The sequence below is a fragment of the Lissotriton vulgaris genome, chromosome 2_1 (assembly GCF_964263255.1).
Source record: "Lissotriton vulgaris chromosome 2_1, aLisVul1.2, whole genome shotgun sequence".
Lineage (NCBI taxonomy): Eukaryota > Metazoa > Chordata > Amphibia > Caudata > Salamandridae > Lissotriton > Lissotriton vulgaris.
The window spans coordinates 924384945-924673302 of NC_141687.1; the positions used below are offsets into that span (position 1 = coordinate 924384945).

Below are 288358 nucleotides of genomic sequence, written 5' to 3' on the forward strand. Positions count from 1 at the left end.
AATTTACACACCCAGAGCCACACACACACACACACAGACACACCCACACACAGAGCCGCAAGCACAGCCAGGGGGCAGGGGAGCAAGCACAGCCAGGGGGCAGGGGAGCAAGCACAGCCAGGGGGCAGGGGAGCAATGCACAGCCAGGGGCAGGGGAGCAATGCACAGCCAGGGGCAGGGGAGCAATACACACCCAGAGCCACATACACAGGAGAGCAAGCACAGCGAGGGGGGCAGGAGAGCAAGCACAGCAAGGGGGGCAGGAGAGCAAGCACAGCGAGGGGGCAGGAGAGCCAGGGGGTAGGGGAGCAAGCACAGCCAGGGGGCAGGGGGCAAGCCCAGCTAGGGGGCAGGAGACCCACCAGGGGGCAGGGGAGCAATACACACCCAGAGCCACATACACACCCAGAGCCACACACACACACACACCCAGGAGAGCAAGCACAGCCAGGGGGCAGGACAGCAAGCACAGCCAGGGGGCAGGAGAGCAAGCACAGCCATGTATTTATAATGAATTAAATACCCGCGGCTTGCCAGAACAGGATTACACCGTGGCCCGACTTTCGGGTGTGCGTAGATAGGTCTCTTCCTGTTTCAGCAGCTCTGCTCGGCTCTGTTTGTGGCCACATCTTTTTTACAAGGGGGAAGTGCAGACCCTGGGAGGGGGGTGGGTGGGCTACATTTACACCGAGGCATGCAGTGGGTGTCACCTCTGCCCATAGATTTCAGCCAGGCATGATTAAAGCACTCACACTACGACTGCATCATCTCAACGCCCAAAAGCATCCTGGACACGCGGTAAACGAGACGTCCAAGAAGCTTTGCACAGGATCACACAGGGCATTAATGAAATGAGCTGACAGTACAGTATCTCACAAGTGCTGCTCAAACACCCAGCATATACACAACTATGAACAGACTCTCGCTCGCACATACTCTTATACACGCACACCCCTCCATCACCTGGGCATAGTTTCTCACACACACCCAAAACCAATTTCTTGCGCTCATACCCTCACACGCACACTTTCTCTCAAACACACAGCCTCTCCCAGACGCAAGCCCCCTCTCTCGTAACCACGCAGTCTCATGCACAGTCTGGCCCCTCTCGCTCTCGCACATCCCACTCACACATGCACCCCCTCTCTCACACATACCCAATCTCACAAGTTGAAATAAGGTAAAAGGAGCGCCAAGTCGCGATACTAAAAGGTGGGAAGTTTAGCCGAGCCTAAAATGCAAATATCATCCAGTAAAGACATGTTTCTGAAAGTGGCGAAATAGTAAGCAAACGTTATTAAATTCCACTCACAACAATCTGCCTGCAATGAATCATGGAAGAAGAACATTTTTGTTAGTCAAGTGTACTCAATGTAAAAATAAATGCCACTGAAGTAACTCGTTCAACCATGCAGGCCAACAGGCGCCTAGGCAGCAGATAATCCTAACAGATTAGTTTCAAATAAATGCATAAAACACTATATATTCGGGTGCTGTGACAAAACAAAAACGGAGTTTAACAAACTGAAATGGCAATGAGCGGGGTGTTAGAGTGGAAAGAGGAGGCAGAATTAATGTTCCGTTTTAAGATTTTGAATTGGACAGCAGAAAAAAGGCTTTGTTTCTCACCGCTGAGACATAATTGAAGTGAACATCGATCAAACCTCTCATCCACAGCCCACGGTCTGCTCAGCACCTCATTCAAAACACTCCCGCTACAATCACAAGAAACAACAGCACAAACAGGGGGCAGTAACAGAGACCTACCTCATGTCGACGCTGCTCGATCTACAAAATGGCGGACACAAGCTCCGAGATTTTTCGGATTTGGGGGCGTGGTTTTGCTGCCCTGAGTGACAGACTACGTCACAGGGCTAAAGTATGCAAAAAATCACGCCCCCGAATCCGAAAAGGACTGGGCTTGTTTGGAGTGACGCATCTCTCCTCCAATGGCTGGCCTCCGTTTAGGAAGCCAGCCAATGGAGGAGAGACTGGGCGGGACCTACAGCGCTACTAAGACTCATTAAATCTCACGCCTAAGACTGCGCAAGCGCAGCCTTTTAGGCCTTCGACCTAAATAGGCACCCTGAGAAATGTTCAGCTACAAAACAATACCCTAGTTGGGTCTCCATTATTCTAATGCTGTGTACAAATCGAAGAGTGAGTTTGATTGTGGGGCTGCTCAAGACTGCACTAAAGTTGTTGATTGAGTGTTGATTATAAATCCATTTCTTTTGTTTAGAAATGTTATACGTGGTCTTTTCAGCTTTTACAGTCTGATTCCATTTGTAGAGTGCATTTTCCACATACAATGCTTAAACTCCTTCACAATGGTCTTTATTCAGCTTTGCTTATATTTGTCTTGTTCATGTGTCCTCAGTTCTTGAAAGTACACATTTCACCTTCTATCAGGAAAATGTTTTCAAGTATTTTAATGTCTACATGTTACCTGTAATCCAGTGTCTATTATACAGTAGTATATTGTCTCATAATCTGTACATTCTTTTTCTTTTCTAGGCTGGTTGAGTTTACCCGCGCTAATGGTCAAACTGGTCGCAGAGTGAGGCCATACATCATTGACCTTGGCTCTGGCAATGGCACATACCTGAACAACCAGAGGATTGAACCACAGCGTTACTATGAACTGAAAGAGAAAGATGTACTTAAATTTGGCTTCAGCAGCAGGGAATATGTTGTCTTGCATGAATCCTCTGATACGTCGGAGGTGGAAAAACATCCAAATGCAGATGATGATGATGAGGAGGATGAGGGCGTGGAGGAAAATGATATTGGTGAAGAAAAATAAAAGGTTTCGAACCTTTGAAATCAAAATTAGATGTTAGTCAATAAGCCTCAAGACATAAATTCCATTTATGGCCTTAATTGCTTCTCCCTGTTGATGTATTTTGGGGCATTTTCCCTTGAGTTTGGGAATGGTGAACATAGTTGAATTGTAGCAGTCTTTGTGTCAAACCAATGTAATGTTCCATTTTGGCAAAAAATATTTGTCCAAAGAAGAATGTGAGTTTAGGGTGTGGAAGGTTTTGGTTGACCCAGTCATTGCAAGTAGAAATCGTGAAGAGCAATACTCTGCAATGCAGCTGGACCCTATGTCAAAAATGCCTGCAATTCACTTGCAGAGCATCACCGTTTCTTAGATCTTCTCTGGAAGAGGGAGTTACAAATATCTCCACTAAACACTGTATCTTTTCTATAAGCTCTGCGGAAGGTTGAATTTTGAAACCTCTTTTGTAAAATTTAATTTTCGTGACTTGTCTCATTCTCTTTCAGCTTTTGGGGAACACAGAATTCAGGTGGTAACATATCTGTAGTAAATCAAAAAACAATCTAGAACATGTCATTGTTAACACTGTAAATGTTCTACCTTTATTTAATAATCTTCCCAGCAAAAAAATAGTTAATTTATATTTCACTGATTTTGCAAGCTGGAATTTAGGAACTCTTTCTAGTAGCTTTTTTTTCCTTTTGTAACATGGTTATTCCTGGATGAGACTCTAACTGCAGCATATGATATGTAAATAGAATCTCCCTATCAGATTTATTGTGAGAAACTTGTTAAAACAACTGCACATCATACACATTTTAGGCCAAAAGTCATAGGTCCAGATACACAATGAGACACTGGAAATTAAGCGTCAATGGCATCGGTTAGTTAAAAAAAAATAATTGCTGTTTAAATGTCCTGGGTAGGTAACTGTGTTGCTTTGTAATGCTCACCTGCATGCCACTGTCTTCATATTCACCTTTTCCTTGGTATCTAAGCCTAAATAAGAAAAAAATTAGTAAATGGAAAACATTTGTCTCTAATGAACTTCTAATGTTACCAGATATGTTTTTATGTGCTTTTGTGAGAGCATTTATTCGCCGGAGTGAAGGTGCAAGTTGACCAGTATAGTATTAAATGTGATTTACTTCAGGCTCTAATTGACTGCTGTACTGGAATCTTTTGCATAGTGATTGCAAGATTATGGAACATATTCCTTTTCACCTGTAGTAAGTAGAGCACTAACAAATTTGACCTGTATGTAGGTTAACTTATATATAGTTTTCTTTTGTATTCCATGGGTTCATGCTTTGCTTGCTCGACATGTCTAGTCATTTTACCAGGAAGAGTAGATTATACAATTGAATTGATCGGATTTACTTTATCTGATTGGTAAACATTTTGTTGTGTTATAGATGTAATGTATATGGCCCTAAACCATTTACCACATTGTAAGAGTTTTTGAATCTTTATTTTGTAGTGTGCAGTTAAACAGTTATTTCCTCACAGACAATATCAAGATGAACCCTGTAAATATAAATGTGTTTGCACATAAAAAATGTACATATAAAGATCAGAGCAGCTAAATGTTGGCCAAATAAATTAATAATGTTCGAAATGCTTATGTAATTATCGTACCTTTTTGTTTTTACAATTTGTAGTGTTGTATGCCACTGTACTTGCAATCGTTTTCCGTTCATAGGCCTACACTATTAAGAGAAAGAAATGCTTGTGTTCCTAGTGCCATGAATGAAAAATATTTATGTAAACTACATCCATACCTGTTTAAAAAAAAAGCAGTAAAACAAACATCTCTTGAGTACTGTACAATAGTTTTCAAATTAGTCCGAATAAATGTATTTTATTACCTATAAGAGACTTAGTTCTTTTTTGTCCATAATGAAGGGGGCACTGCTATAGACATCCTTGTGATGAATACTGACACTGGGCAAAGCAGTGTGCGAGGCTAGGCCTCAATTTCTTGCATGTAGTGTTCTATAAGCTCTCGGATGTTTTAATCGTTCTCTCCAAATGCCATTTTTTTTACTGAAGAATCGAAAGTGAGATAAGCCTATTGAACACGTAAACAAGACACAAGACCAAACAAGCATTGGTAAAGCCCACTGGTCTTGATTTAAAATATACAAAGACAGCCATGAAAAAAATCAGTTTTGGTACATTGTGGCCTGGCTTTCTTGCTTAGCCAGTGCTTAACAGTTTTAATTAAGTCATATATAAACACACACACACACATCTATATTTCACTCTGTTCCGGTTGCTACTTTGAAGTTGTGGTTGGGACCATGTTTCCATCGGAAATATTTTTTTGGTTTGCTTATAATCTTTGAGTCGTTTGACGAATCTTCACTTAACTTTGCACAAGAAAGGTTAAACAAACTCCGCTCCTCACGGGTGATCCGTCAAGCCGGGTCCGAAAAAGGGGAGTAGGTCCCACAACTTTTTTTCCAGTGCAATTTCCCTCTGGGAAACTGGTGAAATTCAGGGCAGCCTTTGTAGCATTGTCCAAAGTTGGCAGAAGGCTAGATCTTGATCCAGAAAGCATGCTTTTTGTGACTTGGTGTAAATCTGTCAGGGGTTTTTGAGAACTTCATGTTCAATATGTATGTGTGTGTATATGTATATGTGTATGTATATATATGTGTGTGTGTATATATGTGTATGTATGTGTGTATATATATATATATATATATATATATATATATATATATAGCAACGCGGTACTTTGAGTACCGCAAGCTCGAAACACACGTCCTGACTGGTTGGAGCGGTACTCCCTCAGAACTACTGTGTTACCTTAATAAGAAGAGCAAGTTGTGGCTACCGTTTTAGGAATCATTAACTCGGTACCTGTGCTGTACAACATCAATATAAGGAATAAGGGGGCTGGGTAGGGGTACCCAGACTCTCCGGGCCTGTGAGGGGAGGGTCAATGGGACGCTCCCTGTGGTCAAATAAAAAAATCTGCTATTCTACTTCGACCCTCAGCGACACACACTGCTTATGAGCTCACATATTACATCGCTCACTACATGTTCTATGATAGAATTGATAACATCAATGTGACATCTGAAATGACCTCATTTATCCCAGTACTGCATGGTTTGGGCGCGAGTTATAGTTACTTCAGTTAACTATTACAGGTGAATTTCAGCATTTTGCTTTGTTGTTTAAAACCACAATTTCACCCATCTATAACACCACTTCAACCATCTTCCATATAATAAATCCAATCGGTCACATCTTCAAATTATTTATTGTCTTGAGAACCTCTTGCTGTGCCCATTACCTGGCTAGGTAATTGTTAGACAAGAAAGCATTATTTTCAAGTGCTCACACTGACAAAATGAGGCATAAAAGCAATCTCGGTGCTTAATGTCCTTGCATAAAGACATGATATCCATTGGTAAAATCAAGAAGCTTTTAAATTATGGAGCTGTATAACCACATTCATATATCGCCAAGAGCTTGTACAGAGTGCAGAGCCAATAGAGTAGACTATTGATTGGCACAGTGAATTTTCCACAGTGGTACAATATATGTGGAATTAACTGTACCAATTTGGCATTGTACGCATTTACAAATGTGTGATTTATTTCATAGACCAACCTCTCATCTGGGTATAAATATGTCCTGAAGATTGAAATGTACAACCTCAACTACTTTCTCTTTACATAACCATGCTTATTATAGTAAATTGACATTATTAAATGTAAGCCCTTCACATAGGGTAGTATACTATTATATTCGATATCTGCTGTTTTTAAAATGTTTAAAAGAGTAAGAAACCCTTTGTTTTACAGCAGATCTTGCTATGTAACCAAGGGTCGGGCTGCAGACTAGGTGAAACAATATTGCGTTTTCATACAAGTGAGATTATGAAAAGTGCACGCAACAGAAACTAGTAATTTTCAGCTCTACACACCATGGTAATAGGCAAAGCTGCAGTGCGCAAAATTCTGAAGTTTAGTTTGCTCTCTAAACTGATTTGTTGGTTTAATCGAAGTGTAATATGACCATGTTGCACTGTATGTGATTCGCACATATTTATTTTTCTTAAAGAAATTTCCATATAGTTAACACCGATTTAACATCAAGAAATTCACAGTTATGAAAGAAAAACTGCGCTACTGCCTTAGATGTATACGTTTGTAAATGGCCTAGAATGTTTTAATTTTCACTGTTGCATTCAAATGCATCCTTCATTTTAAGCAAGCATTGGCAAAGCAGACCGGTCTGGCATTGACTGCTAGCCTTTTGTCAGTGGTCCATTTGTCTATAAGTTTGAAATGCTTTATTAAAGAAGTACTAAACTTGCATGAGTAGGAGGACAACATAGCTGAAATGATATACACTAAAATATAGCATATAAAATTGGCATAGCACAACCAGAATCAATGGTTATTAACCGCTATATACTAAATCCACAAATAAGCATTCTAGTGAACAAATAAATGGTATTTAATTTTTTCTAATTTTAAAACAAGCAGTAATGGAAGGGAAAGAAAACAAGCACCGGCATAGCCAATATGTCTCGCCTTTGGTAAGTGTTTAGACATGCAACAGTTAATGTTGTTGCAGAAAGGATATCGTGCTGCATAACTAAATACTTATAAGGTCCCCAGGGCGAGACCTATTGGCTATGCCAATGCTTGTTTTTCTGGGTGTGGCCTGAAGACTCCAGATGTGCATAGGGGGTATCTGGGATGTCTGGCTTGCAGGGTGCCCAGCATGGTGGTAAGTGACTGCATTGACTGGGGCTAGTGGGTGGTGTAAGTGTCCTTCCTGCACTGTGTTGGGTCGATGTGAAAAGTCTGTGTAACATGTCCTCATGTTGCTGGGTGTGGGTGTATGATGTCACATGAGACACAATGTAGGATGTGAAGTGTGTGAGGAAACATGATGTGACTGTGGAGGAGAGAGGGGGAGAGGCAGCAAACAGTGGAAGAGGCGGAGTAATTCAAGGGAGCGAGGGATGGGGAAAAGAAAAAACAAGGGGAAAGGAAATGAAAAGGTGGCATGGGGTGGCAAGAATGTGGAGGGAAGCTCAAGAGACAGTCGAGCGAAAAGAAAGACTGATCCAAAGATGGACAGAGAGGAGTGAAGGGAAGTAGTACCCGAGAGTGGGTAGAGAAAGAAGAACATGAAATGAAGCACTGGTGGAGCCTTTAACCACTGTTTTCAGCCCTTCCAACACAAATGCTAGCTCAAGGTCTGCATCCAACTTATATTACACCAGATGCCTAACAAATGATGGTCAAGCCGTGACTTTGCCTGTCTCGTGCGTCTCAGGCTGCAGAGAGGCCAAAAGCATTGGGGTCAACTACAATCTCCATCCACAAAGCTGTATTTTATGGATAAACAAGTAAATGGGCTCTTAAAAGGAAATGCTAAAACTGCAAATGTCAAATTCGAGCGAGAGTTACAGGATGCAGAAAACAAACATGCGCATAAATTACCCATCCAAAGCCTGATTATTATTTCTACTCTATATGGATGCCTGCTCGACCCTCACTGTCAGCCACCGCATACAATGCGTATGCTGCTTCCCCATGAATAAAGTTCCGGCGCTTTTAATTAGAATTTCGTATGTTCATGAAAAGAAGAAAAAAATGTACAGCTGACCCAAAAGGACGATAATCTTCTCCACAAATCAAACAATTCACCGAAATTCAAAGTAGCGACTGGTTACCTCTGTTGGGCGATGTGAACTGCACCCAGTCAGACCTCAGGCTGAGGTATAGATCACAATGCATCGACTATATCTGACCAAGCCTACCTACAAATAGCACTTCTGATTTCATTTACTGATCAAGGGTACGCTTTTAATGCTTGCGTTATGCGGACAACATTCAGCTGTGACGGGCAGCAAAGACATCTGCTGAATGTGCTTTCAGACCAAACTAAATAAACAGAGCAGGAATGTGTGTGCAACATCAGGGAGAGGCAAATGTGCACTTGTGAGGCAATTGGCCCTCACTTTGCTAGGAAACAAAAATCCACAAAGCCATAGGGTGAAAAAGTCCATATAAGCAAGGGAGGCGTGAATCGAAAGGAGAGTTTGCCCAGCTAGAATGCAATTTGATGCATCAAGGAATCTCGACTGGAAAACAACTTCCCTACAGTGACTAAATAGCAACGAAAACACGTCACTAAGGCTCTACATCCCATCACCCTTTATGGTCTGCCAAGATGTGTTCAAGAACTTTGGGCACAACAAAAGAAGCAGAGTTGTTGCAACAAAAAAAACAAGGAGGCATGTCTGGCGAGTGGTGTGTGACGTGCACGCGCTGTAAGGGTGCCCTGCCGCGAGCGATGCGCTTAATGAGCCATGACGAGAGAGGAAAGCCATATGGCGCCTGTGCGCGTAACCGCATGCTTTAGGACACACAAAGAGTGTGGTCAGGTTTTTGAAGCCCTGTTACTAAAAGTCTCGCCAGGGCAGCCCATGCGCGCTGTCTCAGGCGAGACCTAAAAAGGGGGGGAAAGAAGCCTATTGAGAGGGAAAAAAGGGGGGTGGGGAGAAGCCTATTGAGAGGAAGAGAAGAGCACAAGGTACAACTATCACATTGACAATCAATAACCATGGAAGAAATAAAAAAAAAGTTAAAGGGGGAGGGGGTCGAACTGATGAGTAGCAGTAGGGGAGGTAGGCCATTTGAGCAAGAAAGGATAGGCATCCACAAAGTCTTGCTTGATTAATAGCATAGTGGAAGTGATTGCTGAGCATATTCCACCATTTAAGGAACATAACATCCTGGGCGTTCTTTCAGCCGTAGATTATAACCTGAAAAGCATTTGAAATTGATAAATCTGCAAACTTCCCCATCATAACACGGTTATTCCATATAGGAGAAGTGCTGCCCAAAATAATATGCATTTTATCAAATGGAGAAGAAATCATGCAAATATCAGTAATGTACCCAAACTTGTAACCCGAATCAACAGATAGGAGCACAGTCCTAAAAGATCACGCCCCTCTTTTTGGCAAGTCTAACATTTATTGTCCCTGAAATATTTATAGTAAGAGGTAGCTTACAACCTGTTATAAAGATAAAATAGCATCTGTGTGTTGGTGGCAGAGCAGCAAATGCTGTGTATTTTCCCATTACTGAGCAGTAATGGATTGTTGAAGATCCGCTTCCCACTGAGTTACGGTAATAGATTATGGTCTGTCTAAGGAAGTATGGGAGTGATTGTCAATGGTTTTTATAGATGAAAGAGGCCTTCATGGGAATTGTGAAGTTGAGTGTAGGGAAACTATTGTTTGGAGCCAGTGATTAGATGGTAGTGAATTGGGGTAATCCTGAGAAGAAGGTATACGCCAGTTATATTTAGATAGTGAGGAAGTGTGTAGCACATATTTAGAGTGGAGAAAGGAAGAAGGCAGGCATTGTAGAATAGTTAACTCACTGCAACAATACCCTTCTGTAACCAATCCTTCCAAAATATAACTGTTATTTATTTTAAAGGGACCAACAGTAGGGACTAGTTCATATTGGGAATGTGTAAGAAGGGGTTTTGCTATAGAGGCAGAGAGGGTAATAATGGGCGAGGATAAAGATTTAAGGGTTGTGAAAAACGAACCAAGTTATAAAAGGGAAATGGATTATAAATGGAATTTTCCAGTAACTGCCATATTATGGGGGAGGAAATGAGGATTCTCACTTAGAGGTCCAAATTTTATAGAGTAAAAGCAAGGTGATATGTTTTTAAACTTTGGAAAATTTACCCCACCTGGGGCTTTGGGAGTTGAAGTAAAGAAAGGCAAGCTCTTGTTTTTCCATAAAACGGTCGTTATGGAGCTATTTAAAAAGTGAAAGAAGGATTGAAGGAGCTTTACCAGTAGCATAATTACAGGGAACATAATAGGCAGCATAAAACATAATAATAGGCAGCATCGTCAATATCTTATTGGTGTCTAATCGTCCCCACTAGGATAAAAAATAGTGGTGACCATTGCTCTGTGAGTTGAGTATTTTTAACACTTGACACGTTAATATGTTTTGTTTCTTGCAATGAAGAGGAGTATTGATTACCTAAGCATTTGCTAGAGATGGGACACCAAGTGAAGCCTGTATCTGTAAACATTTCTTTAAGACAGTGTACGTTAATGGGTAGTACTTCTGATTTATGATCAATTTGGAATATAACAATGAAAATTCCTTCAATAATGTGGGTTTAGTAGGATCTGAAACAAAAAAACAGGACGTTGTCGGAGTAAGCTGTTAATTTGATCTCATTGTCTTTGTAGTCACTAGATATACTTAACTTTTCCAGAAATGGTTCAAGAGAAAGAATGAATAGTAATGAGGAAAGAGGGCATCTCTGTCTTGTACCTCTGTTTAAATGAAAAAATAAAGATTGAAAATCATTGGGATAAATAGAAGTGGTAGAGGATGAGTAAAGCAAAGTCCTACATTTTGAAATAGTGGGCCCAAAACCATGCCATTTAGTGCATGAAATGTGAACTCTCAATTCAGTCTGTCAAATGCTTTCTCCACATCTAGGGTGATGGCCGCATCGGAGGAGAGGCATTTAGGGGATACATATATAATATTAAGACCAGTTCTAGAGTTATCCATAATATGTCGACGTTTAACAAATCCTGATTGCTCTGAACCGATAAGATCAGGGACAATATTATTAATAATACGCAAAGCCAGCAGCTTCGTGAAAATCATGCAATCTGTGTTAATGAGCTTGGTATTTTATTCTTGTATAAAGTTAGATCCTTATATTTTTGGGAATTAAGCAGAGCATAGTCTTGAGGAAGAATCTCAGTTCTTTGTTGATGGAAAGGAATGTTGAAAATGTTAATGCAGTTTAGGGATCAGTATTTTGGAAAATCTAGAGTAAAATTCCATAGGGAGGACCTGGCTTCGCAGTTCAGGCTGGACTGTTTACATGAGGAGCAGGTTTAAGACAGATTTGCATAGTGCTGGGTCCTAATTGGGGTGGCGTAGGGAGCAAAATAACGATGGATTTAAACCAGATCTCTTGACTGGGGTTGTATAGGAAGATGGGGTCCTTCTGCATGGTTACCCCCACTTTTTCCCTGGTGCAAAGCTGTATTTTGACTTGGATCCTGCTAATCAGGACCCCGGTCTATCTTCTTTCTAAAGTTTATGTTCAGTATTTAAGTACATCCCAGATTGGATACTGGGGTACCCTTATAAGTCCCTAGTTTATTGTACTAAGGTACCCAGGCCATAGGTACCCCAGAGGTCTCCCATGAGCTGAAGAATGTATTAATCCACCCATGAGAGACCATTCAAAATGGAACAACAGCCTGCCATTGCAGCCTGTGTAAGCTGGTGCTAGCACCACTTACTAAAGATATAGCCGGGCTCCACAAATCCACTCGCCCGCTCGCAAATGCGAGTGAATTTTCTGCAGGTCGAGTCAGTTTCAAGGCCTACTTGACCGGCCTGACGAGTGCCTCTGAGGTAGGTGCAGTAGCATGTGGAAGGCTCTAGGTGGCAGTATTGCGGTGCGGTGCGCGATGAAAGGCTTAGGGGGCAGCATAGCATGTATCATGCACGCGGGTGCGGTGCGCTGTGAAAGGCTTAGGGGGCATCATGCACGCATTACCTATTGTTTGGGTGCCAGGCCGTCAATCTTGTAGCGCGCGAAAGCGCTACCAATGACGGCCCTGGCCTGCCCCCGCGCTATGCTGCTTAAAGTGCAGCAGTGACGTAGCACGCCACCACGCGCTCTCCTCGGTGGAGTCGGGACTCGAGTGCAGGACGATTTTGGCAGAGGTGAGTCCGTTTTCCCATTAAATTTCATTTTGGCCCGCCGACCGCAAAACTTATCAACTAATCATTTGAGTAGACTAGTGTATTTTTTATTTCACTGTCACTTTGATGAGCACAGCACATGATTGAGGCTTTCAACCCCTGTGTCAAGTACTAGCCTTGGTTCACTTCCTTTTACAACTAGCGGCCTGTGAAAGGAGTCTGTATTCCCCTTATTATCTATATTTTTAATTTGCAAGAGACACTTGAAATGAAGGGGCACAACTTGAGAAATAAAAAGATTAAAGAAATAGTACCCGGGATCGACTGGATTATATACAATTACTCCACACTGGTCACGCAGTGTTCACGGAATGGAAAGTGTATTAATCAAAGTGCCCCCCCAGCCCTGCACACAGTCCTCTGTTGGGCGGTTGTGGGTCACAAGGAAAGAAGCTGTTTACCTGGGGGCATGCAGGCACTCTGGTTTCTTGAATGACTTCAGTCATCAGAGATTGTCAGGCCTGCTCGTTATCATTCTTAGTAAACAGTACAGTCTGTGGGTTAAACCCCTGTGTGCGGTGCTTTCTAAGGAGACAACAGTGATATTGATACATATCAACACCTTTCAGGAAGCACCGGTGTGAGAGTGTGCTATCAAACCTGACCGAACATCGGAGTGTTTTATTAATTCATTCATTATTAAGGAGATTTGCACAGCGCTGTATTACATTTACCCTGCAAGTGGCTTTCATACCCCCACAACAGATGTATTTACTGTTATGTTTAGCACGTATTTGCGCATACGTTCACCGTGCATTCTTTTCAGTCCGTGAGGGATTTATTAATGTAATTAGCAGCCTGTGCCTGCAAGTAGACTGCTCACCTCGGGCTCGGTGCGATAGTGGGCATTCAACCTTAATTTGTAATGGTGGATGGAGATCTAAAATGTAGTAATGAAAATGGACAGGCACCATTAATAATACAGAGGGAAACTTTTTTTATTGTTTTGAAATGAGTGTATCATTTTAAATTTCTTGTACTGGCAATTACTATTTACTCATTTGCGAGTAGTTTGGCATTTATAGGACCAGTCATTTAGACTTCTGGATATGTCGCCCTATATCTCAGGTATCTTTCAAAAGGTGTGCCCGGCGTGTCTAGGAAGAATGGTCGTATCAAGTCTGGCAGGTTCATATTTTGCTGAAAATCCGACCATATCCAGTGGCCGCATATCTACATGTCAATATACTGCAATGTTTTTTATACACAGTGCTTGTGGATTGCTCGGTGCAATATTAATGATTATGATTCATAGACTCCTCCACCCCATTCCATATTTTTTTTTTGTTGAATTAAAGCTGTTGCTGCTAAGATCGTTGCACCCGTTATGCAGCAGGTATTTCTGGGGCAGTGACAAGAAGTGTGGGCAGCACTTAGTGGGCCAGAGGTTAGGGAGCGCTTGATTTATTTATTTAAATGAACGAAAGGAAAGTTGATAGTTCTGGCAACCCTGCTAATGCTTATGGTGAAGTCAAAGCTTTTTATTTGAAGGGGGTGGGGGGTAAAGTGTCTAAGAGAAGATGTTTTCACATAGATTTGTGTGTTGCATTTTGGTGATTGCTGGTCTTAGGGAGCTGTGGGGTACGCAAAATAAATTAAACATTGTTGACAATTGAGCATTTGGTGAGCAGTTCAAGATTCATTTTCATAGACCATAAATATCCAAGTCATGAGCCCTGCCTCAGTATGCATCCCAGTGCAATTAAGGGGAGGGAAGAAAACGTTGAATTATGGGTGGGATAAGAAAGGGATTACACAGAAGATGGGGAAGAGGATATGCAAAACGACCGAAGCAACGAATTAGAATGACAATGCTGTACTAAGTACTGATATGTTGTATTAAAGTTTATACGTAAGGTATTTTTTTGCCATGTATGTTAGCAGAAACCTTCCCCACAGCACTTTGATACACACATAGGGAGGTAAAAGGGTGAAATTTGCCGTTTATTTGGGTGGCCAACGTTTTCCTAGGTTGTTGGCGCTGCAAATGTTTTGAAAAAAGTCCATTATGCGATCAATTGTGGGTCGAGTGCATTGCTATTAGGTCGAGTAGAAAAGTCTACTCACTCGACCTGCAGGTCAAGTGAGATTTTTTAGATTTGTAGAGCCGTGTATAGGTTTCCTATATCTAGGGTCACTGCACTTAAAACCTTTGTCAGCCCAATAGCAGGCCTTTTGCAATCCTGAAGGCAGGGTGCTTGGTTCTAAGTGAGAGCGTGCCCTATGCATGAGCAGGACACCCCTGCAGCCTACAGAGTCCATTCTCCCGGGTTGTCAGTGAAGCAGCCATATACTATATAGAGGGGCACCGCATAAATATTCGATGACCATCTTGAACGGCTGCAACGAATCCTATCATGTTTGGGATCAAGCATTTTGGAATCATACCCCCACACCATAAACAGTGCGAAGGTATGATTCCAAGCACTGGAAGAGCCCTCCGTTAGGCTCTGTGTTCCCGGTTCCAGCCTTCTTGACCCAGACAGCACAAAATGGTTGCTGCCGAACAGAGACACAATTCTACCATCCTGCTGCTGAGCCAAGCTCGAGCAGGGGAAGGCAGAAGGATAGGCATCCTGTCACAGGGAGTTGTGACCACCTGGAGCAAACACAAGGAGATGATGGACGGAGCGCTGCAACTTTTCAGACACCCCCCCCCCCCCAGTCACATATCTTGGTAGAATCTATCATCATTCCTTAGCTCACTTTGCCACCCCAGTTCAGACACAGCCATATGAAAATCAGTCCTGACCCTGTGCCTCATGGGAACAGTCCAGCCCAAACTGTCAGGCCTTCCCTGGACTGGAAACGAGCATTCTGGGACCAGTTTTGGGGTAACACCCCCCATCAGCCACAAAATGGTTGCTGCCGACCAGAGACACGATTCTGCCCTCCTGCTGCTGAGCCAAGCTCGAGCAGGGGACGGCAGAACAGGCATTCTGTCACGGGGAGTTCTGACGACCTCCCAGACAGGATTTAGTGTATTGGGACAGGGTGGGTGCACTTGCCAGCTCCACTCAGTCTACATTAGGGGCACATTTTGTGTCCCTGTGCAAAGTCCAGTTCAATCCAGTCCTGGAAGCCGTTTGCTCCCACTCTGGCGTGAAACTGGACAAAGGGCATGGGAGTAACCTCCCCCCTGTCCAGACCCTCCCCTGAATCTTCCCAATCCTTCCCCTAGGGTACTTGAGGACTTACCGGAGTGTAGGTCCCTAGATTTGTCATGGGATAAGATTCGGAACAGACACCACTGATACTCTACCGTGTGGGCACTCTGGGCTTCATCTCCCTTTCAGTCTGCTGCATTGTCTGTTCCAGTGCATCATACAGGAACCTTCCAAGGCCTGTGAAGCATCAAAGACACTGGAAGAAATCTCCCTTGGAGTGAAGGAGTCGCTCCCTTGCTTTCACAGGCACCGCCACTAAGTTGACCAGGTCTGCTGATCCTGAGTTCCTCTGGACTCTGAAAGGCTCTGCAACACAGTTGGTGGTTTTTCACAGCTCCCGAGGCCTGGCCTGCCCTGCCCTCTCACCATGGTTGAGCCGAGTATCCCTTGTGGGGTTGCAATAACCGAACCCCTGTGCACCGCATCAACTTGCGGTTGCAAATTTATTTAGGCAATTTGTAGAGCGCAACAAATACCCGTGGGTGTCTCGGCGCTGAAGAAGTAGATGGGTAGGAGGCCGCAGGTTGTTTATTGCAAAGGCTTGTTGACTTCTTTCGAAGAAGATCTTTGGGCTCCAAGTAGCCCCAACCTCTAGCATCTCCAGTGACCAGAATCTTCGGCCACACCGCATCTTGTGCATTGTGGCTCGTATCTTTTGGTGAGCTGCTTGAGGTCCTCTCGCAACTCCAGTGACTCGGGCCGATTGTTACACTTGAGTTACCTTTTCTTCTCTTGGGCTCACCTGTTTGCCTGGGGCCTGCCCTGCCTCTGGTGAGTCCCCTGGACCCCTGCCCTGCCTCTGGTGAGTCCCCTGGACCTTGCTGGTCCTGAGGTTGCTCCTTCTTTGATTCCTGCGTTGGTTGCATTTGCCAAGGCTTGTTGGTGTTCCTGCCGGACACTGACCCCTCAGCACTCAACATCCTTTGTGGGACAGCTCATACATGGCTCCAGGTCCTCCTCGGCGTGGCCTGGTCCTCACAGTTGCCGAGTCAAGGTCATCATCATCCATCCTGCAACACCCGACATCTGCAGGCATTCGTCTCCCAAGTCTCCTGGTCACTAGACCCGTCCCCACTGCTTGCAGGTACCTCTCATCTTGAATACAGCTTCAGATCCCACCAGACACTATCTCCTCTTCCAGCAGTGACACTTTCCTGAAGTCCTCCATTGGGTTCGACTGCGGTTTCAGACACCACTTCACACATTTCTGCACCCGGTTTCCCTGGTGTAGGTAAGGTGGGTACTAGGGTATCCATGGGTGGGGTGGCTCTCTGGCCTTCTGTCTTCCGCTGGGTTTCTTCAGGGTCCACTGGGTAGGGTCCTTCATCTTTAAAATTTAACAGCGACTTAATGTAGAGTTGTACGGAGCACGCAGTTGTGTTCCCACACTGCACACGCTCTCCGTGGGGTTGCTATCTACTCACCTTGGGTGGTTCCTTGGGTCCCCAGCACTTTTAGGTCCTCTCGACCTGGTCTTGACCCGAGTCGACATTCTTATACCACTTTCTTAGTATATGGTTTGGTCCCCCCCTGGGTCTACTGTGTATTTCGTACTATTTACTGTGTTTCTTTGCTGAAGTATTGTGTGCATTGTGCATATCTCCGCGTATGAGATATTTCTATGTGTTAGAGAGTATTATATAATAAATACATATTTTTATAAATACTTTGTGGTTCTTTTTCACTTAATCTATACTATAGGATTGCATTCTGGTAAAACAAGCTGCTTTACACTCCTTCTGGACTAAGCCTGGAGGCTGCTCTCCACAGCTACCACTTGGAGAGCTTTGTAAGGTTGTCTAAGACCTCTTAAATCACCAAAGGCGTTGTCTGGAGTGGTGCAAGGTGCTCACTTACATTAGTGGACATCATATACCAGGCCAGCTTCTCACAGGGTGAATGTTTGATTCAGCATTCCATCCATCATTTGTTGCTGCAGCCTTTTTTTGTTCTTTTATTGCCCTAAATGTGATGGGTTTGTCCAGATGTAAGTCCCTTGCTATGCCTCTGGATTCAAGTTAGCCTGGCTGATATGAAGTGATACCCCAAAACTGGTCCTAGGATGTATGTTTCCGGTCCAGGGAGGACCCGACCTGGCAGTGTGGGCTGAACTGTTCCCATGAGGAGCAGGGTCAAGACATTTGCATAGGGCTGGGTCTCAATTGGGGGTGGCGTACAGAGCTAAAGAATTATGGATTTAACCCAGATCTCTTGACTGGGGGTCAATCAACATTCTGCCCATAGTATGTTGCAGCAGCATTTTTTTGACCTAAGTGGGTATGCCCAGACTGGAAACAAGCTTTTGAACTAAGGCTTTATTACGAAAGCCTTTAGACCAAAAGCTGCATCACGACAGCGTCATTAGAAGGCACATCTATATGCCGAAACGTACACGAATACGAAGCTGGGGGATTTAAGCAAAGGGAAAGGGTGGGTTTTGGGTGAGTGAAGAGGCTGGTTTAGGGCTAGGAAAAGTGGTGGTTTAAAGGTAATGAAATGTGTGGTTTTATGTTCAAGGAAGGCGCAGGTTTAGGTTAAAGGAAGGGGTGTTTTTAGGTAAAGAGAAGGGGTGGGTTTACGTTTAGGAAAGGGGTGGGTTTAGGGCTTCGGTAAAGGGCGTTTTTATGGATAAGGGTGTGGGGGAAGGTTTTTAGGGCTAAGGGTGTGGAGGGGTTTAGGGGTAAGAATATAAAGGGGTTTGAGGGAGTTTAATAAAAAATTGACATCAACCCTGAGACGCAGTGGCAATCAAGAGGAATAAACAGAAAACACGCAGCTTCCCTGAGTCTGGCGACGGGTTGCTTATTATATGCCGTCGTAACAATGTAGATCTTTAAAAAAAAAAAAAAACAGGCGTAGGAAAAAACAAATTTGCAATAACGCATTCATGACGAGCTTTCGGCCGAATGGCTTTTGTTTGAAAGTTATACATTCTGTCCAGACATGAGTCCCTTGCTTGCTGTGCCACTGGATTGAAGCTTGCCTGGCTCATGAGGGGTTATACACGAAACCAGTCCTAGGATGCATGTTTCTGGTGTAGGGAGGATGCGGCTTTGCAGTTTGGGCTGGACTGTTACCATGAGGAGCAGGGTCAAGACTGATTTGTATTTGACTAGGTCCAAACTGGGGTGGCGTTGTGAGCAAAAGAATGATGGATTTAACGCAGATCTTTTGACTAGAGGTGAATGTTTGATTTATTCAGCATTATGTCCATCATTTGTTGCCACAGCACAAGGTGATAAAAAGAGACTGGGCTGAGCACCAAATCCATAGGCCAGACCACCGGTGTTATATACATCATTCTGTCTGCAGATTATTGGAGGGCACAACACATTACATCCCTGGGTGTACCATGCAAAAAATCAGGGAGGCAGCCAAAAAATACCATTGCTACAAAACACACGAATTTCCTATTCCATAAATAAACCTATCCGAATCAGTTTGGCATGGCCAAGAAGCCTGGCAAGCACCACCCCCGCCAACTCTTCTACAACCCCAGGTTCAGCAGTGAGAGTTGGAATTTGAACTAGCAAAAGGGGCGACTATCAAGGAATAAGCAGTATTCTTCCACAGAGAGTCCGGGTTTCAGCAGTACTTGGGTCCCCAACAAAAGACCCCGAAGAGGGTCGCAAATGATAACGGTTCCAAGCCATCCAACTATTTGTAGGATAACTGTACTTTCTGATACACGCATACCTGCAGATTCCCCACATTTTGAATCATGACCAGGTGTAGGAAAAGGACCTTTTTGAGTAGATCTCCTTAGCGCAAAAGGAAATTCTTCTATTGTTTCTCGACATATTCCATGTTTTGTTCCACATGCAAAATGTACAGAATGTGCTTTTTCCATCATAGAACTGTTTTATTTAATGTCTGTTAAACATTTCTTAGATGTGGTTTCTCGAGTATTGCCAGAGCTTTAAACATTTCACTGTATTTGTGAACAAAACTTGTGGCAAGCTGGTGAGACACCAGTTAAAGGTTGTGCAGAACTGATGCTAATATCAGTTGCGGTATACTGTACAAAGCAGCCCACTGAAGTATTTCCAAGACCTCTTGAATTATTAAAAAGTAAAAATGAACACACATGTACGGTTCACGTTGCTTAATATAGGGCTATACAGGTATTCTTATCATTTACCAAACAAATAGAAGTGAATTATATAATATGAGTGAATCCTAAGGCAAGTGACTCTTACTCAGAAGCGTGTTAGGTTCTGTAAATATTGCTCTTTAAAACTGAACGAAATCCTACATATTTGACGGTGAAACCCCATAACTAAATATGTTCAAATTGATCAAGTGATTGCGGCAGGTACATTGACCAAATATTGTGTTTGTTTCAGAAAGGCTCGTATGTTCCTGTCAAACCATTTCTCGACAACATTTTTTAAAGTTGGCTTTTGCTAAAACGGTTAGCCCTATTTGGCCAGACTCGAGTCTTTTGTGAGCTTGCTTATTAGCACAGCACAAATAAAACGGAGCATTAAAACAGAATATCGCACAAGCCCTAACCATTCGCAGTGCACTATGTCACCTTATATTATTGAAGGTATAAACTAAGCTTTAATTACTGACCCCCTCAGATCTTCAAAGATACCAGGAAACAAAGTATTTCTTTTAAAGGAGGAAGTAGTGCTGGAGGCACTGGATTTCAAGTTGAGCAAACGGCAGTGGAGATTTCCACCTTCAAGCCATACTCTAAATAATTGTTGGAGCAGACATGTTCAACCCTCTTCTGTCTCAAACGTCAAAGCATAGCCTTCATTGTTTCCTTCCAATGTGTTAACCTTCCATACTAAATCCTAACTTGTCTCTTCTAATTCGACAGACTACAAAGATCCCTGTAGTCTAAACAAATCTAACCATATCATCAGTGTACTGCAAAAGCTGGATTACCCATCCACCTCACTTTGGTAGAAATAACCTGAGCTTTCCCAGGATGTTTTCCCAGATCAGTTTTGTGAAGACCGAATTCAAAAGTTGCTAGTATGCACCTCTGCTTCAGCTCTTGGATGGAGTAAATTGTTTACAGGCAGGACTGAGCCAACCCCAAAATTAATATGGGTCAACAATTAGAAAAGGGCTCTGCATATCTTGCAAAAGCTTTGTGAAAATACCACAGGCCAAATGTTTTCTTCACAGTATGACTCTATATACCCCATAAACGGCCGCTTGATAATCAATAAAACAAGCAAAGCCTGAGATTTTGTGTTGATGATTAGATTGATGGATTTGAAGAGAGCAGCTCCATAAATTGTAGAGTTCTAAGAGAGGGACGTAACTCTGATTGGAATATAGGTGGTACATTGAACCAGCCCAGTCTTGCAGTTTCCCAGAAACCATCAGGCAAAAACAATTGCCTCAACATGCAATTGAGCTATTCATTGCTAATTTACAAAAACTGGGGTGCATAAATTGGAGGAGAGAAATAGCGAGCCCTTTCATAATTCTGGGACAGTAATTTTCTGTGTACAAGATCTAAACAATGAGTTAGTCAGTGAGTACAGACGTTTAGGATTTCTTAAATGTGATGTTAGTAAAAAGCCATTCAGTTGGATATATACTCACTTGGTATGTGATTACCAGGCCTCAGAGAGCTAGCACATTAGTCGAAGTCTGGAGGAACTCGGTATCTAAATTAACATGACAACAAAATTTGCTTCCATAATTTGAATATCACAAACCTTTGCCTGTCAACATTTTCCCTCTTAGCTGTCTGAATGGAGTTCCCGTAGTCTATTCCTAGCTCTAATCTCATTTAGAGTCCATGTTTGGTAATTTGCCTAAGCTTCTTATTCGGAGTTTACTTGTCTATAATGACATGTAGAGCATATAATTGAAACTGCTGTAATTGTGATATTCTTCAAAGCGTCGCAAGCCATTAATAGTCACTTCACCACTAGCCCACTTCTGACATTCAGCTACCAGCTGATCCACTCTTATTGTGGGTGCTATTTGATTATCACTGCTGGCATTCATTTTTCTCAGTGGTCTACTCTATAATGTGTGGAGTCCCACTCTCTTCAATCTATACACACTCTCCCTGGCAGAGATCGTTTGTGCACACAGCTTAGCCTTATTGTTGTACACAGATGATACACAAATTATCATGGTCGTTACACCTGAAGCCAGTCGAATATCTACCCAACTTACCCATTGTCTAAAGGAGGCTTCAGAGTGGATGTTTGCAAGTAGCCTGAAACTTAATGGTAAAAAGACAGAAGTAGTTGTGGCCGGGAACAACCTCTCAAGATGGGCAGGCTTGTCATGGCCAGACCATCTAGAAGAGAGCCGGAGTAAAAAGCCTGGGCTTCTGGATCGATCAGAAACTTGCGATGGACACCAGCTTAATAACTGGCAAGGTCCTGTTTTGGTATTCTGGTTACTTCCAGGAAATTCCAACATATGCTGCCACTATCTACTAGAAGCGAGGTTCATCGGCTCACAGATTGATTATAGAAACTACCTCTATATAGGGAGCCCAAAATATGTAATCAAACACCTTCAAGTGGTACAGAATGCCGCAGCCAGGATCCTGTATAAAATTCCCAATCCAGTCCTAGTAGTTCTGCACTGGCTGCTGGTTCAAAAATATTTAAATTCAAGCACCTCTGCATTGCCCCTCAGAACAGGCAGGGAACAGTTCCTCTAATCATCCAAAAATTAATCATCCCCTGCATTCCAAGGACGTATTTCGGTGTACGAAGCAAGGGCTTCTGATGGTACCTAAGATCAGCAGAGTGAGAAGCTGTGGCCGCTCCTCTGTGTACCTTGTCCAGAAACTGTGGAATGTTCTCCCCATCATCCTCAGATTCCAACAATCAGAAAACGTATCAAAACCCACCTTTTCTAAAGCCCAGCGCTAACCTAAAGTTCATTAAGGTTTTCTGGCTGGTGTGGTTGCTATTAGTGCTGGGAGGCCCGGTTTGGGAAGCTATGCGCTCAACAAAAACATCAGAATAAAATAGCAGGCACAGTACACTTTGCTGGTCCCTTGGGTGCAGCAGTCCAGTCTTTGCCACAGCCTCTCTTTGGTGGGTCTGTAGAGCAGCAGGGCAGTACTTCTTCTGTCTTCATCCAGAAGTGATCTGAAGACTGTGGGTATGAAGTGCCATTTTTATGCCATCTTCTTGTTTGTGGGAGGGGAGTACTCACTAGCAAATAGGGCAATAGTTTCCACGAGGCTACCCTTCCCACTTGACAACACTTCCTGGAGTTTGGCCACCAAGCAATCACAGGATACCCCTCTCTACTCGAATCTAATATAATGGAAGCCATCTTCCCCTGTGAGGACACCTGGGTATACATCTGGAGTGTGCCACGCATAGCTAGCCACTCCTGGGGAGCCAGTTTTGTAACTGATTTTCCCACTCAGGAGGAAATACACAAAGAAGCAGGAGGTGAAGGTGAAATCACCATGTACTTAATTTTTGAAGCTGAGCCATATGTGGCCACCGTCCAGGAGACATCCTGCTGGAGATGGTTACACCTACTCCCTTCAGCAATTCTGTTTATTGCCTGTTCCTGGTAGCACTTCGCCTACTTAAAGGGGGGCAGCATGTTGTCTCGGGTGACAACTGCTGCAGAAAGTTAGCAAAGGCTACAGATTGTTTATGCAACAAAGCCGTGATTTTCTGAAGTCACCTTTCTGTTAAAAATGTCCTTAAATCCAATCACAGTAATGAGTTAGTTTTAATGTAATGATTAATTTGATTCATTGGAGTAACATATTTGGCGGTCCCAAACGAAAGTTACTGCAGTGGAAGAAGAAGCTCCGTGTTTGCTAATGGGAACCACCAGCCTTGCTACAGTGAAAATGCTATTTTGTGTTTTCACTGTCAGAGCATGTTAAACATAAAATGAACATCCCCTTCTTTTTAATATTAAGCACCCTGCCCGATGGGCTATCACAGCTTCTCTTGGGGTGGATAACTAATATTAATACAAATGCAAGGTTTTGACCTGGTGAGAGGGTTTTGTTTTTTAAACCATGTCGAGTTGGCAGGTTTAAGGCTGCCAGACCAGGCTGCAGTGGCAGGCCTAGAGTCCTATTTTCATTTTGTCACATCAGTAGTGCAATTCACTGGTGACATTTAACTTACTAGCCCTAGGTACCATATACTAAGGACTTACAAGTTGGTTAAATAAGCCAATCAAGTGGTAGCCAATTGTACATATACTTAGGGGGACTAGAGCACATACAGCATACACTACGGCCTGGACAACAGGGTCCATTGCACTACAGAGTTGAAAAACCAAGAGCATTAGGCAAACACTTAAAGGGAGGGGGTGGGGGGATCATACAAAAAGGATGTACTTTCCTACCCGATCAATTGAAATGTCTCACATAATTTAAAAAGTGGGAGAAAGAGAAAAGAGTAGTATAAAATGCCTTTCAAAATGTTGCTATGTTTGTTAATTACTCTGCTGACTGGCAGGAGGGTCAAAGGCCTCACCACACAATAAAGCCGTCAACAGTTTTTGAAACAGTTTCTGAGAAAGGAAAAGGTTGCGGAAATATCCATGTACTAATTAACTTCTGACACTGTACTTGGACTGGTAAAGCCCACAGAAACACAGGGGGAAGACTAGTCCTCTGGAGCCAAATACAGGAGGGGCGCCCCTATAAGATTTAGCGGGAAGGGGTCAGCCAGCATTGTCAGGTGGGGGGAGGAGCGAAGGGTGTCAGAGAGGGTCTTCTCATCACTACTACATGTCACCATCTTAAAATGGCCAATAATTAGGGGTGGGCAAAACTCGTAGAGTTCCATAGAAACTCCATGAAATTCCGGAATTGTGCAAGCGGCAGAATTTTCGCACGTGACACAGATTTTTCGCAGCAGGAGCTTGTTTTGCGCTTAATATAAGTGCGTACAGAATTGTGCATCTTCTTTCTGCCACTCAAGTAGATCTTGTACTTCAGCAGCAGCTTTCTCAAAGGGAATGGTAGTGACCTGCAGTGACCGCCCGTGCTGAGAAATTGAGCAGGGAATCGCCAACCTACCGCTGGGTAGCCAAGCATGAGACAAACTCTGGTGGTTGGTTCGAGTTTTTCCGGAACTCTGGGCAAAACTGCCAGTGGAGCAGAGTTTACCGCCCACCCCTACCCTGAATGCTCTGCAGGAGGGTTGGGACAGGGATGGAGTGGTGATGTGCACCATAGGATAAGCAGGGGTGCCTGGCTTCTAGAACATTCCACCCCCATTTAAAAACCTCTGCACAGTGCAGATACTAAGATGATACTGGACCTAGGAGCGACAATTGCGAAAGAATGCCCAGCTGGAAGGAGAAGCCACCTAATGCCAATGCAAGGATGGACTTTACATCAAGCTGCCCCCAGGATAGGTCTCTCCAGGGCCTGTGGTGCTGACCCCCTACCAATCTCTGAGAAACAGTTGGTGGAATGGACCTGATGAGGAACAATGGATGGTTCCCCTGGGACATCTGAGGGCTGGTGCTTGACTCCACTGACATACAGGAGCCCATTAAGAAGCCTGGAGGCTGTGGGACCTGGGAAGTTCAACAAGGAGGGTGTTCTGCTTGCAGTCTGTGAAGGGACTGTTGAAAACACCTCCCAACCCAAAAAGGAAAGAACACTAGAAACACATGCAGAGGTCTGGCAAGGGAGCAGCAAAATCAAGCTCCATTACAAAGAAATCCAATTTAGAGGACAATAGGCCTCAGGAAAGTGCTCCTGGTGGCTAGCCCCCCTCCACCAAGAGCACAACAAGCCCAGAATCAGCACAATCGGCCCTAAGAGCCGTAGATCTCCACATTTAAAGCTTGCCCCCGAGGAACCGAGCACAACATGGAATGAGGTGAGCTCGGCTACACTCCCAGGATTTGCCCCCAGAGACGACCGAGCACCAGGGGGTTGGCACAATCTTCAATAGACATTTTGTATCTAGAGGGGGCGTGCATGGGCCCCCCTCAGAGCCCGTTTTGGCCCCAGGGACACATACCCAGAGTCTGATGCAAGAGGAGCTGTCCTGGGACTATTTCTCCTCAGGACAGAAAACAAAGAACTAGGAATGCTGCCGCATTCCTAAACTGCTAAGTGCCCTTTACCTTTCTCCCCGTGTCGGAGAGGAGCAGGAGGCATCCATATACACAGCCCCCGCCCACTATGCTTGCGGACTGGTGGGAGAAGAGAACACATGTTCTTCCACCCACAGGAGAACAGAGCAGGCAGGACAGAGTGAGAGTGGGCTCCTCAACAAAAACGGGTGGGACCAGGGTACCCATAAAGATAAAAAGCATGGTACAAAGTCACTTGGGGCAAAAGTATACAAAGAAAATAATGATGTTAATTTATTAAGCAATAGGCTCGACCAGCTGGTCCTTAAGAGTGCCCCATGAGCCTTTGCAAAGGTCTAAAGTTTGCATATTTACTCTCGTGGTGTTCTAGATAGTGACTGGGCACCACCACCTTTACCTAAGAGTGTTGTGGGGGTATGCAGGAAGTTCAGCAGCTTCTGAGAGGATATTTCTTTAACATCACCCCGACTCTTCCTGGGGGTGGAATGGGTGCCCTAGGAGCAGCTTTTCTTGTTTTCCAAACACTCCTAGAGCTTTTCACTTATAAGCTATGAAGCACAAAAACTATTGTTGGTTGGTTCTAAAGTTAAAAGAGCAGCATGGTTGAAAAAATAAATAATAAGATTCCAAGAGGAGATATACAATTCATTGCTTTATTAACAATGTTGATGGTTGACAGTGCATGGGTTTACAGTGTAATGAATGCTACTACACCTATTGATTTCAATAGTGGGTTATACCATGTATTGCAAATTAGTACTATCCCCACTGTTTTCAATGGTGTTGCAGTGGTGAAGTATACCATGGTTTCTGTTCTAACTACTGTGGTAACATCTTGACTAAGCCAGCCTTATTGGTAATGATACCTCCTTATATTGTGATAGTGCATCTAGTATAGGTGGGAGTATTGTGGTTATAGAGCTCGGGACTCACTAGGGGTGTAATGTGATATGAGGGGTGTCATCAAGGATATTTCTATATACCGGATTGTACATATTTGTAATTAATTTACAGTACTTTGTAATATATGTGTAATAAAAGTGCTTTTCCTTTTTATAAGAAAAGGTTCTGACTGGCCAGTCCTTAATTGAGGGCTGTGATGCACACCAGCGAGCAGGGGTTACTAGCACACACAACCTTCGCCAGGTAGGCTTCAGACTGCTATAAGCAGCACCACCATAAGAGGGTCAAGTGCTACAATTGGGTACATGGTTCCCAACAAAAAGAAACTTGCGGACTTATTACTTGGAAAGGACTCACCTCTTCACAACTAAAACCCAGTTTCTTACAATAGTGGTCTAGTTAAATGATAAGTGAGGAGTTTAGTTTCAAGAAATACTGGATTCCGAGAATCACCCTACTTGTGGTGCACATTGCTATGAACAGAATGCATCAACCCAATGACAGCCAGTGTAAGAATTTAAGAACTTCCGAACTGTGAGTGCAGCAACATTCTGAAATCTTTGGAACTTGTGGAGTTGGAAGTGACTGGTGGACAAGTATAAACTGTTGGCATAGTCAAGGTGGGAGAGCACCAAGGAAATGCTACAACTTTTTAAAGAGAAAACAGGATGTGGGAAGAATGTGCATAGGCATTTCACCATTTAGAGACTTTGGGAATTTGATCCAAATAGGTATATAGTCGATAATCGACCTTAGACTCTCATTTCAGGCAAGAGTGTTATATTGGTGGTGGGCTCAGATGGTGTGCCTAAACTTGTTGATGCATAGCATTTTGTTACTGGGCCAAATATCACTAGCTTCGTTTTTAATGTGCTAAACCTTGAGGAGAGTTCAGTAGCATCCAATATTCGAATGTTTGGGGGCCTGACCTATTATGCAGAAGTTGAGCTCAAGAGCTGTACACCAAATTTGCTCCACTCTCAGTCAATTCTAAAGGGCAACTTTTTTTCCCCAGTAGCAACTTTGCCAACCAATGACTAAAATGCACAAATCTGGAAATGCGAAATCACACATTCTGTACTACCAAAGCTGGAGAGTGTTCTCAATGGCAGGTTGTAGCACAATATGGGCAAAACACAAATTCTGTACTGACATGGAAAGTCAAGACAAATGTAGATTGGCTCAAACGGAGTCACGGAAGAAGGAAGAGTTAATCACGGAAGGAGGCAAAATTCACAGGAACAAAAGTTGTAAAGTGGGAGAAGACCATACCAACAAACAGGAACCAGAATCATTTGCAGGGCATTGTCACGGATTTCCCGTGACCTTATTGACTGCAAAGAAAAAATTCAAACAGGAAGCAAAAGAAGACGTGCAGGAACTACAGACAACCATCTCGGGTTAGGATGTTATAATGCAACAGGCATATTGAGGCTGTGATGTCTAGTTTGGGTTACATTATCTGGTGGCCTCAGTCCCTGTTAAATACATGCTTCTAGCATGGTTCCCAAATGGTACAAGCCAATTCTTATCTCACACAGTCCCAAACGCACCACCTTCTGTGGCGGCTGACACCCCAGCAGCACCCACTTATGGACACAACAGACACATCATGCCATGGACACCACAGACTGGGGCCTTGCAAAGTAGCAAAAAGGCAGGCACTGGAGCAAAAATGCACCTATCCATTGCTACCTGGAACCCTTAATGTTAAGGCCTGATGGATCTGCAAGCTTAAGTGTGAGTAGCCTGACAGTTTAGATGTTTCAGTTGAGACTGAAGGATGAAATGAGTCCAAGTAGAGGCTACATAAACATTAACAAGCATTTGCAATGCAATAGGGCTCCCAGTTACTTGAGTTTAAGCTATTGGCATTGTAAATGACAATGCCCTTTATTTATGTTTTTGAAACAAAAAGGCATTGGTATTTGCAATGGTAATAGCTCAAACGTGGGTAAATGCGAGAACTATTGCATTGCAAATGCTTGTTTGTAATCCCCAAAAAAGGCAACCCCACATCGGCAATATAACAACACCTCATTGTTCAGATAGGATATTCGAATACGGAAACAAAATTCCATTTAATGCCTGTATCTTTAACAAGGTCTCATTTATTTAGCCAGTGGATGTTCCATCTGAAATGATGGCAATTGTACGTCCTTTGCTAGACTGGCAACTTATGCTCCACACATTTAGAGGTCTTTCCCATTGTTGCATTGAGCAGTTCCAAAATGGAAAGAGGCAGCTCTGCAAATCTCAGTTAGAAATTCATGCCAAAGCCTCTGTTACAAAATGGAAATTCTGCAATCATTGTGTGCACTCACAGTGTGCCCCTATCGAGGACCACATAGCTACTGCCCACACATCTTACCCAGGATGTCAAGGAGGCAGCACTTTCTTTTCTGATAAAATTGACCACACTTTGCATGGCAAATGTTCATGGAACAAAAAAATCCGGCACAGCAGCCACACTCTATATGGGACAAGAGACCAATCACAGTCTTTGGCGGTGGAAGAAGCTCTGCTGCGTTTTGATAGATCGTTCATTACCACTTTCGTTAAAGCCAATGCAAGCCATGAGTCAGTCTTGCTACCGGCCTGTGGTCAGCAGCTTATAAAAATATGTAGAGCAGGCACTCACCTGACTACCGTTCCAGCTGTAACACCACAAAATAACACTGGCTTGCCGGCCTTGCTCCCTTTTTGTTGCTTCTATTTCGTTCTTGTTTCCATAAATGTTTTAGCTGAACTGGCCACTTCTCTTCCAGGGGATCCTCATCAATAGTCATAAGCATTAGAATATTCTCGCCCATGCGCGGGACCCCGGAAACAATATATTATATGTGCCCCACATATATATAGACATATATATATATATATATATATATATATATATATATATATATATATATATATATATATAAAATAAGCAATTGCAGCCAAATAAAATAGTAGAGCTGGAATATGCTGTGAAGAATTTCCACCATACATGTGTATTTGCATTAAAAACATGAGAAACAACACCAATGCTTGTTTAGAAACTGTTTTAATGCTTAGAAAACAGTAGAAATTCTTATAACACACTGTAAGCATATACAGCTCCCAGGCTGCATTGCAAATACCCAGTCTAAAAAGACTGAAAAGCTAACTTGTAGCTGTATGTACTAAAACTGACGCCGTGCCTTTAAGGCACCTCTGCCCCTAGCTTCCCATCATGCCTCAGGGGTTACAGTTAGGTCAGTTGTTCTTTCCGGCTCCTTCAGGAAGGACCCTGGATACACAGCTCCACACTTTTCTGCCTTTTTCAGTCAGAAAATCTTCTAAAGAACAATTTTTGGATTTACTTTGACTTTTAACAACAGTGTCAAGTAAATAACTGCTTAGCAGTCAATTGTTTGTGTGGTTTTCCTGTCAGGATGCCCACACTATTTGATAAATGCCCTTCTTGTGGCCACAAGAAGGCAAAATCAGACTCTCATGAGGTCTGTATTTTATGCTTGCCAGAGGATCATGATCCTAAAGACTGTTCACATTGTAGAAACCTGTCTGAGAGGAGTCTTAAAGACAGAGAAAGGAACAGGCTCTACGGTCTGGCCCAGAGATCCATCAGGGGAAGATCTACTGAGAGGAAGAGTTCAAAGAGACCCAGAACTCCCTCCAAAGGCAAGTCAGAGCGTCCATCAACCTCAGCGCCGGGCTCGGCGCTGAAAAAACAGCATCTGATGGACAGTTCTAGAGAAAAAACTCCGTCGACGTCGGGACCGGCGTCGATGAAGAAATCGTCGTCGAAAAGAAGTTCACCGACGACGAAGAAAGCTCCGCCGTCGTCAACTAGTCGGCGATCGGCGTCGAGAGAAGCCACAAGGTCACCGTCGACGAGAAGATCGGCGTCAAGACATAAGTCAACTCCGCCGTCGTCAACCAGGCGACGATCGGCGTCGAGAGACAGATCACACTCACCGTCGTCTCAACGTCGACAGGCTTCTAAGAGTGTGACACCTCCGCCGACGTCTCCACGGAGGCGCTCGGCATCGAGGAGCAAGAGCCCCCTCAGACGCTCGCCGTCGAGGAAGAGATCATCGTCGACGGCGCTCGACGTCGAGGATACCTGATCCTCCGCCGTCGCCACGTGTCCGGTCGACATCGAGGGCATCGTCGACGACAGGACAACGTCGATCGACATCTCCGTCAGACCAACGTCGGTCGACGTCGAGACCTCCGTCGACGGCGGGGCAACGCCGTTCGACGTCAAGACCTCCGTCGAAGGCAGGGCAACGCCGTTCGACGTCGAGGGAGAAGACCCCGTCGTCGGCTCAACATCGCCGGTCGACGTCGAGGGACCACAGGTCAACATCGAGGCGTTCGACGTCGAAAGTTATCACTCCGTCGACGCCGCAGAGGCGTTCGACGTCGAGGGAAAGACTTTTGAGACGTCCTCCAACACCGGTGAGACGAAGATCTCCTTCAGTGCCTTCGACCGTTCTAGTGACGCAATCTGCTTCTCACCATTCCTCCTTAAGTACCTCTGGCTCATCGAGGTCCTCTTCTAGGAGTAGGAGTCCGGTGCAACAGACACCCCAGCGACGGTATATCACGCAGGCAAGACTCTCGCCAAGATGGTATGGTCCGTTGAGTAACTGGAAGGATTCTGGAGCGACGGAGAGGCTACGAAGATATGTAAGCCCACACTACAGGTCACCTCTTCAGAGGCTGGTAGAAGAGGCAGACTGACAGAGTCCTACCAGGCACCGATCACGCTCTCAGGAGAGGAGAGCGGAAAGGTCGCATACCCCCAGGGTCTCCCGATCACCACGGAGGGAGCAACCCAGTTCTCCTCGAGGGGAAGAACGACCGAGAAGATCTCCGCCCGTTCCTCCCTTCTCGGTGTTCGAGATCTGGGTTGCTCCCTCCGTGGTGATCGGGAGACCCTGGGGGTATGCGACCTCTCCTTCCTCACTGGAGATCTTCTCGGTGACCGAGGTGGTTATTCTGGGTCGGAACAAACATCTTTGGGGCCCCCGTCATTGGCCCATTGAACTGGGCAATGCGCCTACGCCATCCACTGCAGTTCGTAACCTGGGCGTCATTATTGACGACAGGCTAACTATGAAGCAACAGGCTACTAAGGTTGCAGCCATTTGCTTCTCAACGCTGCGGTGGCTTCACAAGATTTTGTGGATGCTTCCCCTCTCCTCTCGCAGAACCGTAGTCCAGGCACTTGTAACATCACGCCTGGACTATGGCAATATTCTCTACCTGGGCGCAGATAAAGCCACCATACATGTGCTTCAGGTTGTACAAAATGCGGCTGCGCGCCTGCTAAAGAACGTCCCTAGACGCACTTCAGCTGCTGCCGCGTTGCGTGACCTTCATTGGCTGAGCGTTCCCGAACGTGTTAAATTCAAGGCACTCTGTTACATGTTCAAGGCCAAGCAGGGCAGCGCTCCAACTTATATCCAAGGGTTGGTAACACCTTACACACCCTTGCGCTCACTAAGGTCATCGGACACTGGCAATTTCACAGTGCCAAGATGTAAGCTGGCAAGAATGGGAGGCCGCTCCTTTTCTATTTTGGGCCCAAAATATTGGAACTCCCTCCCACTAGCACTAAAGTCAGAGACCAACCTACTCCGCTTCCGTAGGGCTTTGAAGACTCTTCTGTTCACCAAGCGCAGTCAATAGTTGGTTGTGGCCTCAAGTCAGGTGCTGCATTGTCCTTTCTTCTATAGTCTGTCCCTGGCGCCGGGAAACCCACTGTGGGTAGCTGTGCGCGGTAAAAGCTTAAATAAATAAATAAAAATAAATAACTTTCGACGTCTAACGCCTCGACGTTGACCTGTGGTCCCTCGACGTCGACCGGCGATGTTGAGCCGACGACGGGGTTTTCTCCCTCGACGTCGAACGGCGTTGCCCTGCCTTCGACGGAGGTCTCGACGTCGAACGGCGTTGCCCCGCCGTCGACGGAGGTCTCGACGTCGACCGACGTTGGTCTGCCGGCGACGGAGATGTCGATCGACGTTGTCCTGTCGTCGACGATGCCCTCGACGTCGACCGGACACGTGGCAACGGCGGAGGATCAGGTATCCTCGACGTCGAGCGCCGGCGACGATGATCTCTTCCTCGACGGCGAGCGTCTGAGGGAGCTCTTGCTCCTCGATGCCGAGCGCCTCCGTGGAGACGTCGGCGGAGGTGTCACACTCTTAGAAGCCTGTCGACGTTGAGACGACGGCGAGTGTGATCTGTCTCTCGAGGCCGATCGTCGCCTGGTTGACGACGGCGGAGTTGACTTATGTCTTGACGCCGATCTTCTCGTCGACGGTGACCTCGTGGCTTCTCTCGACGCCGATCGCCGCCTGGTTGACGACGGCGGAGCTTTCTTCGTCGTCGGTGAACTTCTTTTCGACGACGATTTCTTCATCGACGCCGGTCTCGACGTCGACGGAGTTTTTTCTCTAGAACTGTCCATCAGATGCTGTTTTTTCAGCGCCGAGCCCGGCGCTGAGGTTGATGGACGCTCTGACTTGCCTTTGGAGGGAGTTCTGGGTCTCTTTGAACTCTTCCTCTCAGTAGATCTTCCCCTGATGGATCTCTGGGCTAGACCATAGAGCCTGTTCCTTTCTCTGTCTTTAAGAGTCCTCTCAGACAGGTTTCTACAATGTGAACAGTCTTTAGGATCATGATCCTCTGGCAAGCATGAGAGTCTGATTTTGCCTTCTTGTGGCCACAAGAAGGGCATTTATCAAATAGTGTGGGCATCCTGACAGGAAAACCACACAAAAAATTGACTGCTAAGCAGTTATTTACTTGACACTGTTGTTAAAAGTCAAAGTAAATCAAAAAATTGTTCTTTAGAAGATTTTCTGACTGAAAAAGGCAGAAAAGTGTGGAGCTGTGTATCCAGGGTCCTTCCTGAAGGAGCCGGAAAGAACAACTGACCTAACTGTAACCCCTGAGGCATGATGGGAAGCTAGGGGCAGAGGTGCCTTAAAGGCACGGCGTCAGTTTTAGTACATACAGCTACAAGTTAGCTTTTCAGTCTTTTTAGACTGGGTATTTGCAATGCAGCCTGGGAGCTGTATATGCTTACAGTGTGTTATAAGAATTTCTACTGTTTTCTAAGCATTAAAACAGTTTCTAAACAAGCATTGGTGTTGTTTCTCATGTTTTTAATGCAAATACACATGTATGGTGGAAATTCTTCACAGCATATTCCAGCTCTACTATTTTATTTGGCTGCAATTGCTTATTTTTATATATATATATTTATATATATATATATATGTCTATATATATGTGGGGCACATATAATATATTGTTTCCGGGGTCCCGCGCATGGGCGGGAATATTCTAATGCTTATGACTATTGATGAGGATACCCCTGGAAGAGAACTAGGATTACAGGTAAGTAACTAATCCGTTTTGTACTCCCGGCCTGCCAACGGAAGTGAACGGCATGACGTATGATGCTTGGAGCACCAACCCTGCAGTCCCCACAAAGCGTCAGCTTCAGCGCTCCCTAACAAGAAACCTACACTGCCTGCTTGTGAGCCGACGCCTCCTCCCTGGTTCGGACCTCCTCATATTTCCAAGTTCACGGGTGACTTGACCCTTTTAAGCCTCCGCAATTTCTAATCCTGCCTTTACAAACGGAGAAAGTCATCCCCGCATTACTGTGTCTACATCTTTTAATCACCCTCTAATCTCCCTGAATTCTACGGAAATTAACCATTCAGGGCAATTTTAGGAACATTACATTTATTTACTTTAGAATTGACAAGCTAATTTGCAGAGGCATCTCGAGTGTGATTTAGCTAGTGCAGGGGGAGCGGAGAGGATATGTCTGACTTCTCTGACATGATCAGCAAGTTTGTACGTGGTGGAATCTCTGCAAATCCCAAAATTATCCTTTCTCACATTTATGGAAGGAAAACTGAGACTGATATGCGTACCACTGTGAGTCTGCGTGAGTGCGCGTGACAAGACGGGCATTCAGAAACGGGAGCAAAAAGAAATGTGACTTTTGAAGACTTATTTCAGAACAAGCTGGCTCCGTTGAGCGGACGTCGGAGGGAAACTGAAAGTGCGCGATGCGCACCCTGCCAGCCTCCGGGGACAGGAGATGTGCACGCGTACGGAGTGCACATCTCCTGTCCGCGCGTGCCACCTCCTGTCTCCCTTCGCGCACAAAAGCCACAGCAATAAAGTCTTCGCTGCATTCGTAGCGAGACCTAAAAAGGAGAGGGTTGATGGTAGAACCTTGAGGAACACTGGCTGTGGAGGTGAATGGTGTCAAGAACGGCAGAGAAATGATGAGTTTGGCAATCTCATGGACCACTGTTTCAAAGGTGGCGATCCAAGCGCAGTGAGCTCGGCGGTCCAACTGCCTTATTACGAGTTGAGCAGATTGGCTTTTCGAAGACCGACGAGTTTGTGATCGGGGAAGGGCAGCCGCAAAAGATTGGTACAGGGGAGCTGCACCACCATGCGTATTATGAGTTGCTTGTTCCACAAGCGTACCACGATGGTCCAACAGCCAGCTTCAAGGGAGAGGTGACAAAGTATTTGAGGTGCGTACTCACCTTTCTTCTTCTCCCAGGCAGATTCCAACACGGATCCCTTACTTCAGATCTTTTCTTCACACCAGGGTTTTCACCCCAAGAATTATGATCCTGTGTGCGGCAATCTACAGGTGAGTCCTTTTCGTACCATGGATGGGCCGGAACACGGTAATGGGCATACGGTATTGTCCCACAGACATCATGTGTATGTGTGCATCCAAATCATATGCAGTCAAAATGCACAGACAGGCATCAATATATTTGGTAAAAGTACGCCTCCACACAGCCTGCCCCTTGCCCATGGTCAACTCGTAATACGCTGTCGGCTGGTGGCGGGTGCGGACACAATCCTACGGCGGTTTGGACTGCCAAACTCGTCATTAGGGCCTAAATCTGATACTGGTAGTAATTCATAAGAAACACACAATACCAACTAAGGAGAATCCAGAAAGGATCACCTTTCAGATGATCTTAAATGGCAGCAGTTATAAATTGTTTTGCAATGTCGGATAAAAATGAGAGTTTGTAAATAACACAATAATTAAAGGTCACATTTAGATCAAAGGCCAGGACAGATAAAAAAGCAAATGCTTTACAATAGGGCTGACTAAAGAACGTTACTGGTTCCTGCATAAGGGATTCCAAAAGATTACTATAAATTGCAATATTAGTGCAACAATTACATCGACAATTTCAGAGACAGGAGTGAAACCTCTTATCTCTTTGAATGGCTAGTGATAATAAATGTGACTACATCTAGAAACAAATACATGCGAGAATGAGTATCCAATAAAGTTGTCAAAAATCTTCATGAATATCATTTGAAAAGTAAAATAAACAAACAAAATTTGAAAAGTCAAACATTTATTAGCCTGAGTAGACCAAGCCAATCAGGTCCACAAATGTGATCTTTATAGATTAAAACAACAGGAAAGCAATCGAATAGAGAAACCATATCTAAATTACTTTGCTTTAAAGGTGTGGCGTAGTATGTACATAATGGTCTATTGTCCCATCCGCTACAACTGAAGCAGTATTTGCTTCTAATCAGATACCCTGGTGGAAAGAAATGTAAGTGCTATGTGTGCTTCTGAAGACAGCTTTGTCAAGCACCAAAATACAGACACTAACACCTTGCTAGATGTCAGATTTCAAAATGCATACAGGAGTAGCAGTTTCACACCATTGTTTGTCCGTTTTACTTGTAGTAATCCGATTTCAACCGGTTTTGCGTGCTGACTGGGGCCGTGCCTCGCCTCATAGCACGTGTGTACTTAGTATAGAACAAATTGCAGCAACTGCGTGCTGCGTGACCAGTCGCACAACTTCAAAGGAAAGATCAACAACCTTTTCAAGTTCATTGTTATTTATTCCATGTTTTACCAAAACTCATTAGATGGACTTAGTTATTCACGACAATGCTGTTCAAGAGCCCCATTTGCTTCTCATGAGGCAGTTTTGCCCATCCAGGCCTCTTACCGCTTCATGTAGGGACATTAAATTCACAAGTAGCAGCTGAAAAACTTAATCCCAATGCATTTCGGGCCTTTATAGTGCCCTTCGTCTGGGGAAGCTGTGTAAATATGGAAATAACATAAAGACCCATTTCAGTTCAACATACTTCAACACTGATACATTTTACATAAATACATTCGGTGCTGATTTCAACGATCTCTAAAACCTAACACTCCCCATTTCAAAACGTGAAAACACCCTTCAGCGCTGTCCGAGTGTTTACTCTGCGCGGAAACCTCCCCTGCTCCATCCTTGATGCTATACCTGCCATGCTACTCGCATAACTAAGTAAACGCTAGGTGTGCTGAATAATTGCTATATTGATCTAATACTTCAAATTACTTTACCCCCTACCTCAGACCAGAAATTAATAACAATTCAACCTGAAACTACCCTCCTTCCCATTTTAGAAAAAATATACCTGCTTGAGTACTAATACTGTCAGTGACTGCTCTCAGCTCGCCTTTCTGTCTCACTCCCCTTGCTGCCGAAAGCACAAACTGCTTTCACCTGAGCTTACAATTTAACCTTTTGCTCAAAGCAACTTCGTCCAATCACAACAGCTTCATGGGGAGTGGTTTTTTTCACGTTTTAAAATGGGGAGCGTTATGTTTTACAGATCGATGTTATCAGCACAGAATGTATTTATGTAAAATGTATGAAAGTGTTGAAGTATGTTAAATTAAAATGGGTCTTTATGATATTTTCATATTTACACAGCTTCCCCTGACGAAGGGCACTATAAAGGCCCGAAATGCATTGGGATTACGTTTTTCAGCTGCTACTTGTGAATTAAATGTCCCTACGTGAAGCGGTAAGAGGCCTAGATGGGCACAACTGCCCCAATAGAAGTAAATGGGGCCGTTGAACAGCATTATCGTGAATAACTAAGTCCATCTAATGAATTTTGAACTTGAAAAGGTTGTCAATCTTTCCTTTGAATCTGTGCGACTGGTCACGCAGCACGCAGTTGCTGCAATTTGTTCTACACTAGATGGCAGATTTAACAGATTAGATCTACACAATGTTTTAGTCCTAGTGGCTTTAGGATTCTATTGTAGTCACACCATGCCTTTTGCCATAGCTAGAGCAACTGGCCTAGATAGGCAAGTAATCTGTGTGTTTTGAAACTGAAGATGATAAAGAAGATATTGTGGTTGTGGGAAGTTTTAATTCTCAGTTTTACATTCCAGTGAGCAATACAGCACACACATCATTTTCTTTCCATGTTCTAATTGCCACACTTATAATTGCCTGTTTCTCTATTTTTCGACATTCCAATAATGGAAAATCACAGCTATTGTGTGGAAGTTTTCCTATACTGCAATAATGCAAAGGGAGTAGTTAGGTGACTAATGTCACAAGTCCAGTTCAAATAAAATTGGATAGCAATGATGGTGGAAACAGATGCTGGGCTGCATGCTGTAAGTAGCGCAGAAAGCAATTACTATATTTTTCTAATCAATGGGTACATTCTAAACCTTGGTCATGCAGATCTGAGGGGGAGTGTTGCCATATCTATAGTCATGTATTCAAAGACGTACATGCAAGAACTGGATAAGTGCAAATAATCTGCATATATAGGAACTATCTGAACATCAAATACTAGAGGGGAAAGCAAAACAGAAGTCAAAGCAAATATGAGTACCAAATGCAAATATCGGTGTTAATCAATCCTAAAGTGCAAGGAAATCAGAATATATGCAAATACCAAAGTACTAAAGGGATGGGAAATTGTAATATGGAATATTTACCAACAAAGCAATGTAAATGAAAAATAGACAACGTCTGCAGTAAAATGAATCAGTTCCAATATCCTTTGCAGCAAGACCATACTAAACAACATAGCTTGGGGGATACAAAGCACAGTGTGGTATATCAGCAATGTAATCATTAGTTTCAGAGAAGGCACTTCAGCATATTGTCTAGAAGTGTACTAAAAAAAATAAGAGGATGAAACTGCAGCCAATACTGGAAGGGACTAATCATCACATAATTTTCAAATAAGTACACACATCTGAATATGTAACAAAGTAAAGAACGAACATCAATAAGGGCCAGGTATTCAGAACTTTTTCAAAAATCTAAATTGAGAATGAGAATTAAGTACCTGGCAAAAAAAAGAGAACCAACATGCTGAGAAGCTTACAGAGAAACTCAATATCAATTTTAACAAGACATTTATTTGCAGGTTTAAATTCCTCAAAGGTTTGTTTGAAATAAATGATGCAGCAAGCAACATTGCGATAGTTAACATGCATGTATGTTAATGACATTTTTGATTTTATATTTAACTTTCATATAAAAAAATTGACAAAAGTAACAACGATTATCAGTGTTGTGCAGGTCACAATGTCTTCTTTAAATTAGCGGCCTTATACACAACAGGTGAGGTAGAAGGAAAATATAACATTAAAAAAATGTAACGTTTAATACTGGCCCATAACATTTGTTAAAAGTAAGAAGGACTAAAAAAGATGAAATTTCTAGAAATACCTTTTAGATGTAAGCATGCTTTGATGAACACGAGGCATGCTAATATAAACACTTTCAGATCATCATTACCGAATTTTAAGAGATTTGTGTTTTTTAGCATACACAGAATAGATTAGTATGTACATGTTCAATTTGTTCAGACTCTCTGTGTGTGATATTGCGATCATTTTCCTGTGCTTTGTCTAAAAAATAAAAAATGACTTGTAAAACAAGAGGGACACTTATTTCATTTTAAATCACAATTTTTAAGTAAAAGGGGGGCTGTTATGTTATCGTAGTAGGCTGAAATGTATTTGATAACTAACATTTTATTGTTCAGTGTAAAGCAACTAATCATTACTCAAAATGTATCATCCAAAAAGATTTTTTTTCTTTTGTTTTTCTTTTCATCTAATTAGTCCAGAACTACATAATTGCCTTTACAAAATGTAAGCACTCGCCACAAGCAATTTCACCTGATTGATAAAAGTCTTAAATTATATGCAAAAATCACCCCAAAATATGCGGCTTACATTTTCTGCTGAAAATCTGGTATCAAATCAACAACACATTATGGCATGAATGTACACAGAACTCGGTGTAGTTCAGATATTGGCTTCACAAAGCCCACTGTAAATAAATATATATATTCATTTACTGTGCTTCACTTAACATTTGAGTAAGTAGAAGTTATACCTTCCATGTCAAAGTGCAGTGACGCTGTACCTTAAATATATAACTTTGTTATTTTGATATGGAGTTAAGTATATAGTAAATCTACGTTTACATACACATATCTACCTTGACCGAATAATGGTAGTTAATATTTTGGAATTAATATTTTCGAAGGATAATATTGCTGTCCTCAATGTTGTGGTATACAACTCAATTCTTGCTGGACTCATCCTCATTTGTCCCTCTTGAGCATGGCTAGTTAATGACGACAAGCAATTTATAATTCTGAATATTATTTAATAAGGAACACTCAGGGAAAAAAGCTTATTGTCAAACTACCTGACTCAGACATACTTGATAATTCAAGCACCAGCTGTCTGGATCCTGAGAGACTCTTCTGCTTATACCCAATGTTATGTTGTAGGAGGCAATCTTATGATTATCCAGCTCAACAAATCTAACTTCCTATCTTTCATGAACTTTACAAAGCAATGTAACTGAATTAGCAACTACATTACCAGCAGTCCATTGGGCAGGCCCCCCACCCCAGGAGTATTCGCTTCCTTCTCCAAAGGTTTTTTGGGTGCAGCTGGAGGTAGACAGCCATCTAAAGGTCATTTGCATCATGCCACATCCTACCTCACAGATAGCCCTACAACCTATGATCGCAACAATATGATCAGTTCTCTAATGCATACTCTCCACTAGGGAATAATCGTCCACATCTCCAGAGTGTAGAAGGAATATCAAAATCTTCATATTTCAACACAGGCAATATACCAGTCCGATAGTTCATACTCAGAGAATGTTAAACGACTTCCCAGCTTGAGCCACATCATTAGAACAGTCACAAAAATATGGCTGAACCACAAGCATTTGTTGTTCGGAAAAAATATTTTAAGGTGAACCACATTGTAGGAGCGACTAGAATTTGCTTGAAACACAAGAATAAGGTGGCATATATTTCAATGCCAAAATACAAATGGGACTCATACAGTTGGTCAATGTGTTTTCCTCACTATAATAAGAAAATATCCTTCCCGTGTTAATCTAAATCAACCCTCTTTTTGTGCAAAAACGGTAACATTTGTATTTAAATACAAAGAATATCATTTTAGCATGGAACAATCTACTGCACATAAACCTTTCTTGACCAGCATTTTTTTTTATTTTGATGTAAACTGTTACGTCTAAAAACTATTTTAAGACAAACTGGCACATATTTGCTTCAGATTACACCAACAATAAAAACGGTTATGCTTCTGTTATCTATTATATTTCAAGGCGCCGTTTAGATCTCCTCTCTTGTCCTTTAAGCTCTGCACCTGTTTCCATTTTCTCATCTTCATCTTTCTCTCTAGCAAGAGGGCTAAAGTGAATTGGAATTTTTTGAGAAGCAAAATTTGGAATGGTGGCATCCATCATAGCCAGAAAATCGTAATGAGGAAGAGGAGGCGACCATTCTTTGTCAGACAATAAGGTAATGGGTTTCTCTATGCCTTTGTCTATCATGTTTAACCAATGCAGGATGTTTTCCTCACCAATAGCATGATATAAAGGAAGTGCAAACACATAGCCTTTATCGTAAACATCTACAAGAACAAGAACTGGTAAGTCTGGTGTGGAACTGAAATACTGCTGTAGAATTCCTCTGCCCGCAGGAGTATTCCTCAGGTTAAGCCAGCATGTACAGAAGGCATCCTCGTACTTTCCTTTCACCAACCTTGACATCTCTATTTTTTCACTCTCACCTAATTTGCCATCTGAGAACAAAATAAGTAAGGGTTTTTGATACTGCAAGTACAGAGGGAGATTTTCCACAGTGATTTCTGCAGGTGAGTTCAATAAATCATAACTTATTGTCAGGTCTACGTCGGTTCCACTGTGTTTAGGAAAGCTTGTATTATAGATCTGGAACATAACAATGAATCTGTACAGACCTTCTGTTCCTAACACTCCATTATAGATCAAATGTTTCTCTTTCTGGAAGTAAACCCTTGTGTGAGGTAAATCTGTGACATTTTCCTTGCTGCATACATCAGTCCACTCCCCACAATTTAGCATGGCCATTAAAACTCCAGGAGTCTGTTTCAACTTAACTGACACTTCAATAAATGACTGTAAAAATGCCATGGACACAGCTTCCCACTTAACATAAAAAAGCACTACAGTGCAGTTATCCCCAGATATGGTATTGTAAAAAGTTTTATCTTTCAGTGGACGTATAAGTTCAAGAGTTAGTTTTCTCTTTCTGTCTCTGTAGACCGCTTCTGCTACTTCATCATCTTGAGCATCTTGCTCAGGTCTGATTTTTACATCTTCATTTTTCAACTCATATATTTTCATTTTTTCTTCATTTCCAGGTTCCCCAAAAAGGCTTGATATTTCTTCAATATTCTCTAAAGCAAAAAATGTTATGGCACTACCCTCTTCTGGCCTTCTCAATGCGATATTTGCACCAAGCGGAATGTTTAGGTTCTCCCTTAGCAAAATTGAAACTCCAACTTTCCCCCTGAGATTCCAGGCAAGATATTCTGCAGTTTTTTTGTCCACTTCATATGTATTCTTCTGGCTGATTATAAATACCAATGGCAATCCAAGCTCTAAGTGAACATTTGAAGCTTGTCCAGGATCTTTATCAACCTCAGTCACTAACGGTGCCTCCATTAATTTAAAAAATCGGTGAATATTCAGTGTGGTCAGCGACTGTTCGAGTATTGTGCTCCTGCACGACTGAGTTGAATCACTCATGACTTTGCAGTGGAAAAAAAAAAGTACTGCAGAGAAAATGTCAGATTCCTTAACTCCCAAATTTGCTAAAACATTAAATTCTGTAGTTAAAACAAACTGGTATTTGGTACCATACACAAAAGCAGCTTCCATTACTGCTCTGTGCTCTGGTATACCTGTTGCCCGTACATAAGCAAAAACAAGATCTCTTTTTCCCTTCATTTCAATTTCAGTTTTCTCAAATTCTTCAAACAAAGTAATGTACTTAACTTCATTAAACAGGACGGTAAATAAAACATTAGCTATTATTGCATTGACATCAAATAATGTATCTTTGGGGAACATTCTCAGCAGAATATTGCCTCTAAAAAGATATACGTTTTCAAATCCACAATACGTGGGCACTTCTCTTTCAATGCAATTAACCTTTGCAACTGAAATTCCATAATCCTGAAGAGGTTCCACTGATTTATTTAATTCTTCAAGAAAAAAAGAAATACTTGAAGAAATGTCATGGCTGAAATACACAAGTGATAACTTTCCTCGGTCCAGAGAGCCGAGGTAATCATGATAAGATAATTCTTGAAAGGCAGTTTTCATCAACGGTATTACAGTTGCCCAGAGTAACGTGGTTATGAAACATCTTAACAGCACTTCCATCTTCCGGCTATGATGCTACAATTCACATTCACAAAATTCTAGCTTCACTTGCAAGATCAATATTTACGGTCCACGATAATTGAAACGCTCAGTTCACGGCCATATATTTATCCTTATCGTAGTTCAAAATCTCACAAAGGCAATAGATGAACACAAATCTAGTTGAAAGCACCCTGACTTTTCCTGCCGACTTTTAATATGAAATCCAAAGGCTTGAGGCTTCACCAAACCCAATGGGCCCAGTCTGACTGTCAAGAGGGGAGCTGCAATCCGAGGCATGAGTGACTAAAATGTCTAGACTTCCCTCTGAGCAAGAATCGCCATTTTTATTTGAAATCCAGAACACTTGATCATAGGGTAACCGGGCACTCTGACCAGGTGAAGGGTTATTTCCTTAAAAACCGGAGAGGCTCGACGGGCAGTAACAACGCCCCCCTTGTTAAAACCATGGATGTCATAATGGCGCGTTCTTGGGAAATCAACATCCACCCAAAAGGGTATTTGTAAATTTGAACCTGACAGTGGCTTGGCCACGCAGCTTCAGGAACGGCATGGACGATCGTCTCTGGCATATCAGCGAACAGACCCCTCGCTTAATTAGCGTCGCGATGCGAAACAAGGGTTCAATCGGCTCCCGACGCCAGGATTTGTTTCATTGTTCAGTACTTATACAGGGCTGGATGGAAGGAAGAGGATTAAGCCAGCATCTCCGCGACAATTTTTTCTTCGCTGACTTTAGACGGTGGGATGGACGGAGGGGAACTCAGCCAGTGTTTGGATGACAGGATTGTTGTGAGCAACCTGCGCCCTCTGCAGACCGGTTACCAGTCTAGCACGGGATCGCCTCCTCGCCTCCCTCCCCCAGCACCCTGCCTCCCGATAGCTTCCAATATGGCGATGCACAACAAGGCGGCCACCCCGCAAATCCCGGACACCCGCCGGGAGCTGGCTGAGCTGGTGAAGCGCAAGCAGGAGCTGTCGGTAATGTGTTTTTTTTCTTACTTACTCCCCCGCGCCCAGTACTCCGGCGTAGGCTATTTTTTGCGCCTTCCACACGTTCCCCATCTTTTCCTGCGTAGTAACGCTAACAGCGTAAAAGGACAAGACGGCTACCTTTTACGAGTCGGATAATCTACGTATGTCGTGTTGGTGAATCTGAGACTACCGAGCGGAGTAATTGGCCGGCGGTTGCTGTCGAACGGATGTTCTGAGGCGGCTTTCCGTTTCAGGCAAGGCCGGCGCTCGAGGCCTACGCATCCGGGCATATAAAATTAACTTTAGAATGTACTGTGATGAAGACCCTGCAGAGCTATTCATAAACCGCTCATCAGTGTGGCTATTTTGTGTTGCATTCGTTGTAGGAGTACGAGTATAATAGGAAAATGAAAGTTCAATTTGAGTGGTAAGGAGAGATGCATTTAGCAGAATTGAAAAAGGTAAAAGTTAAACACATTTAAATGGTATACACTCTACTGCTCTCCCAGCATTCAATACAGTAGTCCTCAAAAAGTTTCCTGCTCCAGATGTTATAGTTATATTGATGTGATCTAGCGATGGATGCTGGCAGTCGAAATGTCAAGCTGTTCCTCATAACGTTGGAGTACCCAATTTATTATTATTTTTTTTTATTTACGGTGGTGCTTGCAGTTCTCTATTAATGGGGAAAGTGAAAACTACTAGTAGTAGAAAGCTACGAAAAAGTCAGGATTTGCTAAGACACTCGCACCTGCCTTTGAATAGCTTGAAATCCCCCCCCAACCACAGATTTCCCTGCAACTAAAGCAGAATGTCAAGTGCCTTATTAAAGATCATCCTACTACGGGACAGAATCTATGCTCATGGGGAGCCAGAAAACATGTTCGCTTTTTGCAAGGAGACCTAGGGGCATATTATCAAGGACAGTATTGCCGCTTTAGCGGCACATTTTCTCGCTAAAGCAGCCATATTCTCATCACCCTATTAACAAGGCGGCGCTAACATGCATTAGCGCATGTTAGCAGCCGATTTTCTAACGCTACGCATCTTAGCGATTTACATTGCTAATGAGATGCAAAGTAGGCGTTCCTTACAATTTCTTCATTGATAATCGTTGCAAACACCACTTCGCTGTATTATTAATTCTGCCCCGGACTCGCGTAGCGATGAGAAAAGGGAGTGCTCAGCCCCCATTAACGCATGATCCTAACGCCTGAATAAAACCTCACTTACCATTATTGCCCATGGGAGGTGGATTTTATGGTTAAGAACACACTCCCCTATTATCAAGCTTTTCATTAGTGCTGTGAAATCATCGCTGAATTTCACAGGCTAATGAAGATTATTGCAGTCTATCTCTGGATTGTACTTTGCCTGTTAGCAAAGCGTTGCTAATACGCCGCTAACACAGGGATGTGATTCAGCAATAGAGGGCGATAATGTAAAATGTGCTAAGCGCGTTTTGCGATATTAAGATAATAATGAATGGAGGTTTGGCAGCGTCCCAAAGCAGGGTGTATAACACATGGCAGATTGAATGACCACATGTCTTCTTCTTCCCTTAGGCCAGAGTTCTTAAAACTGTGGGGCGCGCCCCGATGGGGTGGGGGGCGTGACACCATCCCAGGTGGGGGGGGGGCGCCACTCCTCTCTAAGCCTTTTTGTTCCCTGCGTCCATCGCAACTCTTCCTGGAGAACTCTGGTATGATTGGAGGGAGGAGGGAGGGGAAATCGACGGGGCACTACCTGCCCGTGCTTTTGTCTGGGTAATTCACACAGGAGGGGGTTAATTCACGGAGTAGACAGCTTCAGCTGCAGTGGGAGGCAAGGATTCTTCTCTGCTAAAACCGAAAGCAAACAAACAGACAGGTTTCGGTTTTAGCAGAGGAGACCCCTCGCCTCCCACTGCACCTGAAGCATTTCAGCTCTAAATTAACCCCCTCATGGGAGAGTTAGATAACAGAGGCACAGCAAGTGCTCCATGGACCAATGTGACTCTTAAAGTATATCCATTTGTATCTCTTCCTTGAGTGACTTTACTACTTGTATATTTGCAATTTTTCTTTCTGTTTGTTTCGCTTCCTTGTGTGACTTTAGATCTTGTACATTGGCAATTTTTTCTGTTTGTATCTTTTACGTAACATATGTAATCCTAAGTCCTTATGTTTTGCAACTGGTTCTTATGTAAAGCGCTCTGGCACCTTTGGGTAAAGTTTGCGCTATATAAAATCGCATTAAATAAATAAATAAAAAATAAATAAATCAGCTGGGTAGCTAACAAAAGGTAGAATTGTGGTGCAGTAACCAGCAGATTTAAAATTTAACACAGGTTGAGAGTCCAATGCAGCTGCTACACCACTGGGAGCTAAGCTCACGTAAGATACATTTTAAAAAAGCGTACATATCCCCAAAAGTCAAGATGTACATTCAAAAAGGAATGTGAACACCTGTATTGGATGGAAGAGAACGTCAAATATTTGCAAATTGGTAGTTTCGGTTAAAAGTGCATTCCTGGATATCAAAATCCCCAACTAACTGCCAGAACTAGGAAATAAGAGGCAGAGCAATCATTTCTTAAATTGTGACAACAAACAAACAAATAAATACATACATCCATGCTGTTGCCCACATTTGTTTAGGTGGCTACTGCTGTATGTTGTAAATAGCGTGTTTCTATCGTTTAATGTGCAAGAGTCTATTACAGACATTTTGCAGACAAAATGTTTATGCATCATGCAACATCCATGTAAAAAGTTTATTTTAGATCAATACAAGACCTCACATATGAGAAATGGAAGAGTGTGACAGATTATTTGCAGTAATATTATTGAACTGCTGTTGTTACATACTGAAAACACACATCACTATCCCTGAATATCCAATGTACACACATTTAGTATTTGACCAAAGAAGGCATGAAAGAGATGAGACTGGATCATAAAATAAAAGCTGGTCCGAACAGGGACCCCGAAAATACATTTGGCCCATAGGCCCCAAAATCCTTTAAACGTCCCTGAAAGTTTCTTTTAAAATTGCACAGGCTGGCGCGCAAAATGCAAGCCAGCCATGTGTTGTTTAAACAGCCTGCAAATTGCTAAATATGGTTCTGAATAACAAGTATGTATTCAATTGTAATGTGACTTTTCTGTCTTAGTTCCCTTTTATTATCAGTCATGGATCATTTATGCAGCTCTAGAAAACCATTAAAAGTTCTTTCTATTTATATTTGCTGTTCAAAGTCTGCACAGACAAGTGCTGAAATATAATGAGCTGGCAACCCTAATCATAAGACTGGAAGTTTGTTGAGGGATCAGCACATTATTTATTTCCTCCACCCTGATCCCTGATTACTGCCATATTTCCTCCACCCTGATCCCTGGTTACTGCTATATTAGCAATGGTTTAACACATTTGAAACCCTATGCTTCCGTCAATAACATGCTGACTTACTTCAAGTGTCTGGGAATGCACCCTGCATTCAGACCACTCACTCCCCATTCTCACCCTTCACTTTCACCCTCACCCGGCACTCACACTGATCCCGATGCACTCACACCATTCACCCACTTGCCCTCCACTCACAGTGATCAATCTGCACTCACAGCCATCACAGTGCGCTCACACTGATCACCATGCACTCACACCATTCACCCGCTCACCCCACCCTCACACTGAACACCATGCACTCTCATCATTCACCCACTTACCCTCCACTCACAGTGATCACTCTGCACTCACAATGCACTTGCGCTGTTCACCCTGTACCTCGCCCCGCAGTCACAAGAGCACACTACTCACCACTGCACTCGTGACACTTCACTCACCTGTCCCCCTCACTGCTCCATCTGCAATCTCACTCCAATAAGCCCACCACTAACTATACATTCATTCGTTCCACTCTGCACTAACATGCACACCCAAATTCATATGGTCACCTCGCTCACCCCTGTACGGAATGTGCGCGTGGCGGTCAATTCCACAAATTTCTGTCAGGTGGTGGTGAACAAAATACATGAAGACTAGATCAATATAAACACATACAGTACAATACACTTCTAACGTAAGACAAGGAAAGCAATATGAGTTCAAATGATATCAAGTCATCAGATGCAACAAAAGACAAACGTTACTTAGTAGTTGAAACCTAAAGTTTTTCCTGGCGTCGCCGTTCGTGTATATGAGATGCAACAAATATATGTCAGTGACAACAAGCATAAAGGAGTGTGATAAGCACTCCTATGTATCGCTTAAAAATCACAAGATGTTCAGTCCATGCTGGGTTATTCAGAATGTGGTCACATTCATTGCCCTACGCAGTTCTTAGATCGTGTTACCTTTTAACAGTAGGGGTTTCTGGGAAATGAGTCCATCTTCGAACATTTGGAGAAGCTACGAGTAACGGCTCACCAGCCGGCGTTCTGCTGAGCGTATATTCCTATCCTTTATGTAAGTGTCTTTTTGCTATCTTGCAGAAATCCGTAAGCATTGTGGGTGTTACTTTGGAATTTAGTCCGTTATACGCCACGTTAAGAGGATTGCTTAGCATATGCTACTTAATAACTGCACGCGCTTGAAAAGATTTTGATTTAACGCGATGCTTTGAATTAGATTTCCCCGCTTTTTGTTTCCGTTGTGTTTAGGGCTAGCGCATATTTTAGAAATTGTGTTCACGAAGGCGTGTTGATTTTTAATTTTTGCTTATCACACAGGTTTCAACTACTAAGTAACGTTTGTCTTTTGTTGCATCTGATGACTTGATATCATTTGAACTCATATTGCTTTCCTTGTCTTAAGTTAGAAGTGCATTGTACTGTATGTGTTTATATTGATCTAGTCTTCATGTATTTTGTTCACAGACCCCTGAGGAAGGGTCCCATATGATCCGAAATGCATTGGGTCAATTAAGGATTTAACATGTTTATTATTTGAATCACACTGGTGCCAGGAAGAGCACTGAATTATGATCAATAAAGCATCATTAAAGTAAAAGATTGTGGAGACTTTAATGAATAACTTGGGATGTGAAATATTAATCAATTTTGGATCAAAAGAAGATTTGAAACTGTTCAGTTTCTCGATAATAGTGCACACACCTCAGGGAAGGGTGTGTTCCCAACCCACACTGGTTTTTATTTTTCATATATTTTTTGAATCATGTGCTGCATATTTGCAGGAATCTAAATGAATGTATTTATGTCTACAGCATATGAAATTAAGTGAACGTATGTGTTAAAAAGTATACAAGTGAAAGGAGGGCTTAATACAAAATTCACTGATCACTGACTATGTCAAATTGAAAAGCATGGTACATGACTACCCAACCATTTTTTTTTTTTTGGAAAAACATAACCATATCTGCTAACGTGAATTAAGATCCAGGCTATTTGTTTAAGAGTTTGTGTATTATTTGACATTAACCACATCCGTGCGGCGCAGATTTCCCCCCGTTGCTGGGCCCTAATAAAAACGGGCGTGGTCATGACGGAACGGTTCCGTCATTAGCACAGCTCGACCGATGCTCATGATGGAACCGTTCCGTCATGAGCATCGAAGGGGTTAATAATGTCCGCATATTATGACATTGCTGTACTTTTTCTGGACTCCGGTGCCTGGCTGCTACAGCCTGCGTTTAGACAGGCAGACGGAAGAAACAAGCTTTATTTTCATATTTGTTCATTAGTTCTTTTTTTGTGTTTTTAGGAGACGTTAGCAAATCTGGAACGACAGATCTATGCATTTGAAGGAAGTTATTTGGAAGATACCCAGATGTATGGAAACATCATTAGAGGATGGGACCGATATTTAACTAATCAAAAGTAAGCTTAAATAGACCTTTTATTCCTTGTCTTAAAGTATCTTGTGACAGTCTGAAACAATTGATGGCATAGGAATATAATAAACTCTTGTTTTCTCCAGGATAAATATGTGTTCTGTACCATTTTTGAAACCTTTCATTTTTATAACTTTTCTTGCTTGACTATGCTCTCACTAAGAATCATAAATGTGTAGGTGAATACAAGATGCCCCAAAGTTAAGTTTCAATGTTGAAAGGACTTCATGGGTTTTTAGGACTATCTGCTAAAAGGAGTTGGTTGTAACTATGCCCTTCACACAATCTCCAACATCCAAGTGTTGGTCCCACCTTAGATATCCAAAAAACTGAGTTTGTGACCAGTAGGGATGTGGAATTTAATAAAATATCTACTTGTCCGTGGAGCAGGTTGCTTCATAAATCTACTTGTCCCGTAACAAAATCCACTTGTCCCTTTGGTGCCATGTATTGCAGAGACAAATTATGGCAGCAATCTCATTATATAAGAGCTCTGATATAACCTCTCTGATTATGCCAGGGTGCATACTATAGTAGTGTTTGAATACTTGCAGTCCCCTTATGTTGCCACGTTTCTGCAGATCAACATACTAGGGCTGAATGTAGTGGTAATCAATAGCTCCAGGGTTAGAATGCCCTTTTTAAGTCTGTGCAAACCTACTAACTTGCATGTTTTAAGGGTTGTCAATAACTCTTCTCTGATCTTTTCCTATTCAGAGAATTGTTGGAAATATACTCCTGACATTGGCAGATGTAAACCTCCTTCCAGATGTGGGAAAGACGTGGTTGGAGGGAAAGTGAACTTACAAATACTCAGGTTTTCGCGTGAGCATATCTACACATGCATATTTGCTCATGCTAAAATGCAGTTCACAAATATTTTCTAGGATTACTATTTCTTGTCCTACTTCTGTAAATTTACTATTTCTTGTCCTACTTCTGTAAATTCGTGGGAATTCAAGAAAGCCGTATAGCTGCACTTAATGCAAGGACATATACCATGGGTGCACTTATGAGACATTCTTTAATAAGTGGGCCTTTAATTTGGTCTGACGTTGACCATGACTTTTTGTGTTTATTAAAATTCTGTCTCGCTCTCTCTCTCTCTCTGTGTCTCGGCAAGCTTCACTGTGAGTGACTGCATTTTGCTCTTTCACAAGGAGCATATCGGCACACAAAGTCGTTTTGTTCGCTGCCCATAACTACTGTGGGAGTGTTTGCTTTATGAAACCAAAAACAATTTTTGCTTTGCCAATGTTTGTTTTAATGGTGAGGTCCAGGCAGCTCCCACAACAATAAGCTTTTACAAAAACCCTGCCCAAAAAAGTCACACATGGAAAAAACGAAAAAGCTGGCCACCAATTTTAGACCTGTTGGTGTTGCCAATGCTTGTTTATTTTTGTTTCTCATAATCTTATTGAAACTGGTTACACTGATTTTTCATTATGAATATTTCTTGGGGAATACTAGCATGCATCAACACATGTTACTAAATGATGCTGCAAAGAAATAGTACCTGAAATTTTACAGTTGTTTGGTGAAATGTTTTTTTTTCTTGCTTTTTCATTTTTTTTAAATGAACATTTTATTTTGAAAGCAAAGAATCATCAATCTTGCTTTCAAGCTTCTGCAAATATTTGGCTCAAATCAGAGAAGCATTCTGGGACATTATATATAGCCTCATTTTGCTAAACTTTGAAAACATGTGTACACATTTTTAGGTCGAGCGTAGCGATGAACTTTTGTTGGCGTGTTAGGAGGAATGTGAGACAGCGTTCAGGCACGAGCCTCGCTGTCTCAGATTCCTCCTCGAGGGCGCGCACGTCGCCGTGCACATCCCCTGCCTCGCATTCGCATTCTCTCTCAATCACACACAGTCACGCATGCGCACACACATTCCCTCACGCACACACTCACCTCCCTCACCCCCCCAGGCATACACACAGGCAGGCACACACACACACACGCACGCACCTCCCTCCCCCCCACCACTCACGGGGCTCACGCGCGCACACACACAGACACACGCATCCCCTCTCCACTCACCGTGCTCTTTTGTCGAGACGCCTCGCTGAGCTCCTTTTCTCCACACGCGGGACACTTCTCTGGATCTTCACGCTACCTCGGGGCTCTCCCTCCATGATGGGAGCCCCGCATCAACGCGCAACACCGGCCTCTTCCGGCCACGTCACAGGCCCCGCCCATGTCACGGGCAAGGATTCCTGACTTCCTGGTTTCGCCCCCGCCGGCAACTCTGCTTCATCAAAGCGTGCAGCAACATAGACCGGTAACTTGTTTTAAATGTATTTATAATAATCATCAATGCCGCCGAGGATCACGGGTTTGCGTTCTCCCATACGTCACAGGTGGCGCCGGTGGGCCACTTGTTTTGGCGCTTCGTGGTGCGTTTGTGACTCCGCAAGTGTTTGCTCGTGGTCAGTGAAACAGACCCGCCTCCATCGACCCTTCCAAAACCTTATTGTTGGCGCCTGGCCTCAAGCTGCCTGTGACGTCGGATGTGCCAATCCCAAAAATGTCTGGTTGACGCCTCTGCAGCCTTCCTTCACCTGCACCCAACTGTAAGACAGACATGAAAGGGAAGCTCCGATTAAACTCCCAGTCAGGCCGTCCCGAGGTAGACATCCAATCAGTCTCCCCTGGTACCTCCCCAGCTTCAAACTAATCCGGACTACTCGCTGCCATGACACCTACTGTCCTGCTGCAGATCTCACTGCGTGTCTGTAATACTCAACAAGATCAGGACTTCAGGCAGCAGAACACACGCCCCTCAACCCTCCATACCACCCCTCCCCCACCCTCCCAGTGAAATCACCATAACAAAACAACAACGGTGTGACAGACCTCCTCATTACGTGTGACCCAGATCAGAGTGTGATGTTTACCGCAGTCCATAAACACATCTCACACATGGAATGGCACTTATTAGAAGTTTTCCCCGAGACTAGGCCATAACCAGCATTTGGTGCTTGTTTTTTTTTTGGTGTGCAATTTCTTGCAATACTCGTCCCCTCTGAAGGATTATGCCACTGTGGCCGGGAATATCAAGATTGTTGTGCCCCACCCCGATGCAAAAAAATTTCTGTGGCAGCCATGCCCTCTGTACTCCCTGAAGTTCTGTGTCCTCAAACTTCCCTGCTTATTGCTATATGGAGAGTCAGTGTCTCCTAATCCTTTTGGGTCTGATGTTGGTATTTTACGTTTCTCTCATTTTGTGTGTGTGTGCGTGCGTGTGTGTGTACTGTCAGTTGCGTAAAAATGGCTCCTGGAAAACACCATCTGTTATCAGCAAGGTAACTTCCAGTCGATGTGAAACCAGCCTTGAGGCCTGCAGATTCCTTCCTCCTCCTCGTGTATGTGTGAGTGTGTGTGCCTGGTGAAAGCATCAACAAGAAGGAATTGCTATCAACCTGCATTATCAGCGCCAGGGCTCTGTTTGTCTCTGTAAACCCCCAGGACACCCCCTCAGAGCCCGCGCGCTATGTGTAATATCACTTTATGATAGAGCTTCTCAGTGATTTTTTTGTGATTGCGCTTTCTTATTGAATGCATTAGTAGGTACAGTACAGACGGTTCGACAGTTACAGAGCTTACACAAGAAAGGTTCATGAGAAACTAAAAATGGTTAAAGCAGAAGTATCTGCGTACAAACGATTATTGTAAGATATATGCTAGTACGTGAGTAAAGGCAGCAGCAGCAACCAGAAATATCAAAAGGGACAAACCAACTATTTTACAAACAGTAAATAATATAAACATTGCATTTTTGGAGTGCCTTAGATTCTCAGCCGTTAGCCTAACATTACCTCAGAGGTGAAAATAATACATAAGCACAGGCTTCAATAAGATCCAAAGTGAAACAAGCATTTCCAATGCAATAGGTCTCGCATTTGCGAGAGTTTAAGCTATTGACATAGTAAATGACAATGCATTTTATTTATGTTTTAAAAGTCAACACATAAATAAAAGGAATTGTCATTTACAATGCCAATAGCTCAACTCTCGTAAATGCAAGACCTATTGCATTGCAAATGCTTGTTATACTTGAACCACTGTCAGTAATGGAGTCAGAGCGTACAACATTTAATTAGAGCACTCACCCTAATAATAAAGGCGTTCAATTAATGAACAGCATTAACATATAGACAAAAATATTACATTAACTGCAGACAGTGCCCTTCCCCGATTTATAATATGGTACTGCAAACTGGCAGCCAAAGGCTTTGTGCTGCAGGGGGTTGGGCCTACTTTTCCCAAGGACAAATTAAGGGCATGCAGCCTATTCGCTATCACAGCATATCACTACTTGTCATTTACACTGTGTTAACATTCCCAACTCGGTGTATATCTATGGGAGAGTTTCTCTTCACTTTACTCTTTTTGTCAAGCTGGATTGAGGTCCTGCTTGCTCGTGTTTTGTCATGTGCATGTATGTCACTTTTAAATGGAGTTACCTGTACCACCTCCCCTATATCTATATACATACCTTGTTAATTCAGTGTTGGTAATCCAGCAATTTTCACGCTTCATTTACACAGATTCTGAACACTACCCCAATGAAGGGCCCATAAAGCCCGAAATGCATTGGGACTGATTAATTGGGACCTTAACTAGTATGTTATCCAATGAAAAGACTTTCAATTGTGGAATATGCATGAAGTTTGTGTATAAAGCATTGAAAAAAGAATGTATGAAAAAAGAATACATTTGATTGATGGAATATACATGTCGGAAAGTGTTTTGAATGGAACCACTCCAGTACTACTACTGGAGATATTGCTGTGCACTGAGGGGGCGCCTCCCCTGGAGGGTACTTTTGTGATCCAAGGACAAAATGTACATGAAAACTTGTTGCCCTTGACCACAGACAATATGTCCTGGACGTCAGGCTATAGGAATTCCACATCCCTGGACCAAGTAAGGGCTTCTGTCTATTTTTTTTCTGCAATAATCCTCTGGAGATGGTGATTAGACTCCAGGTGGGACACGTGGCATTATGTAGAGTGGCAACTTAGTTCTAAAAGGAGTGTTTAAAAAAAAATAAAAATAATTGTAATATTGGTAGTTTATCATACTTTATTAATGTTAAGACACAGTCTTTAAATCCTACATTTTAAAACCAGATAAGATAGTGTTTTCAAAAGGGGAAGAAGAAAAGGAAAGACCGTCCTCCCTCCCTTACTTGTAAACCAGGTTAATATCTTATTTTTTGCAATACAATTTTTATTGGGTTGCAAACTCAGATAAACATCCTATCAGAAAATGAATAGCAGACATAATCATCAGCCCATCACAAGGCAGGCACTTAGTGAAGTACATTGTTCAGCAGGAGAATATTTTCACATGTACATTTAGTTCCTGACAGTAGTGTCAGTGCAAACCTAGTGTGGATATTGGAACAAAACCCCCTAAGCGCTCCCCGCCCCTAACTATCTGCTAACTACCCCAACTATACCCCCTCCCTCTCTCAATACAACCCCCCCCCGCAGGCGTGTCGTGGTGTGTCCCTGCTGGAATGGAAATGGGTTCACAACTCCGGTCGTACCTAGCAATTAGACCAATGGATACTATGTGGTATGAATCGTCTCACTTTCCAGGAAGGGGGCAGCAGTTTGTCAACCTGGCAAGGCGAGGTGTCTTGCGACCATCTTGATACACTATATTGGGTGTGTCCCAGGGCTATTTGCTGGGGCCTCCTCATCTGCGGGGAGTGCGAGTTCCTTGACCAGTCTTTCCCAGGCTCTCGCCGTCTCTAATACTTCTTCTATGTTCAATTTGTAACCGGACCTCCCCCTCACATTGAGCCCACTTACCAGCTTAATATCTAATGTACCATCATTTAGTGCATATAATCTCCATTCCCCTGACACCTTGTCCCATCGCATCACTAATCCAGACATAGTTAAACAAGCATTGAAAATGCAATAGGTCTCGCCTTTGTTATGTTATGTTAACACCTATTTATAAAGTGCACGGCTACTCCCTGGAGTGTTCCGGCGCTAAAACACAACCAAAGACTGCCAGCAACTCAGAACTGAAGGATCCAAGTTTTAAGTACTTTCCTAAATGAGAGGAGGTCAGGACTCTGTCTGATCGCGAGAGGAAGACTGTTCCACAGCCGAGAAGCGGCTGCGTGAAAGGATCTATCCCTATACGGGCCCGAAACACCCTAGGAGTAGCGATCAAAAGTTGAGATGAGGATCTCAGGGAGCGCTGAGGAAGTTAAGACTGAAATCTCTCCCTGAGATAAGGAGCCCTAATCTTATGAAAAGCGTTAAAAAGCAAAACCAAAGCTTTAAACTGAATTCTCTTTCGGGCCGGAAGCCAATGAAGGGAAAACAGCAGCTGGGAGGACTGCATTCTGGAGCCCAGCAGGAAAATGGCTCTGGCTGCTGAATTCTGAATCACCTGTAGTCTGCTCAAAAGATATTCAAGCAGGCCGAGGTATAAGGAATTAGCATAGTCCAATCTGGACATTATCAGCGTCTGAACCACTGTCTTCCTGTAAGGGATGGAAAGCAATGAGAGAACATTTTGCAACATTTTCAACAGCCCGAAACATACCCCGGCTACTGAGTGTACTTGAGCCTTCATTGAAAGGGTGGAATCCAACTTGACTCCCAGATTTTTCACTGTAGAGACAGCCGATACAGGAGGGGACATATCCTGGGGCCACCATTTCTGCCAGATATCCGGTGGCTGAGGTCCAAAGAAAATAATCTCGGAGTTGCTTTTTAAATGATTGCGACCTAACCAAGAGAAGACTTTAGAAATACAAGTATTACTTAAGTTGCGGTATAACTCAGCTCCCTTCTCACAAGTAAACAACAGCTGAGTGTCATCAGCGTATGACACTATCTTAGCACCCAGACTCTCGGCAAGAGGGGCCAAAAGGGCCATGTACAAATTAAAAAGTGTTGGGCTCAAAATAGATCTCTGTGGCACCCCCACATTGAGAGGGGGGACTACCGCCGAGAAGAGGGGAGCCCAGGTGGTTTGAGAACGGTTAGACAGAAAAGAAGTAAACCAACTCAACACTGTGCCACCAATACCACTATCCCTGAGTCTTTCCAATAGTCTGGTATGGGGCACAGTGTCAAAAGCCGCAGGTAGGTCCAGCAGCACCAGGACGGCGCTGCCTCCTTTATCCAATGCGGCTTTGATAGTTTCTCCAACTTCCAGTAAAGCCGTCTAGGTGCTAAAGTTGGCTCGATAGCCCGATTGGCTAGAGTGCAACAAGTCATTGGTCTCCACAAAATTTGTGAGGACCTTATTGACAAATTTTTCTAAAACCTTCGAGAAAAAAGGCAGAAGCGAGATAGGTCTGTAATTACATGCTACCTCAGGATCAGCTGTAGGTTTCTTCAATAAAGGAAGGAAGAATGTTTGCATTCTTCCATCTGTGTGGCATCAGCCCCTCCCTTAGAGCCGTATTCAGAATGGTATTCACACATGGATTAATCACATCTGCTAAAGAAGATAGGACCTTTGCTGGACAAGGGTCTGTGGGCTAGTCCGACTTCAGAGCTTTCGTAAATATCAGAGATTGCTCTAAGGTAATCTCAGGGAATTCCCACAGGGAAGCCCTGATGCTGGAACAGGCATCTAAATGAGGGAACTAGACACCCTCCCGCCCCAATGGTTGAATTTCAAAAGAATCCTGAATCAATTTAATTTTCACATAGAAAAAGAGGGCCATTCGATTCGTCCTGTCGCTTTTGGGGACAAACGGTTGACTTATAGAGGCTGGGGAGGTGAAACTTTTTACAACGTTAAAAAGAGTTTTACTCTTATTAGATGCCATATCTATTTTTTGTAGAGATAAAAAGCTTATTTGCCTCACGTATGCTCTTATGATAATTATTCAATGCCAGTTTGTAGATCAGTTTATCAGAAGAATTATAATTTCTCCGCCACTCTCTTTTATAATGTTTACAAGCTCTTTTACTGCCCCGAAGAGCCTCAGAAAACTAAGGGGCTGACAATCGAGTCGATTTAGCAGGTCTCACACAAGAGGGGGATAATTCAGTGGCATGTTGCTGAAGTCAGTCCTCTAAAATCTTTTCATCATGTTCCAGGATACTGCTTAAGAGAATCGGCCATTGTTGCAACGCCGACTGAATGGCTTCAGATGACATCAAATGAAATGATCTCGAACAATGATTTACCTTAGCTATCTCTAAAGATAGAGACCATATGGCAACTCAACAAATTTTAAAATTGATCAGATAATGATCGGAACAGATTAGGGTCAAGGGGGCATCCACATGAATCTGATTAGAAGAAAAAACCTGATCCAGTATATGGCCTTTATCATGCATAACACCTACAAACAGAGTCAAGTTAAGGATATCCAAAGATTCATAAAGTCTAATAGGGTCATGTTCCAAAGATTTATCCATGTGTATATTAAAATCACCCAAAACCATACATTGGATATATTTAGCTGCGATGGGAGAAATAGAGTGACTAATTGAGCCCAAGAAAGCCTTTGCCGGGCCAGGGGGGCGATAAATTACTACTCCTGCCATGGATTGCTGAGCAGAAAAGTAAAAAAAAAAAAGCCCAAACTTTCTGCCCCCTCTTATCTCCAGATCTAAAGGAATACACGTAAAGGAGCTCCTATATATATTAGCAAGCCCCCCGCCTCTCCCTTCAGGATGGTCTTTCCTCAAACTCTGGTAACCCTGTGGAATCGCGTTGGCGATAGTGGGATTGGAAGCCTCCGTTAACCAAGTTTCAGTCAGAAACAACAAGCCAGGAGATAAATCGCTTAAGAAGTCGTAGAATTCAACTTCATGTTTCTTCAGGGACCGGACATTCAATAGAGAGGCCTTCCAAAATACATCTGTGACCTCTTCTCCTCTCACCAGGGCAGGCATAGCCCATTTAGCTTTTGACTGAGGTCGAACTGACCAACCACAGTATGCGCACTTCTCAGGCCCATTATACCCTAAAATAACCAAGTGGGGTCTGCATGCCGAGTCCTTATTAAGTGCCACCAAATGGCCCCTATCATAGGTAATTACCTTTGGTGGCTCCCGGCAAAACTGGCAGCATGGCCGGCCCGGGCCCTTCGGGGGGCAGACGGGTTTGCCTTTGGCGCGCCAGCGGCGCGTTCGCTGCGGGCAAGCGCAGCAGCCCGTTTTGAAGGGGCTCTCATCCAACCACTAGACCGCGCTGAAGAGGAAAAATGGCGGGTAGTGGTCACAGAGCTCAAGGGGACCTGGTTCGATTTTTTTCCCCTCCCTCCACAAAAAAATTCCCTTAATAAAAATTCCCACAACAGCAAAGGTAACATTGGGCAGCAGATCAGATTAAATAAAAAGTGCAACAGGTGGCTTTAAAATATAAATATTTCAACAACGAGGATTTAGCAGCAAGTGGTAACAGGCTGGGCTCGAGTTACTATTGCTGTGAGGCTCACACAGCAGCCCGTTTTGAAGGGGCCCTCATCCAACTTTGATTAAGTTAAAGCCATTTGCTTTGCTAATGGTATTGTACAGCAAAGCAAATTGCTTTAACTTAATGAAAAGCGAGACCTATTGCATTTTTAATGCTTGTTTTAAGTGGAGTGATGCGGCCAGACTTCCAAATATTGCCAGAACATCTATATCACACAGAAGCAGCCCGTGCAGCGTTTTGCAAAGCACATGAGCAAGCATATTCCATGCCTTTTGCAGCATAGTTAGTACACATTAATTTGAATAATGCGCTGAGCACAGCCTTTTTGTAAGGAAACTAGTCTATATAGTGTTTTTTCTTGGCTGTGTAGTGTTGAGAAAAAGAGATGTATTACTGAAGTGAGGTAAATGGCGAGTGCCACCAGAGAGAGGTGTGTGTGCTGTGAAAGAGCGGCCGTGAAAGCGAACGTGCTAACTCGATAATTAAAAAAAACAAGATGTCGTCTGACTGTCCACAGTCCATACGAACACGCGCATGCCGTTTGCTTTGGACAAATGGCGAGAGCAGCCGTCTTTGACCATGCAGACGCGTGCATGTAAGCCTTCTGGAGATTTGATTACAAAAGGCACTCGCATGGCCTCATCAGTGGCAGGAACAGAAGCAGCTTGTCCTTATATGTGTGTGTGTGTGTGTGTGTATATGTAAGGGTGTGTGTGTATGTGTGAGTGAAAGCGAAGGTCAAAGGGCATGTGATTTCACTTCTGCTACCCCTTGCCTTTTGGTGAATTGACGTTCATGCACATATTGCCCTCAAGCTAAGGAAAGACCTGGGTATTTAATTTGATAGAATCGAGCATCTGGGCCAGTGATGCCCTCCTGGTCCAAGGCCCTTCTTTATGACGCATTGATGCAGTTCCCTGCGGGAGCCTTTAAAGACCAGCGATCACTGCTGTAGTAAGGATTAGCTGCTCTCTCTGCAGTGTTTTTTGGGGGGTGTTGGGGGATGGACTGTACGCCTCAGATCCACTGACGGCGTCTTTGATGCATATTTATTGATCGAACCATAGAGAGCGTCGTTTTCTGGTTGAAAATATATTAGTGAAATCTCACGTCTGGATAATTTGCTGCCAGTGGACCAGAAATATGTCTTGGCTATAAATGCGACCTGACCAAGCTGTCACAAAAGCTATATTTAACAACCTCGTGATCGGAGTGTTCTAGACTTCGTCAAAAGCAATAATGCCTAATCGCTCGATTTCAGAGCGGTGCGGGTTCCAGGCGTGGGCGCGCGCGGGAACGTGAGAGTGTGACTCCGTGGCTGCAACATACCACAACAAGGCTCTCTTGCTGCACTGGTGGTGTTGCCAGCCGCACAGTGTGCTTCAGGTGCGGGTTTGTGTTGCTGTTTTTTGTGTATGCTGCAGTAAGAATTATCGCCAGTCAACAAGCGCGAGGACTCGATAAGCCTTATTTCCACAGTAATATTTCTCCACAGGTTGTGATTTCCTCAGAGCATATGACCGCTGTAAACAAATCAGGCAATAGGCATTTGTGTAGCTTACACCTGTCATTGGTTTGGCCTCAGAGCTCGCAGCGTGCTACATACAGTGTGCTGTAAACATGGAAATCACGGTGCTGTGGGGACGGCAGAAACAGACTCGAGCGGCAGTGGAAGTGAAAGCAGCAGAAACAGACTTGAGTGACCGTGAGAGCAGCAGAAGCAGACTCGAGCGGCCCTGAAAGTGAAAGCAAACGCACTGACACAGTGCTATGGGGACGGCAGAAACAGACTCGAGCGGCTGTGAAAGTGAAAACAAACGCGCTGACTCGATAATGGAAACCAGAAGAATAAATGATATCAAGCTGCGTAGTGTAAGCGGCACGCACCATGTTCCACAGGAAACAGCATTTTCGTTGCTAGGACCCCTTCCACGCTTCCGTTGCTAAGACACCAAAATGCAACATGCAAAATGGCGTCGGGCTGTCCACAGTCCCTACGGACACGCGCATGCTGTTTGCTATGGACAAATGGCAAGAGCAGCCATGTTTGTCCATGCAGACATGTGCATGCAAGCCCTCCGCAGAATCGGTTCCAAAATGTACTCGCAATAGCGTGAGGAGCACATGCTCTGCTTTCACTAGGCAAGGCCTAAAAAAAAATTGCCAGTGTGCAAGCCACATCAAATTCCATATTTTACAAAAGGGGATTATTTTTGTTTTTTTCCAGGAGTTTTGAAAAAAGCTGACCAACACTACAAATAGATAATTGCCTTGTAGGTGAGAGAGCACACATGATGCTAATCCCACTTGTTGACTTTAAATCTGTACACCACTGAGTAATTCAAGAGCTGGACTGCCCGGAAAGAAGTGATGGGAGAGTGTGCTGTTTCTCTGTGCCAAACAACGTCTGCTTTTCAGTTCAAATTTTCATACCCTCTGGCTGCAAGATGGTATTTCCCCTCTGTTCTTTTGCCCTGACCTTAATGCATTTACAGACCGTGGAGACTTTCTCAATTAAATTTTTCTTCTCTGGCCATGACCTTGTGGGCTGGTGAGAGTGGTGCTGAAGTTTTATGGGTTGTGTTTGTGACACATCTTTGGGACACTGAGATCTTGTCACAGCGGCAGGAAGGACTTCAGACTCAAAAAAATATTTTCTACTTGCTATTTTGGTAGACTGTCTTATATTTGAACTCTTCTGCACCATCTATTTGCGAGTCCTGAAATGTCCTTGTCGCAACCTGCAGCTGAAAGGTCAGTGGCCCTAGGAAGACGACTGAGTTTAGAGTAACATGGCCACCAGGCGGTTGCCTGCAGCATTGCAGCATTTTTGTGTAGCTAACAGCCCGATTCATGAAACGAAATTGCGCTCGCAAAGGGCCAGATTCTGAGAATCTGGCCCTTTGCGAGTGCGATTCTTGCACTTGGGATTCATCATCCCAAACGCAAAAATCACTATTTGCGAAATCGCATATTTGCGAGGAATTGGATTTAAGGAATCTCGAATAGAGATTCCTTAAATGCAATTCATCACCATATTTGAAATTGCGAATTCGCAATATTTGGTCGCAATTTACCACGAAATCTGACTTCGTGGTAAATTGCGAAAAAAGAGTAAAAAGCACTTTAGTGCATTTTTTTCTTTTGCATGTTACACACACACATGTCCTTTGGACATGTGTGTGCGCAACACCTGTTTGAATTTGCATTTAAGGGGTGCTACAGGGTGTCCTTTGGACACCCCTGGCACCCTTTAAATCGCTATCTTATTTGCGATTAGCAAATTGCTAATCGCAAATAAGGAATACTCCCCATTCATTCCTATGGGCCTTTTGGCCCATAGGAATGAATGGGGAGTTATTCCTTATTTGCGATTAGCAATTTGCTAATCGCAAATAAGGAATGTGTAGGAATCGCATATAATTTTGCGATTCCTACATGAATCCCGTTTTGCGAGTCTGTAATAGCGATTCCTTATGAATCGCTATTACAGACTCGCAAAACGGGTCTTTGATGAATCTACCTGCAAGTTCTTTCCTTTTCCCTGTCTGTTAAAAACGCTAAATTACAGTCCACTTTGGGGTCTCCATTTTTGCAGTGCTCAATATTCCTCTTCTATAGCCTCCAGAGATGTATTCAGGATATTATGAAAATTCAGAGCCAATGTGAACATGGAGGCAAATTCTAGGCTCAGGTTGTGTTATTGCAAATGCCCCAAATACATTCAGAAGAAGTATAAAAATGTATTCCGGAATTGCACCCATTGTTTTAATTCAGTTCTTGCTCACTTCATTTAAATATTCAAAACTATTAGCCACTGTATTCTGTTTGCAGTTGCTTCTCTTAGTATAAGGACCCCAGGCCACCTCGTATTACTCCAGTTGTAATTCAACACATGAAGCACTGACAAGAAAATAGGCACATTCTTTTAAAACATCCAGAAGCTTAAAGTAGTTAATTATGTTATGCTGTCCGGTTCTAAAACGCCAAATGTCAGCTTATCAGATCTTACAGTTGGCTTAAAGTCCGCCATTGTTACTATTGAGTGGCATTATTGTCACTCTCATTGCTTGCTTCTTGTTCGATGGCTTGCGTACAAGTGTTTTCCAACTGTTAACCATGTGTGCCTTTTGAGAAAGTGCCATCTTTCTTGCATTGGTATGCCCCCACTTTTTACTGGACTGCTAATGTGCTTTGACTGAGTGTGCCCTTGGCTCCTGCCAACCAGGTGCCCAGGGCCTGTGTTCCTTCCCTAAAACTGTGTTGAAACCAAAACCCAATTGGCATCTCTGGCCACCTGTCAGTCCCTAGTAAATGGTACCCTAGGTACCCAGGGCATGGTGACCAGAAAAGACCCCTAAGGGCTGCAGCATTTATTGTGCCACCCTTAGGGGCCCTGTACCCTGACACCCACACACTGCCTTTGCAGGCTGAGTGTCTAAGTGCAGAACTAAACAAAGAGTCGACATGGCACACATCCCTGTGTTCCATTTTTTTTTTTAATATATTTTTATTGCAGGCATCAGTAAAAAGTTACAAATTAGACCAGCATTATAAGGTCAATTGAAAATAATAGAACACATCCCACCCCCATTCAATAAGACATCCCAACACACAGCCATTCAGCCCACAACCCGAGGGTCGGGCGGCGAGTATCAGTAGGGGCTCGATTGGAGGGCAAGGCCGGTCCGGATGATCCACAGTCCATCATCTGCTTTTCTAAACCATCCTACAAAAGGGAAAGCAAAAGTAAAACCCCCCCAAAACACTATGAACTAAACAGAACCCTCCCCAACCCCGCCATCAGTGTATGGAAGGAGATGTAGAAGGAAACATGGGTGAGCCTCCTGGGAACTCTACAGATATGTGAAGGACAACTGTCTATCGGGACTCGGGACGAGCAGAAGCGCAATAATCCCTGAGGGCCTGCACTAATGTCTCCCATTCTAGCGCCGCCTCCTGCGCCTTCTCATTGTGCTGTCTTCTAGCTAGTTGGTATCGCAGCGTGCTTTCCCCTGCCGCCCACTTCAAAAGTTCGCCGTGCCACCGGGTCCATGTGGGGCCAACCCTCGCCTTCCAGTTCCTAGTGACCTCCCGCTTAGCAAGGAGAAGCCCTAGGTCAATGAATTTACTGGAAATTTTATTTTTGGGGGTATGTGGAAACCAGTGTAAGAGTCCCACTGCCGCGTCAACCGCCAAGGACCTCCCCGTCACCCCCTTCAGGGTGTCTCCCACCTGAAGCCAATAGGAGGACAATTCAGGGCAGGACCACAGCATGTGAAGGAGGTCTGCCCCAGGCGCGCGGCATCTGGGGCAGTCGGCAGAATCCGTGGCGAAGTATTGTTGGATCTTCGCCGGGGTCAAATATGCTCTGTGGAGCACATAGAAGTGGACCAGTTGAAAGCGGGCGTGGCGGGTGCCCTTCCAGACCCGCCTCATGAGTTGTGACCAGGTCGTCTCCGGTATCTCCTTTCCCACGTCCGCCTCCCAGCGGTTCCTCAAGGTGGTGAGGGGGGTCAACCCCTCGTTGACCAGTCTATTATACAGGCATGTGACCGCCTTGACCGTACCCGCAGACATCATGACATACTGGCATACCGGGGATGTAGGAGGTTCCTCCATTCCGTTCTTCCAGTGCGCTTGAATCGCTCGGACCAGGGCTGTGTGCAAAAGGAAGTCGCCACGAGGAACATCAAAGCGGTCAATGAGCTCCTGAAAGGGCAGTAGTGCCCCATCCTCGTAAAGGTCACCCACCAGCTGTAGGCCCGCGTCCTCCCAATCCGCTAGCCGTGACCAATCACCGCCGTGAGGCAGGGCCGTCAACATACCCAAAGGTATTTCGGGTGCGTACGGCAGCCGCAACCGTCCCCGGGCGTGGGGGCGGTTCCAGCATAGTCGAACGGTCTTCTCCTCGAGCGTCAGGTCCTGCAAGGCCAGACGCTGACGCAACGCAATGAAGGAAACAACATGCCTGGCCATCCCAGTGCCCCTCCCGGTCTCTGGGCCACGGAATTCCCTGGCGACTTCCTGAGTGAAGGTCTGTAGCTGGGCTGCCAAGTAGTATTTCTCAAAGTCTGGCACCGCAAGACCACCCTCAGCTTTCGGCCTTGTCAGGGTCTTAAGGGCCACTCTCCGGCGGCCCGAGCCCCAGAGGAATCCCACCACCATTGATCGTAGCAGGCGAAAGGTGGCCGGCGGGATCCAAACCGGCAGCGCACGAAAATAGTACAGCAGCCGAGGGAGCGCCACCATTTTTAGCAGAGCGATTCGCCCTGCCACCGATGGCGGCAGGGTAGCCCAGAAATCCATGCTACTCCGCAGTGCGCGAGTGCTGCGAGCTATGTTCCCATCCAGGAGGTCAGTCGGGTCGTGGTAGACGTACACCCCCAGGTATTTAAAGCAGTCAGGTTCCCACCTAATCTCCCTACTGATATCGGGGCTGGGCGTGCCCCTGCGAACCGGGAACAGGCAGGTCTTGGCCCAATTCACCCGAAGGCCCGAGATCTCTCCAAACGCCGTGAGCGCCGATGCAGCCCCATTTAAGGCATCAATCGGGTCCTCAAGGAAGAGCAACAGGTCGTCAGCGTATAGCGAGACATAATGCGGGCCCGATGGTGTCCATAAACCGCGAAAGTGGGCCCCGGATCGGAGCAGCAGCGCCAGTGGTTCCACCGCTAGCGCGAAGAGAAGCAGGGATAGTGAACAACCCTGCCTCGTGCCTCTCTCCACCGAGTATTGTGAGGAAACCAGCGGGCCCGCGCGTACCCTGGCCGATGCCGAGGCATACAGTACCGAGGTCCACCTGACGAAGCCCTCACCTAGGCCGAACCGCCGCAGTACACAGCGCAGGTAGTCCCATTCCAGGCTGTCAAAGGCCTTTTCCAAATCCACCGAAAGGACCACCGGGCACGGGGCGCCAACAAGCGGCTCCCCCAGCAAACGGAACAGCCTACGGATGTTCATGGTCGTGTTTCGCTTGGGAATGAATCCAGCCTGGTCCTCGTGCACCAAAGAGCGCATGTGACCGAGCAGCCGCGACGCCAGTATGCTGCTCCGTATCTTGTAATCGACCGTCAACATGGATAGTGGACGATAGGACGCCGGGTCGGATGAATTCCTGCCCGGTTTGAGGAGAGGAACTACCAAGGCCTCACACATCGAGCCGGGGAGCCGACCCAGCCGCTTCGCCTCTCTGTAGACTATCAGCAGCCTTGGCGCCAGGAGGTCAACATAGGCGGAATAAAATTCTATCGGAAGACCATCCAGGCCCGGGGTCTTATTCCTCGCCATCTTTTTAATGGCGCTGCGGATTTCTCCCAGTTCGATATCAGAGACCAGAGCCTTCGCCACGTCCGATTCCACTGTTGGGAGTTCCAGGGGTCGCAAGTAGTCCTCAATCCGGGAGGGGTCCCCGGCTGAGCAGCTGCGGTACAGGCGCTTATAGTAGCGCAGGTAACAACTCAAGATCTCAGGTTGAGTGTGTACCTCGGTCCCTTCTGCCGTGCGCATGGACGTTGTCAGGGAAGTTTGGCGCGTGGGGTTAGCCAACCACGCCAGCAGTGCGCCCGATCTGTCTCCCTCCGCAAGCGACCTAGCAGTATAGGCCTTATAGTCGAAGCAGCGCAGCCGCTCGACCGCCGCCGCCACCGCCTCTCTCGCCGCCGCCATGCGCTCCTGAAGTTCAGGACGCCCGGGGCGGCGGAGTTCCAACTCACGGAGCTTCCGATCCGCCGCAGCCAGGTCATCAAGGATGACGCGCCGCATGCCCACCTTCTTAGCAATACAGTAGCCCCTGACCACCACCTTAAAGGCGTCCCATTCCAGCGCCCTCGATCCCGCCGTACCCCCATTGGACGCAAAATATTCTGAAATGGTATCCTCCAAGTCCGCCTTAAAAACTGCGTCCTCCAAAATTTCCGGGCGCATTTTCCAGGTGGGCACAGCGGGAACCCCGGGAAACCAGCGAAGGTCCAACAAAAGAGGGTTATGGTCCGAGATAGTCCTGGTCAGATATTCAGACCGGACCGCTGCCGAAGTCAACTCCGCCCAGCCCAGAAACCCGTCCAACCGGACGTGCAATTCGTGTAGGCCCGAGAAGTAGGAGTAGTCTCTAGTATCGGGGTGCTGTGCTCTCCAGATATCCGTGAGTCCCCAGTGCGTCTGCCATTCCCTCCTTCCTTTAGCCACACGGTGAACCGGAGAGTCAGGGAGGGGGGGGTGTGAGCGGTCAGCCTCCACGTCCACTATTGAATTGAAATCCCCTCCGAGCAGAAGGGGCCCAGAGAAGAAGTGGGCTAACGAACCCGATAACCCGGAGAGGAAGGCGAGTTGGTCCACATTAGGCGCATAAACACAGCAAACGTTCAGGTCCCTCCCCCCTAGTGTGCCTGAGATGGCTACGTAGCGGCCCTCCGGGTCCACCACGGATTTTGCAACCTGGAATGGAACCCCAGCTCTGATCCAAATCAGCGCCCCCCTGGCATATGCTGAATACGAAGTGCAGAAGACCTGCCCCCTCCATCTACGCTGTAGCGCCGCCCCTTCCGCCTTGTTGAGATGGGTCTCCTGCAGCAGCGCCATTTGCACCCCTCTACGCACTAAATAAGCGTGGACTTTGTGGCGCCTAGACATAGTGTGAAGCCCTCGTACGTTCCAAGTAATGCATTTCACATTAGTAACATCAGCCATTGTCCCATACCGTTCGTTCCAAGTCTCTCCACCTCGGTCCCAACAAAGAAAGAGCAACAATCAACCCAACACTGATGGCGGCCATTTTCCCCAACCAGAAAACCACAACCCCCGGTCGAAACAAACCCCTGCCCACCCTCCCCAGAACAGGACCCAAATAGTGCCATCTAGTTCCCATCCAAACCTTACCCCTAACAATCCCAAAGTCCCCAACTAATCCTGCGGTCGCCACCGCAGGAAGGCCTTAAGGGCTAGTTGCGGGCTGGGCGCCGGTAATGGGCCCTCGACTCTCGGACTACCGAGACTAGAGATGAGCCCCAAACAAAAGTTATGTCACAGGCAGGGCACCCCTCCCTTCTTCACCACGGAGTTCATGGACAATCGCCAACCCCTGCCACCCCCGTTGCAGACCCCCACCCAAATGGAAGTAGCTCACCCCATCACCCCTGTCCATCCAGAAGATCCTCAACCGAGTTAGGAGTGATCACCGGCATGTGGACACTGTCAGTCACCGATTCCTCCGAATCCGTTGGCGCCCCCTCATCCCCAGGGTCCGTTTCCTCAGTAATGGGGCCTTCTCGCGAACCAGATATCGTAGTCAACAACTCCAACACTCCCTTCCGTTCCGCTGATGTCTCCACTGTCGAAGGCCTGCCCGCTTGGCCACGGCGACTCCGAAGCCTGCTGGATCGCCGTCGCTGTCCAGGTTCTGTTGTCAGCCGAGATGACGAGCTGAAACCATCTTTACCATCCCTATAGAGTTCGAGCCAGTTGCAGACTTCCTCCGGGGAATCAAAGAACTGAGTCTTGTCATCAACTATTATGCGGAGCCTTGCAGGAAACAGGAGCGAGTACTGAATGCCCTCGCTCCGGAGCTCGCGCTTGATCGCCAGGAAAGAGGACCGCCTGCGCTGGGTCTCAAACGTGTAGTCCGGAAAAATGTTCACCTGGCTATTCTCCACCTTGTAAGGGCCATTATGTCTGGCGGCATTGAGAATGAGATCTCTGTCCCTAAAATGTAGCAAGCGTGCCACTACCGGCCGTGGGGCGCGGCCTTGCTGTGGCGGCCTTGCCGGCACCCTGTGTGCTCGCTCCAAGGTGTAGAAGGAGGACAGGCCTTCTGGCGCCACCGTGTCCCGGAGCCAGGCTTCCAAGTAGGCCACCATATCGCCATCTTCAATCTTTTCCGCCAGGCCCACCACACGAATGTTGTTTCGCCTATTACGCCCCTCCGCATCCTCCGCTCGCCGCTCAAGGGCCTCTATCCGGGACAGGGCATCCTTCATCGTCGCGGCCAGGGTCTTCTGCGCGGGCTCTAAGGTCTTCACCGAGCCCTCCACTTCCTTGACCCTATCTGAAAGCTTACCATGGTCCGCTCTAAGGAGGCCCAAGCTCGTCGCAACCTGGGCAATGTCCTGCTGGAGAGCCGAGCGCGTGGTCGCTATCGCCTCTAGGACCCGGTCAAATTGTTGTTGCAAGTGAGGGCCTCCAGAGCTCCCCGGGTCCCTGCGATCCTCTTTGTCCGGCGCCTCCGAATCCGAGGCAGCTGGAGTGGCTCCTTTGGGTCCTTTCGGTTTTCCCATGGCGCTGGAGTCCCACGGTGGAAAGTCAGTCAGAGGCACCTCCGAGTGCGGGCGTCCACTCTGCCCCACCCGGCAAATTGTCGTGGAGCCGAGGGTCGCCGATCTCTGTCTCCAGGGCCTGTTGGTCTTCCGCAACCCCGGGCCGCGCCACCACCGTGTCGTCGGAGGGCACCGAGAAGGAGGCGGGGACAATCGGCGCCAGGTCGGATAGGCCCGCTTGGCCGATGAGGATCTAGATCGAGAGTCACCAACGCCGCCGGAGACTTTGTGGCGCCAAGGCGCCGTGCTGCCCATGGATTTCAGTCACTCGGCGGGGTGCAGCCGGGTGCGGCACTGGGGTTCGGTTCCACACACCGGGTCGCCAGACGTCCGTGTTATAAAGCCATCGATAGTCCGGACCTCAGATCGTCCGGGATCGGTCACCGTGCTCAGATTCTGGGTAAGGCAACACCTAGACCATCACATCACAGGGAGATAGGAGGCGGAGGGTGCGCCGTGCCCAGCAATGTTCCTCCGGATTAAGGGTCCCGGCCAAGGTGTCGAAGGTCCGGGCGCCATCTTGGGTCGCACTCCGCTGGTCCCCAAACTTCGATTTTCCGTCGGATCAACCGGGTATCCCAGTGGGTCCCAATCAGGTCGATCGTCGGTTTGCGGGGACTAGGGTGCCCCGTGGACTCCGATCTGCAGGATCAATGCAGGCTCAGTCCCGGAGCCGAGCTCTCAGGCGACCATCGCCATCGGCGTCCAAGCCACGCCCCCATCCCTGTGTTCCATGCCCACAAAACCCACTGCCCTGCCATACCTCAGTCACCCCTCAGGTGGGAAAGGCAAGGTGAAGCACGACCCCGGGCTCCGGCCATCTTGAAGATGAGGAGCCCTGCCCAATCACAGCTAGGCTCCTTCCTTCCCCCCCGCCCCCACAGAAGAGGAGCAGGCTAGAGGGTGTACCCACCCCAGGGCAGGGCCCTACTGGTCCTTGCCCTTGCCCTACCCGTAATGCCCCTAAATTCAATATTTAGAGGCACCTTGAACCTTCCTTCCTCAGATCCCGATAGGAAAACCAGAAAGAAGATCAGGAAGAAGACCCGCCGTGCAGCTGCTAACAGGACGACACCCACTGACCTGGCCCCAGCCCTAACGGCCTGTTTACCCTGGAACCTGCCCCTGCTAGATCCCGTCGACTCCTGAGGACAGCAACCTTGGAAACCTGGAGGACCTGCCTACCTTGACCCTCTCAAAGATTGGGACTCCCCTGAGCAGAGGCTCTGCTCCAACAACCATACCCCTGGTGCCAGCCAGGAACCGCAAATCCAGCCACTCTGCACCCTCCGAGCCCGGCCCGTGCCCGAGTGATCCAAGACCATAAGGACGCCCCCCCCCCCCCCCCCCCCTGACTGGGACTCCAAGTCCAGTGCCCAAAGACCATCCTCGACGACGCCTGCAGCCTCAGAACCAGGGACCCCTCCAACCGCGACCAGTCGAGGTTAAGATTTCCCGACACCCCTGCACCCCCACGGCCCCCTGTACCCTCCTTTAGGGTACTCTCCTCTTCTCCAAGAACCCAACGTACCTCTCAAAGTGGTGGTCGTACCTGAAGAATCTCCGTCCCCGCCCATTGGATAACATTGAGCGCCCGACGGCTCAGAAGCACCCTGCACCCAGACGCCCGAGTTCCGCTGGAAGTGCAACTATTACCCTACTCTACTTCCCCACTTGCCCTGAGTAAGTGACCAGGAGCTCAGCTCCCACAGCCGCGTGGCCTGCCTGCTTGCAGCCACCAACTAAAGGCCCCCTACCCTCCATTGGATTGCATTGGGCCTACTCTCTCTGCACCTGGCTGCCTCTGTGCCTCTGAGGGTGCAACAACTGTACCTTGCCGACCCTGGGAGACCCCTGAGTCTATGCCCAGAACCTTAACCTCCCCAGTCGAGTTCTCACCTGAAAGCCGATTACTCACTTTCCTTCCATAGACTAACATTGACTGGTTTTCACTGAAATTTCTTCGAAGTGTCGATTTTTGCAACTTTAAAATATTCCTCTAAAATCAGCCGAAATAACGATTTCCGAAATACTCACCTGGGATCAGGAGAGAAGCCAGTGCTGCACTTTCTAGTTCAGTGCTGAACCGCAAAAGTAATCTTAACTGTACTTACCAGTTACCTGCATTTTCTTCCATAGGAAACCATTGACTGTTCTTCTCTGAAATTTCTTCTAAGTGTCGATTTTTGCAAATTACAAATATTCCTTAAAAATCGTACCAACTGCTGAAATGTAAATACTTACCTGTCTTAGGTAGATGTCCCTTTGCTGGATCTAGGAGTCCAGTACCGGATTACAAAACTAACGAGAACCTACTTTACCTGTGACTTGAATTTCCTTCCATATTGCTAGTTTTGTTCTGAAAAATTTCTAAGTGTCAACTTTGAAAACACATTTATATCCTTTAAAAAGTACAACTGTAACCAAAACGCTTTTACTTAACTGTTTACAGCGTAGGTTCCCGGACTGAATCCAGGATCCAGGTCTGCGGTTAGCAAAATAATCTTGAAAGTAATCTATTGCATTTTTATAGAAAACCCATTGAGCTCAATGTTAAATTGTGTTTAGAATTGTGTTGCCTACTGCAACCCCACTAACTATTGTAGTTACTAAGTCTATTGCCTGTCTGCAAAGTAATTACCCAAAGTCAATCATATTGAGAAAAGTATATTTTGATACCTGTTGGTTCTAAAATAAATCAACTATATCTTTTGATATAAAAACAATTGGCCTAGAGTTCAGTTCTTGAGTGTGTGTGAAACCTTTTGCTGACTGAGTGTGTACAATAAATACTTTACACTGTCCTCTGATACTGCCTTACTGCTCGACCAAGCTACAACATTAGAGAGTAAGGTCCGATCTGACTTTAACCTCTGTTATACCTCTGGGGATTGGGGACTCTATACACACTGTACCTTACTTTGGTCCAGTATATATAGAACCACTTTCTTGCATTTGTTGGACTACTTGATTATCATCTGATCGCATGACCAAACTCATAAATTTCCTCTAGAATTCTGAAATTGTTTTTTTCAAAAACACTAAAAGTCTGGTAGGGCCTTGCTTAAGTCCCATTAGAATTTTAGAAAAATAAAAGTCACTATAGTTAGGGTGGAGGTTTCAAACTGTCAGGTTAGAATGTCTCAACAGAACCCAGCTATTAGTGAAGATGACACCATGGACCTGCTTGTTGAGGAGCTCGACCTCACACCTTACTTACACTGGTCCTTCAAGGAATTGAGGTCCTTATGCAAAATTAAAAAGATAGTCATGGGCCTGCATCCAACCAAACAAGGGTTCCAGGAGCTCCTGGCTGAGTATGCAAAAGGCCACCCCTCTGAACAGGGTGACACCCAGTCAGAGGTAGAAGAAGAGGAGCAGGAGAATGATAGCAATCCTTCCCCCATCTCTAGGGAGGTGAGGGTCCCCATACCATTAACTCCAAGAGTCTGCTTCTGGGAGCCTAGGAACCACACAGGTGGGCTAGGCCCCAGAGAACCCACCGGGGAGAGTCCCAATGAAGAGGACAACTTCTTAGCAAAGTTGGCCAAGAGATTAGATCTAAAGTCCAGACTCCTGGCTCTAGGAAAAGAGGAAAAGAAAGAAAAGAGATGGGCTTAGCCCCGATCTCTGGTGGCAGCAATACCAATAACAAGGATAGAGAGCAATCTTATGATCCTAAATTCCCCAAAGGGATTGTCCCTAAATTTGAGGAAGGTGATCTCACCAAGTGGTTCTCAGCCTTTGAGAGGGCCTGTGATATGAGAAGATTAAAGAAACCTCTCTGGGGGCACTCCTGTACATACTGTTCTCTGGTAACTGCAGAGACAGGCTTCTGACCCTCTCAGGGCCAGATGCAGGGTCCTATGACCTCATGAAGAAAACGCTGATTGAGGGATTTGGACTCCCCACCTAGGAGTACAGAATTCCGTTCAGTGGGGCTCACAAAACCCAGACCCAATCCTGGATAGATTTTGTAGACTACTCAGTAAAGACACTGGATGGTTGGTTAACTGGACACAATGTGCATGATTTTTCTGGACCTTACAATTTGTTTATGAAGGAACACATTTTGAGTAATTGCACAAATTAAAAGTTGCATCAGCATTTAGTAGACCTAGGTCTAATTTCTCCCCAAGAATTGGGAAAGAAGGCAGACCATTGGGTCAAGACTAGGGTGACAAGGACAACCACTGGGGGTGACCAAAAGAAGGTGGTTACAAAACCTCCCCAGGGTGAAGGTGGTGAGAATCCCCAAGATAAAAAGTCTGAGTCTTCCAAAGGGCCCCAAAAACTGTATGGGTGGGTGGGTCCCAAACTACTCCCTATGTGCCACAGCCCTATAGGGGGAAGAACTTTGGTCCTAACAAGGCCTATTGTAACAGCTGTAAGAAGCTGGGACATTTAACTGGAGACAAAAACTGGCCCTACAACAAAGCCCCTAAGGCACCCAGTAAAGCTATTCCACGGACAACAAGTCTACAGATGGGATCAGAGGAGTGCCCAGAGCAAATCTGGGAATACACTCAAGCTAGTCTAGTCTCCTTGGAGGTAGCGGAATTTGCCAATGTAGCTGGGTTACCACCCAACTTGAAAAAGTATTTGCAATACCCCTCTATTAATGGAACTAGAGTAGAAGCCCTGAGGGATACCAGTGCCAGTGTCACTATGGTGAAAGATATACTGGTTTCCCCAGAGCAATACTTGGTTGGGAAAGCTTACCCAGTCACCAATGCTGACAGTGTTACCACTAATCGCCCTATGGCTATGGTGACACTAGGTTGAGGGGAGGTTACTGGCCTGAAACTAGTAGTTTGTCTCCTAGTTACCATCTGACTGTCTGCTTAGAAATGACCTGGAAACTTTAGCCTGGGCTGAGGTTGAGCAAATAACCCATGCAGCCATGCTGGGTATCTCTAGACTGGTGTGTGTGCAAACTAGAGAACAGGGCAAAAAGAAGGGTGAACAAGAATGTTTGGAGCCTGAAAGTATGGCCCAACCAACCAAGAGAAAGAATCAGAAGACTGGGGGACCAGCTTCTACACATCAAAATCCTCCGGACCCCTCTCCTCAGTGAGAGGACTTGGAAACCCTAGAGAGAAGTGAGCCCATGGAGCTTGAGCCTTACCAGGTTGAGCTCTTGGGCCCAGGGGGACCCACTAGGGAAGAGATGTGCCAGGGTCAGCAGGACTGTCCCACTCTTGATAGCCTGAGGCAGCAAGCTGTTTCAGAAGCACAGGGAGATGTCCGTGTACACACAGAGCTTATTGGGAAGAGGGATTACTGTATGCTGAGGCAAGAAACCCCACTCCTGGAGCCACCAGGAGAGTGGTAGTGCCACAGAAGTACAGGGAGTTCCTCCTAACTTTGGCTCATGACATCCCCCTAGCTGAACATCTGGGGCAAAACAAAACTTGGGAAAGGCTAGTTAGTCACTTCTATTAGCCCCAGATGCTTCAAAAGGTGAAGGAGTTTGCACCCCTGATACCACTGCCAGTGGTGGGGGGGTCCCCTCGAAAGGGTACAGGTGGTGATTGTGGGTCCACCTGAACCTCCCACAGCCTCGGGGAACAAATTCATTCTAGTAGTAGTGGATCATGCTACTAGGTACCCTGAAGCAATTCCCCTTAGGGTTACTACAGCTCCTGCAATAGCCAAGGCCCTCCTGGGCGTCTTCACCAGGGTGGTTTCAGACAGAGGTTCCAACTTCATGTCTGCTTACCTAAAGCACATGTGGAAGGAGTGTGGGGTGCAGTACAGGTTTACTACCCCATACCACCCACAAACCAATGGCCTTGTTGAGAGATTCAACAAGACATCGAAGGGTATGATCACAAGACTCCCTGAATAACTCAAAAGGAGATGGGATGTCCTGTTGCCATGCCTGCTTTTCACTTATAGGGAAGTGCCACAGAAGGAGTAGGGGTTTCTCCCTTTGAACTTCTGTTTGGCCATCCTGTAAGGGGACCACTTTGTCTTGTGAAAGAGGGTTGGGAGAGGCCTCTCCAAGAACCCAAGCAAGACATGGTGGACTATGTGCATATTTTTTTAAAATTTACATTCAGAAACCACATTAGTTCCCATTCTAAGTCATAACAAAAATATCGATATTTGGTCCTTTTCAATTAATCCCCTTTTTAGAAAACAGCTCTTGGCATATTTGAGATCTTGAGTCTGTAAAATCAGTTAGTATGTCTGAGATGTTTATACCTGCCTGTCTGTATTCATCATGCAGGGCAGAAATGTCTGCATGCAACATCTATATGTTGAGTCATGACATGCTTTGCAAAACTCCCATTTACATTTTTAGGGGAAGTTAATGTCATCCCTCAACAAAAAGACAGTGAAGGTGGTTGGTAAATGCGTTATCTTCGTTTTCCCGAGCATTGCTATGCTAAAGTAAATTTATTAATTGTCGTCAGTGGACAGCCTTACAATATAAAACAATGAAATTTAAAAGTTATCACTTTAAATCATTTACATAATAAATAATTATAAAATAATCAAACACCCACCACACATATTTATGACTGTCTAACTCCCATTCTTGGCAATACTACATATCAAAATGTGCCCCAAAACTAAAAACCAGTGTAACTAGTCCCTTCTATAATGGGATTTGTACAATATACAACTCGTAATATAATTTAATTAGGTTGATATTTATACAAAGTAAACCAAAATGCTTGCTCTAATCTACTCTAGCACCTCGCAGGTGCATGACTAATGGCCACTCAGGTAAGAAGATATGAAGTTTATTTGATTTTCTGCCCTAAAACAAAGTTATTAAAGGCTCCGCTGTTGACCCAATACCATGCTGTTTAAATAGGAGGATAACCATTGTTTTCAAGGTTTGTCAAACATGCAGAATTGTAGAAGGTGCTTAATACTATCTTTTCCACCAAGGATACAGTTTGAGTACGCCTAGAACATCTTTCTAGGTTTTCCCTGCTTGGTAAATCCTAAATCTTAAATATAAGGCGTAGGAAATTAGCCCTTTTTAGGTCTCGCCTGTCGATGCGCATGCGCATCGAGCTTGCGAGACTATGGGGGCTTATCCACTCTTTAACCAACTTGCAAGGAATCGTGGCGATTCCTTGCAGTGCACGAGAAATTTAAGCTCAATGCGCATGCGCATTGAGCTTAAAAGCGCGTGCACATGCCCCCAGCCGCCTGCCTTGCCTACTCTCTCTCTCTCACAGCCTCCCCCAGCTCCGCCCCCTCACTTCTTGATTGCACGGCCGCTAGGCCGTGCCTCCTCTACTCTCCTCCCCCCTCCTCCTCCTACTCTCCTCCCCCCCTCCTCCTCCTACTCTCCTCCCTTGCCTGCCGTGTCGCACCTCTCCCCGCTCCGCCCCCTCCCCTGCCCGCCGTGTCAGCTTTCGGGAAAACAGCTTTCGCCCACAACACGGCAATATGAATTGAAGCATTTACTCGCTGCACTGGGGATGAGATTGCCGTGCCTCCCGGACTCTCCTCCCCCCTCCTCCTTCAGCAGGAGCAGCAGACTCGCTCTGAGCCTAGCACTGGCCATTGTCCGGAATCCCTTTGGGTGGTTTGTAAATTCATGAGCTTGCCACTGTTTACGCCATGGCCTACCATCTCTATCCATTAACGCTTACACAACTTAGTTACAATTCGAATTAGAAGATCCTTCGCTGTATTGCTTTAAAAATACATCGTAACACAAAGCGGAGACATTGCATTAATTATTAAAGAAGAGGAAGTATCACAAACCACAGCACGAAATTTAAATACACATCAAAATAAAAAGCTATACAAACATACATTTAATAATAACTGAAATAACAGAACATAGAGATGAAACAATATAAATTATTCACGCAAATATACAACATACTACACAATTACACACAAAAAAAAAACTGCTAACACGGCAATATGAATTGAAGCATTTACTCGCTGCACTGGGGATGAGATTGCCGTGCCTCCCCTACTCTCCTCCCCCCTCCTCCTCCTCCTACTCTCCTCCCCCCTCCTCCTCCTACTCTCCTCCCCTGCCTGCCGTGTCGCACCTCTCCCCGCTCCGCCCCCTCCCCTGCCCGCCGTGTCAGCTTTCGGGAAAACAGCTTTCGCCCACAACACGGCAATATGAATTGAAGCATTTACTCGCTGCACTGGGGATGAGATTGCTACCAATTGTAACGGGGTGGCGACTGAATAGGATATACAAGCTTAATTCCTGAAACGTGTTTGGCAGCCAGGCAGCTTTAAGTGCAGCCCGGTTTCAAAATCCTACTGTTCATGGCGGCCGCCTTGGGACTTCTTATTCCACACGAATGACATTATCGGCCTGAGACACAGCTGCAGCAAATAAGAACAGGCACGGAGTCGAGTCAGGCCACGGGGCACTTTAGGACCTATGCTGTCCTCAGGAAAGAATTATGTGCAATGAGCAAATACTTTGTTTTACCATAACTGAAAAAGCTAAAAAAAAATTAAAAAAAATTTGACCTTACAAAATTCTCATTAAATTACAATTTTTTAAAAATAAATTACGGATACATATAAAAGGCAGCTCATGTTTTTCTCGTTCTAGCACCTAGTGCACCATGAATTTAATGTAATCATCCCTTCTCCGATCAAAGAAAACGCTGTACATTCAGCTTATACATGTACGGAGTATGATGTTTTTCAACTGCAACCTTCTCCAGCACCAATAGTCGACAAGCATGCAAGTATACACCCAACGCTAGTTTAACACAAGGACCCCCTCAATCTCCCAATGCAGAATGTGGTGGGGTAGCCATTTACCCAGCCTCCTTTTTTGGGATCCTCCCGCCCAACTACTTAAAAAAAAAAAAACAACTTTATGGTGGCATTAGCAGAAATAACTAGGGTTTTTAGTTTTGTGTATGGAGATGTGGAGATTAAATGTACTTTGGACCTGTTCAGTTGTTTAAAATTGCCATTGGTTTTATAGGGGGCTTGGGCGTACTCCCCAAATAACATTTGCATTATTCCACTAAGACCAATCAAATTTAGACAGAATCTGAATATAATTGAACCTGGAAGATGTAGTTCTCCCCACAGTTTTTTTTAAAGTTGCTTGAAAAAGTTATTTTTAAGCACTTTGGACTATGAATATAAATCAAAATACAATAGCATTCACAGATCACCTTATTGGAGAAATTAGGATTCTTAGTTAAGTAAATATGAATCATTACCACTAGCTAATTGCGACATTACTAATACTTCCTAGGCACAGACACATTAGATTTTACCAGGTACACATGCAAAATGATGCATATTACCACCATCCACATGCTCAGCTTTGGCCCACTCATAAGGCCAAGTAACACGAGTCGCCACTTTGACCTTTCTGTAATCTCACCACTTCTCTTACCTGGCCTCTCACTCACAAACATGCAGCCCCACACTGCCCTTCATGTTAACACACAAGCACACACTTCCCCAGTCACTGTCCTACAATTCTTTTCTCATGGAAAAAAGGAAAAAGGGGACTTCAGCAGGAGCAGCAAACTCGCTCTGAGCCTAGCACTGGCCATTGTCCGGAATCCCTTTTGGGTGGTTTATAAATTCATGAGCTTGCCACTGTTTACGCCATGGCCTACCATCTCTATCCATTAACGCTTACACAACTTAGTTACAATTCGAATTAGAAGATCCTTCGCTGTATTGCTTTAAAAATACATCGTAACACAAAGCGGAGACATTGCATTAATTATTAAAGAAGAGGAAGTATCACAAACCACAGCACGAAATTTAAATACACATCAAAATAAAAAGCTATACAAACATACATTTAATAATAACTGAAATAACAGAACGTAGAGATGAAACAATATAAATTATTCACGCAGATATACAGCATACTACACAATTACACACAAAAAAAACTGCTCTAATTATTAACACAACTACTGACCAAAAGCAACCATTTTAAAAATTAGATCTGAACAATAGGATACAATGCATTACATACATAAAGAGCCGACAATTCGAAATAAACATCCTTCGTTGCAAAACAAAGACACTACTATGCCAATAAAACTAATAGGAAACAACAAATCGAATAATTCATAACACTATACACACACAAAACAAACAACAAATAACAACTTACCTGTCGAACGATGCACGGAACAGACAACGAAGCCAACACTCCTTACACGGGACCCGCTTTCAACAATATGGGGATTTCCAATTAGACGCGAGTAAATTGTTACGCAACGTGAGAGGATTTTGAAATCTCATTGGCTGACACAGACGTCAATCAAAATAGTACGGGATTCAAAATAACAACTAGAACGCAATAACTTAAATACTTTAATATAATTATGGGACAGTCACACACGCACACACACCACAATCACACAAATACACAACACACAAACACCCTCACACACCCTCACACTCACACACCCTCACTCACACCCACCCTCACCCCCCCACCCTTACAACACACTCACCCTCACTAACCCTCACACACACACTCACACACCCTCACACTCACACACCCTCACCCACCACCACCCTCACTCACACACCTTCACACCCTCAACCTCACACATCCTCACTCACCCTCACACCCTCACACACCCTCACTCACCCTCATGACCTCAACCACACACCCTCACACGCCCCCACCCTCACACACCCCCACCCTCACACACACCCGCCCTCACACACTCTCACACATCCTCACACACCCACACACATTCTCAATAAGCCTCACACCCTCACCCTCGCCCACCCTCACTCACCCTCACTCACCCTCACCCTCACCCTCACCCACCCTCAACCCCTCACCCTCACTCACCCTCAACCCCTCACCCTCACCCTCACACCCTCAACCCTTCACCCTCAACCCTTCACCCTCAACCCCTCACTCACCCTCACTCACCCTCAACACCTCAGCCTCACCCTCACTCACCCTCAACCCCTCACACTCACTCACCCTCACTCACCCTCACCCTCACTCACCCACACTCACCCACACTCACCCTCACTCACCCTCACTCTCACCCACACTCACCCTCACTCACCCTCAACCCCTCACCCTCACTCACCCTCATCCCCTCACCCTCACCCTCAACCCTTCACCCTCAACCCCTCACTCACCCTCACTCTCACTCACCCTCAACACCTCACCTTCACTAACCCTCAACCCCTCACCCTCACACCCTCAACCCTTCACCCTCAACCCCTCACTCACTCTCACTAACCCTCAACCCCTCACCCTCACCCCCTCAACCCTTCACCCTCAACCCCTCACTCACCCTCACTCTCACTCACCCTCACTCACCCTCAACACCTCAGCCTCACCCTCACTCACCCTCAACCCCTCACACTCCCTCACCCTCACTCACCCTCAACCCCTCACCCACCCTCACTCACCCTCACCCTCACTCACCCTCACTCACCCTCACCCTCACTCACCCTCACTCACCCTCACCCTCACTCACCCTCAACCCCTCACCCACCCTCAACCCCTCACCCTCACTCACCCTCAACCCCTCACCCTCACTCACCCTCAACCCTTCACCCTCAACCCCTCACTCACCCTCACTCTCACTCACCCTCACTCACCCTCAATGCCTCACCCTCACCCTCACCCTCACTCACCCTCAACACCTCACCCTCACTCACCCTCACCCTCACTCACCCTCAACACCTCACCCTCACTCACCCTCAACACCTCACCCTCACTCACCCTCAACACCTCACTCACCCTCAACACCTCACTCACCCTCAACACCTCACTCACCCTCAACACCTCACTCACCCTCAACACCTCACTCACCCTCAACACCTCACTCACCCTCAACACCTCACTCACCCTCAACACCTCACTCACCCTCAACACCTCACTCACCCTCAACACCTCACTCACCCTCAACACCTCACTCACCCTCAACACCTCACTCACCCTCAACACCTCACTCACCCTCAACACCTCACTCACCCTCAACACCTCACTCACCCTCAACACCTCACTCACCCTCAACACCTCACTCACCCTCAACACCTCACTCACCCTCAACACCTCACTCACCCTCAACACCTCACTCACCCTCAACACCTCACTCACCCTCAACCCCTCACCCCCTCACCCTCACTCACCCTCACTCACCCTCAACGCCTCACCCTCAAGCCCTCACCCTCACAACACATATTGTGTTACAATAGGTGTCACATTTGCGAAAGATAAAACGATTGGCATTGTAAATAACAAAGCTATTATTTCGCTATTTTTAATACTAGAACATAAATAAAAAATGTGTCCTTTACAATACCAATAGCTCAAACTTTCCTAATGCAAGACCTATTGCATTGCTGTGCTTCTCTCCCCTGCTGCACTCTCCTGCTCTCTAGAGATGTGGCCTAACGACAAGAGCTGCCATCTAAGTCACGTAAATACAAAACATGTTGCATTCCAAATGCTATAGGTGTCACATTCGCAAAAGTTATAACTATTGGCATTGTAAATGACAAAGCCATCAATTTAGCAATTTTAAAATCCAACAAATAAATAACATGTCATTTACAATACCAATAACTCCAACTTTTCTAATGCGAGACCTATTGCATTTCCAATGCTTGTTGACAGGGTCACTCTCACCTTTTGCCTGATAACTGATGTGATTTCGACTGGAAGTGCACTTGGTTCCCGCCAACCAAGTCCCAAGTGCCAGAGATCTTTCCCAAAACTGTACAATTGTTTCCCCAATTGGCAAAAGCTTCAGTACCCTCTGTAAGTCCCTAGTAAATGGTGCCTAGTGCCTGAGGTACTAAAAAAGGTCCCTAAGAGCAGTAGAACAAATTGTGCCACCCAAAGGGACCTCTCACCAAGCACATGCAAAGCTGCCATTACAGGCTCCATGTCTTGGTGCAGGCAAAAATTAAAACTCAACATGTCACACATCCCTGTGTGCCATGTCCCCTAATGCTGCATGTGATATTTGTAAGTCACCCCTACAGCAGGCCTGACCGCCCTAAAGCGTGGTGCAGTATATTACATGTGAGGTCATACCTGCATGAGCAGATATGCCCTTGTGTTGGTCAAGCCTATTACTTCCAATGCAAGCGCACCGGGAAGTCATTTTAAAACGTGTGCTGGACACTTTTGAAACATGAGTTCCCTAGCTACATGATGGGTTCACTGAATATAGGGATGTTTGGTATCAAACAACTCGTATTGATAAATCCACACTGATTCCAGTGATGGATCTACCAATACATGCACCCAGAGGGCACCTTAGAAGTGCCCCCTGAAAACCTACCAGCCTCTGGTGTGCTCCCTGAATGGGTTCTGCCAACCAAGATGCTGGTCTGGCCTCCCAAGGAGAGAGCCTCTGCTCTCATTAGACCCAGAACAACAGCCTGTCCAGGAAGAGGGCCTCCCACAGGATGACCTGCTGATTAGCCTTCCTATGCCGGCTAGATTCAAAGAGCTGCCGGCTTTGGAATGCGAATCTCGATGGAGAGGAAGCTGCCCCCTTTGTCCAGGACACCAGTGGAAGCTGGACAGGCAGGAAAATGAACTAGTCTGGTAGGCGTGCCACCTCCAGGCTAGTACCACCCCTAAGGTGGGCTACACCGAGGTCGACACGATTTTTCAGAAGTAGCCATCTTGTGATGCCATACTTAGGAATTCTGGGACAGGGTTATGCTCACTTCCCTCAGGAAGTGTTCAGAGAGGGAGCGTAGTGGCTACTACCCTACACTCTCCTAAATGCAGTATTTAGTGGTGTCCCTGGCACCGCAGAAACAGATCCTGATAAGCTAAGAAAAGAGAAGACACGAAGTACCACAAAAGCAGAGAGGAGAAGAAGCAGCTGACCTAGTGCCAACTCTGCCGGCCTGCCTAAATCCCTTGTCAAACTGTACGAAAGTCTACTCGTCCTGCAGCTGATGACTCCAGAACATTGGGAGGCCTGCCCATCATCTATAAAAATCCAACACCTCCCGTTAACAGCGGACCTGTTCTTTTGCATCCTGCAAAGACCGAGGCCTCCAGAACTACCAGAATCCGACACCTGAAGCCCCCACTGCATCTGTCGCACCGGCCCAAATTAAAGTGGGCTAGTGGTGTCAACAAGGTCCTCCATGCCTCCAGAACTTGAGTCCATTGTGGTTTTACCCCCTATGGACCCTACGACGTCATCTGCAGCCTCTGCATGCAGACCCCCTCTACCGTAACTGCTCAGGGTAAGAAAATCAGATGCCTAAAGCCATCTCTGCATCTGTCACCCCAGGCTGTGACGAAGAGGACAAAAAGTGTCCCACGTCCCAGGCATCGCAAGACCTGGGCCCCCTTGGTAGTTAAGCTCAACTGGCCCTCCAGCCAGAGCCTGCAGCCTCTTTTTGAGGTGACTGATCTCCACAGAATACAATTGGGCTCCCTAAGCTGTTTGGCTCCCTGCACACAGCCACCCTATGTTGCTGGTGGTGTATTGGTACTGCTTTGGACCTCAACCACCATTCACCTTGACTCTTGAAGATTGGTCATGTAAGTCGCTAACGTATACCTGTCTGCAGAACTTGTTCTTCCTTGCATAGGATAACATTGCAGAACTAAAACATTGTGTGGTGTCCACTTCTTAAACTGAAAAGAATTTTTATTTAAAAGCGTACTTACCTGTACAATTTTTTTCTGCTTAAAAATATATAAAGATATTTGCTATTTTGATACATTGGTGTGGATCTCCTTCTTATGTCATGGTTGTCATTTATTGATCAATGTGTGTATTTGCAGGTGTCACGCGCTCCTCTGTGCTAAGCCTAAGGCTGCTCGACCACACTACCCCCCTAACAGAGCCCTTTGGAATGGCTAGCAAGCCCCTGCCCACTCTTAAGGGAACCCCTGGACTCTTTCATTGTATATCATATTTTTGATATGTTACATAAGCCATCTTCCTACATCATTTAATTAGGGGTACTTCTCACCCCCTAATTCCAATTTATATCCTGTGAGGAAATTGGATTGCTGCTTGAGTGGGTGCCTTAACCACAATATTTGTTGGGGTGAGGCACAAGTAAACGACACATCAACCTGTGCTCAACCTCCTGGTAGCTTGGCGCAGAGCAGTCCGGATTATCTTTGAGGAAATGTGTAAATTATTTATGCAGCACTTCAAGCAGTTATAACATAAAAAGACAAGGAAAATCCCACACCAATTTAGGAAAATAGACTAAAATATATTAAATAATTCAAGACCTAAATGACAAAATTCCACTCAGTAGAACCAGAGATATGCAATTATACAAATTTAAGTGAAAATAGCGACAAAATTCCCAAACCGTTCTTCGCGGATACCTGGTTGTGCTAGACATAGACCGGGAGAAAGTCACAAGCTCAGTCAACCCGCGATGGAGCACAGGTCAGATACAGGGACCAGGTTAATCCTGCTGAAAAGTTACCATTTCAGTCCAGCGCAAACAGTTTCATTCGTGGTAGAGGGGGCTGCGAGGAGCAGGGAAGCGTTGCCTACGTTTGTTGATGTAGTTGAAGAGCAGGCCTGGTGCGTGTATGGTCATTGCTGTAGCGTTAATATCCTGTTGTAGTCCCAAACAGGCAACCGGAGCTTCGCAGTGCTCCCCATGAGCGGTCGATGCTGTAGCACGAAGTGTCAGGTTGATGGAAATTCATGTTGGCAAGCAGTGTGACCGACAAGGTTTTGGCACCGACTGGCCCATTCGTGGTCACAAAGAGCCAAAAAACTTCAATTTAGCCAACACCAAGGGTCCAGGACCTGACAGGCACCACTTGGGGGTCATGTAGTAGATCTGGGTGCTGGTTCAGGTGGTTTGAGCGCCTGTTATGTCCCTGTGGCTCTGAACAGGAGGCCAGCAGACTAGTTTGTGGAGTCACTCTGGGTGTCCTGGGTTCAGGTGCAGGTCCAATCCTTTGGACTTGGGCAGGAGGGAAGCAATCCAGCAGTCGAGCAAGGTAGTATTCCAGCGGAGTGGCAGCCCTTTCAGCAGCACAGCTGTCTTTCTCCCTAGCAGTCTCCTCCGGTTCAGAAGTTTGTGACTGAGGTTCAATATTTTCACCCAATCCATCCTTTGAAGTGGGAGAAGCTTCAATAGGTTTCCCTTTGAAGTGCGCAGGTTTCCTGCCTTCCCTGCCCTGGCTAAAGACTAAATACAGGGGGGGGGGGGATGCAGCCCTTTGTGTGGAGGCAGGACACCCTCTATTAAATATTCAAGTTTGAGTAGGGCTGTGCCCAGCTCCTCCCTTCCAGTGATGGCACACCTAACGTCTTTGTGTGTGGCTGTCTACCGGCCATTGGCACACATAGTACCACTTTACTGGGGACTTACAAGTAAATTAGATATGCCAATTGGGTGTAAGACAATTCTGCGATGTAATACGGAGAGAGCACAACCACTTAGCACTGGTTAGCAGTAGAAAAGTGTCTTAAAGCCAGCAAAAACGGGGTCCGCAAAACAGGAGGGTTGAAAGCAAGGTCGGGGGGAAAACCACACCAAGGATGCCAGGTCTATCACAATATATTAGCCTGCTAATAAGCTATCTTCCTATATATTCGATGTTTTTTTCCTCTAATTTAAGTGACCCGTACTCGTTCTTAATGATTTCTATCGAATCGGGCCAACTTGAGTGGAGTCCTTCCAGAGGTGCTCAAGCTGTACACAATATTAAAGATCTTTTGATCTAACCCAGCCAGTTACTTCTGCCCCAGCCTCGATGTTGAGCCATTTCTAGAACTGATTTTAGGTAAATTGTTGCGGCGTGAGTGTTTCTGTGTAGATGCACCCAGTGAAACACAGGTTGCAGCACAGCCACATCAGTTATGGTGTTCATGCATAGTTCTAAATATAAATACAGTAACCGAGTATCATTGCATGGTCTAGCATCAACAAGGTCCTTAAGAAGTTATTCTCTAGCAATTTTAGCTTTTTTAAATTGATATATATCACATGTCTGCTTCATACAATGGAGAAGCCTCCACCCGCTGTTGCTAAATTTAGAGAATTATATTGATTGGTTATCTGCCTTTTATTTAAATCCAAGTACGGTCTTGGAGGTTTGTTATATGTTGTACACCACTCGTCTATCTGGCTTTCTACCATAGTTGTCTTTATAAGCACATAGCCATATAGTCATAGTATGGTCACCCCTCTGGTTCTTTGCTGTGCACCCTGGGCTTTCTTTTAAGGGGCGTGAAGGGTTTATTTACATAACCTTTTTGTTATTTGTATTGATGATTAGATCCTTACAAGCGCTCCAACAATTTATGTAGTGCATTGTTAGTTCTGGTTAGCAAAACAGTATCATCTGCAGAAAGAAGTACAGGAAACCTTTTGCCAGCCTTTGTTGGAACATCGAGGTTGACCTTCATCAGATGATCTACCACATTGTTGTTTGAAATAGACCGAAAAGAGCAGGAGTTAGCATGCACCCCTCTTAACTTTTTCAGATAAAGAAGGTAGCTCTTCATTCAACACATCCGCCTCAATTTGGCTGGCTTCCCTGTGTTCACTGCACCCTCGGGTGGGTCACCATTGCTCCTGGCTGCCTTCTCTACATGCAGCAGGAGACCCAACGCAGCTCAGCAGCACCTCCTCCTCTCCTTCACTGGTGCTGGGTAGGGTCTGCCTCACTGCCGGCTTCTAGGGCAGAATTCTTCTTTCTTTCGTCTGGGGGGTGGGGGGGGGGGGGGGCGGGGGAGCTCGCCTCAGCACCTCGGTCACTCCGTGGGCTCACCTCATGCCCACAGATCACTCTGCCAGCTCGTCCTGTGTTTCAGGGGGCACACTGTGCACCACCACCGGCTCACCTTCCCTGTTGGCAGGTGTGCCCTTGACATGGGCATTGCTTCCTCCTTTTCTGCCCACAAGGCGGCAGCACACGCAGGTCCTACCCGCTAGTCACCAATGTAATGCTGTGGGGCCCTAAGCCCCCATGCACATATAATAAAGACACCGTCCCTAGAATCTGGTTACTGGAATTGGCCCAGGGCCTGTGCACCCGACCCTTTTATTAGCTGCGTCACATGTTCTGTGACGCCTGTGTTGGATGGGGGTGGGGTGGAGGGTAAGCCCACCCTCTGGGAGTGGCTGGCACAACAAAAACTAGAACAGTGACAAGCCGGTCACTACAGTACAGTGTGCTCTTCTTCAATACAGTTTACTTAAAGCCAATTGTATATAAATGTACGGTTGAATCCATAGTCAGATATCTGAAGCAAGCCATTTGGCCCATTCAAAATATTCATGTTGTCCATCCAGCACAAAAGTATGTTTAACAGCACCTTGCAAATGATCTTGCCTGCCACATCTAATAAAGAAATTGGCTGATAATGGGGGAATTTCTGCAGCTTCATTTTTTTGAAGTGGTACCAAGATCATGGAACGCTATGAAAGCAGTATTATATCTGTGGCAATTGCTGTGTTACAGACCTTGGTAGAAACGTGGGACCAGAACTTAGGCTTCTCTTGGTAGAAATCAACCCGTATTAAAACAGAACACAGTGTTGTATTCCATTTCTTACTTAGAAGAGCTCTTTTTACTTCTGTTACCTGAATGGTCGGCGGAGGATTTTTGCCAGAGACATCTCATATTTTCTGGTACTTTGGCTACTTAGAGGCTACGCTATTACGTATGGGTTTCTGAATTAGATAAACCAGTTGTTAGCTGCAATATGGCAGTGGCCTGTCTATTCATTTTTCTCTTCCTTATTTAGGTAACAATTCTCAAACTTTTTTACATCCTTCCTAACTGGTGCTTTATTTAATTCTAACCAGGATTTAAGTTGGGCTTCCTTATTTTTACTTTTCAATAGGTTTTTGCATTATTTTCTATATTAGTGAAATACCACGTTAATCGATGACAGAAGATGCTGGACAATTAATGCATCTGTAACCTTAGATTTCATATTTAGACACTGTAAGTTACAATTATCAGAGAGGTATGGGCTGGGATAAGATAGTTTAATGGGATAGGACCGTAATTCATGATCGAGGCATGTGGGCTGCTGAATTCATATCTTGTGCATAGATCGCCGCCTAGTGTTGGGTCCAAATGATTGCACTTTGTTGTCTTGGAAGAGTCTTCGAAGTATCACGAGATAGGTGACTCCTCCCTTGGACTACTGTGCGCATGGGCATCTTCTCCATCCTCAGATTGTTTTTTTAGGTCGAGCTGATGTGGCATTCATGCGAAGCATGAATGCATCAGCTCGACAACTTATGCTGCCCGTATTTAGGAGAGTGGACAGCAATCAGACACGCGCTTTCCCATTGTCAGATTTCACCTCGGGAGCGCGCGTCTGATAGCTGCGCATGCGCGGTGCAAGCCCTGGCTCTCGCACAGACACAGGCAGCCCCCACCCCTCTGCATGCACGCACGCACTGACACACACACACAGGCGCGCGCATGCACACGCAGGCACACGGCACACATACAGGCACACGGCACACTATCCCCCGCCTCGCATTCTCTCTCAATCACACACAGTCACGCATGCGCACACACATTCCCTCGCGCACACACGAACACACGCGCGCACACACTCCCCCCCCCCCCCCAACCCCCCTTCCCTCCCCTCCCCCACAGGCATACACACAGGCACGCACGCACTTCACATCAGCCCTGGGCCCCAGTCACCGACTGCGCTCTTCCGGCGGGGCTCCTCTCGCGCTCCGCTCCTCGCGTCTCCTCTTCTAAATCGGGGCTCCCTCAGGTCAGAGGAGCCCCGCAACAGGCGCCACACTCCTCCTTCTCCCCGGCACCCTCCTGGGGACCCGGGCTACCCCGGACCGGCAGGGCGCTCCATGCGCCGGCAGCTCGCGGACCTCGGGAGGCGGGACTTCCGGTCGGCCGCGAGCGGATTGGCCGGCCGGCCAAGAGCTTCCGGGTCGCCGCGGGCAGCGCGGAGGCACCCTTTCATTTGAACTTGTTTCTATTTTGTCACCTCCTTCAGTGATCAGACCCGGGACGGCCCGCACCCCCTTCCTATGCCACTGGAAGCGCTAATACTTTTTAAAACAATGTAAATGAATAGCGTGGCTTTATCCTGACAAGGATTCACACTCATACTGTTTGAACTGGAATGAGGAGGAGCAGGAGTCTGCGATGAAGACAACCAGAAGAAATTCGAGTTTTCGGATGCCCTGAGGAACATCTCGAAATCTCTACTCGGTTCAACCCTGCTCTGAGAGGGACCTAAGTAAGGCCGTCTCATTTTTGTTTCCCATTCCTTGTTCAGCAGGTTGCCTGTCGAATAGGGATCCATTGAGAAGCAAAGGCCAGATTTTCATCCTCCTCTGGGGAATTTAGAATCTGACAAACACCGAGTGGGTAATTTTGATTCTGTACAAAAATGCAAACCTTTGATTTACGCATTCATAATTTATTAAGATGTTGGTTTATTTATTGATCTATGCCTCCTAACCTATTTGCATCCTCCTCGCCTTACGTCCTTGTGTATTATATACCATTCACCGTGAAAACTTTCGTTGAAAATGTTCCCACGTGTATATATATATATATATATATATATATTCCATCTCAGCTCCTGTGTGCCTAGAAGCAATTAAGGTTTGCAGCGTGCGCAATACAAGCAAGATAATCATAAGGATGTGTTCTTCTTCTCCAAGTTACTCCACCATGAATGGATGTTCCCATTTCTGCAGACAGATGCTGTCTGTTCTGAAATCCCTGTTTGCCTATAGTCTCGTTTCCGGCACAGAATTATTACACCTAAGCAGTCCTGTATTTATTATTTTTGACTGAAGGAATCCAGGACCCCGTCTGAGATCACGCAGCGAGATGCGTTTCGCACATGTTCCCCACTCGCCGAGCGCTTCAATCGGAATATCTCAGCACGCTCCTGGGAGCGAGGCTGACGCGCTGAATATTAGATGGGCTGCCTGCCTTTAATGATTTATTGATGAAAGGAGTACCACAGATCTGCGCTGACCATGGCATGAGACAAAGCTGGGGATGTGTCCAGTGGCAGTGTGAAGAGGGGGGCAGACGGGGGGACTGTGGCGGGCTGGTGCAACGTCACGCTTTAATTCGACGAACGAGGTGGCTTTTGTATAGTCCCTCAAAAAACGTGTTAATTTCGGAGTAGTCACTCTGATTGTAATACTCAGTGACTAATCTTGAGGTAATTGATTTCGAGATCTTATTATTTTCAAAAACTAAAATGTTAGTTTTTTCATTTCCTGGTGTAATTTATTTTTTTCCACGGTGAAAGACCCCCCCCCCCCCCCCCCTTCCTTAACATAAGCTATTTTCTCGCCAATTCCTCTAAACCCTCTATTTTAAAACGTGTGCTGGACACTTTTGAAACATGAGTTCCCTAGCTACATGATGGGTTCACTGAATATAGGGATGTTTGGTATCAAACAACTCGTATTGATAAATCCACACTGATTCCAGTGATGGATCTACCAATACATGCACCCAGAGGGCACCTTAGAAGTTCCCCCTGAAAACCTACCAGCCTCTGGTGTGCTCCCTGAATGGGTTCTGCCAACCAAGATGCTGGTCTGGCCTCCCAAGGAGAGAGCCTCTGCTCTCATTAGACCCAGAACAACAGCCTGTCCAGGAAGAGGGCCTCCCACAGGATGACCTGCTGATTAGCCTTCCTATGCCGGCTAGATTCAAAGAGCTGCCGGCTTTGGAATGCGAATCTCGATGGAGAGGAAGCTGCCCCCTTTGTCCAGGACACCGGTAGAAGCTGGACAGGCAGGAAAATGAACTAGTCTGGTAGGCGTGCCACCTCCAGGCTAGTACCACCCCTAAGGTGGGCTACACCGAGGTCGACACGATTTTTCAGAAGTAGCCATCTTGTGATGCCATACTTAGGAATTCTGGGACAGGGTTATGCTCACTTCCCTCAGGAAGTGTTCAGAGAGGGAGCGTAGTGGCTACTACCCTACACTCTCCTAAATGCAGTATTTAGTGGTGTCCCTGGCACCGCAGAAACAGATCCTGATAAGCTAAGAAAAGAGAAGACACGAAGTACCACAAAAGCAGAGAGGAGAAGAAGCAGCTGACCTAGTGCCAACTGTGCCGGCCTGCCTAAATCCCTTGTCAAACTGTACGAAAGTCTACTCGTCCTGCAGCTGATGACTCCAGAACATTGGGAGGCCTGCCCATCATCTATAAAAATCCAACACCTCCCGTTAACAGCGGACCTGTTCTTTTGCATCCTGCAAAGACCGAGGCCTCCAGAACTACCAGAATCCGACACCTGAAGCCCCCACTGCATCTGTCGCACCGGCCCAAATTAAAGTGGGCTAGTGGTGTCAACAAGGTCCTCCATGCCTCCAGAACTTGAGTCCATTGTGGTTTTACCCCCTATGGACCCTACGACGTCATCTGCAGCCTCTGCATGCAGACCCCCTCTACCGTAACTGCTCAGGGTAAGAAAATCAGATGCCTAAAGCCATCTCTGCATCTGTCACCCCAGGCTGTGACGAAGAGGACAAAAAGTGTCCCACGTCCCAGGCATCGCAAGACCTGGGCCCCCTTGGTAGTTAAGCTCAACTGGCCCTCCAGCCAGAGCCTGCAGCCTCTTTTTGAGGTGACTGGTCTCCACAGAATACAATTGGGCTCCCTAAGCTGTTTGGCTCCCTGCACACAGCCACCCTATGTTGCTGGTGGTGTATTGGTACTGCTTTGGACCTCAACCACCATTCACCTTGACTCTTGAAGATTGGTCATGTAAGTCGCTAACGTATACCTGTCTGCAGAACTTGTTCTTCCTTGCATAGGATAACATTGCAGAACTAAAACATTGTGTGGTGTCCACTTCTTAAACTGAAAAGAATTTTTATTTAAAAGCGTACTTACCTGTACAATTTTTTTCTGCTTAAAAATATATAAAGATATTTGCTATTTTGATACATTGGTGTGGATCTCCTTCTTATGTCATGGTTGTCATTTATTGATCAATGTGTGTATTTGCAGGTGTCACGCGCTCCTCTGTGCTAAGCCTAAGGCTGCTCGACCACACTACCCCCCTAACAGAGCCCTTTGGAATGGCTAGCAAGCCCCTGCCCACTCTTAAGGGAACCCCTGGACTCTTTCATTGTATATCATATTTTTGATATGTTACATAAGCCATCTTCCTACATCATTTAATTAGGGGTACTTCTCACCCCCTAATTCCAATTTATATCCTGTGAGGAAATTGGATTGCTGCTTGAGTGGGTGCCTTAACCACAATATTTGTTGGGGTGAGGCACAAGTAAACGACACATCAACCTGTGCTCAACCTCCTGGTAGCTTGGCGCAGAGCAGTCCGGATTATCTTTGAGGAAATGTGTAAATTATTTATGCAGCACTTCAAGCAGTTATAACATAAAAAGACAAGGAAAATCCCACACCAATTTAGGAAAATAGACTAAAATATATTAAATAATTCAAGACCTAAATGACAAAATTCCACTCAGTAGAACCAGAGATATGCAATTATACAAATTTAAGTGAAAATAGCGACAAAATTCCCAAACCGTTCTTCGCGGATACCTGGTTGTGCTAGACATAGACCGGGAGAAAGTCACAAGCTCAGTCAACCCGCGATGGAGCACAGGTCAGATACAGGGACCAGGTTAATCCTGCTGAAAAGTTACCATTTCAGTCCAGCGCAAACAGTTTCATTCGTGGTAGAGGGGGCTGCGAGGAGCAGGGAAGCGTTGCCTACGTTTGTTGATGTAGTTGAAGAGCAGGCCTGGTGCGTGTATGGTCATTGCTGTAGCGTTAATATCCTGTTGTAGTCCCAAACAGGCAACCGGAGCTTCGCAGTGCTCCCCATGAGCGGTCGATGCTGTAGCACGAAGTGTCAGGTTGATGGAAATTCATGTTGGCAAGCAGTGTGACCGACAAGGTTTTGGCACCGACTGGCCCATTCGTGGTCACAAAGAGCCAAAAAACTTCAATTTAGCCAACACCAAGGGTCCAGGACGTGACAGGCACCACTTGGGGGTCATGTAGTAGATCTGGGTGCTGGTTCAGGTGGTTGAGCGCCTGTTATGTCCCTGTGGCTCTGAACAGGAGGCCAGCAGACTAGTTTGTGGAGTCACTCTGGGTGTCCTGGGTTCAGGTGCAGGTCCAATCCTTTGGACTTGGGCAGGAGGGAAGCAATCCAGCAGTCGAGCAAGGTAGTATTCCAGCGGAGTGGCAGCCCTTTCAGCAGCACAGCTGTCTTTCTCCCTAGCAGTCTCCTCCGGTTCAGAAGTTTGTGACTGAGGTTCAATATTTTCACCCAATCCATCCTTTGAAGTGGGAGAAGCTTCAATAGGTTTCCCTTTGAAGTGCGCAGGTTTCCTGCCTTCCCTGCCCTGGCTAAAGACTAAATACAGGGGGGGGGGGGGGGGGGGATGCAGCCCTTTGTGTGGAGGCAGGACACCCTCTATTAAATATTCAAGTTTGAGTAGGGCTGTGCCCAGCTCCTCCCTTCCAGTGATGGCACACCTAACGTCTTTGTGTGTGGCTGTCTACCGGCCATTGGCACACATAGTACCACTTTAATGGGGACTTACAAGTAAATTAGATATGCCAATTGGGTGTAAGACAATTCTGCGATGTAATACGGAGAGAGCACAACCACTTAGCACTGGTTAGCAGTAGAAAAGTGTCTTAAAGCCAGCAAAAACGGGGTCCGCAAAACAGGAGGGTTGAAAGCAAGGTCGGGGGGAAAACCACACCAAGGATGCCAGGTCTATCACAATATATTAGCCTGCTAATAAGCTATCTTCCTATATATTCGATGTTTTTTTCCTCTAATTTAAGTGACCCGTACTCGTTCTTAATGATTTCTATCGAATCGGGCCAACTTGAGTGGAGTCCTTCCAGAGGTGCTCAAGCTGTACACAATATTAAAGATCTTTTGATCTAACCCAGCCAGTTACTTCTGCCCCAGCCTCGATGTTGAGCCATTTCTAGAACTGATTTTAGGTAAATTGTTGCGGCGTGAGTGTTTCTGTGTAGATGCACCCAGTGAAACACAGGTTGCAGCACAGCCACATCAGTTATGGTGTTCATGCATAGTTCTAAATATAAATACAGTAACCGAGTATCATTGCATGGTCTAGCATCAACAAGGTCCTTAAGAAGTTATTCTCTAGCAATTTTAGCTTTTTTAAATTGATATATATCACATGTCTGCTTCATACAATGGAGAAGCCTCCACCCGCTGTTGCTAAATTTAGAGAATTATATTGATTGGTTATCTGCCTTTTATTTAAATCCAAGTACGGTCTTGGAGGTTTGTTATATGTTGTACACCACTCGTCTATCTGGCTTTCTACCATAGTTGTCTTTATAAGCACATAGCCATATAGTCATAGTATGGTCACCCCTCTGGTTCTTTGCTGTGCACCCTGGGCTTTCTTTTAAGGGGCGTGAAGGGTTTATTTACATAACCTTTTTGTTATTTGTATTGATGATTAGATCCTTACAAGCGCTCCAACAATTTATGTAGTGCATTGTTAGTTCTGGTTAGCAAAACAGTATCATCTGCAGAAAGAAGTACAGGAAACCTTTTGCCAGCCTTTGTTGGAACATCGAGGTTGACCTTCATCAGATGATCTACCACATTGTTGTTTGAAATAGACCGAAAAGAGCAGGAGTTAGCATGCACCCCTCTTAACTTTTTCAGATAAAGAAGGTAGCTCTTCATTCAACACATCCGCCTCAATTTGGCTGGCTTCCCTGTGTTCACTGCACCCTCGGGTGGGTCACCATTGCTCCTGGCTGCCTTCTCTACATGCAGCAGGAGACCCAACGCAGCTCAGCAGCACCTCCTCCTCTCCTTCACTGGTGCTGGGTAGGGTCTGCCTCACTGCCGGCTTCTAGGGCAGAATTCTTCTTTCTTTCGTCTGGGGGGTGGGGGGGGGGGGCAGGGGAGCTCGCCTCAGCACCTCGGTCACTCCGTGGGCTCACCTCATGCCCACAGATCACTCTGCCAGCTCGTCCTGTGTTTCAGGGGGCACACTGTGCACCACCACCGGCTCACCTTCCCTGTTGGCAGGTGTGCCCTTGACATGGGCATTGCTTCCTCCTTTTCTGCCCACAAGGCGGCAGCACACGCAGGTCCTACCCGCTAGTCACCAATGTAATGCTGTGGGGCCCTAAGCCCCCATGCACATATAATAAAGACACCGTCCCTAGAATCTGGTTACTGGAATTGGCCCAGGGCCTGTGCACCCGACCCTTTTATTAGCTGCGTCACATGTTCTGTGACGCCTGTGTTGGATGGGGGTGGGGTGGAGGGTAAGCCCACCCTCTGGGAGTGGCTGGCACAACAAAAACTAGAACAGTGACAAGCCGGTCACTACAGTACAGTGTGCTCTTCTTCAATACAGTTTACTTAAAGCCAATTGTATATAAATGTACGGTTGAATCCATAGTCAGATATCTGAAGCAAGCCATTTGGCCCATTCAAAATATTCATGTTGTCCATCCAGCACAAAAGTATGTTTAACAGCACCTTGCAAATGATCTTGCCTGCCACATCTAATAAAGAAATTGGCTGATAATGGGGGAATTTCTGCAGCTTCATTTTTTTGAAGTGGTACCAAGATCATGGAACGCTATGAAAGCAGTATTATATCTGTGGCAACTGCTGTGTTACAGACCTTGGTAGAAACGTGGGACCAGAACTTAGGCTTCTCTTGGTAGAAATCAACCCGTATTAAAACAGAACACAGTGTTGTATTCCATTTCTTACTTAGAAGAGCTCTTTTTACTTCTGTTACCTGAATGGTCGGCGGAGGATTTTTGCCAGAGACATCTCATATTTTCTGGTACTTTGGCTACTTAGAGGCTACGCTATTACGTATGGGTTTCTGAATTAGATAAACCAGTTGTTAGCTGCAATATGGCAGTGGCCTGTCTATTCATTTTTCTCTTCCTTATTTAGGTAACAATTCTCAAACTTTTTTACATCCTTCCTAACTGGTGCTTTATTTAATTCTAACCAGGATTTAAGTTGGGCTTCCTTATTTTTACTTTTCAATAGGTTTTTGCATTATTTTCTATATTAGTGAAATACCACGTTAATCGATGAAAGAAGATGCTGGACAATTAATGCATCTGTAACCTTAGATTTCATATTTAGACACTGTAAGTTACAATTATCAGAGAGGTATGGGCTGGGATAAGATAGTTTAATGGGATAGGACCGTAATTCATGATCGAGGCATGTGGGCTGCTGAATTCATATCTTGTGCATAGATCGCCGCCTAGTGTTGGGTCCAAATGATTGCACTTTGTTGTCTTGGAAGAGTCTTCGAAGTATCACGAGATAGGTGACTCCTCCCTTGGACTACTGTGCGCATGGGCATCTTCTCCATCCTCAGATTGTTTTTTTAGGTCGAGCTGATGTGGCATTCATGCGAAGCATGAATGCATCAGCTCGACAACTTATGCTGCCCGTATTTAGGAGAGTGGACAGCAATCAGACACGCGCTTTCCCATTGTTAGATTTCACCTCGGGAGCGCGCGTCTGATAGCTGCGCATGCGCGGTGCAAGCCCTGGCTCTCGCACAGACACAGGCAGCCCCCACCCCTCTGCATGCACGCACGCACTGACACACACACACACACAGGCGCGCGCATGCACACGCAGGCACACGGCACACATACAGGCACACGGCACACTATCCCCCGCCTCGCATTCTCTCTCAATCACACACAGTCACGCATGCGCACACACATTCCCTCGCGCACACACGAACACACGCGCGCACACACTCCCCCCCCCCCCCCCACCCCCCTTCCCTCCCCTCCCCCACAGGCATACACACAGGCACGCACGCACTTCACATCAGCCCTGGGCCCCAGTCACCGACTGCGCTCTTCCGGCGGGGCTCCTCTCGCGCTCCGCTCCTCGCGTCTCCTCTTCTAAATCGGGGCTCCCTCAGGTCAGAGGAGCCCCGCAACAGGCGCCACACTCCTCCTTCTCCCCGGCACCCTCCTGGGGACCCGGGCTACCCCGGACCGGCAGGGCGCTCCATGCGCCGGCAGCTCGCGGACCTCGGGAGGCGGGACTTCCGGTCGGCCGCGAGCGGATTGGCCGGCCGGCCAAGAGCTTCCGGGTCGCCGCGGGCAGCGCGGAGGCACCCTTTCATTTGAACTTGTTTCTATTTTGTCACCTCCTTCAGTGATCAGACCCGGGACGGCCCGCACCCCCTTCCTATGCCACTGGAAGCGCTAATACTTTTTAAAACAATGTAAATGAATAGCGTGGCTTTATCCTGACAAGGATTCACACTCATACTGTTTGAACTGGAATGAGGAGGAGCAGGAGTCTGCGATGAAGACAACCAGAAGAAATTCGAGTTTTCGGATGCCCTGAGGAACATCTCGAAATCTCTACTCGGTTCAACCCTGCTCTGAGAGGGACCTAAGTAAGGCCGTCTCATTTTTGTTTCCCATTCCTTGTTCAGCAGGTTGCCTGTCGAATAGGGATCCATTGAGAAGCAAAGGCCAGATTTTCATCCTCCTCTGGGGAATTTAGAATCTGACAAACACCGAGTGGGTAATTTTGATTCTGTACAAAAATGCAAACCTTTGATTTACGCATTCATAATTTATTAAGATGTTGATTTATTATTTATTGATCTACGCCTCCTAACCTATTTGCATCCTCCTCGCCTTACGTCCTTGTGTATTATATACCATTCACCGTGAAAACTTTCGTTGAAAATGTTCCCACGTGTATATATATATATATATATATATATATATATATATATATATATATATATATATATATATATATATATATATTCCATCTCAGCTCCTGTGTGCCTAGAAGCAATTAAGGTTTGCAGCGTGCGCAATACAAGCAAGATAATCATAAGGATGTGTTCTTCTTCTCCAAGTTACTCCACCATGAATGGATGTTCCCATTTCTGCAGACAGATGCTGTCTGTTCTGAAATCCCTGTTTGCCTATAGTCTCGTTTCCGGCACAGAATTATTACACCTAAGCAGTCCTGTATTTATTATTTTTGACTGAAGGAATCCAGGACCCCGTCTGAGATCACGCAGCGAGATGCGTTTCGCACATGTTCCCCACTCGCCGAGCGCTTCAATCGGAATATCTCAGCACGCTCCTGGGAGCGAGGCTGACGCGCTGAATATTAGATGGGCTGCCTGCCTTTAATGATTTATTGATGAAAGGAGTACCACAGATCTGCGCTGACCATGGCATGAGACAAAGCTGGGGATGTGTCCAGTGGCAGTGTGAAGAGGGGGGCAGACGGGGGGGACTGTGGCGGGCTGGTGCAACGTCACGCTTTAATTCGACGAACGAGGTGGCTTTTGTATAGTCCCTCAAAAAACGTGTTAATTTCGGAGTAGTCACTCTGATTGTAATACTCAGTGACTAATCTTGAGGTAATTGATTTCGAGATCTTATTATTTTCAAAAACTAAAATGTTAGTTTTTTCATTTCCTGGTGTAATTTATTTTTTTCCACGGTGAAAGACCCCCCCCCCCCCCCTTCCTTAACATAAGCTATTTTCTCGCCAATTCCTCTAAACCCTTTACTTTTCTCTCACTATAAGACTAGACTTGCTTTGCTCTTATACACCTACTTATCTGTATCTTGTCCATTTCCCACCCTGTTTTTAGGTCTCGCCTGAGCCAATGCGCTTGCGCATTGCTCCGGCGAGATTATAGTAAGCGGAAAAGAAAAGTCTACCAAAACGGCTGCGGATCACATACAGTTCATGTGATCTAGAAGGTTCATAGAAGGTTCCAGAGCCAAAGAAGGTTGTCGACCCGAAGTGCGTCGTTCCGAAAAAGGCCATACAGCCAAAGAGCGTCGAGCCAAAAAAGACTGTCGACCCCAAGAAGGCCGCACAGCCAAAAATTGTCGACCCAAGAGCGGTTGTCGAGCCAAACAAAGGCACACAACCAAAGGGCGCCGAACCAAAAAAGGTCACCGACCCGAACAAGCCTACTGTTCCAAAATCCGTCGACCCCGCAAAGGGCGCCGTACCAAAACCCGCACCGAGGCCGGAAAAACATGTCGACCCGAAGACACCGGCTCTAAAAACACCAGTCGATCCAAAATATACCATTAACTCGGAAAAGGACACTCCTCCAAAGAAACCTACAGAGCACAAGAAACGCGTCAAACCGAAAGTTTTGGTCGACCCAAAAAAAGGCCTGAGCCGAAAAAATCCGTTACCAAGCCAAAAGTCGTCGAAAAACCAAAGTCTAACACTCAACCCTGGACTGTAGAGGAAGAATTCTTCTACCCAGATCCCTCTGACGACCAGGCAAAAATATACTTTAATCCAGAGACTGGTAAAGTTACCATCCTGCATAGAAAAAAGAGGCCTTTGGACTTTGAACCTCAGTCCCCTATTCCATTAAAGAAAAAGGACTTTGAGACTTCTCCCTCTAGACCCTTCATTCCTTTTCAGCCTTTCATGCCTACTACACCTTTTATTCCCTACTCTCCTTATCCTCCTTCTCGACACGGGGACAATGAAGGTAACACGGGGGATGAGCCAAGAGCCTCAATGATTTCCCACAAGAGGAACCATGGGAGGAGCCAACAGACCCTTACAACACCCATCCCATCCCTGATATACCCTCTTATCCTACTAAGCCGTCACATACTGATGACACCATAGTCTTTAATTAACTCCTAGACCGGGCAGCACAATTCCACAATGTAGATATGCATAACGACCCTGTTGAGGAAGACTTCTTGTTTGACACCTTGCCTACATCAGAAAAATGTGTCAAACACTTCCCATGTTAAAGGGAGTTCTGAAACATGCACCTGACATATTTAAGGATATAGCCAAGGCACGGGTAATCAACCCCAGAATAGAAAAAAAAGTATAGCGAAGCTCCTACAGACCCGACTTAAATCAGGGGGCAGTTACCACTAGACTCCCTGGTAGTAGCCTACACACGGAAAAGAGCCAACTCCCAAACCACTGGGGAAGCACCTCCCCCTGACAAGGAGTCAAAAATACTAGTGGCATCAGGCAAAAGGGTAGCAGCACAAGCCTCCAACTCATGTGCCTTGTCATAGCGAGCCAGTAGGGCTCGTTATGACAAGGCACATTAAGATCAGCTAGAATGCCTAATCGAACACTTACCTGAGCCTTTCAAAGCACAAGCCCTGGATCTTATACAAGAGGGAAAATTCATAGCAAACGCCTCCATCAAATGCGCGCTTGACGCAGCAGATACTGCAGCTAGGTCAATCAACACTAGCGTCCTACTACGCAGACATGCATGGCTGCGTATTTCTGGTTTTAAAAATGAGGTGCAGTCCACCATTCTTAACCAGCCTGTTAATCAGGATTTTCTATTTGGCCCTGCTGTCGACACCATTTTAGATAAAATGAAAAAGGACACAGAGACCGCAAAATCAATGGGGGCATTGCAATTTCAGCAACATAGAGGCTCCTTTCGTCGCTCCTCATACAGAGCAACTACACGAGGAAATACCTCACAAACATCTGCCTCATACAAACGTAACACACAAGGTTCCTTCAACAAGAACACAAACAGAAGAGGTTACAGGGGAAATAACAATAAGGAAAGAGGACGTGGAGGCAATAACACCAGAGCCCCAACGGCCACAAAACAGTGACTTCAATACGCTTCCTCCAGACCACCTAACAGCGGTCGGAGGCAGACTCCAACAGTTCCTGCCTGTCTGGAACGCAATTACCACAGACAGGTGGGTGAGAGAAATTATCCGGTCTGGCTATTGCCTAGAACTGACTTCCACACCACCAAACATACCCCCCAGACATCGTCCAATGTCCAGGGAACACATCACCCTGCTACAACAAGAGGTGAACTGCATGCTAGAAAAGGGGGCCATAGAGCAAGTCACTTTCCAACAGCAAGGGACAGGAGTGTACTCCTATACTTCCTTATTCCCAAAAAGGATGGTTCCCTCAGACCAATATTGGACCTCAGACCCCTAAATCAATACATACTATCGGAGCACTTACATATGATCACTCTACAACAAGTGCACCCGTTGCCACAACAAGGAGATTTCCTAGGAACACTAGACCTCAAAGATGCGTATTTTCACATACCCATCCATCGAGCCACCAGAAAATACCTCAGGTTCACAATAGATGGTCAACACTACCAATTCAAGGTTTTGCCCTTCGGGGTTACCACGGCTCCAAGAGTGTTTACAAAATGCTTAGCGACAGTAGCAGCACATCTCAGAAGGCAACATGTCCATGTGTACCCTTATCTGGACGATTGGCTGATTCAAGCAAAATCGTACCAACAGTGTGCAGCACACATGTCTCAAACAATCCAGTTGCTACACAGCCTAGGCTTTTCAGTCAACTACGCAAAATCACATCTGCAACCGTCCCACAAGCAGCAATACCTGGGAGCCACTATAGACACCTCAGTGGCAAAGGCATATCCAAACTCAGCAAGGATAGCCAGTATGCAGACACTCATTCGCAAATTCCTGCCAAAACCCTCTCTGCCAGCTCAAGTCTTCATGCAGCTCATAGGCATGATGGCCTCCTGCATATTCATTGTCCCCCATGCCAAACTTCAAATGCGCCCATTGCAGGAATGCCTAGCACGGCAATGGAACAAGGCTCAAGGACAACTAAAAGACCTAGTGTTGGTAGACAGTCGCACTCCCAACTCTCTGCAGTGGTGGAACCCACAAAACCTTTCCAAGGGGCGACTGTTCCAAGAGCCGGTTCCACAACTAGTACTAACAGCGGACGCATCACTGACAGGCTGGGGAGCCCATCTCCTTCAATACACAGTACAAGGGCTCTGGACAAACAAACAGAAGAAGCTGCATATCAACCAACTGGAACTGCTAGCAATATTCCTAGCCCTAAAAGTATTTCAGAAATACTTGTACAGCAAGACGGTGTTGATCCGGACGGACAACATGACAGCAATGTACTATATCCAGAAACAGGGAGGAAAGCACTCTCCACAGCTCTCCCATCTGGCACAAAGCATATGAAAGTGGGCGATTCCAAAAAACATTTTTCTCCTAGCAGAACACCTTCCAGGCAAGGACAATCAAGTTGCCGACCTGCTCAGCAGGCACAGCCAACAACTACACGAATGGGAGATTCACCCCCAGGTTCTCTAGCCATTCTTCGAGGAGTGGGGTCACCCAGAGATAGACCTGTTCGCCACAAAAGAAAACTCGAAATGCCAAAACTTTGCCGCCAGGTTCCCACATCCATTGTCACAGGGCAATGCGATATGGATGAACTGGTCAGGCAGATTTGCGTACGCTTTTCCCCCAGCACCGCTGATCCTGCTGGTGGCATGCAAACTGTGGCAACACTCCCTCACATTAATCCTAGTTGCTTCCACATGGGCGAGACAACGTTCCTGGAACTCTCAGTAGTTCCTCATCAAAGACTGTGCCTTGCACCTCATCTTCTAACTCAGAACCATGGAGAAATCAGACACCCAGATCCCAATCAAATGAACCTAGCGATCTGGCTCCTGAGGTCTTAGAGTTTGTATACCTTAACTTGCCCCCAGATTGCATGAACATCATTAGGGAGGCATGAAGACCAACCACACGAGCGTGCTATGCAGCTAATTGGAAGAGATTTGTTGTTCACTGCAACAATAACCAAATCAACCCCTTAGACGCTTCAATACAAAACATTATATGTTACCTGCTACATCTACAAAGATGTAACTTAGCATACTCTTCAATACGACTACACCTTGCTGCTATATAGGAGCATACCTTCCTAACAGGCAACACCTTTCACTGTTTAGAGTACCAGCAATCAAAGCCTTCATGGAGGGTTTAAAGAGGGTGATTCCTCCTAGGCACCCCCTTCCCCAGTCTGGAATCTAAATATAGTGCTTACCAGACTCATGGGCCCTCCTTTCGAACCTTTACATTCATGAGAACTAAATCCTTTAGGAAAACAAAACAACTGTTTGTTGCTTTTGCACCACAACACAAAGGGAATCCAATTTCAAAATCAGGAATAGCCAGATGGATAGTTAAATGCATTCAAATATGCTATCAAAAGGCAAAACGCATTTTAACGGTCCCCCCAAGAGCACACTCCACAAGGAAAAAAGGGGCATCCATGGCTTTTCTAGGAAATATTCATCTTGAGGATATCTGTAAGGCAGCCACATGGACCACCATACACACTTTCACAAAACACTACTGTGTAGACGTGCAAGCAAAACAGCAAGCTGCCGTAGGCCAGGCTGTCCTCAAAACTCTTTTTCAAACTGCTGCAGCTGGCACAGGTAGCCACCTCAAGAGGAGATACTGCTATACACAAGATTTGAATTAAGCAGCCCACATGCTTCGAACGGAATATGCTACTTACCAGTATGCATCTGTTCTTGGCATGTAGGGCTGCTGACATTCATATTTTAAAATTAATCCGAGCTAAGTTAGCAAATGCTATGCTTTATAAATGCAAGCTCTCAAAATACCAAATGCCACATTAATTAAGTTCCTCAAGGTTACACTTTCCTTTGATTATCGTGCGTAACCCTGTATTTCCCAGCGCCCAATAAATCTAGAGTGTAAATGAAAACTCTTAGTTTGAAGCTGTTTGCAACTCATGGTAGCGAACTAGTAAGTACTAATTATCCACAAATGTTCCAGATAAAATTCGGCCAGTACATGACTTTCATGACTCCTATCACAGCACAGAGTCACTGCCTCTATCTAATGTCACAAATCCTTCCGTTCTTTAAAATCTTCTGGCAAAGTATCGGGAAAACTGGTAATTCTGTCTACTCAGCTGTGTGCTGCAAGCCCTCCTTGCAATTGTCAAAGCAAAGGATGCCAATTGCTTTACACCAGTAAGTTTATTCCATTATTCCAATGCTTTCGCCGATATGATGCGTTTCGGCTGCTGCTTTCACACCCTCTCCCCGCTCCGCCCCCTCCCCTGCCCGCCCTGTCGCATTTCTCCCCCCCCCCCCCTTATCTGCCTTCCCTCCGTCTTGTTTTTTTAACCCTTTCCATGTTTTGGTTTTCCGGACTAGAGTAAGTGCTGCAAAATACGTTAGTGAACCGGTAAGATCCTGCTGTGTGTGTGTGTGTGTGTGTGTATATATATATGTGTGTGTATATATATATATATATATATATATATATATATATATATATTTACACCACTAAAAGAACGAAAAATACATACATTTTAAAATTAATCCGAGCGAAGTTAGCAAATGCTATGCTTTATAAATGCAAGTACTGCAGGATTCTTTCTCCCCTCCAGGCGATGTCCAAGTTCAACACAAAGTCATTTATTTAGTTTATTATCCTTGTTTTATACTTTTGGAGAGTCAGAAGTCCCTTATAGCGATGCATGGGAGTGTGTAGAAAGAATAGCTAAAGCTCTCAAGATACTAAATGCCACATTAATTAAGTTCCTCAAGGTTACACTTTCCTTCGATTATCGTGCGTAACCCTGTATTTCCCAGCGCCCAATAAATCTAGAGTGTAAATTAAAACTCTTAGTTTGAAGCTGTTTGCAACTCATGGTACCGAACTAGTAAGTACTAATTATCCACAAATTTTCCACATAAAATTCGGGCAGTACATGACTTTCATGACTCCTATCACAGCACAGAGCCACTGCCTCTATCTAATGTCACAAATCCTTCCGCTCTTTAAAATCTTCAAGCAAAGTATGGTAAAAAATGGTAATTTTTTCTACTCGGCTGTGTGCTGCAAGACCTCCTCCCAATTGGTCTAATTACCACCGCTCGCTTCACCAGCAGTCTCGAGTGCCTTCCGACGCTCCGGCCGCAGGCAGCCTGCGGTGGCATCAATAACAGCTGGGGGTGGGGGGCCTCCGCGATGTATATTCATACAATCCTTACAAAAGCGTCAGCCGCCATGGTGCACCTGAAGGAAGGGACGTGTCAGATAAGATGCCAACAACTCGTTAATATATTCCATCCACGACCTGTCCATGGGTAAAATAGGCTCTGTCAAAGCACAGGATACCAATTGCTTTACACCAGTAAGTTTATTCCAATGCCTTCGCCGATGCGTTTCGGCCGAGGCACCAGCCTTTTTCACATAAACTGGGCGCCATACTGAGCTCACCTTATATAGTGTTAAGCAGATCACGTGATGCATGGACATGAACGAAAATTGTAAATGCAGCTGTCCTTTAAAATTATGTCAGTATCAGCTTATTAACATTATCCATGCAGACCCTGCAAAAGTGAAACTACCACAGCTACTGCATCTAATAAATGCAATAATACTAGTGACAGCACATTTCGATGTTTAGACTCTGAAGACCTCTGGTTAAATACCAACGAAAAGTGTTGGACTATATATATATATATATATATATATAGACTTTTACACTAAAAGTTAATTATAACATTGTTTATGAATTGTGTAAATTGGTGTATTCTTTATTTTTTATTTTTATATATATATATATATATATATATAAAAATAAAGAATACACCAATTTACACAATTCATAAACAATGTTATAATTAACTTTTATATTTTTAAATATTATATATATATATTGTTAAATAATGTTTATATTAAATATAATACAGTTATGCAATGTGTTTGCACTGAAGTAATGTATCTACTATTGCACAGACTGGAGTGGGAATAGTACATTTTACACCTCCAAAATTCAATGCTTTCCCTACTGTTGCACAGAGTGGAGTGGAAATAGAAAATCTTACCCCTCTGAGTCCAATCTTTGCTTACTGTTGCAAACACTGGAGTAGAAATAGTAAATGTAACCCCTCTGAAGTTCAATTCTTTCTATACTATTGCACAGACTAGTGTGAGAATAGTACATTTAACTCCTCTGGAGTCCAACGCTTTCTATACTATTGCACAGACTAGTGTGAGAATAGTACATTTAACCCCTCTGAAGTCCAACACTTCTCCTACTGTTGCACAAACCTGAATGGGAATGTCAAATGTAAGCCCTCTGAAGTATAAAACTTTCTCTACTGTTGCACAGACTAGAGTGGAAATACTAAATGTATCTCCTCCGAAGTGCAATACTTTTCCTACTGTTGCACCATTTGGAGTGGTAATAATACATCTAAGTCACGTAAATACAAAACATGTTGCATTACAAATGCTATAGGTGTCACAATTGCGAAAGTTATAACTATTGGCATTGTAAATGACAAAGCTATTAATTTAGCTATTTTAAAAAACAAAACATAAATTAAAAAAATGTCATTTATAAGCCCAATAGCTCAAACTTTCCTAATGCGAGACCTATTGCATTTCCAATGCTTGTTAATACTTCCAGCAAATTGAATTCATAAGATTGGTCGGGGTAAATTCTGGCTAAAGGTCAGCATTACTCTACCACGTATTCCATCTGCGCACCACTGTTCATATTCAAGCATAGTTTAATGGAAGCTTGATCTCTTTCTACCCTCAGTAATGATTTCCATCTTGACCACTAATTGATTAAGCAGTGGTCAATAAGTAAAGCCTTTGCATCACGTGTTGAAGCTTTCTTTTTTCCTATACTACTGCTATGCGCTCATCTTTGTTTTACTTTTTAACCATGCACCACCTTATCATACACCCATGCCAATTTTCCACTTCACCGTGTTAGATGGAAACAACTTGCTTTGGGCTGTTAGCCTATTTTGACTCACCTGGTTTTCAATGCACGTTATGTTTGATACTCATGAATCCATTTTGAAATAAGTATTTATGAAATGTTAACCTTCATCTTCAGGTGAGCAGTTGTAATGATTACACTTTTGTATTTCATCTTATATTTTAGGAACTCCAACAGCAAAAATGACAGAAGGAACAGAAAATTTAAAGAAGCAGAGCGACTTTTTAGCAAGTCATCTGTTACCTCTGCGGCAGTGAGTAAAAACAAAAATCATTTTGAATTTTTTTATGAGTTTATGACTGATTCAGTCCCCTGTTTTGCATGTGAAGGAATTCCCTTACCTATTTTCAAACTGCAAAAGGAAAATCGTCATTAGTCTGTTTAATTTATAATCTTTGAAAAGGTTTAACTATTACAGGGGTGTGGAATATAATAAAATATCTACTTGTCTGTGGGGAAGGTTGCTTCATAGATCTACTTGTCCTGTAACAAAATTCATATGTCCCTTTGGTGTACTGCATTGCAGCAACGAATTATGGCAGCAATCTCATTATATAAGAGCTCTGATATAGCCTCTCTGATTATGCCAGGGCTCTCGTTGTGCACTGGTAACAAGAAGCGGGTGGCTGGACTTTAGTTTTGTTAGTGCTTCAGAATAGTGTGAAAGAATGAATTGACTATAGCAAGTGCAAGTTAAGGGTATAGTTCTCCATCTTAAGTACAAGCTAAGGGTACAACTCCCCATTTTTCCACTTGGTAAAACTTTCCACAAAATTAGAGTGATGATCATTAACAACACACCTGTACATCATGTTTAGAATGATGCAGTTAAAATATATGGTTTTATCATTCTCTTGAAAACCATCACACAGTGATATTTGGAGTCCTTTGTGGCGATAATGTAATTTACACCTTGATTAATATGTGGCTTTGTTGCCATTGAGGGCATAGCTAGTGTAAGATATGCCCTTTTCAACATGTGCCAGATTCAAGCCCTCCTCTAATTCTACAGAGATGTACACACTAGACGGAAACAATCCATGGGTAGAGCTGTGTTTATTATTACATTGTAATGGCTTAGTCTTTCATTCCCATAGCAATTTCCTTGGAAAGTTGAGTCAGACAACCACTGTGATCCCTCAGTATGCAAGTTGTATTATTACTGGATTGCTCTTCGTTATTCTGATAACATGCATCCATTTAACCCCTTCGATGCTGGTGACAAAGCCAGCTCGTCATGGGCGTTAACTGCGCAGCGCGCATGACGAGCTGGCTTTGTCAAGTAACCCGCGATTTTCAAATTTCAGCGCGCATGCGGTTAAAAGTATTGGTAATGAGCTAGAGGGAGGACAAGAATGCAGGGACTGATGATAGAGGACTCAATTATGTGTTAACAGCATAATGTACCATAGGCCTAATAAATAAGATGACATATTTTTCATATTCTTGCATTCTTACCAAAGGCTTGCGTCCTTAACTTTATATTTTGATTGGATTTGCAGTCAGTGAGGCTACTACAATGGAACAATTGTTCTAAATAATGATACTAGACCTACAACATAGATTTTGTTTTTTGACTTGAATTCACGTTGCAATCAAGTCAATCAATACTCTTTATTTTGGCCATTTGCCATAAAAGAGACATATATATAAAAACATGTTTAAAAGTACATAATCATGTGGCTATATACATAATAGTTAGCATAAAAATGACCTCCAACCCATGATTAAATACAATACAAATAGGCAAATAAAATCGGTAAACCATTGTCCCACATTAAATGTGTACAAAAGTTTCAAATCATGATTTAAGTTGCCACCTAATTTTGTTTTCTCTTTTGTTGTATTCAGGCTGTCAGTTCATTGGCCGGCGTTCAGGATCAGTTGATTGAAAAGAGTAAGTTTGGCATTCTTGCTCACAAAGCAAAACATCCAATTTTCATGTAATCTGTGCTTGACAGAATGTGTTTCTCGTTGGAACACTAAAATAGGGTATTTTGTCTCTGTCTGTGTTTAACCATAGCTATCTGTTCTACATTTGAGAGCTTCTGTTCACCCAACATTTAACAGGTCGCATACATTTTTTACAGTCCTTTGAAAGTATAATAGAAGTACATTTTCTATTGTGTATGTGCTACAACTTTATGTGGTAGGTTTTGTTCAAATGTTGCGCATGAAATCCTTTTTAAATGAAGTTTGAAAAGATATGTTTTTTTTTACATTGGTTTCATTGCCGATTTTAGCCTACAAGATACCGTAAAAAGTCTAGTTGTTGAAGATTTATTGTCATCATACCAAGAACTTACAGTGGGCTTAAAGCCCACCCATTGCTAATCCTTAGTTGGCTTTATTGTTACTGTCATTTACTTCCTTCTAATTCAATCTCTTGACTTGTCTAGTTTGTTTGTCCCTCCCCTGGAGCATAACCTCTGTTATGAATATATTTTCCAACTGTCTCTCTCCTATGCTCCCTCGCTCCATGTTGGTCTCTATTTCCTATTTGCTTCCCTCCCCTGTGCTCTGTGTGGCTATTGCCGTGTGCTTCTACCCCAGTAATCCTCCAAAGCTCAATTTTGCTATCCTCCTCCATGTTGCTGTCTCATTCTCTGGTTTAATTTTTTTATCTGTCCACACTGTCTGCTGTCCACCCCCTCCACCTTCTCTTCCATTGCCACCACCCACTCCCATGGTTCTTTTTTAAAATGTATATATTTTTTAAAGGGCCAGGCAGCATCTTGCTGCCTGCTCTCCACAAACGCACTTTAGCGCACCTAAAATGTATTTACACTTTTTTTTTTCAATCTTCCATCCTAGATCAGTCAATAAAATGTAAAACAATGTGGGGTCCACATCATCAGTAGACATGTGCATGCATGGTGACATATACTTGCACCTACAAAATGATGCAGCCGCCAACAGCAGCTAAACAGCATTGACACAAGCATTGCACTTTTGATCAATCCTTTTCAGGATCTCCAAAAAGTGTTCGCAAAGTCAGTAGGCCCCCGAGGTGAGACCTATTGACTTTGACAATGCTTGTTTGTGTTGTTGCTGTGTGGGCTCTGGCGCTAAAGCAGCTAAAAAAATCATTATAGTTCTGAAATCCTCTTTAGAATCCTGACCGGTAACCAAAAATATCAAACTTGTATGGAATATAAACTTGCGCACTGAGTTCTTTCGGTATGGGACAGGTTCGGCATTCCCTCCTTTCATTATTGCCCGGTGAGACAGAACCTTCAGAAGCTTCCCCTCTGGAAGATGGAATACTGGACGGACACCTGCCTGACAAAACGATCTATAAAAAGCTGATCAATCATAGGACTGACTCTCTGAGGCGCTTAGAGATAGGTGGTCACAAGACGGCATAGAGCTAGATGAGGAAGATTGGCAGACAGCTGTGTCCTCTCCTAGAGAAGTTGCAATCCCAGTTCGCCTCCGACTGGTTCAACTCAAGATTTTACATAGGATTTACCTTACGGGACCCATATTGGTACATATGGGACTTTCATGCTCGGGGCTGTGCAAAAGGCGATGTGGTATAGTTGGTACCTTTATGCATATTATCTGGGAGTGTGAGCACGTCACCACATACTGGTGCAGCATACATAACACTATACGTGAAGTACTTGGAATTTTCCTGTCTACGGAGGCAAGGAGATGTTTACTCAACATATGGGAACCTACTGACTTAAGCAATTCGCAGGCGCAAGGGGTCGTTATATGATCGCCAAGCGGAATAACCCCCAATTGTGGGGAGCGGAGCAGCCCCTCTCCCTGGAAGGGTGGGAAAACAATTTGGATTGGTTTATGTTTAGGGAGAAAACTACATATATTGCGAGGGGAGGCCCTCGGAAATGGTCATTGATTTGGGGGCCTTGGAACCGCTACCGAGGAGAAATGTGATGATTCTGATGATTCCCCCTTTCCGTGAAGTTCCGATATAATTTCGAGTTTTGTTTATCCTGTGACCCCTCGATGTATGCTTGGCTGCCGTAATTGACCCTCTGTAATGTACATTTTTTGCTGATGTTTGTTTCAATAAAAAGAAATATAAATATATATAATATATATATATATATATATATATATATATATATATGCAAGCTCCAAAGTGTGTCCATCAGTTTGGCTTCGCACTCGACCAACAGCAGCAGAGAGTAGGACTCTCTTTCCGGTACAGGCGGTTGCCGCTTGGATCACTCCGTGCAGGTGTGCCTGACGCGTTTCGAAAGCTCCTCAGCTTTCTCTTCAGAGGCTTTCACGGAGATTCACGCTCCCAATTTCAACAATGCACGCCCTCCAATAGGATGACGATGTTGGCTGAGCATTGTGGGAGCGGTAGTTCTTATGGATGCGGATATTGACTCAGGCAGGGGGTTCCGTCTTAAATCCCTGCTGTTACCCCACATGTTCGATGAGGTGTCTCCTCTTCGAGTGGTCCCCTTCTTTCGGGGAGGTGCAAAGCCCCGCGGCAGGACGGCCGCGTTATATGCAAGCTCCAAAGTGTGTCCATCAGTTTGGCTTCGCACTCGACCAACAGCAGCAGAGAGTAGGACTCTCTTTCCGGTACAGGCGGTTGCCGCTTGGATCACTCCGTGCAGGTGTGCCTGACGCGTTTCGAAAGCTCCTCAGCTTTCTCTTCAGAGGCTTTCACGGAGATTCACGCTCCCAATTTCAACAATGCACGCCCTCCAATAGGATGACGATGTTGGCTGAGCATTGTGGGAGCGGTAGTTCTTATGGATGCGGATATTGACTCAGGCAGGGGGTTCCGTCTTAAATCCCTGCTGTTACCCCACATGTTCGATGAGGTGTCTCCTCTTCGAGTGGTCCCCTTCTTTCGGGGAGGTGCAAAGCCCCGCGGCAGGACGGCCGCGTTATATGCAAGCTCCAAAGTGTGTCCATCAGTTTGGCTTCGCACTCGACCAACAGCAGCAGAGAGTAGGACTCTCTTTCCGGTACAGGCGGTTGCCGCTTGGATCACTCCGTGCAGGTGTGCCTGACGCGTTTCGAAAGCTCCTCAGCTTTCTCTTCAGAGGCTTTCACGGAGATTCACGCTCCCAATTTCAACAATGCACGCCCTCCAATAGGATGACGATGTTGGCTGAGCATTGTGGGAGCGGTAGTTCTTATGGATGCGGATATTGACTCAGGCAGGGGGTTCCGTCTTAAATCCCTGCTGTTACCCCACATGTTCGATGAGGTGTCTCCTCTTCGAGTGGTCCCCTTCTTTCGGGGAGGTGCAAAGCCCCGCGGCAGGACGGCCGCGTTATATGCAAGCTCCAAAGTGTGTCCATCAGTTTGGCTTCGCACTCGACCAACAGCAGCAGAGAGTAGGACTCTCTTTCCGGTACAGGCGGTTGCCGCTTGGATCACTCCGTGCAGGTGTGCCTGACGCGTTTCGAAAGCTCCTCAGCTTTCTCTTCAGAGGCTTTCACGGAGATTCACGCTCCCAATTTCAACAATGCACGCCCTCCAATAGGATGACGATGTTGGCTGAGCATTGTGGGAGCGGTAGTTCTTATGGATGCGGATATTGACTCAGGCAGGGGGTTCCGTCTTAAATCCCTGCTGTTACCCCACATGTTCGATGAGGTGTCTCCTCTTCGAGTGGTCCCCTTCTTTCGGGGAGGTGCAAAGCCCCGCGGCAGGACGGCCGCGTTATATGCAAGCTCCAAAGTGTGTCCATCAGTTTGGCTTCGCACTCGACCAACAGCAGCAGAGAGTAGGACTCTCTTTCCGGTACAGGCGGTTGCCGCTTGGATCACTCCGTGCAGGTGTGCCTGACGCGTTTCGAAAGCTCCTCAGCTTTCTCTTCAGAGGCTTTCACGGAGATTCACGCTCCCAATTTCAACAATGCACGCCCTCCAATAGGATGACGATGTTGGCTGAGCATTGTGGGAGCGGTAGTTCTTATGGATGCGGATATTGACTCAGGCAGGGGGTTCCGTCTTAAATCCCTGCTGTTACCCCACATGTTCGATGAGGTGTCTCCTCTTCGAGTGGTCCCCTTCTTTCGGGGAGGTGCAAAGCCCCGCGGCAGGACGGCCGCGTTATATGCAAGCTCCAAAGTGTGTCCATCAGTTTGGCTTCGCACTCGACCAACAGCAGCAGAGAGTAGGACTCTCTTTCCGGTACAGGCGGTTGCCGCTTGGATCACTCCGTGCAGGTGTGCCTGACGCGTTTCGAAAGCTCCTCAGCTTTCTCTTCAGAGGCTTTCACGGAGATTCACGCTCCCAATTTCAACAATGCACGCCCTCCAATAGGATGACGATGTTGGCTGAGCATTGTGGGAGCGGTAGTTCTTATGGATGCGGATATTGACTCAGGCAGGGGGTTCCGTCTTAAATCCCTGCTGTTACCCCACATGTTCGATGAGGTGTCTCCTCTTCGAGTGGTCCCCTTCTTTCGGGGAGGTGCAAAGCCCCGCGGCAGGACGGCCGCGTTATATGCAAGCTCCAAAGTGTGTCCATCAGTTTGGCTTCGCACTCGACCAACAGCAGCAGAGAGTAGGACTCTCTTTCCGGTACAGGCGGTTGCCGCTTGGATCACTCCGTGCAGGTGTGCCTGACGCGTTTCGAAAGCTCCTCAGCTTTCTCTTCAGAGGCTTTCACGGAGATTCACGCTCCCAATTTCAACAATGCACGCCCTCCAATAGGATGACGATGTTGGCTGAGCATTGTGGGAGCGGTAGTTCTTATGGATGCGGATATTGACTCAGGCAGGGGGTTCCGTCTTAAATCCCTGCTGTTACCCCACATGTTCGATGAGGTGTCTCCTCTTCGAGTGGTCCCCTTCTTTCGGGGAGGTGCAAAGCCCCGCGGCAGGACGGCCGCGTTATATGCAAGCTCCAAAGTGTGTCCATCAGTTTGGCTTCGCACTCGACCAACAGCAGCAGAGAGTAGGACTCTCTTTCCGGTACAGGCGGTTGCCGCTTGGATCACTCCGTGCAGGTGTGCCTGACGCGTTTCGAAAGCTCCTCAGCTTTCTCTTCAGAGGCTTTCACGGAGATTCACGCTCCCAATTTCAACAATGCACGCCCTCCAATAGGATGACGATGTTGGCTGAGCATTGTGGGAGCGGTAGTTCTTATGGATGCGGATATTGACTCAGGCAGGGGGTTCCGTCTTAAATCCCTGCTGTTACCCCACATGTTCGATGAGGTGTCTCCTCTTCGAGTGGTCCCCTTCTTTCGGGGAGGTGCAAAGCCCCGCGGCAGGACGGCCGCGTTATATGCAAGCTCCAAAGTGTGTCCATCAGTTTGGCTTCGCACTCGACCAACAGCAGCAGAGAGTAGGACTCTCTTTCCGGTACAGGCGGTTGCCGCTTGGATCACTCCGTGCAGGTGTGCCTGACGCGTTTCGAAAGCTCCTCAGCTTTCTCTTCAGAGGCTTTCACGGAGATTCACGCTCCCAATTTCAACAATGCACGCCCTCCAATAGGATGACGATGTTGGCTGAGCATTGTGGGAGCGGTAGTTCTTATGGATGCGGATATTGACTCAGGCAGGGGGTTCCGTCTTAAATCCCTGCTGTTACCCCACATGTTCGATGAGGTGTCTCCTCTTCGAGTGGTCCCCTTCTATCGGGGAGGTGCAAAGCCCCGCGGCAGGACGGCCGCGTTATATGCAAGCTCCAAAGTGTGTCCATCAGTTTGGCTTCGCACTCGACCAACAGCAGCAGAGAGTAGGACTCTCTTTCCGGTACAGGCGGTTGCCGCTTGGATCACTCCGTGCAGGTGTGCCTGACGCGTTACGAAAGCTCCTCAGCTTTCTCTTCAGAGGCTTTCACGGAGATTCACGCTCCCAATTTCAACAATGCACGCCCTCCAATAGGATGACGATGTTGGCTGAGCATTGTGGGAGCGGTAGTTCTTATGGATGCGGATATTGACTCAGGCAGGGGGTTCCGTCTTAAATCCCTGCTGTTACCCCACATGTTCGATGAGGTGTCTCCTCTTCGAGTGGTCCCCTTCTCTCTGCTGCTGTTGGTCGAGTGCGAAGCCAAACTGATGGACACACTTTGGAGCTTGCATATAACGCGGCCGTCCTGCCGCGGGGCTTTGCACCTCCCCGAAAGAAGGGGACCACTCGAAGAGGAGACACCTCATCGAACATGTGGGGTAACAGCAGGGATTTAAGACGGAACCCCCTGCCTGAGTCAATATCCGCATCCATAAGAACTACCGCTCCCACAATGCTCAGCCAACATCGTCATCCTATTGGAGGGCGTGCATTGTTGAAATTGGGAGCGTGAATCTCCGTGAAAGCCTCTGAAGAGAAAGCTGAGGAGCTTTCGAAACGCGTCAGGCACACCTGCACGGAGTGATCCAAGCGGCAACCGCCTGTACCGGAAAGAGAGTCCTACTCTCTGCTGCTGTTGGTCGAGTGCGAAGCCAAACTGATGGACACACTTTGGAGCTTGCATATAACGCGGCCGTCCTGCCGCGGGGCTTTGCACCTCCCCGAAAGAAGGGGACCACTCGAAGAGGAGACACCTCATCGAACATGTGGGGTAACAGCAGGGATTTAAGACGGAACCCCCTGCCTGAGTCAATATCCGCATCCATAAGAACTACCGCTCCCACAATGCTCAGCCAACATCGTCATCCTATTGGAGGGCGTGCATTGTTGAAATTGGGAGCGTGAATCTCCGTGAAAGCCTCTGAAGAGAAAGCTGAGGAGCTTTCGAAACGCGTCAGGCACACCTGCACGGAGTGATCCAAGCGGCAACCGCCTGTACCGGAAAGAGAGTCCTACTCTCTGCTGCTGTTGGTCGAGTGCGAAGCCAAACTGATGGACACACTTTGGAGCTTGCATATAACGCGGCCGTCCTGCCGCGGGGCTTTGCACCTCCCCGAAAGAAGGGGACCACTCGAAGAGGAGACACCTCATCGAACATGTGGGGTAACAGCAGGGATTTAAGACGGAACCCCCTGCCTGAGTCAATATCCGCATCCATAAGAACTACCGCTCCCACAATGCTCAGCCAACATCGTCATCCTATTGGAGGGCGTGCATTGTTGAAATTGGGAGCGTGAATCTCCGTGAAAGCCTCTGAAGAGAAAGCTGAGGAGCTTTCGAAACGCGTCAGGCACACCTGCACGGAGTGATCCAAGCGGCAACCGCCTGTACCGGAAAGAGAGTCCTACTCTCTGCTGCTGTTGGTCGAGTGCGAAGCCAAACTGATGGACACACTTTGGAGCTTGCATATAACGCGGCCGTCCTGCCGCGGGGCTTTGCACCTCCCCGAAAGAAGGGGACCACTCGAAGAGGAGACACCTCATCGAACATGTGGGGTAACAGCAGGGATTTAAGACGGAACCCCCTGCCTGAGTCAATATCCGCATCCATAAGAACTACCGCTCCCACAATGCTCAGCCAACATCGTCATCCTATTGGAGGGCGTGCATTGTTGAAATTGGGAGCGTGAATCTCCGTGAAAGCCTCTGAAGAGAAAGCTGAGGAGCTTTCGAAACGCGTCAGGCACACCTGCACGGAGTGATCCAAGCGGCAACCGCCTGTACCGGAAAGAGAGTCCTACTCTCTGCTGCTGTTGGTCGAGTGCGAAGCCAAACTGATGGACACACTTTGGAGCTTGCATATAACGCGGCCGTCCTGCCGCGGGGCTTTGCACCTCCCCGAAAGAAGGGGACCACTCGAAGAGGAGACACCTCATCGAACATGTGGGGTAACAGCAGGGATTTAAGACGGAACCCCCTGCCTGAGTCAATATCCGCATCCATAAGAACTACCGCTCCCACAATGCTCAGCCAACATCGTCATCCTATTGGAGGGCGTGCATTGTTGAAATTGGGAGCGTGAATCTCCGTGAAAGCCTCTGAAGAGAAAGCTGAGGAGCTTTCGAAACGCGTCAGGCACACCTGCACGGAGTGATCCAAGCGGCAACCGCCTGTACCGGAAAGAGAGTCCTACTCTCTGCTGCTGTTGGTCGAGTGCGAAGCCAAACTGATGGACACACTTTGGAGCTTGCATATAACGCGGCCGTCCTGCCGCGGGGCTTTGCACCTCCCCGAAAGAAGGGGACCACTCGAAGAGGAGACACCTCATCGAACATGTGGGGTAACAGCAGGGATTTAAGACGGAACCCCCTGCCTGAGTCAATATCCGCATCCATAAGAACTACCGCTCCCACAATGCTCAGCCAACATCGTCATCCTATTGGAGGGCGTGCATTGTTGAAATTGGGAGCGTGAATCTCCGTGAAAGCCTCTGAAGAGAAAGCTGAGGAGCTTTCGAAACGCGTCAGGCACACCTGCACGGAGTGATCCAAGCGGCAACCGCCTGTACCGGAAAGAGAGTCCTACTCTCTGCTGCTGTTGGTCGAGTGCGAAGCCAAACTGATGGACACACTTTGGAGCTTGCATATAACGCGGCCGTCCTGCCGCGGGGCTTTGCACCTCCCCGAAAGAAGGGGACCACTCGAAGAGGAGACACCTCATCGAACATGTGGGGTAACAGCAGGGATTTAAGACGGAACCCCCTGCCTGAGTCAATATCCGCATCCATAAGAACTACCGCTCCCACAATGCTCAGCCAACATCGTCATCCTATTGGAGGGCGTGCATTGTTGAAATTGGGAGCGTGAATCTCCGTGAAAGCCTCTGAAGAGAAAGCTGAGGAGCTTTCGAAACGCGTCAGGCACACCTGCACGGAGTGATCCAAGCGGCAACCGCCTGTACCGGAAAGAGAGTCCTACTCTCTGCTGCTGTTGGTCGAGTGCGAAGCCAAACTGATGGACACACTTTGGAGCTTGCATATAACGCGGCCGTCCTGCCGCGGGGCTTTGCACCTCCCCGAAAGAAGGGGACCACTCGAAGAGGAGACACCTCATCGAACATGTGGGGTAACAGCAGGGATTTAAGACGGAACCCCCTGCCTGAGTCAATATCCGCATCCATAAGAACTACCGCTCCCACAATGCTCAGCCAACATCGTCATCCTATTGGAGGGCGTGCATTGTTGAAATTGGGAGCGTGAATCTCCGTGAAAGCCTCTGAAGAGAAAGCTGAGGAGCTTTCGAAACGCGTCAGGCACACCTGCACGGAGTGATCCAAGCGGCAACCGCCTGTACCGGAAAGAGAGTCCCACTCTCTGCTGCTGTTGGTCGAGTGCGAAGCCAAACTGATGGACACACTTTGGAGCTTGCATATAACGCGGCCGTCCTGCCGCGGGGCTTTGCACCTCCCCGAAAGAAGGGGACCACTCGAAGAGGAGACACCTCATCGAACATGTGGGGTAACAGCAGGGATTTAAGACGGAACCCCCTGCCTGAGTCAATATCCGCATCCATAAGAACTACCGCTCCCACAATGCTCAGCCAACATCGTCATCCTATTGGAGGGCGTGCATTGTTGAAATTGGGAGCGTGAATCTCCGTGAAAGCCTCTGAAGAGAAAGCTGAGGAGCTTTCGAAACGCGTCAGGCACACCTGCACGGAGTGATCCAAGCGGCAACCGCCTGTACCGGAAAGAGAGTCCTACTCTCTGCTGCTGTTGGTCGAGTGCGAAGCCAAACTGATGGACACACTTTGGAGCTTGCATATAACGCGGCCGTCCTGCCGCGGGGCTTTGCACCTCCCCGAAAGAAGGGGACCACTCGAAGAGGAGACACCTCATCGAACATGTGGGGTAACAGCAGGGATTTAAGACGGAACCCCCTGCCTGAGTCAATATCCGCATCCATAAGAACTACCGCTCCCACAATGCTCAGCCAACATCGTCATCCTATTGGAGGGCGTGCATTGTTGAAATTGGGAGCGTGAATCTCCGTGAAAGCCTCTGAAGAGAAAGCTGAGGAGCTTTCGAAACGCGTCAGGCACACCTGCACGGAGTGATCCAAGCGGCAACCGCCTGTACCGGAAAGAGAGTCCTACTTTCTGCTGCTGTTGGTCGAGTGCGAAGCCAAACTGATGGACACACTTTGGAGCTTGCATATAACGCGGCCGTCCTGCCGCGGGGCTTTGCACCTCCCCGAAAGAAGGGGACCACTCGAAGAGGAGACACCTCATCGAACATGTGGGGTAACAGCAGGGATTTAAGACGGAACCCCCTGCCTGAGTCAATATCCGCATCCATAAGAACTACCGCTCCCACAATGCTCAGCCAACATCGTCATCCTATTGGAGGGCGTGCATTGTTGAAATTGGGAGCGTGAATCTCCGTGAAAGCCTCTGAAGAGAAAGCTGAGGAGCTTTCGAAACGCGTCAGGCACACCTGCACGGAGTGATCCAAGCGGCAACCGCCTGTACCGGAAAGAGAGTCCTACTCTCTGCTGCTGTTGGTCGAGTGCGAAGCCAAACTGATGGACACACTTTGGAGCTTGCATATAACGCGGCCGTCCTGCCGCGGGGCTTTGCACCTCCCCGAAAGAAGGGGACCACTCGAAGAGGAGACACCTCATCGAACATGTGGGGTAACAGCAGGGATTTAAGACGGAACCCCCTGCCTGAGTCAATATCCGCATCCATAAGAACTACCGCTCCCACAATGCTCAGCCAACATCGTCATCCTATTGGAGGGCGTGCATTGTTGAAATTGGGAGCGTGAATCTCCGTGAAAGCCTCTGAAGAGAAAGCTGAGGAGCTTTCGAAACGCGTCAGGCACACCTGCACGGAGTGATCCAAGCGGCAACCGCCTGTACCGGAAAGAGAGTCCTACTCTCTGCTGCTGTTGGTCGAGTGCGAAGCCAAACTGATGGACACACTTTGGAGCTTGCATATAACGCGGCCGTCCTGCCGCGGGGCTTTGCACCTCCCCGAAAGAAGGGGACCACTCGAAGAGGAGACACCTCATCGAACATGTGGGGTAACAGCAGGGATTTAAGACGGAACCCCCTGCCTGAGTCAATATCCGCATCCATAAGAACTACCGCTCCCACAATGCTCAGCCAACATCGTCATCCTATTGGAGGGCGTGCATTGTTGAAATTGGGAGCGTGAATCTCCGTGAAAGCCTCTGAAGAGAAAGCTGAGGAGCTTTCGAAACGCGTCAGGCACACCTGCACGGAGTGATCCAAGCGGCAACCGCCTGTACCGGAAAGAGAGTCCTACTCTCTGCTGCTGTTGGTCGAGTGCGAAGCCAAACTGATGGACACACTTTGGAGCTTGCATATAACGCGGCCGTCCTGCCGCGGGGCTTTGCACCTCCCCGAAAGAAGGGGACCACTCGAAGAGGAGACACCTCATCGAACATGTGGGGTAACAGCAGGGATTTAAGACGGAACCCCCTGCCTGAGTCAATATCCGCATCCATAAGAACTACCGCTCCCACAATGCTCAGCCAACATCGTCATCCTATTGGAGGGCGTGCATTGTTGAAATTGGGAGCGTGAATCTCCGTGAAAGCCTCTGAAGAGAAAGCTGAGGAGCTTTCGAAACGCGTCAGGCACACCTGCACGGAGTGATCCAAGCGGCAACCGCCTGTACCGGAAAGAGAGTCCTACTCTCTGCTGCTGTTGGTCGAGTGCGAAGCCAAACTGATGGACACACTTTGGAGCTTGCATATAACGCGGCCGTCCTGCCGCGGGGCTTTGCACCTCCCCGAAAGAAGGGGACCACTCGAAGAGGAGACACCTCATCGAACATGTGGGGTAACAGCAGGGATTTAAGACGGAACCCCCTGCCTGAGTCAATATCCGCATCCATAAGAACTACCGCTCCCACAATGCTCAGCCAACATCGTCATCCTATTGGAGGGCGTGCATTGTTGAAATTGGGAGCGTGAATCTCCGTGAAAGCCTCTGAAGAGAAAGCTGAGGAGCTTTCGAAACGCGTCAGGCACACCTGCACGGAGTGATCCAAGCGGCAACCGCCTGTACCGGAAAGAGAGTCCTACTCTCTGCTGCTGTTGGTCGAGTGCGAAGCCAAACTGATGGACACACTTTGGAGCTTGCATATAACGCGGCCGTCCTGCCGCGGGGCTTTGCACCTCCCCGAAAGAAGGGGACCACTCGAAGAGGAGACACCTCATCGAACATGTGGGGTAACAGCAGGGATTTAAGACGGAACCCCCTGCCTGAGTCAATATCCGCATCCATAAGAACTACCGCTCCCACAATGCTCAGCCAACATCGTCATCCTATTGGAGGGCGTGCATTGTTGAAATTGGGAGCGTGAATCTCCGTGAAAGCCTCTGAAGAGAAAGCTGAGGAGCTTTCGAAACGCGTCAGGCACACCTGCACGGAGTGATCCAAGCGGCAACCGCCTGTACCGGAAAGAGAGTCCTACTCTCTGCTGCTGTTGGTCGAGTGCGAAGCCAAACTGATGGACACACTTTGGAGCTTGCATATAACGCGGCCGTCCTGCCGCGGGGCTTTGCACCTCCCCGAAAGAAGGGGACCACTCGAAGAGGAGACACCTCATCGAACATGTGGGGTAACAGCAGGGATTTAAGACGGAACCCCCTGCCTGAGTCAATATCCGCATCCATAAGAACTACCGCTCCCACAATGCTCAGCCAACATCGTCATCCTATTGGAGGGCGTGCATTGTTGAAATTGGGAGCGTGAATCTCCGTGAAAGCCTCTGAAGAGAAAGCTGAGGAGCTTTCGAAACGCGTCAGGCACACCTGCACGGAGTGATCCAAGCGGCAACCGCCTGTACCGGAAAGAGAGTCCTACTCTCTGCTGCTGTTGGTCGAGTGCGAAGCCAAACTGATGGACACACTTTGGAGCTTGCATATAACGCGGCCGTCCTGCCGCGGGGCTTTGCACCTCCCCGAAAGAAGGGGACCACTCGAAGAGGAGACACCTCATCGAACATGTGGGGTAACAGCAGGGATTTAAGACGGAACCCCCTGCCTGAGTCAATATCCGCATCCATAAGAACTACCGCTCCCACAATGCTCAGCCAACATCGTCATCCTATTGGAGGGCGTGCATTGTTGAAATTGGGAGCGTGAATCTCCGTGAAAGCCTCTGAAGAGAAAGCTGAGGAGCTTTCGAAACGCGTCAGGCACACCTGCACGGAGTGATCCAAGCGGCAACCGCCTGTACCGGAAAGAGAGTCCTACTCTCTGCTGCTGTTGGTCGAGTGCGAAGCCAAACTGATGGACACACTTTGGAGCTTGCATATATATATATATATATATATATATATATATATATATATCAAACTTGTGGCCTGATTTTGCAGAATCTGTCTCTATGGGGAAATGCATTGATACATGAGGGCCTTTGTCTTTTACATAAACCAACAGGGCAAAATTAGAACCCCTGATATGTCAAATTGGAGGTGCTCTTACTGTTCTCTTTGCTCATTTTGGAAGAAAGGCAATTTTTTCAAAGGAAATTATCAAATCCTGCTTGAGGAGGAGGTTTTCGAGGCACCTTCTGCATTGACGGAGATAGTAAAAAAAATGCTTTTGGTGATACCAGCCATGAGTAATCCTGTTTAAAAGTGTGCCACATTTTTACTGTTTGTTTTGTTGCAATTTAATTATTTGTTTTTACTGAATATGTAGTTAGGGCCACTTGGTGGCATTACTTTGTTTATCCAAGATGTTGCAATACATGGGTTATAAAACTGAGAAAGGATACTATTTGACCTCTGGGCGGGAATATGGGTTCCCTTTGGCGTTAGGTGTGGTCCCTTGAGTTGGTTCAGTTTGTGGATAAGCATCACTTTTACTTGTTTAGTTCCGTGAAGGGCTAGTTTCTTTTTCATTACCGTTTCGCTCTCTTTGTGTCTTTAAGTATGCAGCATCTATTAACTATGTTTGGTAGGTTGAAGATTTTAATCAGTTTTTATGTTACAGCCTACTAGACAGAGCATGTGCTTTCGGTTGCAAGATATTCTATTAGCTTACAGTTCGCCCACTGCTTACTTTTGGTTGCTTATTACTCGGTGTGTGTGTGGGCTTTCCTGCCTTTTTGTGCGTTTATCCATCCCGTGGAGCATTGGTGCATTACTTGTGTCCTTCTGCTGCTGAACTTTGAAGCATTTCTTTTTTCTTTTGTTTAACCACTCCATGAGAGTGAATGTGGTATCCAGTTTTCTCCTTCCGACCTACGGAATTCTGTGTTAATTTAACACCTGTGTGCTTCACCGGTACTGCCTCGTCCGCATTGCTTTGTCGCCCCCTTAAAACTGTAATACATGGAAAGTTAAACAAATTGATCTCTCCTGTATTGTTTCCAAATTCAGTTTACTGAAATTGTTACACTTTAGAATGATTTAAACATGACTTTTCTTCATATTAAAATATGCAGCAGCAGTCGACTGAGTGGACCATTTGATCGATGACAACTATTTTAATTGTTCTATAGTCGAGCTGATTCAAGATCTGTCCATGGAAAAAAGAAAAGATTTTTTTTTAAACTGAGTTGATGAAGAATGTTTCATATTAAGCATGTTGGTCTGCCTGCAGTTTAAAAGCCACCTACCCACTATTCTTCATTGCGCATATTGCACATATCTGCTGTAGGAAGCTGGCTCTCTATTTAGTGTACCAAAACGAGGTACACTGTGCTGAGAGTCAAGGCAACTCCAATTGGTTTACAGAGGCACAAGTAACAAACCCAAATGCTCTCTTTTGTGGTAGTGTGGACTATCAGTTTAGGCTTGTCCGAGGGTAGTGCTAACCATTTGTTGTACTCACTGAGGCAATAAATGAGGCACGCACTCCAGAATAAAACAAAGACCAATTTAGAAAAATAGCACATATATTTTTATTATTGATTTCAACACCAAGAATTTTGGTGTCACATAAGTACTTTACAAGATATAGATTTTTACAGGTAAGTAAAATGTTCACTTAAATACTTATTTACGCAGCAATACTTTCATATGGGAAAAAAGGCATATACTGCATACAGTTACTTGCAGTAGGCATCTGGGGGGGGTCCCCTTCTTGACTTTAGGTGGCAAGGGGCCAAGCTCCAAAGAACCACCAGCAGTTAGTCTTTAGCGGCCCCCTCACAAACCAAGCCCCCCGTTGGGAGCGCCTAAACTTGTTCCCAAGCCTCCCATTGTAGCCTGTTTCTAGGTGCCTCCCCACCCTTTGGTGTAGTGTGCAAAGCTACCCACCCGACCAGCACCTATAGGTGCTGGTCGGGTGGGTAGCTTTGCACACTGCACCAAAGGGTGGGTAGGAGGGGGGCACCTAGAAACAGGCTATAATGGGAGGCTTGGGAAAACGTTTCTCCTCCCCACCCTTTAGTGTAGTGTGCAAAGCTACCCACCTGACCAGCACCTATTGGTGCTGGTCAGGTGAGTAGCTTTGCAGGCTACACCAAAGGGTGGGGAGGAGGGGGCACCTAGAAACAGGCTACAATGAGAGGATTGGGAACAAGTGTCTCCTCCCGACCCTTTGGTGTAGTGTGCAAAGCTACCCACCCAACCAGCACCTATATGTGCTGGTCGGGTGAGTAGCTTTGCACGCTACACCAAAGGGTGGGGAGGAGGGGGGCACCTAGAAACAGGCAACAATGGGAGGCTTGCGAACAAGTTTAGGAGCTCCCAACGGGGGGCTTGGTTTGTGAGGGTCCTAGGAACAAGGAACCATAGTTGGTTCTTGGAAACCCAGGATGGGGCGTTCGGGTGCAGAGTAGTTAGGACTGCTGGGCTTGTGTTTCATGGGCACTTGCGGTTGTTGGTATTGCCAGCTGAGGGGGCAAAAACAGGACAGCTGGGCCACTCTCAAAGAACGTTCTCTGCTGTGCAGATGTCCCTTGACATCTGCTCGGTCTTGAGGTCATTGGAGTCCGGAATGGACTCAAACATGCTTTGGTTGCTGCAAGGGGTCCGGTACCCTGGGTATTGATGCTGTGCAGCTCCGGTTGGTCCTCTCATCTACTTACTTGGTGGGGTGATGAATCTGACCTTCTGGAGCACGGAGACCTCTTCCAGGGCGACGGCTGCTTTGGTGGAACCTCTGGGCTGCAGAGCAGTGGGCCAGAATTTGCTGTTTGGTGCCTGAAAGCTGCAGGGCAGTAGCTTATCTACTCCAAGGGAGATTGCTGGCAATTTGCGAAGTGCTGGCAGCCCACTGTGGTTCTTAGAAGCCGTACAGCAGCCAGACAGGTTGGTTTGTTGTGATTGTCGGGACACATGCAGGTAGGCAGTGTTTGGCACCAAAGTGTTCGTAGCTTGTCCTCCGTTTTCGTTTCATCGATCTTCTTTGTCCTTTTCTTCTTGTGTTCGTTGAATCTGGATTTCGGGGGTCAGTGGTGCCACCTAATACTCAATTTAGGGGCATTGAGGTGGGTGCAAGGTAGTACCCAATGGGCTACATATTACAAATCTTTTGGGTGTCTACACCCCTTATATGACCACTTCCTGTGAGGAGTGGGCATAACCGTGACCGAGTGAATCTAATTTCCCCAAAAACCAAGTGGGTGAAATTGTACTTTTTGTGTTCACTTCAGGCAGCCCACTTTAGGGGTGTAACTAGCCTGATAGTGAACACGCCTCCTGACTAGTTAACTTTCCCGCCTGCCCTGATGCCAAATGGGCCCTGGGCAGGGGTTGTTATTTCCCCTGTCTGGAAGAAGTTGAGGTCACTAATCAAAGGCAGCAGGGATCTTTGAAGCCTCATCCCTTGATATGCTGATTACTAGCCATCCTGTTTTGAGGAGGTGACAACACCTCTCGCCAGAGCCGGCATGGTTTCTGACCTCCGAGAGCTTGGGCTCTCACCTCCATGGGGCTCAAACATGTGGTGGCAGTCTGGTTGATGCCAGTCAGCCAGCACACACGAGGTCGGTAGGTTTTTAGGGGACACCTTTAAGGTGCCCCTGGGTGCATGTCTTAATAAATCCACTACTGCCATCAGTAAGGATTTATTAAGACCAGGTGTTTCAGTGAAGTCATCATGTAGATGGGGAACTCAGAATGACCAGTCCCCAGTACATGTACTCAAGATGGCTTCCCAGTTCACTTGTACTATCTAGCAATTGGACTGGATACTACACAGGCATATCTGCCTATGCTTACTGTAGGGGTGATTTACAAATAGTCGGTAGGCATAGCACACAGGGAGTGTGCCATTTAGTATTTTCACTTTTGTCTGCACCATTTCACGCAGCCTGCAGTGGCAGTCTGCAGGAGTCTGGTGGTCGGTCCCTTAGGGTGGCACAATACATGTGGCAGCCCTTAGGGACCCTCTTGCCCTAGGTACCATTTACTTAGGACTTGCAGGGGTGCTAAAGGGCTTGCCAATTGTGAAACAATTGCACAGTTACCTTGTTTTTGGCAAAGAACACTGGCACAGGCGTCCTGGTTACCAGAAAGCGAGTGCACTTCAGGCAAAGTTGAATCAAATGGCATGCAAAAATTGGGCACTTCCTGCATCTGCACATAGTCCATGTAAACGTGTTTTCCCACCCTATTGTACTTGAGGTTCAACATATTAAATCTTAACATAATTTCCTTGTAACATGGAAAGAAAACACTAATTTTATTATGCTGGTCTCTTTCAAATAGCATTTCCTGCTCCACCCAACCACTCTACATCATATATCTTTAGTCCACTACCGGCCACCCATTCCTGTCTATTGTGCTTTGTGAAGCCATTACAGTGTTTTTCAGTAGTGTCTCATTCAAAATAGAACAAATAAGGTTACGTGCAAGTTAGTTTATAGCTGCACACTCTGTGACAATGACGCACGGAATGTGCTGTATACCCAGAGAGATGACAACGCCTTGCCTCTCAATTCAAACTGATTAGCCACCAGTAATCCACATAAAGGGAAAAATACAGATATTAAATACCATAAATGCACAGCTGGGCTTGGAGAACAACCCCACATTGAGATACAGCTGAATGTGTGCTGCAGTGTAGAAGTGGACAAACTCGAAAGGTTGCACTGATCTTGCAGAAAGGCAGGTTTAGCATTCCTACCAATCCCGTGTGTCAGTTTCCTTTAGTAGGGTTTTGGATTAGAGGCTTATTCATTGGTGAATAACACCACTTGTAAGTCCAGCTTACGAAAAAAATTAGCATTCTCTATGGGATTTTATTTTGCCCCAGCCGTATCAGGTTCAAGAAAGTTCATTTTAATCGTAAACTTGACATACACTGCTCGCCTTTAGGAAAGCATGCCTGGCTAAGTAGCTTAAATGATTTATTAGCACAATAGAAATCAAATAAATACAATGATGTCCATTTTAACCTACAACACCAAAGTTTGATTAACAAGCTGTAAGGTGAATCTGGAGGCCATTAAAGACTACTTTGATGGAGGCTTCGGAGTTTATGGCCACCGATATGTTTATATTGAAAATCTCTCTTAAATTGTCCTGCTTTTTAACACACTGTATAGCTATTGTAATTGCCACTACACTGTTACTTAAGCAATTCTTAACTTTCTTGAACCTGATATGGCTGGAGCAAAATTAAAATCCCTGGAAAATGTTAATTTATGGTTAACCTTAAGCTTCCTTGACACTACACAGACTGAAGGCGTCTTGGAGTCGAACGTGGTCTAGCACTGTCCTGCCAGGGACCAAATACCAGCTCAATATGGGTGGGGGGGAATCTACAAATTAAAAGATTTGGGTTTTCTCAGACTTTAGTGCCATGGGCACTCCAAAAAGTGGTTTTTTTAGTGATGTCTTTCAAAGATGCTCTTCACAGGTGACTGCTGTGCAGTGCAGTTGCTAAATGCCATGTGACCAGTTGAGCCAGTATAGGTCTATTAGCTGACTGCAGTCTATTGGGACTTTAGTTTTGCTTTTCTCTTTTATAAGTTTTGGTTCCAAAATCTTAGCATGTGATGTGGCTAAAAAGTGGGGTTGGCTTCCAGTATTACACTTAGCATAGTGGGACCACATAGCGGATACGTGAATGGCTGCTCCCCAGACATATCAACTGTAGGAAGCTGGCTCTGTATATGGTATACCACTAGGTCGTTATAGCATGAACAGAGTCCAGAGATTACCCAGAAGTGTACAGGGCTCAATGCAAACCCATAGTGCTCTATTAGTGGTAGTGTGGGTGAGCAGCCTCAGGCTAAACACAGATTAGTGTAATACATTTATTGCACACACACAGACCCATAAGGATCACATAACCTAAAAAGGAGATCCACACGAATTTTGGACAAATAAGCTTTGTTCAAGTTTTATTATCAGACCAAGATCTTCGCTGAAAGATAAGTATATTTTTCAGGAAAAATACTTTAGTCTTTTTGAAGTCGACAATTTTCAATCAGTTCAATATTCTCATATGGAGGAAAACAACAAAGTGGTTTTATGGGTAAGTACCCAACGTACAGTTCCAGTCTTAAAGTCAGCGGGGGGCAAGGTTCAGGTAAGCAAAAAGTCTGTTCCACCAGCGGCACAGGGGAGGCCAGGTGTGGAGGTCAAATTTTGTGATGGGCCCAATGCAATTCAATGGTGACTGGGGTGCTCGAAGCCACACTGTTTGCAGGTAGGTAAACAGGTTGCAGGGGCTAAGCTTTGGGGGTTACAGCAAGCACGAGGGACCCACAAAGCCACACCAAACACACACCAGGTGCAGGGTGCAAATACAGCGTCGGGTGCCCAATGCTTTTCAGTGGGAGATCCCGGTTTTACAAACCGGCGGCAGGCGTTGCACCGGAGGCTGTTGGAAGGAGCACAGCGACAGCCGCGGTAAGTAGACGGGTGCAGGGGCACCGTCTGTTCAGCTCACCAGGGCCCAGGGAATTCAGGCGCAGGGGTGTCCTTTGATGTCAGACTCTTCTTGCCGGAACCACTCGTGTGTGCCTCTGGATTCAGTCTGCAGGTGGAGGCGTCGTCGAGTCCAGGAGGAGTCCGCTAACGCTGGACTTGAGGTCAGGATCGCTGGCCAACTGGACATGAGCCAAAGGCGTCCGGTGCGTAGTGGGCAGGACTCGCGTTCCGAAGGGCACCAGATTCCTTTGTGTAGGTTTCTTGAGGACAGATCCATTGTCCTCTGAAGTCTCTGGTCTTTGTTGAACAGCAGGAGTCTACCTTGGATTCTGGAAAGGTCCATAAAGCTGGAGACAGGCCAGCAGGGTTGGGGCCAAGTCAGTAGTCTTCTTTCGGCTTCGATGCACTACATAGTCTTCTCCCTTTTTGAGTCTAGCCTAGCGGCATGCTCTGCGAGGCATGCTGTATTAGAGTATACAGTGGAAGCCCTGCCCACTCCACCCATATTTGTCATTAGCTTGTGTCAGTGTCCTTCCTAAATGCAGGTTTCTGATTCGGAAATAGGCTTGTTAGTCCCGCCTAGGTGTACCGCCTTGTCTCCGTTTTGTTCCTTACCATAAAGACTAGACCTTTTATTCGGCTTGCTACAAGGTCCGCAATTTAACCCCTTCTGTGCTTCTGTCGGCCGTTGGCAAATGGTACCACTATCTCGCTAGTGCTGCCGTCGGCCAACGGCCGATGCAGCCACGCTCATTTTGCGGAAGTGCTGCACTGCCGCAAAATTGCGGCCGCAGGAAAGGGGTTAAAGGGATGAGCACTATTTTGTTTATTTAAAGAGATGGGGACAATGGTGGCCGATTTTCTAATACAGTGCTATGCGCTCTAACTTGTGTGCTGAGCACTGCATCCGCTTCAGGGACACCGGGCTCAGTTTACTTTTTTCATTTATTTTAAAACTTTAATACTTAGTGCGGCGCCTGCTTTAGGGAAACTGCGCTAGTTTTTTTTACCTGCTTAAAACAAGCATTTTCACAAGAATTTGCAATGCAATAGGACTCACATTTACGCGAGTTTAAGCTATTGGCATTGTAAATGACAATGCCTTTTATTTATGTTTTGAAAACCAAAACATAAATAAAAGGCATTGTTCTTTACAGTGCAAATAGCTCAAACTTACGTAAATGCGAGACCTATTGCATTGCAAATGCTTGTTCTCCCTTCTTCTTAGGGTGGCAGGAACTAGTTTCCAGGTCTGAGGGAGTCACCTAAATACTAAACTTAGGAGCGTTTTAAGGGAGTTTCAGATAGTGCCAATAGGCACCTTACCTAGTGTGACTACACCCTCAATTATGCCACCCTTCTGTGGGAGGAGGCATAGTCCTAGCCCTGATTGAATGGGTTTCCCCCTCTTCAAGGTGACGGGGACTGAAAGATGTTTCACTTCGCCTCCCCCACCCTAGGGGTGGAGTAAGCAGAGTGGGCACACCTCCTATTCTAACAAGTATTCCTGCCCAAATTTGGAGTGTAAACCGGGAGCTGTCATCTGCTGCTAGCAGCAGAGGATGGGTGTCACCTTACAAAAGCGTCCGGCCTTTGAGGCTTCTCTCTCGACCTCTGTGCCCATCCTGGGTGGGGCAGCATGGGAAAGGCTTCCGAGAAACAGGAGCCATTAGAACTAGAGTGCCCGCTCTGTATCTGTGCAGCTGTCGGTCCCAGGCTCAGCCATCGAGACCCCCACCTGTACCAGGCACAAGCCATTTTCAAAGTGACGGGACGGCCTGAATATTGTGTGCTGGTGGGCGAGATAACTCACTTCCTCCTTTCACATCCGGGGGTGGCAGGAAGGGTAGCCAGGCACTTGCTTCTGATATCAATGAGCATCGCAGCTGAGCCAGAAAGGTTCACCGCCTATAATAAGGATCCTAGGGAAGAAACAATGGGGGTCTGACACTTTGTACAGATGGGATTACACATCTGACTGGGGAACAGCCACCCTCCTGCCTGCTGCTGGAAGTGGAAAGAGGAATTTCCACATTTCTTACTAGGACTTAACCTGAAGGAGAGGTGCCAGTGCACACAGTAGCCTGGTAAGAAAAACAAGTCTGTCCTTCACTTTCTCACCTCTTGCTGACTGGTGCTGCCATGCTTGTTTTCCTGCTGCATGCGCGTTATACACTTCTGGTTCAACATGCAGCTCATAAGGAGGGGAGTAGCTTAAGGATGACTGAATACAGTTGCCCAACACAAAGTTGGTTGTGGTGCAGGAGGTTGTACGAGGTAAACACAAGGATCAGGTTTTAGGGCAGAGATTTCACATGGGGTTTTGTTTTAAGTATACTTGAAATCACAGGTGTCGCCACACCGATTCCGTGAAACAACGGGAGGGGGCTAGAAGGCAGGCAGCATAGGAGGGAGGGGCTAAAGGCAACACCGACAGCGGGAGTAATTAACAACAGGGGAAAGAACAGCGGCACCGGCCTTAACGTAAAGCTGCTTCCTGGAATTCCAGCGCCTACCTTTTATCATAATGATCAGATGTGGAGCGAGGCCGGAGCTTGGGAGGTGTGGGGGAGCTGTAGCTATGACTTAAGCGCAGAGAGGGAGCGAGCATTTGCAGATGTGAAGAGCAGCTGTTTAGAAAAAGAGTCCACAAACACTACAGAAAGCCCCTCCAGAGAAAGGATATAATACTAGGCCTATCCTCCAGCGGGAGAGTAAGACACAAAAAGGTGGTACATATACCCACAAGAAACCATAGAGAAGATAGCTTTTCGGAAGGACATACATTTTAACTAGTTGACAGCGAGCACATGCCAAAGCCCATAGAAGTAAATACAGTACGCCTCGCAGAGCATGCATGCTGCTAGGCTCAACCTAAAAATGGGGAGTTTGCCCCACCAACCCCCAAAAAAGAAAAGAATATGTTTAGTAAATCAATTAAACTTTGTGTGGGTTTTACTTCTCTTCTTATACCATGCGTGGCTGCATGGAAAAGTCATGCGTTGTTTTGCCATACATCCCAGCAGTGGCTTCTTTCACAGTAAAGATAGGTATGGGTCTCTCAATAGGACGGATGATCCTCCACAACTTTGGCAGGTTGACTACAAGGTCCAAATGACCTGTTTCATCATGTCTCATTTCTGCTAACATTCCCACACTTGTCTGTGCCGTAGGGAGTTGATCACCACCACCACCGTTCATTAATGACTACAATGTACTTTTCCTCTTTCTGTTGCTCAATGGCGTTTGCAAATGAAAATTACATTATATTTTATTGATTGAAGTTCAGATGTGTAACCGAGCATGTCAGAATCTATGTTCTGTTTTGCATACTCTATGTAAGTACAATGCTGATAAAACATTTCTGACATTGTTTATGAAAGACCTGAACATGTTTGCCTTGGGTACAATGACAGGTTAAAAATATAATAATTTAGGTGCAAAATCTTTTTGATCCCCAGAACCTGGAAGCGGAACTGAAAGTGATAATTCACCAGACTTTCAGAACCAAGAAAATGAGCCAAGCCATGAGGAAACAGAAGATGTGGAAGCCTCAGTGCAGGGGGTGAAACCTCAGAAAGCTGCCGCCTCTGCCTCTTCAGGAAGCCATCACAGCAGCCACAAGAAACGGAAAAATAAAAACCGACACAGGTATGTGTTGCGAATTATATATATGGTGTGTTCGATTTGTTTCATGATGTAGAGGCCAAAAAAGTGTCATTGCGCTTGGAAAAGTGCATACTACTTGGTCTTCCATAATCAACCTATCAAATAGTTGACATTAATTGGTGTAGCCCTTTAAATAAGCGAAATAGTATACATAAAAGATGAGAATACTATACAGAGGGAAAAATATATAAAAATCATAAGAAAAAACATAAATTTAATTTGCATATATTTTCTTACAGATCAATCATAAACCCTCTAAAATAACTAAGGCAAATCATTACTTTCTCCAAATTGCAAATGAGTGTGGTCTTTCTCCAGATTACAAATGGGTGTGGTGGATTATTTAAATGTTTTTAACCATGCATGTCACAAGTATCTTTTAGGGACTCCAAATTTTAGACAGAAAAACATAATCTTAGACCTAACCGCACAGAGCTTACAGATGCTATTGGATATGGTGCATTGTTCCAGTTTGCCCTTTTGATTTCCATGTGAAGTACTTTAGTATATAGGTATTAGAAAAAACCTTGCAACATTGGGATGATTTAAATACAAGATTATTGTCTACAAAGTGTTTGGAGAGGAGGAAGATCATGCTAGGCGTAGGTGAGGGACGCATTGGCAATGTTTCAGTTGACCTTCAAGGCTCTGCTGTCTTTTCTACTATTTTCATAACATTCCAATCAGTAACAATTCTCCTTCTCCTTTTTCAGAGCCAAATTCAAGTTATAATTAAACCAGTGAGATTTTCATCCTTAGCCAGTGCTTGAAAGATTATTTCTGGAGAGTCCCTGGTGAACCCCTGGAAATGTTGTGCCGGAATCTAGTATGTGTGGTGTAGGCCTTGGAGATGATACCTTTCAGACCCTTATCTAGATTAACTGTCTGGCTGGACATGCTTCATCAAGTCCCCTACCTTCCAGTGTGTCTAGGAATGGTACTTTTTCTAAGGGGACACAAATGATCACATAACGAAGAGTAGGAGGAGCTATATCTTTATAAACATTTCAAAGTGAATTAAGACGCTTGTTTATGACTGTAGTTAAACTAACCTACTTCTCAACATTAACCTCACTGGACAAATTGCCTAGACAAGAGTATTCTTTTATTGTCTTTATTAATAACTTTCTTTTTTTTTGGTAACAGAATCTCACATTTTTGGAGAGTTCATCCGAAAGCTCTTACTTTAATTTCTACTTATATGTAATTGTTCTAACTGATATAATTTAGAGCCTTGTTCAAATGGATTTAGGCATATTCTTCCCCAGTTCACATTCTCATTTTGCAAAGGAGATGCTAAAAGACCGTAAGAAACCGCAGTAATTGTTTCTCCCTACATTGATGTAATCTTTGTCAAGGACATGTAGACTTGCTACTTATTCAGTATTGGGGTATCTTTCATAGATTCACATGCCTGAATCATTCCCCGTCGCCGAGGCGTGAGTCCCACAGTAATTATATATACAAAAGCAGTGCCTTAGAATAATCTGTAGTAGGCTGACAAGACTATAGGCCCCAAAAGGCCCCAAACTCAGCAGCCTATCTACCTCATTATATGTAAAGAACTGAAAGTAGTCCCAACCAATCAGCTGTCAGCACCCTCCAGAACCTTCCCAGCAGAGGCAGTTCTCCTCAAATTTTCACTACACGTCGTGTGGAAGGGAGTCTCCCTGAGTGCCTACTTAGTTTTCAACTTTTTTCTACAGAATGTCTGAGAAGAAAGCCCTTTTCAAGGCCTGCAGGACCTGTGATAAAAAGAGGGTCCATGTAGATGATCAGCATAAGGACTGCATCTACTACCTGCATCCCAATCACATTGTGAAGGATCGCAGGATTTGCCGCACCTTCCCTGCCAAGACCACCAGGGACAGGGAGGCAAGGGTTCTTCTTTGGCTCAAATCATCTTCCACAGATGATGAGGACAGAGCTTCTACATCCAGCAAAAGAGCCAGATACAGAGATAGCTCTTCTCCTGAGAGGAAAAAACAACACAAATCCTCTCATAGAGCTTCAGAACCCTCAAGGAGGTTATCCTCTCCTCCTTGTGAATCTCCAGCTTCTCCGCCTTCAGGATCTTCAACTAAAACTGTGAGTAAAGCACAGGCAAAAACTTTCTCTGGTGTCTTCTCACACAGTCTCTGTGACTTCTACCACCTCAAGCTCTTCGGCTACGGTGTCTACCTCTACTATTACTTCACCTATTGTGTCAGCCAAGGTTTCCTCAAAGAAATCTTCAGGGGCTAAGGATATTTCTTTAATCTCTTCAAGATCATCGTGGACGACCATTCCATCGACAGTTCCATCGTCGACGAAGTCATCGTCGACAATAGTCCAGTCGACGTCAAAATTATCGTCGACGGAGCCCGTAGTCGACGAAGATCTCGTTGACGAAGAGCCCGCCGGCGACTGGATCATCTAAGAGCCCGTCGACGGCAGCCTCGTCGACGGCAGCCTCGTCGACGGCAGCCTCGTCGACGACAGCCTCGACGACGACAGCCTCGTCGACTAAGAGTCCATCGACGACAGCCCCGTCGACAACAAGTCCATCTACAGTACCACCGTCAACGACAATCTCATTGACGACGAGTCCGTCGACAACGAGCTCGTAGACGGCCATTCCAGCAAAGAGTCCAGTCATCACCAAGACTCCGCCTGCAAGACCCTGACCTTCTCTACCTCAGGTGTCTCATGCCTCACCTATAGCATATACTCATTTTGAGATAAAACAAGACTACTCCAATTTTTCTCCACTGCTACCATCGCAGATTTTAGAAACCTACGTGGAACAAGAGGAATCTGATCAGGATGATGGAGATGATGAGGGTCCCTTTGGGATTGCACGCCATCCGTCCGAATTACAAATAAAATGTCAGGATGAGGATGAAGAAGAGGATATACAGGAGCATTACTACCAAGATTTGTCTACACCTTTCTATAGACAACCATACAGAGCTCCACGTTCGGAGGAGTCAAGTCATCTTCCTCCTTCGTTGATACAGGACTTACAGGCCATGTTGGCAGACTATCGCCAAAGGTTCCCACCTACACTGTCCACTCCAATTGTACCTCCCGTACCAGTGGACGTACCTACGCCTCCACCACCGCAGCCTCCAGTGTCGCCAAGACACACTGCAGAACCCACACCACAAGAGGAGCGGGATACTTCCTCTTCGAACGAGGATGGAAGAGAAGAAGGCGAGTTGCCTCATGACAACACACCTGCGGAACCGTTGGATGACTATGTAATACCCATACCTTTGCCTCCTTTACCGCAACCCTCTGATTCTCCGCCGGAGGACATTGGCGGCTTTCACAATATCATGCAAAGGGCCGCTACAAGATTTGAACTACCAGTTACTATTGAGTAGTCAGAATGTTTTTTGCACAACTTTAAAGATGGGGTATAGGAAGATCACCAGGGCCATACCCATTATAGAATTTATTTGGAAGGAAAGTCTTAAGATTATGAAGACGCCCGTTTCTATCCCGGCAGTCCTTCCTCGTATTGAGAAGTATAGAGCACCGCCAGACACTCTTATCTTGTTTGGTGGGCCACCCACGTCTGGACTCTGTGATATCCCAAGCTGCTCAACAGAGATCCAAAAACCCATCCACTCCAATCTCAACACCACCGGACAAAGAGGGCAGGAGATTGGATCTAATAGGCAAGAAGTTCTCCACCAATGCTGCATCCTCCATCAAGGCAGCGAATGCTCTTGCGATTCTTGCCCTCTATTACCGACAGATGTGGTCGAAACTATCTGAATTCATAGAATTGATACCGGAAGATCGTCAGCAAGAAGTACGTAAAATAGTGCTTAAAGGAGAGAGGGCGGCTTCAGAAATAATAGATTGCGCCATACACATCGCAAACTCTAACGTTCGTCAGCGGGTGCTGCAGTGCTCAGACGACAGGGCTGGCTCAGAGCAACCTCCTTCAGACCTGAGGTGCAAACAAAAATCCTCGATATGGCTTACGACGGGGACTCGCTCTTCGGTAAGCACATAGATGACGCCTTACTAACCATCAAGACGGATACAGACACCGCAAAATCGCTTGGTACGCTGCAATATAAAAGAGGTTCTTTTCGAGGAGCAAGAGGTCTTGGATTTTCTTCCAGAGGAAGTTACCACAATCAACAGAACAGGCAATACCCATCGCAGTATAAGCAACCGTATTACCAATCTTCTCACAGGCAATCTTCCTCCAGCAATTTCAGGGGAGAAAGACATAGATCAAATAATCTAGGACGAGATTCAAACAAACGTCAACGAGCTATGCCGGACGCCAGTCCACAATCCTTCCCTGCCTGTGGGCGCGAAGATCTCTGCCTTTTACCAACAATGGCGGAACATCACATTGGACCAGTGGGTCCTCGACCTAGTGGAAAGAGGACACACTCTGGAGTTCGTAAAGAAACCACCTACGACCCTGCCCAAGGGCCCCCCCTCCCTCTCGTCTTCACTTACTGTTCAAAGAGGCCTTAAACATGTTTCGGAAGAATGCGATGGAGAAGGTTCCAATCTCGCAGAAAGAAAGAGGATTCTACTCTCGCTTCTTCCTTATAAAGAAAAAGTCGGGAGAGTGGCGCCAGATTCTGGATCTGTGCAAACTCAACAAATTCTTGAAGAAACTGAGTTTTCACATGGTGACATTGGCAGATGTGCTCAATTGTCTCAACGAAGGAGATTTTATGGCTTCTCTGGACTTAGAAGGCGCTTCCTTCCATATTACTATACACCCCAAACATCGCGAATACCTACGGTTCACAGTGGCTGGCGACCACTTTCAATTCAAGGTGCTCCCATTCGGGCTGAGATCGGCACCAAGAATATTCACAAAAGTTTTGGCCAAAGTTTCTGCAACGTTGAGGTCCCAGGAGATGCAGGTCTTCCCATATCTCGACGATTGGCTTCTCAAAGGACCATCGAGACAGATCACAAGACAAACGGTCAGAAGCACCCTTCGTCTATTCTCAAATCTAGGCCGCACTCTCAATGCAAAAAAATCGCAATTGCAACCCCTACAAGTGTTAACCTTTCTGGGAGCGTCACTGGACACCCAACCGTGAAAAGCGTTCTTGTCTCAGGAACGGCAGAACAAACTTCAAAAACTGGCAAGACAAATCTCAACAAGAAAGTCACTTTCTGTCCGAACATATAAATCTCTTCTAGGGATGTCCTCTTCAGCTATCAGTCTAGTCCTCTTCGCAAGACTCAGGATGAGGCCACTGCAAGAGGAGTTGCACCGACAATGGCAACAAATAGGAGGGTCTTTCGACGATCGCATAAAAGTGACACCCAGAATGAAGCATGCTCTTCAATGGTGGTCAAAAGAAAGCAATCTGTCTCCAGGTCTCACGTTTCTTCAAACCCTTCCGGAGTTCATTCTGACCACGGCTGCATCCATGGAAGGATGGGGGGGGGGGGCCATCTCCAGGACCTCCAGATTCAAGGCAGATGGTCTCATCAATATCGGCAGAAACACATCAACAGTCTTGAATTAAGAGCCATTTTCCTTTCTCTGCAAGAGTTCCTTCCAAACTTTGCAAATTCTTCAGTGCTGGTGCGTACGGACAATACCACCAGCATGTTTTACATTAACAAGCAAGGGGAAACGAGATCTCTATCTCTGTCGCAGGAAGCTCAAGAGATGTGGGAGTGGGTTATACAACACGGCTTAACCCTCAGAGCGGAGCAAGTAGAGGGGGTTCAAAACTCTCTAGCCGACAACCTCAGCAGATGCCTCACAGGTTGCCACGAATGGGAGCTGGAACAAGAACAGGTGAACAAGATCTTTCAGAGACGGGGCACACCAACTCTAGATCTGTTTGCGACGCAACAGAACAGCAAATGCCTGTATTACGCCAGCAGATTTCCTCAACGGGGGTCAAGAGGGAATGCCCTGTCCATGAGATGGTCAGGAATCTATGCATACGCTTTTCCCCCAATACCGTTGATACCAAGAATTCTGCTAAAGATGAAGAGGGAACATTGCACTCTTCTCCTCATTGCTCCTCGCTGGCTGAGACAGTACTGGTTCCAAGAACTGCTCCTGCTATCTCAACAGCCTCTAATTCGTCTCAAGCCGACACTTGCCATGTTGTCAAGGGAAGGAGGTCCGATTCTGCACCCGGATCCACAATCGCTGCACTTGCACGCCTGGCTCCTGACTTCCTAGAGTTTAAAGATCTCCAGATTTCTGCAGACTGTCTGCAATTCTGTCTCAAGCCTGTGCTCGGAGTACTATCAGAACGTACCGTTTCAAATAGAAACGCTTCTGTTGTTGGTGCGAAGCAAATAATATCCATCCTGTTCAAGCTCCACCTGAAGATATCCTACCTTACTTGCTTTCACTAGCCAAGGCGGGTCTAGTGTTCTCTTCTATTAAAGTACATCTTGCTGTCATATCCCGATTCAGAAGATGCTCGAACAAGCCTTAACTATGTTCTGCCTCACTGATAAAGCAATTTCTGAAAGGGTTGTTTCGAGTCTTTCCTCCAATTCGACTTCCACCTCCTGAATGGGATCTCAATATTGTCTTGTCCCAGTTAATGAGGAGGCCTTTCGAACCTATTCATAGAGCTGAATTAAAAATTTTAGCCTGGAAAGTGGCTATTTTACTAGCTCTCACTTCAACCCGGAGGAGGGTGAGTGAGATTCAGGCTTTCACCATTTCGGAACCGTTCCAAGGATTATGTCACCTTGAAAACAAATCCAAAATTAATTCCTAAAGTACCATCTCAATCTCATTTAAACCAGCCGGTTAAGTTGAAGACTTTTTTCCTGGATCCTGTCACACCGGCAGAAAAGGCCCTACACTCTCTGGATGTGAAACGTTGTTTAAAGTTCTGTCGTCAGAAAATTAAAGACATAAGGAAATCTAACCAGTTATTTATTGCTTATGGTCCAGTTGCGCTGGGACAAGCTGTGATAAAAGCAACGATAGCCAGGTGGTTATCTTCAGTAATACAATTCTGTCACAAGAAAGCTCACAAGTCTTTAGCCAGAAAGGTAAAAGCACATTCCACCAGAATGATGTTTGCGTTGACAGCATTATTTGCCGGAGTCACACTGGCGGACATTTGCTGAGCTGCGACATGGAAGAGTGTCCATACCTTTACAAAGCATTACTGCTTGCAATCGGCATCACAAGATGATACAGCAGTGGGACAAGCGGTGCTGCAGCATCTTCTTCATTAAGGTTAGACTTTTAAAGGTCTCTTATTCTATTCATGACATAAGAGTATGCATTATACACTGTAATGTTTTGCTTGTCAAATGCTGTTTAAATATGAAAAATTTTATCTGAATATAAATCTTTCTTTTTAGAAGGTTTTCTGCATTTATGTATATTTACATTTCTAGTGCTCTATAACCTTCCGGATGAGTGGGGATATATAGAATTACGCTTTGTCTCCCACCTTCCGCAAACGACAGATATGGGTTTACTGCTTGCTATTCTGTTTCAGGCATGTGAATGTTTGAAAGATACCTCAATACTGGATAAGAAAACAAGTTACTTACCTGTAACTACGGTTATCCAGTATTGGTATCTTTCATAGATTCACATGCACCCACCATCCTCCCCGGCAGAACAGTTGTTTATTAGGGATACATACTTCTCACTTGTGCTGGGAAAATCTGAGGAGAACTGCCTCTGCTGGGAAGGTTCTGGAGGGTGCTGACAGCTGATTGGTTGGGACTACTTTCAGTTCTTTTCATATAATGAGGTAAAAAGGCTGCTGAGTTTTGGGCCTTTTGGGGCCTATAGTCTTGTCAGCCTACTACAGATCATTCTAAGGCACTGCTTTTGTATATATAATTACCGTGGGACTCCCGCCTCGACGACAGGGAATTATTCAGGCATGTGAATCTACGAAAGATACCAATACTGGATAACCATAGTTACAGCTAAGTAACTTGTTTTCTTATTGTCCTAGCCGCCCAACGTCCTAGAGGCATAGACCAGACCATTGACGACGAGCTGTCTGAAACATGTATTAACCATATTGAGACATTTGACTTTACAAGCACATGATATCGAGCAGATCCCTATTAGCTTCCAAGCTTGGCTTCTGGGTACTTGAAGGCTGATTCTCCAATCCAAGACCTGCTGTCGAATTAGTTTCCAGTGAGGCTCTCACCAACTTTGCCTACAGCCCAATTTGCCACTCCTTCCATCACCATTCTGCAGACTTTGGTTAATCCTTCTTCTCCAAGTCCTCCACACCAGCGCCTTCAAGCAGACTGTTAGTTCCTCTTCTGCCATTGACCCATTCCAAGGGGTCTGTCGCAGGCTGGGAGATCTCACTGTCGTCATAAGCACAGGTCGCCTTGCTTATCCAGAAGATATTCTCATAGAAGATCTCTTATTCTTAGGTGTTACTGCTCTTTCAGATGATGAGCTTCACACAGTTTCTTCTTCACACTCCTCCATTACAAGATATTCCTCGTGTTTGTCAGACCCTCCTCGGCTAGAGTATCTCCAGTTGGTGACAATAACCCCTTTCGTAAAATCCTAGTCAGGGGATCGTCTAAGATGAATATTTCTGTCCACACCCTATGAACCTTTTCCTAGTTCCTTTCTTAGCAAAAACTGTTCCAACTTCACTTTTAAAATAGTATAGACAACCAACAGTTCCCCCAGACAAGGATAGAAAATGATTGAACTCCGTAGGATGCAACGAAGGCGTCGCGTCTGTTAATTCATTGAAGGCACCCAGTTCAATTCTCTTACTATGTGCAGGAGACTGGCTCTTTATATGATATACCAATTATTGATTATATCTTGTAAAGAGTCCAGAAATGTCCTCAGAAGTGTACAGGGCTCAGTGTAATCCCAAAGTGCTCTATTTGTGGTAGTGTGGTCGAGCAACCTTAGGTCTAACACAGAGGCGTGGTAGACATTTGTTATACACACAGTGACCAATAAATGCCACACCAATTTTATAAAAATAAGCTTTTTTTTGCAAACCAAGATGTATGTTAAAAGTTAAATAAGTTTTTCACTAAAATTCTATCCTCTTTAAAAAGTGGACACTTTCAGTTCAGCAAAGTTAACCTATGGGAGGAAAACAAGAATGCAGTTTTGAAGGCAAGTACACGAGTTACAAATCTAGTCTTCAGGGTCTCAGATCAACACCAGGCAAGATTCAAATTAGTACAAAGAGTGCACCACCAGCGGCACAGGGGCCGGCGGGTGCAGAGGTCAAATTCGGGGTCTGACACCTAATGTTAACCAATGGAGACTGGGGGTGATCGAAGTTGTGCTGCGCACAGGTAAGTAAAGCAGTGTCAGGGATGAATCTCCGGGAGTTAAGGTAAGCACGGGCGCGCACAAGGCAGCACCAAATTTAGACCCGCAGCGGCACAGGGGCAGCAGGGTGCAGAGTGCCAACACAGCATCGGGCACCCAATGCAAATCAATAGAGGAGATCGGTTTTTTAGAAGGGCTGCAGGATCAGGCCAGGAGGCGGAACGAAGAAAACCCACTGCAGCCCAGGTAAGTTCAGATGGTCGGGGTCATAGGGACACCATTGGTCAAGCTCCCCATGGGCTTCGGGTGCAGGTGGGTACTTTCGCTTCGGGAAAAACTTACAGAGTAGGTCGTGGTCTGGGTTAGTTTTCGGATTGAGGCTACATGTGTCTCGGAGGAGTCCGGCAGGGGTCCGCCCACTGTGGACTCTGGCTCACAATCACTGGGGAACCTTCGTAGTACCGGTGGGCCAACTGGACTGAGGCTGTCTGCGTCGGGTGCAGAGGTGGGTCTGGAGGCAGTTTTGCAGTTCCTTAGGGCAGAGCTCTTCCATTTTAAAGTTGGTTGCTTCTTGGACAGGTCTGCTGTCCACTGGAGTTCCCTGATCTTCATAGAAGGGAGGCAGTCCTCTCAAGTTTTTGGAGGTCACTGGGTCTGTAGGACGAGTCGCCTTTTGTAGCAAGGGTGAAAAGGCAGTGGACAGGCCGTCTGGGCTGGCGCCAAGTATGTTACTGGTCCGTCTTTCTTGCTGGTGCACCTCTTTGGCGTCCAGACTTCGTAGGTTGTCAGGAATATTATTTCAGGGTCTGGGGGTGCCACCTAAATACTAGATTTAGGGGTGTTGCAGATGAGTGACTGGTAGGGACCAATAGTTTCCTTTTTTGGGTGTCTACACTCTCTATTATCCCACCCTTCTAGCCCTGATTGGATAAGTCCCACCATCTTCAAGATGGTGGGAACTTAAAAATGTGCTTAACTACTCCTCCAGCACCTGAGGGGTGGAGGAGTTGGCGAAGGGGGGACACATCTCCTATTCGCACCCAATATTCCCGCGCCAAAAGTGGGGGTTTGAACTGCAGGCTACCATCTGCTGTTAGCAGCAGAGTCTGGGCTTGCATTTCCGTTGAAGCTTACCCCTTGAGCACTGTCTCTGCCTGGGGGAGGAGGTGTGACCACCTCCACTTAGGATGAGCTTTGTTTCTGGCCGAAGAGGCAAGGGATCTCGACTCAAGGGGCCAGAAACATGGTGGCAGGTCTGATGGTCGCAAGCTGCCTAAAGCCAGTCCGAGACTACACTCGGTTGGTAGGTTTTCAGGAGGGCACCTCTGAGGTGCCCTCGGAGTACACGTTTCAATAAACCCAACACTGGCATCAGTGTATGTTTATTAAGAGAAGTTGTTTAGTACCAAAGACTCCTGAGGTGTCGAGTTTCCAGCCCATGTACTCTTTATGGCTTCAATATTAAAAATAGACTTAAATATTGCAGGGGCATGTCTGCTCATGCAGATATGCGCACACCAGAGATATAGTTCACCCTGCCTAAGGTAGTGCTGCTGATGTAACATTGGCACCAAGACATGCAGGCTGCAGTTGCAGTTAGCTTGGCTTTGTGAGGGGCCCCCAGGGGACCCTGTTCAGTCCCAGTGCCCTAGGTACCAGGGTACTATTTACTAGGGACTTACAGGGGATCTGAAGTTCTGCCAATTGTGGTACGGTTTTAGGGCTGCAGCTCTGGGACAGGGGACCTGGTTGTCAGGGACACTGTGCACTTTCAATCGAAACCACATCATGTTCCAGGCAAAATTTGGGGGGCTAACCATGTCAAAAGAAGCACTTTCTCGCACTAGGGGAGTTTGAGAAATCTGCCTAGGACTTTATAGAGCTGTTTGGGTGATGCTTCATGAAAAAGGCCTGGATTGGCATATCTGTGGCATTAGAAACTTTTGGAATACATAAGGATCTCACACGTAAAAGGATAAAAGAATGAGTAACATGAACATTTTTGGAGCACATTGAATAAATCACATTGAACGTGGTTTAAGGTGTGGTATCTATGTGATGAATCATGGAGAAGTGTGGCTCACTGGTTAGAGCAGGCAGACCCTGAAGCAGAGGTCAGACCCGGGACCAGGGTTCAATTCCCGACGCGGCAGGGTCTTGAGCTCAAATGTCCATGGACTCGATCATTCTCGCTTCGGTGCCTGACCTAATCATGGGTTCACACTCTGCAATTCTGGGCATTAAGCTTGCTTAATCTCCACAACTGCCCCCCCCACCCCCACGGCGGGATGCCTGGCTTTCACCTTGGGGATGCCCTGTAGGGGCTATCTCACAGGGAAAAGCCAGGACGGGTTCCCAAGGCAAGCGCGGAGGTACCCCTTCGGGGTCGATTCAGGCGCTATATAAGAAACATAATAATAATAATAGATTATGCTGTGAGTCTAGCAATGGAGTGTTGCCTCGCTCTAGTTCTGATGTGTTCATAAGCATGTGGTACCAGGGCAGATCATGCTTCCAGGCTGCATGCAAAACTTAAAATTATGGACAAAATTCTACAGTGAAAAATTTGGAAGAAACAGGTGTGCACTTGATCGCTTCCTTCAGTTATTAGAATGACTTTGCCAAACACATTGATGAGAGAACTTTGTACTCTAATGAAATAATTAATGTTGCTGCGGATTCGTCCAATTTAGTGTTGGATTGCACTAACCGTATGCACAGGTTTCAAAGGGAACAATACAATGTTTCCTCTCACCACGCCTACCAATGATCACATACACAGGCTTAGGAAGGCCAGTGGTAGAATAGGGGTAGGCAACAAGAGAGAAAGCAGAAACACAGGGCTCTACACCTCTACCTCATCAGTTTCTTTGCTCAATAAGGTCTGCAGGATGTAGTGGATCTGTACCGGACAAATGGAGATCTTCAACAACCAATTACTGAGAGCACCAAGCGTAACTATTATTGTGAACTCTATACCTTAGCAAAGTCACTGCATAACCAGCTACCTATACTTCGATTTAAATAGGTAATTCCTAAAAAGGAACCATATGAAACATAAAGATCTTGAACTAACACTCCCCACCACCCCCATTTTTGAATAATTAGCTCAAGCTTCATCACTATATGCTCCCTTGTGGAAGAAGTTAAACTTCCTACTTGATTTCTTTTTACAGCTGCAAAATAACCAATATCCTTAATATGCAGTTGTCCCCAACTCTTAACAGTTGAATGTGCATACTAGATTTCTAATACCTTGCACGACATTCATATATACATATGCAATATAGTCCACTATAAAATCCTTTTCTGTTTCTTCAGAGTAGCCTTAATATAATATAGAACCCCCAGGCTTAGTGGCCCAGATACACATTAAAACACAGTTTGTTTTAATCAACAATGTGACTTTCAGGATACTTCTCTGAATTCTTAATGCCCTTCAGATCTCTCCCTAGGAACATTAATTCTCAACATGGAAAATATGAGTTCCATGTAGTGAGGTACAGGCTGTATCAACCTTGTATCACAATTGCCTAGCAAAGGATGCAGCAAACCAAAAGTGAAGTTATACCTGATATTCCAAGATAGCCTCCTCTATCTAGAGCATGCAAGTATTTGGGGTCTGCTGGGAATCATAGTTCATTGCCAACATAGTGCAGCACAATCAGTGACCATATTCAGTGATGTTTGAAGGCGATTCCTTCACTTACATTACCTACTGCAAGTGGATTTGGAGTATCACTTCCCGGCACACAGGCACTCTGTCCAGTAGCTCTAGCCCCTCTACCTGGCATTTAGGTGCACACGGATATTGCCATGGGTTAGCAATGAGAAGATCCTCTTGGCTCTGTCTGAGCGATCTGAAACGTGAAGCACAACAAAACATCCTCAACCTTTCTTTAGGAAATCCTATCTGGGTCCCATGTAGAGAAAATGCATAAGGTGAATCCAAAAATAGAAACCTTAAGAGCTGTTTGATTGGAAAAGAGGGAAGATTACGAAAGGATCACTACAGAGAGCGAGACCGTCCGCATTCCCCACACAGGCTTCAAACTCCTCAGTGGCCTCCACAACAATATTAGCAAAATGTGAACATGGGGGGCAGTGAAGAGACAAAGGTGGTCACCAACCATGTGTGGTTCCATAGAAACTTCCCATCTGTTATTCCTTCTGGTAGAGGGACGTATCATGAAATCTCTGCGACAAAAGATTACATCAGACAGATGGGTACTGAGTATTGTGCAAAAGTTAAGTTTTAAAGCCCGTCCATCTGAAACCCACCCTGAAAAGAACACATGATTTCCACCAGGGACAACTAGAGCTGGAGGTAAACATCTTGTTACAAAACGAACAGATCCCCAATTCTCAGAAATGAAACAGAATTTATTTTTGCTACTTTTGATTTGAGAAAAGATACTAGAGTGCACATTCAGTATCATTCTCAACTTCAAATTAGCCCACAGTTGTCTAAAGAAATTGAAATTCAGGATGCTCTCTTTCTACCGGATCCACCCTCAACTACATTAAGGTGTCTAAATATGTGATGTAGATCTTACGAACACTTAGTTTCATATCTCAATTGAAGCAAAACAGTGAAAATTCCTGTGGTTTCTCAAGAGCAGAGACAATTTATAATACAAGGTCCTTCGTTTTGCAAAAGTCACCCCTTGGAACTGCATGATAGTGGTGGCTGCACATTGGAGGAGAATGAGGATTTTAGTTTATCTGTATGTGGATGATTGGCTGATAACAGCTCCTTCTTCTCAACAACCTAGTGTTAATTTTGAGGTGACTGAGACCATGCTCCAGTACTGAGGTTTACAAGTCACTCATACCAGGTCAATCCCGATTCCAGGTGAATCCTATTCATTGCCTGTTGGCTGTGCTAGACAACTAATGCTCAAAGAAATTTCATTCAGAGGAAAAACTGTCTTCTATCCACCTGAATTGTCTGACTCTTCACTTTCTGAATCACCCAATAGCCAGACAAGTCTCCTCTCTTCTAAGTTGAATGGCTTGATGTATATTCCTGGTTCCAAAGACCAGCATGCACATGAGATGCTTCAACATGTCGCAAGGGCATGTGGTCCCAATTCTCATATAAATGAGAAGACACGGTGAAGCGCACTCTTACGGCTATCCAGTCATCCTGAAGTTTGTGCAATCCAATCAGTCACTTGAAAGGAGTTCCTCTCCACCAGTATTTTCCTGTTGAAAGAACAGTGACAGATGCTTTGATGTTGAATCTTCTCCAGCTTCAAGGCAGAGAAATGCCCTACCACATGAAACATTTGGAACTCATAGCACCTCATGTTGTTCCAATGCCTTTTTTTCCCCCCTGTCAAGACATGTACCTCAGTTCAAAAAGAGTGCACAGCCACTAGTCATCAAATCTGGAGTTTTTCATTGGAGGCCCAGGAAGTGTGGAAATGGCTATTGGTTAGGACTCACACAATGAATCTCTTGAGGAAAGTAAAGTGCAGAATTAAATGTTGTCCGCAGACTTTGTCAAAACTATGAATGGGTTGTAAATGACGAGGTCTAAAGAGAAATGGCGTCTTCCAGTCTGTATACTTTATGTAAGGATGTTTTAGCCAAGGTTTTTGGCATAGTATGTGATAAATTTGCACTTGGTTTCTTTCACTTAAGCCATCCACATATGTGGCCTTTTCATGTTGTTCTCGTGTTCTTAATGACTCTAGCTCTTTTAAAGCTTTGACAGGCTTCACTGTAGGCATTTCAGAAGTTGGAAGACTAATCTGTGTTGGCACTCTGCACCCGGCTGCGCCTGTGCCACTCAGGGTGTACGTTTTGTGCTGCCTTGTGCTCCCCCATGCTTACCTTTAAACCCGGAGATTGTTCCCTGACACTGCTTTAGTTACCTGTGAGCAGCACAACTTCGATCACCCCCAGCCTCCACATCCATTACCAAAAACCTGAACCTTACACTGTTCGAGGCATGTGGGCTGCTGAATTCATATCTGTGCATAGATCGCCGCCTAGTGTTGGGTCCGGATGATTGCACATTGTTGTCCTGGAAGAGTCTTCGAAGTATCACGAGATAGGTGGCTCCTCCCCTGGACTACAGTGCGCATGGGCATCGACTCCATCCTCAGATTGTTTTTTTCCGCCATTGGGTTCGGATGACTTTGAGTTCCCTCTTGTCGGAATTGATAAAAAACTTTCTTAAGACCAAAAGGTCTTTAGTCTAATCGTCGGCATAGTCTTGCGTTCGGTCTTAGTTATTCCAGCTCGGTTCCGAGCCGGATTCCCTACACCCGCGTGCTTTCGGCGCGGAAGGCCCAGTCGACGCTTCAGACCCTATTGACCGTTCATCATGGACCGTAGTCCATTTAAAAGATGTCCCGTCTGCAACTCGAAGTATCCCCACATCGATGTCCACCCGGTTTGCAATAAGTGTCTGTCGCCGGACCATGATGAAGCCAAGTGTATGGCTTGTTCCCGCTTCAGGTCCAAGAAGACGCTTAAGCTTCGACTAGCTGTGCGCCAGGAGGCCCAGCATGCTGCACCGGCGCCTGTGGACATCTTCGATGCAGGGGATGTCGAGGAAGAATCTACCAGGGACATCAGTGAGTCGAACCCCGCGTCGGACGTCGACTACGACTACGACGCGGATGCCGAAATGTTCGAAGCCGAGGAAGTCGTCGACGAGGTAGGAGACGGCGACAGGGCCCTCGGGGCCATGGAGGATAGCTCGGACGAAGAGCTTCCTCAAACTGACTCTGGGGCCGTGCCAATTCATAAGGCTCAGGTCGAGGGATCGCCATTAGGCCTTACCCAAGATCTTACGATGGGTTCTACGGCCCCGCCTTCGGGCTCGGCCACGGACATTGCTGCTGAGCCGCACTCTAGCAAATTGAAACCTAAAGTGAAACCTACGGTCTCAACACAAGAAACTGCGCAGGTGCCGTCCTCGAAACCGAAAGTGCGCATTGCTTTGGTCGGATCCAAGGCCTCGGAGCCCTCGGCGCCGAAGAAGCAGAAGGGTGCTGTCGAGCCGAAGGCTCAAGTCAAGGGCGTCGAGACGAAGTCTGCCGCGCCAAAGACTAAAGTCAAGGTGGTCGAGCCGAGTGCGTCGGCGCCAAAGACGGTCGACACCAGCAAAGGACTCGGCGACCCGAAGAAAGCTCTCGGTGACCCGAAGAAAGGACTAAGTGACCCGAAGGTTCTCGAGACTCCGCGTCAACAGGACAGGGCCAAAAGCGGCGCACCCCGAGAGTCTACTCCTGGTGAGGCCTCAAAGGATTCCGTCGAACCAGCGCGCCCGTCCGCCGCTTTCACCAAGAAGGTGACGGACTCCCTACAGCGCATCAGGGACAAGACCTTATCGGTCGGACCGAAGGATCCTCTGCCTCAGAAGCCGGTTGAGAAACCTCATAAGGCGTCCACGCACATTCATTTTACGTTGCCGCCGAAGACGGCGCCGAAGGCTTTTGCTCCTAAGGCGGTCGCCAGCGTCCCCGAGAAGGTTTCCTCGGCGCCGAAGTCGTCAACGGTGGTCCCCAGCCCACAGCCTCGACGACCTTCAGTGGACGAGCAACAAGAACACTTCATTGATGCCGAAACGGGCAGGCTTTCCCTCCACAAGCGGAAAATTGCCCCAGAACGTCCAATGGATTCCTTCAGATCCCTCTGAAGAAAAAGAAGGACTCTGCTTCCACTCCTGTCTTGGTGTAACCACTTTCTCCACAGACTCCATAATGTTTCGCCCACTTACTCTGATTTTGGACGCTGGGGAGGGCGATGATGAGGATGAGTACAGCTATCCTGTCTATACAGACCCTAAGGATACCAACGAACCCTGGGCAGCTGGTGCCGACCCAGGTGATCCTCATTCAGGACAGGACCCTCAACTATATTCTGCGAAAACGTCCCCACAGAAGACTCTGCAGCTTTCAATGCCCTCATTGAACGGGCAGCTAACAATCACAACGTTCAGCTTCATGCTGACCCTGTTGACGTCGATATCCTTTTTGATACCTTCTCAGTCTCAGAGAGAACTGTCAAGACTGAAAGGTGTCTTAAAACATGCTGGTGAGATCTTTAAAGAGCTTACCAGGGCGAGGGTGATAAACCCTAGGATCGAAAAGAAGTATAAGTCAGCGCCTACTGATCCTACCTACAGCAAAGGACAGTTGCCTCTGGACTCCCTTGTCGTCTCGAATGCCCGGAAGAGGGCTCATTCTCAGACTACGGGTGATGCTCCTCCCCCAGACAAAGAATCTAAGGTCTTTGAGGCATCAGGGAAGAGGGTAGCAGTACAGGCGGCCAACATCTGGCGCATTTCAAATACACAGGCTCTTCTGGCGAGGTATGACAGGGCACACTATGACACGCTGGAGACCCTGTTGCAGCACCTGCCTGATGAATACAAGGAGGCAGCTGAGATGCTTATTCAGGAAGGGAAGCTGATCTCTAATGCTTCAATTAAGTGCGCTCTGGACGCGGCTGACACCGCAGCCAGGGCTGTCAACACCAGTGTTATGCTACGACGACATGCCTGGCTGAGAATCTCTGGATTTAAGCCAGAAATACAAACCACCATCCTTAATCAAACGGTGAATCCAGATCACCTGTTTGGCCCGGAAGTTGACACCACCTTAGAAAAAATTAAGAAGGACACTGAAACTGCTAAATCCATGGGTGCCTTGCAGTTCCAGCAGTTTCGGGGTGGGTCTTTTCGTCGCTCAAGCACTAGAGGCGTTTCCAGAGGCCAGCTCTCCCAATCCACGCAGTACTACAAGGGAAACACTCAGTCCACGTACACCAACAAGAGTCGAGGTGGATATTGTGGTAACAGCGCCAAAGGCAGAGGTCGTGGAAACAACAACTCCAGATCCTCTGCCACCAACAAACAGTGACGCTTTGTCACTGCCCCCCGACCACGTAACACCGGTCGGGGGGAGATTACAGCAGTTCCTGCCAGTCTGGAAAACCATCACCACAGACAGATGGGTCAGAAAACTTATACAATACGGTTATTGTCTGGAGTTAATATCCACTCCACCCAACATACCCCCAAGACACCGTCCTATGTCTGCTGAGCATTTGCACTTATTGCAGCAGGAGGTCATCGTCATGCTGCAAAAAGGAGCAATAGAGCTCGTGCCTGTGCAGGAAAGAGGCACAGGGATCTACTCCCTGTACTTCTTAATACCAAAGAAGGACGGGTCCCTCAGGCTCATCCTGGACCTCAGGCCCCTCAACCACTACATCCTGTCGGAGCACTTCCATATGCTGACCCTGCAGCAAGTGCTCCCGTTGCTCAGTCAGGAGGAGTTTCTCGCAACTTTAGACCTAAGAATGCGTACTTTCACATTCCACTGCACCCATCACACAGGAAGTACCTCCGGTTCACCATCCAAAACCAACACTCCCAGTTCAAGGTTTTGCCTTTCTGAGTCACCACGGCACCCAGGGTGTTCACAAAGTGCCTAGCGACAGTGGCGGCGCACCTAAGGAGACAGAACATCCATGTCTACCCTTATCTGGACGACTGGCTCATCCAGGCGAAGTCAGCCCAGCAGTGTGCCGCCCACATGTCCCACACCATTCACGATCTGGGATTGTCACTGAATTACCCAAAATCCCACCTCCAACCCGCCCACATACGGCAGTATCTGGGTGCGACGATAAACACTCTGGCAGCCACAGCAACGCCGAATTCAGTGAGGTTCAGCAGCATTCAATCGCTGATACAGAAGTTCAGACCTCAACACTCGCTTCCAGCAAGAGTGTTCATGCAGTTGATAGGCATGATGGCCTCCTGCATCTCCATAGTCCTGCACGCGAGATTACATATGCGTCCACTTCAGGAGTGCTTAGCACGTCCGTGGACCCAGGCTCACAAACAGTTGAAAGACCTAGTGTTGGTGAGCTGTCGGGCATACAACTCGCTGCATTGGTGGAATCCACAAAACCTTTGCAAGGGACGACCGTTCCAAGAGCCTGTGCCACAGATCATCCTGACGACGGACGCTTCTCTCCAGGGATGGGAAGCCCATGTACTCATCACACTGTGCAGGGACTATGGACGCAACAGCAACGGAAGATGCACATCAATGTTCTGGAACTGATGGCAATCTTCATGGCACTAAAAGCTTTCAAAGTACATCTGTGCAACAAAGTCGTGTTGATCCGGATGGACAACATGACAGCCAGGTACTACATTCAGAAGCAGGGAGGTACCCACTCTCCGCAGCTGTCTCATCTGGCTCCGAGCATGTGGAAGTGGGCCATTCAGAGGAACATCTTCCTCATGGCAGAACACCTGCCGGGCATGGACAATCAGATGGCGGACCTGCTCAGCAGGTACAGCCACCAAATGCACGAGTGGGAGTTGCATCCATCAGTACTCCAACCGTACTTCCAAAAGTGGGGTCATCCAGAGATAGACCTGTTCGCCACAAGGGAGAACGCAAAATGCCAAAGCTTCGCCGGCAGGTTTCCACACCCACAGTCGCAGGGCAATGCGATATGGATGAACTGGTCAGGCAGATTTGCGTACGCTTTTCCCCCAGCACCTCTTAAACCGCTGGTGGCACGCAAGCTCAGGCAGCACTCGATGACTCTCATCCTGGTTGCTCCAACGTGGGCTCGCCAACCATGGTACACCACATTTCTAGAACTGTCCGGGGTACCGCATCAAAGGCTACACCTCAAACCCAGCCTTCTGACGCAGAGCCATGGCGACATTCAGCATCCAGATCCGCAACAGCTCAACCTGGCGATCTGGCTCCTGAGGTCCTAGAGTTTGGCTACCTTAACTTGCCTCCTGACTGCATGGACATCATCCGGGAGGCGAGGAAGCCCACCACAAGAGCATGCTATGCGGCGAAGTGGAAGCAGTTTGTCATTTACTGTGCAGACCACAACATTAACCCGCTAGATGCATCTATTCACAACATCATTTGTTATCTTTTCCATCTTTACAAATGTAATTTGGCCTATGCTTCCATTCGCATACATCTATCTGCAATGGCTGCTTATCTCCATAACAGGCAGCACCTCTCACTTTTCAGGGTGCCTGCCCATAAAGCCTTCCTAGAAGGGCTCAAGCGGGTCATTCTCCGCGGACTCCGCCAGCTCCGGAGTTGAACCTCAATGTGTTCCTCACCAGGCTGATGGGTCCCCCCTTTGAACCACTGCATTCCTGCGAGATTCAATTCTTGACATGGAAAGTAGCTTTCCTTATAGCGATTACATCGCTGCGACGAGTTAGTGAGCTCCAGGCACTAACTATCCAAGAGCCATTTATTCAAATTCATTCAAACAGGGTAGTGCTTCGCACTAACCCTAACTTTCTTCCTAAAGTAGTATCTCAATTCCATATTAATCAAACTATTGAATTACCTGTGTTCTTGCCAAATCCTGAATCATTGGCGGAGAGAATGTTCCACACCCTTGACGTCAAAAGGGCCCTGATGTATTACATTGATAGGACCAAGGATTTTAGGAAAACTAAACAACTCTTTGTTGCCTTTGCGCCACAACACAAAGGTAACCCCATTTCCAAAGCTGGTATAGCCAGGTGGATAGTTAAATGTATTCAGATCTGCTATCTGAAAGCCAAACGTACTCTCACCATTCCACCACGGGCCCACTCCACCAGAAAGTTGGGGGCCTCCATGGCTTTCCTTGGAAATATCCCTTTGGAAGACATATGTAGAGCAGCCACATGGTCTACCACACACACATTTACAAAGCATTATTGTGTTGATGTGCACTCCAAACAGCAGGCAGCTGTAGGGCAGGCTGTTATGAAAACACTTTTCCAAACTGCTGCAGCTGGCACAGGCGGCTGCCGCTATTGGAGGGACTGCTATGTATTCTATGCACAGATATGAATTCAGCAGCCCACATGCCTCAAACCGAATATGCTACTTGCCAGTATGCATCTGTTCTTGGCATGTAGGGCTGCTGACATTCATATCGCCCGCCCTCCTCCCCGGCGCCTGTAGCATCTGCAGAGTTCACACATACTTCTAGCATGGTCATCATTCACTTAGTTTCACTCCATGTTGGTCACAATGGCTAAAAACAATCTGAGGATGGAGTCGATGCCCATGCGCACTGTAGTCCAGGGGAGGAGCCACCTATCTTGTGATACTTCGAAGACTCTTCCAGGACAACCATGTGCAATCATCCGGACCCAACACTAGGCGACGATCTATGCACAGATATGAATGTCAGCAGCCCTACATGCCAAGAACAGATGCATACTGGTAAGTAGCATATTCGGTGCTTGTGAACAAGAACAGGCTCTTTTAAAATTTTAAAAAGAAAACCATTGTGTACAAGAGCACTTGTGTTGGCTCATTCACAACGAATTTCCAGCGCATCTCTTTTTCTGCTGGCTGTTGTTTTACTACTTTAGCGTTAGGAACCTGTTTCTGTTGTCTCTAGCAGCTGAGACCTTCTTGTCCTTTTATTATCTTTTCCTTATTGTATGTCCTTGTCTGACTTTAAGGGGTGCACATTTATCAGGGAAAAGTTCTACTTGACTATCTGTGTACTTCATGGTCTCCATTGGGTACATTCACATTGTAGATTCAGGTCTGCTCTGAAAAAGTGAGGGCATCCTCTTAGGGGAGTTCAGTATACCCAGTCACTGGAGATCACCTTTTCGTAACACAAACCTATTGTGGAACACAGGACCACGGTCCTCAAAGGCTCACCGTAGTGGTAGGCGAGGGATTGGTTGTCTCCATTTCTGGCCCCCCTTACTGATGTTTAAAATGGCCTTTCCATCCTATCAATGGAGGAGTAGTATTTCTGGAGCCTAAATCTGATATTCTAGGGATTAATATACTAGCGCTCAAAAATCTCTAAGCAATGGAACCTATTCTCTGTTCTCTAATAGCGTGGCGGAGTAGTGGTATTCAAACTATGGTACTTTGCCACATTGTGGTCGATAGGTCTTGCCGAAATACACTTCAGCCATTAATGTACCTTTGGGGAGTACATCAGCCTGTTTTTTGGCCAAGTCAATGCTCTTAAGGGAACCATGCTATAAAAAACTTTTGCTGTTTGTGTATTTTGTGTGTCAGTGGGATCAGAAAACAATTTACATTTTGAAAATATAGTTTTTTGTTAATTTCATAAACAGGTGGATTGCCAACTGGAATTAAGGGGAATCTTGTTTAGAGCAAAAGATGATTTTTATTTTGGTATAGCCTGACACAATGACATTCTAATGGTCTCCAAATTGAAATGTAATGTTCTGCATGCTTCCCATGCACAACCAGTGCTTCTTTCTAACACACAACTATGATTTCAGTTTGTCTTCATCGTGATTTAAGATTTCGGTGTGTGTCCCATTATGAAATGCCAAGAACAAATACGACCATGATATGGCGCAAAAAACAATGACGGAGAGTCTCCTTACTTCCTTTACCTAACAAGATTTCCTTCTTAAGCATGGAGAGCCAAATGAAAAGTTTGAAATTGTAAACTTTGTTGACTACATTCTGCATTCAAGAATCCTCCTGCATGATTTTGTCTGCTAAGAAGAAAGCTGTGAACCCTGCCACTAACAAGGTGTGACTGCTTTTAGAAGGGAATGATGTTTGAAACAAGATGACTTCTTTCTGGCGGAAATTGAGTGCTGTTGTCTGTTCCTGAACTAAAAGGTAGCAAAGAATTGTGAATGATGTTAGCTATATTAGCATACCAATCTTGAAGGGCTAGGGGAAAGCGTTGAAAAGTTCTTAGGTCTATGATACCTTCTGGTTAGCACGGAGTAAGTACTTTATCCATGGTTGGAAATAACCATTCTATAATGTCATATGAGAGATCAAGGACCTTTAACTGAGTGAAGAGGACTTCATCTGTGCCTATTGCCCTTTCATAATAGTGGACGAGCATATGGCAGCTGTTTCATATCCGACTATTTTGTACTTCCAACTTAGTTAACAGAAACTGCAATACCCCTGTTGGACTTAACCCTTTTTGCAGGGTCATCCCTGAACTTTTTGCCTACCTCCTATATTGTTTCTGACCTGTTTTTGTTGGTTTTAGGACTTTGGGTACTTTGCCACTACTGATCAATGTCAAAGCGCAAGTGCTCGCTGTATAAAGTGTTATGGTAATTGGTTGTCCATAACTGGCATGTTTGTCTGACTAGTAAAGTCCCTAGTAAAGTGCACTATGTGTGCCAGGGCTGGTAATGCAAATGCTACTAGTGGGCCTGCAGCACTAATTGTGCCACCCACACAAGCAGTTAGCTAACTGCCATGTTGTCCCGACAAGTGCACCCACTTGCCAGGCCTTACAGTTCCCTTTTTATGCAAATCAGACACCCCTATGGTAGGCCCAAGGTGGCCCCTGGGCAGGGTGCAGTGCATGCGAAAGGTAGGACAGGTGTGCACCATGTCCTGACAGTGAAATACTCTCCATTTCGTTTTTCACTGTTGCAAGGCCAACTTGCCATAGGAATGGGGAAGGCGGTGTAATATGTTTCCAGCCTATCATCTCCTAGGTTTAAGCTTGTGAGTTGAAGTTTAGTGTGCCTGAACTCACAATTGAATAACCCATCTTTTTGTGACGGTGGTTTTTGCATTGTGGCTGGTTTCTATGTTCTAACAATTCTTTGTGTCTCTGCCTGGTTGTGGATTGACTGTCTGGATTTGAATGTGATAGGCTCTGGGGAATGTTTTGACCCAGGGGAGGAGGTGAGACAGCAACAGGCTGACCTGCATCTGGAGTGTAGGGGGGTGGAGTAGCCCCTGGAGGTGAAGAGGCCTGGGCTGCTGTCATAAAACAATGGCTCCAACTCCTGCTGAGGGATTGAGGATCCAGACCCCCACTATCAAAGGAAGGTGTCACTGGCAGGGAGACACCCAGAACTGGTTTGGACAGGGATCAGTGCCCCCTGAATACAAATACTTCGAAGACGGTTAGGGGTATAACTATGAGAGCTAAAACCCCTGAACAGTGGAATGATCAAGATTGAAACTACTTCGTGGTCAAGAGGAACCTCTGCCAAGGAAGAACAGCTGAAGAGAAGGACTGACACTTGCTGTGTGTTCTGGGGCTGGCCTGCAGTTTGCTGATTTAACTAAGGAGAGGCTAAGGGACTTAACTGTGTGCTGTGCCCCCCCTGCTTGAAAGAACTTTGCTGTTTGCTGTGTCCTGAAATAACTTGTCCCCAAGGGCCTGAGGAGAGCTGGCTCCCAGTTGTGGAAACTCAGGAACACAAAAGTTCCCAAGTGACGCTGTGTGCGTGTGCTTTTTGCAGCCTGAGACGTTTGTAAAAACTGCCCTGTGATCGTATGCACCCGGAGTTCAAGTGAGACTCAACGACGTCGTGTGCTTCGTGTTGCCTGAGACCTTTGTGAGGATTGCCCTATGATTGTGTGCACCCGGTGAGTCTCAGCGATGCTGTGTGTGCCCTGTTGCAGCCTGAAACCTTCGTGAGAAATTGCCCCGTGACTGTGGTGTCCCAGAGCCGTCTTGTTCTCTGTTTTGATCAACAGCGTGACCAGAAGTGCTGCGATCGTTATTGCCATAGGCCCGGACCGGCATCCCCAGAGGAGCTGTGAGAATTCACTGCCGCCGGCCCGAGCCTGCCTTTGCCAAGTAGAGCCCTCGAATCATCATCGTTGGGGGTCCGAGGTCCACTGCCCAATATCTACGAAGTTGCATTGGAGGCACAAGCCACAAGGAGAGGAGAGTGAGATCGTACCCCCCAGGTAACTCTCAGCAAGCGTGTGTGTCGCCACGGGGTGCGGGCTACTAGAGAAACGCTCTCGGCCTTTCCCATCTTTTGTATCACGAGCCTCCGCTCAAGTCTGTATCGCAGCCCGTACTGGCCAGGGAGTGGCAGTACCCGGGCCGGAGTGTGGAGCTGCACTTTGTTTTCCATCAGAACAGTGTTGGGGGCATATTTTGACAGTAGCTGACCACGAGTCAGTAGGAGTAGCATAGAGACCGTCCAGAGCACCGTGATCGGTGCCGCAGTACATTATTTTTGCATTACGAACTGCCTGATTGTTGCATTACGAATGGCATTATTTTTGCATTAGGAACTGCCTGATTGTTGCATTACGAATTGCATTATTTTTGCATTACGAACTGTCTGATTGTTGCAGAATGAATTGCATTATTTTGGCATTGCGAACTGCCTGATTCGCTGCTTTACAAATTGCATTATTTTGCAAAGTGCCTAATCTCTTGCATTACGAACTGCATAGCATTGCATTTGGACTGCATTGGCTCATCGAGAATTGCTCATTAATAGTGCGAGAACCTACAAGGGCTTGCTGGCCTAATAACCGGCAGGGTGAAATATTACAAATACGCATATGTTGGATTTTTATCATGTGGTCTCATCGTATATCTTTTTTTAATAAAAATATACTTGTTTTTTTACGAAACTCGTGTGGAGACCATTTGAGGTGTGATCATTGGGTTACTGAGAGCATGGTTGCAAATACTTTACACATTTGCCTTGGACATAAACCTGGCTGCTCGTGCCAAGCTACCTAGGGGGTGAGCAGGGGCTATCTGAGAAGGTGTCCTTCCTTTCCCTGACTTAGAAGCAAGGGTCTCTATTTTGGACTAAGGTACCTACCTCAGCCAAGTAGAGACCCCCAGTTCTAACAACCCCCATGATTATATGTCTGTGGAGAGACTCTGCAAGCCAGTACATCTCATACCATAAGTTTGAATCTTGACTCTGACGTAATGTGCTGATACCCTTCTCTACTTTTCCATCTGGCTCCTTGAATTGAAGTTAAAGATGAATTTGGTCCAATAGCAGGAACAACGTACTTTCCTGTAAAAGTCATATCACTACCAGTCTAAATGTCCTCTTCAGGTCACCAAAGTCAGGTCACGCTCACTTTAGCTAATGTCCGTACTCACTGTGGCACATCAGGATTAATTCTGAAAGGCCTGGATTACAGAGGGTGGTGTGAAACCAGCACAATATAGAGCCAGTCACCTCTATATTTGTATCCCGAGCAAGTGGTATAAGAATTCTGCAAGTTAATATGATAGGATAGTCTTTTTTGCACCACATAATTACGGGTGCAGTAAAGTCTGCATCCATGTTAATTTTGGGCAGGTCAAACCTGCTGGAATTTTAAGGAGAAGGAACACTGATACATTACAGGGGTATGTGGTTTTTGGTACAAAAATATGTGCTCTACATTGGTTATCATAAATGCCAGCTACCCATCTGGGCAATTCTAATTTTTCTTTGCAGCAGTTGGTAGATAGCCTGTTATTGCTTTTAGACATAGTGTTTATAATGATCTTTTACAATTTAAAGACCTGCTTCTAAGCACTCTTTGCAGATAGAGTAAGCATTTAAAACAATTCCAATTTTTGTGTTTGTGTAAATTATGGGACTAAGATTTTTCATGACATTTGAGATAGTCTATTTTCGGTTAGTGGATGTCTGAATTTTATATGTAACAGATTCATTCTTGCATTGGTGATGTGCTTTCGTCTCACTCTGAAATAATTTTTGCTGCAGTACTTATACTTAAAATGCAGTAAAATGCATGAAATATATTTATTGAAGAATTATCGCATTTTAGCAACAAGGTAGGGGATTCAAAAAAGAAGATACTGAGCAGCAAGTATGGGCATAAAATGGTTATGGACCCCAATATTTGTTGATCAGGTGCAATTTAAGGTCTTTTTTGAAACTGATGTACGAAGGATTCAGTCGTCGGTCTTTGGGGAGGGTATTCCAGATGCTGCGGGCCTTACCAGAGAAGGAGCGATATTGTGCGGCTTTCTTTTTTAGAAAAGTGGAGACGAGGAGGAGAGAGTGGGCACTGCCCGCTTTTTTGAGTTTCTTAGATAGGGAGAGTGGGTTTTTTGATGGAGGGCTTTGTGAGTAATGCAGGCTAATTTAAAGGAGGATCTGCCTTCAATGGGAAGCCATTTAAGCGTCTTTACGGCCGGCGAGATGTGTTCAGAGCATTTTCAACAAGTTATAATCCTAGTCGCTAGGTTAAGAACAAATTTCAGGGGAGCCAAGTGAGTTTTTGGAGAGCCGGTGAGACGGGCATTCCCATAGTCGATTTTCGAGAGGACTAGGAATTGTACAACTGATTTGAAATCTTCCGCTGGAATGAAGGGTTTGATTTTTTTTGAGATGTTACAGTGTAAAAGTGCGCCTTTGGCCAAGTTTTTTACATGGGAGTGGAGCGTAAACTTGCAGTCGATGGTGATGCCAAGGGATTTAACCGATTCGGAGAGGGAGAGTGTACAGTTAAGGGCAGTAAGGTCGGTGATCCATGTATAGATAGGGAGAGGGTTGTTTTTAGGAGAGAAGAGAATGATTCCAGTTTTGTTAGGGTTAAGTTTGAGATGATTGGAACAAAACCAGATTTGTATGTTAGTAAGTTTGGTGTTAAGATGAGTGGGATTTAATATTATAGTAGAGTTGGGTGTCGTCGGCATATAGGTGATAGTTGATGCCTGCTTGTTTGAGAATTTGGGGAAGGGGTTCCATGAAATGGTTAAAAAGAGCAGAAGAGAGGATGGATCCTTGGGGGACACCAAGGGAGACTGGAGTGGGGCTAGATAGGCAGTTGTGGATTTTTACTTGTTGGGTTCTGTGTTGGAAATATGATTTCAACCAATTGAGGACGGTGCCATTAAGACCAAATCGAGATTTAAGTGTAGTGAGTAAGGTTGAATGGTTAACTGTGTCAAATGCCACTGAGAGGTCAAGAAGAATGAGTAGGCAGGTTGCGCCATTGTCCAGGGCAAGGTGGATGTCATCATCTATATTTAGCAATGCAGTTTCAGTGCTGCAGCCTTTACGGAAGCCGGATTGTAGGGGGTCAAGTAGGTTGTAGGTGTCATTGTGTTTATCCAGTTGCTGAAGGGCACATTTTTAAGGGCTTTAGAGAGAAAGGGGAGGTTTGAGTTGGGGCGGAGGTTGTTCGGGTCATTTAGGTCGGCCTTAGGGTTTTTTGAAATGGGTGTGATTTGTCCGAGTTGGAGGGAGACGGAACGCATCCCGAGGAAAGGGAGGAGTTGATGATATTTGTCCAATACAGGACAATGATGTGCTTTAGGTCTTGAGTGAGGGAAGATGGGAGAGGGTCTTTAGTGTGGGAAGATGGTTTTAGTTTGGACAGGATGTTACAGACTTAAAATTCAGTGACGGTGTGGAAATTCAGCCAGGAGGCCTTGTTTTTGAGTTGTGTTGTCGGGGGAAGTTCAGACGGGATTAAAGAGGAACGAGTGGGGAGGACAGAGGGGGAGTTAGCAGAGGGGAAGGTGTTCAAGTGGTGTCAGGGGAACCCAGAGGGTTAAGTGGGAGTTGGGTTACAGTGAAAGATTTGTCAATTTTGGCAATTTTGTCAGAGAAAAAGTTTGCTATTTCTTCGCATTTACTTGTGGTGGCAGTCATGCTGGGTTGGGCAGGGGAGGTTTGATTTGTAACAGTTTTCTGGGTCTGTTTTTTGCCCGAGAGAGCTGTGATCGGAAGAAGGAAGCTTTTTCGGCAAAGATGTGTTTCTTGTACACAGATCTAGTGGTTCGAAGGAGGACCAGATTGGAGGGGGAATTTAAAGTTCTGCTCCAAGGTATTCCAATGTTTTGAAGTCAGGGTTTTTGGCTAGGGATAGCTGGATTTCATTTTTAAAGATTATTGCTAACCTCCTCCTATTCTTTTAGGTCTGTCTTTTCTGAGGATAGAATAGCCAGGAGGAGAGAGTAAGTCTAGGTTGGGTGTGGAGTGATCGTTGAGCCAAGTTTCCGTGAGGAAGGCAAGGTCTATATCTTCACCAAGGATGGTTTTGGACATTTAAGGCATGTCGAACCCCAGAGCGGCATGCACGTCAGGGGCTTAGGGTTAATTATGGGGGGGCACGAGTGTATAGCAGTGAGTTGCGGGGGCGGGGGGTCTAGACGAGCAAGTAGAGGAGAGAATTCTGCTGGTCCCGATAATAACAGGGATGTTGGAATGAGGAAGGACTGCATCCTTGCAAGGGGCCTTAGGAGAGTAGGAATTGCAGAGGTCGAAAAGGTTAGAGGTGGAGTAGTCATTCAAGGTCCGACAAGCTCTCTGAGAGCAATTTTAAAGTGGAGTGGTTTTACTGAGTTTGGGATTAATGAGTTTTGGGGGCCCAGAGCGTGGCGAAGTGGGCCAAGAGGGGCGGGTTATCGGTTTGGAGAATTTGGAGTTAGTGAAATCCTCTCTAAGACTGACTAATTTGGATAGGAGGGAGGCAATGTTGCGATCAATACGGCAAAGTGTCTGGGTTAAAAGAGAGTTGGGGCGTATTAGGCGCGATGGCGGGGTGAATTGGTTGGTGAAGGAGGTCTAGCGTTCGTAGAGGGTGATATGTCTGGCGGGGGCGAGTGAGGTCTTGTAGCAGTGGGCGAGAGGGAGGACTGTGTGGGGGAAGGATGGGGGGGGTTCCGGTCGTCAGAGGGGGGTGGGAGTGGGGGAGGACTGGGTCGAACTGGAGGTAGTTTGGGCTGGGGGAGGGTGGGAGGTTTCGGAGCTGATCGGGGTTGGAGGTCGTTCTGAGAGGGAATGAAGCCTCTGGGATGGCAGGTTCCGGCAGACAATGGGGGGAGGGGAGTGGTGGTGGACTGGATATTAATGGAGGTATTTGCAGCAGGGGGTTGGGTGGGATAGATCGGGGTTGGTTAGTGGTGGAGGCCTGTTGTTCGGAGAGGGTGAGAGGTCTAGGGGGTGACATGTGGGACATTGTGGCAGTGGGAGTGTGGTGCTCCTGGCGGGTGGAGAGAGGGAAGATCTGGCCGTGTGTGGAGGGACTGACGTGGAGAGAGATGGGATAGTTAAAGGACGAGATAAGGGGAACAGAGTGGGTGCATGGGGTTAGCGGGGAGGCAGCATTGGTATTAGGTTCATGGGGTGAGTTCAGGTAAGGGGGGTAGGGTCAGAAGTGGGAGTGATGGGATGGGTGGGACGTTTGAGGGGAAGGAGAAGGGGTAGGAGTAGGTGAGGACATTTGGTGGGACAGAGTGCTAAAATGCTGTTCAAAGATATTAAGGTGGTGTTCAGAGTTTTGGATGAGGATATTTCCAGTTTTGAAGATGGAGATGTCAATTTCACCGAGAAAGGTGGAGGATGGAGTAGTAGAGTTTTCAACAGTAGGGAATATTGTTAAATGTAGTGATTGGGAGATGGCGAAGGAAAGTGCTCTTCCATTTGGAGGGGCATTTAGAGTTGAAAATGTAGTTCGTTTTTATGGGGGACGTGAGGCTGTGGTAGTTGTCTACAATTAGGGTTTCGGGTTGCCTGATAAGTACTTTATGTTTAAAAATTTTCTTGGCATTTTTTGAGAGATTGGGAGGGTAGGGAATGGACCAAGAGTTAGGGCCATGCCTGGTGAGGGGGTTGATACGGGGTGGTGGGGCTGGTTCGGAAAGTGGGGGAAGGGACTAAGGGGGAACATGATGGACGAACTGGTTGGTGGAGGGGGGAAAGAGGGGGAGGAGTGGAGTGGAGTGGAGTGGAGTGGAGTGGAGATATTAAGGGGAAAAAGAAACCAGGAGAGAGGAGGCGGTTGAGGAAAGAAGGGGTAGAATAATGTAGTTAGGGGTAGAGAGATATTTTGTGATGAGAGTGGAATAGGGTGAGAAAGAGGGGGTGATACATTTCAAAGAGGATGCAGGGGGGGTGAGGTTAGTTGGGAAGAGACTTCCTAATGACGGTGAGGAGGGGTTAGGTAGCAGGATGGACAGACAACATTTTATGAATTTGGGAGATCATAAGGGAGAATGACGTTGGGAGACAACGCTAGATAGGAGTCATGCGTAGTTGGAAAATCGTAGTGCTAACCACATCTGCGAAGGAGTGCCGAAAGCTGCGATGAAGAAAATTATGAAGGAGGGGAAGGGATCTCGAGGAGGTTAGAGGTTATAGGGTTGTAATGAGTAAAGTAAACCATATGTTACCGATGAAAGCCGGAGGGGGGGGGGGAGTTAATTCGCAGTTAGTGCAGGGGCATCGACTACAAGCCTCTGGATCAGTGTCTGAGGAAGGCATAAAGTGGAGGTTGATTGCAGAGGGAGATTAAAGTTGGTCTTGATCAATTTACAAACCTGAGATCGGGACCTAGAGGAGACATTGCAGACACACTGTATAAACATTAGAGCAAACATTAGAGAGATTCTTGATCAATTTACAAACCTAAGATTAGGACCTAGAGGAGACATTGCAGAAAAATTGCATAAACATTAGTGCGAGCATTGATAATGATAAAAAAACGTAAGTTCAGGGACTAGAGGAGGAACGCCTTCAAGAGTTAGGCAAAGGGTAGCAAACTGAGCAGCATGAGGTTTTTGCGGGGGGCACAGTAGAGGTCACACCAGGGCACAAATTAAAGGCAGTGGAAAAGAATAAAAAAAAGAAGGCGATAAGATGTCGTGAGGGACTATTTAGCAAGTTAAAGATTTGAGAGACCCAAAAAAATTAGTGCAAGCATTGAATAAACCTGAGAACAGGCATTGGCGGAAAAAAAGTCGAGGATGGGACAGAGATTATCATCCAACACCGAAACTAAAGAATTTTAGTGAGTAGGATTTAATGGGGTGATAATATTTAGAGGTAGGGGAAAATTATAAAAGTACATTAAGCTGCGGGCTCATAGGAGAGTCCGATTTGGAGGCTGAAGGAGCGGCATGGAGGATGCGGTCTGAGGCAGCAGATAACTTCGGCAGTGGATTCCGTTCAGAATGACGGAGTCAACAGCGGCAGGGATACAGCATGGGTACAGGGAGGCCCCACAAGCGTTTAAACTACGGCATTCAGGAGGGGCCCATAAAAGCTGGACATAGGGGTGTTGTGGCGGTCTACTGGGGACCGGAGAATAGAGGCAGACTAGAAATTATGGGAGATGTTAGGGTGCTGTTCTCACATGTGGTGAGAGTTCCGGGTGAGCCTACCAGGGGGCGGGCGACTCAACGTAAGAAGAATTATAGGACAACGTCCAACATCAATTTGTGGAGTGTGTCTTCCCTGTCTGGCAAAACGGAGGCAATCACCGGGTACGAGATGGCTGAAGCAGGCGCCACGATCGCTTTTTAGTGGAGCACCATCGCCCGTCATCTTAAACCGCCATCCCTTCATTTCATCGTCTTCCTGTAACCCAACACCATTACGGAGGTAAAGACTCTGCCACAAAATGTCCACTTCCAGTTTGGGCAATTTCGAGGAACTGTATGCAGCGGGGTAGCGGTGGATCGGGGAAGGCGACCCTGCAACTACAGTAGAGGAGGCAACTAGGGGGGGGGGGAGGAGCTTGGTGTGTTGCCAACGAACGACCTGCTGGCGAGACAGACGCAGGTCAAAGAGGCCACGGTGGGGTCTGAGTCCCTGCAAAGGCTTGAGATTAAAACCAGGTGGTAAAGGAAAGAGGGATCAGGCCAGCTCACGCCCACCTCGAGTCTGGAGGTCCGGTCAACAGACACTGCCGGCCAGCAGACACCCACATCGAGTCCAGGACCAAGGTGCTCTCAGATGTTAAAGAACAATGGCTCCAGAGGGCCTGTAAGCCCTGAAAAGCTCCTGCATCAGAGGGGAATCGCCCCCGGTCCGGAGGAGGCCAGAGCCACACCACGCCTCTGCACAGCGGGCCGCTAGGAGGAGCAAGGGCCTGGAGGGCCAGATTCTGGTGCTCTCAGATGCACCAAACCAATGGCTCTAGTGAGCCTGGAAGCCGCGAAAAAAACTCCCGGAGCAGAAGGGAATCGACCCCAGTCCGGAAGAGGCCAGAGCCGCACCACGTCTCTGCACAGTGGGTCGGATCCAGGAGGGGTGCCGGCCGGACCTGCAGGAAAGCAGCCAGGAAAGCCTCAGCAGTCGGGCAGGCACCACATAAAGTCCTCTCGGTGCGAGCCAGGCGGGACAGGTCCAGCAGGCAAGCAGTGAGGAGAACTCCACGGAGAGGGGAGACCGCTCCAAGCCCGGCGCGGCTCCAGTGAAAGACGGTGTGGAGGCGAGCACAACAGGAAGTCACCATAAGCCCAGTCGGATATGCGGAGCAGCACCAGGTCCCTGGTCCGATGGTCAGACCAAGGAGGTTCTGACTCTGCGGGCCGGCGAAGAGGGCAGTCTCGGGAGTCAGGAGCTCGCCACAGGTCCGGCTCGGAGGCAGGTCAGGAGGCGAAGATCAGCGAGGAGGACTAGGAGAGAGCACGTCGGATCCTTTAAGAACGACTTCGAGGTAAGGATCTTTTTTCAGAATGTGATTCTGTTGTTAATCCGTTGGTAGGTGAGGTCGGATGTACGGGTAAGCAGGGGAAAAATTACTGTATTGGTAAGCCCCAAACCTGGAGCTCCTAGGACAAGCTCTTACTCGGCGGCCATCTTAGTTCATTTTTATTAAATTATCAAAATTAGGCTGATTTTCTTCATTGAAAAATACGCTTTATAATATTTAGCTATAAGAAATTATTAACTCTTTGGAAGAAAAATACCTCTGTTAGTCACCTTACTACATAATGTTTTGTGGATTGGTTTTCTTCAAATGGTAATCAAATCTGTTTATAAAAACATTTTGAAAATTCCTCAGCCCAACAGAAAATGTGGTCCTATCTAAATTATTATGCCTAATACATTAAGACCCCTTTTAATTAAAAAAAAATGTATTACGTGTTTAGAACAATTTCAGTGTTCTACTATTTCATGGCCGCACTTAATTGCATTAAGTTTATTGCAACTGGGACTTACTTATCATAGTGGTGGTGTCATACAGGGCTACTTATTCACATGTAGCCTGTCTTATAGTTTCAGTTAGTCGACTAATATGTAGAAAGGGGCACATTTAATAAATATTAAGGTATGTCTGACCCAAAGAAATTTACTGCGCTACTTGTTTTGTTTTTACAAAGCATTGTTTTACTGAGGCTTGATATTGATTTAATCTTAAATCACAAATAAACATTTCCTATTCTGTTTACATTTTAAATATTTTAATGTTGTTGTTGAGCTAAAATGATTGCAGAATTATTTGTTTACTTCACCAGCATTGGATCTGTCATATACTTGCATGCTTGAATTATTCTTAATCGTCAGGCTGAGAATATCCGGTAATCTCAGTTGTCGTCAAGAATAATTTTCTCATGGTCGTCTATGAGGCTTTTCCTAGTGATATCAATGGGAATGCCAATGACAGTAGTTTTTTCTTCAATCCCGAGGATTGCAGTTGAGACAGAACATCATAGGACCTGGTGTTTGTCTTAACTGGAGTGATTTAAACAAGAAACTAGTTTATTCCTGTAAGGGGGTGTCTGCATGCGTGTTATATAGTAAGCCCATATTTGGAATGTGTTTCCTTTTTGAGCAGCCTTCGTGGAAGTGCACTGTGAAGCACTTTTCACTGAACCCTTCACAGATGAGAGCGCACCGTGCCCCTCCCACTTGGAAAGAGGGTATGTTTGCTTTCTTTCTGAAATATACAGTGCCTCACTCCTCTTCCTGTCCTTCAAGTTAGGTGGAAGAGTCTCATAATGTCACAGACCCAGACCTTGTGCGCTGAACAAAGGCCATAAATACATTGCTTATGTGGATCAGTATAGATCTTTTTCTGTCTACAGGGAAAGCAGGATTTGAAAAGAGATTTCACAAATTGAAAAGAGGTTCATTTCTATTATGGACTAGAATGGTAATGAGATATGGCCACTGCCAGGTTTGAGCAGAGCTCCCCTTGGGGACTCAGTTGCACACAGTGTGCGTCAGAACTCTGATTTATGGTAGCCTCTGGGAGGAGTAGAAGAGCTAGCACATTCATCTCATTGGCTGAAGTTCAGGTTGCTTCAAATTAGGTGGATGTGCTACTAAACAAGCAATGTAAACTACTATATAAAATTGCTGGGGATTCCCAGCCTGCCGATTGGGAATGAACCAGATATATGAATATATAAAAGATACCAATGCTGGAGAACTGGAGTTTTTGGTAAGTAACTAATTTCTTACCTTGACGCATAATGAAATGAGAGGGGAAGATAAGTCTGTTTCCATATGTATTAACTCTTAAGGCTCATATCTGTTTTTTGGGGTGGCACCTCTAACATTGAGTGAAATCTTTCAGCTTTTGTTTTATTTTTACATCCAGAAGCTGAGTGTGCAGGCCCTTTACTGGCCATGTGACAATCCCATTATGTGATGCAAAGATATTTCAGGCCGAGACAATTTTATTTGATTTACTGAATAACTCTTTTCCAAGATGATATGCTTTGGAGAAAGCTATGCTATATGTTCAGAGCTGTACCGTGGCGTTGTAGTTTCAACAACATGTATCTTATAACAAAGGCATGATTGCAGATTGCATTCAACATGCTTAAGCAGCATTACAAATAGACGGAACCTGAGCATATTATTTTCCTTATTTTGTAATTGCTGACAAAAGAATTTGAAAGATAGATGTCGTCCTTGTGGCTTCAAAATGTAAAAAAACACAGCATTTAGATTAAAAAGCTTAATTTTCCATTTTTAATAGAAAATGAGTTGCTTATCATAGTTTATTGCTATGCTCACAAAAATGCTGAAAAGAGTAATGACGTTTTTTATTTTTATTTTTTTATTCGTTTTTTACGAGAGTAGCAATTTCTGCCTTAGAATTGTTTGTCTTGTGTGTTGCTTGTGTACCCCCTGCTTAAGTAATGACAACTGTCTTATAATTCCTTCTTTGTCTTGAGGTATTCTTACTTCTGCCTTCACTGCTAATCAATGTAATCAACTACTTTATTAATTTATATTGCTTTCTTCCTTTCCTATGCTGCCCCTCAGCCCGTCTGGCATGTTTGATTATGACTTTGAGTAAGTTTGATTTTAATCAGTATTTGTGTGTTTTTTGGTAGTGTTTAGTTAAGTGTGCTTCTTTCAAATTGTTAATCTGTTTCAGTTTAGTAGATTAGGGTTGCACGTTGACAAAGAAAAGTATTTGCCCAGAAGTAATAATTAAATTAATTGTTTCCGTTTCATGAACTCCGGTCACCATTGTTTATATTTTCTTGTATGTATTATGCACTTCCCAAAAAGCGCTGTACTAATACTTGACTTGTTACGAACTGTATATTTACTGTATCGCGTTGAAGCCTTGTTCAAACATACGCAAAGAGTAAGTTTGCCTAATAGCATTTTAATATCAGATTGCCATTTAATCCTTAATGTACAATTTTTGACAGACCGAGAAATGCTAGCTTTCCCCCCTGGATTCACCACTCTTCCACCTCAATCCTCTTTGCCCTGCACCATCACTTCCACCACTGAACCTGGTGCCTAAGTGTTAGGTGTAAGTCCTCTCTGAGGTTTGATGTTTGATGTTTGGGGGGTTTTATATAGCGCACGCACACTCCAGGGAGCATCTTGGCGCTGTGACTTCATTGCTAATAGATTGTCAGGTGGTTTTGACTGAGCTTTAGGTGTCATTTAGACAAGGGTTTTGCACTTTGATTCGGACAATCCATAGATCCAAGTTTTTAGTAAGGTATTATTCTTCATCTCCTCAACTGCCAGTAGAATTCAGTTAATTACCATTAGAAACATATAATCTCCCCTAACCGACAGCTAAATCACAGTACTAACACTTTTCATCACGTGACAGTCACATAAGCACATTATATGACCTATATTTCCCTTAATGAAACCTCCACCTTACAAGCTTGTTTTTTTGGGGGGTTTACCTTTTAATAAGTGCTGATCTTGCCATTAACTTTTTTTTATGAACACTTCTGGTGTCGGGGGAATAATGGCATCTTGAGATTGTTGCAAGGGGAAAAGCCCTGAGTCGGGTATGAAGCCCTTTTCAGTTTCTTCCGCCCTGTCTCTCTGCTATGGTTCGGGACCCATTTATGTGTTTTTTTTTTTTTAACTTTCTTACCAACGGGAATGCTTTTCTTCACTTTCTCCACACCGCCTCGTTTCCTTGTTTGCGGTTGAGAGGGTTCTGCCCCTGCTTCTCCACTCTGGGTCTTTAATTTTTAAATTGTCCTTGCTGAACCTGCAATGTCAAGCCCCAAGGTGCGGTGTATATGGGTAAATGTCTTTGTGGGGGAACAGGCTAAATATTTTAAATACTCTAAAATCATGATTTCATTCTTTTGTTCTCAGCTGGCTTGAGTAATACTGCCCACCCCCCCATACTGCTCCTTTAGACTTCATCAGATTATAAACATTGATACTAGAATTGTATTATTTTATTCTCCCCCGCCCCTACCACCACCACTACCACTCTGTGTAGACACTAAGCTAGTTGGCCATTTGACAATTAAAGAGGATTCTTTATTGACATTTAAGTTGTCCACAGGGCCTAATTGTCTTGCCTCTCCCAAAAATTAAATTAAAGTACAGATATCATAAGCCATCATCCGATTCCCCTCTGCAAGCCAAAAGTTGCTGACATTAGATTGCTGCCATGTTCGTTGTCGTAAATCCTACAAGATTCACTCCTTGGAATTGCTTCTGAAATTTATAAGCTACTTACTCCCTCTCATAGTTCAAGTGTACTTTAAAAATACATGCCCTACATTTTGAAAACATGACTTGCTAAACATAATTTCTGCTTTTCCATTTACCTTGTTCGAATCATTTTACATATAGTCTTGGATATCCACTTGTATCTGTGCCTTATGGTGTACAACGAGTACATTATGAATACTACCCAACACATACGTCCTTACGTTGACAAAAATAAGTTAACATGCCTATTATTCATTGTACGCTGTAGTCTGTTAATTTTTACTTTGTGGAATAATTATGGAAGAAACTCTATTTCGACCAATACAATTACAAAAGTCCAGAAATGTGGTATATCATACTCCGAAGCAAACTGCTCGGCAACTGCCAGTTTGACTTCAGAACAGTAGGAAAGACTGAGACATTTCTAAGAAATGTGACACAGAGGACATCTTATACTCAATAGTTGAAGAGGACTTTGCAGCCCCCCTGCTGCTCTAAGCATCATTTGATTTAGTAAACGAGTTAGTCATCCCTATGAGACTGCTGGAAGTAACTAGATGGCTCTAGACTAGCAATGATTGTTTCTAGTGTACCACATGCACCAAATATCTATGGGACTATGAGCTCTCACCATCTCAAAAATTTGATGTATGCAGGGCACAATTACTAAACAAGAATTGGCATAGCCAAAAGGTCTCGCTTTTGGGACCTTCTAAGTATTTAGTTACACAGCACAATATTCGTGGTGCAACAACAACTGTTGCATGGCTAAACACTTATAAGGTCCCAAAGGCGAGACCTATTGGCTATGCCAATGCTTGTTGTATTCAGGAACTTGCCGCTCTGCTGTTAAAATGATGAATGGGACTGCAAGTCCCATAATACAATTAAAGCCTTGGACTGAATGATTTAAAACCACACATAGCTTAGAAACTACAGAACTACGAGAATCTTTGGCAAATGCGACTAAAGTACACCCCTGCTCTTGTGAATCTTTACGCCACAGAACATTGTTAAAAAGATTTTGCATTGCAGCAGTTCAATGGATTAGGGAACTCAGTCTTTTCGAATGCAGTTTGGAAAACAGGACAGTGCAAGGATCGCTAAAACAGACAAACCCAGGTTCAATATACTAGGCCATTAAAAAAATGCAAGGCTGGAAGAAAGACGAGTGAGGTGGTTAAATGTTTGTGTCTGCAGGGGGAAATCATTGGTCAAACCACAGGAGATCGCCCAGCCCTGCCTCCATATCTGAAAAACAAAAGTAATGTGTTGGAGAAAGGAGGTGTCTGAAAGTGCTCAAAGGCGGCTCTGGAGTACGAGTCTGGCCTCCCAGGACCGCATACATCACAGCAATCATTGAGCAGTTAACACATACATGGAGCCTCTTCAGTAAGGAGCTAGACTAAAGTGAAGAATAGTTCACACAAAAACAATCCTAAAACCTTGGCCACAACAGCCCAAAATAATGCTAATTTTAACCAACGGCCAAAAACACATGCACATTCAATCAACGTGTAGATCGTATTTGCAACTCTTTCAGACACTGCATTTGTATATATCATTTTATAGGTATATATTAAAACACGCCTACAAAAAAGCATACCTTATATTCCTCAAATGCCCACATTTTTCATGATACTATTTAAATTCAGACTTCTGAGCAACCTGTCTGAAAGTAATGGAAGTTTCCACAGGCTGCCAAATGTTGCGTTTGTACTGATGAGCCGGGGACTTTGCATTTCCTACAGAACTCGCCTTAGAAAGGACTGCCTCTGCAGTGCCATCTCGCAATACATATTCCTGCTGCACATTATAGAAATCTGACACCGCCTCTGAACATTGAACACCTACACCAGGTACCACCAGGACACACAAGGCACTTGGAACCTGGCAGCAGAGTTTCGGAGTCTGCAAAAATTGAAGATTTTCTCCAAAATGTTGGAAGAACCCAAGACTCAATTGTGAAAAGACTGAGCACTCCCAAGTATTTCATTGCAGTGACCCAAGAGACTCATAGTTGGCGAGTGCCACCTACAGACAGTTGACTTTTCAACTAACAATACATTGCATTACGAGGCTTGCAGTTCATTTTAGCATTTTAATGAAATCTTAAGCATCTCTGTCTACAAATTCCTATCAAGAAACAAGCCCTGGCTCTAGTTCCTATAAAGCATGGGGGCACTATACAGCCGTCTGACTATGGTAATTATTTAAGATTGGACTATGCAACCCCACCTGGTAGCACGAGGCAAGCAATCCCCGATCTCCAAATTATGTACAAATTCATCTCCGATTAAATTCCTCTAAGCACAGTAGACCAGTGCAAACATTCAAGAGTTACGTAAGACATCCACTGTTTATGTATTGGCTGTCCATGAAATAGTCGCAGTCAGTCAAAATCTAATTTTAGCCCATAACTCCTGTGTGTAGTGGCTTGTTCACACCAACATTTACGAGCGAGTAATTTCAACCAGGCACAAAATACTGCTTTGCTAATAGGTTTTGCATATTATTGTTCCATCAACTGTATATTTATATACATACTCCTAACGTTCACTTTTCAGGAATTAAACGTCACCATGATCTTTCTGGATTTTAATCCAATAAAAACATGCCACCATTTGTGTCGTTATAAAAAGGAGCAATACGACCATTGGAAAATCACAGTGTGCGAGTTGCACAAAAAACTATACATTAAAACCCAGAGTCAAGTGGCATGTCCGGCCTGGGACCGAATGGAGGGTACCGAACGAGCTTCGAGGTAGGAGTGTGGGTCGTGAGAATTCAAGGCCCATTGGTAACATCTGCAGGAGAGCTCTATGGAGCTAATTTTACTCTAAGCAGTCAGCCAGCTGGGTCAGCTCAGCCCCAGGCCTGCACCTTGTGTGCACTTTGTATGAGCATGCGTGTACTTGCTCGGCTTAAGAGGGTTCACCTCGCTTTGCCAGTCACGCAGTCTCTAAAGCTGGAACAATGGTGTTCAAACGCCATAAGGTGCAGTAATCTCAATCATGCACTGGAGTAATGAAAGGTCCCCAATGAACTTATTGCTAAAACATGCATTTTTCCATAGCAACTTTGGAATGGACGGGTTGTGTCGTGGTGTTCGCTCACTCCGTAATTCCAAATTTGCCCGGTCATTCAGTAGCCTTATCGGGAAGGCCCTTACTGAAAACATGTCATGATGGCGCAACATATTCTGAAGACGTTTATATATTATACCAGTACCATTCCCAATTGTTACGTTAGTTCAAAGACTGGCAATATTTGTGTCAAGTTGTCCTGGGCACCATAGCTGTCAGAATCTAAAAGTAGCAGCTCGTCTAGATGTTAACTTCAAATAATCATTACCATGCATGTAACAACTCAATACAGGTAGTACCATACAAAGAAATCAAGTACCCCAAAAAATACACAGCAGAAACCAAGCCAGACAAAGCTACCCATATCAAAAACGTTTTGGTTTAAAGGAATCCAGCATCTTGACCTGTAGACTATCGTTTTCAAATCTCCAACTTCATGGGAAGTTTAGCATGCAAGGTAAAACGCAGAAAGGGGCGCTTGAAAAACAAGACTCACGGCCACGAGACACGCTCTGTGGTGGGCTCTCTCTGTGGTGGGGGAGGGGCGAGAGAGGCGGAGCGAGGCGCACGCTCTTGAGAGAGCGAGAGGAAAGCCAGATGGCGCCTCTGCTTGTGCCTGTGCGTGTAACCGCATGCAGTATGCCACACAAAAAGCTGTGGTAGGCTTTTTAAAGCCCACTTACTAAATGTCACGCCAGGGCAGCGCATGCGCTGGCTCAGGCGAGATCTAAAAAAGAAGTGGGGGGACGCTGACGTCCCGACAGGAAGTGATGTAATGAAAGGTGGCTTGCACCATCAGACTCATTGTCTCCCCTCGCTTACCCCTTAGATGCGATTGCATGAGAGAAGCCAGCGCGTGAGCAGCGTTCTGAATGGGCTCTGATCTCGCCCCAGAGAGGCCAAAGAGTGAATGTGTGGCTCCCATTTGCTCCAGTTATCGAGCTCCCGGTAAAATAAGTGGGGGGACGACATCCACCCGCGTGGTACCCCGACTCGAGCCTTGGATGCATGGCATCCCCCTATTTTTGGCAACTCCACCGCTCAAGCTCAGCGTTTGTCCATCTAAACCTATTTGAACATTTGATTGAATAATATGAAACGTCTGCCAGTAATACTGAAATGTACCCCTGGGTGGAAGTTAAGACACATTCCAAGGCAGCCATGACCACATTGTTGAATCTCTCAGCCACAAAGTCCCCTGGATGAATGATAAGTGGTTGCGCTTGAAGGAATCTAAAGCGAACGTGCATATTCATGGGGTGGGGTGCTTTTTAGTACGGTGGCAATAGACCCATGTACTTGACCCACATGGCTTGGTGCAGCTACTGCAACTGTTCCGAATGTGAGCAATCTTGGGATTGATATTGACCTGTAATTTTCACCAGAGGTAAACACAGTTGTCCGTGAGTCTTATGTGAAATTAACCTGCTCAGCAAAGTGCGCTCTCTACTGCATGTGGTTCATTGGCTTGAACTCCCTGGGTTTATAGTACTTTCAAATCTGGACTCCTGTAAACCCCTCTACAAATAGCTGTCAAAGAAGGATTGTCCTAAAATCCAGAGTATTCAAAGTTACGTCGCAGAACTTGCCTGGAACTGCAATGTTTAGCCAAACAAACACCAGCACTATAGGTGCTACACAGGTACTCGGTCAAATACAGGATCTTGTTGAAACTGCTGTTCACTGTTGGCAAAGAATACTGGGATTAAGATGCAGCGACTTCTAAAACCTTGCTCTGCTTTACTAGTCATCAGCAAAATTTGAGAATTTCAAGTTGACTAAATATGGCTACAGGTCTGCTGAGGACATGGCCCATATGTTTGGAATACAGTTATTCCTTCTTAGAATTCTTTCCTATTTTTCAAGAGAGACTTGAGAAATAGCTCTGTGGCCAAGCCTATGGAGCATATGCATATAAGACGTAATACTTCAACCAGCAGTAAATGAGCCCTTCACACATCAGCAGTTCTTTAGTTTAATAAATGTGTAACAGCACTGCCAATGATCCTCTGAAGTTCCTGACCCAGTACATGACCAGTTGGATTGGGTGCATCATTGAAGAGATCATGAAGAAATATTCAAGCTTGATACAAAACAATCCTATATTTTTTCTCTTCGCTTATAACCTTGAAAACTGTTTTGATGGATCCTTCCATCTGCAAATTCTGCAATTTAGGTTGATATTCATGAATGTTAAAATAATTCCCAGCAGTGTTGGCACCCTGGAACACTTCAGATCACTTCAGATCAAAATATTCATCCATATTTTCACAGAAAGGGTGAGCATGTCCATATATCTATATGATGTGCAGTATTCATCAGGAGGGAAAGATGAAGGAGGCCGATGAAAAATAGTGCAACAGTGATTCCAGCACTGGCAAAAGCTGGTGCGATGTCAAGTGAATCATCTGTAGCAACAGCATAGGAAAAGCCTTAATGCACTGTAGTGCTTCGACGGCGGTGGTGTCAAGGATCAATGTTCAGGATTTCGAAGACTTTTGGTGGTGTCGTTGACTCGACCTCAAGTCAGTCTTTGACATCAACTTTGTCGGGCTGATGGCTTAGATGGTGACGGTTTTAGGTGCTGTGAGAATGGCAATATTGGTGCCTTCTTGCACCTTGGCTCCGCCTCTTCCCTCTAGTTCTCCCTATATGGGGTTATGAGGCGCTAGCTCATTCTCAGCAGAGACTATAGTGGGAGGGGTTTTCAGTCTCCTTCACCCTTAGATCTTCAAGTATGCCTTTCAGTGTGAGACTTCTCAGCCTTAAAATCCTCTTAGATACTTTTTGTGCAGAATCAACAGTCTTTCGTTGAATGTAGAGAGAAGGCACAGCACACACCTTTTGTGAGTTCAGAAACCACCTTCTTTCTCTCACATGAGGGGCATTTTACAAAGTGCGAAGGTAGGCAGATACAAAATAAAAGATCAAACTAGGCTGTGCTTTTCTCCTGCTGCTAGAAAGGTACACTACATTTTGCCCTGTAAATGCTCAATTGCAGTCTTGAAAGATGATTTTGTTTTAGTTTGGCATTCTACATTTCAGAAAAATATTGCCTATGATAGTCTTCTGAGTCCTGTTGCATATCATATGGAAATTGACTTATTACCCCATTTGTGAAAATATGGCCAAATGTATTCCTATAAAATGTTCTGGGATCCAGGCACGCAGTGAGGAATTATCCCTAACGTTTGTGATTTCAATGAAGATTCTTACAATGAAGAACCAAGACTACAGGTAAGTAACCATTTCTTTCTTGCATTGTTAATCTCCTCAGGTGCCAGACACTCCAGCTCTCTGGAGAGGTTCTACAGTCTGCGTCCCAGAAACCCCACACCGGCTCTGCCTTTCTCTTTGAACCTGATAGCCTATCTGGAGTCGATGGGCCCAAGTTCTCATAGGTCATGGTTAACTAATCTGCATGTTGAGGCCTGCAGGGAGGAGATACTGCATATCTTTAATTTTATCCTGCCTCTCTCTGGGGTGCCTTCTGGACATACATACCCAATGGGACTCCCCTTCACACTTCCAACGGAGTATCCTTCCCTGTAGCAGACTGAACCTAGACAAAGCCTGCCTCAGTTCTGTCAGTAGAGCATGCATCTACTCCTTTACAGCAGGCTTCTCCAGTTTCTTTATCAGTGGCCCAATTCCACATCTGGTGTCAGCTCTGGCCCCGGCTTTGGCTCAATATTTAGTTAGAGTTCTCCCTATATACATATAGTTCACAACTAATGCACAACCAGTTGTGAACAGAGACTCCCCTCTGGTTCCATCACTTCCTGAGCAATACGTCCTGAAGAAGGAGGCTGTTTTTAGTTCTATTCTAATGCCTTACAGTGTCTTCAGCCCCTCAAAATGATGATGAGTAGCAAGCAGAATGCTTGTAACTTATATTGATGGTCCCCTTTTTTAGGAAAGTGGAATATTATTTGGGGTGAACAAGTTTCATTTCGAAAGCTAAGCTACCACCGCAAGATGTCTCACAAATTAAAAAATATAAACCTGTGATAAATCTGCTGTACCACAACACAAAGCAGTCTGCTTAAATTAAAGGCCATGTGTTAAGTATTTAAGCAATGCATACACGGTAGAAAAAGTCACACAACTTTTAAAATAAAAGAACACTTGCATGAGTAAAATGAGACCAATTTGACAAAAATCCAATGAGGGAAAACAAATTACCTGAGAATATCACCACAATACGCCAATGATAGTCTATGGACTACTGTGATGGACAAGGACCTAAGTGCGATTTAAGTCCGGCCGCGATGGAGCCATGGTTGGATACAAGTGGATTGCTCCCAGAAAAAGTCTGGAAGTCAAAAGCTTCAAAGACTTTGTCACTGTCTGAGAAGAAAAATCCTTGTTAGGAGAGCCACTGCTGAAATTGTAGCCACCATCATGGAAACAAGCATGTTGGTCACACTGGAGCTTTGGAGATTTCTTGCCGAAATTTTTCCAAAGCCCAACGCAGAATGGTGCTAGGAGCCTTGAGAGAGTCAAAGCTGTAATTCAGTCTGATACCAAGCGACTGCCGGTTGGATACTACTTCCCACAGATCCTCCAGAAGCTCTAGAGCTAAGGAGGAAAAGTTTTTCAAAGTTTCCACTTTCCAGTTTTTCTGATGCCCTAACAACAAAAGTACACTTTAAGGGGCCCCGAGACCTGTGTGGAGGGCACAGAGAAACTCTCGGGGTGTCACAAAGAGCCACCGGCAAAGGTCAGGTCGACTAGCCACTGATCAGATGGGTATTTCCAAGAAAGTTTGCTTTGTTCTTGTAACGATACTGTAAGTCAGCCAACTTACCCTTGGGGTCCACTTCTTTGTCCTGATTACAAGAGGGAACAGGTCCAGAAAGTGTTCTGAGGGTGTCGGTCCAGAAAGTGTTCTGAGGGATGACACTTGAGGTCTTGAAAAACAAGGTTGCCCCAGTATTGGAACTTTCATAGATTCCCATGCTTTGTATCATTCCCCGTCGTCTGAATGGGAGGCTCGGTAAATAAAAAATACCATAGTAGTGAGCACAAAGTGAAAAAATAGGCCTAGGCCTCATCTCATTTTGTAGCTTATCCACCTCTTTTTGTAAAAGAGACCACATTTTTGCAACAGCCAATCAGAGCAGCCTCACCCCACAGAACCTTTCTGAGAGAGCCTCAGAGCCTCAGATTTTCTACCGCACGTTGTGCAAGAGAGTCTCCATTGAGCTCTGCTCATTTTTTCTTCACTTCTGAGTTTATTTCTACAACTTTTTGCCTGTTGTACGTCATGTCTGACAAAGAGAAGAAAGCACTTTTTAGAGCCTGTGCTACTTGCTCAAAAAAGAGGTTGTTTGTTGATGACAAACACGAAGACTGCATATACTGCTTATACCCGGACCACAAGGCCACTTACTGCAAGATTTGCAGAACCTTCTCCACCAAGACCTTGAGGGACAGAGAAGGCCGCCTGCTGACCTGGTTGCAAAAAATGAAGGATCGCAAGGAAGTTCTGTCTTCGGACAGTGAGGGCTCTTCTTCTGCTATTTCATCAAGAAGATCAAAGAAGAGGGGTAGGTCTCCCCCTTCAACATCTAATGAGCCCCATGTGAAGGCCTTACCTGGGACCTCGGATAGGTCTGATAGGCCTGCTTCCCTTAAATCTCCTCACCACGGTGAAAAGGAGGGCCAGGGACAGCCTAAGGAGTTGCAACCTTCAAAAAAGGCTAAGAAAATCATCTCTAACTTCACCACCTTCAGAGAAAGAAAAAGGGGTGAAAAAGCCTTCATCTACGCCTCAGGACATACCTTCTGACAAGAAACAGCGTTCGCCGACGGTGAAAACCACAGGTACGTCGACGGTTCCTGTCAAAAAGGACTTGTCTTTAAAATTGGCCTCGTCAACGAAACTGACCTTTTCAACGCCGATGACATCGAGGGTAGCGTCGACGGCGATGACGACGACAAGAACTACGACGACGACGCTAGCTACCATGATTCTGACGAAGAGCTCGTCGACGATTCTGCCATCGTCGACGAAACCCATCTTACCGTCGACGACTCATTCGACGACGAGCACAGTCTCTTCGTCGGTGCTTCCGTCGACGAAACAGTCGACGAAGATTCAACCGTCGACGACTGGGAAAATCTGCATTTCTCAAAGGAAGAGACGTATAACACCAGAAATGACATCTCCACGGCGCGTTATGCTGTTGCCTCCTACCTTATTGCTTGATGATGACTCTGAGGAGGAAGATGATAGCAATTATGGGCCTGCTTATAGCCCATCTGACTTGCAGGTCAAATTACAGGAGGTCAGTTCTGAGGAAGGCGAGGCGGAGCAACACCACTATTCTCCACAAGATTGTTATGACCAGCAAGAGAGGCCTTGCATGCAGGATCATTCACAGAGATCTCCACGTCTGTCTCAACAAGATATGGTAGCGATGCCGTCCTCTCTCATTTCTGACCTGCAATTAATGTTGCAGGACTATCGGAGGCGTTTTCCTACGCAACAGGAGGTTCAACAACAACGTCCTCCCACACCTCTGCCTCAAGTATCGCAACCAGTGGCAGACGCCTCTTTGACTTTAAGGGTGCATGACCCAGAGCCCGTAGAACATCCTCAGGAGGTAGTTGCCATTCGGGATGATGATGATGATGCCTCATCTGATGCGGATCAGCAGAGGGATCCTGACCAAGATCAGAATGTGGACTGGAATCAAGATGGCCTTCAAGATCCGGATGCTACAGGGCCTGATACCGCAACCTCTCCTCCAGCAGATATTGGAGGTTTTCACAACCTAATGGAACGAGCGTCCAAAAGATTTGGTCTTCCAGTCCACACAGTTCAATCTGACTGTTTTTTGTACGACTTCAAAGAACCATTCCGGAAGTCGGTTCGTTCAATCCCCATCATTGAACATGTTTGGTCTGAAGGGTAAAGGCTATGCAATATCCAGCCACGGTCCTCCCAGTGCTTCCCAGACTGGAGAAAAAGTATAGGGCGCCGGAGGGTAGCCCTGCATGTCTTACAGGTCAACCAAAACCGGACTCGGTTATCTCCCAGGCCGCACAGTATAAATCCAAGAATCCATCCACGCCTCTAACGACACCACCTGATAGAGGGCAGGCGTCTGGACAATGTTGGAAAAAGATTCTCCAGAATGGCCAGCCTCCTCGTTAGGGCAGCTAATGCTCTGGCGATTCTGGGGAGATATGATCGCCAGACGTTGTGTGACCTCTCTCCGTTTGTGGAAGAAATTCAGGATGGGTCTAAGGATGAGGTCAGGAAAATCTTGATGGAAGGGGAGCGCCCCTCTTCGGAGGTAATCAACTGCGCTATGGATATAGCTACTACTGCCTTCCCAGCGCTAGCAGGCTCGGCTGTTTTAAGACGCCAGGGTTGGCTGCGAGCCACGTGGTTTAGACAGGAAGTACAGAACAAGATTCTGGATCTACCTTACGACGGGGAGATGTTATTTGGTAAACACGTGGATGACGCCCTACAAGGCATAAAGAAAGATACTGATACGGCTAAGTCCTTGGGAACATTACAATACCGCAAAGTTCCTTTTAGGGGGGCAAGGGGAAGAGGTTTCTCATCCTACAGAGGCGGCAATCAACAACGCTACTCTTCCTACTCCCAACCTGGCCAGAAACCCCAATATTCACAGAGGGGTCAGTCGGGATCTTTCTCTCGCCAGCAGCCGAGAGGACGTCAAGGACAACAGAGGAGAATAAAATACTAAGAGACAATAGCGGCCATGCGGCTCTTTCTACTGTTCCTGTACCCTAGTTAACACCAGTGGGGGGCAGGATTTCCCATTGCCTAAACAGCTGGAAGGTCATAACATCAGACCAGTGGGTCCTGAACATCATCAAAAGAGGACACATGTTGGAGTTTCAAAATCTTCCTCCAACGAGAGCTCCAGACGCCATTACACCCAAACATCTAGGACTTCTTTGTCTCGAAGCCCACCAACTCTTCATCAAGGGGGCAATAGAGCCTGTACCTCATTCCCAGAAGGGGAAGGGGTTTTATTCCAGGTTTTTTGTGGTTCGGAAAACGAAGGAGAAGTGACGTCCGATTTTAGATCTACGGAAGCTCAACACTTATCTCATAAAGTTGTCCTTCAGGATGGTCACCCTCCAGGACATTTTCTGTCTTCTCAATCCAGGGGACTACATGGCAACCCTGGATTTAGAGGATGCATATTTCCATGTGCCCATTCATCCAGCTCACAGGCAATATCTTCGATTCACAGTAGGCAAGAGCCATTTCCAATTCAGAGTACTGCCTTTTGGTCTTTGGTCCGCACCCAGGATCTTTACAAAGGTACTGGCTCCTGTGGCAGCTTTTCTCAGGAAGCAGTCTTTCGAAGTCTTCCCATATCTGGACGACTGGCTGGTAAAAGCTTCTTCATTCCAAGAAGCATCCAGGGCAGTCACGAGCGGCAGTCAACTATTCGAGCAGCTGGGCCTTCGGCTCAACAATGAGAAATCGATTTTGCACCCCTCCAAGACAGCAAGGTTTTTGGGTGCGATCCTAGACACGGATTGCTGCATGGCTTTCCCTTCAGAGGAGCGCCAAACCAAACAGATTCGCTCAGCTCGCCTCCTACACACAAGAAAGTTTCTGTCAGTTCACCAATACAAATCGCTTCTCGGATCGATATCATCCTGCATACCATTGATACCACACTGCAGGCTTCGAATGCGTCCACTGCAAGAACAACTGGACAGGCAATGCCGTCAGATAACAGGCACCTTCGACGACAAGATTGTGATCACACCGGGAATGCGAAAAGCAAGCAGCTGGTGGTTACTAAAGGAAAATCTTTCAGTAGGTTTGCCATTTCAACTTCCACCATCTCCCATGGTGTTGACAACAGATGCTTCCATGGAGGGATGGGGAGCGGTCCTCCAAGAACTGAAAGTCAGTGGTCATTGGAGCACAGTCCAGGGCAAGTTCCACATCAATCTACTGGAACTTATGGCCATCTGTCTAGCCTTACAGGCTTTCCTTCCAAGGATCCACAACCGTGCAGTGCTGGTTCGTACAGACAACACCACGGCCATGCACTACATAAACAAGCAGGGCGGGACGAGATCCTGCACTCTTTCAAAGGAAGCACTAGTAGCACATATTCAATGCAGCAGATGGATTTCAATGGAAACTCACCCAAAGCTGTAAGCTAACCAGGCATCAGCAGTCCCCGGTAGGTAAAACACGAGGAGTTCCTCATGTACTGGACACAATCAAATGGGAGAGAACAGAGGGTGCCAATTTGAGTCATTGCACATAGGTCAATCTTATTGTACTGGAGACCGCAAGTGTCTGTCTCACTTATAATTCCTACAACATTCATAATGTTGCTCATAGTTAGTGTTGACAAACCACATTCATTCACTCTTGATATTTTTACCCATCTCAAATGTGGTAACATATGTGAGAATATTATGGGTCATCATTTACATGTACAGACTCGTTTTGAGGACTATGAATAATCTTGCCTAGACCTTTGGGTGTTTCTAGCTTGTCTCGTGTCAATCTGGTTCCCTCAGTCTTGTGCTTATCTCATTGTCAACCTCTTATGGGACCTTAAGTGGCTACCTCAATGTAGAGAGTTGCTGTTGTATATTTCGCAGCTGTTGGTATTCGCATAATACACAGCTCTCAATGTGCTCAGTGTTCCGGTATCTATTTGAAGAGTTGGCTGGCTATCTATGTGTTGGTAAAAGTCTGGCAGGTTATCTGGATGTTTGGACATGCCGGTGATGGATGCTCCCCATGTTAAGGAGACAAGCCCATCTAGCTACTGAGTTTCGCAAGAAATTCCCCCACTGAATATTTTGCTCAAATCGTTAGTTAATGGGCAACTTAAGTGCTGATACTAGACGCTTAGCGGGCTCTATCGGCATGCGGAATTGCAGATTCCAAAAAAGCTCCACTTTCGGCAGGTTAACAGCTAAATATTTAGCCCAACCTGCTTTGCAGATCGTTCCCCCATTGACACAGTAATTCAGTAATTCTACAAACATACAAAGTGCCGGCAGGGAAATGCGGGAGGTGCGCGCTGCAGAGGTACTCACTGTTGTGCAAATATCACGTCTCGTCTCGACCTACCCCCTCTTACAGGGTCCGGTGGGTGAGGCGGTCTGTGGCTTCCCTTGTTTTATAGTCTGTCATTGCGTATGGTAATGGGCGGTCACCAACTAACTCGGCGCATGTGTGTTTCCTGATCGGAATAGCCATTTCATGGCGGCCATTTTAGAGTGGTGCTTTCTCATATCTACGTCATAGGGGAATCATATGCCATTGCATGTCGACCTCTTAGAATCGTAAATTGCTTTCAGTTAAATGTGTCGTGGGGATTATGGGTTGCCTCTTTGCAAGGGTGTGAGTGTCACGTCATATGTTGTGATGCAAACATGCAGTAAGTAGTCAGAATAGTGGCTATCTGGTAGTCAGTTGATGTGTGTGGCATTGATGGTTAAATGAATATGGGAGGTTTCCAGAGACCACTCAAGATTCATTGGTTCCTGCGACAACTATTGATTAGTGTGCAGTCAGATGACTGCTTATTATGACGTTCTTGTGGATGGATTGTGCTAGTGTATGGGGGATTTAAGTAACCTCTCAGTGGTATCGTCCTGTCTTAATCTTGTGCTCGAGGTTGTGTTTTCTCAATCAAATCCTCAAATCCTTAGCTACCCATGACATTTGGTTTATCTGTTCATACTAAACTCTCAATGAACTCCAAGGTATTTCCTCATTTAATCCTGTGATCTGTGAGGATAATCTGTGTATCCACCTCTGTTCTTTAACAAAGAGCATTCTTTGAAATTTGTGGAAAAGCCTCCAAGATGACCCATTGCTATGCTTCTGGTGTGTGGTGTTTTTCTAGGTAGTGTGTGCACATTTTCGTGTTGCTTTTGTGGCAAAATAGCTTTGATGTTCTTATATGCGTAGTTTGATTGGGCGGGTGGTCATCCCTACGTAATATAGTCCGCAGGGACATGTGATCAGGTATATGCAACCTGATCACATGTCCCTGCGGACTATATTACGTGTATTGCAGTTAGTGTGCGACCTCATCGCCCATGTAAAGATATTGCTGAAAGTGATGGTTTTCTGTATTGAATTAAAAGCACATGCAGTGCATGTGCCGCATGGGTAGTGGCCCTTTACAGGTTTCAATTACCACAATGTTCTCGGTTGTCCCCCTGCGGATGCTTTAGGTCTAGTGTTTATCAACATATCTTTGAGATTTCTGGAGCATTTGAATGCAAAGCGTGGTAGCTCCAAACTCATGGTGCCTGTGTTGAGTACGTTCCAATGTTTTTTATGACTTTAGTCAGTTGATTGGAAACTGGTGTGGAAGTGGTTACACAGGTATGGGATTCTGCAGGGGTCCTCTCTCTAGGTTCTAACAACCCCTCGCGGTTCTTATTTCTTTCTCTCTTCCTAGAGGGCTATACTGCGTGGTGGGTATTCGCGTGCTGCCAGATTTTTCGCAAGAATTTCCGACTCTGACCTGAATTCCTCTAATGTGCTGCAGTTTCTCCTCACCCTAAAAAATTGCCCAAATGGGAGGTTTCCTTTAAGGCTCGTGGTTGGTGGCTACTGAAGAGCAGTAGGCTGTTGCTGTCTGTGCTTTTCCTGTGCATTGTTGTTGTTAGCCCACCTTGCTCAAGTTTGATAGTTAGGTCCAGGAATGCAAGCTGGTTGGGTGAGACCGTGCTGGTAAATCTTAGGTACAGGTTCAGGTCATTGATCCACCTGAAAAACTCTGAATAGGACTGTGTCCCCTGTCCAGAAAATGAGAATATAGTCTATGAATCTCTTCCACAACCGTATGTTCGACCGGTATGGGTTTGATTCATGGAATATAAGTTGTCCCTCGTAGGCCGCCATGTATAGACAGGCTACACAGGGAGCGAAGGTACTTCCCATGGATGATAAAGCTGGCCTTTAAACTCAGACGTTTTCGGTAAGGGCTAGTGTAGCACTCCATGATGAAACTCGGAGATGTGGGAGATTCCCATGTTGCTGAACTCAATTCCTCCTCTATCACATCTAGGGTTGCTCTCTGGGGGATATTAGTGTAGAGTGCTTTTAAATCTAGCGTGATAAGGAAGTCAATGTCATTAGTAGGTTGGAACCAGTCTAATAGGCGAAGTACATCTGTGGTGTCCTGAATGTAGGATGTAATCGGCTTTACCAGTGGTTGGAAGAAGTGGTCACAAAATTGTGACAGAGGTTCCAATATGGAGTCAATGCCCGAGACAATGGGCCGACCTGGTACCGGGGTGGTCCCCTTATGGATCTTATACATAGAAGTAAGGAGTCCTGGGTTCTTGCTTGATGAGGAAGGAAACTTCCTTTTTGCCCAACCACCCTTGATTCTCCGCAGAGAAGACTAGAGCCGTAATGGTCTTTGTCAAACTTTCCAGTGGGTTACTGGAGATTGGTGTGTAATGTTTCCTATTGCCTAGCTGTCTTAGGCACTCAGTTTCATAATCAATGGTGGCCATGATCACCGTGGCACCACCCCCTTTGTCAGCTTGTTTTATATTGATTGTAAGGTCGTTTGCCAAGGATTCAATGCCCATCAACTCTCCCCTTGAGATGTTACTAAAATGTCGTGGGTTGGAAGTTGCCTGCACTTCTTTCAGGACAGTTTGTTCAAAAGTTTCCACTTCATTGGGTATCATGCCACTGTTGAGGGTGAAAGTTGAGGGATTGTGTAGTCCCGAGTCATTTTCCCGTTGGTGAGGTTTGTCATCAAAGAAGGCACTAAGGCGTACTTTGCGAAAATTGTTGCAACTCACATAGTTGTTGGAATTGGTCCACCTTGGGTGTAGGGACAAAGCCCAGACCCTTTTGTAGGACTCTCTTCCAACTCAGTCAGTGCCCTTGGGGACAGATTCACTATCAAGTTCTCTTTTTGGAGTAACTCCTAGTTTCCATCCCCCCTTGTTGTTGTTCTTCCCACTGTACCCTCTTTTCTTGTTGGTCTCCTCTTCTTCGCCTGCGCCCTCTGCCCCAACCTCTGCCTGAAAAAGGTTGGCTCATGCCTGGGGGCCGAATGGAGGTGGGCTTTGGGAGAACATGGGGTATTGCCAGTAAGCTGGTCTCTGGTACTGTGGTAACTGATACGCATTGTATCCTTGCCTATCACCCCTTCTGGTTTGACTAGTGTTCCAGTACTCTCCGCTGGAGTCACTATTGCTGGACGAGCCCCGTCTGGTAGAATTTGAGCTGGTATCTGAGAGGTTACTCATGCCCGATGGTATAAAAAAGTGTCCCATACTAATATGACCGATGTCACACTTTTTCTACCCCATACTGGTAGTTCCAGGTCTGACAGGTACACTAATAGGTAGTTGTTTGGTTGATGTGAGTATGATTCCATGTCACCAACCCTAGAGTGTAGATAGTCTTCACAGTATTGGTCCTGACAAATCACATGTAGACTTTACATTGAGCGAGAAACTTGTTGACCTCTTTTCATCAATAGGGACGCTTAGACTTAAGACATAATACTTAGCCGAGTGCCTAATTGTTTGTTTTTACTTGGGGTAGGAGACCTATTGATTAAAGTTTGTTATCACAGGCACTCCAAGCCCTATTTTAAAATCACACACTCAATCCATACATCTACACACTTCTGGCCCCTCACCCCCGCTTCACCATACGGCTATTGTAGGAAGATCTCAGCTAAAGTGCCCCTACTATAGGGAGCCCGTTGGGTATTGCACTGCCGACCCAATGAGGAGCAACCCAGATGATGAAGCATGACACCCAACTAGGCGTGTGAGGGCATTACAATCCAATATATGGACTCCCAACTCTGAACTAAAGCTGAGAGAGGAAAAAGCCCCATAGTCCCTTCTTTGCGTATATATGACACTTTGAGTGCCACATTTATGCCTAGCACCAGTTAGTGGGTGGGTGGGGGGCACACTCACAAATGTGGTAACATTTCCCCAGCAGCAACCTTGCCCACTTCTTCGGCAGGTCCTTGTTGCCTTACTGTAAACAGTCTGTTAGTGCCCCCTGTGGTGTCTTCTCTTGGAGGTGGCATAGGGCATTTTCGCACAGTGTGGCATGTCCTTGTTGCCTCTTTCGAAAACTTTCAGTGCCCATTATTTTGCTCTCCAGAGTTTCCTTCTCGAGAGTCTCTAGAAAACGACTTCTGCCTTAAATGGAACGTCTGCCTCCTGTACGCCTGTCCACTGCTGCCTCTGATCCAGCAGGCGATAGCAACACAGCTCATTGTGATTAGACTGGATTCATGGGGTCTTATAGTCCAAGCTCCAGGCTCTAAACGTATGCCTCCTCTTTGGCTGCCTCCTTAAGAGCATCCGCTGTTCCAGCAACAGGGTGGAGTTTTACACCCGAACCTTCACAATCTAGATTGAGCAGATCCATTTAAGACGTTTCAATATTGCATTGGTGGTAGCGCAGGCCCCTCCAACAAGTCTGCATATTAAACCCTTTAGGCTCAGAAGTGGAGTTCTCACGAGCAGACCAGGTCGGATCCGCTTTGTAGGCGATTAGGGTGCCTTTTCTTTACTCCCTCCTCAGGAACCACTCTCTTTCAATACATGGTCATCAAGCATTTACTGTACCCTTTCACCATACTACTGTACACTGACTACTCCATGCAGCGAAATCTACTGTCAAAATGAATGCATTTTTTAATGTCATTAATTATTAACTTTCTTTTGAATTTACATATTCCTTCACTACAGACTACTTTTTATCACAACACAATCTCCCAACTGTAATGTTTTTTATATGGCTGATGCTTTTTATCTGGGCAGGTCAGTATGTGATATACATGTTTTATGTGGCTTGTGAGAGCAAATGGAGCAACTTAGTGTACACAGTAAATAGTTAGTGTAACGTAATAGTTATCTGTTCACTGCCCTATTTGTTTACATATACACAGTACTAGGACCGAAAGAGAGAAACTCCACCTGATCTGACTCCCAATTATTTGCAACTTTTGGGTACTTAACATTTTTTTTTATGTCAACACTTGAGTGTGGTTGCACCCTGGAAAGCAAAGGATTAAATAAAGCAAAGACATTCATAATGTTTTGTACCGATTGCATCACTCATCTAGTGGGACATTAAAATCCTGAATTTGGGTGTCGGTCTCAAGTGTATTTTATCACATTGTTAAGCACATACATTTCATGTAGGCAGAAGCTAGACGGTCCCATTCCTTTAAAAATGTAGTATATTGTATTTTCTTTCTTCATTACCAACTATATTGGTTCTGTGTTGAAATTTGTAGTCAAACACTGCATTTTAATTCTTAGTCCATCGCATCTCTTTGGTCTTCGTTTTGCCAAGATTTTCACTCTGTGATAATTTTATATATAGATGGTGCTGTTTGTGAAGTGGGAAGGAGCATTTTATATCTTTGCTACATTTAGTCGATTCCTGGACAATTGTAAATTAATGTTACTTTTTGTTTTTCTTCTGGTGACAGGATTGATCTCAAGTTAAACAAAAAACCCAGAGCGGTAAGTGTCAACTAACTACATATTTGTACTGCAAACAAACGTGTTTGTAACACACACTTGTACACGCAGATAGGTATAAAAATGAAAGCCGAGTGGTGATAAATCTTTCAATGACAGGAGAGAAGGGGTAGCCTTAGAATTGACCTGTAATTTCCAGGAAGATTGTAGTCTGGCTCAAGATTTTTATTTTTAAGGAAAGGGTTTGGATGTGTTTAAGTTTCAGGACAGAACCATGTGCCAAGGAAACATTAATGTTCTCAAGTAAAATTCTAGCATGCTTTGGGGCTTAGAAGGGAGGAATGTGGTCCGCATTACTGGGAAGGTTTGATTTTGTCAGTTTCAAGTTTGACATCCTTTTTAGTAGTGGCATTGAAGAGAAACCAGGGTGTATCCATAGCTTTCCTTGTATAGTTATTGTGCTTTAGTTTAGAGGGAGGAGAAAGAATGTTTGTCACGTGTGACCTGAATCTTTTAAGCACAGAGATGGTTTACCCAAGTTGTCTCTTTTTAATTTCTAATGAGATGAGACTTTTGCTGAAACTTTTTATAAAATTTAAAACTACTCTAATTCTTCGTACAATACTTTCTTTCGGTATACTAATTGGTGAAGGAAAATAAAAAATGTGTTCGAGGCATGTGGGCTGCTGAATTCATATCTGTGCATAGATCGCCGCCTAGTGTTGGGTCCAGATGATTGCACATTGTTGTCCTCGAAGAGTCTTCGAAGTATCACAAGATAGGTGGCTCCTCCCCTGGACTACAGTGCGTATGGGCATCCTCTCCATCTTCAGATTGTTTTTTTCCGCCATTGGGTTCGGATGTACTTTCTTGACTCCTGTTCGGAATAGATATAAAACACTTTTCGCAAGACCAAAAGGCCTTCGGGGCGTCGGTATTGTCTCTCGTTCGGTGCCTGTACTTGATCCAGTTCTTCGAACAGGACGTCGAAGGTCGTTTGCCTTTTTGTCACCAAAGGCCCCAACAACGATCGACGATGGAACGGAGCCCGTTCAAGAGATGCCCCGTCTGCAACTCAAAATACCCTCACATTGATGTGCACCCAGTGTGCAATAAATGTTTATCTCCGGACCACGACGAGGCCAGTTGTATGGCCTGTGTCAAGTTCCGGTCAAAGAAGACGCTTCGACTTCGACGCGCTGCACGACAGTCGGCGCAGAAAACGGCACCTGACCCGGAGAACATCTTCGAGGCCGATGATGATGAAGGCGTCGATGAAAAGGTTCCTGACCAGCAGTCGGACCCTGCGTCGGAGCAAGACTCTAGCTTCGATGGGGACGAAGAAGAAGACTACGTCCATGAAGAAGACGTCGTCGAGGTAGGAGACGACGCAGAGGCCGTCGGAGCCGTCGATGACGACTCAAGCGATGAGCAAGGCCCACCCGCAGTCGCGGGGCCCCATACTGACACTGTACTCTCTACGGCTCAGGTCGAGGCATCGCCCTAAGGCCTTAGCCAAGATCTTAATCCACATTCTACAGCCCCGCGTCAAGGCCCGGCTAAGAATACTTCTAAGGAGCCATCGGTCGATCCACCAAAATCGAAACCGAAACCGACAGATGATCGAAACCGAAACTGCTGAAGACAGTTCTCGGATCGACGGCCTCGGATTCGTCGGCTCCGATCAAGTCTAAAAGTGTCATCGACCCTTCGGCATCGCAAGGGGGCGTCGGCCCGAAGAGCGGGGCGCCGAAGCCTGTCTCTACGGTCAAGCACGTCGCTTTGACGCCGTCGACGTCCAAACATGGCGACACTGGCAAGGGACTCAAGGCTAAAAAGACTGTCGATCCGAAGCTTACAGCCTCCAAGCCATTGTAAAGCAAGGCCTTCGAGTCGAAGAACAAACCCGACCCGAAAGAGCATATCGCATCGAAGCAAAAGACCGTGCCTGCTGCGCACCAGGAGCTAGAGTCGACGCAAGGCCACAAGCAAGCTGGTGATCCATCGAAGTCAGTTGGATCGAAGACCACGCCACCCTCAAAAAGATCGGTTCGTCTCCAGTGCTTCCTCCACCAATTAAATACGGACTGCCCCCAACCGCTCGACCAAAAGCGTTCGAGCCACAGAAGAGTACCGAGAAGTCCAAGAAGGTGTCAGTACTTTCCAGGTCTCAGTCCATTCAGGAGGAGGTGTGGTGTTCCTCATATGACAATCAATCGAAGCTGTTCATCGACTCGGATTCTGGCAGACTCACCATTCACAAATGGAAAATCGCTCCAGAACATCCTCGGAGTCATACAAAATCCTCTCAAAAGGACCACCTCACCTGTTCTCTTTGAACCTGTGGAGTCATATGCACAACACTATGCCTATTCCACACGCACCAATGAGGATGTGGGGGAGGGATACAATGAGGATGAATTTACTTATCCTGCTGTCGGAAGAACCTCAACCCTGGACTGACCCTGTTGACCCTGATGAGCCACACACCACGCCTGATACTCAGTCCTGTACTGTCAAGACCTCGCCTACTGAAGACACGGTGGCGTTTAATGCTTTGATTGAAAGGGCAGCCAATAACCATGACGTGGAAATTCACGCTGACCCAGTGGAGGAAGACTTTCTGTTTGATACCTTCTCAACCTCAGAAAGATCAGTAAAGACATTGCCTATGCTAAAGGGTGTCCTTAAACATGCTACTGACATTTTCAAGGAGACTGCAAGGGTTGTAAACCCAAGGATTGAAAGGAAATACCGGCCTGCGCCTGTAGACCCTACGTACATTAAAGGCCAGCTCCCATTGGACTCCCTAGTAGTGGCTAATGCTCGCAAGAGAGCAAACTCTCAAACAAGTGGTGATGCTCCTCCTCCGGACAAAGAATCCAAAATCTTGGAAGCTTCTGGCAAACATGTAGCGGCTCAAGCGGCTAATATTTCGAGGATCTCAAGTACACAGGCCCTATTAGCCAGATATGATAGGGCTCCCTACGACACGTTAGGGCAGCTACTACAACACCTGCCTGATGCTTATAAAGAGGGAGCAGAAATGCTGATACAGGAGGGGAAGTTAATTTCCAATGCATCCATAAAGTGTGCACTCGATGCAGCAGACACAGCAGCTAGGGCCATCAACACTAGTGTGATGCTAAGACGCCATGCCTGGATCCGCATCTCTGGTTTTAAACCAGAGATACAAATGACTCTGCTCAATCATCCAGTTAACCCTGACTTTCTTTTTGGTCCTGATGTAGACACGACCCTTGAAAAGATTAAAAAAGCCACTGAGACAGCAAAATCCATGGGGGCTCTGCAGTCACAACAGTTCAGGGGCGGTTCCTTTCGCTCCGGTAACAGAGGGGCCTCCAGAGGTCAAGCATCACAGCGAGTCCAATACAACAAGGGGAGCACGCAGGCAACCTATGTCAAAAACAACAGGGGTGGATATCGTGGGAACAGCACCAAGGGCAGAGGACGTGGAAATAATAATGCCAGATCCTCCGCCACCAATAAACAGTGACGCCTTGTCACTGCCCCCGGACCATATAACACCGGTCGGGGAAGACTTCAGCAGTTCCTGCCAGTCTGGGAAGGCATTACCACAGACAGGTGGGTGAGACAACTTATACAATACGGCTATTGTCTGGAACTAACATCCACTCCACCCAACATACCCCCAAGGCACCGTCCTATGTCCGCAGAGCACATGCACTTATTGCAGCAAGAAGTACTCTGCATGCTGCAAAAAGTGGCCATAGAACTCATGCCTTTAGAACAGCAGAGCACAGGGGTGTACTCACTGTACTTCTTAATCCCAAAAAAGGACGGGTCTCTCCGGCCCATTCTAGACCTCAGACCCCTGAACCAGTACATCTTGTCAGAACATTTTCACATGCTAACTTTACAGCAGGTTATACCATTGCTCAGTCAGGGGGACTTCCTAGCAACCCTAGACCTAAAGGTCGCATATTTCCACATCCCCATTCACCCAGGACACAGGAAATATCTCAGGTTCACCATAAACAAGCAGCATTACCAGTTCAAGGTCCTGCCTTTCGGGGTCACTACTGCCCCCCGGGTGTTCACCAAGTGCTTGGCAACAGTGGCTGCGCACCTTCGGAGACAACACATCCATGGCTGTCCTTATCTGGATGACTGGCTTGTCCAAGCAAAGTCAGCCCAACAGTGTGCCAGCCACATGTCCCGCACAATTCACCTCCTACACAGTCTGGGAGTTTCACAAAATTATCCAAAAATCACACCTTCAACCCGCACATGTGCAACAGTACCTAGGTGCGACAATAAACACTCTGACAGCAACTGCGCAGCCGAACTCTGCCAGAGCCAACAGCATGCAATGGCTGATTCAGAAATTCAGGCCCCAACACTCGCTCCCAGCGCAGGTATTTATGCAGCTGATAGGTATGATCGCCTCCTGCATCTTCATAGTCCCACACGCGAGGCTACACATGCGTCCCCTCCAAGAGTGCTTAGCACGACAGTGGAACCAGGCTCATGGACATCTAAAAGACCTAGTGTTGGTTACCGGTCGTGCAAACAACTCTCTGCATTGGTGGAACACACAAAACCTTTGCAGGGAACGACCGTTCCAAGAGCCTGTCCCACAAATAGTGCTAACGACGGACGCATCTCTCCAGGGCTGGGGAGTGCATGTCCTCCATTATACCGTGCAGGGACTATGGACGACGCAGCAGCAAAAGATGCATATCAACCTGTCGGAGCTGATGGCAATCTTCATGGCAATGAAGGCATTCAAATTGCATTTGTGCAACAAAGACGTGCTGATCCGGACGGACAACATGACTGCCATGTATTACATCCAGAAACAGGGAGGCACACACTCTCCACAATTGTCTCATCTAGCCCAGAGCATGTGGAAGTGGGCCATTCAGAGGAACATGTTCCTCATGGCGGAACATCTCCCAGGCAAGGACAACCAGATGGCGGACCTGCTCTGCAGGCACAGCCATCAGATGCACGAGTGGGAGATACACCCCTCAGTGCTCCAACCATATTTCCAGCAGTGGGGTCATCCAAAGATAGACCTATTCGATGCCAAACCTTTGCTGCCAGGTTCCCACACCCGCAGTCTCAGGGCAATGCGATATGGATGAACTGGTCAGGCAGATTTGCGTACGCTTTTCCTCCAGCACTGCTCATACCACTAGTGGCACGCAAACTGCGGCAGCACTCCATGACGCTCATCCTGGTTGCTCCAACGTGGGCAAGGCAGGCCTGGTACACCACGTTCCTGGAACTTTCAGTGGTGCCTCACCAACGGCTGCGCCTCACGCCCAGTCTCCTCACTCAGAGCCATGGAGACATTCAGCACCCAGATCCACAACAGTTGAGCTTTGCAATATGGCTCCTGAGGTCATAGTTTGGCTACCTCAACTTGCCCCCTGACTGTATGAACATCATCAAGGAGGCAAGACGACCTATAACTAAGGCATGCTATGCGGCCAAATGGAAGCGATTTGTCATTTACTGTTCCAATAATGACATTAATCCGCTAGATGCGTCCACGCAAAACATCATATGTTATTTGTTGCACCTATACAGATGCAATCTGGCATATAGTTCCATCAGGATACATTTGGCCGCCATGACAGCATATCTTCAAAACAGGCAGCATCTTTCCCTTTTCAGGGTGCCTGCCATTAAGGCTTTTATGGAAGGACTCAAGAGAGTGATCCCTCCCAGACACCCTCCTTCACCTGTCTTGAACCTAAACATAGTTCTCACCAGATTAATGGGACCACCCTTTGAACCGCTTCACTCTTGTGAGATACAGTTTATTACATGGAAAGTGGCTTTTCTGGTAGCCATCACATCGCTAAGAAGAGTTAGTGAGCTTCAAGCCCTAACTATTCAAGAGCCTTTCATACAGATTCATGCTAATAGGATAGTGCTACGTACCAACCCTAAATTCATGTCTAAGGTGGTGTCGCAGTTCCACATTAATCAAACCATAGAACTGCCAGTTTTCTTCCCAAATCCAGATTCTGTGGCAGACCTAGCACTGCACACCTTGGATGTTAAAAGAGCTCTCCAGTATTACATCGACAGGACAAAGGATTTTAGAAAGACTAAACAACTGTTTGTTGACTTCTCTCCACAACACAAAGGCAACCCCATTTCCAAATCAGGTATAGCCGGATGGATTGTTAAGTGCATACAGATCTGTTATCAAAAAGCTAAACGCACATTAACAGTTCCCCTAAGAGCGCATTCCACACGCAAGTTAGGGGCATCCATGGCTTTCCTAGGTAACATTCCCCTAGAGGATATATGTAGAGCAGCCACATGGACCACCATACATACATTTACCAAACACTACTGCGTAGATGTACACTCCAAACAGCAAGCTGCTGTAGGACAAGCTGTTCTCAAAACCCTTTTTCAGACTGCTGCAGCTGGCACGGGCAACCACCGCTAAGGAGGTAACTGCTATTTATTCTATGCACAGATATGAATTCAGCAGCCCACATGCCTCGAACGGAATATGCTACTTACCAGTATGCATCTGTTCTTGGCATGTAGGGCTGCTGACATTCATATCAAACGCCCTCCTCCCCGGTGCCTGTCGCAGCTGTAGCACTCAGAATCATTCTCAGGCATGGTCATCACTTACTGTATTACACTCCATCTCTGCCACAATGGCAAAAAACAATCTAAAGATGGAGAGGATGCCCATGCGCACTGTAGTCCTTGGGAGGAGCCACCTATCTCGTGATACTTCGAAGACTCTTCCAGGACAACAATGTGCAATCATCCGGACCCAACACTAGGCGGCGATCTATGCACAGATATGAATGTCAGCAGCCCTACATGCCAAGAACAGATGCATACTGGTAAGTAGCATATTCCTTATATTTTGCTGGAATGGATTAGAGTTGACACAAAAAAAACGAAAAAAGATTCTGGTGAAGTGGTTAACGAGGGAATGGGTAACTGACAGATTTCCCCACCTACCCCATGATTTCGGAAGCACCCTTCCAAAGCTGCCAGAAACAATTTAAATTATTATTAGATTACAAAAACAAAATTGCATAAAATTCAATAGAATGGCAGGAATAATTAAAGCGCATATAATTTTTCTCTGGGCCATAGTAAAGATTGACATTGAAAGAAGTTATACTTTGAGAATAGCCATGGCAGAATAGTTATAAATAACCTATAGAACAAAACATTTTTCCTTTTAATATTTCTTCATTGTGATTCAGCTATTCCCAGTGTCTCTTTATCCCACCCAAGCAAGGAAAAACAGTATATTTTCCCGCATAGCTTTAATTTTCATATATCAGTATCACAGCTTATTTTCATGTCTGATACACTTTCTTTTATATCCAAAGAAATGTTTTTTATAAAAATGTCTCCTGTTAAAAAAACATAAAAATATGTCTTTAGTCAGTCGCAATCAGACATCTTCAGAAATCCTTAAATGTAAATACAAACTCTTCAAAATATATACATTTGCCTTCCATGTTTTAAACATCTGCCTTCCATGTTTTAAACATCCACATAGTACAAACAAATCTCCTACTGGGAACCTCTGTGATTGCTCTCAAATGTTTTTAGCAACAGTGAAATGTATCAATGCAGGATTTCAGTGGACCACTCATTCTAACTACTGTCTTTGAGCTACGATCTTTATTTGTCATTTCTAATGACGTGTACTCCTATGATCTATGCAAATTGTTGTTCACTTGTCTTCATCCACTTATGGTAATACCCCTTTGAAAGTGCCATAGTCTGGTTCCCAGAAAGTGTTCGCTATATTCTTGTTCGCCATTTACTTGTTAAAAACCTGGTTAGTCTGTTGAGGATCTGCACATTAAGATGATACCCTCGTCATAGCATCAAATTCAAGTTATTAGAAGATTTCTCCATTATCTTGTTTGAAGGTTCTTTGAAATTCGGGTAGTTGATGTGCTGTCCCAGCTCTGTTACTCATATTGATACAGTTCCTGCGTTAACCTTTTTGTAAACCGTTTTCCATCTTGCAAATTGTCTTTTAAGCTTGTTTCATAATATCCTGACCATCACTGGCTTGATATTTCATCAGTTTCAAACAAGCCGAAATAGTGATGTGCCCCATGTTATTTGTAAGACTCTATAATGTTATGACAGTGTTAGAACCAACAGTTAAGTATTTTTGAAATTAGTTATTTTGAGACTTCTGGCAATGAATGGTCTGTCAAAATGTCCATTTGTAGTTTATTTTATTAATTGAAATGGACACAGAACCATGGATATACTTATAAGTATACCACACACTTTAACGTTTTTAATTTTTTTTATTTCTGCAGGACTATTAAAAGACTCCAGGCAAAATCTTAAAGGCCTTGTGTGAATCTACAGTGAGAGAAAACAAACTGAACCGACCAAAAAAAAACTCCTTCAGGAACGATTGTCTACATGTGGTGTCCCCTTGCTAAACTGTGAAGAGGGGAATCCCATCTGTGAAACATCATTGAACCATCATTTATTTGAATTGTTTTGCATTTCCAACCATAGCAAGTGGTACTGACAGACCTCAATCCACTAAAAACCCTACAGTTTCAGAATGTTAGAACACTGTATTCTCCCTCAGCAAGTGGAAGGAAATACTCCCACTTGGTATTGTTTCTGTGATAACGGCTGAGAAGTTTATTTTGTGTCCAAAATGTTATAGGATTGAATTTCTGCTTCATTTTGTAAATATGAATTCTGTAACGGCATGCTTTTTTGTACTTTTTTTCCCTTTTTTATTTTCAGATTTAGTTATATGTATCATACTCTCTTTGATTTGACCGAATATTTCTGTTTTGTAATATGATGCCTGCACAACTTCCATTAAAGTCCGAACGATCTAAATGCATGCACACTTTATCAAATGCAGCACTTGCCTTAATGACAAAACTTGCTCCCAAAAGATTAGATCTGTAGAATTCAAGATAAGTTTCAAACTTTGTCGTTACCATTGCACATTTTGAATATGAATTGCCCATCTTCCCCTTTTTCTGAGGTAGCAATGTGTACAATTTGCCAAGAAATAAAATAAGTTGTAGTATTGTTTTCTACAATATTGTTTTTCCTTTTTAATTAAATTTGTGTCACAATGTAATTAAAATGAAAAATGAGCAAACGTACCTTGGAATGGATTCTCAATTTTAATACAAAATTGTGTGAATGTTAAAATTGCTTTAAGTGAAGTTTAAGTTAACCTAAATTCTCCAAAAACAATTGCGCATGGATAGCTATAAAAATGTTGGGGTTAGTTAACTTAGCGTGGAAACAAACTGTTTTTGTATTACATTCAGTGCACTTCAAAGGAACTGTAACATCTGCTGTTACATTATTCTGTCTAGAAACTTTTATTTGGCTTGATGCTTATTTGCAGTTGTGTTGTGCATATGTAACAAAGTGTAGAAAGTAATCTTCTGTATATTTCATGTGGCAATCGTTAGTTTTATATGTTTTTGTTACCATTGAAACAAGGCTGTTAGGGACACTACAAGTGCCTTGAACTGCAGCCCGTTGATGTGCTTGGACAATTATAACATGTGGCTTGTTTATTTTCTCAGGTGAACTAAAAAGAAGTGTGATTAGACTAGTTTGGGTAAATGATAGAAAACAGAAGCAGATCATTTTAAACATCCGGTACGATACAGGAAACTGCATCTGCATCTTCTGTTCCAGCCACTCAATCAGGTTCCACTGCATTTGTTAATTCATCACAGCGTCACAGACAAAGTGGCTGGAACAATTTAACGTAACCATCTTTTTTTATTTTTTATTATAATGGCAGAGCATATTGTGTGATAGGCAGCAGAGCAAGTGCTCGAAGGAAGCAGATCACAGATCCTGTAAATGTTTATAAGATTTATGAGAGCTCCCATCAGTATAGAAACAGCGTGGACTATTGAAAGTCGTCCCTTTGTCTACAACTACAGAGTATTCCTATAAGCTAAACCATTTATATGATCTATATCTTGAATGGGCACTCTACAGCATCTCCACAGCTTCACGAAACAAGATGATCGGGTCCCATGCAAAAATTGTGAGGAGCAATTAACATTTTATATAGCTTGGCTGCATCTCAAGTATATATGGCCCTGGTCCCCCTTGTACTAATGAACCGGCAGTAGCATACATTACAACGTTGTGTTCATCTTAAGCACAACATGCCTTCAGCAAACAGGACATTATGTTCATAATCAAGAGTTGCAATATCCTGGCTCAGCTGAGAAAAATGGCGATGGTCAATCTAAATTCTTTCCAGTAATGTTGCGAATGTTGTGTCCACATTCATTGTATCTACTGAAGACAAGCAAGGAATACAGCTTTTGAAGAGAAAGCAGAGATAGAAAACTGCCAGCATGATGCCTCTATTTATTTTCCCTGCAGATTATGTAATTAATGTAGGAATCTAATTGTCCATTTATATGCTGTGAAGCATAGAAACGAAGGTAAAAAGTAAACCTTGCTATGCTAAGTCCCTGCATTTGAATTATATTTTAAAAAGCAGTCCCAAGAACGAGGACGAGCATGTTTGAGAAAAAAAACTCCTCCACTATTATCAAGAAGCTACAGCAATTGAGACAGCAGAGGCTGGGCAAGAGTAGCATAGCCAGAGTGTAAAGAAAAACAGTAGAGGGAAGAAAGCGAATACAGGTTATTTAAACACATTCTAAAAGTGTACATGGTAGATGTGACACATCTATATTCACAAATAGATTATTTAGGTGAACCATCGTTTGAGATCTCGGACTGACAAAAAGGATAGATGTGCATATCAACATGATCTGAAAGAAGGTAATAAAAATAAAATACATTTTAAAGGCAATCGTAAAGTCCTAATCCACTCATAAGGAGCTAACATCAGCAATTAAAGATTCGGTTCATGCGCCAGAACGGTGTAGCCCACAATCTTCAAGGTTATGAATACACTGGTAAATTTAGTTGACCAAGCGTTAAGACTGAAAAGGAATTACAGCGATTTGCAAATTAAAATGAATGGTTGGAAAATAATCTATATGTTAGTCTTACGTTTGTTCACGAATGGAAACTAAGAGGACATGAGCAATAATATGGACACATGTATCAAACACCATATTTAAGAAACCTTGGCTCTGAGTATTATTAAGATTTGACCATAAAGAGCAACCGGTTTTGAAACTTTTTTTATAGTGAATCTGGGCTATATGGATCTAGAATTCTTTTGCCTTTTGTAGGATTAGATTAGAGGAAACCTAAGGCATCCCAGGCAGTTAATAGTTCACATTATTTTACTAATTAACTCCATGATAATTATAGGTATAGAAACTCCCAGAGTATATAGGAGTCTGGAAACGTCTACTACATTCTCTATTTAATTATTTAAACGGACATGAGAATGTGGACTTATTTTGTTCAGTCTCTAACAAATGAAAGCATGGTATGTTACTTTAACAATGATTTATATAGCACTGCCTTTTCCTTAATATGGCCTTCCAGCACTGTCGGGTTGTGGTACATCCGTACCCAAGTTTTATGGATCCTCCTAGAGGATAGGATCTTTTTACTTCTTGAGTAGTATTCACAACAGAGTACGTGTGGATGTTATTCACAGTATATGTTTGGTGTGTGTAGCCTGAAACCTCGCCCAGTTTGGATGGGTTTCATCTAAGGGATTGATATGAACATTGCTTTGCTTGAGGAATGTGAATGAGGTAACTGACCTCTGGTTTTAAATGTTTACTATTACAATTGGTACAGGTGTAAGCTCAATAAGAACAAACAGTATGAAATAAGCTAAGTTCAATCAATCAGGGTTTTATAAAGCATGCTACTCACCCGTGAGGGTCTCAAGGTGCTGGGGGAGTGCAGCTCCGGATCAGTGGAAGAGCCAGGGCTTGAGGTCCTTCCTGAAAGTGTGCAGGGTTTGGGTGCGTCAGATGTTCACGGGGAGCTCATTCCAGGTCTTGGCTGCGATGTAGGGGAAAGCTCTCCTGCCGGTTCTGTTTCTGCAGATGCGGGGTACCTCTGCCAGGGCGAGGTCGGTGGAGCGGAGGTTCCTCTTAGGTATGTGGAAGGATACTCTCGTTGAGGTATTTGGGCCCGATGTTGAGGGATCTGTAAGCGTGGTGAGGAGTTTGAAGGTGACCCTCTTCTCGACGGGGAGCCAGTGGAGGTCTCATAGGTGTTGGGTCATGTGTTTGTGACGCAGAGTCCCGAGGACGAGTCTGGCCAGGGCGTTTTGGACGGTCTGGAGTCTGCAGTAGAGTTCTGTTGCTTCCGGCGTATAGGGTGTTGCCTTAGTCCAGTCTGCTGGTTATGAGTGTGTGGGTGACAGTCTTTCTGCAGTCGGGGGGGATCCATTTGAAGGTCTTGCGGAGGATGCGCAGGCAGTTGAAGCTAGTGGAGGCGGCAGCGTTGGTCTTGCGGTTCATGGAGAAGGAAGAATCAAGGATGATGCCGAGGTTTTGTGCGTGGTCTGTAGGTGGGTGGATTCCCGAGGGCGGAGGGCCACCAGGTATTGTTACAGGCGGAGTTACAGGGTCCGAGGATGAGGACCTCTGTCTTCTCGGAGTTGAGCTTCAGGCAGCTGTCTTTCATCCAGGCTGCCACGTTCTTCATTTCCTCCTAGAAGCAAAGTCCGGTGTCTTCGGGATTCTTCGTGAGTGAGAGATTGAGCTAGGTGTCATCCACGTAGGATACAATGCTGAGCCCATGCTGTCTGACGATGGCGCCGATGGGGGCCATTTAGATGTTGAAGAGCATAGGTCTGAGTGATGAGCCTTGGGGTACTCTGCAGTTGATATCAGTGGGTTCGGAGAGGAAGGGAGGGAGTCTGATACTCTGGGATCAGAGAGAAAGGATCCAGTCAAGGGTAGTTCCTAGTATTGCTGCGTCGTGAAGTCTGGCTGCAAGAGTGAGATGCGAAACGGTGTCAAAGGCTGCGGAGAGGTCTAGAAGGATGAGGGCTGCTGTGTCTCACTGGTTGAGTAGCATGCGGTTGTCAGTGGTGGCGAGGAGAGTGGTCTCGGTGCTGTTTGCTGCGTAATCCAGACTGGGAGGCGTCTAGGGTGGTTTTCTTGACGAAGGTGGTCTGTTTGGTGTTTACGAGTCGCTCAGTGATTTTGGCCGCGAAAGGGAGGGGAGAGATGGGCCGGTAGTTTTTCAGGTCAGTTGGGTCGGCCGTGGGTTTCTTGAGGGGTTACCTCCGCCCGCTTCCAGTTGTCTGGGAAGGTGACAGACATGAAGGAGGCGTTGATGGTCCGTCCAAGTTCGGGTGCAAAGGCGGCGGGCCTGTGGAATATGTGCGGTGGGCAGGGGTCAGCTGGGGCTCCTGAGTGGGTTTTCTGCATGGTAGCGGTGATGTGTTCGACGGTAGGGGGGTTTCAGGTCATGATGGTTGGCTTATCGGCATCATGGGGGGGTGATGTTCGGCATCGGTTCGCTGAAATTTTCGTAGAGGGCCTTGATCTTCAGATGGCAGTATGAGCTGCGCTTATCGCAGAGTTGCTGGGAAGGTGTGACATACGTGGCTTCGCTGGGGGGTTGTGTGAACTGCTGTATGACGCTGACCAGTTCCTGGTCATGTTGGTCTGGATTTTGTCTCTTATGAAGGTCCGTTTGGTGTCCCTTATGCGCTGGTGGTATTCCTTCAGGGCGCTCCTGTGGTTGTTCTGTGGTTTTCTGGTTTCGCCAGGTTTTCTCTCTGCGTCTGCAAGAGCTTAGTTCAGTGGTGAACCAGGCGGCCTTCAGCGGGTGTTGCTTGGCGGGGTGTCGGAGGGTTGCGAGTGTGTCATCGCAGCAGGAGGTTCAGCAGTGAAGTTCTGTGGCTGCGGAGTTGGTGTCGGTCGTGGCAATGGAGGGGTCTTGGAGGAGGGTAGTGATGAGGAGGTCCTCTGTGATCTTGCTTCAGTTCCTTTGCGGCGGTCGCGGGGTGGGCTTGGGTGTGGTGGTTGTGTTGAAGGTGAAATGGAAGCAGTGGTGGTCCGTTCAGAGAGGATGGTTGGTGTGACTAAAACGGATGTTTGTTCCTCCTGTGGAGATAGGGTTGAGAGTGTCCCCAGTTTTGTCAAATGCTTGTTGACCAGCTGCTTCAGTCTGAGGTTGTCGAGGAGAGTGATGGAGTGGGGTTTGTTGCGGTTTTCGAGGTGGAAATTCAGGTCCCGAAGTAGATAGTAATCCGTGGAGGTGATTACGTGGGGTGCGGCGAGCTTGTCGATGGTGGTCGCGGACTGGGTGTGAGGTCCCGGTGGTCTGTAGATGAAGGTGCCAGGTCCTGGGTCTGGTCTGGATCTGGAGGTGGAGGTGTTCTGTGTTGGAGTGGGGGTCACTCGTGCTGGATGTAGAGGCGAAGGGGGTCTTGTGAGCGATGGCGAGACCTCCTCCTGGGCAGTGGGGGCTGTCCTTTCTCTGGAACTTGTAGCCGTCGGAGATGGCAGAGGCGATGTCGGGGCCGGAGGTGGCGTTGGTACAGGTTTCCATGAAAAAGGCAACGTCGGGCGAGAGTGTGTCGATCAGGTCCCAGATCTCTACTGCATGTCGGTGTAGGGAGCGCATGTTGAGGAGGAAGCATGTCATGGTGTTGGTGGTGCATGTCTCAGGAGGGCCTTTGGCGGCAGTGGGGGTATTGTCATGGTGAAGGATCTGCAGCAGGCTCTGCACAAGAACTCCATGGGTGGTGTTTGGTGAGGATCTTACGCCGTCGGTGTGTCTTCCAGGATTGAGTGGTTGAGGATGTTCGAGTCGTAGCGGTGGAGTCTGGGAGAGCCAGGGTTCCTGGTGCCGGTCGCGTTCAGGTCTTGGACAGGCGCAGACGGGCTTGCCTTAGGCACGCCTTCGGTAGCAGCGGTCTGCATTAAATAGGGGAGGGATGCTCAGCTGGGAGGTTGGAAATGGTCGTGAGTAGAGGGGAGGGGCCGGGTATGCAGTGGCAGGAAGCGTGAGATGGGGATGGTGTGAGGGGGCAAAAGCAGTTATGGCGGCACCAGAATTAAAACGGATGCAATAATTACCAACAGTGACAAAAAGAATAACAGATGAAATGCAGGCAAAATGCACTTAAAGCAAAAATAATCAATACTCAGCAGGCAGCAGCCTCGACCACCCAAGGCAGAGGGCTCAGCGACAGATTGCATGAGCTGTCAGGGAGGGTGCAGGTCTGTGACCGAGGTCAAGGTCTTACGAGCGATCCTCTGCAGCAGTCCCCATTAAATAGGAGAGGGACGCTCAGCTGGGAGGCGGGAAATGGGTAGAGGGGAGGGGCCGGGTCAGCAGTGGTGTGAATCGTGAGATGGGGACGGCGCAAGGGGGCAAGAAGCAATTACGGCGGCACCAGAATTAAAAAGGAGGCAGTAATTACCAACAGTGACAAAAAGAATAACAGATGAAATGCAGGCAAAATGCACTTAAAGCAAAAATGAACAGTACTCAGCAGGCAGCAGCCTCGAACACCCAAGGCACAGGGCTCAGCGGCAGCGATGGATCGCACGAGCTGTCGGGGAGAGTGCAGGCCTGTGACCGAGGCCATGGTCTTACCTGTATGTGTGTATAGTGTTCTGTCTAATGTGTTCTATTTGTTGTCGTACGTACAGCAACTGTTGTGTGCACAGGGACAAGTTGCAACTGTGCAGCTCCACATACCTAAGTGCAGCTCTGGAAAATGTGTACAAATTAGTATGTTGTTCATTATTGTAAGAAATTGAGTTATTAGTTGGGTGGGATGTTAAGCCTGAACAAGTAGGAGACCCACAATTTCTTATTACTGTGAACCAAGCCCTCCACTGTAGCACTTGACTCTCAGGATAGCAGAACAGCCCTAAGTATACCCAGGAGAGGTAGTGTGTGCTAGTAATCTCCATTTGCTGGCACGCAATAACTCAATAAATGATTGTCTAGTCAGTGCCTTTTCCTTGAAAAAGAAAAAGTACATTTATTTCACACCCACTACTAAATACTATGCATTCATGTACAAATCTATTCATCAGGCATATTGAAATAAGTTTAATGACATTCTGAATTGACATTTGACCCCTAATGGGTCAGGACACCCAAAAATCGCAGTACCCCGACAATACTAGATACGACATCACAATATAGTGGGTTATTGCTTTAAAAAAAGCAGGCTTGTAGGCTTTGTCACAGTCATCACAACAGTATTATAATCAGGGACACTTAATTTCTGCAGCAGAAGACCATGAAATTATGGGGCAGGGTGAAGTAGATTATGCGTATTGAAAAAAAGAAAAGGCAAATTATGCGGCATAATGCACGACTTTTTATGATAGTAGTACTTCCTATTTTGCCATTTCCACACATGGGGACTACTGTCTGGGGAAAGAATTCACATCATTAGTACCAGTTTAACAACCAAATACATAAGTAGGCAACCGAAAGATGACCAGTAAACCTTGTCGAAGGGTCTTCTAAAGCATTTGAACACATCCCCACATTTTTTGTAACTTATGATCTGTTTGAGCTAAAAACAATTTTCTTTAGTTAAAAGCGGCAGATTATCCGGCAAATCCTGAATTGTACCAAAATAGCAACAGTCATAAGTCCAGTGAATAGAGGTCAAGCTTTTAGACTTTGTCAGAGGTCACAAATCACCATCATACCACTGAGATCAGTAACCGTGTTTAAATGCGATCATTATTATCACATAAACATTGCAATGTTTATCACAAAGCGGTCAGTAATATATAGTCAATAAAGTATTTACAATCAACATAAGGTGTGTCTGAGTATTTAACATATTTAGCCCACATAAAATGCAACCTTAGGACTGACCACTAGAATGTCCTGTATTCCCAGCTGTAGAGCCAACGTTCCCACCTCCCACCAAGGGGGGGTTAAAATCACTAGGAAACAGCCTGGAAGGCATGCATTTTATGACCCCAGAAACTTAGGGATGTTGTTCAAATTTACAGTGAAGGAGACTGCTGCATTCCTTGGCGACCCCACGGAACTTAACATTCAAGTTAGTGGATCCCCTACCCTCCTGGGACCACCAAAAGCAGAGAAAAAGATGCCAATCAACCCCCACATTGCATTGTGTGGTGCTCCCTCTGTGAAGTATTGGTTCTGTTGTGTTTGCGAGATGTGCAATCCCTATTCTTTTGTTTCTTTTTTAAAACCGGGGTGCTCGGTCACCCCAAAGGCAGGTTTTGTGGGGTGTTGGAAATGGCCCTTTTTGCAGGGTTATCCCCAAACATTTTGTTGCTTCCGCCTACTTTTTCCTGTCTTTGTTGGTTTTAGGACTCTGGGCACTGGTCAGTGCTAAAGTGCAAATGCTCTCTGGGTAAATTGTGTTATGGATGGTGTTTTCATGATTGGCATATTTGATTTACTCGTCAGTCCCTAGTAAGGTGCACTGAGTGTGCCAAGGCCTGTAAATCAAATGCTACTTGTGGGCCTGCAGCACTGATTGTGCCACCCACATGAGTAGCCCTGAAAGGGTAACTCAGACCTGCCATTGCAAAGTTTGTGAGCAGTTTGTAACTGCCATGTCGACCTGGCAAGTGCATTCACTTGCCAGGCCCTAACCTGCCCTTTTCTTACATGTGAGTCACCCCTAAGGTAGGCCCAAGGTACCCCCGTGGGCAGGGTGATGTGTATGTTAAATGTAGGACATATTCTGGTGTGTGTGACTTCCTGGTAACACATTACAGTGCATTTCGTTTTTCACTATTGGCAGGCTATCTGGCCCATGGGAGTTACTTTATAGTATCTTATAAATATAACTTCCCATTGGGACCAGTTAGGAATATAAAGTTTAATATGCCTTAACACAGAATGGTAAAATGCATCTTTTAGTGTGGGTGATTTTTACATTCTGTGTTTGAAAATGCCACTTTTCGAAGGTAGATATTTTCTTTCTTGGCCATCCAGTATGCCTCTTTTAGGATGTGTATTGACTGACTGTGAAGTGACAGGGGCTAGGGATGTGCAGTGGATTCAGAGAGTCTGTATGAGTTGGAGTTAGAGTGGTTGGAGGAGATTTCCCTTGCACATGAATAGGCTCCATCTGCTATGGACAATGCTGTCTCTACCTCCTGCTGGGAAGCTAGGCCAGAGAGGACCAAACTGGTTTGGACTAAGCACAGACACTCTGCCTGAGAGGACAAAAGATTTTGGGCTATAAAAATTGGGGCCCAAACCCCTAAACTTTAGAACTCTTTTGGACCAAGAAGACTGCCAAGAAGAAGAGCTGGAGAAGCTGTGAGGAGGATACCACTTTTCAGAGTGCTTTACTCAGTTGGCCTGCAGTGGCTGCTTCTGTCTTGGGCAGTGAAAGGGTTAGGCTGAACTTTCTACAACTTCTTTATTGAGTTCTCCAAGGGCTAGCGGTAGAGCTTGCCCCCTGTTCAAAAAGTCAGCACTGGGGACTGTGTGTTTGTGCTGCACCAGAATAAAAGCAACCCAACAGCACTGTTGACTGTGTCTTGAAGGCACCGCCGCACCGCAACCCAGGTCTCACCGATAACCTTCTGCTGACGCCACCACCAAGCCGCTGCTTGCACCGCGACCATGTGGGCACCACACTGCCTCACCTCATACCGTTACCCTGGTATGCCCGGCGACGTCTCTCCACGCCTACTTTGATGCCGCTGCTTGCACCGTGGTTCAAGGGCACCGCTCGTATGTTACACGATGCATCGTCCTCATCCTGCACCGCAGCCTCGACTTGACGGCACCATCGACTCCAATTCACCAGCCGACGACAATGATTCAGTAACGACGTCACTGCTTGCACCGTTACCTGCCAGCACCGCGACGAGCACCACATCACATCGCACCGCAGCCCTGGTTTCACTGATGATGCTGGACGACCGTCACCGAGCCGCTGCCTGCTCTGCGACCTGAGGACACCGCCCGCCGCACCGTTGCACTTCACATCGCAGCCCCGGCGCCTGCTGGTACTCCAGACTTCAACCTCGAGGAGTTCGATCTGCAACACGTGTGACTTCAAGGGCCCGACGACTCGTGCACCGACCTCCAGAACCAACGCCTGCGGACGCCGTGGTTTTGGGGCTCAAAGTGAGGTCCTGCATTTCTAAAGGTACTGTTTTGCGGGTCTTACCCGACACCGTAGCTGACCCGCGATTCCACGGTCTGCCAGAACTGTTTGGAATTGTTGTTCACGACGCCGTAAAAGCCCCAGATGGAGCTATCGACTTCAAGGAACTTTAATTCAAGTCTATTTTGATTACTGAAGATTTCTAAGTACTGTATTGTGGATTTTTATCGTTTTTGGTCTTGTCTTAAGTATATAAAAATATTAGATATTTTTCTAAACTGTTGTGTGTCCTGTTGTAGTGCTTAAACTGTGTTACTGTTTGCTATGTGCAAATGCTTTACACATTGCCCCTAAGATTTGCCTGACTGCTCATGCCAAGCTACCAAGGGGTCGAGCAGGGGTTATTTTAGGAGTGCAACTCCCTTATCCAGACTAGAAGGAAGGGTCCATACTTGGACAAGGTGCAAACCATTGCCAACTAGAGACCCCATTTCTAACAAGGAGGTACCCCAAAGCCCCTGTGATCTGCGTCAACCCCCCCACACACAGCTCTGTGCTGAGGGAAGCCTATAACATCTTTCCTGCTCTTGTAATGCGTGAGCTCTTCTCTTGTGCTACGACAGCGAGGATCTGCCTACTTCTGGGACCTGGTATCTGTCTTCGGGACCCCTTTAAGTTGATGCCGGCCGAGTTAAAGTCTAAGGAGGATGGCCCACGATTGGCTTCCTCCCTGGAAGCAATAATTAAATAAATCTTGCAGCTGGCACTGGCCCATCCCTGAGGTAATTACTTTGAAGAGTTGTAGACCCCCACAAACTGTGTTTCAGTAAAAGGTGTTAAAAATCAGGATCTTTAAAAGGCCATAACTCTAGCCTGATGGGCTGATTTCAAAGATCTTAGGATCATTTTAGTTCTTGTTGCGAGCTTTAGTCACTAGGCACATTTCAGCAAGCCTCCTTTTCTACCAAAGAATGTACTTTGCAGGGAACTGGTTTCACTGGCTCCCTGTGCCATCTGTCTATTATACTTTGCTCCTGATGCTACCCTTTACCTGCAGGAGCACAGAAGTCCAAGTGTTTCCCCAGGAGCTCCTCCAAAGGAATAAAGGACCAGCATCACTGGCCTGTAGAGACCCACTAGTCCTGAGTCCATCACGGCATTTGGGAGCTTGCCCTCTCATCTGTTCATGGTGTTGCCGCTGTCACAGTCCAGGTCCAAAGTCTTGCTCTCCTTCAGGTTTTGGTATGACTTGTTTATGTACAGTCCAGCCTGTGGGTGTGCGACAACCCTTTGTCTAACCCAAAAAGTGGTTCTGGTCAATTCTTCCCTAGGTTTTGCTGCAGCCTGGATAGTGAAACAAAAGGATGGTGTCAGGTCTGTGTGTGTGTTTTGTAAAAGGCACTTTGAAGTGTAAGCAGGACAGGGCACAACTCCCCAGCCACCCTGTCAGGAAGATCTACTGTCCTCTACACCCAGGCCACAATACGCATTTCCCAGTGGGAAAGCTATTGACAGCATACACAGCTGGAAACTCCCAGAAACTTTAGGAAGGAAAATACCAACTGTCTAAAAGTGGAATTTCTAAAACGTAAATTTCAACTAGACCTCACCATTAAAGAGGACTTTAAATTACAATTCAAAAGAGTGCAAACAGTATTTTTCTAGCTACTACAAATATGAATTTAGCATTTAATAAATGTACCCATTGATTCCGTATGGCAGCAGCCAGCCTTGCTAATGTGAAAAACGTTTTGAGGATATTTCACTGAATGGACATGTTTAACATGAATTCCTATATGTCCTACTTTTAAATATATGCATTATGCCTTCATGGGTAATATGACCTACATAGGGGGACTCGATATTTAAAAGGAAGGTTTGGACCTGTCAAAAGGAGATGTCAAATATGCACTTTAACACAGCAACAGGCAGTTTACCTTAGTGCAGCTACCAGGCTGTGCACAACAGTCTTGCCTTCGTGTGCAGCTTGCCCCCGTGGGTACGCACATAACCAGGGTCCCTTACCCTAGCAGTGTTGCAGCAGTCTTATATTAAAAAGTGGACAGTGGCAGTACACACGTGCAATCCAGTTTCCCGTGAGATTACTGGGAGTGAGACTTGGGGACACTCACAATAAAAGGTGTAAAAACAGTGATCGAAAAGCAAAAAAGCTGGGCAGAACCCATTGTAACAATTATATTGTGTGCTGTTGTTGATTCCCTACTATATGGAATCTATGAGCTGTGTTGACTGGATGAGAAGTATAGTGTTTGTCATGTTATGCTGAACACTTGTTGATGGAAGCATTGTAACACTCATTTTCATTACTTTATGCTTGTGTTTTGTCTAATGTTTTTTCTAAGTTCCATAATATGTCTTTAGATGTTAAGCAGACGTAGACATACCAGTTATAGTGGTAAACCTTTAGATTGTGACATGTCTTTTCGCCATTGATTATTCAGAAGTCTGTTGGCGTAGCAACGTGCATGGTGCAGAGCAGACAATGAACCGCACTACACCTCATTTATATGCATATGTTTACAAAATGTTATTATTGAGTATCCTGGTAGCTTAACGAAGAAAATCATTAATATTATTATGAATACAGGATAAGCTTTTGACCCAGAAAAGAAACTATTACTAGCTGCCGAACCCAGTGCTTCACAATCTAGTAAATGATCCCTGGAGAAGTCATAATATCCCAAAGCATTTAAACTGTAACCCCCCTTTTTTTTTACCCAATAATTACAATATTTTCCAGTTAGACAGAGCATTACGTCTTCCTAGCATGGTTTAACTAGTTGCACGTAAAGTCTGAATTATTATTATTATGTTTCTTATATAGCGCCTGAATCGACCCCCGAAGGGGTATCTCCGCGCTTGCCTTGGGAACCCGTCCTGGCTTTTCCCTGTGAGATAGCCCCTACAGGGCATCCCCAAGGTGAAAGCCAGGCATCCCACCGCGGGGGGGCCGTTGTGGAGATTAAGCAAGCTTAATGCCCAGAGTTGCAGAGTGTGAACCCATGATTAGGTCAGGCACCGAAGCGAGAATTATCGAGTCCATGGACATTTTGAGCTCAAGACCCTGCCGCGTCGGGAATTGAACCCTGGTCGCGGGTCTGACCTCTGCTCCCGGGTCTGACCTCTGCTTCAGGGTCTGCCTGCTCTAACCAGTGAGCCACACTTCTCCACAAGCATTTATAACAGCTGTTTCTATTTTATGCCAAATGGTCTAGTTTGTTAGTGTTTGTAAGGTGTTTAGATAGACCTTGAGTTGGACCCTGTTGTGTACTGCTCTTCTGTGTGTTCGTTCCGTCTTTCGTCCTTAAATTGTTATTTTGTAGAGTTTTGTTTTTTGTTCAAATTGTTTAGGTAATTTAATATATATCCTATTAATGCTTTCTTTTTGTATATAACTACTGTCTCACCAATGTGTTTCATACTTCAAATTAACAGGCAAAATAAGGAAAAGAGTTAAAACGGCCTGTTTATTTGCTCTAGACAGTCCATCATATTACGCTAGAAGGACCATCTTAAAGGAATGTATGTGTAAAGGAAGGAAACAAAAAGCATTGGCATTGCCAATAGGTCTCGCCTTTGGGACCTTATAAGTGTTTAGCCCTGCAACAGTTGATGTTCTTGCACCAAGGATATTGTGCTGCATAGCTAAATACTTAAAAGGTTCCAAAAGCGAAACGTATTGGCTATGCCAATGCTTGTTATTTCTAGGAATGGGATGAGCCTAATCCGTATCGTTCTTCCCTCAAAACAAAACAAAGAGAGGGTAGAGAGGCAGGAAGGAGGGGGCACAGGGTGGGGTTTTGTTCACAGAAGAAGAAACCACAGACACCTGTTTGGCAGAAGGACTGACAGCATTTTTTAGGTCTCGCCTTTACCATTCCGCAGGAATGGGAAATGGGGAGAATTCAAGTCGGCAAAATCCACGGGCTTTCAGCCGCGGTTTTCTTTAAGTTCACGTGAATCACGTGATTAAACATGCACGCGCATCGGCAGCATTTCTCCTGCAGGCTCGCAAAAGGCTCTCCTCCCTCCCCACATCAAAGGCATCAATCACCCTTCCACAGGCTTCCCCAGCGCTGCCCCGCCCCCTGCTTCACAGCCAGGCCATCTGTTCCCTGCCAGACCTCTCACACCTCCGTCACAGCATGCCTGTGTACTTCAAAGGCTTATCACTTCACACGGCCGGCCGCAGGCCGTGCAACCAGAGCACTTCAGTTGGTGTGCAGCCCCCCTCCCAGCACTGCCTTGTTACTCTCGGCAGCCGTGAGTCCCTAAACACTTTTTATATTTAATTAGCAGCAGCAACATTTCTCCTGCGCCAGGCCACATCAAAGGCTCTGCGCCACTTTCACCCACACAGCAACACTTACAGACACGCAACGCCACTCACACCCACGCAAGCCCACTATCATCCACGCAACACCACACTCACCCACGCAACGCCACTCACTCACTCACTCACGCAAAGCCACTCACACCCACGCAGTGCCACTTTCACCCACACAGCACCACTTTCAGACACGCAACGCCACTCACACCCACGCAAGCCCACTATCACCCACGCAATGCCACACTCACCCAAGCAACGCCACTCACCCAAGCAACACCACTCACACACGCAACACAACTCACCCACGCAACCCCACTCATCCACGCAACGCCACTCATCCACGCAACGCCACTCATCCACGCAACGCCACTCATCCATGCAACGCCACTCACACATGCAACGCCACTCACACATGCAACGCCACTCACACACGCAACGCCACTCCCCAATGCAATACCACTCAACCACGCAATGCTGCTCACCCACGCAACGCCGCTCACCCACGCAACGCTGCTTACCCACGCAACGCCGCTCACCCACGCAACGCCGCTCACCCACGCAACGCCACTCACACACGCAAAGCCGCTCACACACGCAACACCGCTCACACACGCAACGCCACTCACACATGCAACGCCACTCACACATGCAACGCCACTCACACATGCAATGCCACTCACACACACAACGCCTCTCACACACGCAACGCCACTCACACACGCAACACCACTCACACACGCAACGCCACTCACCCACGCAAAGCCACTCGCCCACGCAACGCCACTCACCCACGCAACGCCACTCACACACGCAACACCACTCACCCACGCAACGCCACTCACCCACGCAACGCCACTCACCCACGCAACGCCACTCACACACGCAATGCCACTCACACCCACACAGTGCCACTTTTACCCAAGCAGCGCCATTTTCAGACATGCAACGCCACTCACACCCATGCAAGCCCACTCTCACACACGCAACGCCACTCTCACCCATGCAATGCCACTCACACATGCAATGCCACTCACACATGCAATGCCACTCACACATGCAACGCCACTCACACATGCAACGCCACTCACCCACGCAACAACACTCACACATGCAACGCCACTCACCACGCAACGCAACTCACTCAAAGCCACTCACACACACGCAGTGCCACTTTCACCCACACTGTGCAGTGCACAATAGGTCTCGCAGTAGGAAAGTTGGAGCTATTGGTTTTGTAAATGACAAAGCCCTTTATGTTTTTAAAATGAAAACAAAAATAAAAGGCATTGTTATTTGCAATTGTAATAGCTCCGACTTTCCTACTGCGAGACCTATTGGCAACGCCAGTGCTTGTTCTGACATGAATGGCTTTTGTCAGAATGATTTCCACACACGAAATTAATGTAATGAAACAAAATGACAGGGAATGCTTTCTCCAGAATGCGGGTGTAGCTTCCATTGTGCAGCAGGTGAAGTGACACCGGGCCCAGAGGCCGGGGAGGAGGGGTTTGAACACAGAATAATAACTGTGTTTATATACCTCAAACAGCAGCGGGGTGGGAGGGGGTGACTTCTTCCGTGCACTAGGGCCCATAACACCCTTGGTACATCAGTGTGCCAGAACACGTGCTTTTAGGTGCGTTTCACTCCAGAAGCGTGTGCAAACCTACGTAGCAGCAATACAGTTACATGCATTAATGTATAAAAATGCAACAATCCTGTTATACAGCACTGGCTGTCACCTGAGGCAAAAATAAGAAACATGTCAATGCAACACTGGAGTCCAGACCACCAGCCCTCCAGTGTGAATGCGTGACACGCTCATGGAGGGCAGACTCGGCCCGAAGCCCAGCCGTCCACTGCAGAGCGACGCATCTTTGTTTTTATTCAGTTATTTCTCATGCCGCACCCGCCCCGGTGCCAGCTTTGATGAAGAGACCGCAGCCGGTGCGGGGACAATTAAAGATGGCAACCAGTGGCGCGAGGGCTGCCAGGGATAAGGTATGCAGATTGTATGCAGAGCAGCCGTGCGCCTTGTTAATTCCAAGACACGTCGGTGGCCGAGGGTGTCTGCTAATGAGGGGGTGGGTGCTGCGCCTCATCCATCTCTGCCACCAACAGGACATGTTTCGGGGGGCCTGTTGATGGAGGGCGTTCCTTCAATTGGGGCGGAAGGAGTAAGGGGCTGGCGACGGAGGGGTTGGGGCGAGCTATGAGAGAGCACGTGCCTGGGTGTAGCTAGATAGGTGGAGTGTGCCGAGAAACACGAACATTCATTCATATACACACCCATGCGTGCAGGAGAGACAAAAACATTCATTCATACATTAAAGCATATGTGCAGGAGCCGCGCGGCCGTGAAATAAAAAAAATAATAATAAATGGGGGAGATCGAAGCAGTGCCCGCACAGCTGACCCCTGTTCTACATTCGCATGCAAGATGAGCAGAAATGCTTCCAGCTTGCCGGCGTGTGCTTAAGCCTCTCAAAGCAATGCGATATTGCGGCGCTCTAGCCCTTCCACCAGCTGATTCTTGGGAAGGAAGAGGAGCGAGAATTGATAGACGCGGGCTCCGTGTCAGTGCTGAGATAAATACAACAAGCTTAAATGAGCATTGGACGCAAAAGTCATTGCGATCGCAAAAAAAAAAAACCCGAGTGGTGTGCACGGGTATCACGCATTGCCGGCCACCTGCTTCCTATAAAAAACGCGCACTTGTGCAATGGGGAAAAGTGCTGTGCACATCGCGCGCGCCTGTGCACGTCCTAGCAAGCTGGTCACTGCTTTAGGAGCCACTTCTAAATGTCTCCCCGAGCAACGCATTCGCGCTGACTCAGCGAGACCTAAAAAAGACAGTCCCAGTGATTATTGTGAGTTCCATCTTATATACTTGGAAAGTTGTGATTTGGTTGATAAGTTTGCAGACAATATGGACAGCATTATTGCAAATGTATCTTTACTTGAGCAATAACTTGATGAAAAGTTATTGCTGTGAGTCTGGTTGTATTGGTGCGCAGTTAGTATTAATGTTCTGCTGATTCTAATGTGCAGGGGTAGTACTGTATTACAAAATGAAAATTACTGCATCCTTTTGCTGTTAGAAGGCTCTATTATTAGTAAATAACATGCAGAGTTTAACCTCATCCATGCTGCCGTTGGCCATTGGCCGACGGCAGCACTACCTCGCTGGTGCTGCCGTCGGCCAATGGCTGACGCGACCGCGCCCGTTTTTTTAAAACCGCCGTACTGCTGCAAAAAAGCGGAAGCAGCCTACGGGTTAAATACGAAGCCCACAGAATACATTAATTGCACCTAGCCACAGTCGCGGCTGGCATGGCTCACGGGTGGGGGGGGACAACTGGCGCAGGGTCGTGCGGGGTGAGAACGGACTGTCACAGGGTCGTACAGGGAGGGGGGTTTCACTAATTAAAAAAAATTAAAACCTTCCTTTTTGCCGGCCCGGGTACCGCATCTTCACTGCTCGGTCTGCTCCTGCTCGGCAGGAACAGGAAGCAGGCAGCCTCCCTCCCCTCCCCACGCCAGGGACTGTAGGGGATTGCATATTGTTCATGTAGGCTGCATTACAGCCTGCATGGAGAATTGCAGAGTACGCATGACTGGTTTGAGCGGCCCGAGAGGGCCAACTAAACCAGTCATGCGTACTCAGCAGTGGGCAAACCACTCTTGCCCTGCCCGGGAAGCTGCGCCCGACCGCAATGCAGAAAGAAACATAAAATGGTAATAACCAAATGTTATTACCATTTTATGTTTTGGCTTTCTCACAACGTGAGAACCCAGTAGGGTGACGCTAGTGGAGGAGCCGCCCCTGCCTAGCCATAGTCGGTAGTTGATTTAAAACAGATAATCTTTGCTTCCATAGTAATTTCAAAGGTTGACATTTCAGTTCTTCTTGTCTTAGTTTAGTGAGTTTTCATCAGAACCATGAGGATGAAACCTCAGCTTCAATTTACCAACCTTTAGGTTGGTCTACTGGAATGAAGGATCTTTGTTTCAAAATGTGATTGTTTTTTCAACAATGCTAAATACTTTTCGGGGTAAATTCTTAAATGAGGGAACAAACTCCCTAATCTTTTGGAGCAGGCTCCGTGTTTTGACTTTGTCAACATTTAGTCTTGGCCCAATGTTTCCAGTTTCCACATGTGCCATCTCACACTAACTAACTCAGGAAGTGGGGTTAAAACCCTAGTTTCAGTTGAAGTAATCCTATGAGTTTTATGTACATATAATATTTGGATAATAAACACTAAACTGTATTCGGGTTCGGATTTGGTCGGAAAATAGGCCTGGGCACCAAAAAAAAGTAGCCCCTATCAGTTACATAGATGGCTAGAAAGACTCAGAAGTAAAAACAATAGTACTTTTAAAAATGTATGTTGGCTTCCTCATAAGACTTGACCATAACAATATCCTAAGAGCTCCCCTCAATAAAGATTGTTGATGCTTGAGACTTATAGATGCCAAAAACTGGAAAAATGGCTCTACCCCCCAGTTTCTTGGCAAAACAAGTTATAGCATCAGCTCTCTGTAAAAGAATTATATTACTCCATCTTCAGATATTAATTTTCTTTTTTAACAGAATCTAACCCCCAGGAATCATAATGCAAATCATTTCAAAGGCCACATAATGCATTGTTAGTTTGCCAAAATAATTATTGTGATGATTAAAAGTTCTAAATTTGTGTTTCACTTCATTAATGACTAACCCTTGGTTGTTACAGTAGGTTTTGAAATGATCAAGCAGATTTTGTATCCCCGAATTGGGTATGAAAAACCAGCGTGGTATCATTTTATTTTAAGAGTTTTCTATAGTGCTAGCCAGACCTGAAGGTATCAGAGAGCTTTACAACATTGTTTTACTTAGGGTAAACATTAACACTCTAGAATGTACATAGATTTAAAAAGCATCAAACTGTATCATCACATAAAACAAAATGTCACTTGTTGATATGGTATCATATTGGTATGTCCATTGACACATGTTGCTTCATATACTAGTGTAGATAGCACAGTGAGTCTTGACTGTGTGAGACCAGGGATCGGGCATGGAAGAGAATGGTCCTGAGGCGAGTGAGGTAGATGTCTTGATGTTACAGTAGACTATGTGCTACTGTGGGTAGACTCGGTGGTTTGTCTAAGGCTATCCATTTGCAAGAGATCGGGTGATGAAGAGGTGTTTGAGCTGTCTAGCTAAGAGCAGTTGGTTGTGATATGGACTGGTATGGAGTTCCATATTTTGGGTGCATTTCCTGTGAATGATCGAGATGCTTTTTTTGTTTCTGGGTTTTAGGAGGAATGAGGAGTAGAGTGTTGGTACTCCTAAGGTTTCTTGTCTGATCGTCGTTCTGGAGTTTAAAGGCCAGGTAGGCAGGTTTCCCTGTGTGTAGTGCTTTGTGGGTGAAGCAGGCAGGCAGTTCTGAAGTTGGTACGCATTTCGATTGGGAGCCATTTTAGCTCTTTGAGTGCAGGCGAAATGTGTTCATATTTCTTTATTCCAGTGACCATTCTGGGGAGCTAAGTGCGATTTTGCTGCTCCAGTGAGGGTTGCATTTCTGTAGTCCAGTCTAGACAACCCTAGGGATTGAGTGGCTTGTTTTAGGTTGTCTGCGGGATGAAGGGTTTTATTTTGTTAAGTAGTTTAAGGTTGAAGAAGGCGCTTTTTGCAGTGTTCTTGATGTGTTTGCTCATGTCTAATTTAGGATCCAGGGTGATTCCCAGTGATTTTACAGAGTCAGCTAGTGTGGGGTTGTAGTTGACAGTGTCAATAGCTTTTAGCCATTCTGTGATTTGGGGGTTCTTCTCCTTGTTGGAGATAAGGAGGATTTCCGTTTTGTCTTGGTTTATTTTTAAGTGGTTGCACAATAGCCATTGTTGGACTTCTCTTATCGTTCAGTCTCTGAATGTCTTCAATGGTGGGGTTTCCAGATAGATCTGGAATTGTCTGCATTGAGATGAAAGGGAATGTTGTTTCTTTTGAGCATGGTGGCAAGGGGTTCCATATAGATGTTGAATAGTTGTGGGGAGAGTACTGATCCTTGAGGGACGCCCCTGTAAATGGGTGTTAGGTCTGATAGGAAGTTTTAGATTTTCATTCTTTGGGTGCGGTTCTGTAGGAAGGAGGCGAACCATTATAGAACTACTTTTCTTTAACGCAGATGGCGGCACCCGTATCCCAGAATCCCAGCTACATAGAATTACGCGTATAACTACCAGCTGTTTAGAACCCCGTGCTACATACGATGGCCTTCTCATACAACTATTAGAAGACATCCTTTATCATGCTGGCTACTACTTTAATCAAGGCAATTATACCTATTATTTAAATACCGACCGACAAAGTAGCTGCCCTGACGCTGCGTTTTAACACGTCGACGCAGTTGAAATGACATCACGCTGGACGGTGTAAAATATATACTTTTTATTCATTGGAGGAAATTATCCATAGCAATCTACAAATTGTCTGGCGACGTAGCAGTCCAGACGGCGCGCCCCAACATGCCAGCGCAGGTACATTGATAATGTGCAGCATGCCGTAATACACCATAGTGACACTCATTGGAGTCAGTTCACTATATATTAAAAGGAAGCCCTATCCTTCAACCATTAAAAGACCACATAGAATTGTGGCAATAACTGATGTTGTCCGTATTGTTCTGTTGCAAATGATGGTCTCCTAATGAAGGCAGCGGCCGAAACGCGTGTAGTGTTCCAACCCACCGCATTGCCAACTTCAATAGTCCCTTAACCAACTAGTCATTTGGTGTTGTTTTGTATGTTTTTTCTATAATTGTTGCTGACCAGATTCACTTGAAATGACATGAATTTTTGAAATCAAGTATATTTGAACGAAGATAAAATAAGAAAATATAAATAAACAGAGTATATTTTTATAAAATGTAGTTAGTTATTGTTTGTTGCTTCATGTTGTTGTGTGCACTATATTGATACAGACATCCACCTTATAGGAAATGGCATATAAGATATACATTTTTTGCTACAGTTCCTTTCTTTCAAATGATTATTATTCCCTACATGTAGCGAACGCATTATTAGTAGGGGTCCCCTGTTTATCCAAAAAAGGCGAACCATTGTAGATCCACCTTTTCCGCTCCAACCCTTTCTTGCAGTGCCTTGGTGAGTAGTTTGTGGTCAACCTTGTCGAAGGCTGCCGATAGGTCTGGAATATTAGTAAGAAGCATTGACCTGTATCTAGAGATTTGTGCATATCATCTATTACATTTAGGATCGCTGTCTCAGTGCTGCAAGTTTTTCTAAAGCCAGATTGGTTGGGGTTTAGAAGGTTTATGTTGTCTAGGTGTTGGGTAAGCTGGAGGAGAACACATTTTTCCAGTATTTTTGCTAGGAGAGGGAGGCTGAGTCAGACGAAGCCTTCCTCGGAGTCTGGATGCGATGATAAAAGGGCCCACCTCTCAATACCTTCAACTCTGACTGTATTACTTACACAGAGTATTGAAGTGATCAAGCGGGGGGGGGGAGGGAATTAGGAAGGGAACAGCTGGGAAGGAGAACTGCAAAGGAAAAGTTAGCTACAAATTACAAACAATAACGCAATTTGCCTTTTGCGTGATAACGCCACTCAGAATGTGTCTATACATTCTTGCTCAATATTGACCACATTAATGAGGCTTTGTTCACTTTGAGTGAATAGAATTATACGCTTTTCTAAATAATGCTGCCCAACACTTAACTCTAGTATCAGCAGATTCTTCTTACTAAATGGCTAACGTAGCATTAGACTTAAACTAACCAAGATTTCTATTGTCGTATAACATGCACAAAATCCACTCAGTTTAGCATCAGATATATGTGGTTCATAAATTGGTTTCTGCTTTCTCAGGTTATTTGGATATAAACATTAACACTATAAAACATCTGTGAAAACTTAAAAAAACACTCTGGTTCACAAGCCAAAATACGCTTTAACAAACACAGCCCTCTCTGGACTGATAGGTGCTCAGGTAAGCAAAAGGTATAAGCTGTCAGAATCTACCTGTAGAGTACGACCTACTCTACGCACAAAGCTATGTCTGCACTGAATGACTATAAAGAAAGCCCAGCAGAATGTCAGCCATCGTAGCAAGAGTCGACCTGGGGAATCTGACTGCTCCAGAATTTGCCTCCGTCGCTGATCGTGCCAAAGACTCCTGCGAACAAGCTGGCGCTAGAGGACTCACCACCACTGCTTTCTAGGAGCCCCAAAACCAAGTGAAGATCAGAGCTCCTGGACTAACCTCCTTCTTCTCCAAGAACGCCGAATAGTGAGCACGGTGAACTGGGCGCGGCCGGTGTCGTCATCGTAGGCACGCCCATGCCAAATCTCACGCATCTCGCGTGAGATTCCAAATCTCATGCATCCTGAGTGGGAAAAAGTTAGTAAAGAGAAAAAACATACTAGGACACATGAACATGCACAAAAAAGGATATGTACATAATGGAGACCACAGATTAAAATTCAACAAGGTGTGGTTTGCCTCTTTAAACATTTACGCCACCACAATCCTCCAGAGGCTACTCTATGGCTTTTACCACATAAGGATTGATCGCACAGGAACAGGCGTATGTGCCTACAGGATGGGGCGGGCCCTAGACCGCACGCCGCCCTAGTCCTGACAGGCTGGAAACGGGTCTGAAGTTATTCAGGTCGTTTGTATCAGAGCCCAGTTTTTTCAGTAGAGGTGTGACTTGGCCGATTTTGAGGCAATCTCGGATGTTTGCAGTGCACAGGGATCTGTTTATAATTTTGGTCCAATGTTGGGCTAGGGAAAGTTTGAGCTTTTTTGCCAGTTGTGCAGGTTTGGGATCCAGGACATGTGCTGAGGGTTTGGAGCTGGCAATCATTTTAATGACCTCTGTTTCGGTGATGGGATTGAAAAATGTCCATACATATAAGGGGTTCTTGGGTATAGTATCTTCTGTCCCTGTGAGTCATTTCCTGTCAGGGGGACTGCGGTGAACGTCCAAGGAGAGTTCTATTTTGCTTATTTTATCATCATCAAACTTTAAAATGAAAATGCTTTGATCCATGATTGTGCGTTATTTATGCAGATGTAAAGCCGCAAAGTAGTACTGTTGATAAATAAAGTAATTGAAGTGGTGGGAAGGGCTAAGACACACGTTTTATGTACTTGATATACTGGAAAAACTTTGTTGTTTCACCCGCTGAACCCTAGCAAATTTTGTTAGAACTCATATTAAGATGTTAATCGGGTCAAGAGGAATGCTGAGTGTAAATAAAGCTGACCACAGATTGTTGCTAGGAATTCTGTTGATTGTGAACTTTGTTTCTAAAGCAATTATATTTCCTAATTATCAGATGTACCCCAAATTATTGATCTATTTTGTTGATACCCTTACGAAATCCTCCCTATTAATGGGATAAAACTTTATTGTTGTAAGCCAATCTTGAAGGAGGCATAATAATACACAACTAAAGATTTTCTAATAGTTATTGGCCTCTTATTTGAGTGACCGTTATTACAGCCTTTAGAAACTGGAACTTTTTCCACACCAAGCCATGTTGCAGGTACTGCACCACTTTGTAAAATCATTCACTAGGGTGCTTATGGAGACCGCCCAGAAAGTTGATTGTGACTTAATAAGATCGATCTCGATCTTGCCAATTCCAGGGGCTCTACCACCCTTTTGTGAATCAATGGTCTGCAATATTTTGTCAACTGTGAACATTTCAACAAAATTGTTGTCTGTCTCACTGTGGCTGGAGATCACAATTATTCTTTTCTCAACAGCAGTATCATCGACTGTCAAAAGATCAAAATAAACCTCCCGACGAGATTCTCAACGTGGGAGGTCAGGTTTCTCATTGCGAGTGGTTGCATATGCTCGAGACTGCTCGCAATGAGAAAGCTGCCGGACGATTAGAAATCTACTTGTGCGGCAGAAAACAACTGCTTGCACTGTGCAAGATGCAGTTTGCACTGCTGGCACAGTGCGGATAAGCATCCAGCACTGTGCAAACAGCATTTTGCACAGTGCATTACGCAGTTCGGGTAGGTCGCGTAGTGCGAAGTGCACTTCGTGTAGCTACGAGTAGCGCTACTTCTCGAACTACGCCCAGGCTTTATTGAAAGATTGGACCAATTACCTTTCACTGTGGCAGAGTCACCCTCCACAAAATGGTTACTCCATGGCCACATTACACTGCCAGTCATGGCATTCCAATTTCAATATTGTGTACAGTATCACGAGGAAGGCAGGGATAAGGCTTTGGGTAGGGAATACAAACATGAATCTTGGGAATTAACTTACATTTTTAGATGCAGGAATAGGGACACTGAAGTTTTTCTTAACGGTTCCGACTGTGAGTATTCTTTAAGTGAGTCTTTAATTTGTCAAGATATTATGCTTCAAGTAGCTTGTAATGTTTCCGTTGCAAACCTATCTTGTCACTTGAAAGGTTCCCAGCTGCCGTGATTCATCCAGTGTTCAAACTGCTCATGAGTGGGAGTTATCTGATGTTGAATGATCAAGGTTGTTGTGGGATGCTGCACAGTAAATTACAAGGTTACTTGTTGGATACAAGTATTGTTTCCACTGACCGTCAGGGATGAGCCGCTATGGCCTTCGTCGAATATTTCCCTTAAATGCATCGATTCTCTGAGCACTGAAATCCATACTTTTATAGAAGGAGGTGGACTTAACTTAAGCCCGAGAGACTTAAGATCTCCAGGTTACAAGGTTTCACCTTAGATGCAGGCACTAGTCGAACTAACTTCACGCTCCATTTCAGGGAAATGGTACATTGTATCTTTAACATGTCTGATATGAGTGGGATAGTACACCTATTTAAGAGCATAGGTTCCGGGCTATGAAGGACCTTTCAAATGATCTTCAGAGTTATTCCATGATTGATACAATCTGTATTGGGAAGTGTTTTTTTGAGGGCATCTGCTGTTCCTACTCCTTGTAGTAGGTATCCTGGTTTTAATTTTCCTGCTACGCAATGAATGTCCCAGTCTTCAAATTGATGGAAAAAGCATGCCTAGTGCGATGTTGCCGTGTACTCCATCTGGGCACATCTTGGTTTCAAGAGCTAAGCGAGCATTGGTTCCTATTGTTCAGCTCAGTCTGAGTTGACCGCATCTTTCCTGTAGTACGCTTCTATCCAGGATGTACTGCTGGACCCATTAAAGGCCCACGTAGTGCAGTATCCACTGCGTATTCCATTGTTGATGTCATCATTCATAGAGCCACCACGGGATGCTTCAGCTCCTGTCGGAATGGACACCGGCTCTGCAACAGACTTAAAGGCATCGAGTGCTTCCTCAGCAGTGGATGTAAGAACCGGAGAAGATCACCTTTGCTCCATTGACCTGATCCAGAAGATGTTGGGGGGCCCGTTGAGGCATGCACCAGAGATGTTGCTTCTCTCACACAGGACACATAAACACTTGGATCTCCATGTGATGGGAATCTAAATTGGAATTCGAAAACATAATTTTTGTTTTATATTTCCTCTTTTGATCTCACTTAGCACTATGGCTTTCGGCGTGCCCAGTTGATCTAGCAGCATATTGACCATTTAGAGGACTCCTAGAGCTTTTTAAAGTTTTGCTTCGTATTTAACATTTACCTATATTTTAGCAATGTTTTTATACTTTTTAAACAGGCGTATATTCGCATTTGTTAGTTTTGGCGTCCATTCGGATGAGGAGTCAGTGAAATGAACCCTAGTGTACCCCAATATAGGTCTAGGTAGTTGCACAAACATTTACCTACATTTGTCCACCTTGCTCTACATAACGGTTCTTGCACTCACCTTTTACCTAATTAGGAGCCAAATAAATGTTGTGTGGCTTTCCCCGAAAACTAGCGTCATTTATTATGCATGAGAATTCTTAGCATCACAGCAGGATTACCATCTTCTGCATAATAATTCTGTATAAAATTCACCACTATCGTCATCCTTGGCCGACATGCCCACAGTACCATGACACATCTAGGTGGAACCCATAAGGGTTTCTTTCAGGTATATAAGTACCACATCTTTTCTGGGCAACCCTGAGGAGAAACTTCAATGCTGACCCAAGACGCTGTCGTCCCTGCATGCAAACACTCCAGCACGCAGTGTTCTGACATCCCCTGCAGGATGTCGTACTCGAGATCATTCTCTCCCATCAGGTAATGGGGTTGGCTCTTTCCTCTGGGGATTCCTGTCTTCTACAGCTACATACATTCTAGGTACACTTAGCTAGGTTTAGCATTTTAGGAGTATGCACTATTACTGCCATGTATTTAAATGCCTGCATATATTCACTGTTTTAACACCATGATAGAATTCTACCTTTAATTTACTCTGTTGGTACTTGTAATCGTACATATCTGTTTCTGTCTAATGGTTGTTGCAGCACACGTATTTCCACTAGAATGTTGCTGGTACAATAAATACTTACAAACTGGTATTGTCCAAAGAAAATTGCCAAAAATACGGACTCATTTTTATGTTGGACAATCCATCAGCATCCCAACATTCTTTGTCTCACGCCTCGAAAGAGGAGGAGAGACTGGATTCCAAAAGAGCCTTAAGCTTTTACATCGATTCCACCAAAGCCATCAGGTAGACGATTAGCTTTCTATGGAATTCTCTCAGGTGAAGGTAGATAAGTTGATTCAGAAAAGGACTTTGTCAAGGTAAGGAGTCCTTTGCTTTAAGATCTGCTTCACACTGGCCAAGGTTCAGCCTTTGGATGGACTGAGGGCTCATTCAAGCAGGTCCAAATCTGCTTCTACTGCATTGGCACACAAAGGGCCGGTCATTGACATCTGTTAATACAAGACATGGGCGTCAGTGCATAAGTTAATAAAGCCCTACCGTATTGACAGCCAGGTCAGATAGATAGTCCTTTCTGGCCATTCAGTCCTGCAGGACATTTTAGTTTGAGCCCACACCACAGACTATCCACCTTGGAAGGTACTGCTTTGATATCTATTCTAAAGAAGAGGATTATACCATTAGAAATATCCACCAGAAGAACAAGTTCATTACCTTTCTTTTTGTTGGATGCTCTACCTATGTGCATTTTCCTTACTAAACCCTAAAAGCCCATTCTATGGAGTGGTCTCTTTTTAACATGTAGAAAAACGTCCCAAATTAGAGATCTGCATACTGTTACCTCAGTAATATGTTGGATACCTTTCATCAACCTCTAAAAGGGGTGTTGTTTGCATAAGATGACAGATGGTTATGCCCCAGAAATCCCTCCTCCAGAAGTGATGTCACTTCCGGCCCATGTGACCCTCACCGGTGACCCCTAACCGGAAGTCCCTCCACCGGAAATGAAGTCATTGAGTCGTCACTTCTGGCTCATGTGACCAGGTAGTGGTGTTACCTGTAACCCCTAACCCGTAAATCCCTCCTCCAGAAATGAAGTCATCGTGGCATGACTTCCCAGCTCCTGTGACACCTGACCCAGAAGTCCTTCTTAACAGGAAGTAAAGATGCCCATGGCCCATTACCCTTGAAGCATTCATGACTCCTGACCTTAAAGTCCCACCTAGGAAATTATATTTCTATGAGGCTTAACCCGGAAGGCATGAAGTGGCATTCTGTGTTGATGTGATCAGGACATGACATTGTAGAAAGTGGTAAGGATAGATATATAAGGAGGTCCTGAGACAGTCCCGGTTAAAGCCTGTGCTACTCTGCTCACAAGAGCGACGTGCACCATGAAGAGATAAAGTGATTGCACAAAAATATGCCTTCTGCTACAAGTCTGTAGACTGTTCATAGCTATTGCAGTCAATTGACTCCACCATCACCGGAGGGGGAGTCGCAGCACACTGCATTTAAAGATAAAACCCAGGATGTCACAGGGTTTGAGGGAGAGCTCTTCCAGTGGTTATCAAACCTCAGATTGTATGACGTGCCACAGCTAATATCTCCTATTAAGGAGGACCGATGCAGTGCTGCCTCAGACATCGAAAACCCATCTGAAAACAACTTTGCTGATATGGAAATTGTTTCAGAAAAAGGGGTGGTGATGAACAGAGTGTCTGAATTGAGCAGACCACTCTTACCCAGTCCAAAGATCAGGGCTTGATCCATCACCGTTATTTATCTCACTGCCCCATCCCAGCTCAGAACCTGGCTATATGCAAATCAGTCTGTCCCTGGCCCAGTGCATCATGGGAACAGGGCAGACTAAACTACCAAGCCAATTCTTCACCAGAAAGGAAACAAGCTACCGGGGACCGGTTTCTGGCATTTCAGCCGTCTTCGGCCGGCTTGCTTGAATCCTGATGGAGCAGTGAGAAAGGGACTCATGTCTGAGTATACCCTGCCACACCTATAGTGGCCAAAATCGATTCAGAAAAAGGGGTGGTGATGAACAGAGTGTCTGAATTGAGCAGACCACTCTTACCCAGTCCAAAGATCAGGGCTTGATCCATCACCGTGAGCTAAAAAACGGTGTTGGATCTAGCCCTGATCTCTTGACTGGGTGAGAGCTTTCTGCTTAATTCAGAGACTCTGTCCCTCACCACCCCTTGTTGTAGATATGGAAATTGTGGCAGAACCTATAAATGTTCCTGACTCACCAGTTTATGAAGGAATGGGATTTTTTTTTATTTTGATACAACTCCTGATGCTGCTATTTCCCAGAGATAACGCCCCAACCCTGAAGAAGGCTATACATCTATGGAAGTACATGACCCTCCGGGGCACAGAGGGGTCTTTGAACAAGCAGAATACTCTGAAGTGAGTAAAATACGTTCACTTTGTCTTGTTAAACTGTATGCACATACATATTTAATAGGAACTAATAGATTGTCTTGCTTTTTGTACTGTAGAAAGTATCTACGAAAATCGACGGTGCAATTTGCTAAGGCTATATATTGCTTTTATTTATGTTTATATACTTACCTTTTAGGTCAAATTTCAGAACGACCATCCGCAATCTGACTGTTATATAAGACCTGGATACATATTCGCAGCAATATTTCTATACCTGCTGCTTAAAGAAAGACTAGCAGAAGTACAACCTGCAACTTTGAAATATTTGAAGTTTTGTGTTCCATCTGATACTCCACCGTGTAATAGCCTCAGGTTCAGTGCCAATGTATGCGTAAACACATGGTTACCCACAATGGATCAATATTGACATCTGCTAGATGGCATAAAACATTTAATTGTGGGTTAATTCAATAATAGGGCTTATAAACTTTTTGACAGACTGTAAAATCTAAAATATGGAGGTATTTCACAGCATACAACACCTACGTGGATGTATTACAGTCATTTGTACATGTTTATATTGCGAGTTACCATCAGACTATCAAGTCTACACCTGATTCTGTAACACCCCAGAATGCTTTAGCAGTTTGGAGGACGGTGTTCTGCTATCGATTAATGACGAGGGTAAAAAATCCCTTTCTAAAAGAAGGGGATCATGTTAGAGTGTCTAAGCTGAAAGATGTATTTACAAAAGGTTATCAACAGACTTTCAGCGATGAAATATTTAAAGTGGAGAAGGTTGAGCTTAAAGCCGACATTTATATTTATCACTTATAAGATTAAAACAGTGAAGCTGTTTCAGGGGTTTTTTACAGTCAAGAGTTTCAAAAACTCCTGGAGAATCCGTGTAAGGTCTACAGGGTTGAAAAGGTATTAAAATGGAAAGGTAAAGGTGCAAAGAAGCAAGCTTTTGCCAAATGGTAGGGGTGGCCCAAGAAATGTAACAGCGTAACAGCTGGATGAAGGCTAGTCCCCTAAAGGACATAAGAAGTAAAGGCTCTTGAAGAAATATAAATATGGAGACCTCATCATTTTATATCACCTTACCCTCAAATGCTTCCCCAGACATGTTTACCAACAATCAGATTTCTAACTGTACTGTGAAACTGGGTAAACCGGTGGATTTAAAAGGGGATTGGGAAGTCATGCTCACAGAATTCCAGTACCCCCGAACCTGGAATACCTTTACTAAATCCAAAAGCTAAGTTTACTATTAAGTGGTGTTAGAACTGGGGGTCTCTAGTTGGCAATGGTTTGCAGCTTTGCCCAAATAGGGACCCTTGCTTCTAGTCAGGGTAAGGGGGCAACAACCCCTACTCAACCCCTGTGGTAGCTTGGCATGAACAGGAAGGCTTATCTCAGAACACATATAGTAATAAAATGAAAACACTGCAGATGGATACAACACAGGTTTTATAAAAAAATAAATATTCTTTATATAGACTTAACACAAGACCCAAAAGACAAAAATCCACAATACAGTATTAAGAAAATGACTTTTAGATGGTAGAAATGGCTTAGTTAACTTTAGATGGTAAATGCGACACGTTTTCCACAAAGTACCTTAGGATACGTAACGCAAGATAAACAAAAGATTCGAAGGGAGAACGATGCGTCGGTTCCTTGTTTCTGTTCCTCTGTGCTTGCGCAAAGTAGGCGATGCTTCCAGAGAGGAGATGATGAGACGGTCTTGTGGTGCGTCCCAGTTGTGATGTGACAAGATGGCGCCTTGATGTGATGATCCGGTGCGATGAGACAAGATGGCGTCTTTGATGCCAAGCGATGACGTGAAGGCGATGCGTTTACGCCCGACGGCCATGTGGCGACTCTGGAACTTCTGAGTTACGACAGGCCCTGCGACACACTTCTCCGGTGATGCGACAGCTACCCTTGCGGTGGCGACAGGCTTCTCCGATGATGCGACGGCAACTGCTGCCGATGTGACATGCTTCTTCTCGTTTAGTCGCGCTTCCAGCTCCCAACAACACACAGGCTTCTGCAGACAGAACTCCCAGCAAGGAAATTCATGGGGGAGCTGGTGGTGAAGTCTTGTATCCCTGAGACTTCAGCAGGAGGCAAGCACAGTTCAAGCCTTTGGAAATTCTTCTTCAAGATGATGAAAGTTTTAATGAAAGTCTTTCTCCTTTCCTTGGTAATAAAGAAACTACTGCAGGCCAACCCCATAAAGTAACACACTGGCACAGGGGCATCCCAACCCCTGCAGATTCTCTGGTTCTTTTCCTCTGCAAAAGGTCCGTCTTGATGTCCAGAAGTGATCTAAAGTCTTAGGGTCTGGACCCCAAAATTTATAATAGTAAATTCTTTGTCCTCTGAGGGCAGAGGGAACCAGTTCTGTGCAGCTTCCTGGCAGGAGGTGGAGACATCATTGTTGAAGGCAGACCTGGCCCAGGTAGCTGAAAGGAAATCTCCTCCTGATACTCTATATTCTATGAAGGCTGGGGCCACTGAAAGGAAATCTTAGCCCCCTACTGTCTATGCAGCCAAGGTCCTTTTCAGCACAGCCCTGACTCATCAGACTGCTGGAGCCCCAGCCTTCCTGTCACTCACAAACCAGACATGCAATACACAACTGAGCAGAGGCAGGCTGGATTGTTAGGCAAGACAATACCCACTTTCTAAAAGCGTTATGTTCAAACACAGGATGTTAAAACCAAGATGTATTTTATAATTCTAAGTTCAGGCATACTAAATTCGTTTTCTACCATGTTCCCTGGGTAAGGTAGGATTACAAGATGTTATAATCAAACTGCCCATTCTGGCCTATGGGGACAGGTAGCCTTGCAATAGTGAAAAACGAAATTGGCTGTAATTCACTATCAGGACATGCCACACCCATCAGGATATGCCCTACCTTTCACATACAATGCATCCTGCCCTAGGGCCTACCTTAGGGGTGGCTAACATGTAGAAAAGGGAAGGTTTAGGGACTGGTAAGTTGGTGCCCCTACCAAGTCAACACAGCAGTACTAGACTGCACACAGACTCTGCAATGGAAGGCCTGAGACACACTTTCCAAGCTGCTTCTGTGGGTGGTACAATCAGTGCTGCAAGCCCACTATCAGCATTTGATCTACAGGCCCTAGGCACACATGGAGCACTGTACTAGGGTCTGAATAGTAAATCAAATAAGCAATTCATGGAGTCCTTAATCTATTACAAAAATGTACAATAGGGAATACTTGCACTGTGGCACAGAATAGCAGTGGCACAGTGCCAAAAGCATGTAACCAGCTAAAACATATCAAAAACAGGAGACTCGGTGGCTACCGGCCAAGCAAAATGGCCGCCTGTTGCTGAGCTCTGTGACTGAGAGTCGCTTTTCCCTTAAATCCGTACACTAATCCGTAACTTAGCAGGCAAAGCTGCCGATAATTCAAAGCAGCAGAACTTCCGATTCCGGTACCGCTGCTCCGGACGTTTATAATTGCAAAACTCGCACCGTACTGCCGAGGTGAAAATTGTGGCCTACTAACGACGCTGAAGCCGGGGGCTCAATTTATCTGCAGCCTGGGGCCTAACTGACACAACCGGAGCAGCCTGACGCGGCCGAGTTTCTAAGGCGGAAGGTACAGACCGGACCAGCTACAGACGCGACCAGCCTAAGAGGTGAGGGCGAAGACTCCTGTGGGCAAAACGGGGATAATCACAGGCCCAAATCGGGATCGGAGAACCGCAGGCTGATGCCCGGGCAGGCACCTCATACCCGGTACAGAAATAATGGCTGCCTACCCAGCGCACAGTGACTCTGATTAACGCCGCTGGGACCCACAATAGCTAGAATTGCTGGCTTATTGTGACACACAACTGAAGGTAACCCACACCACACATTGCTCTGGTTAATAAGCACGAGTGACGCTGGCCCACAACAGCACAGATTTGAGGACAGGAGAGTGAACCCACCTAGCACAGAGGTAAACAGTGGGCTTCAAGGACATAAAGCGTACCGTTGGCTGACATAAGATAAGAGCCCAAACAAATCGGATCGACACAGGGGTGAAATATTGGCAGTGTACAGCAACCCCACTACCGGCTGTGGAAACCCTGGTGCCCACAACTATTGGACGGGATATTGCTCCGGATCAGACATTCGAGCAGCAGGGGGCCAAAGGTGCTACAGACCCCGCGCCTGGACAAGTATGCCTACACTAAAGAACCCCAACATAATTCGCAGGGCGAACCACAGCGTACATCACCCCAGGCGACCAAATCACCGGCAGACGCCGAACAGATCACCTTAAAAGATGTCATGGCGGTCTTACAAACTATGCAAACCTCGATGGGCGCAATATCCACAGACATTTCCCTACTGAGGGCGGACTTCTCCAAAATGTCGGACCGAATGAAAGAGGTGCAAAAAACAACGTCAGACCTCACGAGTGACACTGCCGACCTAAAACAAAAAGTATTGAGATTGGAAGATGATAACCTTCTGCTGAAGGCAAAGCTCGATAAACAAGAAGGCTGCTCACGGTGCAACAACGTGCGCCTGGTGGGAGTTCCGGAGGTAACAGGGGGCCCAGCACTGGATCTATTCGTAGAGGACCTTATCCAGAATACACTGCAACCGAAGGGACTATCCAAATACTTCTCAGTGGAACGTGCCCACCGGGTGCCAGGAAGAAAACCGAAGCCTGGAGCACCACCACGTCCGATTCTGGTGAGGATCTTAAACTTCCGCGACCGAGACGCCATCTTGCAGGCCGCACAAACCGCCCCACCGATCAAAATCGACAACGCAGAAGTCGCCTTCTATCCGGACTGCACGGCAGCAGTGGCACAACAACGGCGGAACTTCACGGAGGTGAAGAAGTAACTCCGAACTAGAGAACTCAAATACTCGATGTTGTTCCCTTCGAAACTACGTGTTGAAGCAGACGGGAAAACGTGTTTTTTTGACTCACCCAGAGACGCGCAGGACTGGCTGGAAGGATGGCGACAAACGGGAGGATCCAAGAACCGAGACCCGCGCCGTACCAATCGCTAAAGCGAGGAAGGGGAGCCGTGACAGATCACATGAGCGACAACAGGATATCGTGGGACCCATCTAGGAACATAAACATTGACGACGACTACGCTACATATCATCATGGAGGACCGGTTCTGACATGGACACCGCAATGGTAGGGTTGGGTGATAGAGTTTGGGTGGCGGGTGGTATTACCTTGGCCAGAACCGATGGAGACCTACAAGGGGCGAAATGCTGAAGCATATCATGAAGACTCCGACAGGTAGGGCTTCTGGCTATGATGCAGCACTGCATAGACAATGTTTGGGGGGAAGGTGGTAGATCAGGTCACAGTAGACTCACCCTCAAGAACGTTACCTGATGTTTAGGGACATAAGCACTCTGCTCAGTTGGGGGTGGTGGATAGTTCTAGATCCGCCGGGCAGGGAGGCAGGGTGGGGGGCTGAGGGATTAGTAGTTGTATGTTTTCTTAGTTTTTGCTTGACATTAAGCAGCAGTCAACCACTTTATGGAAGCCTATTGTCTAATGACAAATCTATTGTTCAGTCTATGGAATATCCCGATCTAGTGGAATTTACGGGAACCGAGATTCAAAAAGCAACTGTTGAATAGTTTAACTGTTTCACATATGTTCTAGTGAAGTTTATATGCAAGTGTCAATTCTACAACGTTTGCATGAGCAGAGCTGATAACGCAGAGACGAAAGTTACAATGATGTCTGATAATAACTATACACGATATGACGCTGAATGGGGAAGGTGTAACCACTACTCAGTCACTACTTAAGCCGGGCCCTCCCCTGTCCATAATCTCATGGAACATGAATGGGTTGGGAAATAAAATCAAGAGAGGGTTGGTTCTGCAATATTTAAAACGTAAAGGGCCCACAGTTGCATTACTCCAAGAAACACATTTACAAGGCTCTGAATGTAAGGCACTAGACAGATGGGGCTTCAATATGGTTGCCCATGCAGAATTTACATCCGGATCTAGAGGGGCGGGAATTCTAATTCAAAAAAGCTCCCCACTAATGATAAAAAACACGTGGACTGATGATCAGGGAAGGTTCGCGGCGCTAACTATGCAGTGGGAGGGAAGAATATATAACGTGATATCAGTATATATCCCACTTACCCTTCACCAGCAGGCTTTTCATGACCTCGGGAGGCTCCTACTAGACCTCCCCGAAGGGGAAGTGATCCTGGGTGGGGACTTTAACACAATGGTAGATCCAACCATTGACCGCTGTCCGTCGAGGGTTACCAACAGATCTAACTACGCCCTACAAGACTTCATACATGCAATGGGGTTGTCAGACATCTGGCGGATCCAACACCCAACAGCAAATCAATACATATTTCTTTCAGGGGTGCACGGAAGTCTCTCCCGAATAGACTATATATTGACGCTAGGGATCACGCCTGAACGAGTACGCACAGTGGAACACTTACTGAGAGGGTTATCGGATCATTCGCCAATCCAGCTTACCTACACCGCCTATAACCCTGGAAGACGTAGAATATACCCGCTATACCCGGGCTTCCTGAAAAATGACAAAATATCGCGGGACCTCGTGAAATCCACTAAGCATTATTTCTCGGAGAATGCCCAATCAGTTCAATCCCCGACCATATTATGGGAGGCGTACAAGACTGTTATTAGGGGACATGCCATCTCAACCATCTCACGCCACAAATGCATACAAAGGGAAACCATTGAGGCTCTAGAACACGCCGTACAGCAAGCAGAGAGAACACATGCTCTATCTCCCAATGAAGACACGAGCCACTCAATACCATTAGCAAGCCAAGAACTTAGGACCTATGCGTGGGAAACTGCAAAGGATAAATATAATGATACCCTCCACAGAATTTACGAACTGGGAGATAAAACGGGGAAAATGCTGGCAAGGATAGAAAAGCGTGAAAAAGCGAACAGATGGATAGGGCAAATTTGCATACAAGATGGTACTCTCACAACAGACCCTGAGCAAATAGTGGAAGACCTGGCACTGCATTTTGAGAAGATATATACGCCACAGGCAGTAGCTACAGTAGAGGAGAACGTGCAATTCCTGCAAGACATTCAGATGCCCGCACTCGCATCTGAAGATATGGAAAACCTAGACGTGGACCTTTCGGCGGAAGAATTGGGACGGGCACTGGCAGCACTCCACACCGGGAAAGCAATGGGTCCAAATGGATTACCGGTAGAACTATATAAGAAAGTGGCAGGATCGATCATGCCCCACTTACTCACATTGTTCAATGATTGTCTGCATAAGGGTCTACTACCACGGGACCAAAGAACCGCTACAATTGTAGCCGTGCACAAGCCAGGTAAACCAGCGCACTTACCCGCATCGTACCGGCCAATATCACTTATGAACACGGAAGCGAAAATACTGGCTAAAGCTTTAGCAATGCGATTGCAACCGCACCTTAAAGAACTGGTGCACCCGGATCAATCCGGATTCATGCCAGGACATAATGTTATGTGTTTATCTAGGTTCCTGATCGATACTGTGACCTTATGCCCCTATTCGGCTATAAATCCATTTGTTCCCTATATTGGCATAACTGTTCAAGTGCGATTTTCAGAAAAGTCATCTCTGGCCTCACACGAACAGAGCCACATTCCAGCATAGCTCTCTGCCACTTCCTTTGCGACCAATTAGTGCAATGACAGGGCAGGAGTCACTATCTGATATTCCTAGATTAACACTCCGAGTTCTTCAACAAGATAAAAACTCAGCAAACCTGGAAATCCCCGCTTGCTGTGTTTTGATTAGTAATGGAACTCTAATGAGCAACTGATAACTATCACTTCCTAGTGACATCTTTAATTGACGTCTTATGTCCAGCAAACTTGCGTCAAACCCGGCACCTGTCAGGTATAAATATTACCAACGTTGCCTTAAGCAATAGCTCGTTGCCTGTTGTTAGCTGTCTGCAAGACCCCGTGTTGGTGAAGCTAGCACCCTGTCGCTGCAGACTGCTGTCCCCTTGGTGGTGAAGCTACTGATACCATTATCGCTGCTAAAGCGCGAACGATGGTGCAGTACGCTTAGGAGCTGAACAGCCGTCCCTCTGCGAAGACATCCAGCAGATTCCAGCTGCCGCGGACGCTGTCCCCCGCCTCCTCCTCCTCGACGCGCTGAAGAGAGCCGCTGCCTTTCTCCTGCAGAGAAATCTAGCTCCAGCGTTTCCGGTCTACCCTTGCGGGTGACTGGGATACCGAGTGCCCCCTGAAGGAAATACCAGACTTCCATCATTCTATTCAGAGGTATGGTGTTGACTAAACCCTTAGATGAGAATTCTTGAAGCAAACCTTGGCAAAACCAACTTAACTTAAAGCTACTTACTTACTCCCCTTCCACGTGTTAGGCTTAGGTCAGGCACACTGGGGTAGGCGTAGTTAGAAGCACCAGTTGAGTATTTTAGCCTAATGTATATATGAATGTATATATGTTTTATTACTTTTAAACCATTGTATGGCTAAGAAACCATATCAATGCTTTTACAGTTCTATTTCGCAATCCTTATCTTACTGTACGTACTTTTTATAATAACAAGTCTTGCAATTGTGGCAATACATTTCTCTTGTACGAGAAGAAAGACTGTTCAATAAATGTTAACCTTTTATTGACAAACGCCCGTCTCTCTATTCTCTACATCTCGTGAAAGTAAACTGCACTAAACTGACTGAGTGAAATACATGACTATTGTTTCACACGACCCTAGAGATTGACTCTTGATCTGAGGAGCAAAGTTGTCATGTTGCACGGTTGTTGGAAAGCTGAATACCTTCTTGTCTGTGCCAGGGAAGCTGATCACTTCCCATGCAGAGAAGAAAGTTTCCAGTGACCTCTGAGCTAGTTGGTAACACACCCAATTAAGTTTAGCATAGTCAGTGGAGGCCTGGAATATCCGCAGTTCCACGTCGATACTACTGTTTATGTTATTCCAATGCGCAGGGCCTAGTGGGAAACTAGGAACTACACTACATGGCGCCCAACGTTTGGTAAGGCGATAAACTAACGCAAGACGTTAGAGTAACTCCGTCGTGCATATTTCACAGACCCCTTTCTCCCGTAAATACTCCAATAGACGTCTGGAGTGGGTGAAAGGTTAAAATCCGCCCGACCTTAGTAGGAAGAGATTCCTATGTAAAGCTCTGGTTTATTCAACGTTGAAGGATACAGTGTTCCAAAATATTGTGCACCTAATCTTTGTCTCCTTAGAGACCTACTCTGCAAACCTTGCATTTTAACAATGCCAGAAAATAACGGAACCACTGGGGCCGCAGCAGATGCGACTCAGCAAGGTCCCGAACACACAGACCCGGATGCTATTATCATCCCGGTCCACTTAAGAAGATCTATAACATTAAAACTTATAGAGAATGGACTGACACCACAAGGTGGTACAGTAATTTTTGTGATAGAGGCTCACGAGTATCGGCAGACAGAGGTATTCTATTCATGGATAAACTTTCTAGCGGTAAACGCTATAACAAAAGAGTTTCACTATTACAAAATAGAGAAACCTCCGGAAGAGTACGCTCCTTTCGAGGAGATTGAAATTCCACCTAAATTTCAAGAGCACCTGCTCTGGTTTAATGGCGCCCTAAAACACAATGATCACATAACTAGGCTCGGTCCTCTATGTAGACCAGGAGCCACGTGGCCGGTTCTAGCCAGCTACACACCACATCCTGACATTGTAAAAATGTCTAAGGAAGAGCTGTTAGTACAGCTCAAAACACTAATTAAAATACATAGGCAATTAGTCCAATATGTAATGCGGACTGCAACAGTCCAACCAGCTGTTAATACACCACAGCTGACCCCTCAGCAGGGGAACACAAATCAAATTACACCACAGAACATACAGTCATGTCTTGGTAAAACACCCGTAAAACGGGAACAAATTCCTTTCTGGTTAGCACAGAAAATCCCTCAAATAGAGGCAGTATTTCCTGATACTACCCCTATGGAAAAACACAGAATCTTGACCATCTGCCTTCCTATGGGAATCGCACCACACGTGGAGGACTGCGACACTTGGGGTACAGTCTTTGCTTCCATTTACACAAAAACACACGGTGTTCCGTCTATGGCGGTAGTACCAGAAGTGCTAAAACAGATTCAAAATGAATTCGGTCCAGAGCCCGCTTTAAATCAAGGTATGAAATTACTGAAAGACTTCAAGCAGGTCTCGGCTATATTATTAGCCAATATTAAAGGAGAAGCAGCATCTGTGGCGATCCGCCAGAAGTTGAGGGAAACAGATATAAAAGATCCTGTTGAGCTTGCAAAAATCATAGAAAATGCTATGAAGAATTAGGTAGAGACAGCTTGGGTGGGAAACCGGTAAAGCCCCAACTGCTCGAAAATCCTGAAAAATTATTTATTAAAAATAATTTAAACACTCCTAAAAAGAGCTGGGATGGAAATAAACAATCCACTCCCAAAGGGGCGTGGCTAAGCGCGCAAAGGAAATGGCCGCCTTTGGGTAGAGCTCCGCACCGAGCTCCCCTTCCCGGCGCATTTACCCGCGTAACCGCCGCTTGCAGCCGGCCGAAAACCGCCGGCGCCGCACTGGGACGTCTGTCTCCACCACCCTGCCAATTCTGGGACGGATCGGTGACCGCGAAAAACACCGAGATTTCTGCGGCGCTGAGGCCGCCCGCGAGGCACCCAACCCGGACCGGCGATCAGGAGAGACCGCGGCTTCGCCACGCACGGTAGGCCTGAACTCGCGGCCCACGCACAAGGTGACCGCGAAGTGCTGCGGAGTGCTGGGGAGCCATGGGATTGGCCCTGGCCCGACCTACAGACCCACGCAGCAGGCGCCTCCTGCCCCCGTGCCTCGACCAGTCAGCAGCCCAAGACCGCCTGGAGGGAGCCGGCTGGACTGACGTGCACCAGAGGTAGGCGGGGGAGACCTGCTTCACCAGCAGCGGGGGCCTGCAAACGCCCCCCCACCCCCCCGGGGACCCTACCCCTCCACACAACGGCTGGTGGACCTGGCCCAGAACTGTCTTCAGTAGGAAAAAGGCGCGCAGTTAGGTGGCGGACACGAGTGACCCTCACCTCGCTCCAGTGAAGTGATCTGCGCCATCCCAGCTGCAGGAATAAGCACCTGTCCGCGGCCGGACAACGACACGCCGAGGACGCACGGCGCCCACAACACCACTTGCATCAAGTGTGCAACGGCCCGCACGGCTCATTGCGGCACCCAGACACGACGAGGGGAAGCACGCCTGGACCCCACACCACCCGCAGCTGGTGAGACATCGGCCCAACAATCCCCGAAGGTGGAATTCCACCGACGAGAAGCCACGGACGCGGACGTCTGCACACACACACACTGTGCACACCAAGGGACACTCTACTGCCCTGACACTCGGTGAGTTCACGCATCGACAGGCCCCCAAGAGGTGGGACACACCACTGACGCGGGAGCGACACCGTGGTGCAGATGTCTAACGGGCCTAGAACGCGCACTGGGGCTGGAGGCGCAATCTCGAAAGGCAAAATGGATAAGTCCGGGAAAGGCGCGGACCCAGACCACACAGCGGCAAAGCTCGATACAATGCTGGCAGCAATGGAAAGACTGGAAGAGTCCATGCAACTGACCCGCACCTCCCTGGCCGCCAAAATAGACAGCGTGGCCGTGGACCTGACGCACCTACGGGCGGACCATAAGAAGCTGGCGGAACGCACCACAACCCTTGAAAGCACCATACAGGAGCTTCAACCCCGGACTGAACAGTCGCACAAGCAAATACAAGACTTACTGAACAGGGTGGAATTCTTGGAGGACAGGGCTGAAGATGCGGAAGGCAGGACACGCAGAAATAACGTACGCCTGGTCGGGGTTCCGGAGAAATGGGAGGGGAGGTCCCCGGAGGAACACATGGAACAGTGGCTGCGAGACATTCTGCCGGAGGGATCTCTCTCCCCGCACTTCGTAATTGAACGAGCTCACAGAGTCCCTACTAAGCCCCTGGCGACGGGCTCCAACCCGAGGCCCATGCTGCTCCGCGTGATGAATTACCGGGACAGGGACTCCATACTACGCGAGACGAGGAAACTCCATGAGGTCCGGATTGACAATGCAACGGTAATGTTCTTCCCGGACTACACCATACAGGTGCAACGGCAACGACAAGACTTCATGGCAGTGAAAAAGCGCCTGAGACAGCTGGGCTTGCAATACTCCCTGCTGTTCCCCGCAAAACTGAGGGTAGTGGCTGGAGAACGGACTCATTTTTTTACGGACCCAGCGGAAGCAGAATCATGGCTGGGCAGTGGAGTAGACACAGACCCAAGAACAACTGCGGGATCCGCGCCCCGGCGACAACCTGGAGGCTATAGGAGAAGACGTCGACCCCGCCAGAGATCACGGGCAGGGACGAACTCCGAGATGAGGACTCGCCCCCCAGCGGACGCCGCGCGCCAGGAGAAGCAGGACGCCCTTCGCTTGGTGTTGGAACTTAGTAGATCCCCAGCGCAGTATGACGCGGCGGAAGGCGGCACACAGGAATCTCCCAGCGACGACGAGGCCCTTTATGGCGTACCGGACTCCCCAACATCGGCAGGGCGACCGGATGTCACTCCCCAAACGGCGGACTACATCAGCTGACCGAGCAACGAGCAAGGCAACCCCGGAAACATTTGCCCAACGCCACCAGGATGGCCCCGGTGCCACGCACTACCAGAACTGACGGGGGGCGACCCCCTCAACCCTGAGGGATAGACTAGCAATGGATACACACCGGGGGTCCTCCCCGATGGGTGGAACACTGCTGTCTGACACTGGGTGCCTGACCAGGATACGACTGCAGAGACTCTTCGCCTAGTAGCGGCTCGACTGGATCAAGTAACGTATAATGCTTGCTGCATGTATGAATGGGGCTCCCTGCGTGCCAGTGCGGTCTAGGCCGGCACGCTCTTCCCGGGAAGGCAGTGGGCTTTTCCCACAACGCCATCACTGACTTGATCTTACTGACTAAGTGCGCATAGCACAACCACCCCCTTAGACTTACAAGTTGGTTGCTCTCCTAAAGAGTATGGACGGGAGCACGTTTTGCATCCGACCTTTTGGTATTCTAACTGTTCACAATGTTCGCTGGCTAGTTGTTCTTTCAGCCATGTTCCCTTTTCCCCCACTGGTCTTAAACGAAGTGGTGTGCCAATATATTCTGATTGTTCGCATGAATGTTTGCTCGATAGCATGTGTGGGTACCATGAGGGGGCGGTGGTCGGTTGGGAGGGAGATGCTATTATGTACATGCAATGTCGGCCTTTAAAGTTTGTACGTGGAATGTGAGGGGTATGCATACACCGTCCCGGCGTTACCAAATTTACTCATACCTCAAACGCCACCACATACAAATCGCCCTTCTGCAGGAAACACACCTCAGCGGCGCTGAGACACCCACGCTACGCCGCAGGTGGCGCGGACAATTATATGCCACAGGTTTCTCGTCTTATGCCAAAGGGACACTGGTATGGGTTAAGCCGGGCACCCCATGGACCACGCTGGACGTACACATAGATCCTGGGGGGAGATACGTAGTAATCCACGGCAGGCTAGATGGGAACCCACTGGTGTTGGCATCAGTGTATGCGCCCAACACAGGCTTGTCGGATTTCCTCACCCAGCTGTCGCACACACTGGCCCCCTGGCATGGGGTCCCCTGGGTACTCGGTGGGGACTATAACAGCTCACTAGACCTAGCACTGGACCGCTCCCACCCTCCACAACCTAACTCGCAGGCATATAACACCGCGAACACACTCCGGGCCTGGTCCGCACAATGGGACCTCCACGACGCTTGGCGCACCCGAAACCCGCACTCCAGGGTCTATTCATATTTTTCGGGAGCACACGCCCTACATGTACACCTGGATAGGTATATGGTCACCAGTGAAATCCTACCGCATGTCACGGACACCACCTACATGGGCCGCACACACTCTGATCACAACCCGCATACGTTAGAGTTACTGTGGGAACAACCACGGGCCCCGATCCCAACGTGGAGGCTACAACCCGACCTGCTGTTAGACGGCCAATTTCGGGACTCCATAAACGCACAAACTGCACAATATTTTGAGGACAACACTGGCACAGCGTCAACACCACAAATAGAATGGGACACTTTCAAAGTGGTCCTTAGGGGGCAATGCTTGGGCACTCAGGCACATTCCCGACGACAATTGGAAGCTGACCTTAGACGCTTAGAATCACGCTTGCTGCAAGCGGAACAGGCAGCAGCCGCGGGCGCACACGCTGACTTGCTGGAGATGCGGGCAGAACATGACAGATTGCTCGCCAGGTTGAAAAACATTAACTACACGGCCCACTCAGCCCGTACACACCACACAGGTGACAAGCCTGGCAAGCTACTGGCCTGGCTGATACAGCGAGAGGAGCGTACCACGCCTGTGACAGCGATACAACCCACAGTCGGCCCCACAGTATTCACCCAGTCGAAAATCCACGAGGCCTTCGAGACACATTACAGGGCGCTCTACGAGTCCCGCCTTCAGACGACACAACCCACCATAGATGCATACTTAGACGACATAACACTGCCGACCCTAACAGACGGCCAACAGGACGACCTTTGGTCACCACTGGCAGCGGACGAACTACGTGAGGCCATCTTTGCCCTCTCGAACGGCAAGGCCCCCGGCCCGATGGGCTGCCAGCGGAATATTACAAAGCCTGCTCTAATATCCTGATCCAGGAGCTCCTCAGAGTATACGCAGCGGCGGTGGAGGACTCGGCCTTACCCCTGTCCATGAACGAGGCGACCTTAGTGTCCCTACTAAAGCCGGGACGAGAGGGAACGCTCTTAGGTTCGTATAGGCCCCTAGCGCTGCTAAACACGGACTATAAGATTCTGGCGTCGACTCTTGCTCGTCGCCTGGCGGCCCTAGTACCTGCCTTAATCCATAGTGATCAAAACGGCTTCGTGCCCACTAGATGCACCTCCCACAACATACGAAGACTCTTCAGGGTGCAAACTTATGCAACTCGAGATTGGCCAAGGTCGGGTTGCTTGATTCTAGACTTGGAGAAGGCATTCGACTCAGTCGAATGGCCCTACCTGCTGTCGGTACTGCGCAAGTTCGAGTTGGGGGAGGAGTACATTGAACTGGTTGGACTGTTGTACAGACACCCTGTGGTGAGAGTCCGCACGGGCAAACTACTTTCAGATGCCATCAGGGTTCGTCGCGGCACCAGACAAGGCTGCCCACTGTCCCCATTACTCTTTTCACTTGCGATAGAACCCCTAGCCGAGATATTACGCAATAGGGGCACGCAATGGTGCATTCCACTGGCAGACGGCGTGCACATTGTCTCGCTATATGCGGACGACTTACTCTTGTATGTCAGAGATCTCACTAACATACCACCGGGACTCTCAGATATTTTCCGGTCCTTCGAGGCCATGTCCGGCCTCAAAGTGAACTGGGCCAAGTCTGGGGCGTACTCCTTCAATCCCGACATTCCGGTCCCAGACATTAGGATCAACGGCGAACAGCTGCCATGGCATCCAACTACATTTAGGTACCTGGGAATATATATCTACAGAACACCCCCGGATGTTCTGGACGGTAACTTGACACGCGCCATCACATCTATAAGATCCCAAATTGCCTTCTGGAAGACCCTACCGCTCAACGTCCCGAGCAGAGTAACATTGACGAAAATGATCGTCCTACCCAGACTTCTGTACTATTTCGCCAACATCCCGATATATGTGCAGGCCCGCGTTTTCAAGGACCTGGCATCCATGCTCAGGGGCCTGATATGGAACGTCGGGAGACCCAGGGTAGCCCTTCAGAAATTATATGCGCCGGTCGATGAGGGCGGCCTCGCAGTGCCGAATTTGGAATTATACTACCTAGCTGCGCAGCTGCAGTGGGTGACTGCTTGGCTCGCGGGAAAGAACCTGGAGGAAACGGCCACAGCAACGGACGTGCTGACCTCCACACAAGTACATGCCCTATTCCACCCCCTGGCTCACTCGAGGAGATCATCACATGTAGAGGTTGCAGCGCAGTGCTACACCAGGAGCTTGCGGCTCACGAAACACACCAAGCCATATGCCCCAGCACTCCCACTACTAGGCACCCCTAAGACCGCTTCCATCGTCACGGAGGCGACATCAGAACACTGGACACGCACAGGGGTGGACACCATGGCGGACCTTTATGCTGAGGGCACCTTGATACCCTTTGAGACGCTGGCCGCTGACACGGGCCTCCCGGCAGGACAGTTCCTACAGCATGCCTCAATTACCATGGCGTACACACAGCGGTGGGGAAGCATTGCTGAGGAATTGCCTACACATCAACTGATCCAACATCTGCATGTCATGGGGAACGGCACACATGTTGTACACTGGCTGTCCCAGGCGCTCCTGACACACACGCAAAATACTCTGCAGCCACTACGCACCAAATGGGCACTTGACAGGGGACGGGACTGGACGGACAAGGAGTGGGCAATGATACTCATGGGCCCAAGAAACATTCCCCGCAACGCACGCTTCAAACTGATTCAATTCTACATTCTACACAGAGCGTACCTTTCACCTGATAAAATTAACCAGTACTTCCCGGGCACTACGGCTAGCTGCCCTAGATGTGCCCTGGTGGGAGCAGACCTGCTACACATGCTGTGGCAGTGCCCGCAGATCCAGGCATACTGGCAGACAGTGCTACAGGTTTTAGAAAAATGCACGGCTATGCCAATACCGCACACCTGGGAGGCAGGCCTCCTAGGCCTGTACAGACGGACCAAACAAAATAAAGTACCCTCTCGCTTCTGGGACCTCGGCCTCCTCACAGCCAAAAGGCTGATAACGAAACACTGGAAGTGAGCCACTCCACCCCTGACGGAGCACTGGAGCACCTCCCTAGATAATTGGGCGAAGGCAGAAAGTACCACCCTGTACAGTGAGGAAACGGCGGGACGGCGACAGTTCCCGATCGCGGCACTGTGGGACGCGACGCTCAGCTCCTTTCACAAGGAATGCCAACTGGTGATGACCACCCCCCCAGAGGGGACCAGGAGACACAGGGTGGAGAGGGGGACACATAGGCCACAACCTTGTCACCACCGGCAGAACCACGCATGATCACCCCGACAGCATAGACACGGCGTAGGCAGCCGACGCTCCATGACGACCAACTGGGCGCTGTCCCGCCCAACACTTTCCCACGCTCCTGACGCCCTCCCCCCCGCCAGCCCGCTACCCTCCCTGACTCAGGACCCGCACCCATAACTGCGCCCTGATGATAACCACGAGCACCCTAAGCATCGACGCGCCCTCCATGCAACACACACGCACACAACACTCTCGGAATTAGTGACCACACCCTCCCTTTTCCCTAGTCCCCCTGGTTCTTTCTCCCTTTCACTGTTTATATAGTTATGTTTTCTCCTTTGCCACGCAAACATGGGTGGGAAGTATGTAGCACACTACTAGCGTGATGTATGACGTAATACAATGCTATGTGATATACTGTGCCCCGCAACCATGACAGACATCCCCGGGATGTAAAGATGTGTAAGATGTATCTTGCAAGTGTTCTTATCTCCTGTGATTTTCAATAAAGGATATTTTTTAAAAAAAATAAATAAACAATCCACTCCCAAGGAAAAAGTTTTCCAGTCCAGAGGAAGGTCTCCTCGACGGAGGGAAAGGACTCCAACTCGAGAACGCCAGTCTCCCCAGCGGGAGCCCTCTGAGAAAAGATATAACCTTAGAAATAGGGATAATCTGAAAAAACCTGATAGATATCAAAGTATTGATACACGTCCCTCTCGATCTTTTCCACAGAATTCGGAAAGAAGAGGACGGTCAGACCCAGGAGAGCACACCAAGTCCAAAGACAAGGAACCTGCTCAGAGTAAAAAATCTCAATTTCAGAAAAAGAAGGTAGCCAGTATTAGAGTAATCAACCATGCCGAGAATACTGAGGACACAGTTGAAAAACGGGGAGTGGGCATTGACAATGTTGGACAGTGCAGCAGAAATCAGTATAGCGCGCAAGATCTTGATGAGTCATCTGGAGACAGTGGACACGAATGAATACATTCAGGTTGAAACTGCCGACACCAGACTTAGCGAGCCCCATAAAATATACGAAATAACATTGCGTATAGAGGGTGATAAGACTAGGAAAATTAAGGGTCTATTTTGGGATAAGCTCTCAAAAGGCTATGATATTCTGTTAGCTGAAAAAGATTGGCCCCCAGAGTTTGTCAGGGAGTGCCCTCGTGGCGAAGAAGTGATTATGCCTGCCTTCTCGAATCACATTCCGATTCACAAAAAATATACATATGCAAGGAAATGGGCAGTAGCCCAGGCACCTGCATTGTATAAAAATCATGTAGGATGGGATGAGGATTCTCCTCCTCACAAAATCCAATTAAAAAGTGAACCAACTGCCCAACGGCAGTATCCCATAAAGCAAGAAGCTAAAAAACAAGTCAGGGAGATTTTAGATCAACTTGAATACCAGGGGGTGATTGAAACATGCACCTCTCAAATGAACAATCCTTTGTTTCCTGTCTCCAAGCCAGACAATTCATGTCGTCTAGTTTTGGACTACAGACACCTTAACTCGTGTTGTAAAACTTTTGCAGTACAAAACTCGCATAGTGCAGCCCTAATGAATAACATATTTAGGAAAAAATATAAAACGACATTAGACATATCTAATGGTTTCTTTTGTTAAAACATTGCACCAGAAAGCAGATATTTGACCGCTTTCTCTGCATTTGGGTCGCAGAAAAAATTCTGTCGACTCCCACAGGGGTTTAAGAACAGCCCGGGACTATTCTCAGCTAGAGTAACAGAGTTCCTACAAATATATGATGATGAGGCATTATCTTACGTAGATGATATTTATCTCACAGACGACGACTTGGATACTCACTTGAAAAGAGTGAACACCATTATACTTGGGTTCGCAGCAGAGGGTTACAAATTCAACTTTAAAAAGTCTCGAATTGCCCATCTGACAGTACTGTTTTTAGGGTACAAACTATCAAGTGAAGGGAAAAGCCTAGCGGACAACTTCTTAGAGAAGTGTGCTGTACTCCAAGCTCCAAAAACGCTGAAGAATTTACAATCAATACTAGGTTTTCTGAATTTCGGAAGAACTTACATTCTAAATTACGCAGAGAGGGTTAAACCTCTCTACGAACTAATTAAACCTGATTTTAAACAAATCAATTGGACTCAAAAACACACAGAAATTTTGAGATCACTGCAAACAGACATGTTAGCAAAAACAAAATTAGATACACGTGACAACACACGTGATCTTGTAATCCGAGTCATCCCAGGAAGATGCGGATTTACATACCTAACCTCTAATGAGGGAGAAAAGGTACCAATTTCAATTAAATCACACTTGTACACACAAGTAGAAAAAACATTCAGTCACACAGAAAAAACTGTGAAAGCAGTGCAAATCGCATTAGCAAATGAACGAGAACTAGCACACGGCAAACGGATTAATATCCGTACAGCGGAATCCGCCTTCGAAGCGCTATTCAGCCCAGTAAACCTGCCTACAGTGTCACTGGATCCGAAATGGATACAGTGCATAGATTCTCTAGCAGCGGAAGACGTGAAATACTATTTCGCCCCGCAATTTGAAGAACTGAATGATTTAGAATATGAAGAAGAATATCCTCTGCCAATCGAAATTCTGCCTCTCCCACAATACGCCTGTATAATCTATACAGATACCTTTGTACAGCATTTCAACGTAGAGAGAAAATCCTACGATGCAGCATGTGCGATTATTAAAGGTCGTTGGCTGTGCGGTAAATTCAGACCGAAAGTAACAAAAACTGAATCTGTAAGAAACTGTTCGGTTCAGAGAACTGAAATCAGATCTTTAAAGATGGCGCTCGAAAATGCAGAACGTGAATTCCCGACACTTATAGTGTGCGATTCTCATTTTTGCGTCAACTCTTACAATAACAAACTGCAGAGTTGGATTGAAAACGACTACAAAGATGACACAGGTGCCACAATAAAGCATAAATTGCTCTGGAAACAGGTAGCTCTTTTACACAAAGAACTACAAAAGACTCACGTGATTCACGCACAGAGTCTTCAACGTGATGGCGTTCATGTTGCAGGGAATTCATTGGCTAATACAGCCACAGCGGAAGCAACTAAACCGGCTTCCGTAGCCACAAAAAAGCGTACAGAAAAATACATAGACGGGGAAACCATGCTGGCAGTAAAAACGACCGTAAAAGGCGACTGTGCAGCACTACCCGTAAACTATCCACTCAATTATGCATACGTAATCGATGCAAACTCCGTTCCTTTTGCTCGAATCCCTGGAGTGGGGGACAGAGTAATTCCAAACAGGAGCAGGAGGGGCTTCCTCTTACTGGAAGCACACATGGGGTTGGGTCTGAGACACCAAACAATCAAAGCCGCTCTGAAAGAATTACAATCAGAGTACTGGTGGCCAGGAATGAGTATAGATAGTCAATGTTTTGCTCAAAATTGTGAAGACTGCAACAGAGATCGCAGTAATGAACAGGCCAGTGTAGTTTCAGGATCCCTTCTAGACGGGATCCTGAAAGGCGGTCTATCTGCGCAATCAAAGAAGAGAAGCGCGTCCCATTGTACACAGTTAAGGCTAAACACACTTAAATAATGAGGCCTCCAGCGCTCGGCTGACGCTAGAACGGTTATAAAAGATTTGCGAGTCTTTATCGGCACATACGCAATTACCACGTTCCATTCTGATCAGGGTCCTGCTTTCAGCTCTCGAGCCTATAAGGAGGCCATGGCCAGCATGGGAATTGGGTTTGTTGTATTCTTGTCCGTCGCACCCCGAAGGGAACAGTGTGGTAGAAAGAAAAAACCGGGACATAAAGCAATCTATAACAGCGAAGGTATTAGGTTCAGGCGCTGGGTGGGTCAAACATTTAATAAGTGTCCAGACTAGTCTTAATAACATGCCAAGAAATTCTCTAAAAGGTTTCAGCCCATACGAACTATTGTTCGGAATTAGAATGCGTATTCAGGACCTCGATAGTCAGATATCAGTGGTACAAGAAGAAACAACGCACTTTGATGTAAAGGATCGTTTGGCTGTTTTACAGGAACTGAACGAAACAAGAAAATCCTTAAGCAACATAAAGTTAAAGCAACAGCCAACTACCACTGACGAGGCACCACCAGCAACAGCCCCAGCAAGGCCTGTCTGGATTCCAAAGATTGGGGATCTAGTCAGAGAAAAGATTGCGGTTAAGAAGGAATTTGGGCCTTCTTACAGAAAAGCAGTACCTGTCTTGGCAGTCACCGGAACAAGATCAGTTGTGCTACCGCCCCTTGCTGGTAAAAAGGAGAACAGAGTCGTGTCCATCGACCTGGTAAAACCACAAGCATGTGGCCTATAATCAACAGTAGGCCCAGTGGACTCCCAAGAAACAACAGAATACCCAAACTTGCAACAATCCAAGAGGTTCAAACTGAAAGACTCATCACATTCGATCAGCCTGCAGTGCACAATGAAGGACTATGCAATAATGCCATGGAACTCGTGCCTCTTGAAACACAGATTGAAACAGTTCATCAAGAAACAACACCAGTCTACAATGATGTGGCATCAGAAAGTGCTACCGAGAGACAGATTGAAAGAACAATCCCATCAATTGACAGAACTGCCTCTGGTTATTTCATCAACTTCGACAACTTCTCTGAAGATCAATACGACCCCGAAGTGATGCCAGAAACAAAAAAGTATTCTAAAGAAAATACAACAGGACTCCTTCAACAAATCAAAGAATTATATCTGGATTCACCGTTGATTGAGCATTGGATTATCTCAGGGGTATTCATACTCCTACTATGCCTAATTTTAGTTTTAATTTTAGGAAAGTTTATTACAATTGAATGGACACAGCAAGTCAGAACATCAACCTAGTCCTGAAACCACACAGATCATCCCACGTGAAGAAAAGAGAACTGTCAACAGTAAATGTCACAGCAATTCCAATACCTGGTGGGGTAGTATGGGAGAAAACAGACTATGAGCTATATGGTCCGGTCGAAATCCTGAAGTATCCTCATCAACTAAAGGTTTCCTTAAGTGACTTTGTAAAACCTAGTAACCTAGTACATTCTCTGATGATTGGGACTTTAACAGTATTAATGACATGATGTCTGATTTAGTAATGTCAGCTAGATTCACAGATCATGATTATTTACAAGGTTCATCTAGTTATGAGCAGCTATTCTGTTTCACACACTATGGTGATCATTACTTGCATAAATCTGCACAGCCTAGAAACGTTTTTATGTATAATCAATGGGAACATTGTGCTACACCACCTAAAAGCAGTTCTAAAGCATTTTTTGAGAAATTCAAATACTTCTCAGGGTTTAACACCAGTAATGCAGAAACGTTTTATTACAAACTGTTAGATAAAACAGGAATGAAAACAATGCTGACAAATTCTAAATTGATATATTCAGAAGCATTTTATGACAAAATTATGACATTTGGTTTTGATTATTGGAAAAATAATATTGAAACGAAAACAATTTGGGGTACAAAAGATTGGCAGGTGCAAGGCATTGAAGCACTATTTAGAACCTGCATGATACCAGAACAAATGTTGTTTTTAAATGACACAATACACCAAACATCTTGTCTTGGCCTAGCTAAGATCAAAGACCTTAAAACACCGTCTATACCAAAGCCAATACCTGAAAATACAACAACAGATATTGAGTTAGGCGTATCACAAATTTTACATTTTAACAGAACACATCCTGATTGGAAAAAGTGGTTAATCTGGCCTACAGACACAAACAGCTGTCAAGATAGATTCCTGAATAAAACACAGGGGTTAAAAATGACCAGATTAGACTCGAGATATTCCCAGAGACAACATCCAGGGATTATAACAACATACAGTGTAGGGAAACTCTGCCTTGAATGGCTAACATCATCCACACTGGCTGAAATTAAGCAACACTTGTCTTTACTAAAAGATGGTGCTGATTTGCACGATTTCATTCTTGGACCACGCAAACAGCGTCAAAAGCGTTTCATAGCGACCAGTATCTATGCTGCTTACAACGAGGCTTGTAAAGTCAAACAAATTGAAACTGCTGAGAAAATACGAGAAATTGATCGTATTAATTTGGAAAAATCACTTTCTGTGGTAGACAATGGGTTAATGACTCTGTCTTCCAGAATATATTCGTTGGACAATATTGTATCCTCTGCCTTTGATGTGATAGACAGAGACTTGCTAATGTTACAACATGGCCAGTCGCAATTGCGCTCTATTATAGAATTAGGCTGGACGCTGCAAAATCTTCGTTCAGGCTATGTGCCTTGGCGTTTAATCAACACAACGTCATTATTTTCCATTTTTTAACCTTACTGATAAACAGATCAGTTTGGCACAGAAAGGAGCAGACTATACAATCCTGAGCATCGAAAAACTCGAGAGATTACCATTGACAATGTCAGAGAGTCCTGTCATTGAATGGATAATACACGGAATTATCACAATTCCGATAACAACTTTCCGATTTAAAAAGTGCCTTGAGTACATACCTGCTGGCCAGTATGAACAATTGGGTAAAGGATATGTAAAATCTGAATGGAAATTACCATACACTCATTCTTGCTATAGTGACAGCGACAAAAATGTATTTCTTAGTGGTGAAAACTGTAAACATTCACTAAGCGGTATACTTTTGTGTCAGGGTATTAATTTACACGGAGCATGTGATGGAAATTCTAACAAACTTTCATGCCACCAGCTAGTCACACCTGCAACTCAGATAGAGCCCTTCTCTATGCAACTTTCAAACGGGAGTTACATTCTTAGAACGGATCACAGATGTTGTGGCCTTGTGCCAGGGAAAAGTTATCTAGTGAAAGTAACGTCCATGGTCAAATGCTGTATGCAAGCATTGTTTCCGAGTGGGCCTGCAGACACAGTGACTCCCATCTGGCCTCGTCTGAATCTCTATTCTATTGGAATTGATACTTTAAGCAAAATGAAATCTGTACTTTTACAGACAACAGTGCCTATAACGTCATCAAAAGAGACGTATGATCTTCTAGTTGCAAGGACAGTTACTGAAGTTCATGACCTTTTATCAACAAATTGCCCCGTGCATTTCGTAGAAATGTTGAGCCAACTCCTTAACATGTCTAGTGCAACAAGCATCCCAGGCATATTTAAGACAGTCTTTACGGGACTTCTAACACCCTTCCAGGCAATTTTGGGAATCGTTCCTAATTTTGTACACTCTGTTTTTGGCGGCATACCATTATTTTTGGGACTTGTAGCAGGGATTTTATTTTTGACCCTCCTGCTTCGTTATGGCAAGCCTCAGCTCAGACATAGCTCCCATGGGAATGGAAGAGACAATCCTAGCAATGCGCTACCGGGACAGGATAACTAACGTCCTTGGATTGGCCAGGCTGAGAGATCTAAACATGACCTGGTTCCTTTCATTCAGACCTATATGGCAGAACTGTATCTTACCGGTACTAAGATGTATGCTATGCGGCGATGAATGCGTGTTGGACATCTGTCTTTCACTTCCATCAGCAGTACCAATGGACGTCGATACTTTGCTCAGTCCAATAACGGCTCACGCATTGTGTTGTCCCCAGCGGCTACCAATCCTGATGACAGCATTCGTTGAGACTCCTGTACTACGACTAGGTGGTAACAGTGGAGCGAGTGACAAAAGCAACATCACCCAGGTACGACCTTCTGTGAGCATTGCTGCTCCTGACTACGATGACAGCAATCATTCTCACACCTGCCAAGTTACAGCGCTATCTAATTTGGTTGAACTATCACCTGATTTTGTAGACCAATTCTTTGAGAGCCTGTCTGATACGATGTTCTCACCCGTACAGAAACAATAACTTTTGAGAAGCTTTCCGACTCACAGCGTTCTCATGAACTCTGAATTCGGCCTTCAGTTTTGATCAACAAAAAACTGCAGAAAGTGTTGGAACTCTATTTCCCCGTTCAAGCATTAATTCTTTTTGAATTGGATATTTTTAATATTGACTTTTTTTTGGCACGAACAATTCTTTGCTTAACGTAAAAACTATTCTTAGAGAACAGAAGCTTCAAAACTTCTATTTTTAAACACATCTAGAGACATAACAACATTACATCAGCCTCTAGCACATGTTATTGCAATGCATTTATATGTGATGATTTATCTCGCCCTTCTTCTGTCAGAGATACTTCATGTGTAATTCTTTTTGCATAATCGTTCATTGATTTCATATGCAATAATTTTTTGAATGATTTCTATGCTTCAAAAAACGTACAGTACCTAAATTTCACGTATTACAGATACGCCTATTTCGAATGCATATATGTATTTTGGGGTGGGCAATGTTACACATGCATCCTATTGCTCTAGTTTTAGTAATTTGATGGACATGAATACGTGGAGTGGGTGTTATGTGTTTATCTAGGTTCCTGATCGATACTGTGACCTTATGCCCCTATTCGGCTATAAATCCATTTGTTCCCTATATTGGCATAACCGTTCAAGTGCGATTTTCAGAAAAGTCATCTCTGGCCTCACACGAACAGAGCCACATTCCAGCATAGCTCTCTGCCACTTCCTTTGCGACCAATTAGTGCAATGACAGGGCAGGAGTCACTATCTGATATTCCTAGATTAACACTCCGAGTTCTTCAACAAGATAAAAACTCAGCAAACCTGGAAATCCCCGCTTGCTGTGTTTTGATTAGTAATGGAACTCTAATGAGCAACTGATAACTATCACTTCCTAGTGACATCTTTAATTGACGTCTTATGTCCAGCAAACTTGCGTCAAACCCGGCACCTGTCAGGTATAAATATTACCAACGTTGCCTTAAGCAATAGCTCGTTGCTCGTTGCCTGTTGTTAGCTGTCTGCAAGACCCCGTGTTGGTGAAGCTAGCACCCTGTCGCTGCAGACTGCTGTCCCCTTGGTGGTGAAGCTACTGATACCATTATCGCTGCTAAAGCGCGAACGATGGTGCAGTACGCTTAGGAGCTGAACAGCCGTCCCTCTGCGAAGACATCCAGCAGATTCCAGCTGCCGCGGACGCTGTCCCCCGCCTCCTCCTCCTCGACGCGCTGAAGAGAGCCGCTGCCTTTCTCCTGCAGAGAAATCCAGCTCCAGCGTTTCCGGTCTACCCTTGCGGGTGACTGGGATACCGAATGCCCCCTGAAGGAAATACCAGACTTCCATCATTCTATTCAGAGGTATGGTGTTGACTAAACCCTTAGATGAGAATTCTTGAAGCAAACCTTGGCAAAACCAACTTAACTTAAAGCTACTTACTTACTCCCCTTCCACGTGTTAGGCTTAGGTCAGGCACACTGGGGTAGGCGTAGTTAGAAGCACCAGTTGAGTATTTTAGCCTAATGTATATATGAATGTATATATGTTTTATTACTTTTAAACCATTGTATGGCTAAGAAACCATATCAATGCTTTTACAGTTCTATTTCGCAATCCTTATCTTACTGTACGTACTTTTTATAATAACAAGTCTTGCAATTGTGGCAATACATTTCTCTTGTACGAGAAGAAAGACTGTTCAATAAATGTTAACCTTTTATTGACAAACGCCCGTCTCTCTATTCTCTACATCTCGGGAAAGTAAACTGCACTAAACTGACTGAGTGAAATACATGTCTATTGTTTCACACGACCCTAGAGATTGACTCTTGATCTGAGGAGCAAAGTTGTCATGTTGCACGGTTGTTGGAAAGCTGAATCCCTTCTTGTCTGTGCCAGGGAAGCTGATCACTTCCCATGCAGAGAAGAAAGTTTCCAGTGACCTCTGAGCTAGTTGGTAACACACCCAATTAAGTTTAGCATAGTCAGTGGAGGCCAGGAATATCCGCAGTTCCACGTCGATACTACTGTTTATGTTATTCCAATGCGCAGGGCCTAGTGGGAAACTAGGAACTACACTACAATAACACCTCCCTCAATCTGCGGCGCTTAAACGCGGTACTGACCCGTACATCAGAGATACAGAAAGATGCTGCCATTCTATCCTTTGATGATTCAGAAAAGGGGGTGGTGATGAACAGAGTGTCTGAATTAAGCAGACCACTCTTACCCAGTCCAAAGATCAGGGCTTTATCCATCACCGTTTTTTAGCTCACTGCACCATCCCAGCTCAGAACTTGGCTATATGCAAATTAGTCTGACCCTGGCCCAGTGCATCATGGGAACAGGGCAGACCAAACTACCAAGCCAATTCTTATACTGGGAAGGAAACAAGCTACCGGGGACCGGTTTCTGGCATTTCAGCCGTCTTCGGCCCGGCTTGCTTGAATCCTGATGGTGGCAGGGTATACTCAGACATGAGTCCCTTTCTCACTGCACCATCAGGATTCAAGCAAGCCGGGCCGAAGAAGGCTGAAATGCCAGAAACCGGTCCCCGGTAGCTTGTCTCCTTTCTGGTGAAGAATTGGCTTGGTAGTTTAGTCTGCCCTGTTCCCATGATGCACTGGGCCAGGGACAGACTGATTTGCATATAGCCAGGTTCTGAGCTGGGATGGTGCAGTGAGATAAATAACGGTGATGGATCAAGCCCTGATCTTTGGACTGTTTAATTCAGACACTCTGTTCATCACCACCCCCTTTTCTGAATCATCCTATCCTTTGATGCCACAATGGCCTTTGACCTGGTGGAATGGCCGTTCCTCTTTGCAGTGCTTCGGAAACTGGGAATTGGACCAAAATTCTCTGCATGGGTCCAGCTGTTATATACGGAACCCCTCGCACAAGTGGTAGCTAACGGGAACATTTCCAGAGAATTCAAACTAGGACGAGGTACCAGACAGGGCTGTCCATTGTCGCTGCTCTTATTCGCCCTGGTGCTGGAGCCGCTTGCAGCATGGATTAGACAAGACGTGTCTATTCGTGGAATGAGATGGGAAATGGAATAGGAAGATCTCATCTCACTTTATGCCAACGACGTCCTTATATACTTATTATCCCCGGCGAGGTCACTGGTGTTTCTACTAGATATCCTCACAGCATATGGGAAAGTATCCGGATATATGATCAATTGGACAAAATCGCTATTATACGTTCTGCATGGACCCACGCCACGACTCCCACGGGGTTGCGAACTGCAGGTCACGACTATGGGTTTCAAGTATCTAGGAATATATGTCACGCCAACAGAGTCCATCTTCATGGAAGAAAACCTGTTGAAGCCCCTAGAACGACTCCGGGCGGATGTTAAACACTGGAGATCCCTCCCGTTGACATTGTTGGGAAGAGCTGCACTGTTTAAAATGCTGGCATTGCCAAGATTTCTCTATGCACTGCAAAACACTCCATTTCCAGTCCCTCCTAAATACTTCAAAACCATTGAAGCGGAAGTAACAACACGACCGTGGCACGGAAAGCCTCCCCGAATAGCACAACACAAATTATCCCGAAGTTGGTATGACAGTGGTATCGCCCTCCCGAACATCAAATTATACTACTGGGCCTCACAACTGATGATAATAAACCAGTGGCTCCACGTCCTACTAGTTGAACCAGCATTTCGGCTAGATCGAAGCATTCTACCGACCAACAGATTGTTGAGGGTACTATACAGTAGCAGGAAACAGACTGCACTCACGGGACCAACCGCACACACAATCAAAATATGGCACGATGCGCAAAAGGCCCTGGGATGGAAAGAGGTGCTGACACATGCCACCCCTTTGTGGAAAACGCGCCGACTGGGCACCCTAGCGAACAGCAAGGGGTTCGATAAATGGGACCTCATAGGAATTTCTAATATATATAGGTGATCTGTGGGTGAAGGGTGCGGTAATACCGTTTACAGACCTACAAGCGAAGTATGGAATGGCGGATTCAGAACAATACCGATACTTCCAGATAAAACACACACTGCAGAGTGCAATCCCCCCATAGACCACGCTGGTGGAATCTTCCCCTCTGGAAGACAGGCTACTTACGGATTACATAGACAAGAAATCCACCTCCCTCACATATAAAAAACTGATTAATATTCAGCCAGACCCTATGATTGCATTAAAAGATAGATGGCAAAAGGATCTGGGGGACATAGAGGACTCAGATTGGATGGATGCACTAGCATCCGCCCGAGAGGCAGCGATTCCATCCCGGCTTAAACTCATCCAATTGAAAATACTTCACCGAGTATATTACCCCCGCACCACATTACATAAGCTGGGACACACACCGGACAATCTTTGTTTGCGGGGTTGTGGTCAAATTGGAACGTTTTACCACATAATATGGGAATGCCCCAATATACAACAATACTGGGAAAGGATACTAGCAGAAATTTCAGAGGTTGGTGGAGCAGAAATCCCCTGTGACCCAAAATGTTGCCTCCTTAACATTTGGCAACCCACTGATCTCAACCTAGCCTTACAAAACTGGGCAACATTAGGGATGACGCTTGCAAAGCAGAACATAGCCAGGAACTGGGGTTCCAGGACATCACCCACACGCTCGCAATGGGAGCAAGACATGGACAATGCCATGGTAGCTGAAAGGGCCGTTTACACACACAGGGGTTGCCCACAGAAATGGACCAGAATATGGAATAACTGGAATGAATTCCGGGGAAATATTTGTGACCCTCCCTTGCAGATCCCATCACCTGAGGTCAGTCCATAACCATGTTCTGAATCATAGTCTTGGGCAGAAGCCCGATTTACATAAAGTTTGTATATGAATCAAGAGAAGAACGGTATCACCCCCCCCCTTTTAAAACTGTATTGTAACAATGGCTACAACTACGAAATCAATACTATGTACCTCTGCGACATGTTCTGTGTATTAAGATGTATAAGATCCATGCTACACTGTTTACATTCATGATACGAATAACTGTATGTATAATGTGATGACACAATAAAGGTTTTTGGAAACAAAAAACAAAAAAAACAAAAAAAACAGGAGCTTCACACCAAAGGTACCAGGTCTAACACGTTTCCCCTCCATCTCAAATGTGTGGAGAACTACCTCTTGGGAGTTCTCTTCACTAAGGCGGATAAATCTGGACAGACCATCAGCATTGGGGTGTTTTGTACCAGGGCGGTATTCCACTGTGAAGTCCATCCCCTATAGGGAAATGGACCACCTCAACAACTTTGAGTTCTCACCCCTCATCTACATCAACCATCTGAGGGGTTTGTGGTCTGTCTGAACCCATAAGTGAGTCCCAAACAAGTATGTTCTCAACTTCTTCAGTGCCCAGACCACAATAAATGCCTCACGCTGAATTGCACTCCATCTCTGTTCCTGTGGAATTAACCTCTTATTGATGAAGTCTACAGGTTGGTCTAAGCCCTCCTCATTTTATCTGTGAAAGAACAGCCCCCACACCATGCTCTGAAATGTCTGTTTGGACAATGAATTCCTTTGAGAAGTTGGGCGCCTGAAGCATGGGTTCTGTGCACATGGCAGTCTTCAGGGCATCAAAAGCTTTCTGACTGGTGTCAGTCAGTTCACTTTCTTGGGCTGCTTCCTAGAAGTCAGCTCAGTCAAGGGTGCAACAATGTTGCCATACCCCTTGACAAACCTCCTGTAGTACCCTCTGAGCCCTAAAAATGCTCTCCGTGTCTGGGTTTTGAGGGGTTCCCATGCCAGGATGGTATCAATCTTGTATTGTAGGGGCGTCACCAGGCCGCTTCCTACCTGGTGCCCCAAGTACACCACGGAACCCTGCCCGATCTGGCACTTACTTGCCTTGATCGTGAGACCTGCTCTTTGCAGCACCATCTTCACTTCCCAGCGGTGTGCAGATGTTCTTCCCAACTGGTGCTGAACACTGCAATGTCATCCAGGTAGGCGACACTGAAATCTTCAAGTCCAGCCAACACCTGGTTGACCAACCTCTGAAAGGTGTCAGGGGCATTCTTCATCCCAAAGGGCATAACCTGGAATTGGTAGTGCCCATCTGGTGTGGAGAATGCTGACCTCTCATCAGTTAAGGCGATCTGTCAGTACTCAGACGTCAAATCAAAGTACTGAGGTACCGGGCAGCCCCTAGCTGATCAATGAGCTCATCAGCTCTGGAGTAGGGGTGCGCGTCAGTCTTGGTGACTGAATTGAGTCCTCGGTAGTCCACACAGAACCAGAGTTCGGGTGTAGCACCAGGTTCGGCAGCATTTTGGACCAAGACCACTGGGCTGGCCCAACGGCTGTTAGAGGGCTCAATCACCCGAAGGCAAACATCTTGGAGACCTCCTCCTTGATGTAAGCTCTGACCCTGTCAGTCCCTCTGTAAGCCTAGTGCTTAACAGGAGGACTGTCCCTAGTGTCTACATCATGGATGCACCACTCAGTGACACCAGGAACCAGGGAGAACAAATCAAAGAATTGTCCCAACAGTTGGCGACAATTGTTCTGCTGCTCAGGGGTCAGGGTGGAAGAGAGGTTTACATCATCCACTGACCCATCTTGCTCTGTTGCAGACAGGAGGTCAGGAAGAGGCTCAGTCTCCTCCTCCATTCCAGCACCTGTCACTCGGAGTATGCCCACTTTTGACCTTTCTAAGTGGGGCTTCAGGCGGTTGATATGTAGGAACCGCAAATGGTTCCTGGGAGACCGTAAGTACACCAAGTAGGTGACAGCGCTCTTGTGCTCCACCACCTCAAATTGTCTAGTCCACTTATCCTGGAGTGCACTTGGATCCACTGGGGCCATGACCCAAACTTTCTGAACGGTTTGAAGCTCAATCAGAGTGGCATTCTGATTGTACCACTGCTTCATCTCTCCCTGGCTGGCTTCCAGATTGGCCTGAGCGAGTTGCCTGAAACACCGGGTTTTGTTTCTGAAGACCAGCATGTAGCTTTATACATCCTGGGGAGGTTTCATGGGAGCTTTCTCCCAGCCTTCCTTTGCCAAACTCTGAGGTCCTCTCACAGGGTGGCCATACAGGAGTTCAAAGGGGCTGAACCCTAAGGACGTCTGTGGCATCTCTCTGTAAGCAAACAGAAGGCATGGCAAGAGGATGTCCCACTTATGCCGCATAGGTTCCTCAAGACCCATAGTCATGCCTTTTAGGGTCCGGTTGAATCTCTCAACCAACCCATTACCTTGGGGGTGGTAAGGAGAGGAGAACTTATAAATTACTCTGCATTCCTGCCACAGGGACTTCATATACTTGGAAATGAAGTTTGTATCACGGTCTGACTCCACCTCTTTAGGGAACCCTACACGGGAGAAACTCCCCATCAATGCACATCTCACCATGGAGGCTGTCACTGTCCTGAGAGGGATGGCTTCCGGGCACTGGGTAGCATGGTCCACCAAGACTAGGATACACCTGTTGCCCATGGCTGTCTTGGGGTCCAGAGGCCCCACAATGTAAATGCCTACCGGTCAAAGGGGGTACTGACCACAGCGAAAGGTTGGAGAGGAGCTTTGTGCTTCCTTCCACTTTTCCCACTTGCTTGGCAAGTTTAATGAGACCTACAATGTGTGTCTGAACACTTGTACATCTGGGGCAAATAAAAGTGGGTGGCAAGCCTTTCAATGGTCTTGTTCTGCCCCAAATGTCCAGCTAAAGGTACATCATGATCCAAACCTAGAAGGAAGGCTCTGAAGCGCTGGAGTACCACCAGCACACAGGCTGACCCAGGCTCAGCAACCTTAGGCTTGCTATTCAGGAGGCCATTCTCCCAGTAGATCCAATGTGATCCAGGCTGATCACCTGCTGCCTGGTTTGTGGCCTGTTGCCACAAACCCACAAGAGAAGGGCACTTATGCTCGTCTCAGAATTCCTCCCTGGAGGGTCCTCCTTCTTGCTGACAATGAGTCAGCTCAGGCAGGTCCCCCAGTTCGTTCACCTGCTTCCCCTGTAGGTTCTAGGGCATCCCCCTCAATGTCTGCCTCCTCCTGCACTGTGGGAATTATGGGGGCTGGTTTCCCCCTCCCCCTACCTCTTGTCTTTAAGGCAGGTACCTGGGCCATACTTTCAGGCTCCAGGACCTCTTGAACACCCTTACTGGCTGCCATAGACCGAGTGGTCAAATACGCCCACTCAAGCAGACCCAACATCTCTAAATGAAATCTTCTCTCTACCTTAGCCCACAGAGAGCTCTTTAAATCATTGCCCAACATTCAATCCACAGGCATGGCTGGCCTCACAGCCACTTGAAGAGTTCCTCGGACCCCCCTCCACTCAAAGGGAACCTGAGCCACCCCACATTGGCTCTCTGAGTTGTCCCCAGCAACTATAGGGAAGAATGCATGGGGGATCACCTGCTTCTGAGATACCAGCCGACAAGTGACAGCTGTCACACTGGCCCCAGTATCTCTCAGAGCCTCCACCCTATGGCCATTGATGGTCACCCACTGCCTGAATTTGCTTAGTGTTATCAGGCTGCTGGGTCCTGGGAACCATCTACCAATCTCCTAAAGAGACAAGGGACATTTCTGCAGGTCCCCACCCACCTTGGGTACCTATCTCCTCCGCTCCCAGGGCTACACTCGCCACCTGACGGGGTGGTACACGGGGTGGTGCATTGCAATCCTTCAGGGGACACTGAGGATCATACCAATGGTGGCCCACTTGCTTACACTCAAAGCATGTAGGGGGCCCCCTGTGAACAAGTTTACCTGTTGGGGCTCCGTCTTCTTCTCAGGGGGAGGCTGGGAACCCTTGCCTTGGTTCCCTTGGGAATCACTTTAGGACCCTTTTTGTAACTCCCTCTGTTTACCCTTGTCCCCTCACTCTTCTGCTGGGGACCCTGCCAACCCTTGGTGGAGTCTCCCACATGACCCTTGTGGACCCGGGTACTCACCCAGCGGTCCGCCTCCTCATCAAGCTTCCTAGGGTTAGTTAGCTTGCTATCAATAAGGTGCTGGGGTAGCTCTGAATAACAATTACCAGACAAGTGCTCCCATTTAAACAAATCATAGAGCTCCTCAAAAGTACTCACTTTGCTACCCTTCACCCAACCATCCATAGCTTTGCAAAAGAAAGATACATACTCCACCCAGGTAGTTGCCTCCAGTTTCTTACAATTCCTGATTCTCTGTCTGTAGAGCTCTGGGGTCATCAGGGCTTCCTTCGTGTGGGCATAAATCATCCTACTCTCACTGGACAGGTCTAACTGTGTATCCCTCCCATCAATAACAAAGCGGACCCACAACTCCACTCACCAATCCTTCTAAGAGACTCGGTGGGCCAACATTGCCATTTCATAGGCTGCAAACAACTGCCCAATATTCTCATGCTTATGGAAATCCTTGATGACATCCTTGGGGAAATATACCCTGCCTTCTGCAGGCACAGATGGTGCGCTGCCACCAGAGGGACTAATTTCTAAGCTTTTAGCCTTAAGCTCCAATTCCCTCAAAAATCTTTCATATGCTAATTTCTCTTTTTCCCTTCCAAAAGCTATCCTGTTATTCTCAAGCTCCAGTTTCTTACTCTCTAGGTTCCTTTGACCCTCCATCTTGAGCTTGGCCAGCTGAATTTTGTGTAATCTATTTCTCTCCATGTTCTCCAGCTCTCCTGGTGAAAGGCCCTTGGTAGAAACACTGCTGCCTATGGGGGACGACACTATCTCTCTGACCTGAGCCAATGGCCCATCTAGCTGCTCTTCTGCGTCCTCAGCAGGTTCATCCACATCCTCAGAGGCATTTCTTGCTTCCATCCAAGCCCTCAGCACCTTTTGGAATTCCTCCTTTTTGGTGAGGCTTGTAGTAGCAACTTTACCTTTTTTACAGAAGTGCTTCAGCTGTTTCACAGTGTATATATCCACCTTCGCTTCCTCAAACTCTGGATCTATAGATGCAATAGATTCAGGTTCGCTCATGGCAATAAAAACTGGCAGTCTTTAGCAAAAATAACAGTTCCCAGGAAAATATTCCACCCAAAAATGTATGTGGTTGTGTTTGGTCTCCACTCACTGTTGGGTACTCTAATCATTGTATATGAGTCAAATGCAAAGCCAAATCCTCACCGCTGACCACCAATGTTAGAACTAGGAATCTCTAGTTGGCAATGGTTTGCACCTTTGTCCAAATAGGGACCCTTGCTTCTAGTCAGGGTAAGGGGGCAACACTCCTAAAATAACCCTTGCTCAACCCTATGGTAGCATGGCACGAACAGGAAGGCTTATCTCAGAGGCAGTGTGTAAAGCGTTTGTGAACACATACAGTAATACAGTGAAAACACTACAGATGGAAAATAAGCATTCTTTATATAGACTTAACACAAGACCAAAACAACAAAAATCCACAATACAGTATTAGGAAAATGACTTTTATATGGTAGAAATAGCTTAGTTCACTTTAGATGGTAAATGCGACACGTTTCTCACAAAGTACCCTAGGATGCGTAACGCAAGATAAACAAAAGGTTCACAGGGAGAACAATGTCTCAGTTCCTTGCTTCGGGGGAGGCAATGTGTCTGTTCCTCAGTGCTTGCGCAAAGTAGGCGATGCATCTGTTCCTTACCGGAGAGATGATGCGACGATCTCATGGTGCTTCCCGGTTGAGATGCAACAGGATGGTGTATCGATGCGATGCGACGATCCGTTGCGATGCAACAAGATGGCGTCTTTGAGGCAATGCGATGACGTGAAGAAAGCCGGCCGTGCTGTGAATCTGGAACTTCTGAGCTGCGACAGGCCCTGCGACATGCTTCTCCAGTGATGCGACAGCGACCCATGCGGTGGTGACACGCTTCTCCGATGATGCGCCGGCAACAGCTGCGGATGCGACACGCTTCTTCTCATTGAGTCGCGCTTCCAGCTCCCAACAACATGCAGGCTTCTGCAGACAGAATTCCCAGCAAGGAAATTCAGGGGGGAGCTGGTGGTGAAGTCTTGTTTCCCTGAGACTTCAGCAGGAGGCAAGCACAGTTCAAGCCCTTGGAGATTCTTATTCAAGATGATGAAAGTTTCATTAAACGTCTTTTTCCTTTCCTTGGCAATAAAGAAACCACTGCAGGCCAACCCCAGAAAGTAACATACTGGCACAGGGGCAGTCCAACTCCTGCAGATTCTCTGTTCCTTCTTGGCAAAAGGTCAGTCTTGATGTCCAGAAGTGATATAAAGTCCTGGGGTCTGGGCCCCAATATTTATACTGGTAAATACTTTGTCCTCTGAGGGCAGAAGGTGCTGTACATAGCCAGAACCAGTTATGTGCAGCTTCCTGGCAGGTCGTGGAGACAGCATTGTTGAAGGCAGACCTGGCCCAGGTAGCTGAAAGAAAATCTCCTACTACTACTCTATATTCAATGAAGGTTGGGGGCACTGAAAGGAAATCTCCGCTCCCACTCTCTCTATGCATCCAAGGTCCTATTCAGCCCAGTCCTGACTCATCAAACTGCTGGAACCCAAACCTTCCTTTAACTCACAAACCAGCCATGCAATACACAACCTAGCAGAGGCAGGCCGGATGGTTAGGCAAGAAAATACCCACTTTATAAAAGTGGTATTTTCAAACACAGAATGTTAAAACCAACTTTACTGAAAGATGTATTTTAACATACTAAACTACTAAATTTGATTTTCTACCATGTTCCCTGGGTCAGTTAGGATTATAAGATGTTATAAACAAACAGCCTATTCTGGCCTATGGGGACAGGTAGCCTTGCAATAGCAAAAAACGAAATTGGCTGAAATTCACTATCAGGACATGCCACACCCATCAGGGCATGTCCTTCCTATCACTTACAATGCACCCTGCCCTAGGGCCTACCTTAGGGGATGCTAACATGTAGAAAAGGAACGTTTAGGGACTGGTAAGTGGGTGCAATTACCAAGTCAACATGACAGTACTAGACTGCACACAGGCTCTGTAATGGCAGGCTTGAAACACACTTTACAAGCTGCTTCTGTGGGTGGGACAATCAGTGCTGCAACCCCACTATCAGCATTTGATCTACTGGCCCTGGGCACACATAGTGCACTGTACTAGGGTCTGACAAGTAAATCAAATAAGCCAATCATGGAGTCCTTAATCCATTACAACAATTTACAAAAGGAAGCACTTGCGCTGTGGCACTGAACAGCAGTGGCACAGTGCCCAAAGTGTGTAACCAGCAAAAACATATCAAAAACAGAGGAGACTGCAGCGAAAAATGAAAGGGAGACGCATGCCAATGGTACCAGGTCTAACAAGTGGTATCAGGCAATAGAGCTACTTCATGCCTGCTTTCCTTACGTAAATTCCCAAGCGTCACACTGGTGGTCGATGCCACCAACAAAGCTCTAGCCAGCATTGACATGTATTCAGATATTCAGATGTTTTTAGATCATGTCAGAAGAAATGATTTTTCAAGAAGCTCCTGCCTTGATACAGAATTTATATGCACTAGCAAGTTGAGTAGAGTTTTAGGAACTGTACAACATGTGAAAAGTGCTGACCTGTTAGATTCATCATGTTGAGATATCATTGGTGGTTTCTACACTCTCTATGTATACAGTGATATTATAGAGCCGCAGAGGGTCGGCGATAGCTACATCCCTTTGCTAAGGTGTGTGTAGGTCAAATGTGACAATAACACATGTGTTCATATTCAGTATGTCAAGCCTGACTTTGTAGCAAATTCTAAAAACTATTTTGAAACTTTTTCAGTTTTGATATTTAATGATCAGTCGCAGGAAGTGACCTTTAAATACAGTGATGAAATTACGAAGCTTCAGTTAAGACAGTGACAGTGAATATAGAAAATAAATCAACATGGTGTTTGTAAAAACATATGGAGACCCTTCCCTATATAGGGATTATTGCCGTGATCAGGCCAGTAATGGAGGTCCTTGTTTCTTTCAAGGTGTGCCCGTTATGTATAGCGTCAGACTGGGAGGCTTTTTTTGCGGCTTGTTTAGAAGAGCTGTGCCTTTCTAAAGAAAATGGTTTGAAATAGCCAAACCCCATGTTAAATCGGCCACTGCAAACATCGCTCATGATTTGGTGGACTCCGTTACATCAGTGTATGAACAAACAGCACCTAGAAGGAGCTGGACTTCTCTGTAGGCCTGTGGAAATCGCAGATAATTGCCGTTAGCATAAGCTGAAGCCATTTTTGTTGTGGCATCCATTTTGTTAGCCATGCGATTCTTCTGTCTTCACTGTTGCTTGCCTTTCTAGTCTGCTTGAGTTATCAACTGTAGTTAACTCCTGCAGTACTGACCTAGAGCAATGTATGAGCTCAGAAAGGCCTGTAGCTTCTAGAATGCACTTGTCTTAGAATGTAATTGTCAGTCTATTCCAACTGATGTTAGATGTTCTGTCTTCCCTCCACCTCTGCTGACAAAGTGGTTTCTATCTGTCCATGTTAGAAGATAGCTATTCTTGTGTATGCTTGCACCTTCTATTTGAGTCTCCATGCTTACTGTGCAACAAACTTGGTATATTAGACCCTTGGTTTTTGTATTCCATGTACTACCTCATGTAGTGCCAGAGAGTCTTGTATTGATCTAGTCCCACTCATGAGTGATTAATAAACTTGTTATTTAATATTTCAGCTTCAGTGCCAATCTCTCTTTTGTTGTTTTAGGACCAGTGGACAGATAAGGGTGAACCCCTGCACAGATGGGCCCCTAAAAAGGCTCATTTCAACAAATAGGAGCCCAACTCGTGGGGCACATCGAAGATGAGGCTGCCCGAAGGAGTGGTTTTGACGGAGGACAGGAATCTACTGAGGAGGTACCCTGCACATGGAGACTCTTTGTCTATGCAGACCAATGTGTTTTTCCGGTTTTCCGGATCTGATCCACCAGGTGGCGGCCGGTCCCGACTGAGATCTCTGTTGGCGTACGTATTGCAGTGACCATTAGGTCAACCCAGAGCTTGGCAGGAGGAGGCTGAAGATTTTCGTCATTTAGTAAAATTCGTAAGTAGAGATACGGAGCGCTCTTGAGTGTTCCGCCAGGCCATTTGGTAATTCAGTCTCTTCTTGCAGAGGCTTGGGGATTTTACTATCTTGTTTTGGGTGGGTCTGCGGACCCTGTAACAAGCATGCCTTATAATTTGGTAAAGACACAGAGTGTTTGCGAACACTCTGCCAGACCAACTGTTCTTTGGTAAGGTCGCTGAAGCGGCACTCTTGATGTTGGATTTGCTTGGCCAAGATTCTGGTTTTGTTTGTTTATTTATTGCAATAAAAAAAGCAGGTAATGAGGAGATTTTGTCTCTACCTTTTGATATACAATGGATAACTACTATTTGACTATAATATTATATTTTACTATAATATTTTTGGCATACCTGTTGCTAGCACACTTCATAGAATGTGTTGCTGTGTTGGAGGTACCAATATGGATCTAGAAAGTAGTCAGCCGGCTCCCCTAGAGGGGACACCTAATAGGTTTATGTATATTAAATATGGTATTTCTTCCATAATGTATAGTACCCTGTTGAACAAATATACGAAAGAGGATCCTGATTTATGAAGGCCAGTAAATGGGTCATTTGATTTAAAAAAGATTCAGTATGTAGAGCAGTGTCTGCTTCAATGAAAGAATTGATATGATATGTTTGATTGTGTACGAATGTGGGGATGATATTTGATATCTGTAACATGGAACAGTCTTTGGGCTGTTTACTTGTCTTGGTGCAATCTCTGGACTGCTTTTGAGAGCTCTTTTGTTTGTAAATATGAATTACAATTGGTTTGGTTTGAGTGCAGTCTGTGGGCAGCCTCTTGTTTTTTGTCTTGGTGTTGATTTGTGGGTTGATTATGTGTTTGAGTGTCTATGACGTTTAAGGACTGACACTGGTGGTAATGCTGGTGAAGTACTTGTTTGAGTGAGTAGCGACTGTGCTCTTTGTGTAAGGATGGCTTATCTTAGCAATCTGTGTTGTGTGTTATGAGTGTGTGACCCCTTCTTGAAAATGTTTGGAATTAGCTCAATTTGGTTTGTTGTGTTCTGCAGATGCCATTGGAAGAATTACACTTTAAATTTCAAAGAATGAATTATATAAAATATGTTAAGTCGCTGCACGCTACTAAGGAAAGTAAAGCAGTAACAAAGTATAGATGTGTGAACATTCAATTTTTATATTGCAACAATGGTAAACAATTTAAATTAAAATTCAAGGCAGAATTGTCTAGCATTCCATATAAAAAGAGAAAATGTTATCTCACAGCAAATAAAGCGCTTTGAGACTTTTGGGTATAGATAGAGCTACATAATGTTAAAACTAACTTTACCTAGAAAAAAGGCACTCAATAGGGAAAAGTAGGCCTCACAGAGAAAAACAAATTTGTGTGTTTTACACAACTAGGACTTAACAAAATTAAAAATAGATGCCCAACATTTTTTTAGTACTGCCTATCAGCCGTGCAAAATGTTACAGCACTATCCTTGGATACATCATTTTAAATATTAAATGGCATTCACATTATATTAGTAATTGGTTGCTGCTAAAATAAAAGCGTCCTCCTTTTACCACACTGCAAATGATAGATTTTGACTTGCTTGGAATGTCTGTTTTTTAATAGAATGAACTGAGCCTCATTCCCAGCACCAGAAAGAGAGCTTTTAACAGCTGCTCAAGCTGTCTGTCGGAAGTAAGCTGTCTGTCAGAGCAGAAGGAGGTAATGAGTGGTTTATCAACTTTTTGGGGTCTTTGTGAGGACATTAGAATACAGCACATTGCTGTCATATTTGAAACAGATAGCATCATTATATATATATATATTATATTATATTATATGTCAGACAGGATTTATTAGTCCTAGAGCACAAGGCCTTCTCTCCTGAAAAAGTGTAGAAGCTAACACCTGCTGGTCATAAAATACAGCTGAATAAATAAGACAGGCTTTACCCAGGCACAAGCTACAAATAAACGCAGTGGCAACTAGGTTTTAAGTTAGTACAAAATGGCATAAAAGCATGTGCATTAAAGACTACTCATTTTGAAAATTAGAAATACAGCTTCATTATTGTGGATAAAAGATAAAAGATAAAAGTAAGGACTTTCTTTCTTGTTGCTTTCCTAAGAAGCACATCTGTGGATCTGATGGTAAATAATTATTACTTTCTAAAGAGTGAAACAAACTTTCTGTGTATCAGTAAAGCTTCTGTTTTAGTTTCAAAAGACGTTTTGTAAGTGTTATAAGTAAATGCATTTAAAGACAAAAGGAAAGGAATGAGGCTTGCTTTTCATATGTAGTAACAATAAAAGGGTTAGTTATCATTATTAAAATAATTACTACATATAAAAATGTATTAAAAGTCATTGCACTAAAATTGTTTTTGCATTATTATGACCTTTATAATGTCTATTAGAACATTGGAATGTTGGGAGCTGCATTGAAAACAACGGAGTAGCTCCAGGCTTATAATGGTTGGTATAAGCCTGGAGCTCCAACATTCCAATGTTTCTTTGTTCACAGCTCTGACCGTGAACAAAGGCTTCAGAAAGCCTAAGGGGATTCCAATCCCCTCGCACTCCCTTAAGGCTTTATTTTATTTGTTAGAACATTCTACCCTCTAGTGGCAGAATGTTCTAATAGCCTTATAGCCCTTCGTAACTGGGCTATACCGGCCATTAAAGTCCCTCTCCCTTGTTAAAGGCCCTCACCTTCGGCACTGGCCTTTAACGTTTGAGAGGGCCTTTAATAGCCAGTATAGCCTGCTATGGCGGGCTATAAGGCTATAATAACACTACTGTGGAGATTCAATAATATTTAGCAATGAAGAAAATTACACTGTGCAAAGTGTGCATTAAGATTTCAATGTTTAAATGGTTAAATATATTGTGCAATAAAATTAAAAAAGTGAGTATTAGTTTCTCTAACAATGTCAATATTACTGTATCTTAGTGACAAACCTAAAATATGATTTCTAGTGTGGCCTAATGGCTGCAGTCTCAAATACAATTAAAATTTATACAAAAGGAGAAGCTCTAGAGACATGTGAATTACATTGCACGCCTTAATGCACAATAGTTCTGGGCGCATTATGGCGTTCTGAAAACTAAAATTTTGAGCCAGTTCTTTAGGTGCTAGGAAGCACAGTGCACAAGAATAAAAAATGAAGAGCAAAAGTTACATCCTACCTTTAAAATATCAGCACACAGGCACGGAGCAGGGATGCCTTTAGTCATGCTTCTCAAAGAGTTACTTTGAACTGTAATGGGCACATGGGGATAGCTTTACTCAGACGAGGGACAACAACTTTAAGGGTCAGAGGCCAAGTTTTGTATTTAGCAGACTAGCACTAATGAAAGCAAAATGCCCACATAGGAGGGTTTATTTCTGGCAGGCTTGCTCTGGCGCTTTGACCTGGGAAGACATTCAGAAAGAAGGAGCCAGAGCGTAGAGAAAGAGGGGAAGTTTATCTTATTATTTTTTGCAAAAGACCAGGCAGGTTCTATGATGCCTTAAGGGAAAAGGAGGGGCAGCAGCGTCTGTGGGCCATTTGCAGCTTCTAGCAGCTCTGCCGTACATACAAAAATAATGGTTTCAATTTAAGTTTGCTGTGCCAGGGCTAGATAAGGAGGCAATAAAATAAAGTTTGCATTCATGCGCCATCATATTAAACAGCACAATAGCTAAAGGAATTGGTAGTTGGTCATTGGATTAATGATTTTTAGTTAGCTCAATGTGCTTGTACAGCAAAATTTACAAAGTGGTACACTCCAATAGTATTGGGCATGGCCTCCTTGGTATGGATTCTCCTAGCTATTTACCTCCTACAATTCTGTTTGTGCCCAGCTGCCAAAGGGGGTAAGTATTGTTGACAGGAGGTCACCTGCTTAGGTTACCTACTGTGAAGGGGGGAAGCTCCTGGGCAAATTAAGGGTAAGTAAAATTAAGTAACACACTGTGTTTTTTTGGTTTTTGTGCTTGCTATATATATTATTGTGTCTTTTTTTTCTTGGTTTATGTGTCTATTATGTGTAGTATTGTGAGCTATTCTGCGTGAAAAGTACGCAGGGTAGCTTGTTGTTGTGTGCTCTCTTTCTCTCTCACTCTCTCGCCTGTCCAAGCTGTCTAGGAAAGGCAATGAGAAAATCAGTTGGGTTCGCTTTAGTCATTTTTTTCACAGGATGCTGTAAATATGTTCTTGAATAAATAGAGACAAAGCACCTCACCAGTGCACATCTAATTGGTATTAAGTAATACTGTTTGAACAAATTGCTAGAATTAATAAAATGAATAAATAAATACACCGTGTTTCTGCCCATCCTGTCTGTAAACTGATGAAATTGGAATTGGATAAGGATGGGTAGAATAGACTGATGTTCCCGTATTTGGCCTTTAAGGGAAACTATATGTTAGTGGGTTTTGTTACAAATTCCCAGGTGGCAGCACCATTATTGTTTATGTTATTACAGCACTACATAAGTCGCAGAGGCATCACAAGTCCCTCATTACTTAGTCTATATAATTTAGCTGACAACCCTTGCTTGAGCTGGTGAATAGGTTTCTTCCCTGAATATGATATTAGATGGCGCAGATCGTGAAAAGTATGATGCACATAGTTCACAATGCTAGGAAAGATGCCCATACGCCCTTAGCACACATTCTTAAGAACAACATGTTCTTTTACTTGTTTTCTTGTCTGCCACAAACAAGTTCTGCTAGAAAATTCATGTACCTAGTAGGTTATGTTTAATTTATCAGTTATTCATGTAATATGGATCTCTGTTACATTCACAGTTTTAGAGTTTCACGCTACACCTGTAATATGAAAGCATGGTCATAAGCGCAAAACATGGTTGTTCTTATGCATGGAAAATAATTTTAGAGGTGTCTGCAGTTTTGCACAAAAGTGAAGGTTCACATAGTAGAAGCTGTATTGTGATTTCTAAGAATTATTAAGTATGAGTTTGTTAAAAAAATTAGTTGTTTTGAAATTCCTTTTTTTTAAAGATTCATCAGATGAATAATATAGGGGCGTTTCTGAAATTGAAAAGCCTTTTTTGATTGATTATTTCTATGTTGTGTCTAAAGATTTCCGTTCTTTTCACTAACAGATATCTCCTGCCCTACAACCATTGCCAGAGGTGCCAGGATATCAGATCCAACAAGGGGACTAATGCAAATCTAATTTAGAGCCGAGGTGAAGGGACTCAGGCCAGGTGTTGCTGGCCACTATAACGGCCGTGAAGGTGGAAGGCTGAAAGAAAGGTCTACCCCTACCACTGTCAGATAATTCTTGGGTGATAGACGGGGTCAGAAATCAGGACGGTAAGCTGATTCCTCGCTTTGTTCCGGTAACAGACCGATAACAAGAGCAAGGAGGTTTTACATGATGGGACCCTCGCTGAAAAAAGGGTTGCTTCAGATACTCCAGTTTCTGTGCATCAGGCCTCTGAGACCTGGTCCCCAAATAAAAACAAGTCTTCACCTTTGTTTGTTGATAAGGAGGTGCCTGGGCACACTAGGTACAATCATCGTCCCAGACGAAAGAGCAGTGCAACACAGGAGTTAGGGAAGGACTTGAGTTCAATTGCTGTGCCTCTGGTGCCTGTTAGATTAGAGTGAAGAATACTGGTGCACTGCCTGAGACACTGGACAGGATCATTGAGGGTATTTTCCCTGGAGGGTGATTGCCCTATCCTGAAAGAAAGACTTTTTCCTTAGCCTGGACCGTCATTTTTTTCAGGGTTGCAAGTTGTGCAGCTCCATTGTGGGAGAAGTGAACACTTGATGAACGATAAGAACCTGCCTGTGAGGCTCAGACGGACACAGGGAGAAGACTTCACTCTGGCTGGTTGTACAGAGGCTTCAATTCCCAAGAACTTTTTTGTTAACAATGTACCCCTTTGGTCGTCCCATTTTTGAGGAGGAGCAGCTCTTTGCGGCTCCTCGTCCTAATTCCCATGGTCCTGTTTGGTCCTCCTGGTCCCCCAAAACAAAGATTGTTTTTGCGACAATATGTGTATTTGCTTTAATATTTGTATTTGGAATATTGGTTTTGGCTGCAAGAATAATATTTTGTGCACACTTTGATAAGTACCACTCTGCCCCCCAGAACATATCATAGGTACTCTAGCCCTCATCAAGATAATATTTTTATTTAGACATTGCATCATGTATGTGCTGTTGGCTACTTCCGAACTGAATAAGACTGCCACTGGCTTCTACTGCACGCTGCCACTGCCTGGTTGGGACTACAATCCCCAAAACTCTGTGCACCCAGGAGGGAGGAGTCTGCACTTGACAAGTGCTTCAATAAGTGCCACCGAGACTGCAGCGGGGGACGCTGTTCTTTTTGGCTTCTACTCCATGCTGCCACTGCTTGGTGGGGACTACAAGCCCCAGAACTCTGTGCCCCCCGGAGGGAGGAGCCTGCACTTGACAAGCCACCGAGACCGCAGCGCGGGCGCGCCCGTCCGCACCTATCAGCGACAGGAAGAGGCAGGGCAGAGACACCCCCCTTGGCTCTTGCTCTCGACATGATATGAGGAGCTGCAGAGAATCATGTTTATTCCTCCCAGCAGTAGGTTTTGCCTGGTTGTTCTGTTCCATCTGAACTTCCTGAGATATAGTTGGGACTTTTTGTCATTGACTCTGATATATTGATATTGCGGGAACATTCGGGGGTTTGTGGTGGTCTTTTGCAGCCTAACTGTTGCTATCTCACCCAACTTGGCTCTGTCTTTATCCCAGGACATGGCTAAGAGGAAACATCCAAGCGTGGCTGCTAAATCACAGAGTACTGAAAACCCTCCCTCTTCCATTCAAATTATGAGTGTGGAAGAGTCCTTAACATCCTGCACTAATAACTTTTGGAGCTTAACACCTACTGGTACATCTATAAATATCAGTGATCATCTCACTACTAGCCCTAATTCTGACTGTGTATGCAGGCTGCTGGGCAGAAGGAAGAAATGAAGGGCCACGAAAAATCCCCTAGCAAATGATTTAAAACCCTGTCTACTGCCCCGTCAGTCCCGCTATTCGCATCCAGCGAAGATGGAAGAATTGGAAGAGCAGGGGGGAGTAATCAATGTTCTAAGAACACCCATAAGCAACCCTTGACCAAAAAAACATAGGAACCAAGGGTAGAACAGCAACATGCAGATTATGTAGCCCTGTTTGCCCTAGTTCAATCTTTATCTGAATCAGTAAGGGTCTCTTTTAGTTTACTGACTGATCAATTAAAAGGGTTAGAGAAGAACATCCTCTCTCATATAGACAAGCGGGTAAATAATCAGCTAATGCAGGCAAACCACCAGCACCCTCAGTAAAGTACAGATAGTAGTGTCTGTGCGCAATCCTCTTCTTGTACTAATTCCACTACTAACACTCGAGGCATTAATCAACCCTATTGTATTGTGAGTGGCAGGCCAGGGGACTTGATAAACACTGACTTAAGCACCAACCTGTCACAGGGTGGTCCCCTTCTCCTCCCCAAACCCTCATCTTCTCGACTTGGGCCTAGCGATGGCTTCACCATTCCATATAAGCCCCCAAACATTCCTACTCGCACTGACCTTCCTACCACTGACTCCAGGTGCACTTACCCTGTTACAAATATGGATTGTGTAGAGCTCCCACCTGCAGCCACACCCTATGTAGTAATATTAGCAAATGTCACGGGTCTCACTAACCCTGCACAGGAGTCATGGGAATCTCTTAGGAACAAATCCGTAAACTGGTTGAACACAAGGGTAGGGCTTGAGGAGGCACTCTTTGCTGATTTGAAAATGATCAGGAGGGTACGATGGGTAGGATCAGGAAACAAAATGTTAGAGGGTGACTGTATTGTGCTTGTATTCACTTCTCACAACTTGGTGAATCTTATTCTTGAGAGAACCAGTCTCCCCTCTCTCCCAGTTAAGCAGATTATGGTGCTACAACTTGGCTTTTTCTATCAACCCCGGCCCATCACGAACAGCTGCCACTCCCAGTAGGCCCATATCACCAGGGATTTCGGCTACAGTTCCAACATCCAATTGAAACCCATAACAGCTTTGATTGCCTTTCCACATTAAATGGTGTTGATTGACTAAAGAAACCTGTGGAAATAAACAAGGAGAATCAGTTTGGCCCTGTGATTGTCATACCACATTAGAGGGGGTCACAAGTGGAGATAAACAAGGCATCGGTGCATTCAGAAACCTCCGTGTGTGGTCTAGTGGGTTATCCATCGCCTTTGCTGCTAGTAGACACTGAGGTTAGAACTTCTGCTGCAGCGTCTATTGGAATGTTGCTGGCTTACGCCACAAATACATTATGAATGATTGGGTAGACTTCACGTCCAAATTAAATATTCTTTGTCTATAGGAGACTTGCGCAGTTGAGCTTATACATCTTAATGGTTTTAATACATTTCATGGTCCAGCGATAGAGTCCAAGCACAGGCGACCGAAAGGGGGCTTGTGTATTTATGTCTCCAACATGTTGGCTCCTCTAAGTTCCACAGCGATTGTAACAAAAGTTTTTTAATCAAATTGTGTTTTGGGTAATCTCTGCACATGTTACTCCAGTTATTGTCAATTTTTACAACAACGCCTGTGCATCGGACATTATTACAGTTCTCCACCTACCAAATCACGACCTAGAGAAGGCCTTTCCTCATAACTGTTGTGATCCCATTATTCTATGGTGCGGTGAATTTAACAAACGCACATGCCCTGTGACAACTAGTAAGGCATGTGGTATGACATCTCCTGACCTCTGCGAGACAACCCACTCGATCCATTCAGAGTATGGGGATACTCTAAATGAGTTCATCTTTAAGCCTAATTTAGGGTTTTGTAATGACTTAATTTACATACTGGTTACAGTGAGTTGTATTTACAATGGAAGGGGGGACAATAGTGTGATAGATTTTCTACTGTTCCCCCAGCGTTATTCAACACTGATTTTGGAGTTTACTGTGCATGACATAGTGCTCAGCGATCATTTCCCCCAAAGTGCCTTGTTGAATTTTGATCTGGGTGGACATCCAAAGTTATTGCATTAGAGGAAATTGTGATCTCTTGCCGCAATGTGTCCCTGGTGGATTAATCTAATTTCCTTGAAAATAGATCCGAAAAGAGAGGGAGGCCTTTGAAGTTTGCTTAGATGAAACTACAGAGGCGCATCATTTTATTTTAGCACTTAATCAAATAAAATAGGGTGTGGGTGAGGGCCTCTGTGCAAAACAGAAAGCAACAAAGGTGGGCGTGTGTGGCTGGTTTGACTCAGTAAGTACAAAGCTCATAGAAATTTTGAATTAGCTGAACAACCTAGAACCATAAGGAAAGTCCGGGAGTATAGACTGGCTTACAAAGTAGCCATTAACAACAGAAATGAAACTTGAAGGGGGATACATGGAACAAATTACTGGAGGTTAGGCTTTTTAATAACAACACCACGTTTTGGCATGTTCTTAATTCTCCTTCTCACACCCTCCCAGACTCTCCACGTGCAGAGATAGCGATGAGGGAGGATGCTTGGATAGCTCACTTTTCTAATCTGTACTCCCTTAGGTAAGACTTTGATACTTCCACCGCCAGCGCCTTGGCCCATAATGAGCCCATGTGTTCTGTTAATGCAACCAAGTCCATCGGCCCTTTAAAGACTTCCAGATATCCAGAGTTTTCCTTGGATTAAGTTGTTCCGGCACTGAAAGAAAGTAAGGGGGTAAATCCCCAGGGCCCGACGGTATACCTATCGATCTGTTTACATTTAAGATTGAGCTCTGGGACCCTATCCTCACTTTGCTTTTTAAAGATTGCCAAGTCCAGGGCTTTTTACCAACCTGGCCTGAGTTACTTATTGTCCCGATTATTAAGAAGGGTAATCCCAACAACTCAGCACAATACAGGCCCATTTCGCTTTTGGATTGCCTGGTTAAGGTTGCTGACCGCATGCTTTTAAGACGCCTACGGGATTGGGCGGAAACAAATAATATCCTCTCTGACCTACAGTACGGGTTTAGGGCTGGGCTGGGAACTGTAGAGCAAGCAATCAATTTAGATCTATTAGTTGGCAAATATGTGCACATGAAAGGTGGCAATCTGCCTTTAGTTTTTGTTGATTTATCCTCTGCTTTTGATTTGGTAGCTCACAATAAGTTATTGGCAATCATGGCCAATATGGACGTGGATGCCACAATTGTGAACCTTCTTAGAGATTTGTACTCCCAAGGCAGAGGCAGAGTACGGTATGACCTCAATGGTACTTGTACTGAGCCAATTAAAATAGGAAGAAGTGTGCTCAAGGAATGCGTAATGGCCCCCTTCTTATTTAATCTCTACATCTACAGCTTAGGTGACAAACTGGCAAGTAAATGTGCAGATCTACCCCAGGTGAGAAATTGGCCCATACCAGCATTATTTTACGCCGGTTAATGGCTCGCACTCCCATTGTCCTGCAGTGTCTGGTGGATGAATTCTCTCAGTACATGCGAAACCTTGGGCTAAAAATCATCATAGGCAAAACCTTCGCCATGAAGATCGGGAAAAAAGCCACTTGTTGCCGTGAAATTATTATTAAGGGTTCCACCATTCAGTTTACAAAGTCTTTTTCATTTTTGGGCATTGTTTTTAATCAATCAGGGTATTGGCAAGGGACAATTAAATAAAGGCGACTCCACTTCATGAAAACTACAATGGCCCTATTAACTTTTGCCAGAAAGCTTGGCTCTAAACACCCAAAGGAGATGATGACAATCTACAATGCTAAGTGTGGATCCTCTGCGATGTATGGGACTGAGCTATGGGGGCATGGAAAGATTGATGTATTACAGCTTGAAGAAAATGTCTTTCTCATGTCTCTCCTTGCTCTCCTGAAAAGTAGCCTAACTTATGTATGCCATTCCGAACTAGGTGCCCCCTACATAGCAGAACTGATTAGAATCCAGCCAGTGCTATTATGGCACAAAATATGTTCATCTGTACATACTTCTATAAATCGATCCATAATCGTTGACTGCCAAAAATCCCAAAATGCTTTTAACATCCCGTTGCTCAAATATGTGCACACCTTTTTGATAAACCTCGGCCATCCTGAATATCTTACTCTCCATGAAAGCCTATCCAATGTGCAGAAGAAAGCCTTGAAATTGAAATGCATTTCTTTATTGGACGAAATCAGATTAGCATCTGAAATCTGTAAACCAACCGTTTTGAGGAATCAAATCATCTTGACTGGTTTTCACATGCAACCATATCTAGCCAACGTCTATAACCCTCCTCATAGGTTTGTGCATACTCGTTCCGGCTAGATATCTTCCATTATTTAATTAGCTTTGCTACCGCTAATAACTGGTCACTTGACCTTGGGAATTGCACCTGTGATGATACCTCACCTCAGAACACCAGGCATACAGTGCTTTTCTGTAAACACGTCTCAAGTTTGAGAAAGAAACTCAATAAACCCTTGTTATTAGAGTTGGGTTTCAGACATTGTCACAATGCGTGTATTTATCTGCAAATGCTACCAAATATTTGTATCTGTTCAGTAATGTCACGTTTTCTGCTGGCTGTCATCGCCTACAGAACGCAGTTGTAAATAGTAAATATATGATTGTGCTGTAATGTCAGTCTTTTCAATATTTTGAGCTTTTTTGCTTTTTATACGGAAGGATTTTGCATTTTGTTTTAAACTGTATTTTGGTCTTTTTATAGTTTTTTCATGGATGTAATATGTAGCTTTTATGATGCACTTTGTGACTTTGAATAAAGCTTACAAAAAAAGAAAAAAATTGTCAACTAATGTTAATTGATATCCTTGATAACTTCCATGCACCTTCTACTGCGTAGCGATGTCTTCAGCTAATGCTAAAAGGGCCGTCTGTGGAAATCGCAGATAATTGCCATTAGCATAAGCTGAAGCCATTTTTGTTGTGGCATCCATTTTGTTAGCCATATGATTCTTCTGTCTTCACTGTTGCTTGCCTTTCTATTCTGCTTGAGTCATCAACTGTAGTTAACTCCTTCATTACTGAGCCAGAGCAATGTATGAGCTCAGAAAGGCCTGTAGCTGCTAGAATGCACCTGTCTTTGAATGTAGCTGTCAGGCTGTTCCAACTTTACTTGACTTTGTAAATTTGTAGAGCACAAGCGAATCATCCCCAAGGGGATCTCTCGGCGCTATAGGAGAAAGTAAGTGGGGCAAACCCATCTAGAACAGTCTTTAGAAGTTTCTTAAAGCTAGAAAGCTTGCTGCAGGTCCTGATGTTTAATGGAAGTTTATTCCAGTGGCTCGCAGCCAAATAGCAGAAGGCTTTACCGCCCTTCCTTACCCTCGTATCTTCTGAATACATAGAAGGTTGGCGTTGCTAGATCTTAATTGCCAAGCCAGTTGATAATGCCTAAGTTTATTGATGAGATAAACAGGGCCATTCCCCTGCCAATGTAGCTTTTTCAACAGGGGGACCGATTGGGTCCGTGCTGGTGTGTTGAGGGCGAGGCGGGCTGTATTGTTCTGCACTACCTGGAGCCGTGTTAGTAGATCCTCCCTGGTACCCACCAACAACGAGTTACCATAGCCAGCCGACTCACCAGGAGTGACTGGACAAGGGTTTTCCTCGCTGACAAAGGGATCCAGGAAAATATCTTCCTAAGCATCCTCATTGTGCCAAAACACGTGCTGGACACTGCCTTGACCTGCTCCTCCATAGATAATTTATCATCTATCCTGATGCCCAAATTCGTTGCCCATCTCCTGGGTGACGGTGCTTCCCTTAGCTCGGGTGGCCACCCCTCTGGGGACCAGATTGCCTCAGCCTTCCCGAATAGCAGAATTTCCCTTTTTGAGGAATTAAGTTGTAGAAAATTCCTGCTCATCCAGACAGCGATGCTAGACATGCAGCTTCTAAATTTCCGTTGGGTTGACATAATATCATCCCCAATGGGAACCATTAGCTGTGTGTCATCCGCAAATGAGATAGTTTCAAAGCCGTAGCCTCTGATGATGTCCGCCAGGGGTGTCACATATGCATTGAACAGGGTAGGACTCAGCACAGAACCCTGCAGGACACCCCTGTCCACCCCTGTCATCTGCGATAGAAATGAACCCAACTGAATGCTTTGTGTACGTCCCGCTAGAAAGCTCTGAATCCACACAAGAGCCTTACCCCTCACTCCGATCCCCCTCAGTCTGTCCAGCAGCATCCGGTGGGAGATGGTATCAAATGCCGCTGACAGACCAAATGGGCCTAGGATCACTGGTGTCCCTCTGTCTAATGTCATCCTGATGGTATCCATCACTTCTAACAGTGCGGCCTCTGTGCTACGAGATGTACGGAATCCAGACTGCAAGGGATCCAGGAGGTGATTTTGTTCAAAGTAGCGGGACAGCTGTTGGTTTACCAAAGTTTCCAGAACCTTTGCACAACAGGAGAGGAGCGAAATAGGCCTATAGTTCTGCAACTCAAACAGATCCTCTGTCACCTTCTTTAGGAGTGGCTTATCCCGGGCCCTTTTCCAGACATTCGGAAATATGGCCGTCTCCAAAGAGATGTTATATAGTGATGTAGCAATTCTGTTTCCCCTCCCACTTTGCTGACAATGTGTTTTCTATCTGTCCATGTTAGTCAATACCTATTCCTGTGTATGCCTGTACCTTCTATTTGAGTCTCCATGCTTACTGTGCAACAAACTGGGTATTTAAGACTCTTGGTTTCTGTATTCCATGTACTACCTCATACAGTGCCCGGGGGTGTTGTATTGATGTGGTCCCATTAATAAACTTGTTATTTGATATGTCAGCTTCAGTGCCAATCTCTATTTTGTTGGTGTAAGGACCAGTGAACAGATAAGGGTGAACCCCTGCACCGGTGGGCCCCTAAAAAGGTTCATTTCCACAGGCCTATGATTGGTACCAAATGTAAGCGAAAAGCATCAAGCCAAAGAGGTCCACTACTTCCCCATAGAAAAAGATTGATTGATTGAATTGCGATTTGTAAAGCGCAACTTTGCCCGAAGGCGTCAAAAGGAACTGCACTTCAAAATGCTCTCACAATAGAAGATGATCTGCAACTCAGAAGAAGTCATCCAAGAACAGGAAAACTGCTAAATATTTTTATACCCAAAAAGCTATTTCAATGGTCTTTGTACACTGTGCCTCCGGAGAATGTGCCATGTCGGAGTTAAACTTGTTCTGAAGCCCACACAGACCAGCATTGAAAGCATTTTTGTCTTGGAAGTCTCACCTTTAGCAGCATTAACACCTCTGGCCCCAATGGAGTGTTAGATTAGGCCTGTTAATGCTCACGCAATGCCATGTCTTAGTTAGCATTTGCTACACCATTTTCTTTGCAGGCACCATTTTAGGCTGTTTGAAACTGATCTCGTCCATTTCTGAGAAATGCCCTTTGCTAAGTTTTGTTTCTGTAATGCTAAGTTTAGTTTCAGTAATGAGTAACTGTTCATGCCAGCGCACAGCTTTCTCACTAGATAAAGGCTCTCTCCCACTTCTCTGGTAGTTTGATTGCGGCCCAAGGTGAAATGGCCTTGGACTGTTGTGTAAGATACATAGGGCCACAAGCATCAAAGGAAGGAATTGTGATTCCTAAGTTACCATTTTTTTAGGAATTGCAATTCCCTATGCATGCAGGAATCGCTGAAAAATTGTGATTCCTACACATTCCTTAATTACGACTCGCAAATTACGGAATAGCTACCCATTCATTCCTATGGGCATTATACCAAATAGATACTGGCAAATTGCGCATGTAATTTCAAGGGTGCAAGGGGGACAAAAGGCCACCCTGATGCACCCCCGAAATTAGCATGTGTGCACAGGTGGCGCACACACATGCCCAAAGGGTATGTGTGTTCGCCACATGGCACCTTGAAAAATTCACTTTTGTGCATTTTTCATAGTTTTTGCAAATTACCATCAACTTTCAGTTGATGGTAATTAGCGTTTCCTAAATGCCAAGTAGTATTTAGGAAAGGCTCGTTGCATCCCAAATAGGGAATTGCAATTTGCGATTCACTAATTGCATTTCACAATTTAGGTAATCGCAAATTTTGCAAATATGCATTTGGGTTGATGCAGCCAAAAAATGCCAACATACTGGTCTCAAAGGGGCCATTTGCGGCCAGTATTTTGGTTGATGCATGTGTCCCATAGAGCAGAAACCTTTTTTTGTATTTCACTGTCCAGCCTCATCTGCCTGGAAAATTCCACTGTGGGCATGTCTTTGCCCAACTTCTAAATTTACATAATGTATTTTTATGCTTGCTGTTCTACAGTTCCTGCTGTAGCTCTCTCCAGAGATTGTGCAGATGGGGCTCCGCTCTGAGTGTATACAATAAACAGTTATTGGTTTATATTCTCCACTGTCTGACTGACTCTTCATTTAGTACGGAAGGCAGAGAGGTGGTCTTTGGTGACCCGCGTGGCCCCAAGCGGGTCACCTCCTTCAATTGGCGCCCAAACAGGAACTTTTTCTGGGTATGACTCAACAATTTTCCCCAGTCGTAAGGGAGGGCTACCGGGATCCTTGCACGAAGAGCTTTGATTCTTGCAGCTGCTGCCTTTTGTTCCACCGGAGGGTGCCTAGCCCAGTGGTCATCTTGACTGGAGTCCTGAACGGCTAAACTCTTGCTAAGACTGTGTGGTCTGAAGAGTCGGTAGTGGAGAACTGGTTCATTTGTACTTCTGATACCAGGTAAGTCTGTTTTGGTTCTATATGGATATGGTACCATTGTGGTTTGAGTTTGTTTCTGTCTAAGGACTGCTTTGAAGAAAAGTGTTTACAAATACTTTGCCAGGTAAAATACCTACTTTATTATTTATTTTGCAATGCCTGGTTTTAGTAAGATTTGGAGTTTGTGTTGTCGTTGTTGTTCTACAGATACACGGTTGGAAGAATCTCAGCCGGCACCTACGGAAGGCACAAATATTTGAGGGACAATGCTGAGTTGCAGTGGCTTTGACAGGCTCTTTTGATGAACAGAAGATTGTATTTCTTCAGGAACAGTTGTTTAAGAGGCATAGTAGTCAGTCTATAAAAATGGGGAGTGATGCTAGAAAAGGGAAGATGCAACCGCTTACACAGAAATCTGTAGCTTATGATAAAGAAAAACAGGAGACAGGAATAGAATGTGAGGATAGGAGATTTTGGTTGCCTACTGATAAGTCTTACGTGGCTAAGGAGGAGGAGGAGGATACTTTTGTGGAGGCTTTGTTAGATACTCGACCCCAACCACCCTATGCCACTTAAAGAATATACCCTGTGGTTCCTCCTCAGCAGCAACAGCCTGCCCAAGGTACCCCTGTTTCCATGGCTGTCTTACCAACATCTCCGGTTCACATACCCTTGACTCTTTCTCTATCCTCATCACGTTCGACAATGGCGACCTCTATTACATCCACTACTCTGGTTTCCATGCCCCCTGCTCCTTCTTCTCTGGTACAATCTCTGACCACAGTAATACCTACTACTCCTGTTCCGGTTATTCATCTTCCATTACCATTGACTACTGACACACCTGTACATGGTTTGGAGGACAGGGATTTGGCTAGGATCAGGGAGCGGTTAGGTCTGTTGGTGTGATCTGAAGGGGAGAGGATGAGAAGAGGGTAATAGCGAGTCAGGCAGGGGTTGACGGACAGGAAGGGAGTGGTCCCTCAACCAGCCATGGCTGCCTGCTTCCAGGAACAATGGGTTTATACTCCATGGAAAAGGAGTGAAGTCTTGGCCCTTAATACCACTCTGCCCGATCCTAGGAAAAATCCTAGTGCCTGAATTGACAGAGGCTGTCTCTTCTGCTGTAATAACTCTTGCTGATATTGAAATGTTCTTTGTTCTCCTTGTCCCAGTTGACATTTGGCTGCAGGTAAATACTCAAGTTCATGTTGCCGAGTTGGGGGGAACATGGGATGTGATTAGGGGATGGGCTAGGGATAGGAAGCCAGGAGACAAACCGAGTGCTGAGATACTTGCCTTTTTTGGTCGCATTATTACAAATCTCCATACGCTTATTCCACCTAAGAATGTTAGTTGGGATAGATTGACTGCCTGCGTCAGAAGAAGGATGAGATTGTGTCTGATTTTTTTACTAGGTTTGAAGATACGTTTTTGGATTACAGTCGGCAGGATATGTCCACGGAAGGGGAGTTTATGTATTTGTTGATTGGTTTGTCACTAACCTCCTACCTGAAATATTGTCTAGACTGCAGGTGTCCAAAAGTACCTGGTCCTCATTTCTCCCACTGTTACTTTGAATATGGGCAAATAATATGAACCCCAAGATAATGAAGAGAAGGACAAAAATGACAAGGAGTATAAGGATTTGAAGACAAAGGTGCTGTTGCAGCAGGCATATCGGGATAACAAGAGAGGATGGGGAGGTCCCTTCCGACAACTCCCATGTACCAGGCAGCCTTCAACAATGCCTTATGGACAAAATCAGTGTGCTTATTGCCAGGAGGAAAGACATTGGCTTAGCCAGTGCCCTTTACTTTTTCAAAAGGTTTCGTCCCCTAGAGGACGGGGTTCTAGCATTAGGGGCGTGGGACTGACAGACACCAGAATAGCACTGCTCCTGTGGGCAGTTCTAATAATAATTATTTTGTCGACCATAGAGATGGACAATGATGACTATGATTTGATGATGTTACTGGTATGTCTCATAGCTAGGACAGCCAGGGACAGGGTGAGGGACCAGTTCAGATACCTGTAGATCAGCGCGGTCCTTATGTCAAAGGAATTTTTAGCGGACACAGGTGCGACAAAAAGTTCAGTTTCCTGACATATCATCCCCGGGCGGCCCTTTCTGGCCATAATAATGTTTCAGTGGGGTTTTCAGGAGTACCCGTCTGTAAGCCCCAATTCATGACCCCTTGCACTTACTATTGGTCCTTTTACTGTGGAGTCTTCATGTCTATTAACTTCAAATTGTGGTGAGAATTTGATGGGTTTGGATTTATTGAAAAAGCTGCATGGTATTATTTATTGCTCTCCTGAAGGAGTTTATATTACCATGGGTCCGGATGTGAGTACTAGACAGTGTCTGTTCAAAGATGCACCACTTCCAGCTGAGTTTGATCAAGTACCACCCACGTTATGGGCCACTGGTGATACTGATGTGGGTCTATTGCATATACCACCAGTTTCTCTACAGGTCAAAAATAACACAATTTTACCTTCCTTGTATTCCTCAGTATAAAACGAACCATTCTTCAGATTGTTCGGATTTAATATACAAGGGAGTGGTCGAAGAGATGACTGGTAACATATGTAATAATCCTATTCTTCTAGTCCTTAAAAGGGCACATTTGGATTCTTCCGATACAGCTGAGGATGTTTATCATTTTGTGATTGATTTGCGAGAGGTCAATAAAATAGTGGTTTTCCGCAATTTCCAGTGCTTCCGGATATTACCACACTCTTAACAATGATCCCCTCTACCGCTAAGTTCTTCTCTGTAATTGATTTGAAAAATGCATTCTTTAGTATTCCTATACATCCAGATAGTAGGTATTTGTGTGGATTTACACTGGACAGCAGAAGTTTTCAATTTTGTATCGCTCCTCAAGGCTATACTGAAAGTCCTACTATTTATAGTCAAGCATTAAAAAGTCAGTTGGATTCATTATAGTTTTCCCTGGGTAATGTATTGGTGCACTATGTTGATGATTTGTTAATTGCTTCTGATATGAAGCAAGGTTGTAAAGATAGTACGGTGAAATTGATGCATTAGGCACATCATGGACATAAGGTCTCTCTTTCGAAGTTTCAGTATTGTCGACAGGAGGTTACCTATTTAGGTCACCTACTGTCAAAGGAGCATAAAAGGTTGACCCCTGAGCGCATCAGTACCATTGCTAAAATGCTCCTTCCACAAACTCAAAATGATGTACGTGCTTTTCAAGGCATTACTTCCTACTGTCGCCAGTGGATTCCCAATTATCCCTTACTAATTAAAACTTTGCTTGCATTAACAATGAAACTAGTGTATGAGCCTGTGCCTTGGATGTCAGAATCTCAGCAATCTTTTGAAATATTAAAAACTGCACTTTGCGCTGCTCCAGTGCTTGGCACACCTAACTATAGGATACCATTTGTGTTTTATGTCCACGAGATGGCTGGTTGTGCACTTTCTGCCTTGACTCATAAGTTTGGGGATAGTGCTATTTTTTCTGCTGTGCTTGACCCTGTTGCTAGGGCCCTTCCGAGTTGTCTGCGAGCAGTCGCGGCTGTGGCCACTTCAATTAGGTAATCGGCTGGACTTGTACTCCATTCAGATCTCACAGTTATGGTACCCTATGCTGTGGATACACTTTTGAATAAGACAAAGACAGAGCACCCCACCAGTGCACGTCTTACTGGTTATGAATTGACATTGTTTGCTAAGCATATCACGTTCAAAAGATGTGCCACTCTAAACCCAGCCACGTTACTGCCCCTCCCTTCTGGGAATGATGCAGTTGACAAACATGACTGTATTTTCCGAACAAAGGAAGAGACGAAGGGACGAGTAGACTTGACTGATGTTCCCTTATCTGATCCCCAAGGAGAACTATATGTCGATGGCTCTTGTTTCAAATTACCAGATAGTACCGCCACTGCAGCTTATGCTATCACTACATTGCGTACGGTGGTAGAGACATCATGAGTCCCCTATCAGTCTGCTCAAGCCGCTGAACTTGTTGCTCTTATCTGAGCCTGTGAATTAAGTGAAGGATTGGTTGTCAATGTTTTTACAGATAGCCAGTATGAATTTGGGGATGCTCATAATTTTGGTCGATTTTGCCATGGGATTACTTCCCATGGCACTAAAATACAGCATGGACACTTCATATTGCGATTGTTATCTGAACTACCACTTCCTAAGATGCGATCGTGAAGTGTAGCCCCCAGAGGCAGGTCACTGATGATGTGGGTAGAGGGAATGCATTTGCAGATAAGATAGCCAAGGATACTGCTTGAAGTAAAATGAAAAGAATGTTTGTTGCAGAACCAGCTAAATGAGTCCCCGAGATTGCTATGTTTGAAGACACAGTTGAGAGTGTGAAGGAGATACAAAGTGAGGCCACAACAGAGGAATTAGTGGAATGGCAGGAAAGTACAGCATAGTTAAATGAGGAAGGATGTTAGATTGATAAATCTGGGGAACAGAAATGGATGTTACCTGATGCATACGTGCTTCTTGTGGTTACTACGGCTCATAGTCCAGCTCAATTTAGTGCAAAAGGTATTTGTAAATTGCCAGCTCTGGTTTGGCACAATAATAACATTTCTAAAACAGCTGTATATTTGGTGAAACATGATTTGCGTGAAGCATAATCCAGGGAAGGCTACCCCTACACCACCCAGTAATTTTACACCACCTATTTTCCCGTTTGAGGTCCTTCAAATGGGCTTTATTAAATTGGAACGCTGCAACAATCTCAAGTATGTACGTTCAGTAAATGGGTTGAGGCTTGCCTCACTAAGGACAATATGGCCATTACAACTGTGAAAGCACTCCTTAAAGAGTACTTTCCTCGATTCGGAATGCCCTGAACTATCTGGAGTGACAACAGCTCTCATTTTGATAGGAAAGTAATTAAATTAATTTGTGAATGTTTGCACATTAAACAGAAATTTCATGCTGCCAATCACCCGTAGTCTGCGGGCCTTGTTGAGAAGTACAATGGTACGCTCAAACTGAAATTGGCAAACATCCAAAAGACGTTAGCTCTTTTGTCCACTAGACCTACAGCCCATTCTAGAACTGGACTATTCCCCTTTGACATTGTGTTTGGATGCCAAGCAAACGTCTGGGGCATCCCGAGGCCTAGGAAGTTCTCTGATATTGAATATCCTGTGTTGCTTTATTACATTAGACAATTGACGGAAAGTTTGCGTTCTATTCACCAACATGAGTGTGACTCCTTACCTCCGAAACCTGAGGGGCCTGGCCACAACATCCAGCCCGGAGATTTTGTGCTGGTCAGAAATCTTCAGAGGAAGAAAAGTTTGGAATCCAGATGGAAAGGTCCTGAACAGGTTCTACTGGTCACCCAGACAGCTGTAAAGGTTGCAGGTCAGAAGAATTGGGTGCATGCCCCCCATTGTGAGAGGATACCTTCGCCAATGCTTTATGACCAGTGGGTCAAGGAAGGAATAGGAGACATTGAATGTGAACAAGTGCCCAGGGTTGTCTCCTTTAGTGATGCACAGCTAATCTGGCTCCAAAAAGATAAGAATGATATTTTGAACGAGGCTGTTCCACCTGAAATACGAGCTATCCAAGAGCCTTGGTTCTCTGATCATGCGGTACCTTGGACTGCCAGGTGCAATGTATTTCCTCCGATGAGGACCACTGAATCTAAGGAGAAAGAAGATTAGGGATGGACTGTATAAGGTAGGCTAGTACTCAAAAGCAGTACCGATGAGAGATCGAAATAAGTGAACATTTTGCATTTGCTTTACTTTTGTTGTCTGAACATTAGTTAGGGAAGAAAGTATACCACCTTTATCAGCTTGGGAAAGGGTAGGAAAAGAGCTTAGGACAAAGCAAGCTCCACCGCCGGTGCTCAAGAGCACCAACTGATTGATGGACAATAGGAGCCTGTACCAGTGAGGCTCTGATGGACACTGGAAACATTTCACATTCTTTATCATTTTGCACTTCTGTTTTTTGCCTCATCATGCATCCTTATGGTAGACCAGTTGATGAGGAGGAGCAGCCAATGGTTCCAAGTCAATGTCTTGTAATTTGGTCCATTTGAATTAAAGTTGTGTGTGTCATTGCTGTGGTAATGGTGGGGATAACAGTATGGGGGTGTTATAGTTTTTGAAAGATGTATATGGTACACTTGATATGAGCAAACTCATTCCTCTGGGCTGAGATAAAAGGGCTACAGCAAATAATGTGTTTGTGCCAACACATATGAGATATTTTGGGACTGGAACAACTTGTTATCCTGTTGGTTCTGTTGCTAGCCTTTGGACAGCGTATCCCTTGTCACATGTTAATTACGCGTAAACCCGACTGTCAGATTTTGTAGAAGTGAAGGATATGTTTGGGCTTGGTTATCCTGGGCCATGTCTATATCACAGAAAGCCACAGGGGGAGGGTTACCCCGGCTGTGACAACAGCACATACTGTGATAATTTTGAAATGGAAGAACAGAATATAACACTTGTGGGTTGGCATTATGAAGAAATAACAGTACCCCGAAAGACTGGTTACTATGCTTCTTGTTGCCCTTATTGAATTTTACAGATACTTCTTTGTATATAATTGTTCAGGAACAA

The 288358-nt window shown here is 45.7% G+C and overlaps 3 protein-coding genes across 4 annotated transcripts in view; 2 read left to right on the forward strand and 1 right to left on the reverse strand.

The window, feature by feature from the left end:
* SNIP1 (Smad nuclear interacting protein 1) overlaps positions 1-4656 on the forward strand; it is a 52497-nt gene extending 47841 nt beyond the window's left edge. The window contains exon 4 of the mRNA XM_086956452.1: positions 2518-4656. Within this exon, the coding sequence (XP_086812578.1) occupies positions 2518-2806 (289 nt within the window). The 3' untranslated portion in view covers positions 2807-4656. The remainder of the gene's footprint in view (positions 1-2517) is intronic.
* Positions 4657-38953: 34297 nt separating this feature from the next.
* On the reverse strand, positions 38954-43330 carry TXNDC16 (thioredoxin domain containing 16). The gene has a single exon (XM_086956453.1). The coding sequence runs from the start codon at positions 43328-43330 to the stop codon at positions 41213-41215; it is 2118 nt and encodes a 705-aa protein (XP_086812579.1). The 3' UTR covers positions 38954-41212.
* Positions 43331-44077: 747 nt separating this feature from the next.
* MEAF6 (MYST/Esa1 associated factor 6) lies at positions 44078-198158 on the forward strand. Of its 2 annotated transcripts, XM_086956454.1 has the most exons (8): positions 44078-44311; positions 50006-50121; positions 107632-107719; positions 109318-109363; positions 132542-132731; positions 168767-168796; positions 189015-189048; positions 197337-198158. In XM_086956454.1, the coding sequence occupies exons 1-8, from the start codon at positions 44078-44080 to the stop codon at positions 197343-197345; spliced, it is 747 nt and encodes a 248-aa protein (XP_086812580.1). In that variant the 3' UTR covers positions 197346-198158. The 2 variants fall into 2 exon arrangements, with proteins under 2 accessions (XP_086812580.1, XP_086812581.1); XM_086956455.1 differs by lacking the exon at positions 168767-168796.
* The last annotated feature ends 90200 nt before the right edge of the window (positions 198159-288358 follow it).

Coding starts and splice junctions, on each gene's coding strand:
- TXNDC16 (XM_086956453.1), bottom strand. CDS start 43,330: ATGGAAGTGCTGTTAAGATGTTTCATAACCACGTTACTCTGGGCAACT.
- MEAF6 (XM_086956454.1), top strand. CDS start 44,078: ATGGACGGAGGGGAACTCAGCCAGTGTTTGGATGACAGGATTGTTGTG. Junction 109,364..132,541: donor GGATCAGTTGATTGAAAAGA/GTAAGTTTGGCA, acceptor TTTGATCCCCAG/AACCTGGAAGCGGAACTGAA. Junction 168,797..189,014: donor ATGTTTGATTATGACTTTGA/GTAAGTTTGATT, acceptor TTCTGGTGACAG/GATTGATCTCAAGTTAAACA.